The sequence below is a fragment of the Psittacula echo genome, assembly GCF_963264785.1.
Source record: "Psittacula echo genome assembly, chromosome: 5".
Classification (NCBI taxonomy): Eukaryota; Metazoa; Chordata; class Aves; order Psittaciformes; family Psittacidae; genus Psittacula; species Psittacula echo.
Window position 1 is genome coordinate 39,362,887 of NC_137739.1, and position 288,358 is coordinate 39,651,244.

Genomic DNA, 288,358 nt, shown 5'->3' on the forward strand with positions numbered 1-288,358 from the left:
AGCACCCTCCCCCCTCGCAGCCACCCGCCACCGCCCCAGGGACCGCCCCGCGGCCAGGCCGCGGCGGGCGGGCGGTGGCGCCTGATTGACAGCGCCGCGGCCCACCCGGAGGGCGGTGGCGGCGGGGGCCGCCTATCAGGGGCGGCGGGCGACCGTTGAGCGGTGGGTGGGCGGGGCGTGTGTCCTGGGCGTGTGCGGCGGCCGCCGGCGGGGCGCGCTCCCGCTCCGCTGCGCTGCGCTCCCCCCGCACGCACATTGTCCGGGCGCGGCGGCGGCACAGCGCCCCGGCGCCCCGTGCCAATGCGGGGCGGGCGCGGCACACCGGGGGAGCCTCCGCCACCGCGGTGGAAACTTCACCTCGCCGCCGGGCCGACGCGCAGCTGAAGCCCCCGGCAGGGCAGGGCCGGGCCGGGCGAGGAGGAGCGGAGCGGATCGGCGGGAGGAGGGCGGGGGGAGGGAGGTGAGCCTGGTTGGGGAGCTCCTCGTCTTGTTTGATTTCCCTCCGTTGGAAGAAAAAAATAAACAATATTATTGCTCTGCTTTAAACTTCCGCGCCCCGCTCTCCAGGACGCGCATCCCGCCTGGCGGGGTGGACGAGCCGGTGAGTGACCGCCGGGGACGGGGCTGGAGCTGGGGGAAAGGGGTGGGACGCGCCGTCGGAGGGGCAGCACCCACCGGCTTGGCCGGGACGGGCCGGCAGCGCCGCCGCCGCCGCCACCTGTTACCGGGGCGGCTGCACCTTCTGGGAAGCCTGAACCCCCGCCGTGCCCGGGATGGCCCCTGCCGTTCCCCAGGGAGGCGGCGGCGCGGCCCGCGGGTGTTTGGGGGCGGTGGCGCAGACCCACCTGCTCGCCCTGCCGCGCCATGACTCTGCTGCCTGGGCGCTGCCCGCGCCGACCCCAGCCCCGGGCAGGCCGCCGAGGCACAGCCTCTGCGTCCCCTTTGCCCTGCAGCCTCTCTGCCCGCTATCCCCTGCCCTCCTCTTCCTGCACCCCCTTTGCACTCTTGCCCTCTCCCCGATCCCAAAGCTCAGCCCTCTTTCCTTCTCCCCCTTACTCTCCTGCTTCCCCACATCCCTAAGCTGCATCTCTCTCTCTGCCCCATCTCCCTCCTCTTCCTTGCACCTCCAGTTTGCAGCTCCCTGCAGCTGCCTTCCCTCATTCTCTTGCATCCCTCATGCCAACCCTGTGATGCTCCCAGAGGAGAGCATTGTACCCCCAACCTTTGCTAAAGCAAGTGCCTGCCAGGCTCCGGCTCCCCCAGGTCAAAGCAGCACACCCCAGGAGAGATCAGCTTCACGTCAGTGCCAGGCATCAGCAGGCCAGGGGTGAGGTGTGGAGGGGGCATGCAGGTGGCAAGAAGCACAGGTACATGCATCTGTGAGCAAGTGAGCAAGGTCCCCCTGTTCCTGCGTGTGTGCATCTCTGCGGAGCTGGTGACACCTCCCTTCCTCCCAGGGATGCACACTGCCTGGGCTCTGAGGTGTGCGGAGGCTGCTTGCTGTCCAAGGGTGTCACAGAGGCCAGGTTGGGGTGGGTGAATCTGGTGGCTCACTTGGCTCATACGGGTCCTGGTTGGGGATGCATTTTAATTGCCTCAAGCAGTGGAGCATGCCTGGAGACAAAAGAGCTGATGAGAAATTGGAGAGGACTGGTGAACTCTGGAGTGGCTGGAGAAGCGCTTAGGACAGCTGGAAACAGGATGGTACAGCAGGAATGGCTTGACCCAAGCCAATCCATGACACAAGTGAAGCCATTGACTATCTCAGTTACCTTAGTTATGTCTCTTTAGCCTGCGCTGTGCAAAGTTGCTCCTGGGTACGTCTTTGAGATGCAGAAGGGGTACAAGCTCCTGGGGAGGCTTTGTTGCAACGTACCCCAGTCTGGTTGGCATGGGTAGGTTGTGTGGGTTGGAGCAGGATCTGATTTTGAACAGAGAAAAGCGCATGAGGCTTTGTGTGGGTTCGATTAAAGAGTTGGTAGAGAGCTGTGTGGTGGATATTGGTTTCTTCTGGTCAGGACTGTGTTTATGTGTTTATCCTTGCAGAGCTCCAAAGTATTTTGATTTTGCAGCTGGTGATTTGCGTGATCTTCCCAAGTTTGTAACACAGCCATGACTTTGAATCCATGTGTCTAGTCCTTCTCGTCAAACGTTTTCCCTGTGTGATTAATAACATGCCAACTGCTTCATTTCAGCACCGGGAAGGCTGATGCTGATTGATTTCTCTGTTCAGTCTCCTTGGTGGGTCTGGAGGCTGATGGGTGTTATCACTGCAGAAGTCTGCTTTGGGATGGCAGCTGTCAGCATGTCTTTTTCTTTTTTCTTTGTCTCAGTGAACCTCTTATTTCTTTTAATTAAAAAGAGATGAAGTGTGCATGCTGATACCCTCTGTGTTTACATAAAAATGATCTTGTAATTAGCACTAATTATCTCAGTTTGGGTTATCACTGTAATATTTAAACCAGACTTATGACCGGAGGGGCACTTTTCTGGCCCAAAGGTGTTACCCTTGGTGTGGTTCTCTCCAGTGGTGAGTTTGGTTCTTGGCTGCCATCAGTGATGAAGGTGGATCAGCAGTGGCAGTAACCTCAGGTTTCTCTGACATTGGCCTAGAAAGTGATGGCCACAGTTTCCTCATTGGGTCTGGTGCTGCTTCACAGGGCTCCCTGGCAGGCCTGCTACCAGCTGTGTAGAGATGGCCTCCCTTGGTTGCTTTCACCCTATGGTCTGAGGACTCAAGAGGGCTCCTTTTTTGGGCCGGAGAGGGGAAAAAAACCAGGCTGAAGATCTGCCGATTGACCTTTTTCCCTCCATAGTTCTCTTAGGGAGGTTTGGAAAAGGCTGCTGGTACTTGGGAGAGCTTTCCCCTGTGATGGTAGAGGTGCTGAGGTATCCCTGTCCACGTGGCCATCTTTCCCCTAACTTCCCTTTAAGATGAGCAAAGCTCAGCTCAAAAAGCATAAGCATTTGTTTACAGGCTGGAGATGGCACCTACTGCCTCCCCTCCTGCTGCTGGTGCACGCTGGATTTACCTTCCTGCTAGGCTGCCCTTGGAGCTCCCCAGGTTTTCTTTGGGGGAAAAAACCTTTATAGAGTGAAAAAGTTGAATATGGGGGAAATAATAAAATAAAACCCAAGACAAAAAAGTACTGCCCGCAGAGAGGGATTCCTTGTGGGAGGGTGATGAAGGGAAGCAGTAGAAACATCTTGTCTTTTGAGATGTGTTATGATGCTGTACTTGGTCTAGGCAAAGCAAAATGATTGTGCTTCATCACTCTTTATTTAATTGTAATTTATTATCAGCTTACTATTTGAACATTTTTGGAGTGTAAGCTTAAAAGCGGAGCTTATTAAGCAGCAGATAAAAATGTTTAATATATTTGAATTTTACCTGTATTAATCTAATAATATATTATGACATTATATTTGATCAGATCTATAGCTGGTTGAGGACCACAGGAGTATTAAGCAAATAAATTATTTGACAAATATGGATGATATTAAACAGGTGGTCTGTTTGCCAACTGCTGTTAAACTGCTCTGCCATAACACATTCCTCTTTCTCTTACCTTTCCCTTCCAGCGTTCATTTCATTTTTTCATGGTTTATCTTTTCCTGACTGCCCTCAGTATCTGTTTAATTTCATTTTTCCTTTCCTTGTATTATCCTTTCTCTTTTGTGTCATGGTTTTCCTTTGATTCTTTTTCTGTCTCTTTCTTCAACGTATTTTCTGTGCTTTTTGAGTCTAAGTAACAAATTTTCCTCTTTTTCTCCACCTTTCTAGTGGAGATTTTTATTGAACATTCCACAGCCAGCTCAACTAAACCTGGTATGTGTTTAAACCCCTAAAAACTTAAAACTAAACCCAAACTGCATATGAGTATGAAGATGTTTGCTCAGTGGTAATGCTTCTCTGACTCTCCTTGGGTTTTCTGGCTGTTGCAGGGAAGGGTGTTACTGCAGTTCTGGAGTTTTTTCCCAGCTCTCGTTTTTGCTTGTACTCTCCGTATGTCTTTTTTAAAAAGCGAATTTGACTGTATCCTAAGAAAATGACTAGGATCAGATGGCAGACCTTGTGTTGTTCATTGGTTGTGTATCTGTGTGCAGCCTGCTTCCATCTGCTGCCTGACCAAGCCCATCCTCCCTGCTGGGCAGTTCTGCTTTCCTGTTGGCATCATCCTTCCTTCCTTCCCTCTGGGGTTACATCCAGGAGGTATCTATCTTTCAGTAGGGCACAACAAATGAGTGCTTTGAAGGTGTTCTGGCTCACCTGTTACTTTCAGAGTCTGTGTGAATGTCAGGTTGATGAGGGTAGGTAGCAAGAGGTGAGTGGGTTATCATGGATGACTGAGCAGTCACAATACTCAGCTTAGATCTAGTATTCAAAGATTAAAGTCTCAAAAATGAGAGTGCTGTTATGGAGAAGACTTGGTTTTTGGTTTTTATCCCTGGATGAAATTAGGGGAGGGTATTCTCAAAAACAAGGAAAGGAGTAGAAAACTTTGTATTTTAGGGGAGGAAATTGCTATGCATGGGCAATAAAGCTCAGGCAGCCCAGAGGAGTGTGATGGGAGTGCTCAGAGTGCATAATTTGCCTCCATTGATGGTTTGCAGTGATGTTGCTGCAGTGAATGAGCTAAGCTGTGTATGTCATAGCTGTCTGCTTTAAGTACTGGGAATTACGTGATGATGCCCTCTCGTACGCATAAGGAAAGGTCTCTGCTGTACTGAAGTTAACAGTTACAGTGCTTCTCTGTCTTGTGAAATGTTTTGGATAACGCTTGGGTGCACTGACACAGCGAGCAATCCAGGCGGCACGTTGTTGTGAAGCAAAATTGATTGGGGAGGATGGGGCCAAGAGGAATATTCTGTTGCTGTTAATAATTTACTGCAGGGAGAGAGGAAAGCTGTTTGGTTTATAATTACAGATATCCAGAGGAAAATGCTTCAAGGTGATCTGGTTTATTGTGTGTGTTGCCACCTATTTCTTGGCCTGTCTAAAACATGAGACCAGCATTGTTTTATGACCTATTCAATAAAAACAAAACTTGGTTATCAACTTCTCAGTGCTGGAATATGGTTTTACAGCTTGCTGTGTCACATGCAAAATGGCCGGAATGCCTACAGAGGGAATAGTTTTTCTGTGCTGTCTTAACGTGCAGCCTGCCAGTAGTACCCATCTGACAGCAGTGTGAACAGCTCACTGCTGTGCTGAAAGGTGACTTTGTGGTTAAAGTGCAGGAGCATGAATCCAGGAGTCCTGGCTGCATCTTTGGTCTTGGCTGAGCTGGTTGCTTTATCTCACTGGGCTCTCCTCTTCTGCTGACACTGATCCAGCCTATCTGCTAAAAAGGGTAGCACATCCTGGGTGAGGGGGACTCTGATAATGCAAAACCAGCAGCAGCCAAGGTGCTTTCATAATGTAGTGCTGTGGGCCCAATTATACGTGAATTTCTTCTTTTGCATAACTAAACACATTACAGATCAGACTGCTCATATGTAAGTTAAGTTCAAGAGCCAGTGGAGCTGAGTTTAGATGTGCATGTGTGGGAGCAGTAACTTGATGAATACAGAGACTTTGCTGCAATGTCTCTGGGAAGATGCCTGTACATATTCTGCTTGTTTAGCATCCTTTAGAGAACAGCAGATGTGAGGGAGAAGCTGTGGCCTGTGAAATGAAGAGGATGTCATCCTCTTAGTGGGAGAAGGAGAAGAGTGAGATCTAAAAAGCTGGGAAGTGGGAGCAAAATGAGAGATGCTGGTGTCCTGAGTGGGGTCTGCTTTGGGGTGCCCTGTCCTTACTGGGTAAGGTTCTGCAGGAAGAGATGTGAGCAGATCAGTGGAAAAAGGCATTGTGGAGGCTGCTGTTGTGCAAAGTGGAGCGTTGGCTATCCTGCCAGTCCGGGTTGAGCTGGATCATGGCCGACTGACAGTGGGAGTGCACAGGATCTGAGAAAAGCAAACTGGTGAAAAATCTCCAAAAGAGAGTCTGGCTGGCAAGTGCTTGTCCCCTGGGCAAGTTGGGATCCTGTTTAGAGGCTTGCTGAGAAGTGAGCTCTGTTCATCAAGCCATTTGTTGGGGTAACAGGTTGCTGTCATGTAGGCTTGCTCCAGTATTGCTGTTGAGTCTGCTCTGGCACTCCATGCTGTCTTCAGCAGTTCTGTGGCTTGCATCCAGCTATGTTCAGCCTGCTCCAAACCATGTGTTTAAAATAAACTTTAATGTATGAAACTGAGTTTGCAAATGATGCATTTTGTACCTCGTCCTGCCCCAGCTAGCCACTGCAGCAGCCTGAGCGGTTCTGTTAGTGTGGCACTAGCTCCTGCATTTCTGTAGTGGCTGTGCTATCCATGTTCCTTCCATGCAACTGGCTTTGCTGATGACATGTTGGGGAGCTTAGTTGATGAGATGTTGGGGAGCTAGAATTCATCCTCCAGAGACAGGAGACGGCTGGGCTTGAGAAACCAGGCTATGGTTGGTATGATAAATAGATAAAACGTAAAGCTAAGTGTGATAAGTAAATAAAACATCACTTAGAGGTAAACATGGGACAGATGCTGGGTTGTATGTGTGCTGGTCCTTTAACTTTTCCATTGTCTTCCCTTGGATCTGCCTTTTGGTGCAGTGGCTCATTTTGGGTCCAGCTGTATTAAGCTCCTGCTGTGGACAGCACGACTCTCTTCTCCGTAGCATGCAGACCTGGCAAACGTTGGTGAAAGCAGGATGTATGTTCTGCCTGTGTGCGTATGTACGCACGCATGCCCTTTGCCTCCTTGGCTTGTGTGCGGAGGCTGAATATATAACCTTATAGTGTAACCTTGGTCATGCAAGGTTTCTCCCAGTCTTGTTTCCCCTGGCCTTTTCCTGATTTGCATGATATTGTACAAGGCCAGCCAGCTTTTTCTGGAGGGCTTATCCCACTTTCCACTCAAGCAGCCTTGGGCAAGTGGTCTGCTCCGTGAGCTGCTTCGACAAGCATGTGCTGCCTTCTTGCTATGCTGATGTGGGAGGGAGTATGAGGGTAAGTGCTGGGGGGCTAGGCTGGGAGGACATTGCTGTGCTGGTTGGTGGTGTGACCTCCCATGTGGCAGTCAGTGTAGCTGCTGATGGATGAGGATGAGGAAATAAGCTTAAATCCCTGCTCTGCTTTCTGCCTCATTCTGCTGGGGGACGCAGTGGCTGTGACTTGTACTCAAGTCAGATCTGCTCTCTCGACTCCTACGAGTACAGATATGTCCTCCATCCTGCTATACTCATTTGCAGCTGACAACTCAGTGGCTATTCTGGTGGTCTCCGTGAATTTTGAAACATCAAGGTATTCATTGTCAAAACACACACAGAGGAAGGAAGTGACCACCTTGACCACGGTGAAGGTGGGAAACAGAGGCACGAGAGAGTCAGACCTAGATCTGATAAAATGCTTCGGCTCCTGCTTTTCCACAGAAGCAAGGAGGCTGTGTGTTGGTGTGGCTCATAGGCACAGGGGCATGTGTAGGGTCTCGCTGGATCTGTGGCAGAGCAGGGAGGTGGGTGGATGGGGGTGGAAATCTCATGGGTGATCCCTGTGCGAGATGCATCCGGTACAGTTGGTACAATTGTGCCATAGTTCCTTATGCAGAAGGGACGAAAACCACAATATTCACTCCAGAAAGCCAACACAGAAGCAACGTCAAGTCATACTTCTGAGAGTGGCTTGCAAAGTCAATACAGACATGTCATCCAGTGCTAGATCAGTCTTTGTTCTGATCCCTGCAGTGGCTAAAGAAGTCGGGCACCTAATCAGAGACTTTTTCAAGTGTGAAAAGTGTTGTCTTCTGAAAATACCGTCCCTTTTTGTATGTCAGTTGGTCATTCAGAGACTGAAGTCATTCCACAAACTAGCAATGTTGACCAAAACTTGAGGAAAGCAAGAAGACAGAGCTGTAGACTGTGCAGGGAGGTAGGGCTGTGTAGAGCGGAGCCTGGGTTTGGTGTGCCGATGGTGGTCTGCATGGGCCTGTTGAGCACACACATTGATAGTCACAGGCAGTTGATGTTGGACTGGGAGGCACACCAGCTGGCTGCTTTGTAAATGTTGCTGTTTCCCTGTTGACCATTCTGACTTGTGGTAGATGGCTGAGGATGGAGGGTGCTTTGGAGCACACAGATTTTATAAACCACTGTCAGTGGTTATTTAGAGCAAAGTGCTTTTTGTGAGCATGCTTAACTTTGGCTTCCAAAAGATTGGTTTGCTAGCACCCCCACCACAACCCACAGAATCTCAGGGCTGACCCTAGGCACAGCGTAGATCTAAGCCCACTTCAGTCCTCCTGCCATGGGGCTATAGACTGTATCAGCAGTCCTTCAGTGTGAGTCTAACAGGGTAATGTCTTAGTGGGGTGAGAGCAGTTCTCTCCCTGTTCTGTGGCAGGCACAAGGAGAATAGAGATAGAAGAAAAATGGTCTTACTTAGCTGATTGCAGCAGCTACTGTCATGGTTTTCTTCTTGAGATCATTTCCTATCTGCCAGGCCAGTCAAGAATTTGGGCAGTTGTCCTGCAAGGGGGAAAGCTAGGCCTTTCAGACCCTGAATAACATTTGTTTAATAATTAGTCATCTGATCACCACAACTACTGCACCTGATTATCAGCTGCCAGACAAGATGTCCTCTGCTCCACATTTCTTCCACAATGAACACATTAATCTGTACAACTAAGAAGAGAATGCTTCCTCCACATCAGTTTACACCTTTGTTCTACTTCTGCGGGGTATGTCTCAAGTAACCACCCTCTTCCAACTTCGGAAGTGTTCAGACCCATCTGATCCTCATATCTGCTAGGAAGTGAGAAATTGCACTCCAAGTGCCAAGTTCTGTCTGTGGAAGGTGAGTTAATCCATGAGTTTCTCTTTCTTCTTGCTCCTTCCCATAATTTTGCTGCTAGATATTATCATTCTTACCACTCATGGGTAACGTGTCCTTGCCCCGGGTATCTGCCTATAGCCAGGGCAGGGAAAGGAGAAGCGTTATGATGACCTCTTGTTTTACAGCTGGGTTGCTGAGGAATGGAAATCCATGTTAATAGAAGGAGCCTGGAGAAGAGTTGAGAACAGAAATTGCTGTCCTAGTCTGATGCTTTGACAGCAAGATCGGTTTTCCCCTTCCTTTGGTAACCAATAAGGGTCAGAAGATTCAGCACCCAACTATTGATGCGTTGTCAATCTGATTTTCTAATGAGGGAAAAGCTTTCTCATCACAGTGACCCCTGAGAAGGTGGGATTTTGTTTCCTTTTATAATTTCAAGCAGGGTTGTCTTGTCTCCTGTTTTAATATTTTGGTTATCCAGTCTTAAAAGTAATGTGGGTGGAGGGCTGGAATAGCAGTCCTTCCCGTGTAAGTCTTCTAGGTTGTAAGTGGGGCTTGTATCTGTAGAAGTGGATATATGTCCTGTGGTAAAACTGAGTACTTTGGCTTGTTGTGGGTAGGAAAATTTGGGCAGTTGAAAAGAGGTGTTGCACCCCTGGGGATGAGATTTGATTTGAATACCAGAGGGCTTTAGCGTCTTAATTTGTGTTGGTGGCAGGTGGTTGCAAAGCGAGCCATCTCCCTTCTGGTCACCTGAACCTTGGTACGTTTTGGGGAAAGATCAAAAACCCAAGATGCAGTTACTTGAGCAGGTCTTTAATGATTAAAAAAAACTTCTGGGGGAAGGGGGAGGAAGAGGAAAAAAAGGTAGATTTCTTCAAGAAGCAAAAAACCCCAGCCCTTTACTTTTTCTCAAAGCAGTTTCCGAGGCACCTAATCTAATCTTTCCAAAACAATTCTCTGGCAGCCAGAGCTCACATATTTTAACAAAGCAATGTAGAGAGGAATGTATCGTGACAGTTTAATCTGTTGCTGAAATACAGTCACCTCTGGGGTAATTCAGAGCAGTCATGGAGGGGATGATAAACCTGTTCAGGATGGGAGGTTGCTCAGGTGAAACTCTCTATGGAGGATGCCGATGCGGAGGTATAATTCCTGGAATTTAGCTTCATCATCTTCCTTCTTTGTCTCTAATGGGGCTGTAGCCTGTTCACGTCTTCTGATGAGGGCAGTTGTTGTGTCCTTGCTATGGCAGCAAGGGAGGTTTTGGTGATGGTTCTCCCAGGCAGGTTGTAGGGAAGACTCTCTGGTAGTGGCCAGCTTTAGTGATGAAATGGATGCAGGAGAAAAGGTAGAGGATTACAGCACGTAAGGCACAGGGTACAGGTCCGTGTGCATTCTAGTCCCTGGCTGGGAACTTCTAAAGGTCCAGGGCAGGTAGCTGGGTATTGTAGACACCAGTCCATGGGTGACAGCAAACTGAGCTGTGTAAAGCTGGCCTGCAATTTCTGCAATTTTTAAAGAGGAAAACAAGGCAATTCACTGAGAGGGTGGTCAGGAACTGGAACAGGCTGCCCAGGGAAGCGGTGCAATACTGTCCCTGTAAGTGTTCAAAAACCATGTAAATGAGGCACTTAGTGATACGGTTTAGTGGTGGACTTGGTAGTCCACCATAAAGGTTGGACTTGATGATCTTAAAGGTCTTTTCCAACCTAGCTGATTCTGTGATAGTTGCAGGATGCTTTTGAGAAGGCAAAGGAAAGCCTGTGTGAGTTTGAGAGGAAGATGTAGTTTGAGAAGAAAGAGGTGTGTAGTTGCTGCTGTAGCCCTATTTAGGGTTCTCAAGAAGAGCATTGCCTGAAGTGTGCTCCTCATGTAGAGGTGGGAAGCTGAGTGCCTAGCAGAGGGCTAGGCTTTTTCAGAGCATGCTGCTAAGTATGTGGGTTTTGGCAGACCCGGCAGTTGCACTGCAGCAGGGTTATGAGGCCTTGTTCAAATCCTGCTTAAGTTGATTGAACTGAGTTAACTGCAGTGACCGTGGGCTGGGAGACAGTACAGCATCTCTCAGGTCAGTTCAGGTTTTCATCTCCTTTATTTCGAAGTCTGCATCTAGAATGAGTTTATTCAATTCACAGCTTAGAGCAATCTCAGAATAAATCCCAGGGGAGGAGAGAAAGGAAAAACAACAACAACAACAATAACAAACCCACTCCAGACAAACAAGCCACCACCAACAAAACAGATGAAAATAACCAAACAACTTGTGCTATGGAACTGGGATGTGACTGGCAGCTGATGCATGGAGGTGGACAACCATCAGTCACACTTTCTCAACATGGCTTGCTCTGCGGGGGCAGTGGGAGCAAGTGTCTGTTAGGATTAGGATGCAAAGAAGTAACATGTAAAATCTGAGGCAGAAGCCTGCAAACTCAGTGACAACTGTATTGTGGGGTGGAAGAAAAAACCCTGCCACCAGTAAGTTACCCTTTCAGGAGGTAATCTGAACTTCTTGTTTTCTTCTGAACCCTTCAGCTCAGTCCCACTGTGGGCGAATGTCATGCAGTCTCTTCCATGCTTGCTTCTCTTCCGCGCTCCCCCCCATTTGATTTGAGGGCCCTTTGTAACTTATTGCTCATTCATCCTATTGTCAGGGAAGTTACCCTGCTTGCAGTCAGTCCCTGTGTGAGCTTAATTTTCTTGTTTTCTGTAGCACAAGGTCTTCACAAATCTTAGAATAGCTCCTCAATCTCTCACCTGGCCTAGCAGCATGACAGCTCCATTTAATGTGTACTGTCTGCTTTGGCTTCTTGCCCCTAGACTCATTATTTTGCGTTTGTCTGCATCAGGCTTCAGTGTTGCCTGCCCCAAAGGATTGTATATCAGAAGTCATGAAAAAGAGAAGAATCCTCAAGGTTGGTCTGTAAACCTTAAATCCCTTGCTAGAATAAATGTGCACTCAGGGTGCTCTGTCCTTTCTTCTGTCGTGTCCTTGCCTAGACCTGCTGCTTGTGTGCATCCCTGTCTGCCTGTCGTGGGGCATCTCTTGGTGGGCGTGAAGTGAGCTTTGCAGGCTCTCCTGCAAAGGCAATGCTGTTCTCACAGCACACAGTGTTTGGTGCCTGAGACATCTCTCTTTTTATTCCTGCTGACACAGAGGCAAGTCGAGACCTGCAGCTCTGCCTTCTCTTCAGCTAGCCCCCAAAATAACCGGGATACATTTGGAATATTGTTACAGGGAAAATACTGCGAAGTTTTCATGGTGGTAGATACTTAAGGGCATGGGCCTCTCATCTACAACTTGAAGTGAGCCTTATCTTTGGGCCTTGGGAACTGAAGTGCTTTCATGTTAGGTGCAGTGTGAGAGTCCCTTTCTGAAAAGCTGATGAGCTAAGTGCAAGATGGGGATCATCAGGGTGCAATTCACCTGTCCAGGTGCTGACATATAATATCCCAGATGCTTACCCTCAGTCCCCCTGTATAGGCAGCAGAGGAAACAAGCACTTTCATCCTAATGCAGATAGATAGCTGAAACAGGTCAGGCACATTGTGCCTGATGTTCTCATTGTTGGTAAAATTGGGAAAATGTTCTCATTGATGGTAAAGAGGCTGTGGATGGTAGGCTTTCACGGAGACATCTTTCTTGTAGGTGAGATGAATCCCTGTGCCTCTTCCTTTAGTCAATAAGCTACCCTTCATTTTGGTTCCTTTCTGGCCAAGAGCTGCAGCAACTGGAAGACACAGTTAAACACCTCTCAGAAGTGCTTCTAGCAAAGGTGTTAGAATAGAGCTCCAACCTATCCCAGCTCTGGGGCATTTTAACCAAGTGAAAGGAGTGGAGCTCCTGACCTTGTGCATGTGCCTGAACAGCAGTCCTGTTGTATTGCAGTGGGGAAAGACATGAGACCTCTAAACTTGGTGCTGAGACAAGAGCATGGGGGCTTCACATTGTGGATTAATGGATAATAGCAGGAGTCCTGTGGTGCCTCTACAAGGGTGGCACATCTGTGTGTTCCAGGCTTGATGGGTAAAATCCTTTCTACTAGGGGAAAAAGAGCTTTTACCTAACAACTGAAGTGCTGTTAAATTCTGTAATGGGACTTTGGGGGTGATGGAACAAGTTTCTGTAGTTTTGTATCCCACTTGAGCTGAACCTTTGCGGTTGCTCTGAAGAACTTGGCATGGTCTGCAGGGAGCAGGTTGGAGGAGATCCAGAGCTGTTCTTGAAAGAACTGGAAAAACAGAGCTGAGCCGAGTGGAAGGAATAAAGCCTGGTAGCCCGGGGAGGATTTTCTTGCCTGGCTGAGTTTCCCCTTTGATTGGGAGCACTTGTTCCATCATGCCTTTTGCTGGGGAAGAATTAGCCCAATGGCAGAAATGTGATGCCCGGGTGTTTCGGGAGTGGAAAACCTGTCCACAGCAAGAGCTTGCAGAGCTTGAAGTCAGCCTTTGAGTCCCTGTGCTGGCAGCTGGTTGCAAGCCTGCTTGGCAGGAGAGGGTGCTGTGCCAGGCTCTATACCCTCTGTCTCATGCCTGTGCAGTCAGCATTAAATCCTAGAACCCCAGAGAAAACCGAGAGTTAGTTTTGTACCCCACTTTTTTTTGTTAGCAAAACTCATGCTGTAATTCCCATCAGTTCAGGCACCCATAAAATGATGGTTAGCTCTGGAGAGGCTGTGGAAGTCTACTATTTACACTACAGTCACCTCAAATTTTGCAATAGCAGGGAATTTATTAGAGGGAAAATTTCTGGCTGACACTAGGTGGGAAGAACACATAACCATGCTACAGAAAAAGCTAAAATCCCCTCCTTATATTGCATTATATAGTGTATTTTCCTCACTTCACAACACATCTGATCTCTCCCTGCTGTCTTTCCTGGCTACACATATCCACCCCAAGCATTTTTTATTTTCCTATTTGTACTTCTAGGTGACAGAGGGCCAGGGAGAGCATATGAAAACCTTCAGGAGGCTTTTAATTCAGGAAGAAAGGTATAGCAAGGCCTTGTAGTTAAGGGCCACGGCATACATCTTGCTCTGATACTTTCCTGGTTGTCTTTCTGTTCTGAGCTATGGTAGAATAAATAATGTCTGTGTTTGAAGAACATCCCAGCAGAGAGGCATCTGGTACAGCATCAGGTTGGTGCAGCTTCTCGGCACTTCTGCTGCATGTATTCTCTTGCTGGTCAGCAAGTGCATCATCAGTGGCACTGAGAAGTGGCCGCGTGCCTGCCCCTTTTGCCTGCTTACTCAGGGTAATTCCTTGTGCTACTCCTTCACATGGCAGAAACAAGTCAGAAAGGCAGAGATGTTAACACAGGGTTTTCATTCGCAATACTATACCTGCAGTGCCTTGCTGTGCTCTGTTATTCATGGGTAAAACACTGAGCCCCATCCACAGTGGCAGTATTGCTCTAGTACCAGCTTTTCTGCTGCGATTGGCCTGGTGCTGGTCGGGTATGCTCTGGCAAAACAGTGGTTTTTACTTGTTTTTTTGCCACCAATGGTACACTTGCTGCCTTGTCAACAGGAGACAGTTCATAAGTCTGGGAGGTGTGCAGTGTTGTCACTCTGCTGTTTGTTCTGATTGTTTACCAAGCCAATTTATGGGTCTTTGAAAGCTGGTGGGAGGAACTGGGGTCATCGGGCTCTTTCACACAGTTTTTGTAACTATATGGCCTTCCTAACTGATTTCCCTCATTCCCTCATGAAATATACGTATACCGAAACCTAGGCAGACAAGGCAGTATCAAGCCTTAGGCATGGGAGATTGTGTAATACCGTAAAGTTGCATATCATGTCCAGGGCAGAGCTAGCCTTGTTGCACCAAGAATTTCCTTCAGTTTTTCCCTTTAGGGTGGGAAGACAACTCCCATTGCAGGGAGTCCCAGTTCCCTCCTGTACTCCACCAAAGGCTGCTTGGGTATCTGATTCAGCTCTGCAAATACTGTCTAGTAGCTTCAGACTGGATGTGAAGTCAGCTGGTATTATTTCCCCTGTGAAGGCTAAAGCAAGGCAGGGAATATTAAAGCAACTTGTCTTAGCCTGAGTCAGCATCATGGAGTTGTGATCGTGTCTCTGTAGAGCCTAGTGAAAGGTCCTTGCCTTATCTGCCTTGGTATTTTGCTGGTTACACAACTTGCACATCCCATAGATGCAAATATTTTCCCGGGGATGGCCCCGATTGCCCAAGGAGGGTGTTTGTTCAGATTCTCATGCTTTGCAATTAATATAAGCTTGCAATTAATACAAGCCTCTCAACTCTATGTGAGAGAAAGAAGGGGAAGTGGTGCTAGGTGGTGGTTTGGTTTTTTTTTCCCCTCTCCCTGTTGGTGTTCCTCACCAGCTGGCTACTTTGAAACGAGCATGTGGTTTTTTCCTTAAGAAGCAACACGTTGCTGCACATTCACCTTTGGAGAGGTTGTGGGAGCTTTTGTCCGCTGGCATTGTGGCTGTTGTGGGCAAGGCAAGGTTTGTAGTGCTGGTGTACCCACCCTGTGAGCTGGGTCTGGTTGAAGTGGATGCCTGCCCAGCTGAGTCTCATGGTCCTTCTTCCTTGCTGCATTCCCACACTTGCTCAGTGGTGGCTGGGAGATGCTAGACCTGCCTTTCTCCTTTGTATCATTGCCCAGACTGTGCAAGAGCAGCGAAGCTCACACCACAGCCTGATGTCAAAGGAATCTGAACCTGATGCATTGCAAATAACTATCTTTTCTCTGCCTTGTTCAACTAAGGCAGCGTTATCTCGAGGGCTGTATGAAGTGTGCTTGTCCCAGCTGTGCCAGGCACTGACACAGCTCACACAGATACTCAGGCACATTCTCGTCTGAGCTACTGGATGAAAAATTGCTCCTTCAGAGGGTAATTTTCCTCCATTTTAGTACAGGTTCAAAACCAAGTCTAGATGTGGAGAGCATGCTTCATCTTTAGGTACAGCAGCAAAGCTTTGAGTAAACCTCATGAAGTCTGTGATTCATTGTGTTTTCCAGAGTACTCTCTAAACATGCTCTTCAGAGAGCATTGATTCCTTTGGTACTGTAGAACAAAGGAAACACTTACTTGAAGTGGTGTGGAGGAGCTGTCACCCTATAAAACTCAGCCTGGGCCACCAGCTGTGTGTTTCACAGTGATCTTGGCCAGTCACATTGGTGTCTTCTTCAGAGCTTGCAGCCAAATGGAAGTCTTTAAAGGAGGAAATGGGGAAAGCCAACTACATGAATTTTGGTATCTGATCTGACTGTTAGCTTAAGTCAGATTTCCTGTTTGAGTTGACATAGCATATCCTGAGTTGGATCAAAAACTATGTGGAAGTAAAGGCAAATGAAGCCTGTGGAATGGCAGCCACCACTTGAAACAGCTTCTTTATGGTAGATATCTGTTTGGGTATGAAATGTTATCTTCAAATACAGTTTTCTTCAGTGCAGGTCTTACACGCTCTTGGTCTTATCTTAGGTGTGCAGATGAAAGGCAAAAATTATTATATGAGGTGATAAAATATTTGTGTTTAGCAGGGGTTTGAGTCCAGATCCTGGACCCTAATCAGCCTCTGACAGAGGGAATTAATGTAGAATGAGACAACCTTTACCCAAGATTTTAAGGATGGATTGTGAGGGTAAGTTGACAAACTGCAGCTTTCAGAGCTCAGTGCTTTCTTTCTGTGTAGTCCTCCAGTACCAGCTATACCATGCTCTGGCCTTGAAGGTTCATAGTAGGGACACACATGGTCCTCAGGGAGATGTTTTCTGAAAACAAGAGGATTTGAAGGGGGAAATCAAGCAGCAGTTAAGTGTGAATGACGTCCAAGAGTGAGAAACTGCTGTGTGTGCCTTAGGAGCCCTGAGAAACAACACTGGTGACCTCCACTGCTGTCAGATGAAGCAGGGAGGCTTTATCAGCACATCGCCCCTTTCCAGAATCTCACTGGTGGCTTGTCTCTCCACCAGGCTCTTGTGAAGGCACGTGATCATGTTCGAGATCTCACAATACTTGGCAGGACTGTGAACATTCAGAGTTCAAGGTTAATCTCTGAATTTATTGTCCCAGGGAAGGAGAATTTTGTCCTGCTGAGGATTTGAGGATAAATGAACCCATAAAGTAGAGCCCCTGACTGTAGATACTGTGGTGGTTCTCTGCTCCCGTTAAGGAAAAGAACAAAATCAAACAAAACCAACCCACCACCAAAACTCTGAAAGAGCCACTTGCTTTAAAGTGAAGACTTTCTGTAGTAGTTCTAGTGACTGTTTCCTCAGGGGAATCATTTCCATATCTTATGAGTAATTTCTGAGTCCAACTTGAAGTTCACAAGGCAGAGCGTGTCGTGACAAGAGCTAGAAAGTTTGCATCATCAGATGAGACTGTATCATTTTCTAGCAGTGCTGGTTCACATCACCTCTCTCATTTCTTGCTTGCTTTTTCCTAACCACTGGAGAGGGAGAAAAAACCCCAAACCCTAATGGGGGAGGAGGGAAAACCCCTAACAGCCTTTAGTATTACCCAAACACTCTTGCAGTCTTGTGCAGTCAGCCAAGGCACCATGGACAGATTTTCTGAGTATGGGTGAGCAGAATTTGAGAGGAACCCCAGAACACATCGTACCCAGGCTCCTACCACTTGAACAGTGACTTCATAGCTCTTGCAATTCATTCTTGTAGTAACAGACCAAAAAAAACCTGAAGGTGTGAGAAGCAATGCAGCCACCAGTCTGAGCCAGCATGTAGACTGTGGTCTTCTGGTGCACATCCCGTCTCTGTCCCATCAGGTCTGCCTGGAGCCTTTTTGGTGTGGTATTTGCCATAGCTTGAGAGATGGGTTTTGGTGCCCTGAAGTCCACTTTTGAACCGCCTTTCCAGTAATCATGGCTTAAGTATCAGAGCTTTAGTTCTGGTGTCTTTGCTGGTGTTTGTGAGGGCAGATGCTGACCACAGTGGTAACCAATAGAATAAAAGGTCAGGGCTGGTTTGTTGGTGGCGGGGGGTGATGGCAAAGGGTGATAGCATGAAGTGCTCCCAGCAATCGGTTATTTGCAGAGTGATACAGGTCATATAACAGATCTTCCCATCCCTGCAATCTAATAGAATGTAGAAAATATAATTATTTTCATGATATTATTGTTACATGCTGGGGGATTTCAGGCAGATGCTTGGATTTTTCCCAGTGGGCTGAAGGGATGTTCACGTTTTGTTTTATTTATCATACTTTAAGCTACAGTCAAAGAACCATGAGTCAGCTTGATCTTTGCAGCAGTTCCTCCACTGTGATTCCAAAGAATTGTCTAAGATGCCTGCACCTCCACTAGGACGGGTGAACCCAGAGGCTGCTATATAACATATGCAGGATGATTTTTGTCAGCCCCCCCTTGTAGAAACTCCTTAGGGGGGCTCTGTGTTTACTTAGGAGCCAGTGGTAGGGGAAAGGAGGAGGGAATGTTTTGTGCCTCTTAGCAGAGGGTCCCGGGAAGACACTCAGCTGCTGATCCCAGGAACAAGTTCTCTGTGTCAAGAGTCCACCAGCACCATGTGCAAAGCCTCATGGCAGCCAGATCTCCAGGGAGGAGGAAACAATGTGGTCACCTCCTTTCGTCTTCTGCTATGATTGCTGACTTTCATAGCTGCTCTGTGGATGTTCTCTGTGCCTCCTGGCTGAGTGAAGGTGTATTTTAACCCTTCCTTTTCCAGGAAATGTCAGTCTACCTTGCTGCTCTTGTCAAGATGCTGAGAGAGGTAAGTGGGCTAAGACTGAAAATTAAAATAGACCAAGTGAGTTCTCGGTGTTGATAATCTTGGCTTTAGTGGCTTCACTACAGGGATGCTGCTTTTTACCTTTTCCTTAATGTGATCCTTTGAAGTCAGATCTTGGTTTTGGGGTTTGCATGTTTGGTCTGACTCCTCAGCTTGGGCTGTCCTCTCCCTTCCTTTGGGAAACTAAGAAAGTCTTACACCTTGTCCATACTACATGCACACAGTGACTTAGGGCTGTCAGAAGTCAGCTTTGGAATTCTAAGTTTTCCTTTTGTGGTTATGTTTTTTTCAGGCCAGATGCAGAACTGTTTGCATGGGCTGTATAAAGTCCAAGGATAAATCCAGTGAACACTGCTGTGTCTCTGCAGTGTGTCCTTCGCCATCACTGCAGAGTTGTGCTTGGGCAGCAGGATCACAAAGTCTGAAAGGCTAGTGAGAGATGGCTGGACCCCAGGGAAGAAAATGGGAAGCCTGGTAAAAAGAAGTGATGTTTATAGTTTAGGGACCTCATTGCTGCAGGGTGTTAGGGAAGTCAGTGCCTTCAGGACATAAAGATTTGGGTGTTGTATGGACAGCAGGGAATCCAGAGTTAAAAAGAAAGAAATTCTCCAAAGTGGAAACTTGGCTGTAGGAGCCCCCTGGTTTTGTTTTTGCAGATCGTCTGGCAGGATGAGACCCTGCTCTGGGACCAAAGATGGTTTCACTGGAAAGAGTGAAAGAAAGTTTAAGGCTGTGTGAGAATCCCCTACGTCTTTGATGACTAGCTGCCACTTAACACTGCCCAAATGAAGTTATGTTACAGTAATTACAGTGTGTTACAGTTCAGAGTTCAAAAGTCCCTTCTTTCTTTCTGTTGTTTTTTTTTTTCCTCTCCAACATGTGTGACCTTTTCTTGCTGCTGCTGCTGCATAGGGTTTGCCTGGAGTTTGCTGTGCAGAGACTGGTCTGTGGTGGAGGTGCATTGCCATGCCTGCCAAAAGGATGTTTCATCTTGAGGGGCACCTGATGTTGGGCTGATGTGGGCTGATGTTGCCCCATTTTACTTTTCCCTAAACTGTGACTATTCCAGTGCATGCCACAAATGTTTTGGGGTATACTTTGCATGGTCTCTTTCTTCATATACTCTCAGAAACCAGGTTGCTGGAGAATAAGGTGAAATCCTGTCTGTAGGTGTTTTAAGTACCAACTGTGTCTGGTCACCAGGTACTTGTGAGAATGCTACCAGCTGTGGTCAGGTGCTAGTCTCTGGCTGACTAGTCCTACTAAAGACATTCTCTCTCTCTCTCTGTTTAGAGACTTGAAGCTTTTCTTCTTTCTGTTTGCAGTTGGCAGCTCATGTCCAAGCTCTCTCATATCTTCTTGTCCATTCACTTAATGAACACTCTTGGTGTTTTCTCCACAGAGTTGTCATCCCTGAAGCTCAGGGCATGAACAACACCAGCTCTCTCAGCCTGTCGTCACAGGAGAGGTGCTCCAGCCTTCTGATAGTCTTTGTGGCCCTTCTCTGGACTTGCTCCAACAGATTCACATCCTTCTTGTGTTGGGGGCCCCAGAACTGCACACAATACTCCAAGTGAGGTCTCATGAGAGCAGAGTAGAGGGGCAGGATCACCTCCTTCGACCTGCTGGTCACGCTCCTCTTGATGCAGCCCAGGATACGGTTGGCTTTCTGGGCTGTGAGCGCACACTGAAGCCAGCTCATGTTCATTTTCTCATCGACCAACACCCCCAAGTCCTTCTCTGCAGGGCTGTTCTGAATCTCTTCTCTGCCCAACCTGTAGCTGTGCCTGGGATTGCCTAGGCCCATGTGTGGGACCTTGCACTTGGCTTGGTTGAACTTCATGAGGTTGGTGTTGGCCACCTCTCAAGCCTGTCGAGGTCCCTCTGGATGGCATCCCTTCCCTCCGGCGTATCAACCGAACCACACAGCTTGGTGTCATCAGCAAACTTGCTGAGGGCGCACTCAATCCCACTGTCCCTGTCACCGACAAAGATGTTGAACAAGACCGGTCCCAACTCCGATCCCTGAGGGACACCACTCGTTACGCATCTCCAATTGGACACTGAGCTGTTGACCACAACTCTTTTGAGTGTGACCGTCCAGCCAGTTCCTTATTCACCAACTGGTCCATCCATCAAATCCATACCTGCAATTTAGAGGCAAGGATGTCACGCATGCCTTACACAAGTCCAGGTAGATGATGTCAGTTGCCTTCCCGTTATCCACAAATGCTGTAGCCCCACTGTAGAAGGCCAGGCCATCAAATTGTCAGTCATGATTTGCCTTTAGTTAAGCCATGTTGGCTGTCACCAGTTGTCTCCTTATTGTCTATGCTCCTTAGCATAGCTTCCAGGATAATCTGCTCCATGATTTTGCCAGGCACTAAGGTGAGACTCTCACTGGTCTGTAGTTTCCTGGGTCTTGCTTTTTCCATTTTTAAAAATGGGGGTTATGTTTCCCCCTTTCCAGTCAGCAGGAACTTCACTGGACTGCCATGACTTGTCAAATACAATGGATAATGGTGGGGCAGCTTCATCCGTCAGTTCCCTCAGGACCCACAGACGTTAGGTGCAGTTACACCTAACCTTTAGGCATTTATCAGAGGGACCTCATCTGCTCTGCTGCTCTCAGAGGCTTTGCTTATTTGTTAATCCGCTTGCCAAGCTTCAGTGTTGACTTGGAGCCGCATCTCACACAGGCTTGGTGTCTTGCTTTTCTGTGGTTTCTTTTCAGCCCTTGTCTGTGGACACTGGCTGCGAGCCCACCCAAATCCCGCATGTCGTTGTCGTTGTGGGCTCCCAAGGAAGCTCTGGAAGGAAACCGCCCCTGCTTGTGCTGATTGTGCAGGTCTGCCAGCAGATGCTGGGGGCTGTGATGGTGGTGATGAAGTAGGTCTCCTGCTGTCCCCTGCATAATCAACTGCAGCCATTGATGAGACACACAGTCTTGTGGCAAAAGCTCAAACATGAGGGAGCAGAAATCCCCAGCTTCACCAATAAGTTTCCTGTGTGACCATCAGCAAGTCAATTGTGGGTTCCTCATCGCTGGGTGGTTACTCTTTCCTTGATCTGTTGCACTGTGTGTTCCTGGGGAGTGGGGTGTATGAACCTGGGTGGAGGCTACACAGAGTTGAAGGAGCCTTTCTTCTGCATCCATGCTGTGGTGCCTGCAAGACCGGCAAGAGGAGTCCCTGTGCACTGTCTTTTTGTTCCAGAGCCAAAAGAGGGGGAGTGATCCCTTTTCAGTATGGACAGCTGTAATGTATACATCTTCAGTCTTATTTGCAGTGGGTCTGTGCTGTGACAGTGACGCATTTAAATAACCCACCTACAGCAACATTGCTTGGGTTTTGGTTTTTTTTTCTTTAAATCCAGACTGCTGCAGAGGGAGGGGACATAAGCTTCACATTAGCAAGCCTATAGTGGCTGAGATTTAGCACAAGCAGCAGTGTGAGGTTTGTGTAATCCAGGACCCAAACTTAACAAAGTCTGCTGATGCAAACTTAAATCTCATGTCTTAACCTTCAGACCTCTGTTTCTGTCAGTGTTGCGTGACGGTTGCTCTGTATTGCATACACAATGTGTTGGTTGGCTAAGTCTGGCTTCAGAACTGGTTGTGATGAATTCATTTCCCTTGGCTGTTGAAGGGCTGTGTTTGGAGGTCTTCTTGAGACCTCTGTGCCAGCCATCCTCAGTGTCCCCATCCCTCCAGGCTGCAGCTGCTGAGTATGTAAATAAGCAGCGTGCCCCTGAATATCTGCTGCGTAATGACTGATGCATACTCATGTTTGTGACAGCATTGTCACTTTGCTAGTAATGTGTCCTGAGGGGAAGAAGAGCAGGGATGGGGTCCCAGCAGCAGATGCTTGCTCGCTTCCTTTTACCTTGTCATCCTGCTGCCTCCTTGTTGGCTCCCTAAGATGCCCCATCTCTTGCTTTTGTAATGAATATTCCCCAGCTCCTTCTCCCACGTTTGCTAAAGCAAGCCCTGCAGGTTTCCTTTTTGCTATGGTGCCACCTTCCCCATCATCCCTGGTCTGCTGATAAGGGTGTGTGTCTGCAAGGGTGCTGCAAGGGCCAAATGAATGTAGGAGGATGATCGTTACATTTGATCATGTAAATTGAATGGCTTACTAATAAAAGAGATACTCTCGGAAGTATCTGATTTTGGTTGTTTGGGGTCACTCAAGCTGTTCCTTTGAGCTCATCTCTGAATGAACTATATGGGCAGCTTTTTATCAGCATCTCATTGGGAATGCAAAGGCAAGAAGAAAGCTCAGTCTTTTTCCCTCATGCCAAGATGTACTGTCCCCTGTGCATAGCTAGCCTGTGGAGGTGATGCTATTGCACCTGTGCTGCTCTACCTTCTGTCTGGAAAAATGAGGGTAAAAATAATGCTGTATCACCTTTCCTTGGAAAAGGTAACACTTCAGAAGATATGATTAATGGCCTGTGAAATAGCATATGTGAAAGGGATGGGTGGGGGTTAACTCTCCTTTTCCCCTTCAGTACAAATCCTAGGTGCTGTCCAGGGAAGCTGGGGGAGCCAAATTGGGTATTAAAGAAAGGGTCCTCTAAGATATGCCTGTCTGAATCCAACCCACCCAGAGCTGGCTGTCCCTGCAGAGAGGGAGCCTTCTCACTCTTCCTCTGTGTTTCTTTTCCTTCTAGGGGGACTTGAGCCATCCCCAGACAAGAGGACCCTAGTTTCTCTGTGGGGCCGGTTAGCCATCCAGAGGGTGAGTGCTGTATGGGCAGGAGCAGACTGGGCTCCTCCTGTCCCAAACTAATTTGTCTGCTTTTCTGCTGCTGGCCAACAGATTCCATTTCTTTCCACCCAATCCTAATGCTTCTAGCTTGCTGTCTGGACCTTTCTGCTGCAGGAGCGGTAGTACAATAGGGCATATGCTGTGTGAACTGGTTTATTTCTGGAGACGAGAGCTTACCAATACTCATGTAATATTATTTTGCTCCAGAACCTGGCCTTTTGAAAAGTCCCTTATCCATTAAATGCTAAAAGAAAAAAATGAAAACCTAAGAGCATTGTCAAAACAATTCTTTAAACTTTCTAGATGCAAATACCCTGTTTCCTTATCCATTTATTTGCTGTAAAATTATATATGTGTCAAGATTTAAGTCAAGCAGGAAGCCGAACAGCCGAACCTGTTTCCATTGCAAATTCTTTTCAGTGAAAATGGCTTGGATGTATTTCCTGAAACCGGCTTCGTAATGTTTCCGTGTCAGCTGTTGTTTTGGATGGACAGGGAAGGATGGGGAGGGAGAGGAGCATGGAAATCTCATAGGGGCAATGCATTTCTTGATTATGGGGTATGTTTTTTTGGCCCGATACTCACTGGTAGTGCTCACGTTGGGACTGGGCTTTTTCTAAATGATACACAAGGCCACCTTATACCAGTGGCTTTCTCCTTTCTTGTAGCTGGGCTTTGAGCGGGGAAAACAGCATCAGTGCTCACCATGTCCCTCTGCTCCCAGCCCTACCAGCATCTCACATTGCTTATCTGTGCATCGGAGCATCATCCTCCTCTCTGCCAGCTGCCTGTGCCCACAAGCCAGTTGTGGTTTCATTAGCATAGTTGGAGAGCAGGGTGCCTCTTACTCTGTGCTTTCCCACTTGATGTACCTTGACCCAACTATCTCTGTCCAGAGAAGCTGGGCTGGGGTGGAGCTGCCAGCTCTGACAGCCCAACACAAAGACCCAGCAGAGACCAACAGCTTTCTCATCCGAAACCTCTACTGAGAGCTTTTTGTCTCATGTGAAGACCCTGGATGGGAAGTCATGTTGCCTGAGTTTAGTTCCCAGCTTTACAGCCCATTGATGACTTTGGGCCAGTCCCCTGGCTTGTTTGCATCCCCTTGCCTGTCTGTACAAAGAGGAGGATAGTGTTTCTGATCGTGCATATAGCCACCACCCCCAGCTCTAGCACTGGGTGCCCCGTCTCTTGCAGCTCAAGTGTTGAGATCTGAATTTGTCCCTTATGCTGTTGTAGCAGACAGAGAGCCAGGTGGCTGTGACATGCTGTAGCATGATGGCAGGACTGATGGGTCCTGGGAGAGGCTGTACCTTTCCCTGGCAGCTTGCCTGTGGCTGCTCCTTTCACAACCAAGTGGACCAGGCAGAAGACAATCAGGTACCTTAGGAAACCAGCCTGGAGACAGCATCTCTGTTAATCCTACCCCATTACTGGGCAGCACTTGCCCCAAAGCCTGATGTTCTCTGTCCCTGTTAATAGCTGCAATTACAGAGATCGACTTACACTGGTGCTACATCCTTGTCTGGTCCAAGTTTCTACTTCATTGTGCCTTATATTTTGTGGGAAAATCAATGCAATTTGGTACTGAGTCTAGCAAATCAAAAGATTGCTCAGAGCCTGGGTTTGTGGTTACCTACCACACATTTTAGCAGTTATAGTTAATATCATCTATAATGTAGGTCTTGTTTCCAGGGTATCTGTCCATCTCTTCATATGCTCAAGGTACATCATGCTGGCTTTGTGTTTGCAGATGGCACGTTAATGCGAAGGAAGGTTAAAAGCTGCCTCTTGAGCTCCGCCTTGGCCTCTCTGCTGCACAGAGTTTGTTCTTTATTTGTTTCTCTGAAGCGGGCTGGGAGGCCTGGGAGAGGTCTTTTTTCCAGAGTGAGGTGGAGAGCTGCCAGCCCAGCCCATGAACCACCTTCCCGGCCCTGGGAAGATGGAGAGGAGACGAAAGCGGAGGAGCCCTGACAGTTTGCAGTCTTCTGCATGTCGGCAGCGAGAGCATTTCCTCCCCCACGCCGCGTTCCCACATGCGCTGGCAGAGTCAACACTAGATCCTAAGTCCTGACTGCAAGATAAGAGCTCAGTTTTGATTTAGTCGTCCCCTGTTGTCCCAGCCTGCTTTGTGGTGTGTTCATGCCATCATGCATCCACCTTTACCAGGGTTTCGGGCAAAACTGCAGGCTCCTCTTCCCTTACGCAGACCACTCTTGCTCATCTAGAGTGTCAGACAGCACTTAACATCACATGTCATGGGCATGATTTAAAAATAACTTCTCCAAAGGGGAGCTCAGCTAGTTATTCAGGTGCTGGCCCAGGTGCTCTTTCCTATCTGCTTGTGGCTTTTTTAAGGGTCTGTGTTCAGCACTGGGGTGGCACATACCGTTTGCTTGCTTGTTTCCTTCAGACCTTTCCGTGGACTGGCACAGGTAACCTGCAGAGCAGCATGGTTTCTCTTTGTGGAACTTAGCTTGGAAGATTGGTTCTCCTGCAGAGACTATGGTGGGATGGGCTTCTTGCTTTCAGGGAGAAGGGTGGAATGGTGATGGTGGGAGGTGAAGATCCCGCTGTGATTCACAAGCAAATCCCAGTGCCTGTCAGAGTTTTCCTGATGGTGTGCTGTTCCCCATGTTCATGATGCTGGAGACTTAGGCAATGAGCAGTCCTGGTTTATAAGCTCCTGAGGTAAGGGGCCTCCTAATGTTTCTTTGGAGTATAGTAATTTTGGTGGCCTGTATTGGCTGGGGGGGGCAATAACGTCATCCAGAGGGAGAGCTCTTGGGTAGCTGGTTTGTTTGTGTTCCTGACTTGTGTAGTCTGTTTGCTGTTTTGGGTGGTTTAGGCATAGCTGCCTACCGGTTGTTCTTGTTAGAGTACGCTGGCAGCAAAGAACTTTATTAAGAATATTTATTATTGGAGAGGAAAGCAAGGACAGTGTAAATGGACCTGCAGCTGAAGTAGGAACCAGGAAGCAGAAAACAGGCAGCAGCTTTGGTGAGGATGGTACCGTCTCGTTTGTCCTTCCATCTCTTGTGGAGCAGGAAGATGAGCAAGGACTTCACAAATCCTTTGCAGCTGGGTCATCTCTGGCAGAGGGGTTGCGTTGCCAGAGGTGCTTCAGCTGGAAACCGTGCAAGGGCTGGGCTCGGTGCAAGAACCCGTCCGTGCCTGTTCAAGACCTTCTGCATTCTGCAAAGCCATGGCTTGCACCTTGCTGCTGGGACATGTCTATGGCTGCTATGGAGAGGCAGTCCCTCTCTTCCAGACCTGCCTGTGCCTTAAACCTGCCCACAGCTTTCTGCTGTTCTTCCTCCCAGGGCTCTCCTTGAATGTATGCCTGTGTTTTGAGCCTCCTACGTGATGTCGTTCCTTATCTTTTTTTTTTTTTTCCTCTGGAGCAATATTTTTGCACTTGGTTTCTTAGGATAAGCTGCCTCTTCTTTCAGGTCTTGAAGAGCCTGCAGAATGTGGAAGAAGCCATCCTGTTCCTCTTAGGGTTTTTTTCCTTTTTTCTCCTAATAGAAGACATTTATTATATACAAGTCATTTCTCCAAAGCAGGGCCACCATTTTCAACTTCTATCACATCTCTCTTTTCATCTGTGGCCTGCATTGTCTGAGTTTGGGGGTACACAGCCAGCAAGCCAACAACAAGCATATTGGGTTGCATTTGCAGCCCACTTGTTAATTTAAAAAGCAACAAGTAGATTAAAATGAAGCATTGGATAGGCTGTGATTCATAACAGAGCATCAGCTTGCCGAGCTCGTTTCCCTGATTTCTTTCAGGCTGGCAGGCCGTGTAGAACATCAGCATTTTGATCCTTGAGTGAAAATGAAAGGTGGCATTTCATGCTGCTGGAAAGGTTCCTTCAGAGGCTGTATTTTGTGATGTTTGGGATAGTTTTGTGCGTGAGCAAATGCAGAAGCCTGGACTTGCTGGGTTCCCAACTTGCAGGCGTGGTAAAAGGCTGAGGTGAGCGTTGTTCTCTTAGAGGACTACAGACCACTTCTGCCAGCAGGGCATCTCTGCTGGAGGGAAATAAAATGAAACATAGCAGCATTTATGGTCTACGGGCTTCTTGGTTCATCTCCGCAGGGCTTTTGGAGGAAAGGGTGCTCAGTCTGAGATGTGCCCAAAGAGATCTGCAGAGGTGCACAAAAATATCCTGGCTTGTATGGTTGGCTTGATGTCCGTCCTGGGGGAGAAACAAGGTGATGGGAGGAAAGGGAGAACACAGAGAAAGCTCCTTTGGTGATCCTGTTGGAAGGGCGTCAGAGCCTCCCTCGTGTTGAATCTATTGGAAGCCCACTGCAAATCCTTTTTGCTTGACACCTGAGCTTTTCCTGAAACTGTGGTGGTGTGATGGGACATACTGGTGGGGCCAAGCCCCTGGAGTTCCTCTCCTCTGCTTCTGCTGAGTGAGTTTCTGGAGGCTTCACAGCCGGGGCCCCAAAACCACCTCTTCCCCTGCAGAGGAAGCTCTGTGCTGGAGAACAGGGACCATGAAGAGTGTGAGGTTGTTCTTTGCAGGACAGCTAGGTCTCTGGGTACCCTTGTAACCTTGACGCCTACACCTGCTTTAGATCTTAGCCCTGCAAAAGCTTGTGCCAGGCATTTCGGTCCTTGATTCTGCGGACAAAGCCTCCAAGCTGCTCAGCACGTGCAGGCAGGGGAGAAGGTAATACGTGCCTTCTGTCCTCACCTACACCTTCATCCGCTCCCTGCAAGATGAAGGCAGGATGCTGATGCCTACCGGGGCCGGGTGCTTGCTCTCTTGGCTTCTTGTTTGGGGCTGGCAGATGTTTCTTGTTTGCCGGAGCTGCGTGGCTCTGACTGCTGGGCTGGGAGCAGCTGCTGCTGCCAGGCAGAAGCACTCGGCGAGGCTTTCCTAGACAGCTTTGAATGGGAGCCAGGAGCCCTCTCACTACAGGAGAAAATCCATGAGGTCAGGAAATACAGCAGCAACAGCAGCTCTGGCTCCGCGCTGGGGCTGTTGGCTTGGCATGTGGATCTCAGCCCTCGTCTTCCCCAGCAGTGCTCCTGAACGGCTCTCCTCCTCCCTGTCTTGCTCAGCTGTTTGTTGGACAGCCCTGCACAGCTTCTGGGAGTGCAGCAGTTGAGTACTGCAAAGATGACAAATTTGGATAGGCAGGGAAGATGCCAGATGGCAACCTGTGTCAGGCTTTCAGATCGTGAAGAGCTTGCAGAGGATGGAAGAAGTGCTGTTCCTGCAGTGTGTGGGACTGAGAGGCTGTGCTTTTGTGTTTCCCTGCTATTTTGTGGTCAGTTCTGTCTGGGCTTTGCGTTAGCTGCTAAGAAATAGAAGCTCTTGGTTACCCTCCTTGGAAATCCTCATATCAGGAGCAGCTTTCACAGCAGCCAAGAGGCTGTAAACCTCTGTTTGGTGGGTCCCCAGACTGAGCATGAAAACTTGGACTGTCTGTTGCCACCTCTCAGGCAGGAGCTCTGCTCTCTCTCCCCTGCCTCTGTATTTTAGGAGAGCCAGAAACATTGGCTTGGGATGGCTGTTTCTTGAGCCAGCCCAAGTAGTGGTGGTGATGATGTTCATGAGGCATCGAAACCTGTACATGTGTCACTGGGCAGCCTTGCTCTTCCCATGTTCAGAAGCAGACTGTGATGGGGAGCTACAAGGTGGTGTTGGTAAGGTCAGCTTGGAGACAAGACCAGCTGCTTCAGTCTGTAACAAACGTTGGCCATAGGGAGATCTCTGCTTTCCCTGCAGGTTTGGCCAGGCTCCTTCTTCTGTGGTATTTGCATGCACTCTGGTGAGCAGTTGGGTCTGCATGTTCCCTGTGAAGAGCTTGCAGCATGGATCCTTTGGGAAAGGGAGCAAGTTTATCTGGTCATTGATTTTTAGCACACATTAATTCAGGCAGCTCTCGCGCCCAGAGCTGTCCATCATTCCCCACGCTCTCGCTCTATATTAGGACATGTTTGCAGCAATGGTATGAAACAATCAGGTGGGCTGGACTTCGCCATCCTCAGCAAGCTGCAGAATCTCTTCTGCCATTGGCGGGGAGAGGATGGCATGCGGGGTGGTGAAGAGTTGGCCACGGTGCAGCAGCTTCAGCTGCAGCCCTGAGCTGGGGAAGACCCTTAAGCTGCTGTGCGTAACTACCTTGTCCCCCACATCCTGCTGCAGTGTGGACCAAGAGCCTGGTGTGGCTGTGTGGGCTGAGGGTCTTCTGAAGAGATAGGCCAAGCAGTGCCTTCCACTGCAGTGGTCTGGAGGGAGGACCCTGTCCTCAAGGACTCACGCCTTCCCCATATTTAGTCTAGGCTTTTCTCACTGCTTTAGCAAGTCCCATAGGCCTGGGTGGTTGTGCAGGTACCCTTGAGCATCGTCATGGCTGCTGCTCCATTATCAGCATCAGATGCAGAGCAAGGTCCATTGTAGCTGCTGCATGCTTTTACTTGCAGCCTCCATGTGTTTTGCTAGGGGTTGTAGATCTCCATGCTTTGTATGTAAGATGGCAGTTGGTTGTAGAGACCCTTTTGTGTTCATCTGTGAAGCTGTTCCACTGCAAGAGTGATCCTTGCCTGTCCAGCACTGTTTGATGGAGAGGATCAGTCAGTGTTTGCTCCTCAGTCCCCATTTCAGGCTGTCACGGTCCCTCATGGCAGTTGTGTCTTCCTGAGAGACAAGAAGCCTGGGGTGTGGGGATTTCTCTTGTTCCTGAGAAGTAGTGTATGTGGGAAGTTCATATACGTGAGGGTGTGCATTAACGGAGCAATGTGCACACAGCCAGCGTGATCACAGATTGTCTTACGTAGCCTTGCTTTCAAACTGCATCTCTCCCTTGGGCGCCAGAACAGAGGCACATCAGGCTTTTCTGGGAAGCAGTGGCACTTTCGGGTATGGACCTTGGGTATCGCATTATTTTCACCTCATTTCTCCCACAATCACACTTTTCCACAGCGTTTAACAACCTTCAGTTTTTCCAGCAGTGAAGAATGGCCCAGTAACCAAAGGACATTGTGTTTTCTGCTCTGGTTACTCTTTCACACACCCTCCCCTTGCCCTTCTTCAGGACTCTGGATGCTGAGAAGGGCATGAGCTTTGTTTGCCTTCCTGCTACGGAGACAGCAGCTCAGAAAAGGTCTTTGACAAGAGGCAGTTGTGTCTGACTGATCCCAGCTTGAGTGGGTGATTGAACCGTCTGAGTGGTTTAAGGTTGCAGTCTGGTGGGGATTGAAGGCGGAAAGTTCTGGCCTCATTTCCATTAGATCTTTGCAGCGTTAGCAAATGCATGAGATGCAGACTGGCTCTAGAGTGGCCTTCGCTGGCACACGTTGTACCAGCTTCTGTGGTTTCAGGAGCTGGGCTGGTGAGCCCAAGGAGGAGAGTGGAGCCATTTAACATTCGGGGGTGGGAGGAAGACTGTCTGATCTCCGTGCAGTGGTGTTGCAGGCTGCGTTGGGTGGTGATGGGCCAGGGGAACCATGAGCTATCTGGGTGGCTGTCCCCAGAGCTCGCAGGTGACGGCTGTGGACTCGTGTCTGACCCTGGGGTGATTTGCAGTGGGCAGGGGTTGCAGCCGAATGAGGGGGTCTTCCTGCGTTAAAGTTTGTTCCTCTTGGTGGAAATGGAGGAGAAATTTAGGGGATGAGGTGCAGGAGTGGGGTGAAGTTTCTCCTGCTGAGGAGCTGTTCCAAGTACACAGTGCTGCAAAAGCTGGTTTGCTCATCCTGACCCTAATCATCATTCCTAATTAACACCTTTCATGATAGCATCTCTTCCTCCCCTGTGGGACATGCCAGCTTCATCTCCTGAGAGGAGGGGTGCCTCTTCTGCTCCCTCCTCCCTCTTGAGATGGCCAGTGCATCCAGAGGCATTGTTAGCTGGAGGAGAGGGGGTGTGGATGTGCCACCACCTCAAACCTGCCTTGTGGTTTGAGGTTTTAACGCAGCCTTGGGGATGAAGACATGGAGCTAAGAGTGGGGGGGCTGGGACTTTTCCCTGCCCCCATGGACATTGACATCCAGATCATGTTGGCCAAGGCTTTCAAATATATCTAATGATTTTGGATCGCCAACTTGAGATAAGACAAATCAGAGACAGTGCTGAGCACTTCTGGAAAACCAGACCTCTTAAATTGGTTACTGTAGGGTTTGCTTTTGATCTACAGAGCCTGATTTCTTATGAGGAACACTCGCTTACCTTTTGAGGTTTGTTCAGGGAATATGTGAAGTTTGCATCTAGTCAGGCTAGAGGATTGCAGCGTATCACAGCATCAGCACAGTTTTGTATTCGGTTTGGTGGATTATTTTGCCCATTTTAAAGTAACCTTTATTACTAGCAGAGAGTATTAGGTTAAATAGGTCTGGCTGTTGCAGTTCCATGCTGTACTTTTAGACCAAGTTTCACGGGTTTAGGTGAGGCTGTCTCAATGTTTGAGATTCCAGAGCATCGGACCATAAAAGCAAAAGAAAGACAGTGGATGCTGGAGGCGCAGACTGAAATAAGTGTAATTTTCTCTGGCTAGATTCCCAGGATAGTTAAATGTGCTGGGTGGGAAGATGGTTAGAAAGCCCTTGACCCTTGGGGTATGTGTGCCATCCCGCCATCTCCCCATTGCCAGGACACACTTGCCAGGGTGGTGCTGTGTCTGCAAACTTGAGATCAGAGACCAGAGTGGTAATTTCATAAAGCTACATTGAAAACACATTGCATCACTGATGGTCGTTTGCTGGTTTTCACCCCAAGGGGTTTAGGGGTGGCTTTGCCAACAAGAATAGCAGTGAATCGGGTTTACCTTGTCCCATCCTCAATCACTACGGAAGTCAAGCAACTTAAAAGATCATTAAAACCTTAAGGGCAGTATCCCTTTGCCTCTGCCTTGTAGAATTAGGTGTCTCTGTGTTACAGCATGCCAGATCAGAGACCTCGCAGCATTTGGGTGCTTCTGGGATGCACAGGAGATATCAGGAACACTCAATACCTGAGGAATGAGGCTCGTTTTTGCAGATTTCTGCCTTTCCCAGCAGGAATGGAGGCTGATTGCTCAGCCCTGCTGCAGAGCAGACAGTGATGGGAAGGACCCCCTCTCCTAATACTGTTTTTCTCCTTGTAGGTGGGTGCTCCTGGAAGTCCTGAGCTGGGGTCGGCTGGAAGATGACTGAGTATAAGCTGGTGGTGGTGGGAGCTGGTGGTGTTGGGAAGAGTGCTTTGACGATACAACTCATTCAGAACCATTTCGTTGATGAATATGACCCCACGATAGAGGTAAGTGGCTCTGGGCAGGGTGTCTGTCTACATGTCTTCTCCACCTTGCCTCCAATCCAGAGTGTGCTCAGCTTGGTCTCAAGCAGGGATGAACTTAACTGAACTAAAGCAGGGGTGTTGCTCTGCTTTGCAGAGCTATTCTGAGTCTCTATGCACATGTTCGAAGGTTGCAGTGATTGACTTGTGCCTTCTGCAGAAGGTCAGTGGTGTGCTGAAAAGTGACTGCAAGGGAGGCAGCAAAAGAGGGCAGAGCCAGGCAGGGACTGAAAGACAGCACAAGTCCTGCTTTCTGCTGAGATGATGGTGTAGGGAGGGGTTAAAGGTTTGGGATTGAAAAGCCATTTTGTGCCTGTGCTTCCATTTCTGCTGTGAAATCAGAGTAAATATATTGACTTCTCAAGCAGGGTATTTTGAGATTTACTGATGAAATGGGTTTTATCAGAACTTGGTCGTATTATGGATGTCCTGCGGTTTGAGCGAGACGTGCCAAGATGCTGAACTGTTGTGGTTCACAGAGTGCTGCCTCTGCTCCGTCAAGAGGAGTTAAAGATTGATGTATGGGTCTCATAGTCGGCATGGATGGCTTCACTGGCCTGTCTAGCTCATCGCGCTGCCTGGAGAAGCAGACAGGGACCCTCTTCTCCTCTAGGCTGTACAGAGAGGGAGTCTGGTCGTCAATATCCATTATACTGTTGTTTTGTTGGGGTTTTTTACTTTTTGAAAACATACTCCATTCTCTGACTGCTTTCACCATTTCTAGTGAGATGCTAGTTACTCCCTGCATAACTTGCACCTTTGTTTGGGGGAGATGTGGGCAGCAGCTGCTGCTGTGCCTGAGGAGTAAGCCCATCCTGGGAAGGCAGATTACAGCTCTGTCATGCTTCTTGGACAGTAACATTTCTCTCTGCAGTCTTAGAGGATCCTCTACCAGATGTGTAAATATGCAGCTGTGGTTGCTGCAGTTATTATTATCATAATGGCTAAAGAGCCCCAGCTGGGACAAGAAATCTATTGTGGTAGGTGTTGTATGTGTAGTCCCCACCCTGAAGAGCTTACAACTTAAATAAACAAGCAAGACAAGGCTTAGTAGAAAGGCAGAAATAGTCTTGCAATCCTACAGACTGGAAGGAGGGAGAGCACTTAAAAGCATATGCTATTACATCATTTGGCCAAGGTCACCTAGAAAGTCCATGGCAGAGACTGGAATTTAATTTAAGGGCTCCTGAGTCTCATTGCTGCACTTTGCTTAGGGATGCAGTTGCCTTCTTTCCTCGCTCTTCTTAGAAACCCATCTTAGGTTGGTTTTGGCAAAAGAGCTGCTGGCAGAGAGCAACCTCCTTGGGGAGAGACATCTGCATGGATGGGTCCTGTCTTGGACTCCAGGGTGGGCAGAGGGAGCTCTGATCCAGTGTATTGCATTGGCATCCTGTCTTTTCTGTCTCCAGTTGCCTGCCCCAGTATGTACCCTGCAGGGAATTTTTCTCCATGTAAATAGGCAGTGGGGAATGTAAACCTTCCATGGCATTTCCCAGCACACCCTCCTCACCCTGCCTGCTCCTGCTGTGCCCTGGGAGATGCCTGCTCTCCTCCCCTGTTTTCTCCCAGCCCCACTCTGCTCTTCTCTTCCTAAAGCAGCCATGAGCTGCTCTTCACCCGTCTCGCCCATGGTGCTTTCCCACTTGCAGTTCCCACCATCCCTGATGCCTTTGTAGCTCCCTTGGTTGTGCCTCACATCCCCCACCCTGGCAATGTTCTCTCTCATTCTAGGGTGACTCTTCTGAATTATGCTTAATTTTATGGGGATTTAGGATGCACAGAGAGTTACCTGCCAGCCATATGAATGTGACAAACAAACCACCCTCCTGTGACTAAGCAGCTTTGGATCATGCCCAGGAGCTGACTCTGACTGTTAAGCTGGCTAAAACAACACAGCAATGCTGAAATGAGCAGGATAAAAGGCAAAGGAAGAGAGTATACGTGCATGGAGCAAAGGCGTTACCCATTACTTAAATGAAATGAGCGCAGGTTGTCCTGCAGAGGGGAGGTGTGAGTGGGTCAGGACGCACTGAGAAGATGCTCCCCAAGGCAGGAGGGATGCAGAAGCGAGTTTGTCCTGTCTGTGGCAGAGACCCCGACTGAGTGCCTGCTCTCCTCCTGCCCTCCTGATCCACTACTGGCAATGTCTGGCTTTGTAATTCAGTGTTGGCCAACCTACAGCACATGCTCACATGCTTGCTCTTGGGCTCCTGATAAGCTTTAAGACCTTTTTAAGATCAAGACACCAAGGAAATGTATGCTACTGCCAGTGTCTCATGGTGAATCAGCAGGACTGAAGAGTTGGACTGTGTTGAGAAAAACGTTGGTTCATCTTCCAGCTTCTAGCAGTCAGCTAGTAATGGCCTTCTCAAGCCTCTGGTCATGTTCTGACTGTAGCATTTAACAAATGGACCTCTCTGCTGGTCCCTTAGCACACAGGGGGTGCTCCCATCATCTGTCTGGGATCCTGAGTCTGAACCCCAAGTGGACATTGCTTCTGCTGCCTGGCACTTCATAGCTGGGTCCAGCCACTTTCTCTTGCACAAGAAGGTGGGGTAGGACGTGAGGGACTGCAGAGGAGCATTGAGGCTGCAGGATGCTGGTGGCTGGTGGCAGCTACCCCTGCAGCAGCAGGCAGGTCACCTGGCAGTGTGGCAGGGGTGGCTGAGCCACATCCCAAGTATCCTGAGAGGGGTTACATGAAGCTGGACACAAAGCAAGGGTGGGGAGAGCTTGTCCCCTTCCTCTGGGGAGCAGGGTGCAAGGCTGATAATGCCTGTGCTGCGCTAGTGAGCTGTCTGGCCTTACAGGCAGGCTGTTGATGACCGGAGCCGAGGTGTGGGATTGTTTCTCCGTAGGTGTGCTGTCTGCTGGTGAGAGCTCCTCTGACTGGGGACTTGGCAATTAGTTGTAAACACGTGTGCTGAGGCTGGTCCTTTGGATGCAAGCCAGGGCACAGGGGTGGGAGGATGGGCAGAGCAGGCACTGCGGTCCCTTGTGCTGGTCTCTGCCAGGCACTGGGACCCCAGAGGTGGAACCAGTGCTCTTTTACCTTGCACCAAGGAGGCTTCAGATACATTATTGATTAGAAATGGGAGCACATCCCTGCAGGGCAGCCTGCCAATTGCCTTCAGAGTGGTTGGCTGGAAGCCAGCCCATCACTCCACACTTATTCCAGGCTGATCAGCAGTCCCCTATTTGGGAAGGCATGGCTGAGAAGGTTGTGGCAGAGCAGATCTCATCTCCGCTGATTTCACATCCCTCTCCATAAGGTGAAGAAAGACATTAATTAGCCCCAGAAGATGATGCTGTAATAACGACCCAAAGGGTGGAGGCTGCATTGGCCCCATTCCCTTTGTGTGCTGCTGCTGGTCCTGTTGGTGACCTTTGCTGCATTGACTGTTTGTCTGCAGACCTGCAGAGCTCATCTGATAACATTGTTGTGGTCTTCAGAAGAGCAGCAGACATTTGAATGAATTTAAACTGCAGCTGTAGCCTTTGCGAGTGGCTGCAGAGCGCTGCTGTGGTCATGCTGCTGACTCACAGCTTCTTCATACCTTTCGTTTTGGTTTCCTTCTCATGCTGGGAGTTGAGGATGCTGCCGCTGTGCCCCCGGGACAGCTATCGGAGAGGGATGATGTTGTTCCTCCATGCAGGGGCTGCTGCAGCAGCATCCTTGCTGATGAAACTGGGCACAGGAGAGAGGCAGGGTGGGGAGGAGCGGTGCTTTGAGGAGCCTGCTTTGAAAATGAAACCTTTTGAGGGATGCCTGTGGTGATTTTCAGGCCTCCAGCTGCGATAAGTTGCAGGGAAAACCCCCAACTTCAAAGGCACATGCCTGGATAGTCGTTACCTCCTTTGGAGCCCTCTGGGCACAGACTGGCTGTGGGAAGCACCCTTCTCACAGTGTGATTACTTTTTATTTTGTTTTTCTCTCATGTTTGAAGAAGAGGTTTGCCATCGAGCGCAGTTTGCAGCCTAACTGATGGCACATTGCCTCTGGGGCTTGATCTGAGATGCATTGGAGGTGCTGGGTTTCCAGGTGATCTTAAACACCTTCCAGCCACACAGGTCCCAGATGGTGGCTGGAAGCCGTGACTGGCCAGTGTTGCCTTTCCTGTGCATCCTCTCCCAGTACCTGGGCAGGGCTGGCAGCAGAAGGTATTAGCTGGGACTAAATAAAGCTTACGAAAATAGTTGTCAAGTGCTATGCAGTGTGGTAGAGATGAAGCTGCCCCTGGTCTGCCAGAGGCAGGGCTGGGAATGGTAAGAGCAAGCCAGGGGCTGCCTTCTCTGTGGCTCTCCAGAGAAAGGTAAACCTGCTCGGCTGCTCCATTTTCTTTTTGCTTGGTTTTTTTTTTCCTTTCCCTCCCATTTTGGAAACAGATTGAGTCAGCTGTTCAATAGGAGCTACACCCAGGCAGAGCATGACCTAGCATCTTCCCAGAGACGCACTGTCTGCATCCCTTCACTTGGATGAACCCAGGTCCTCCTTTAATACATCCTTCTCCCTTTCTCTCCCTTTCTTGCCCTGCAGGATTCCTACAGAAAGCAAGTTGTCATTGATGGAGAGACCTGCTTGTTAGACATCTTAGATACTGCAGGGCAAGAGGAGTACAGTGCCATGAGAGACCAGTACATGAGAACGGGGGAAGGATTCCTCTGCGTCTTTGCCATCAACAACACCAAGTCCTTTGAAGATATTCACCAGTACAGGTTGGTATCCTGAGAAGGGCCCCTTCCCCCTTGCCCTGTGCAAAGGGAAGGCCTTGCTGCTGCACCCTCCTGCCCTCCCTTTTAGATCAGGCCCCATGGTGGAAACGCTGGCTGCGGGCAAAGACAATTAGCTCAAGTGGCCATTCCCCAGGGAAGAGATGAAGCAGACGGCTAATGTCAGTGACTCCAATAAAACCCATCCAAAGGGATTGCTTGTGGCCTTTGGAGAGTTGATAATGTAATGTTTAAGTGTTTATGGTGTAGAGAGAGCGAGCTGATCCTCTCTGACCCCCTCCCTTCCCTCCCTAATTAATGGAATTGCTTTGTTAGTGCAATCGATCTCAGTGAGTTCTGCTGGGTCTGGGACCTGGGTGAGGAGGCTGGGAAGGGCAGGGGGGGCTGCTTCCCCTGCTGTCAGCCATTGCAGCGAGGCTGCGGTCTACTGGCTGCACACATGCAGGTAGAGGCAGTCCTGGCCCATTACAGCTTGGTTTCAATCAGGGCAAAGATGGAGCAGGAGAAGAGTCAAAGCCCTGTCGAGGCGACTTGCCCAGGAGTGGCAAGTACTGGGAGGGCAGTGGCAGAGCAGGGACCCCATCCTGACATGCTCCTGCTTTGGCTGCACCCGTGCTTCTCTCCCCTGCTGCCATCACCCCTGTGAAGCTGGAGAGCCAAGGAGATGATAAAAATGCAATGGAAATCTTCCCTGGTTACCCTGATGGGAGGGATCTCTGTGCCGTATGCATTTGTTTTGAGGCTTGGCTGTGACGAGAGGCACTTGCAGAGGATACAAGAGGTGGCTCTGCCTGTCCCCACTCTGACCACTGCCCACCAAGCGACCATGTACCCCAGCCCCTCATCATAAACCCAGGTCCCACATAATCCTGCAGCTCTGAGTTGCAGGCACAGTCCTTCCTTGCTCCGTAGTCATAGGTGCTGCTCTGAGCTGTTGAGATGTCTCACTCACCAGTTAGCAGGCTTGTTCAGTGTAATATCTATATGGTTGGACCAATTTGGCTTGTTTCAGCTTAACTGGAGGACAAAGGATGGGATTTTCCTAAAGCACCTGAGGGATTCAGCAACGTTCATCCTTGTGCTGGGGCTGGTGCCTGTGAATCACTCACAGGGTGGCTCGGTTTCAAGGCCTGGTTTTAATCATGATGTAAATCACCGGCTTTCATCTTGTTTTGCCTGTGCTTTTTGTGTTTTCACTTTTAAAAGAATATTCCCCAGAGAACTGCTGGCTCTCCCTGGTTCGTAACCATTAGGAGGTATCTCTTTTCAGCTAAGTGTAGCCCGTGCACTAAATTTAGTACTTGCATTTGCTGATCAGGATGTTACATGGAACATTTAAGTGGCTTTATGGTGTATCGTACATATAGTCAGACTTCATTACCATGTTCTGCTCCATTAAAAAAAGATGATTGATTTTTTTATGTGTGATACGTGTCCAGCTGCTTTTAGATGGAAATTTGAATTCAATTAAAATGCAGGAATCAGCATTTAAAATAATGCTTTTATTAGTTAAATAAAACCATCTTAAATGTTCTGGATCCACGGGCAAGAAAAAAAAGGCTGTTTTGCCATCTGAAGTTAAATGATTTATTAAGCAAAGGAAGTTGTTATCTATCGGGAGGGAATTGATTTGATTGTCTGTAGTGATAATGGCCTTTAAGATTTTTAGGACTGGTAGATCTCATCCTCACCCACCTAGTTTTAAATCCAAGGTTGGAATGAAGAAGTGAGCAGTTGCTTCCCAGTTGGTTTCTCAACTTTGAGTGACCTGAACTAAACTGAAAGGAAGCAAATCCTGCCTCTGCATCTGCAGAAAAGATTATAGCTGCCAAAGCTGTTTTTTCAGCTCAGCAGATTCTGGTTGCAGGTGATGTTTTAAGTATGTTTTTTTTAATCCCCATTCAGGGGAATTACTTGATCTAAAATGTTGGCAATAACATAGGTAACTGCTTGAGTATTCATTTTTATTTAGCTTAAACTATCTTAAGCTCATGTCTTATTATAGATCGTCATTTCAAGTTGTGTTTTTTAAACAGTTGCATTTAAAGAGCAGAAGTGTGTTTCATTTTCATTTGCAAAAGTGCCCTATCTATTTTGCTGCTTACTCATGTGCTGTGGTCATTTACATTCTCCTGGATGCCCAACACAAGGCACTTGGCAGGAGCAAAGTGTACCTGTTAATTCTTGACCAAGAAGCTGGTGGGGAATGTGCTGGATCTAACCCCTGATGCCTTTTCTCCCTGAAGGGAACTTTAGCACCTCTTAACTCTTGCAGGGAGCAGATCAAGAGAGTGAAAGACTCAGATGATGTTCCCATGGTGCTGGTAGGGAATAAATGTGACCTCCCAGCACGGACAGTGGAAACCCGGCAAGCGCAGGACCTGGCCCGGAGTTATGGGATCCCCTACATAGAAACATCTGCCAAAACCAGACAGGTAGGAGGAGGGTTTTAAACAGAATCTTTGTTTCTTCTCCCCAGTGCTGTCCTGGAGAGGCAGGAATGGGCTGACACCACCTAGCAGACGGGTGGGTGTAAGAGCCAGGGTTAGTTGCTTCCTCAGGTCTGAGTGCTCCATCAGGACATTCCCTCTCCAGGCTTGAGCCTCCAGTCTGGAGAACTGCCTCATTCGTGCTTTGACAACAGTGAAGGGAAGATGCCTTCTCAGCATTTTCTTCAGGGTTCTGGAATAGCCCCATAGTCACTGCAGGTCAGCTAAGCTCAGGGGACTTGGCTGGCCTTATCCATGGTCTATTTTGGCAGACCTACAGGCAGTATATACCCATGCCAGAAGAACCATATCGGGCTTCCAGAGCACAAAGGTGGAAATGGCATAGCTGATACCTTCAGTGGTCTAGTGGTGGCTTTTCTCTTGTCTGGTAGACCTCTTTCAGGCTGCTGAAAACCTGAATCTCAAGGGCTTCAAGAGGTGCTTTTTTTCTCAGGGCGTTGAAGATGCCTTCTACACCTTGGTGCGGGAGATCCGTCAGCACAAGCTGCGCAAGCTGAATCCCCCAGATGAGAGCGGCCCTGGCTGCATGAACTGTAAATGTGTGATATCGTGACTACGGTGAGTTTCGGAAGCAGGAGATGGGGTGCAGCAGAGTTACATTGGAAGCAGGAGATGGGGTGCAGCAGGGTTATAGTGGAAGCAGGAGATGGGGTGCAGCAGGGTTATAGTGGAAGCAGGAGATGGGGTGCAGCAGGGTTATAGTGGAAGCAGGAGATGGGGCTTAACACTTGAAGCAGGGCAGAAGGTGACAGCAGATGCACTCATCTGCAAACAAATGCAGCAGAAATAACTCCAGCAATGGTATTGTTTTAATGACACACGTTTTTGACTGAAATAGCATTTTCTGTCAAGATACAGGTAAGTCAAAATTCCCACTTTCCTAAGGAAGTGTGTAGGAGGAAAGGGGTGTTGTATATTTCCCCCTCATTTTGTGGAGCAAAATTATACAGAATTGAATAAAGAAAAAAATACATGTTTTGTTGTGCTTCCCCTGGGAAAGCTCCTTCCCATGCTGCCCCTCTGAGCAGGGACTTAAGCTGGTGTTGAAGGTGTGAAGGTGCATGGCTCACTGTGTGTTCACTAGACTGGCTGTGGAAGGGTTGAGATGAAGAGCTGAGTGAGCTCATTGCCTCCTGATGCCCTCACATAAATTGCCTTGTCCTAAAGCTTCGGAGCAGACCTGTCTCATTGTGAAAGTTCTGTGTTCCTGGGAAGAGTTTTCCCTATTAGAGATATTCCCTGGGATATTTGGAACTGATGCAATGTTGAGAATTAGCCGTAAGGGGGCTGTTTTACTTTTATAAATAGGGCGTGCTGGAGCCAGAAACAGTGTTTTTCAGATTGTCTGTGTTCACTTGCCTGTTTTTCTTCTTTTTCTTTCCCTGTTTTTTGTTCTTGTTTTTTAATGATGAATTTATTTAAATCATTGCAATCCTGCTGGATAGCAGTGAGGGAGAGCGCCTATCGGTGTCCCTGTGTGAGCTGGGTGGCCTTAAGCCAAATGCCTGGGAACATCTGGCTGTGTAACCAGTTCCTCCCATGGCAGAAATGGAGAGAGAAGCAATTGGGAAGAGTACATCAGGGAGATGTACATCTAAGGATGCCTAGGACTGGGGTGTGGGAGAAAAGCGTGCATGAACTTTGCACTTACTGTCTTTTGGGGGTCTCCCACGCAGCCAGACTGGCCCTTCACCCCTTTACACAACTGCTGGAGTCCTAAGGAGAAGTACATAGTGTCCAGAGGTGGTGCTAAGAGGGACTCACGGAATGTGGAAATGGGCAGCTGGTTTTCCTCTGCTGTTCGAGCCAAAGGCTGCGAGCACACAGAGCTTTTCCCCCCAAAAGAAGGAAAGAAACATTTGGCAGTGTTTGCTTCCTCTGAGCAAAAACCCACCCAAGCACCGCACCCCTCTGCTTCCAGCAGAGGCGCGTGTGAGGCCTCCCGGGGACCAATCCGAGTACTGTGCCCAGCACTTATCCCTGCTAAGGGAGGCTTTCCAGATGTTTGGGTTCTCCAGATGTTCAGGAGCGTTTCCTGCGGATGGGGATGTGAGCTCAGGGCTCATTTCCTGCTCTGGCTCACAGCTGACGGCATGGGCTCTGCACTGCTGCTCCCGCTGCTCCCCTACGCTGACTGTCGGGGGCCTGGTCCCCATCACAGCCTGGTGGCCAGCACTGGCATAGGCTGTGCCTTCAAAAAGAGGGGCAAAAAGGGGTGGGAAGGAATCTCTTGGAAATGCTCCCATCTGTTAAGAGAGAATGCCCCGTGAGTTGCCCACATCATTTTCTGCTTAGGCAGAAACTGGAAACCAGACATCCCAGCTTATTCTAGCCGCAGTAGCCAAGAGAAGAGAGGGAGGAACATCAGGGTGCAAAAGGAGAAGCCAGGCAAGGACATACTGTGTTTTGGGAAAGAGAAGGCTGTGTGTGTAGCCAGGGAGTCAGGGAAATCCGGCTGCATTTGCCCTGGACTCACTTTGTGGTTCCCATCATCCCTGGAGGAGGGAGAAAGATCTCATCAAACATCGCTCTTTCCCACAGTGAGGTTTGAACAGAGGCAGAAGGTCTGGTGAGATGCCTGAGGCTCACCCATTACTCCACAGACCATTTGCTTGTTCCCTTCAGTGCATGTGCAGATGCTTTGCTGAGCCGTGTCCAGACCTCCAAAACCTGTGTAGCCCTTTGCTTTCCCTCTGTAGGCATTAGCGGGGTCATCCCAAAATGCTGAGGGGTGGGTAATGGAAACAGCCCCTCTTGGTGCTGATGGTGAATGGGTGCTAATGAGCATCCTCTTTGGTTTCAGCTGATTGGACCGTGTCTTGGAGAGGTTCCCACTGTGCAGTGCACAAGGAAAGTGGTGAAGCGAAGGAAGAAGCATACGGATTCAGAGGAGGAGTTATAGGGGGAGAGGAAGAGGAGGAGGAAGAGGACGGGGGAGCATGAGCCCCTCCAAGGACTATCTCGCACTTCACCCAAGCCTGCGGCAAGCGACTTTTTCTGTTGTTTTTCTTTCCTCATCCCCTCCTCCTTTGGCCTCCTCCCACCCCGGCAACTGTACAAAGCCACAGATCGAATCACAGTAAATTATTATTTGATGGTCTCGACAAACCTTCTTGATGGCTCTGTCCTCCGTCCAGAGGGTGCTGCTGCTGGTGCTCCAGGGAGGATTGCTGGTGGCATGGGCAGGGAGGGAAGGGCGCGGAGGTTTGCTCTCCACAGACTGAGGTCATGCTGCAGACTGTGAAGGTGAGCAGCATGGGGTGTCCTTCAAGGGCAGAGCTGGTTTGTCTCCAGCAAGTTGTCATCATGTCCCAGTTCCTCCTAAAAGCCTTTGCCTATCCCAAGTTTTGGTAGGACCACCCTCAGCTCTCCCCTGGTGCTTTGCATTCAGCCTAGTCCTTGTGGGATTTTTTATGGCCTCAGATGTGATGCCTGGAAGGGAAGAAGCGTTGGGGAGATCTGAGAGCTGGGTTCAGTTCAGCTGGTGCCAGTTTGTTGCTTCCTTGATTTATTATTTTTTTTTCCAGGCAGCTCTTTGCACAGCACCTCCCAAATGTTTGTGCTCCAGAGGCAGAATTAGGCCTTTCTGCTCCCTGCCAGTGAGCACATACACCTTGGGCTGCTCCATTCTGTCAGCAATGTATAATGAGATGCAAATCCTCACCTGCCCTGTGCATGGTTCATTACTGCTGAGCACGTAGCAGAAGGGCTCTCCTGCACTGCAGACAGCTGTCTGGCTGTTTAACAACTAAGACTAAAGGATTCAGACTTCCAGTCATTGGGTTTAGGGTGGGTAAGAGTGTTTTGGATAAGGGCTAATCTCTTGAGAAGCCCATCTTCACTCAGCCCTGCTCCTTTGGGATTTTTGCCTGGGGTTTTACTGGCTTCTCCCATGTGCCTTTCACTTGCAGGGCCAAGAGGAGGCATTGCGCCCAGTGCAGCGGGCAGCCTGGTACTTGCTGCCTTTCCCTCTCTCGAAGTATTGCACAGACTAATTTAGCTGGCATCCCAAATTGAGAGCATCAGAGGAGGAAGGTGATCCAGCTAAGTGCGGCAGGGAGCTCTTCTGCATGGGCTAGCCCAGGCCTGAAGAGGTGCTGGGTTCAGGAGCCAGGGCTGGCAGGGGATGGGAGCAGCAGGGGAAAGTGTGTGAGTCACATCTCACAGCTCAAAACCAATACAGAAACCCTGGTCGCCCTCAGCACAAAGCCACAGCCCACCCAGGGCTCCCGGCGTCTGTGCAGGAAGCTCCCATCCCACTCCTCATCCTCTGTCATGCCAGGTAGCAGAATCTACAATGCTGCTTAGAGTTGCTGCCTTTGCTTTTGGCTGGGCAAGAGAGGACTTGTGCTAATGGCTTGCTTTTTGTACCTGTACTCCAAACTGCTGTGGGGAGCAACCTCACCCTGGCTGCAGCTGCCTGGCACCCACTTCCTGCAGGAAAAGGGCTGATCCCAGCTCTAGTTACCCAAAGGACCAGCTGCCCTGCCTCTAGCTGGGAGCGCAGTTTGCAGTAGCGCCTGTCCCCATGATGGAGGGCTGCTGAGATGCTGAGTCTGGTGTTACATGGTGGGGCTGGACCAGAAAACCTCCCAACCTAGGTTGTTTCAAGCATGAAGTCTGCAAGTATGGGCTTTGTTCCTAAGTCAGCAGCTTGTATGCAGCTGCAGGCAGGGCACAGGGCAGGGCTACTTCACCTTAACTGTTAGTGTCTGGGGTGACGTGGGGGCCCTTGCTTGGTGGTGTTACTGCACTAGGAACCTGGTGCTCATTTTCTGCAATAGAGCTTATCTCCTCTTTCACCAGGCCCTTGGTGATCGATGGGATATCTGTACCCGGAGGGCTTCACATGAGAAGTAACGCTGTGTTTGGAGCTCTCTCGGGGGCTGGCCTCTGGGTAGCTCTAATAACCACTGAGAGTATCCTCTTTCCGGTTGGGAGCCAGAGGCCAAAGTCAAGGACCAGGAGCCACAGTCAAGTGAGCTAAGGAGCTCTGGGGAGCACCAGGGGTGAGGCGTCTTCACAGAGCAAACACCACCTGCAGTCACACAAGAGCCCCTTCAGAGAGTTCTCTGCACCCCTCAGGGTGAGGTTTTCCAGCTTGCTCAGGAAAGCTCTGGGTCTGATCAAGCCCCATGTGTTATCTCAGCTGTTTGAGTATCTTCTTGTTGCAAAATGCTGTTGTTCCCTTGAGCCACTCCTCACGGCTGTATACTTCAAGTGGTTCCACTAACCAGCCCCTCTTTTCTATGGGCTGGTTATCTATCTGGTCCTATCTTCTGTATGGCTAAATCAATGCGCTAGGAGTCACTAGGGTTCTGCAGGTGGACCTAGAAGTTCTTCAGCAGCCAGGGTACACCTTCATCTCAGTGCAGGTGGTAGGACAGTGCTACAATAGGACAGCAGTCCAGAAATCCATTAGCAGGTCGGAGCTGGAACTGGAGGACCTGACTGATGGGTGGTGGTCTAATTCTATCAGGTTGCAGACCAATCTCATTCATGTTGTGGATTGCACCCAGCACAAGTAAGGCAGCCAGCACCCTTTGTCAAACAGTGCTGGTCAGTAACATGGCCATCTCAGGAGCTAGAAAGCACCACTTTTTACAGCTTTTTACTGTAATTAGAAGATAACAAGAAACCCAGACTCTCAGGTCAGTGATCAAGTCCATGCTGAAAGTTGGAGGTAGGCTGAGAGCAAAAGGAGGTGCTAAAAGCTTGACACCACACCTCTTCCCCTGAAATTATGTATTAATCATGTATTAATACAGTACTGCATCTTTGTTCCAGGAGGTTGGCTTCAGGAGAATCACGACAGATCTTCAGTGTGCAGTAAGATACGTCAGCTCTGATCTGATCTTCGGGGTAGACACAAACCATATTGTATCACTTCACTAGAGGTGGAGCTGTTACTTTGGACTTGGTGCTTCACTTGCTGACTTGGTGCTGGTGATGTAGGTACAGGTTAGCAGCTCGCTGGTCATGACAGGCAGGAGGTCAGTACATGAGTTTACAGTGTGGTCTCTCCTTGTTATTTGAACTTGAGTCTGAAAGCAGTATCAGGGTTACGTTTTCATTAGAGTGAATGTAGGTCTGGAGAAGGAATTGCTGGGTTTGGAGTCAATTTAGTTGATTTTCTCCATTGTTACTTAAGGTGCATTTGTTCTAGTAGTACTTGGACTGGAAGATGTGGTTTTCAGATCCTGCAGTTGCCTTATGACAAGGAGTTGGTTGCCAGTCTCACTTCTGCTTCTGTGGCACAAGCTTAAGTAAGCAGAATGTACAGTTATTCTGAAGAGCCAGTCCAGTTGCATAGCTGGAAGCTGCAGAAGTCCACAGAGGTAAGCTTTTTGCTACATTTGGGCACATCAGCTCATATTTGGCGGCTGTGATCTCTTCAGCTGGTCATGACAAGGCTGGCCTAAATGTGGTGCTGTGCTGTGGATCTCGGGCAAGTGTGAACACCACCTCTGAGAAGGCTTCAGGCAGCATCACTGATTATCTGTTGAGGCTGTATCTCTGTGATGGAGGAGTGCCACCTTTGAACCTGTACTTAAATGATGGAATGGTTGAGGAGGTCTGGTCTGGCTGGGTCCAGATGTCTCAGGACTGATGTATAAGCTTTTATTTCCCACATAATTCAAGTGCCCCACACCCTATTACAGAAGGGTTGGGGCTCCAGAGACATCACAGCTGAGTCAACTGACAAAATTGCTTATGAGTCCTTAAAGATGCTGATTAAGTGCTGGAACAGATATTTTGCCTTTTGGCCTGCAAGGGCTTCCACAGGAGCCTATTCCTAAGCCAGCAGCAATGGTGACTCCGAAACACATGAGTGCATGGTGCTTGTGGAGGGCTTTGGTAAGCATCTGGGTCGAGTTTGCAGGAGCTGGCAGCTGTGACTCATTGCTGGAGAGATACCTGATAGGCAAAGAGGGGGTAGCTGAATGAATGTCTTGAGTTTTATGGAGCAGCCCTGCCTAAATGCTGGCCTCATCCTCCTCACTTGCAGTGTGTTTGGGTGAGAAGGAGCAGACCAGGTTTCCCTTCTGGACTACAATCCAGTCTATTATTGCAGACCTTTCCAGCTAGAGTGGTTCTGTATCATTTCTCCTTGGCTCCAACAAAGCCAACCATGCACAGGGCAGATGATGATTTGCACCCCTTCTATCTGCAGGTACCATTAGGGACCTGATACCTGTTTTGGAGCAAGGATGGAAGTTTCTTACAGTTCATCTTTCTGTGTGTCTTAGGAAGAACCTGTTTTATTGTGTGAAAGAACAGGGTGACTCCACTCCCCTTGGACTCGTTTCTTTGTGTGTGCCTTCAAAGCTATCTCCATCCTCATCTTGGCTCTTTTGTAATTGCTGCCAGTGAGCAGGGATGCTCAAGGGGTGGGACCAGCGGCTTCGTCTCCCAGCGAGATGATGGCTGAGTTGTTTCAGCTCTGGTTTGCTTATCTCCTGCGCTGTCATGGTGCCTGTGTCCTGTCAGGTGAGCATGACTGCCTTGCTACCAGGAGGATGCTAGTATATGCCCTTGTGGACTTCCTCAGCTGCTGAGGTTTATAGGATTTGGGAGATGGTTTGGGGCAGACCTTCCTTTCTCAGCTGCTGGGCTATTTTCTCCATGTGCTGGTTTATACCTAATGATGTACTGTAGAAAAGGGGTAGCATTTCTCAGAGGATGGTGTGACACCTAACATCCTGGCTACCAGCAACTGGTGGGAGCTGGGTCGTGCAGATGGGCCTGGCTCCATGTGCAGCATTGTTCCCTTTAGAGCAGATGAGCCTTGTGGGTTGAGTACAGGGTGTGTGGTTTAGAAGAGCCAAGGTACCGGCCCCAGCCAAGGCTGCTGGGGCTTGGGCTATATGCCCTGCACTGTGTGCGCCCTTGCTCTGCTTCCCAGCTCCAAGCCACCATGCCACAGCCCCTTTGCAGCACTCCAGCAATACAGCAGCATGAGAGCACAGCAGCACATGTCCATCATGCAACTACCACAGCAGCAGGTGAGCAGCACAGCAAGCCAAAGACGAGGAAGACTCCCAGGCCCAGCCAAACTCTCCAGTACTGCCCCTGCCAAACAGGCCGGGGTGCAAAGCCGCCAGACACAGCTCACCCATCGCTTTCCCCTGCTGCATCCCAGAACCAGCCCAAAGCCTTGCTCCCTCCCTCGGCTTGGCTCTGCTCCAGGCTCCACTTAGCATCAATTATTCAGTGCTGACTTGCTGCTGTTCTGCAGAGGCACGCAGCAGGGTTGCTGAGCTCTTGGCCATTGTGGGTGGTGGGCAGGGAGGAGGATAAAGAGCACAGCCATGACTCGGAAGAGAGCCAGCGAGCAACAGGATGAGATGTGGCCTGCTTGCCTCAGCTCCTGGCACTGCTGGTTTGGCTGTTGATGAGCCAGGAAGGACAGGAGCTATAGGAGGCTGCCAGGACACCAGAGGTGAGGGCAGCTTGTGATGCTTGTGGGTCTGTGTTGAGTGGTTTCTGTGCAGGGACCAGCACAGGGACCAGGGAGCCAGAGAGCTGGTGTTATGAGTTGTCAGAAAGCTATGAGGAGCAATGGCTCCAACAGGTAAAGGAAGGGTTTAGTGGGAATACTGGTAAATGCTAAGCGCAGAGGGAGAGGCAGCAGGAGGACCTGGCTGACAAGGCCAGTTGCATTTAAGCAGCTTCTACAGAGTTCATTTGCCACTGCTCCCAGTGCTGTACAGCAAGTGGGTACTGGCAAGCTTGGGCTTGGAAATACACAGCTATCCTGTTCTTGGTGCCCCAGAAGCAGTAAATTATTATTTGATGGTCTTGATGGGGTGATGCATAGGGATGCCACATTCCCTGCACTGCCCTTCGGTCCTAGGGTGGCAGCTAACTGTGGCCTATCCATTTTGCTGTCAGTCTTTCTGCCCTCTGGTAGAGACAAATGACCCTATGTTTACTGTAACCATGTTGTTTAAGTACCAAATGGCACCTTTCTCACAGGAGAAACCAGAATACTGCCCAAATTTAACACCCCAAAGACAACAGTACCATGGTTTTCAAAGCAGTGGCTGTTAAACGTGGGGTGTGTCAGAGGTACTGCTCACACAGCCTGTTAAAATCCATTTTCAGCTGTGAGCAGCACCACCTTAGGGTCCCAGTAACTGGTGGAAGCATGACTCAGTCCTGACTCACAACTTGCCACTGGAGTTACTCCCACCTGCCTTGCAAGGAGCTGTGGCTGCCAGTTCCCTGTCCCATCCCACCCTCCAGCGCTGCCTGCAGGCAGGAAAACAAACTCCAACCCCAAAATCTCATCCAAATGGGAGAGCTGCAGTGGGGCTGCTGGCCACCGGCCTTGTGCTGCAAGGGATGTGCAGGGGTTGGGGCCGGGATGCTGCCCTTGGCTCAGTGAGCTGGGAGGGGACAGCAGGGTGTAGGAAGAAACAGTTTTCTTTCTGCTGCTGCTGGGAATGCCTGGATTGAGCCTCGGCAGAAAAGCTGGGGAGGAAGGTGGGGATGGAGTAGGTTGGACCTACCGCAGCTGAAGCATGCCTGATGAACCAAGCCAAAAGCCAGCAGGAGAAGGCAACCAGTCTTCTGTAGCATCTGTCGCCGCAAGAAACCTCATGCAGTCTGATTTTATGCTAAACATCTTTAACTGTTATAATTACAACCATGTAAAACACAGCATCAAATACTCTGGACAGTCTGTGTGGATCGGTGTAAAAAGGAATGATAGGCTTTTTTTCCCCCCAAAAAAAAACTTCCTTACAAAAGAAACCCACCAAAAAAATAACAAAAGAAAAAAATACTTGTTGGTTGTTTTTTCTTTAAGTAATAATTATAATACATTAGAAAGAGTCATGGAGGAAGCGGTCCACGCTGTAAACAAAAATAGCAATTAAAAAGAAAAGCAGATGGTAGCCAGGCTCTTCAAGGCCATGGCCAAGAGACCTGACCTCAACCACCATCCCATGATGGAGCTGGTCCCCATTACCAGTCCCTGTGGCTCCTGCTGCCTACTGGTGCCGCAGCCACTCAAAGTGCTCAATTACAGAAAAACCCCAAACCAACAAGAACAAACCCCAAACCCACAGCACTGGTCTTTAAAACTACACGGAGGGCAGCAAGGTGAGAGTCATCCCAGGGCTGGAGGGCAAGGATGGGGAGAGGGGGGAAGCTGTTTTCCTGAGTTTGCTTACGGTAAGAGAGGCTTTTGCTAAGGGGCTGAGGCTGCTGTAGGAGACTGGGGCAGGGGTGTAAGTGGCTTGGGCCAGGTATTTGTTCTGCTGAGCTGCCATCCTTGTCCTTCTTCCCTTCTTATCCCCAGCGGACACACTGAGGCTGGACCACGTCCTGCCCACCCCTGGTGCCACAGACCCGCCATGGCCGCACCTTCATCTGCAGCAAGAGGCAGAGAAGGAGCCAGGATCTCCTGTCAATTATGCTCTGATGTGCTGAAGTGAGAGCATCATTCCAAAGGGGCTAATGCACCTTGCTGGCTCCCAGGAACTCTTCCCAAACCTGCCAGCTTTCAGGGGCTGCAGGCTGGAGAAGAGCTGCTTATGTGGCAGAGTGAAGAGCTGACAGACCTTCCCAGCAAGAACCACACTAGAGTGGGAAGGAGGAGCCTGTAGCTGCCTGGTCCAGAGGTCATTGCAACCAGCTGGTGGCTTCCCTCAGGCTTGGAGGTGAGCAAGGACCTCCTTGCTCATTCCCATTAGGATTTGGAAGGGAGGAACCCCCTCAAACTCTCGTTGAACACCATGCTATGGGTACTGTGCATTTGACAGCTCTCCAAAACTAGAACCACCTTTTTAAATATGAATACTGCAAAACATCCCAGACATGCACTGGGCTTAGGAGCCCAGGTGCACGCGCAGCACTATGTGCAAAGACCGTGTGCCCAAAATGAGGGGGAATAAGTCAAAATGAGGGGAAAAAGACATCTCAGCTCTTGCAAAGGAGCCAAATGCTCAGATGTCTTAGCAGGAGTCCTGTGTGTGCTTCAGAGAGAGGCCAGACAGTCCCCCAAGCTACAGAAACCAAGCCAAGAGCTGACCACCCACCCTCAGGTGCTTCTTGTTGCTTCCCAACATGCTCCAACAAGCCAGTGGGCTGCTAGCAAAGGGCAATTGATACCTGTCTTGAAATACTACCCAGGTATTTTAACACACAAATGAGTTTAACTACTGCATGGTTACTGAAAAACATACTCTAAATTAAAACCAGTTCAAGCACAGTTGTCCTACAAAGGACCCATGGTGTCCCAAAACACAAATGTTGAACATTCATAACCACTTCTCCTCAAAGAGCAAGTGCTGACTCCTCACAACTCTCCTGTGAGGTAGCTAATAGGGTTATCCTTGCTTTGCAGAGGGCAAAAAGATGGGCAAAGTTGGAGACTCAGCAGAAGATGGGGTCTCTGACAGCACAGGGGTTGCAACAGAAGCTGAGGTTGCTGTGTCTGGCTGGTTACAACCAAAGGTAGGGTGCTCCTTTCAGTGCTACCCCTGCTGCTAACAAAAAAAAGCCCCCTAAACTGATAAACCCCACAAAGTAATTTAGTGGAAGTTTTCTGCTGGGTTTCCAGGTAGACTTCATGTCAGGCTATGTTACTGAAGCAGCCTGTGAGATAAATGTTTTCAAAGTCTTCTCAGAACTTAAAGGAGCCCAGCATCTCCACTGAAGGGACGGGAATCAAACCTGCAGTCCCACCTAAGGAGACATTTGCAGCCACCCCTTTTTGGACAACAGAGTCAAATACTGCATACCTGGACTAGTTTATTTCCTGCTGCTTCCATTTATCTTCCTTAAGAAAATACTGGGAACAGGAGTTTGGAGCAGCTCTTTCAGTGGGGTGAGCTTTCCCTGGCTCCCTGCACACCTCCAGCCAATGGTTTGGGCTATCCAGCAGCAACACCCTGGGATCGGAAGGGGATGCACAGGCCACAGGCCACTTGGTACATGAAGGGCAAGTGGGTATGGGGGGCACCCATCCCGTTATCTCCTCAGCAAGAGGCTGTGGAGATGTTGATGCTCTACATCATCATCTTCCAAACTTCTGTGCCCAGATTTCCTTCCTTGGTAGTTAATTTCTGGTGGGCTAAACCAGAAATGCTGATATCAGGTTGTGGGCAATGTGTTCCCCCTCCCCAGCACCTATTCCATTTCCACCCTGACTCTTGCTTGAAGTAAAAGCAGACTTCAGTTTCAGCACCATGATTAGACACTACCATACCTCCAGCAGCTTGCTAACGAAGGCAGGAGGTTTCCCAAGGCAGTAGCCCCTTTTCCTCAAGCCTGTTCCCCCCTCTGGACCTGAGCAGGAAAGGCCAGCAGAAAGGCCATTCATCCCAAGAGCCCAGGCTCAACCTTCACTGTCCTTGTCACCTTGAAAACTTAGGAAAGAATCATCCAGCTGGCAGTCCTGCACCAGGGTCACACCAAGGAGACCACCCAGGCACTTACCTGCTGTTAAACCCGCCCTCCAGGCCACCATCCACCACTGCAGCAGGAGCCAGTTACAGCTGGGCTGTGGAATTGCATAGAGTAGGCAGTGGGGTGCCTGTGTCCTGCCAGGATACCATGGTCCTGCCTGAAAATGCTGCTGCCTACAACTGCAGGTCTGGGGAAAGAAGCTATTGAAAGATCTATTGCTATAAAGGCCTTTGAAAGCAATGCTGTTGGTTGCACTGATTAAAGAAAGTATTCTGGACTCCTATGCCTTGTACCCACTTCCACACCATGGGTACCTGTGGCAGGCAGGAGCAGAAAGGAACACACAACACATTCACCAGCCCTGCCTCTCTCCCACACACACAGTGAGGCTTGAGGAGCTTCACGGAACACAAAATGAAAGCGCTGTCTAATTTGTCCATCAGAAAAACGCAAACCCAGTTTGCTCGTGCCTCCTGGTGCTGGTGGCCACTGCTTCATCTTCTCACCAGGTGCTCGTACCAAAGCACAGCTCAACAGGCGATGGCTGCTGTGCTGTCACCCTGACACAGCCCTGCTGAAGGGAGGGTTCTGAAAATGGGCCGAGGGTGCTGCTCCAGCACCTGCTTCCTGTCCCTTGCCTCCCCCCATTCCCACTAAAAAGTCACGGATTTGGGCAGCTTCGCCAGGGAAGAAGAGCCAGAAAGGAAATTGTTCTCCGAGTGGGATTTGGCAACCTGTGGCAGTAATTTTGGTTTGGGGCTTAGGGGGGGTCGTGGGGCTTTGAGCATGTTTAATGGTTTCTGGAAGCTTTTTTGGGCATCTACCTCCTCCGGGTCCAGCGCGAGAGGTGGTGGCATGGAAGTGGCAGGCAGGGGACGTCCAGTCTCGGGCAGTGGCAGTGCCACCTGCTTGCTGTTTGCTACATCCTGCTCTGTCGCATGGGCGAGGTGGAGGGGAGTGGTGGTTTTGATAATGGTGTAGGGGCTGTTCCTCTCCACCATGGGGGATGGCGCTCGTTGCAAGGGGTAGCCCTCACCCAGCCCCCCTGCCTCCACCTTGATGCCGGATAAGATGGGCACGCTGCCACCCGCCAGCCCCTGCTCCCAGTGCGTGGTGGTACTCCCTGGCCCGTTCTGCTGCAGGCTGGCAAGCTCCCCCATGGAGGCAGCTTTGGGCGCCAAGTGCTTCAAGTCCATTTTGTCTGGTGGTGCTGCTCTGCAGCGTTTCTCAGCCGTCTCCTCCTGGTGCTCGCTCTCAGGGGAGCTGTCATGCTGAGACTCACTGGAGAGATGCTGTGAGCTGCCCAGCAGAGGATGAGGGGGTGCCTCGAGCACTTTCTCTCTGCAGAAGGAAGATGCTTGTTCTCCCACCGGCAGGGCAGCAGGATTTGGCTGCCATACAGCATGGTCCGTAGCAGAAAACTCAGTGGTGCTCGAGCTGGGAGGACTCGATATATTTTGGAGAGAGGAGTCTGAGGAGCCAAACTCAGCAGCAGTAGGGAGGGAAACCAACCCACGGTCCACCGTGGCACACACAGGAGTGAGGGGAGCCTGCTCCAGAGGCAGGGCCGTGGGCAAGAGGTGATGATGGGCCTGCATCTTGCTTGCCCTCAAAAGAGACAGTGGCTGTCCGTTCCCTGTGGGCTCCACCTGACCCTCCTCTCCCAGTGACCCCTCGCCAGAAGGATGCAAATGGATGTCTGTCACTTCAGCTTCTTCACTGCCTTGGAAGGTGGCAGTCCTCACCTCTGCCACCATCTCTCCTGGAGCCTCGGGAGCTCCGTGGGGATGTGGCTCCCTGTCCACAGGATGCTCACCCACCCGGCCATTCTGGCCATTGGCTGCCACGTTGCCCTTCACGGGTACCGGGTTGAGGGAGAGTTCTAGGCCCAGCGGTTTCCGTGGGAACTCCTCAGGCTTTGCTGCATCGGAAGCAAGAGAAAATAAAATAAAACCCAAATTATGCATCAGTTCATTTTGGCACCTGTCATGCCCTGACTGCGGGGGAGGCAGATGCTGCACACAGCAGACACCAGCCCTTCTGGGCTGCCCCGGCTTCCAGAGCATCACATCAGAGGGGTGCTCTGGTCCCCAAGGGACACAGCTACCGCCAACCATTGCCGCTGGGCCGCCTGCCTTTCCCTGCTACCCACCTGGCGGGGGGAGGTCACATTTCATCTTGCGCAGTTCGGTCATGGACACCTGCAGTTGCTCAATGACGGCATCATCCTCGTACTGCAGGGAAGCGGCGATTTTCTCCTGCAGAAACTCCCGTAAATCTTCCAGCGTCATCTTCAGCAAGCGTTCTGGGGGCAGCAGACAGGAGGAATGGCAGTGGCATGGCCAAAGTGTGGGCTGCAGTGCTTTGGTTTTATCTGGGATTCTGCTGCTGTTCCCACTGTGAGGTGGGACAGCCTGAACATTTCTGCCTCTCTCCTACCTTCCTGCTGTTACTCAGGATTGTCGATACATTCACACACCTGTGCCACCTCTGGGCAGTAGCTCAGCAGTGGCTGGGACCTATGCTGACCAGGATGCACATTTTAGGCTATTTCTGGAAGTTCTCAGCAATACCTCTAGGAGGAGGAAAAGCTCCATGAGATAGACTCGGAGTGTCAGACTGAACAGCCACCAGGCAGGGATGCAGGCAGAGATGCTGAACCACCTCAGGGATGCAGCAAGGGATGGGATGCAGGGAGGAATGCCAATCCACATGACACATTCCTTAGGGAGGAGAGATTATTTCTCTCCTTCTGCCTGCCTGCCAGTTTCACAGTCTTTGCAAACAAATGGGATACTTGAAGATGTATTATTTCTTGATAGCCTGTTCTTCACGCAACTGAAGGAAGAGCAGGATGAGTGTTTGCAGAAGCCAACATATGCAGCACCATAAATCCCACTAGCCCAAAGGTTCCTAGCATGCGCTATCAGCATCTCTCCTGTTCCAGATTAAAGATCTAACAGGGTGAAAAAGCAAGACTGCTAGCTTATGGTAGCAGAGGGGTTCAAAGTCCCAAAGATCTCTATGTAGAAATATCACCATCTTAATGTTATGTAAGAAAACCAGGTTTTGGTCATTTTAGAAGCATATTAAATGGATTTATTTCTCCCTCTACAGCCTTATCAGCTGAAATGCCACAGAGCTTTGCAGACAGATGGGTTGCTGTCTGTATTGCCCCTAAACCCATGGTAATAAAAGATGTGGGGTGCAGCATGCAGAAAGAGGCAGCTGGGAGTGTTTCAGCTGGGGTTTGCTGTGCACCAAGCACAGCATTTCAACCCTTGTGTCATCTCATTTCTTCCCCAGAGCCTCATCATGGGACTGCCCCTTTTTGTGGCCAGCACAAGGCAGCAAGCAGGCTCGTAGTGACCAGCAAGGCTTTCTGTGTCAACAGCACAAGGGTGGCCTAGCATAGAGCCACTTCTGCCATACGAGACACACTCTGCTAGGACCTTACTTTTGTGCAGTTTGAGTATGGTGTAAGCCATGGCCGTCAGCACCCTCTCTCCTTCTAGGATGTAGATATCCCACAGCCGCAAGGTGAGGGTGAACGGGGTCTGTTTCAAACATAAAACCAGCTCATCAGCATCACACATGTTAGCACTAATTGATTGAACGATTGTAGAGAGGTTGTTGGCATCACTACGTCTCCTTGCATCAAAACACACAGCAAGGCAAGGCACTGGATGACCAGGATTCATCTGTAACACAAAAACCTCTTTCATCAGCTATGGTTTTGCCTTAAAGCCAATAATACCCTTGGGTGGCTGGAAAAGTACTTACAATCCATCCACAAATGCAGAAAAAAGGAGAAAGCTTCTACACAGGCATTGTAGCACATGGGTCTGCCTAATATGCTCAGCCTTGCAAGTGCACAAAACCACTCCTGTATCCATCTATATTGCCCAGACAGATGAAGGGCTATTTATGGGATAGGTCTGAAGGTCCAAGTGCTTCACTAAGCATTAAAAAAAAATTAAAAAATCACTCCTTTGGTGCCTAGAGAAGTGGTCTTCCTTACATGCAGGCTTATCTTATGTCTTCTAGAAAAACCTCTGCAAGAGGCTTTCATTTGCACCCAGACCCAATCTTACAAACAGGGGTGAACTAATGATGGAGCAGCCCATCATCTCCCAACAAAGATTCAAGGCATCTCACCAACACAAAAATTAATAATAGTCCCACTGTGTTCAAATTTAGGATGCTGTGCTTACTCTCCAGAGTCTGGCATGACTGGCCATCACAGCTCTTTTACCATATTACTCCAATTAAAGGAACTTTCACATTTTATACAGCATTTAGGGACAGACTGCAAACCAGTGAGTTTCCTCTCGAGGGGAAAAGGTCATCCACTGTTTTATAGGAAATGGGGCAGCAGAAAATTGAGCCTGGGGACACACAGATATCATAAACATGAGCAAGCCTGGATACTGCTTTTAAGTGTGCAAGCACAATAGTGCCCCTAAAAATAAATTAGTCTTAGCTCAGGACTGGCAAATTAGCTCTGGACGAATCAGAGCAATTTTCTCACACTTTCATGTGTCTCCAGTGCCCAGTCCGCTCCTTTGCCTGCAGTGCTATTTGTTGAGGTTTGTGCCTCCAGCTCTTCATCTCCCTATGTTGTTTCCAGAGCCAAAGTGAGGTTAATTGCCTTTGCACCAGTGCCAGTGGGCAAGAGAAAGATCTCTCCCAAGTTTGCAGCTTAGATACTGCTGCTGCTGAGCCTTCTCCCAGTGACCTCTTGTGATAAGGCAGCATGAACTGGCTTGCCATCAGTGACATTCAGTTATTTTTAACTTCTCCCTTATTAAAGGTTTTGCCTTATGAGTGTGCACAATATCCCACCTCACAGAATACCAACACTTTCTTCAAATTATGATACTTTTTATAAAAACAGGCAGATTAACCATGCATGCAAGCAGCAGGGCAGCAAACAACCCAAAACCATCCTCACCCGGTCAATGAAACACTGCAGGAACCACTTGGTTGTGTAAATCCCTGTAGTCATCTGCTCCTTGTCCTAGGAGGAGATAACAAAGAGAGGCAGGCATTTCATCAGGCTGGCTGCTGAAGGTTCAAGCAACTCATAGGGCTTTGGGGGAGGCTGGCTGGTTGGCTTATTAAAGCTGGGGTCTGGGTGCAGGATCTGTCTGCAGTTTGTCTTCCAACAAAGCCCCTGCTTCAAATACCAGTTTTGAAGCCCTGCTCTGGGTCTTTGCCCAAGATTTGCATTGAACCTGATCCTTGACGTGGCCAGATTTCAGTCACAACTTTGGAGAGGGATTCCTAGAAGCTTTCTCTGACTTTTACCTGCTCCAGGGAGTTACAAAACACTTCCATGAACCCAAACCATGCACTCCTTGCAGACTATCTTTTTTGTTTCCATAGCAATTCCTATGTGAGCCTCTTTGAGCACCACAAAAATGATTAACCCCAAGTATTCCACAGGCAAATCCAGACCAGCACAGTCAAGCCAGCTTTGCTAGCACTACCTCATTTGCATGTCATGTCTGATGCAGGAGCAGGACAGCCCGACAGACCAAGGAAAACTTTAAAACCTCACCATCACCACCTTGGCCTATCACTTTTTCACCCATCTGAGACCCAGCACAGCACCCACGCACAGCTTTGTTTTTTCTGGCATAGCTGATGGCAGGGCACAGCTGGTGCTGGGATGCACAGTGCCCTGCAAGTGCATAAACTTGATGCGACCGTTCCTGCAAAGCCAGCAAGGCAGTGAGGACAGGAAGAAAAAGAAGCCTAGGGGATTAACACCCAGCTCTGGTCTTTGCTTTGGCTAGTGTTGGGCACCTGCAAGCCTCGGGAGCCTTTTGGAAGCCAGGAGGCACAAGCACCTTTCAGAGAGTTATTTCCATCCTCCTTGCTCATCCTCCCCAAGGGTACAATTAGGTAAAAAACCTGTCCTGACTCTGTTTCACTCTTATAGACAGGGCCAGCTCATTTGCAGCACAAAGCAAGAGCTGTTGCAGATGATGGCAATATAAACAGCTTTCCCTGAAGCTGGACCTCTGAACCCCTTGGGAACATAAGAAAGCTTCAGGAGTCTGGCCACTGAATACCAACTGTCTACAGCAAATGCAAGAGGGTGGGGAAGGGGAAAAAGAAAAGGAAGCAGGTGCTGCAAAATAGTAGCCTAGACATTAGACTGCAGTTGATGTCTCCTGCAGATGCTCTTCCAGACACCAAATGGGCTCCTACCATCTGCCAGAGCGAAAACAACTGGACATGCCCAAGCAACAAAACACACAGCAAATCTCACACCCCTCTTGTCTTTAAATAACAGCAAACCTATTAAATGCAATCACTTGGGGCTAATAATTACTGAATTAAGTCCAGCATCACCCTTTGGGCTTTGCATCTGGTGTAACAACACAGCCCAGCCTTGCTGCTGTACAAAACAGCTCCTTTTGCTGCAGGCTCTGTGAGCCTTCCTGCCTGGCTTTCTGAAGGAAGCTGTTAGATTTTAGCAGTTACTACACTAATGATGACCAGCAAGCAAATGATAACCAAGATCCAGGCATCCCATTTAATAAACACTTGCCTCTTTGCAGCTGAAGCAGTCCTACACTGTTAGAAATATGTTCAGTAGTGCGTATCCCTGGCAGACCATTACACTAATTGCTCTAGCATTAAAACGTGATTATTAGCATGGGATAGCAAAAAGATACCATGTGCTTCTTCAGTTTGGGAACCATCTTGCTTAAAATCTGCTCATGGTGAGCCTGGAATCTCTGCAGCTTTGGGAACCCAGGAATGAAAAAACCTAATGAGAAAAGATAGGAGAAATAAAAAAATAATCAGAAAAGCTCTGCAGTAGTCATGGGGGGCCGCCTGATTTTCTAGAAACTCATCCCCTGCACTGCCTGTTGAAGTCAGCAGGACTACAGTGCACTCAGCTACCTCCCCTGGCATCCCTCCAGAGCCCACCCTTCAACCTATTCCGCATGGGCAACAGCACTCTCAGCACTAACCCCAGCACAGCAGTCTCGCTCACCACCCCACCTGAGACTTGGCTTGGTCAAGACCTCTCTCAACACATCTTGATGCTTACCAAGGTTCAGGGAAAAGCTGATGTTCCAACAAAAGCTTGTGCAGCACTCCATAATCTAGTAGGACATGCATTTAAGACTGCCTGGAGCTATCAAGCCATAAGGCTTAGCCCTCCGCTCATAAAGTAACCTTCTGTGCATAGATTACTGCTAACCACAAGTAAGACAAAAGGATCTTTAATGTGTTTGAAATAAAATAATTCAGTACATTTGGTGGAATCATATCTTCATAAAAACACAAGGGTACGTGGCTCTGGCATGCTAGAAACGGAGCATTACATGATGCTCTTACATGTACTTCTGTGAGAGTTCTTAAAAAACCTGCAACCTTGAGTTAATTGACTGCCAAGGGCAAGGCACTTGGAAGGGAAGACAGCACCTCTGTGAAAGCATTAATTACTGAGCACTAAAGCTCAGTGCTGATAAACCACATTTTTCTCTGATGAACTTGTCTGTCTCCAAGAGTGAAGTTCAGCTCTGTAATCGGGTTACATCAGCACATAACTAAGTCTTACCCATTTTAAACAAGTATGTAAGGAAAAATGAGGCTCTACTGACCAACCCAAACAGCCTTCCCTCCCACTGCAAGAGCCCCCATCCGCATCCCACCCCAGCCTTACCATGCATGGCGTGACGCTGATTGGTCAGCAGCTGTGCCAGTGCCCAAAATGCATCCTCTTCGTTTAAGTACATCAGGAGAATGGCTGCAATCTGGCTCATCCCTTGGCAGTAGCTCACTTCCTGCAAGAGCCAAGAGGGGCACACATGTTGCCATGCTGTCAGACCCCACCATGATGCTAAACCTGCAGAAGCAGGTCAGGCTGTCTGTGTTTCCCTCTCCTCTGTCTCACTTTAAGGTCTTTATTGTTTATGCTCAGATTCACAGCTCCCATATGTCTGCAGCATCTACCATGTTAATGCCTCATAGAGTGGCTTGGGTTGGAAGGGACCTTTGAAGAACATCTAGTCCAACCCTGTGCCACAGGCAAAGACACCTTCCACCAGACCAGGTTGCTCAAAGCCCCATCCAACCTGGCCTTGAACACTTCCAAGGATGGAGCAGCCGCAGTTTCTCTGGGCAACCTGTGCCAGTGTCTCACCACCTTCATTGTAAAAAACGTCTTCCTTATGTCCAACCTAAACCTATCATCTTTCGGTTTAAAAATGTTGCCCCTTGTCCTGTCACTAGAGGCCCTGGTAAAAAGTCTTTCCACCTTTCTTATAAGACCCCCTTCTATACTGAAAGGCTAAAATAGTCTCCCCCTGGACAGCTTTCTCTTATCCAGGCTGAAGAACCCCAACTCTCAGCCTTTCTCCATGGGAGAGGTATTCTGGCACTCTTGACCATTTTTGTGCCCTTCCTCCAGACTAACTCTAGTAGGCAATGCCCCGCACCATGACGCTCCCTCCTCCAGCCCTGCTCAAGCCTGGAAGGTGAGGGACAGAAATCTCAACATAAGAGGTGCCTTCAGCTACTTCAAGGAATAGGGGATGGGATGACAAAGAGCATGTGGCTTCAATCCTGTTTTGGATTCCTTCAGACACATGAGCACTGAAGTGATTAAAGAATAAACAAATCTGGTAAGCATTTATCTGGTATGAGGGAAGGTGGGATCTTTCTTTCCTTAACTACCCCCACTGACCATCTTCTGTGCCTTCGGGGGTAACTCTGCCCTCCTGGAGATGGAGACAGTAAGTTCAGCTGCTAATTTAGTCTCATTCTGACTGTGCCCTTCAGCTAAAAATGACTGGTTTGCTGCAATAAATTCAGTATACGGCAAGAAGTGAGAACTTGATGGACTTTCAGCCAGGAGGACAGTCTTGCTGCAAAGCCAAAGGGCAATTCCCTTTGCTGAGACTCAACCAAAATGCATCTGCCAGATGTCATTTACCAGATGACAAAACGAACTTAGTGTGCAGTCTTGTGCTGCTTGTGAGTCTTGCAGCTGTCGGTACAAACTAGTATTAGGACTTAAAACTGGAATTACCACTGGCTAAGTGTGGGGGTGCATAGATACATACACACACGAATAAATATACATGAATATACATATAAAAATATATAAACCCTTTTTAATGTTTATATATACATATATATATATATAAAGCACAACACTATTCACTTCAACTGGACTAACTACTTACAGTGTTATAGACTGAGTATGCTGATAGGACGTGGAAGAGTGCCTGTTGCCTGGGGAGAAAAAAGGATATTGAAACACCTGAGCACAAGGTCTCCAAATTTATCTGCACACCAACGCATAAGCACAGAGAGCAAAAGCTCTGAAAACACCTAGCCAGCTGGCACTTATGCCTTTTGCAAGGAGGAGGGCTCACAGAACCAGAAAGCACCTTGATGGGCATGTGGGACGACACCTCTTCCTTCAAGTGGGAGTTACCAGCAGCCCCACGGATCAGGGCTGAGCCAGTCTGCTCCATCACCAGGTCTCCTGCAGAGACACGCATGTACCTAAACACACTGTGTTGAACAAATCTTTAGGTTTGGAGTGGTGGTGGGATTTTAACAGACTTGCAACCACGCAAGCATGAAGTGTTATACATCTTGGGGGAAAGCACTGACACCATTTTATTAGAAGGCTGCTTCCTCCCTTCCCTCCTTGCTGAAAGGGTCATCACCATATAGACACAGAGTACAGGCTTCGTCCTAGACAGGTGACAAAGCCACTTTGTTAAACCTCTTCAACCCCGTATGTTGTGGAAACCAAGTCCACCCCATCCCACCCAGCTCCTGAAGGACCCACCCTGCCATCCCAGCCATGCCAAACCAAGCCCTCTACAACTGCAACCCTAGCACCTTGGGGAACAAGGCATCACAACAGGCTGACACTTGGCTCAAGAACTGGGGTTGAACATGGTCCAGCGTGGACCTTTCTAAAGACAGAATCAGAATCCCACATATGTGGCTTGTACCATGTGCTGATGGTTTATGGAGCAGGCAGAGATGGCTTCGCTCTCCTGTGAGCTGCTCTGAGCCAGGGTACTGGTGGCCACCACAAGCCAGGAGGCTGCTGACCACCCCATCCAGTTCATCCCATGCATACCCACTGGCTCTAAAGCCTCCCATACTCACTTCACTCCATAGCGATCCCGAAACATGATGTGGTTTCGGAAGGTGCGGTTAACGTCCAAATCTATCTGCTTGATTTCCGATGAAAAGCTCTTTGCTTGTTCTTTCATTTGCTGGGAAAGGGGCAGACAGAGACGAGGAGTCAGGCATCATTTCAGTCCATGCTTCTGTCCCTCCACATAGCGAGAAGGCATGCTTCCTAGAGCAGGAGTGTGTGAGCTGCACAGAGCTACCACAGAGCCACTTGGGGACGCTGCCATCTTGCAGCCATCTGCAGCCCGGAGGCGAACCCCCAGCCCCTCGGCTGTGCTGCTGGCTCAAGTGAGAAGGGGACAACCTCACACTCACAATCCAGCCATTGCCCATCTTCCAATGCAAAGTTTTCAGAATCTAAAATAATCTTTACAATAAATTCTGCTCTGATCTATTTGATTTCTTTGTGGTACCCAGTCTGGCTGCTTTAAAGCATTAAGACCTCTGCTGGTGCTTAGGGAATGATACACTTCCTTAAGGAACCAACACAGATGTATGCACCAAGTCCCAAGTCCATTTTCAGAGGCCCAGCTATAATAAAATCTAAACTGTTATGATGGGCTCTATGAAGTGCTCTCCAACTGCTACTTCCCCTGCAGAAGAGAATCATCTTAGGTTTAAGAAGCTTCCCCTCGGAAAGCAGTTTTGGGGTATTCCCTTGGACTGGTGCAAATTGTAAGTCAGATTCCAGAACAGAAGCTAAACTCAAAGCCAAGAATCCCCATGTTCCCTCTGATGCTGACTAAGGAAGCATGACAGAGATAAAGGACTGAAGTCCACTGCAAAAAAAGGAAACTCAAACCAAAGCTAAGCCCATCTCAACCAATTGCACCCTTAGTGTCTCAAGTTGAAGATGGTCCTTGGACGAATCCTGCTGCTGTCCCATTTGTAACCCACTGCTCAGCCCTGTGCATGCAGGCAAGGACCATTTTGCTATTGCAAAGCATCTCATCTCACAGCCTTTAGATAACACTGGTGATTATGCCCCCCTTTAATATCTCTCCAGAGTCAATATCCCTCCAAGTTAGTTGCATTAATAAAATACATTTTGTGACTGTCTTCAGGCAGCCTAAGATCCACCGGCAGGTTGGGGCAGCAGAGATGAGCAGCAAGCCCAGCTTGCCTTGAGCCCAGGATCAGGACCCATCCTTGCTCACACAGGAGACAGAAAATAGCACATCTGCGTAGATACTTAATCATCTGCTCCAGCAGCTACCGTCCTTGCTTGTCAGCCTGATACAAAGCGCTTCCAGGCTGCTGTTGACCTCCCAGGATGACCACATCAGCTCTGGGGAACATCAAAAGGTCATTAGTACCCAGATGTATCCAACACAGCCAATCCTTGGAGCAGTCACAGCATCCTGGGAATATTAACTCCAGCCTTGAAAGCAGCTGTATGGATGAGCAACAGTGCACAGGCTATTTTGAATTATTGCCTGCACAAGACAAGGGAGGATAAAAGTGACAATGGAATGAAGATTTGATGAACAACATCACTTCCCTGATGTAAATCCCAAGCTCTCTGCATCTTACAGCTCCCTGCCCTCTATAAAGCAGGCAGAATACCTGAGACAAGATGATTATTCATATGCACTGCATCACTTCAATTCAAATTTGCCTGCTAAAGGCCCTCTTGTTTTCCCTGCCAAAGCAACACAGAAACCTCTCAAAGACTGTAAAAAATCCTACTCTGGGCCTTTTTTACATCAGTGCACCTAAATAGCAGTGACTCTGAATAGCTGAATAGCAGGTAGGTTGCACTTTGTCACCTCCATGCACCCAGAAGGCTTGTTTACCATTCTGCATATGATAAACAAGAAGCCCAGGATGGGTTGTTCTCCTTTTTTCCCTTAAATAACCTGAGGACCCTACAGATCCTCTGTTGAGGTCATTACTGCTGCAAGCTGGTGGCAGAGCACAGGCTGGGAAGCTGGAGGTGCCATCCCAGAGACTTTTTATAAAGCATCAGGTAGTCAAGATGCCTCTGCTCTGCCCCATGGCCAGCATATTTCTCCTGCCACCTTCTCAGCTATCCTCAAGCCCTCTCAGTTGTGTCTATAAAACCCCACGGAGGCAGAGCATCACACCCATACTAAAACCAAGTGTGGCATGTCCCATAGTAGCCTCTGGGCTCCTGAAGCATCAGGGACAACTGAGCTGCCATGGCCTTGAGGAAGACTTGGAGACTTGCATGGAGAGGACTTGGAGGACAGCTGGGAAAAGATAAAGCACTGTGGAAGCAACTGGACCCAGCTTTTTAGTTGCATCACTCTAGAGGCAGCACAGTCACAGGGGGCAAAGTATCCCACATGGCTGGAAAAGTAGCTCCTCCGCCAGCCCACGCACAGGGGACATCTCTGCAGAGGGAGCAGTGGGCATAAAAAAAGATAAATCACTCGGCATGTGCCAGGTGGCACACTCAAAACTCTAGGAGCATGCAAAAGTCAGGCTTTTGTGCCATGGTTCACAGGCAAAGAGAAAGGGAGTGGCCTTGGGACCAGCCCCTCCAGAACACAGAGCTGGAACTGACACTTAGTCCCTTCCTGAAAGCAAACCCCCTCATCCAGGACCTGCACTAAGCCTCTTCTGGAGGAAATTAGGGGAGAGCTAATTACTGGTGGCAGGTGGCATCAAAGAGGAGGTAGATTAAGATGAGCTTGTAGGGGGTTTGCATCCAGCGAAGCCTATTAGGCCTGAAGCTCCTGTTTATCACAGACCTCCTCTGGAGCACAGATAAACTCCTTACGACTTTCATTTGTTTGGACTGCTTGCTGCCTGCACAGCACAGCTTCAAGGGAGGGAGCACGATAAGAATCTGCATACTGGGAGAGCTTTCTTATCTCTGTTTATTACAGTAAGCCCAGCGCACCTTCCCCAAGCCCCTGCACGTGACTCCCCCCCCCAGTGGCATCTCACTATTAACATCTATGCTTGACTAACTATAATTAACATTAGCATCATCGTGCTTAACAGGCAGGGATTTTTAGGAACACCTGCAGGAAAGTAGCACTCAGCCTCCTGCCTTTAACAGGCAACTGTCTCCACAACAGCCTTATCTTCGCTTGGGTACGTGATGCAAACTAAATGGTAACACAAGTTTGGAAAATAAGTTAATTATCAATCACAGGGTTCCACACACTGCCTATGGAAAAAGGCAGAGTAAAGGAGCTGATATGCTCCCCCCAAAATAGCAAAATACAGGAAGCCCCGTAACTCAAGTTCTTGTTCAATACATGCTACAGAAACTGCTTCTTTTGTACCAAGGAATCCAAGCCTACAGCATGCAAAGCTCTGGCAGGAAGCAATGCAAGGCAGGCTTTTATCCTATCTGCAGAGAAAATAAGTGATTTTTAATAGAAAAATTATTTCTATTTGATTTTAAGAGTGATTTTTAATAGAAACTTTCAAGACACTTATAAAAATATTAAAGATACAAGATAAAAGAAACCATTTCAATCCAAGTTCTTCCAACACTGCCAGCTAATTTCCAGTTGCACACCTAAGTTGTAAGCCAGGACCCTGTGCTCAGAAATCCCCCTCCCAAGCTTGCAAGACCTGCCCTCACCCTACCCTTAATAGGGTTTCTTGACTGATGCCCCATTGTCAGCTGGTTTAAGGCTTTTGGCCTTGCTGCCCATTTCAAAATGCCCCAAGTGAAAGTTTCAAGCACACGGAGAGGTTTGAGTACCCTCATCCAGCACCTACCCACTTCAGGGTACTTGTGGCTACTCCACAGTTCCCCAAGCTCCCTGGAGTGATATGAGCAGCACCTTTCCTAAGCTTCCCCTCCCTCTTCCCTGTGGATGTAGTTAACACTGACAGCATCTTTACTTACAACTACCAGCAGAATAAATGGAAGCAGCATATTAGGGAAAGCAGCAGAATAACATGCTAAAAGGCCCCAGCCTAGTATACACCCATGGTTAAAAGGTTTATACTCTTTCCATTTTCAGTCCTCACTAATTTCAAACCTTTCCTTCTCAAGGTCACAGCAGTTCACAGATGGTTCAGGCCGCACCACCAGCACGCAGTGTACATCACTCGACATGCTGCTACTGTGTGAAGGAGGGTGCAAGGGCTGGGTGTCCCTGAAACCATCCCTGTAGGAACTCCTATTTCCCTCCTGCCCATGCGAGTGGAGATGGAGATGCCTGCATCCACCATGGGCCCCACTTGGCCTTGCTGGTGAAGTCCCACCAAACCAGCCTCCCCATCACCTTGCTCTCATTTTTTTTGCCAGTAACAGCCTGTACCTCGTATTTTCCCTCGTTCTCCTTCTTCATCTTCTCAACATCCAGCAGAAGTGACCAGACCTGGCCTCGCACCTGAAGTGGGATTCCTTTGTACACTCGCCGGCACATCTGTGCGAAGGGAAACATGCAAGATTAGCTGGTCCTGCTGACGGCCAAACACATTTGCTGCTTGGTTTGCTGCTACAGACCACCAGCCATCTGAGTGGACATCCCAACCAATCACTTCCTCTGACTGCACTGGCGCAAAGAGGGCATCTCCAACCTGACAGATGAGCTGAGCACCTGCATCCAAAGACATCTACTCAGTCAAAATCAAGCCACATCTTATGCTTTTAACCCTACTGGAAGAGCTGGAAATAGACCACCCCATTTATACGTGGAGACATCTCAGGTGCTTCACCGTGATCACATTCTGTGCACACCAGCATGCACTCAGACTCCTTCCCAAACACCAGACACAGCACCCTTGGCTTTGAAACTTTTGATTTGAGCTGCCATGGCTGTTGGCACCTGGATCCTCAGAGACTGGGAAAAAAAATACATTTCTCTTTGGAAAGGAGAGCCCTTATGACAGCCACAAGGATGAATCTACAGCAACTCTCACAGCTTGACAAACAGCGAGGAGACCGTGGGCTACACCAAGGGCACTCCCTGGAATGCGCAGAGTACTCTTCAGACCAGGAGGGGGATTAGGGACAAACATGCATGTGCCCCTCCTCCTGCCTCCACATGTTCACTTCATCTCACAGATGCCTCTGTCCTTTTTTCTTGCCATAAAGCCCTCTCTCTCTCTAAAGAGACCATTTAACTTCCAAAGGGAAACAGAAAAAAAGAGCTTTTGTTCCATCCCTGACTTCTCCCATTAAAATAAAAAGCTTCATATAAAAGAAAAAAAGCCTTATTTCTGAATATTTTCCACCCTTTCATTCATCCTACCCACAAAACTCCTCGTAGCTGCACTATAAAGCCAACTGTGGCACTCCAGGCTCCTGAGGACCTGGAAGTATGCTGAAGTCCCTGCTGTGCATGCCCAAGCTCCAGCTGTGGAAGAGATTTACATTGCAACATGGTGATCCACCAGGACTAGACAACTCATTGAGAGGGGACAGAGGATTCATGGGAATGAGCTTGGGCCTGAGCAGGGCAGTGCCCAACCAGGCAATCAGCTGGCCTGGCATTGCCCTGGTACAAATGCAACCAACCTCCTCCCACATCCCTCCTCTTTTCCTTTAGGGTGCTCTACTTCATGCATTTCAGGCTAATGCAAGAGAAGGGCTACAATTTATAGGGAAGCATCAAGATCCTAGCAGAAAATCCTCTAGGCATGGTACTGTGCTCTCAACCCACCTGGGCTCAGAGCCTCTGAGAGCACAGACCCACGCGCACACCCATGCTCCTTGTTCTGCAATGCACCTAACCAATTACAAAACACAGCAATGACAGCTCTTGTCCCACATGTTTAGTACAAGATAAGACAGCGGGTGGGGTTCAAACAGACAGGATGGGGACAGCAAAGAAATAACACCACTATCCCAGTCAAAATAAGTATATAAATTAGCTATGCAATAAGTGCCAAGACTGCCATGTAGTTCTAGAAGAGTTGAATGTGTGCTAGAACACCTTTCCACCCCCATTATGGTAAATATTTCAATATTTCTGCTCACACAGAAAGTGTCTGTGTAAGGTATCCTGATCCTGTAAGTGTAAAGAACATTTAACATTTAAACCATCATTCTCAGCGCTTGCTAAGTGCTTGCTCTGCCCCAGGTGTTGCTTAGCACCTGCTTTGACTAGGCAGGACCGTACCCTACAGAAATCCTTTGCCAAATGCTGCCCTCCCCTCTGCATACATCAAATAAGAGCTGCCCACTAAAAAGCATCTCATTATTACGATGTGCCCATGGATGGCTACCATTTGATTCCACAGCACCTCACGTTTTAAGTGGGACATCACTAATTCACTGTATGAACACCCAGGGGAGTCACTCCTGCTCATTCAAGCTCACACAAGGAGGTGTTTCTGCAGGACAGCAAACCTTCATGCCACGCAGGAGAGTTTCATTCCCATGGCTGAAAGACCAAGGAGACAAACAAAAGATTCCCATTCCCTGCAAGTCATTAAATCACGACGAAATAAGTGCAATGTATCAGGAGACACAAAGCAACGGGCCTATATGAAACACATACTCAAAGCAGTAATGGTGGTAAGGTGTCCACAAAAACCTGGCTCCTGCAAGCGCTTGTGACTTCACGAAGCAAAAGCTGAGATGGGATCAAGAAAGTGGAATATGTACCAATTCAGATATAACCACCAATTCAGAAGGAAATTCTTTATTTCCAGTGCATTATGAGAGGCCAACTGACAGCTGCCAAGGTAGAAGATGATGCTCAGCTCTGTGGGAAGAAAATAATTTTGGTTTGAACCCCCAGAGCTGGTACTGTTGTTCTTTAATGAGTGCAACCCTCACTGGCATATAATAAATGTCTCTAATGATATTCTCCACATGAGTGTGGCAGGAACAAGGGAGATACAGAACATGCTGAGATGGAACTGAACTGAAATGCCTCCCTGTTATTTATCCAGGGGCTTTCCTCCTCCCACCACCTCCAGACGTGAAAGTGATAAAACTTCAGAGCTGTTAGTCATGTGGAGGAAAAAATGAGCAATTTTCCTTCATCATAAAACTTGAAGGGAAACAGGGAAGTTATCATTAAGAGCCACATTTACGCTGGGATGAACTGACAGAGGGAAGGCAGCAGGTGATGGCAACTCCTGCTCCATGTGAGAAAAATAAAACCCCAACCCTCAAGGTCACTATCTTCTGTCTCTTATAAACCTCTCAGCCCTTACAGACGGTAAAAGAGCACCTAGACCATGCCCCATGCAGACTAACAGACCAAGGCATGGCAGAAAGAACAGGCATCATCCTATTTCACAAATGGCTCAAAGAGCAATCCTTCTAGAGAGGAAGGACTCCTTCACTTCCTCCACCAGTCACGTGCCAGAGAAGCTGAGCTGTGAAAATCTTCACCATCACCACCACCCCAGAGGACTTCTTTTTTGTACCACAAAGCCACTGATAATGTGACCGTGCAAGACACGTGGCAGCCTGGACTTCACTGCACATGGTTTTCTTTCTGTATGGATAATGCTTGCTCCCAACTCAGCTGTTGTCCCCTGCAGCTGGAGCCTTGGCTATGCCAGATGGGGTGCCAGCAGACCTGCAGGAGCTTCAGCCGCAAAGCAGGGGAAAATTTAAATCTTAAAGTTGATATACATTTATTACCAGGGCTACCTCTGGGGGAGTGGAAAATGCTACCTGCCTTTCCAAAATGGCAAAACCCAGCAGCAGTCACCCTTCAGCTCCCAGGCGCAAATCCTTTTCTTTCCCATGGCATTTGCGGGCAGGAGATCTGACTTCAGCTGACCCTGCCATGACAAAATGTCTGCTAGCTATCCCCAGCACTGGCAGATTATTTGCTCTTGGGGGCCTGTGTGAGTGCACACAGATCCCCAATTCATCCTAAACCACTTTGCTGGCATGCGTTGGATTAAGTGCCCTGCACTCCTGTGACCTCAGCAGAGACAAGGCCACTCCTGTGCACAAAGACAGCCTTTGCCTAAAAACCAGGCAACTCTGGCCAAAGACATCGCTCTCTAAAGGTCCCATCCCACATGGCCCACAAGCAGCAAGAAGCAGCTTGCAAATGACGCAGAGATCATATCCTCTTCCTAAGACTGATACTTCTGGCTTAAATCCCCTTATTTCAGGGCTACAATGAATAAATTACCCCACTACTGGAGTGCATGCAGCACAGACTTTTTTTCTCTGTAGAACTGTGCTGCCTTAACTGTGCAGATTCTTAAATGGCACCAACCATTTCTTAATCTTCCCAAGCAGAGTCAGGTTGGAATTTAAACTCAGGTTTAAAACAGCAGTGAAGAAGATACAGATCACCGAGCCTCCCTGTGCTGAACCCTGAATTACACAGTGTAGCACTTCTTTGTTGAAGGTTTGATGTACTGTAACTCTGCAAAGCAGTGTGGTGCTTGCATAGCCTCCTTTATTTTTGTACCCCTTCCCTTGTGGAAGTACAGCCAGGAAAAGGCACCACTGCATCAGTCTAACCCCATCCATACAAGTGCTGGTGTCACTTTTTGTTGCTGTTGCTACTGAAATTAAATCAGATCATTACAAAACGTGTCTAAAACAGAGATGAAGACAGATCTGATGTGATGATGAGCATAAGGGACCCCAGAGCATCACTTCAGTTAAGATAATCCTATTTGTTACTCATCCTTAAACAGGTTATGCCAGGAATGATTTTAGGCATAGCCAGGCCATGCTATGCTGTTTTATGAACTGCAAAAGGCCCTCCTCTTTTTTTTCAGCCTTATTTCCTATAGTCTGTGACAACCACAATGCTCAGGCAGCAGTGAGCAGCATGCAGGGATACACACTGGCAGCAGGCAGGGGAACAGAAAGCAAAACCACCTGCTCTCTGGCAATGTGTCATGGTTTAAACCCTGTTGTCAAGTTAGCCAGGCAGTCTTTCTCCCTCCCCCCCCTTCTCTCCCTCCCCCTACTCCTGAAGGGATGGGAAGGAGAATCGAAAAGAATGTAACTCCCACAGGTTAAGATAAGAACAGTCCAGTAACTAAGGTATAACACAAACCACTACTGCTGCCATCAGTAATAATAATGATAAAGGAAATAACAAGGGAAGAGAATACAACACCTTATGATCCGTTGACCGATATCTCGCCCCCACCCCGCAGTGATCCAGCCCTTCTGGGGGCTCTCAGTTACATCCCTGGGCATGACGTGCTGTGGTATGGAATACCTCTTTGGTTAGTTTGGGTCAGGTGTCCTGTCCCTGCTTCCTCCTGGCTTCCCCTCCTCCCTGGCAGAGCATGAGACTCACAAAGCCCTCGGTCAGACCAAACATCCGTGTTATCAGCTCTGTTCCCAGGCCAAAAGTCAAAAACACAGTGCTGCAACAGCTACTAAGAAGGAGAAAAAATGACTGCTACTGCTGAACCCAGGACACAATGGCTTACCCCAGGGGTATGAAAAAGCTGCTTCCTGGCCTGCTGATGGGTTGTTGCTCTGGGACCAGTGTACACAATGGGTACACAACCTCCCTCCCTGCTGACATTTCATAACACAGAAGCTGAAACAACAACCTAAGCCCGATTAGGTATTAAGACAATGCAAAACACGACAGCCTGTTTGATAAGCCAAGAGTCTCTCTTAATCAAGCACTTGATATGGTCAAGCTGTCTGCCAGCTCCAGCACATTAACTGTAACTCAAAAGGTTGCCTCAGAAGTCTACAAAGTCCCTGCCTATAAAATAAGATGGGTTTCTACATCCCTTCAGCAGAGTCAAAGTCAAGGCAGCTTCTCTATGAAACTGTCTGGGGCTCCTGCAACGAGACTCTTTCCCCTTTTAATACAGTGCAGTCTATCAAAATTAACAAAGGGAAGGCTCCTGCCTTCAGTAAGAGGTTTGGTTTTTTTTTTTTCAAGGATGACATCCCAGTCTTTATTAAAATAACACAAGCTGCTGTCTTGTGACACTCAGGCTTCCTTCACTTCAGAAAGTGGCAAAAACAAACCTGAAGGAAACGTGCAATGCAAACATGACAGCATGAGTGCTCAGAGAAGGAACAAAACCAACCCACTGTGCTTTAGAAAAAAACAGATCAAGGGTTTGTCACATTTAGTTTAGCTAGAAAAAAAACCTCATAACCATCTGAAGGGCATGACTGTGCTCTCAGCATAAGGTCCTTGAAATGCCATGTCTGAGCTGCATGGCAGCAGGAATCCCTGAGCAGCTTCCATGCTCCTGACACAAGAGGTCACCTGCACATCCAGGTGAAGGATATGAAAGATACAACCTGATTTTATTATTGTTTAAAGTACTCTTTTTGTGCCTGTCAGGGTTTTTGCACTTAACATGGCTGCTCCAATGCACAGACCTTCCTGCCTGCACTTGCACTGGTGCAAGGCAGCAGAGTGTTAGGCTGGATGGGACTGAAACTCCTTTATACTCCCTGGGGTCACCAGACTGCTTCTTCCCTGCTTGGGGCCAGCTTCTGCTTCTCTGTTTGCTGGGAGGGGGAGACAGCCATTTCCAGTCCCCTAGCATAGGGACAATGCCACATCTGTGCTCAAGAGCCATCAACCATCTACGGGCTGTTATAAATAGCATCATTTATTCCATTACAAGAGGTCTGTGATTTTCTGACTTAAAGACCTTCAAAACCCACTTGCTAGCCCCTTGCCATTCAGCAGACCTGAGCAACATTGGCTGCAGTGTGCTTAACACCCACTAGTTATCAGGGTAAATCCAAAAGACAGATGGGAATCACTGCCACTCCATACACCCCTCGCCAACTGACCCACGGAAGCCCAGGTGTGTTAAAAACACTCATTAACTATCCCAAACATCCTCCAAGGCTTCAAGGAGTTCCCTGCACTCTGCTGCAATTTGGTGTTTTACCCACAAGGCCATTAACCAGCTAGTGCTAACTTCTAATTAGGAAAACCAAAGCCATGGGAGAGCCCTTTTTGCCTGTGGAGGAGCACTGATGAACAAAAATAATTAGAACCACCCTGAAATGAACAGAAGGATTATAAAATCCTAAGCCCATCTCTACCCCATCGCTGCTGTAAAATGAAGATAAGGGGTTGTTTTTGTTTTGTTTTAAAAAAGGACAAGACTGCAGCTGGTCTTTGGCTGGCTGAACCTGACACCACTCTGATGGCCAGCTGAGGGGGATGCTCTGCTCAATGTGCCCCCTGCAGATATCTGCTGCACAACTTTTCAAATGAGCTCAAGCCTTTCCAGAGGACTCTCATCAGGTCCTGGAAGCAATAGTGCCAAACACCCTGCTCCTCCTGCCAAACAAGAAGGCTGCAAAGGCCATGGCAACAAGGTGACTCTGGGCTTCAAGACCTTCTCTCTGCCATAAGCAGAGCAGGTCAGGCATAATGCTCCTCCCCCTACCCAACAAGGGTCCTGTTGTTAGGTTCAAGGCTTTTCTGTTTCAACAGGTTTGTAATTGGAACATATCACAAATATTATTTATTAAAACCAACATAGTTTTGCAATAGTGTTTGGTGCAGTCTCTTTTGAGCACCAAAGCCAAGACACAAGGTTGGTGTCTCTGTCCTTGATTTCCACAGATGGGTGCACACAATCTAACACCTAAGCAGCTTCTTAGGCACAGCTAGAAGCAAAATACAAGATCTAGGTGATGTCCTAGAAAAACAACATATGAGGAACATCAGCTGAACTGCATAGGTCACATCTCCCATGCCACTCCCAGGTGATGGAGACAGAAACAACCTGCAGCATGCAATGCCCCCTGCTCCCACAGGGAAGTGACCCAGCTAGGCCCACAAACATCTCTGCTGTGCACAGGGAAGCAGAAGTGCAAACGTGTTAGCAACATTTAGGACACCATTTTTAAAACTATGCTTGTCAGAACAGGACTTTTTCCTTGTCTTTTCCCCCAGCAACTTCAAGGAAAGAATTAAAATATTACAGACTAACTGGAAAATACTGCCTAATTCTACCTGTCATCTCTGATTTCTGTATCAACTTTTCAAAGCCTGACTCATCAGAAGGATGCACTCCCCACCCACCAAGACACATGCTCTTTCTTTTCCTCCTTACCTTGTCACTGTTTCTGTATTTGCTCCATTTCTTCAGCATCTTTAGCCACTTGTCCACACGTTCGATTTCCTGCTGTTTTTGCTGGTGCAAGGGGGAAGAAGACAGGAGAAATTTAAGAAAAAAAGCCCCAGAAGATACCTCCTAAAATCACATTCTCTTTATCTTTAAACTTCTACACAAAGACTACACATTGGGGATAGAAATAATCCATAGGTGCTTGCAGGAACTGGTAATTTCAACCCATGGTAATTAAAGCAGCACTGGTAAAAATGATGAGACACTCAGGCTTAATGTAGAGAAAGCATTTCTAAGAGGAATATTCCTTGACAACAAATATCTTTGCAGGTTCAGCTAGTCTCGAATTGTATTATTGTATCAGACTGGCAGAAATGAGATGCTACTTGATCCCAGTTAGCAGGATCCTAACAGAGGACACACTCTCAGCTCACGGGAGATGAGGATGGAGATGATGTTACCTACAACCTCCACTGCTTTTCCCTTTTCAAGCTACAGCTGCTGAGCATTATGCCAAAGCAGAGGGAAAACCCCAAAACTGCTTTAAGAGGTGCGATTTCAGTGTAACATGGATAAGGGGAGATGCCTGACTCAGCAAAACAAAAGCTCCAACAGTTGGGCAACATGTACTTCCCACCTCTGTGTGAGCAGCAGTGACCAGTGGACACTGTTTGCCTGCTTTGTTCTCATGTGCACATTTGCTTCCTCAAAATCCATCCCCTCCCCAGCTGGTGTGACAAGGATCTGATCGGTACCCATGATGACAGAGCCGGCAGCTCTCACCTTCTCTTCCAAGGTGGTGCGGGTTGGCAGCTCCTGCTCGCTGGAAAAGAAAGAGGTGACCAGTTACTCTGTGGGCAAGAAAGGGTGTGGACAAGCACTCGAGGTGCTGCAGCTCGGGGACCACCTTGGGCACCTGAAGAGATACAGCTCTGGGGCTTCCTGCCTTTCCTGCAGCTGTCCCCGATGAGAAAAGGCCAAAAGAAGGACCAGACAAAACCCCATCAGCCTACAGAAAGGGTCATGGAGGAAGGATCTTTGGAGAGCAATTGCTTTGAACCCCCCTCCTGCACTAAAAAAGACCTACTATAACAACTTTTGTTCAGATTTGGAATAAAAACAGTTCTTTTAAACATTCTCCCCAGGCAGAGGGCACCTAAATCATGTGTGCCCTGCTTAAGATGGAGATTTTCTAAGGGAACTGAGAATGGCCATGTATATTTTCTCATCTCTTCCTACACCTCCCTGAATCATCAGGTGCAAACGCAAGAGCGTATCCCTCTGCAACAGACCATGGGCCTTCATGGAAGTACAGGAGCACCAGCCTGCACCAGGCTTGTGAACCATTGCAAAACGGTTTGCAAATGCAAAACCATTTCTGGCTCTTGCCTTGCAGCAGATTCAAAGCATCACAGTATTTGAATATGTGTGGTTGAGGGAGGAGGCACATCTAGTCTTTCCTCCTGCATTTGGGACTGATCAAGACAAGCCACAGAGCAGCTTACAGGTCTGCCATGCTTGGCGCAGATGGATGCACAGACATGTGAGGCAGAGAGGATAGGAGGGGGCAGGAGGACTTACTGCAAGAATCCAAACCGATCTGTAACTTTATACAGTGTAAAATCAGCATCTTCCCAGAGGTCAATCTGAGCTCCCTCCTGCCTGCCCTGAAAGCAGAAAGGACACCTGTGAGCCAGTTCCATCATCAGGAATGCCCCAGTGCCTGCATCCCACCCCCTGGCACGCTAAAAGGCATAGAGCTAGGAGACCAAAACCTGCTCTAAAGAGATACATACAGTGCAGGCAAGAGAAAAATGTGCAAGTTCAGCCTATCCAGCATTCCACTGTGCCTCTGCTATAGGCCAGGAAGGGCTGTATATCAGAGAAAATAGTGCTGTCAGGCATAAGCCTTCCTGGTGCTAGGGAGCACTGATGAACTGGAAGTCCAGGACTTCTTGGTACCTGTGCTGAGCATACAGGGGATCTGTGAGAAACTGTGGGGATGTGGTGAGAAGTGATGTGCAAGCAGAATCAGGTAGGGAGAGCTGGCACAAAGTCTGATGGCATGAGGGTTACTGGGGTGATGCCTGCAGGGATGCAAAAGTTCTTATTTAAAGCAATCCTAATCAGTAAAACAGCTTCATCCTTAGCCAGCTTGATGGGGAGAAACATAAGGTTGGTACCTTCTCATACTTAGCAACAATCTCTGCTTTTTCCTGGGCTATTAAAGACTCTATATCTTTCTTCATGTCAGAAGCTGTAAGACACAAAAAAAAGGGGCGTGGGTTAAGTAAATGTGTATACAGCATGGGAAATTTAGGAAACTGCTAATAGAAAAAACCTTTGCTAACAACTTCAGCTTCCAGACGTATCCTAAAGCTGAGGTTGAAAAGCCCCTGCTTGTACAAAGCATGCATGCAGCTTGCCTGCACACAGCAGGACTGCCAGCTCCCTGCTCTCTGCACACAACTGAATTTGAGCAAGGGGGAGTCCTGTCTGCTGAAAGACAAGACACTGTGCCTTTGTTCTTAGGCACACACATGCCTGTACGAAAGACATCCTGCTTTTAAATCAAGACATGCAAACCAGCCACAGAGCCCTTGCACTGCACAGGTCATTCACCAGCTGGGCGCCGCACAGCACAGTGTTTGTGTGGATGACAGCAAACTACCATGCTCTTGCCCTCAGCTATGGATGTGAAGCCCTGAGATGCTCAGGAGGGACATCCAAAGGCAGATTTAACATCAAAAGAGAAACTAAAAGGAGAAGGTTTTGCCTACTGAAGTGTACACAGAACAAGTAGGTTTGCCTCTCTAGATGATCACCTTCTATACACCCCCTAAAAGAAAAACAACACAGCAGCAAGATGACCACAGAGTCCCCATCTACTCTGAGATGGGCCAGTCTTGATCTAAACAAGACTCAATCTAGCTCCCTGAGGTCTGTGCCGATTGCTCTGCTTTTTCCCATACACATAGGTACGAGCAAGATAACTTCCCACATCAAACGTGACTCGAGTGTTGTCTTGTAGAAACCCAAAGAAGCACGCTCCCTGTAAAGCCATAGGTAGTTTCATGCTGTTTTCCAAAGAAAAAGGCTGATTTAACACAGAGGAGAAAACATGGACAGACAAAACCCCCAGGGAACAGGGAAGTCCCCAGGAAGAGGGCAGAGGGAAGCTTTACCATAGTCCTCCTCCTCTGAAATGATGATTTGTAACCATCCCAGCTCAGACCACACAATGACTATGGCATCATCTAAAGCCAGGCTACTACAAGCCACATTACCCAAACGTTTGTGCTTCAGAAGCAATGCAGTAAACTTGTTCTTGAGCAGCTATTGCACAGTGTTTTTTACCTGTGGATAGCAATGATCCTCTTCCCGCCAAAGAGGTGGTCACCAGTGCTTTGGGATAGAACCACAGCACAGCAATGCAGGATTTACTTTCCAGCTTCAGATGCAACATGGAAGTCATCTGTTCTTTTTTATTTTCAAAATTGTGTAGTTTCTTGTACAAGGCTTTCAAGTCTGTTCTGGTAAGGGGATCACAGATGTTCCAGGGAGCTCCTTTCAAGCCCTAGAACAAGCCTGTCATCTGTATTACTTGATTTGTTTAGCTTTCCTATGTTCTGGGTAAATCACTGGATCATTTGTAATGTGACAGTGGGGAAGATATTTTCAGGCTGCTCAAGAACAAGTTTACTTCAAGCTGCCACTGCAGTTGTCTAATGGACACCAAGCACTACCCTGACCTCCCTTCAGGAGGAACCTGAAGGGTTCTTGTAGGATATGCTATCCCAGCTTCTGAGTGAAGCTGCATCTGGATGGCAGCACTCGGCACCAGATGAGCCAGAGCAGCCAAAGGCACTGTACTTGGAATGACCTGAAGAATGCAATTTTTTCCTTGAGGGTAAAAGCCCAAGAGTAGTAAGAAAGAACTGGGAGAGCTGTGATGAGCAAAAGCATTAGTGCTCTCCAAGGCTCAGCCCGCTTCTCTGTGCCTTCAGACATACGTGATTATTTGTCTCATCTTACCAACTTCTTAATGTAACCTGCTCGCTGCCACCATGTCTTTCAGGCACAGATGGAGACTGCCAGGAGATCCATCTTTCCCAAACTCTTCGTTTTGAAAGCGGCCATTGCTCCTGGTGTGACAGAAATATTAAACCATGTGCAATAACCAGGGCAGCTCTTCTGTGACACATTATCAGCCAGCAGCACAGGCAATTCACTGCTCTACACTCACTAACAGACACCAGAAAAAAGCAAACTCTTCAAATTCACAGCAACAATGGGTGTGTCTTTCCCCATTATTAACTCCACAACCATAACAAAGCAAGGATGGAAATATTAAAGTGTATTTTGTTCCCTTATTTTTCCAAGCTATATCTCTTACTTCAAATGTTCCCGTGAATTTTGCTCAATACATGTTAATCACAGCTTCATTTTTCAAAGTAGCAGGGTCTGGGTAACTGTGTCTGAGTAACTGTCTCATGGTGTCACCTAATCTAGCTGCATCTTCTTCTTCTCACATCTCTCTTATGTGAAGTTTAACTCAAAGACAAATTCACTCCCCCACTTCTGACATTTGTTTCTTGGTTGTTAGTTAAGGGCCCAAAGAATTCAAATTAGGTCCTTTACATGCAGCTAAAAATACAAGTATTCTGCAAGCTTGAGGGAAAAAATAAACTGTGTGTCAAATTAAATGGTCATTTTTTCCAAGACGTTTACAAAAAGAAAGTTATTCTGAAAGTCTCTGACCACACTCTGTGATAGAATAACCAAAGGAAGAGCGGTTCGGTAACATGGATGGGTTTACAGAGCAGAAGACAGCAGCAAGACCACATATATTTTGGCATCTGCTTCTGCAAAAGCCCCTCTGCAGCCAGAAATGCCAGAGTGATGCAAAGCAGACAGATTGGCATCTCGTGCCTGGAACGTGCACATTTGTTTTCTGCTTCTGCTATAACAGCACAAAAGCCCAAGTTTAGGAAAACTGGAAAACAGACTAAGTTGATGGCAGTGTTGATGGCAGGATGGAGATGGCAGGTGGCTGCACCCGCCTTGGCTTCTGCCCACCACCCTGCTGCTTTTTGGAGTACAAAGATGACACTGTGTTTGACTAGGTGATTTTCAAAATACTCTGGAGAAGCAACAGAATAGAGCTTAGCTCTGTAACAGTCTGTGTTGAATAAAGACATTGAATACGGGTATTTTTATTATTTAATAAAATAAATAATGTGGATAGTTTGAATATTGTATATATACACAACTGAATGTATGAATTGAATTCATATACTGAATATGGGTATATTTATTATTTAATATAATAAGAGTGCATACTATAACTCCAGAGTAGCTTGACACCATAAAGTTATAGCATTTGCTTGAGGAAAATGACACACTGTTTATATGAAAACTACTGAGACATTTATTTTCTGGAGAGCCTGATGATACACATCATTCTGCCTGGATATAAATAGGCTACCCATAAATAGGCACAGCCTGTAACTGCCATACTTCTCCATATATTTATATAAGACTGAAGACTTTTCTTTTTAATATGCCACTCAAATTATTTTCTCCAGCTTGCCACCCAATTTTTTCTATGAATTGTGTATTTTCTCAGCAAACAGGGTTGGGGTTTTTTGCATGACAAACACACAAGGTGAAGCAGCTACGAAAAGGAACAGTAAGTAAATGTGAACAATGTGAGAATAGTATTAAATAAATTCACTAGGATATAAGCAAAAGATAGCCCCAAGACATGCACACTTAAATTCAACTGGGAAACAAAGTTAACAACTAGTTCCTTTGAAAAAGGACGAGTTAAAAAACCCCACCATCTGTCATCTCACACCAAAACTTGCAGCTTCCAATTTAAGGAAGTAAAAATCAATCCCAACGACAGTAAGCTTGAAGATGGTTAATGAAAATGCATGTTACTGCCTACCAGCATGGAACTCTATCTAGCCATCAGCAAGCCTGAAATAAAATATCCAAGTTTTGAATGAGAACAACGTCCCTGAAATTAATCCACCAGCTGGGATCTCAAGTATTGGCAGTAGAAAGAACGTGTCTGCATCAAAAATCCAAGACTTGGTGCCAAAATTGTTACCTGTAAATCAGATTTACTGTTATTACCCTCCCCCAAAAGTCCCCTGTTTTTCTAGTAATATCTGCTGAGCTCCCACTGCCTCTCATGGGGTGGAACCCATGAGGACCAGCCTGGCCAGGAGCACGGGAACCTCTGGCCACCAGTCACTCAAATTGTGTGTTGCAACCCTGCTCACTGCCCAGAAGAGGAACTGAGCATTTCACACGGCCCAGTGACAGTGCTACTCATGCCACAACCCAGGGACACGGACACACACATCCCCTGTCACCCCCAATCTTGACATGATGCCTCCTGCTTATAAACCCATTAGCAATCACCCGGCTTGGTTTGCTCCCTCTGTGCCAGGACCTGCAGAAGACACAGACACTGCCGCCTTTATCCACAGAGATCACTTGCCAAGGTCCTCCCTTTCCCCACTGCTCAATTTATATGAAACAAGGACAAACTTTCACTAAACTCCACCAGGATGTGAGACCAGCATGCAGAATCTGATCTGTCAGAAAAGCAATTGGATGTGGACTGGAACTGAGATATCAAAGGCTCAGCTGATGGGCCCAGTCCTGCAGAGGGTTGCAGGTGGTTGCACATCAGCATGTCTTGAGATGACCTCTCAGAAATTCACTGCAACCATTATTCCAGATGTGACTCCTCTGAGCCCTCCTCACAAATTGCTTTTACTGTTGGGACCTTGGCCAGAAAGCATTTTCCCAGCCTTTGAAGGGAGTAGCTGTGGTGATGTTACCAAGCAATCCATCTGAGTTGCAGAACTTTTAGTCTCTCCAAGCCCTTTCTGCCCCCTTACAAATAAAGTACAAAACTTTTACATGCTTTTACACTGGTTTTAGGTAAGTTTTATACTGGTTTTAGGTAAGTTTTATACTATTAGGCTGCACTAGCATCATACTTAATTTGCTTGACTTCACTATTTTGCTGCAAGGTGAACTGTAGACCCAGCATCACCTGGCAGAAGGGCTTTTGAAAACTAAAATATCAGCAAAATCTCTTCTTTTCAGGAAGTACAGCGTAGCATCACGCTCTCAACTGTGAGCTAGGTTTGGGGATATTCTAGAACCCAATTTTTAAACATTTTATATTGTAGAAAAGTATCTATTCAAGCCACTTGAGGTTACAGACTATATGTTTTGGTAACTTCCCCCTTCCCGCTGCACTCACCAGTCAAAGCAAATTAAAGGTAAGCATGATGCAGGCACACAGCCAAATACAATTGAGTTACGAAATTTTACCTGTTACCTCCGCCAAGTAGAGTCATTTCAACTGCCTGCACCCCCCCCCCCCAGCATGATAGATCTCCAGGGCAAAACGTGTAAAATTTGCATTTTTGCTTCAGTAACCTCTCACAGCTTGTAATGTTTCCCCTGCCCATCTGCACCCAAACCCACAAAAACATATAATTTTTGTTCTGCAAGCTATTGCAAGCAGAAGGTCATTGAAAAAGGAGAAATGGAGGCAACTTTTGACAGCCATACGTCAACACCATGCTGGCGTGTATCAGACTGAAACTACTGTGGTGGAATAAAGTAGTAAAGGTACGAACTTACTACAGTCACATCTACTGCTGCCGAAAGTCAACAAGTTGCTGTTCCTGTTTCTTGTTCTATTTTAAAAGCACATTTTAACACATTGTTTTATGTTTTCAGTCATCTAAGATATAAACCTGCGATTTCTCTTCTAGTGGGAAAGGCTTAAAGTAAATGCTTAAGCATCTATGCAAGTGAAAAAGCTTATATAACATCTGCTAAGAGGTGAGACCCCTGCATGAGGCGCACCTGCAGTCTGCACCACTTCTCAGCAAAGCACTGCTCTCACTCATGCACTCACACACCCTAGAATAAACCTGACCATGCAAAGCAGTGCAACAGGCTGCTTGTGAAGCGGATAAAGCAAGCTGCAGAAAGTTGAATAAACCCTATGGGGGGCAAGGGGGGGTAAGTGCATCAAACGACACCTTGACATGCTTCAAACCATGCAGGCTATTAGCTATGTGCCACCTCCCTATCCTGGCTGCCTGGTATAATTTGGAGGGCACAGTCAGCAGCTGCAATCTGAGGAGCTGTCATCAGAGGCTCTTCTCTCTCATGCTTAAAGGCCTCTCAAAAGCAAAGCCGTGGGGTTACACCACCGCATATACCTACCAAGCACAGCCAAAATGAGTACGGCTTTGGGTCTGCTTCAATTGCATTGCCATGGCCCAAGGAAACCTCAAAGCCTCCTAAGATACCAAGGAGGAGCGGCAGGCTGCTGCAGGAAGGTGCTGGCACGCATGCCCGCGTGCCCAGGAGGTGACGAGCCACAGAAGGAAGTGACAGCCATGTGCTGCCAGAAGCAAGCAGAGCTTCTGCTTCACAAGACATGGCTCCCCGCACGGAAATCAAGCTGCTACTGGCCAGTGTGCCCACCTCCATTGTCACAGCTGCCACGGTATTGCTTACAAGAAACCCAAATTTCAATCCCAAAATGGACAAGACACTCACGAACCTTACACTGAGAACTTCTTCTGATCCCCATCCACAGCTCCTCTCTCATTAACAAACCCAGACTACAAATAACCTGGCCAGGCACCAGCTTCAGTACTACACACCACTGACTGCACTTCACCAGTCTTAGCCCAAATCTGGCACTCACTCACAACCCTGTAACCAAAAAGGAAGCCAGACTTGCATTCACAGTCAATTATGACTTCAGGAATGAAATTACTATCAAGCAGGATGAACCGAGATACAGGAGATCCTGTTTGCATGTTTATTTCCTTGACTACAACAAAAACTCAGGAGCACACAAGCAGGCTGGTTTGTTTGGGGTTTTTTTTGTTTAAGGGCGTAAGGAGCAGTTACCAGTTGAACTGCAAGGAGGTTTATGATTTAACTGTCTCAGGGTCTTTGAAAATGACTGCCCATAGATCACTTTAAATGAATCACATATGTGCTAAGGAAAATTCAAATGAGCTCCTGTCCCAGTAAACCGTATCTGAAACTGCACTGGATGCTGTGTTGGACAAAAGCATGATCACTTCCCTTAGCAGAGCCACTGGGAACACCCAAGTAAGAACCTCACTTTGAGGACACTAACAAAGTCACAGCACCGTCACAGATAGGACCCTGCAGATTTATCAGCACAATGACCCGCAGCACACAACGGCTCTTTGGGTGATCTCACCTACTCTGCAGCCAGTTTGTGAGTTCAGAGAAGAAAACATGGAAATAAAACGTAGCTTCAAGCAACATGCCCTTACCTGAACCTGGTATCAGGTGCCGAGATGCATCAGCTCAGCTGGACTTGTCCTCTCCCCTGTGGGCATCTACCTGGCAGCAGCTGGTTGTCTCCGCCGTGGGGTGGCAAGGACCCCCAGCCACGGCAGACTACTGATCAAATGCGCTTTGTCCTCACCCGTGCTGTCCAGATTCAGTGACGCTCTCCCCTTCCCTCCTCCGGCACATGAGAGCTTGCTGCGAGTGTCTGGGAGAAAAGGCAAGGAGGGAGACAATCCACAAGCGGGCTCTCTCTTCCCCTGGGCTCACTGCAAAGGAAATAAGGGAGTTAAGTTTTCCCGTTCTGGTACAGCAGAGGCACCGTCGTTTACATTCAGAGGAAAGACAGGTTGCATTGGAGTGTGCAGCAAGGCAGTATCTCAGCCTGCTGGGGAAGGAATAGGCTGTAACTGGAGGGCACCCAATAGCAGAAAAAAACCTACACTCATCTGTGCTGCAGCAAAGCCTTGGTGTAGGTCATGCTCAGATTTTGTTGATTTGGTGGTGTTCTCAGGATGAGTTTTCTCCCCACCCAGCTCACAGCATCAGCCCAGCCAGGACTTGTGCTAACACAGAAGACTCATTATAGGGATTTTGTTTGGGGCTGAGCAGGAGTTTTTTAACTATCTGACCATACATGCTAGGTATTGAAAACCAGCCCGTGTGCTTCCAGCTGCAGGCTGGGAAGGGGCTCTTCATTAGGAACTGTAGTGATAGGACAAGGGGTAATGGGTTAAAACTTAAAGAGGGGAAGTTCAGGTTAGATAAAGGAGGAAGTTCTTTACTGTTAGGGTGGTGAGGCACTGGAATGGGTTGCCCAGGGAAGTTGTGAATGCTCCACCCCTGGCAGTGTTCAAGGCCAGGCTGGACAGAGCCTTGGATGACATGGTTTAGTGCAAGCTGTCCCTGCCCATGGCAAGGAGGTTGGTACTAGATGATCTTAAGGTCCTTTGCAACCCTAACTTTCCAACCCTAACTATAACCAATTCTATGATTCTATGATGCTCAGCTAAGACACAACTCAGCATCTGGTTTGCAGCAGGGGAGCTGTGTTTTAGCCCATTTTCTGGCCTGGTTGAGTGCCAGGTGATGGAGGACTTCCCATACAGATCTCTGACTCTATCACACTTTTGTACCAGCAAACACATGCTACTGACAACTCACCAGGCAGAATATGTCCCCTGCCCAAGCCAAAGGCACAGTATTACACCTGACTTCAGCCAATCTAAGAGTATGTTGCTGCCAAGAAGGGATCCCACGGAGGGTCCAGGCCATTCCTCCAGGACTTTGATCAGGTTAAGACCAGTAACACAAGGTCACTAACTCGCATGGCAGAAGAGCTGGCACCAGCAGTGCCACCTGAGCCACCTTTCTGCACTTGCAGTACCTACCTGATACATCCAAATGGCTAACGCAGTTCAAAGGACACCAGAGCCCAACATACAGCTATTAGTTCTTTTAAAACAAATTTTTAATTCTCACGTTAAGCAATGTGCTGGTTTCACAAGTGTGAAATCAAGACATCACCCCAAAGCGCAACACTTCTGTCTGAAGCCAGCAAGTGCTGGGAGGCAGAAGTGTGTGTTGATGCTTGGGAGAGGAAGCACAGCGCCCTCTCACCATAAGCAGCCACCTTAATAAACACCACCTCTCCTCCAACCCCCCTCACAAGCACCTGCAAATGGACTTTTCTCCATATTTGTGGGCTGTCATGTGCTGAATTTCCCTGCTGTCACTCCTTCAGCACCTAGATACAACAACTCAGAGACCCCCAAAGTGCAGAAGACTTCACACCCTTTCAGAGTGTCATTATAGGCTACTTCCGTCAAGTAGCCTATAATATAGATTACATTATATATACATTATCACTGAGTAACTTATAAGGCTTACACACATCATAATGAAGATTACACATGGTTCCCAATTTGCACCAAGCCACCAGCATTTTAAAGTATGATGGCAAGCTGTGGCCACAATGATTAATTCTTTGCCACTAGACTATGGCAATACAATGAAATCTATATACATTGGCCAAGTCTTCTAGCTACAGAAATCACTAAATGGAAGGCTGCAGTTACTTGCTATGCACACTCCCCACAACGAGCTCACACAGCAGCACTGCCAGTAAACAAAACCTCAACCTTCCTGTGCTTTCAGCACGACATCTTGCTCTCACATTGACCCACATTTTTTGTGCTCTACCTTAGCACTCAGGTTAAGGTCTTCTGCCCAAGGATGGAGATGGGAAGAGAGAAGCACAATGGCTGATAAAGAGATTTGGTCTCCTCCTTGCTTACGCTTGATAAGCCCAGCCTTGGTGCTTCTGCAAACTCTCAGCTGTTCCAATGTCAGAAGACATAAGCTAAACCCTCCAAGCAGAATAGTGAGTCTACAAGCAATTCCTCATCAGCTTCTATTTTTAGACCTCACAGGGAATAAAAGAGCATCCAAACATTTTTTTAAGCTCTTTTTGACAGGAACTCATCTTCTCCAGACAATAACAGCAAAAAAACCCAAACAAACAAAAACCAGCACAAATAAATCCTAAGATGCTTATGATTTTATGAACTTACGTTTTTAAAAGCTTCATTATTTGAATGATGTCTCATTAAAAAAGGGAAACAAACTAAAGAATGCAAAAATCCACATGCTGCTTTGGGAATTGAAGACTAATTTTCTCATTGCATTCCCTCCTTCCTCGCTTCCAGTGTCTATAAAAAGGCCAGAAATGCTGAGGAGGAGGGGGAGGATGCCAATGACCATCCTCTTTTTTTGGGCGATGCACTGACCTAGAAAGGAACTACATAAACACAGAGCTTAGGAACCGGCTTCTTCTGTTTGCTTAAGACTGGAAGAGCAGTTTACATATCTTTAACCGTAAACTAAAGGAAGCTACAACAATGGTCATTCTCCACTTGGACATGCATTCCTCTGAAAGCACTGTATTTTATTCTTTTCAATCCATGTACAACACCACAGGACACGCTACTCTTCTCTTTTACCATACCCTGGTCACTCTTGCCTCCAGCTATACATGACAATTTTGGGTAAGCTAAAAGCTCTTACCACATCTCCTTTTGCTATTTAAAACTTTACTGCTCTTTAGCTCGGCAGCCACTGCCAGCTAGAGGCCACCCACATGGAACACGTGCCTGAAGCAGCAGGGTGAGAACACGTATCCTGGCTGATACCTAAGATGTTACCCTGGGCACTGTGGAGCAAGTGAAGGTCACTAACCACAACCAAAGGAACAAGGATGCAAAAATTAGCTACAGTGCTGCCAGCAGCCTGTGCTCTCCTTTGTAGAGAGGGGCGGCATCTTTTTTAAAACACAAATACGGAAGTAACAAACGTACCATGATATAAAGTCACTGGGACAGCTGATGAAACAGATGGGTAGGAAGTTAAAAAAACCTACTAATAATGAGACGCAGCTTGTCTGTGGAAAGCTCGCCCAAAATAATCACTGAGGTAAACGATTTATAAGTTACAAACATGTTAAAGAGAGACCTATGCTGACCGTGTGGGTCCTGCACTGCTTGCCAGAGCCCCTTGCTCCACCCCATGTCTGGGAGGGGAGGCAGCTTGAGCCATTAGCCTGACCCTGAGCCACACTAATGCCCATCCTCTAGGAAAATATGTTTTAAATGAGGTTCTCTGAGTACACCCTCATTCCTTCAGCCACTTTAATGAGTTTAATCAGCTTACATTGCCTCCAAATACACAGCCCCATGGAGTAAATTATTTGTATTTGGCAGCCTCTGCAGAGAACACTCCCTGACCATTTTGCTGGCAGTACCTTGGACTTGCACTACTTTCAAACAGCATCTCAGGACGCTAATGGGTGAGCTGTTGTTCACTTCTTTTCTTCTACCAAAGCTCCTTGCAAGCATGTCTAGTGATAGAAAATTTCAGGAAAACAATAATATTTGATCTGACATTGGAAAGTACTGAGAAAATGTCTCCCAAAGCTCTTTTACAGCCTTGAACCACATGCAAGCATTAGGATACACAGATTTTTAGGGAGTTTGAAAGCAATCTTTTTTTAATTACAACATAACCTTTCCCTTCCCTTTTGCTTGTTAATAATTCCTAAAATTACCCCAACTGAACAGCTGCAAGAATTTTTGCTTTTTTTTTTCTCTGTGTGCAAAAGCAACATTTTATATAAACAAGAAAATTTGATGCTTATGCTCCCTTTGAGGAAACTGGTCACGCAGGAAGTCCTCCCCTCTTCCCTTCATTGAAAACATTTATAAAACTCAACTGGAGGTGAAGACTTAAGGCACATGTGATGCTTCAGCTTACAAAACAGCAATGCTCGTGTAGGACACCCAGTTAAAAGCAGCCTGTCAGCTTAGAAGCCTATATAAAAATAACTGTTTGTTTGTTTGCTTTTAATAGTGTTGAAATCAGTATCTGTGTCATTTAGTCAGGGCTCCAAAATACATCTTACAATCCACAATGTATTTGGCTGTACCACTTTACTGTGGTCAACGTAAAATTAAACCTGACAGTATAAATGGATCCATTGAGACTGCTGGGGTTGAAAGACAAACAAGCAACTTTCCAGCCAGGGAAATGAAATGGTACTGTAAGTACCATATTACTGCAATGACAGTTTCTGTACTTCAGATGTAAGTGCAATGAAATTATGCTCTGGGGGAGTGGTGGAAACACAGCTGGGTGGGCTGGTGCTAGATGCAGTCAGAGCCAAGTGTGAAAGAGGACGCCAATCTCCTGCTTACTGGCGAAGTGCCACACTGGCCAGTGACGTGCAGCAAGCAGGATAAGCTCCTGGCCATCAACAGCAGCTGAAATCATGGTCCAAGCCCACACCACCAACCAGAAACTCGTGCAAGCATGCGGCATATCTCATCACTGCAGTGGGGAGTCCCCAGTTCGAGAGCAAAGCCATGCTAGTACCTGGTGCAGTGGGTGTAAACAGCTGACACCTTTTCACATCTGCTTGCAAGATAAAACGAGTCTTCGCCCCACCTCCATCAGCCCCATGTTCACCTCGAAGACCCCAACAACACTTTTTTCTTTGCAAGTGCACCCCCAGCACTTGGGGTACTTCCTAAATAGCTGAACAGCAGCCTCTAGATGGCTCAGCCCCAACTGCTCATGTCCCCATGCTGCTGTCTCAGAGGCTGTACCACAATGGCAGTGCTTTTCCCCAACCCATGACAGTGAGGCCAAGCCCACAGCATGCACCCCTCCATCAGGGAGATGGCCAGAGCACTGTCACGCTTCATGGCATGTACCACCGTGTTAAAACATACACCCCCAGCACCCCTAGGCCAACCAGCTGAACCTGAAATTCAGGTTTGCTAACCCAGTATCTTCCCCACCTCTGGCTGGGAAACCTCCTGCAATGATCACAACATCAGGAGCAGGTATGAATTCAGCTTGGTTTCAGGAGAAGAAAGCACATCATCTGGTTCATCCCCTCACTTTATCCCATGAGACTCAAAGGTGGAAGGGTGGCACAAGGAATGGCCTGAGCCAGCCCCACATTTGGAGTCCAGCTCCATGTGGTGCATGGATAGCCCTGAGCTGGTCTGGTGTGGATCTGAACCCACAGGTGCCACCATGCAGCCCAGTACCAATGAGGTACACCCAGTACAGTTGAGTGAGCCAGATCATACAGAAAGACACCAAACCAGACGTCATCTTTCCACTTCTAGCTTTTTGGAGGTGTTCAGGCAGCACCTTCAATTGAGTATGCTTGAGAAAGCAACACAAGGAGCTTAAAAAAAACAATGCTCAAAACCTGAGTGGATCTATTGCCTACAATCATTGTTTTGCATGCCCACAGCATTTCTAACATGCATAATGGATAACAATGGAAGCAGGATAAAAGTAAGTCAAAGGGGACCACAGCAGGCTCAAGTCTAGTAATGAAAACGTTTGAGAAAGGTTTTCCCAGTGAAAAAGAGAAAGGTAACAGTGCCTGCCTCTAGCACATGTAACTAAAATTACAAAACCCCTTCTCAGATGAGCTAAAAATCAGAGAGAGAAGTTTAAGTAGATGAGAGCCTAGGGCAGTGATATAAAGATAAGCACTTTATACAATGGGGACCCATGCAAGGCTGCCCATAAAAGTAGCAGCAGGCACTGTTCTCCCCAGGGAACAAACCAGCACAACTCAACCATCAGCTCTGTTTCAAGATGCAGTCTGACTTAGCTGAAGACATGGTGAGTTAAAATTAATAATAAATAATAATTATTAATAATAATAATAATAATAATAATAACAATAATAATGTAATTTGAAAGATGCATTTATCTTCAAGGCCGGGCTGGATGGGGCTTGGAGCAACCTGGTCTAGTGGAAGGTGTCCCTGCCCATTGAAGGGGGTTGGAACTGGATGATCTTTAAGGTCCCTTCCAACCCAAACCATTCTGTGATTCTATCATCTTAAAAATGCTTTAACATTCACCCAACAAAGCAACAATCAGACAGTTCACTTAAAACACATTCATTTCAAATGGTTCACTTAAAGATGCCAAATATCAGTTAATTGCTAGAAAAGACATTTGCAGCAGCTTGGGGAATGGGAATCTTCCTGTTCCAAGATCAAAACCTGGGAGAGCTGAATGCATCCTACTGAAGTGCAGCTCTTCTTGGCACTGTGCAAGGCTTGGAAAAGGGAAGTTGCCAATAAATAAGCATTTGAGGGCAGTGGAGGGTGTTTTGACAGAAAAGGCATAAAGAAATCACTTGTTTTCCCCCCCTAAAGAATAGGGCCACCACAAAGAGTAAGGTCCATGCTTGAGTTAGAACATGCCTGCAGGCCTTAAGATAAGGCTTCAAAATAGAATAGCAACTGCATGGGAGTTTTTTGCATTTTATTTTTTACAGAACATCAAGTCCTTCAGCAGGAATGATTTTTCCAGAGAGCAGAGATCAGAGCTGTTCGTTCTTTATCATCACCATTAGCTGAGGAGAGAAGAGCCTCTGTGAGCCCACCCTTCAATTTAAAACACAGTTGCTTCAGTCTTGTCCTGGCTGAATACAAGCCAAGGAGTATTCATCTTCCTGTTCCCCATTTCCCATGTAAGCCCAGGACTGGATTCCCATCTCAGCTCACATTTTGCAGACCTTCGTTTAACACCTCCTTCAGACAGATGTATGTCTGCAGCACCTTTCCCACCTGTTCCAAGCAGCCTACCCTCTCCTTACAGATCTTTCCCCACCCTATCCTTTCCTAGGACACACAACAGGAGGGCGTGTACTAAATCTCTTTTGCAGCAGTTAAGACTGTGCTGCACTAAAGCTATTACATGTTTATCCCACTTCCTTCCATTGACAGAAAACAAAAGCTTGTACTGTTGCTTACCGATACCAGAAAGTATTTGCTTTCCCAGACTGTTTCTCCCTCTTTGTTTCAGAAGGGGTTTCAGTAGAATAACAAGCCCACTCCAAACAAGAAGCAGCAGGGCGTGATTTGGAACAGAGGCCCTTCATAGCCCACCTGGCAAATCCAGCCTGGACCCAGGTGCAGCTCAGTCCTGTCCTTCCCATCGCTGCTGGGACTACACACTCCAGCACCTCCTCCACCACCTTACAGGTCCTGTGGATGCAGAAGACAATGCTTCAGCTGCATAGCTTGAAGAGGTGGGGACAACTCTGCACCACTGACTTGGCTTCAAGTGGCTGTCCCTGTTTTATAGCTGCAGATCATCTCCAGAAGATGCTCTGCCCACTCTGAGTATCTGCTGTATCATACTTTGAGTATCTGCTGTTTCTTTCTTCCTACCATGCAGGGCACTTCCTTCCTGCCAGATGCCTTATCACCATGTTTCACGTCAAAACCATCCAGATGCAGCTTCTACTCTTGCTGATATTGCTCTTTTATTCAGTGACAAAGAAAACACTCGCACCAGGCACTAAGCCCGCAGTGCTCCTGCCAATAAATGATGCAGAATAAAACACAGGTGCCACATGAAAACATGGTGCCAAGCTTACAGTTCCCAAAAAAGCAGTGAATGCATGCACACACTCAGTCACTTTTTATTTGTACTTCTTTTTTAAACAACCAGAATAACAAGTACCGGGTCCTAAAACCAAGAAGGGCACCAAAAATCCAAGTATTATTCAGGATATTAAATACTCAACTACCCCAACCCAAAACAGTCTTGGCTCAGAGAACATGTCCTTCATATCATTTACTGACAATTAGCGGAAACTCCTGATCACCTTCCTTAACCCTTCCCTAGGCTCAGCCTAAGCCAGACACTTTTCCAGCCCTATTGGCAGGTTCAACTTCCCGAATGCCCACCATTACACAGTGGCAAGCTGCAGATGCGACACCAACACCTCTTGCCTGTCCTTCCTCCTGCCTGCATTCACATGGTGTGTGCTTTCTATTTAAGCACAGCTTTCCTCACCCAATGCCATGAAAGCACAAGCATGGAGAAGCACTTAACTGTGCAGTTCACTTTGGAAAGCTCAACCACCTTTGCTGGTAGCTACCAAGACACAGATAGCATCTGCAACCCAACCTGAAAACACTTCTCTCCTGCTCTTTATACCGCTGCTCTTGGTGAAGCTTTTTCATGGCCACACTGATGTTCATGAAATACCAGCTCCTCTGACTCCCAGGATCTGTGCTGGCTTTTCAGTCTGTAGACATCAGGTGAGAAGTGCAGCAGCCTGTGGATTGATGAAGATGACCTTCAGGTTTTACATGGGAATTTGTTGGCTCTCTCATCATTTCAGAGATGACATTTGCAAGTTAAGTTCCAAGTGTCACCAGACAGTCAGCCACTGTGTATGTCAGCCACATAGCCCAAACCACTACACAAAGACCTAAAGCTGCCACTCCTTATGCCTGCCCTCCCATGGGATTCCTGTACTATGGCATCTGCATCAGCAGATCATTCCTCTGTCCAAGCTTTCCTCTTCCAACCTTTTCAATCTGTTGCCCAAATTCTTTTTTTTTTTTTTTTTTAACACTCTCAACTGGTTTTAAGAAGCAGGCAGAGGCAATCTTACAGTTGCTGCAGCTGGGGGAAAAGCTGAAGCACAGCCACCTCTCTGACCTGGGAAATGTCTCTCGCATGACGCACCCAACTCTAACATTGCACCTTCTTAGGTATCGAAATCCACAGTAAACAGATTTTGATAGTTCTCCTGCCTGTGGGCTGCTCCTCTCTCTTCTCCTCCCCCCAGCAACGTATCTTTGGCTGAAAAACCTTCTGGAACTACAAAAATTTTAAAGAAAGTGTTAGAAAAATGTATTATTAAGAAAAGGTCATAAAAGAACAACAACTTGAGAATAGCTGCAGCTAAAAATACACAATCCCCACACCCCTTCTCCAGTGAAAACATTATCACATGTCGCTTCCCAATGGTAAAAACATGCTTGTTTTTTAATTAAGGTCGTATTTTGCACACTGGATTTTCTTGCCAGGGAACACAAGAGACCCTGGGAAAAGATCTTGTTTGCTGCCTCAAAGTTCCCACTTTTCTGTGCCATCTGATGGCAAGACACTGTCTGAAACTGGCACCTGCAAATCTGTATTTTCTTATAGCACCACCTAACTTGGCAAAATAACCTTCTAAAGAGTACAAAGTATCTTGGCCACCCCTACTGAATTGCAGAGTGTTTGTGCAATATGGCTTTATTTTTATTTTTTAATACTTCAGAGTATCGAGGTGGAGAATGTGGGAAGGAGATAACGTCAACAAGCAGAGCAGCCGAGCAGAGCAAGCATTGGCGCCTGGCTGGAATCAGCCTCTTATCTGACCCAGATCCTGGGGAGGGCTGGAAAAATCTGCATTATGGACAAAATGAATTGTCTACTCAGTCTGCTGCCTGAAATCCTCCCAGCTCTAAAGGTGTAATCAACGTTTAGGGGATAGCAAAATAGCCATGAGGTACAGCAACCTGATGGCTTCCTTCAGTAGTACAATGAATAAAGGGAGTCAATTAAATCCCCCCAGCAGGGAGTTTTGTACCATTTAATTGCTTAAATAAGCTCTGGTTTATTGATCACACAGAAAAATACTTGGGAATAACTTTAGGAGGGTAAGGGAAAGCCTGTGTGTTTACATTTAAACAAACTGAGCTTGTACAGGGGAATGTTAGAAAAACACAGCATGCTTTATCCTCCAAAGACGTAAATGAAATCCAGAACTAACTTCCCCAGAAGGTCTAGGTCACACTCTTTACTTACTAACCTTTAGCAAATACACCGCTTTCCCCCATTCATAAATGCTCAAACCAATACTTTTTTAAGAAACCACACACAAAAAAATAACCTTGTCAGTCCATTACTTCGGTGGCCAAATCTTGCCCTGCTGTCCCACTCAGCTGCCTCCTTCCCTCCACCATAAAACAAGCAGCACATCTTAGATGGACCCATTCCCCCGGCTCTCCGCCTGTCCATGCAGGCATTCATACTTTTAGTCCACCTGCTCCTTTGCCAAAGTTACCTGAGACTGGCCCTATGCAAAATTTATTAGCATCACAGATAAAGTGTGCAAGCCTCCTGCTTTCCTGAGAAGTCAGGGTGAACACCCACCAAAAAGCATTTTGAATGACTAACCTGAAAGCCGTGAGCAGGAAGACAACCACAGCCATGTTATACTTTTAAAAGTTTGCTAAAGGAGATGCACCAGTCTGCTGGGGGAGTACAGCCACAGAGCAGAACCACAGAGATGCACTGGGAAAGACGGAAGGCTCAGCGTCATGGCCACCACTTTTCTCCATCCGCTCAGCCCAGAGGAACTTGGAAGACGTGCCCACGTGATGTCACTACTGGGTTGGCGTCTAAATAAAGGAAGCTTTTTATAGAATTTCCCACTGTCGTACTTAATAGGGTAAGCCCAGAGAGCCACGACATCAAGCAAAAGGGAAGGAAAAGGGAAAACAATCACTGGGGCCAGGGCAGGTGGGTGGTGCCTCAGCTAAGGAACCAAAACAAACCCAAATTTACTCCCTAGTACCTACATGTTGGATAAAAAGCAGAGGTAAGAGCAGCTCATAACATAAGGGAGATGTGTTTTTATACCATCTGTCACAAGGAAGCACAGACTATTTCTGCACTAGGGTAGGGAAAGGAAGGATGAAGGCAAGGAAGGAGGAGAGGGAGAGAAAAATTTTCCTTGAAGAGAGTAAATAAAACGTACTTCTAAGTCAGAGGGGTTTTCCAGCTTCATATAATTCGTGTGGTAATTACTGTGCTTCCTAAAAGGAAACTGGGGTTTCTGAACAATCAGAAGACTCTTGGCTGCAAACACCTTAAGCTCAAATGATCAGCAAGCAGCATTTGCTGAAAGCTCTCAAAAAAATAACACTAACATAAAAAAACCCAAACTAAACTAAGAAAACCCTAACGAAAGCAAAACCAGCTAGCAGTTTGGTCGAGATCATGCGTGCCTGCATGTCATTCTCTTCTTCGTAACTGTTCATCACTTCCACAGCGCTACAGAGTGGTTCCCCTTCCTCCTGCTGCTCCTCCTCTCTGCATCTTCAGCCGGGCATCCACATGGAGAGCAGTTGCAATAGCCTAGTGACTCATGCAGCAGCAATGTGGGTGGGAACTGCTCCCATGCCCAGCTTCTAAGGACACAGCCTTTTATGGTATTTTTAGAGTGGAAGCTGTTGTGGTTTGGAGCACTTTGCCTTTTGTCTTGCAGGAGCCTCAAAGAAAAGAGCTTATGCTCCCCTGGCACTGCAGGATGCAACAGTAAAGAACTCAGGCAGGTGATGATCAAACCCATGCCAGGCTCCGTAGACTCTCTCGCTCATGGATGTTCGAGGGTGTTACCCACTCTGCGCAGCAGCATCACAGCTCGTCCACAGGCTCTCCCATCCACACTGCAGGTTGTTTGGTGACTCCACTGCTCCACTGAGAATCTCCAAACCAGATGGAAGAGTGGGACGTGGGTACGAGCTATTCTGTGGGCAGCTTAACTACTGCAGCCCAGCTTTCTAAGGAGTCATTCCCTGTGTTCTCCTACGGCAATACACTAACAACCTCTTCATCAACTCCAGTGAAGGGCCTCCAGATATACTGTTTCTGCTCTTGATGGGCTGCCGGCATATGAAAAGTTGGCAGGGCTGCCAGAGTCCCATCTGCCTTCCCTCAGGGTGAGTCGTCAATTTCAGACTGCATCTCTCCAGCAAGTAGAAAATTAACTCTCTAGCCTTTCTACACCATAAAAAAGTGGCTGAAATAGGGCAAGAGGTTATTAGGGAAAAGCAGGCAGATGAAACTGAAACCAGGTTAAAAGCATCAGGGAGAAGGGCAGAGGCAGAAAAGCCACTCTGCAGGCTTGTGGACCACAGCACATGCGACTCAAAAGTGGCATGGTAATGAAACAGACTCAGCTGTGTTGTTTTAAAACTGAAGGCCACACATGAAATTAAAAGAGTATCTTAAACATTACCCTGCAGGGCTTGAAACAGGACTTTGGTTGCAAATGTGCAGTGGATTGCTTTACAGGACAGCTCTCTGTTCTCCTTTGTGCCTGAAGCATTACCTGCTCTAGAACAGATGGGCATGAAGTTTCTGCATCCCCAATCATAACTCCAACCAGTCCTTTTAAAGCTGTTAAATTCAAGAGGACGTAAAATTGTAATACACACACACACACTTAAAAAGCCCAGGGGAAAAAGCTATCAGGATGAAGGAAATAGTAATCAATCCTCCTGATGCAAAGCCACTGGTGTTAAAGGCGGGTTTTTTTATTCCTTCTGAAATCTCAGTGAGCTCTGGAAGGAGTCAGCTTATGAGCCAGGACAGATGAATGACAGACCACCCCTACAAGCAGATTTCACCGAGTGGGAAGACGCAGTGGAAAGCTGCTCTGGAGCAACTTCTCACATATAAGAGACACAGCAGAAGGGAAGTTTGGAGGAGGTCTGTGTCAGCAAGAACTACACAGCCCACAACATACCTTGGAGGTGAGCAAACAGCAGCAGACCACTGCAACAAAACTCCCTCCTAGCTTCTGCTAGACAAGATGCTCCACACCAGGGGGGCAGCTGGAGCTCCCCAGACAGACTAACACAGAGTCCTAAAATACATTTCCAAGTTTAGGGAGTGTTCCTGCTGTTAGCTAATGAATCAAGATTACAGAATTAAACTTTAAAAAAAAAAAAAAAAAAAAAAATCACATGAAAGGCTCCATCCTGTTCAAAGGAATAAAGGAATACAATGAATTTCCTGCAGTCTTGTCCTAAAGACCACAACATCACACCCAATTACTATCCCATCTTACTCCTAAGTCCTGCAGAGCCAGCCTGGTCATAGGAGAGCTGCCTTGCCTCTTTTCTCATTAAACTACTTATTTCTTATTAAACTACTAAATACACACAGCAGTGGCTGTGAAAGAGGTAGGGCAAGTCATTTAATTTTCATTATCCTTTACTTGGAACAGCATTATCAAATTTAATTTAAAAAAAAACAATCAGGAAGAAAAACAAACCAAACAATAAACAGCCTAAAGCTCCTATGACAGAAAAGAGACACATCCAAGCCTGAACTTGGGTTCACATCTCCCACAACAGAGAGACCTCTCCGCATGAAGCTGTTAGTTATCAAAACTGCCATTCATACCCCCTGGAAAGCCAGGGAAAGGAGGAAACTCCAGTTTGCCCCAATATGCTCAACTTTGCAGTTGCTGCAGGCAACTTGGTGCCACTCTGACCTTGGTGTGCTAGCAGACCCCAGGAATCCACAAGACCATGCACCTCCTCTTGCCTCCAGCTGTGCAGTACACTGCATTTAACATCATTTTTTGATACTTTTGATAATGGATGCATCTAAGCTTTGCAGCTGATGGTGCAAGCTCTGACTCCTCATGAATCTTCCCTGCTTACCTTCTTCCTTCCCCTCCCAAATTTGCAGATGGGTTTAAGCCCATAGCAGCTTCTGCTCTGAACACTTCTCAAAGCAGTTTGCATCATCTGGGTTGAGCTTAATGTAGCTGAGAAATTACATCCTCCACAAGTTCTGCAGGTGCAGGACCAAAACCATTTAAAAAAGACAGATAAGAGACTTCCAGAAGGAGATGCAGACAGTGGGAGTAGACCCTAATACCCAACTTTCAAAGCCCTCTAAGACAAAAAGGAAGTTCTTCATTGCCATCCCACCCAGGAGGAAAGAAGGGAACAGGGGACTGTGACACAGGTGGTGCTTCAAACAGATGGTCCCTGACACTTTACAGGAGGGGAAAGGGAAGAAGAGAAAGAGAAGCATCCCACTGTGTACAAACTTAACGACCTGTTACCTTCGCCAGTCCTTTGGAGGGTCACAGCCTTCAGCTAAGTATCCACTTGGCTGGGACCAGTCTACAAATTATATAGTAACTGGAGACTTTAAAAGCCTTACAAGAAAATGCACTAAAATAAATAAAAGTCAGCTGGGCAGGCTCTGCCTGACAACTCATTTTTTTACGCAGCCAATACAACGGCATGCAGAGAGACGCTGCATGAATCAACCCATTTTGGCAGCACATGTCTAGCCAGGAAGAGCAGGATGCATCACCACGCCAGTACATGCGGAACACCCTCCAAAGGGCTCTCTTTACCCAGCAGGAGCCCATGCAATCCCTACACAAAGCCTGTAAGCACATGTAAGGCTCAAAAGTCATCTGAAACACGTCCATTCTCCCCTCCCACTCTCCATAAATACAGTCCAAATTGGGTCATCTCCTAACAATGAATCAGTGACACTCATTTAAGCCCCTGCTGCGATGCCAACATAATCTAGGTCCTTTCGTTGTCCTTGTACTGAAAGTGCTAAAGATGCTTTTGTACATCCTCTGAAGTACTCCTTTTAAAAAAACGTGTAACTGGGGCATAGCATTCAGCTGTGCTTGGAAAAAAAAAAAAAAAAGGCAGCATTCCCCTTCCCTCTCAATAGGCTCTTAGGAGGCTTGGACAGAAAAACATTGCCTACTTCAAATGTGGCTCCATCAGGATGGCTGGAATTGGGCGTTAGGGATGACAGCAAGCACACTACTCGGTACCACTTGGGTCTGCAGTATGAAAACCACTGGCAATATGATACCATGGGGAGAAAAAGAACCCTTACCTGTATCCTGCAGCTACGCAGCACCCAGAAGTCCCATTTTAAGTTACAGCACGACACCACAACTGCAGCATTCAATAGATAAAGTATCATATTTTCTTTAAAAACTATTGAGTGCTCCTAAATCTCTTCAACTCTTTTTAGAGGATGGAAAGACTATTCACTTGCACTATTTTAGCATGACAAGGTTGCTTGGTTCCCCTCAGGTAGCAAGTTTTTCTGTTATCTCTGCATGGCAGTAAAAGTTTAAGGGGTTTTGGTTCTGGTTTGGTTTTTTTCTTGCTCACTCCTAACACCTCAGAACTGTGACACTTTCCTGCATAGCAGCTTTTGAAGTTAGTCTATTGGCACCGGTGTTCTCCTCCTTTCTGAAATGGAAACATTCAGAGGTGTGTGCAAGAGATCAGATGGAAAGAACAGGGCAGCCTCCACTAAAATAACCATTAACTGGGAAAAACACACACTCGTAAAAGGGACATTTTTACAAGATGGAAGGCCCATTATTTGTTTAGTTTTTTAAAAATGAAAAACATTAATAGCTCTGCATTCATTAAAAAAAAAAAACAAACGAACAAACAAAAAAAAACACCAAAAAAACCAACACCCAACCAAAAACCAACAACCAAATCCAAACTTCACATGCACTCGCATCAGAAAGTCTAACAACTTCAACATGACCTAACTGTTCCACTACCCGTTATATACAATTCTAGCAGACTTTTTTCCAAATCCCACTACATACTGTAATGGAGCCACATTTCAGGATTTAAGGTTTTATAAATAGAAGATTTTAACCACAAAGTCTGCAAAAATAATCCCTCTTCCTCCCCAAAAAAGGAAGCTTCAAGTCCAATCCTGTCACAGAGGCCATTCCCCAAATGATGCACAGAAAGACACTTTGTGCCTGTCTGTAGGAAGCAGCATCAGCTTTATGATAGCACTGCTGCAGAGGACTTTATAACAAAATTCATTCCATTTTGACAGAGATGCAAGCTTGGGAGAAGACAGGGAGTTTTAAAGATTTAAAGATCACATTTTTTAATGGGGGAACTGAGGCACATAAACATTAACCAGTTCCTTGTGGAGCAGAATACACTTCTCCCTGTTATCAGTGTCATCTTTGCTAACAGAGGCTTCCGTGGCAAGAGGCATGAGAGGGCTGAACTGAGGACAAGCTTAGCAATTAACTTTGAATTCCCTGACTCCGCTCCTGGCACCATCCACAATGTTATTTTTCAGGAGGAAAACAGGAGAAAGCTTGTACAGGAAACAAGGCAACAGCAATCTGGAGAAATGCACACAACCAGAAGGGTCAGCCTAGCTTGTGTTGGACATGGGGCCATAAAAGCAGACACCAGCACACCTCCTAGCTGTCTTGTGAGACACCAAAGACTAAAGGTGTTCAGAGGCTGAACTATTGTGCCCTTATTTCTAAATATAGGGGAATAATATTAAAATAGTCTTAAACTTGTGTAAGCACTGAATAAAAAAAAGCTAAGATAACAAGGGGCTTGCATTAGATGCCCCACTGCCACTGCAACATGCATGCAGCAGGTAATTAGGGGTTTCATAGCCAGTATTTAGCATTGTTTTACTGCTGTTTTTCTTCAGACTATAGCAGCACTCTCTTTCATATGAAGCTTACAGAAGGAGAAAAAAAAATTAATAGAAAAAGCCACCACTCCTGGCACTGCTCTGGCAGAGCTCTGCTCATTCAGGCTTCTGAAGTCAGAAATTTATTATGGCAATTAATCAAGAGAGCTGACACAGAGGAGCATGTGAGAGAGCAGCAGGCTCCCGAGACTGCTCCCTGCTGCCTCCCCTGGGATGAGTACCGCAGCTCTTGGCCGCACTCCTCCATCTCCACTGTGGACAAGGAAACTGGGAAGTCTGCTCACAGTCAAGTTTATGAATGTTTCAGCAATTGCCTCCCCTTCAAGCAGCTGCACGAAAGCGTAGCCAAAACTGGGCCCCCTGCCACATCATCGAGCTGCCCTAACTAATGAGCTCTTCTGTCTGCAAACCCAAGCCTTGACAGACACTCTCTGGCACGTGCGTATGTAACACGCTCAGCACAACCACAGATGCTGACTGCTCCCAACCTGTCACAAGGCTTCTCCATTCCCTGAGCTATGCACCTTATGAGACACCAGCCCCTTGACTTCAGATCAGCAAAGGCTGGCACTTTGCAGGCTCTGCTCCAGCTGGAAGGCAGGAGGTCAGAAGAAAGCTCTCCAACAACACTTGACTGCTTTGCAAAACCAGACTGTGCTGAATTCCATCCCATGATGGAAAGGACACATGGGCACACCAAACCCCACAGAAGTTTAGCTCTCGGGACAGCTAATGCTAACTACACTGTAGCGGGTCACCTGATGTGATGCATAACATCTGTCCATGCTCTCCTCCTCCTTCAGCGGAAGGACATGTCCATGGCATACCTCAACCTGAGCAGCAGAATTTTGGTGCTGTGTTACCACAAGGTTTTTCTGGAACACAAAAGACCAAAGAAAGCTACTTGCATTTGGAGCAAAAGATGGAGAAGTCTGCAGTGCTCTGCTGTGGCATGGGAAAAACAGAACGAAGTGCTTTCAGAGAGCAGATGACAACAGCCTGGTTTTGCTGCTGCTATTCCTAAAGTAGTATCAGTCATGTTCTGGTCCCAGGTGAAGAACAAATCCTGCATGCACATCAAGCACAAGCTTCACAGGAAACCATGCCAGGTACCATGGGATGACCCAAAAAGCAAAAGGAGAGGAGAAATCCCACCAAGCAATCAGCACTCAGTCAGGCAGGCAGCTGTTTCCTCTGTTCACATCTTAGTGCTTGGGAGCTCTTGCCATGGACAAAGGCCCTTCTCAATCTGATCTAGCACCAGTCACCAGAAGATGGCGAAGCGGGAGAGTTTTAAGGAAACCCCATTGGGAACAGAAACCAAGACATGCAGGATAAGTTTCACCAAACCCATCACTAGCCAGTTTCTACTGTTTTGCTGCTGATGGATCTCCAATCCTCTCAACATGGACCAGCAAAGAAAAAACACCAAGGCTTGGCACAGAATGAGAGATCTGTAGGCTTAACTTCTAGTCTGCTCCCTTCACAAGTAACCTGAAGCAAAAGTCCTCAACATATGGGCTAACTGGCACAGCTTCCCCTTTTCCTCCAAAGTCCATACCAATTAATACTTCTATACACACAAAGCAGAAATTGAGAGATGCAAAGAAAAAAAATCTTTTCTGAGGCAAGACCAGAAAAAACCACCACCAACACAGAGCTGTTCTCCCCATGCACCACAGTAAATTAAGCTGCTGGAAAGTGTACTATCTACTCTGGAGCATGACAATCAATTCACTGGATGCTTTATTATTTCCATCAAGCCATCTCAAGTAGTATTGCTCTTGCATAGGAACCTGTGAGTTGGGCTTTGGATGTATTAGATTGTCATGAGGATGAACATCAATCCTCGCAATTTTGAGGAAACAGGGCTGGTTGTTTTCTTATCACAGCATTTGGAAAACTAAAACGAGTTCATTTGCAGCTTTCAGTACTTTTAAGTGAGTGACTAAACGAAGAGAGCAGCCAACTTCTGTCTTCCTCTAAATGAACCGCTGAGAGCATTGCTCTCACTTCATTTTTAGCTGGAAAGACAGACAGCACAAAGAGGTATCCAGATACAGAACAGAAACACTGATAAATTGCCTCATGTTCCAGCAACAGAATAAATGCAAGATGTGCAACAAAATGCCTGATGAGTAATAGATGTGGGGTGATGTGGGCATGTTTCTAAATTCCTTTTTCACTATGTTCAACAACTCCTCCAGCAAGAAAGTCAATGCAATGAAGCACAGAACACTTTTTCAACTAAGTCTGCAATTACCCTATTTTGTCTCCAATTAGAATGTCACTTCTAATCCTCTTCAAAACATCCACAGTGTTTGTCTAAATGCAGACTGCAGAGCAGCACAGTCGAGGCAGACAGTACATTGTCATGAAATACAAGCCATGGACATCACAAAAAAGGCATCTATGCACCAAGGTGAGAAACAAAGCCTGCAAAAGCCACTGGTGTCATGCAAACCATGTTAGGAGCAAAGAACAGCTGATCACAGTGAAAGACCGTAAGACAGCAGATTAAAGAAGCAAAGAGGAAGAAATAATTAGTGATCCACAACTGGGCTGTGGCATGTAACTTAGAGCAAATCATAGGAAGTGTCTGCAAAGTAACATGCAAACTGCAGGACAAGAAGATGCTCTGCAGCTGTTAAACCCAGTGACTCATTCTTCTTCCCACAGGATGCGCTCTTGTCATCCCTAGCAGGGGGATACAGGCCGAGTTGGACCTTGGCTGGGGCCAGCATGCAGGTCTTCCACTCCTGAGCTAACATATGTTGTCATTGCAGCAAAGCTGGGACAGGTCTGGGCTCCAGCATTTAAGCCCTTTCTCCTAGCATCTTAAAGAGACCATCTCTGCCAGGAGTCTGCAATGTGAGCAAATCAAGGAGAGATCAGAGATGCTTCTAACTGTCCTTGCAGAGAGCAACCACCACCTGCTCTATCTTGGGCAGAGAATTTGGAGGGGAAACATAATTTTCCCTGATGTAGAGCCCAAAGCAGTGAGACACATCATGTCCTGTCTTCTCCATAGCATGTCACTCTGAAACAGAAACTGCAAGTGTTCAAATGGACATGAACAAGTGATGCAATCCCTCATTAACCCAAAGGCAGCTCAGACTCCAGGACTGAGATTCCCCCAAATGAGTTGTACAAAATTTACTCAACATCCACAACCATCAGGTCATTACAAAAGGCACCCACTCTCATTAACTGGTTACAAGCTTTACAGAGGAAATCTGAGGGCAACAGGCATCTCCATCTACCTGGACATCCCTGCCACATCAACCACTGCAAACCTAGATGCTGCAACAAGCAGACCATGCTTACAAAACTCCTGCAACACCAGGCAGGACAAGCTTCCATGAATATTCCAGGATCACCACCCTACACCACAAGCTTTTCCACAGCAAACACTTACCAAAACCATTAATTGGTGGATGAGGTTGGATGGCTGTGAAAAATGGTACACACACAAGGAATAGGAAGGCAGTACTGCGACATACTGCTGAATAGAGGGGGTTTGAAGCTACTTCATTCCTGTACCTGTCCTCTGGCAACTGAAGGACCAGGGCACTGCTTCCAAGCAGTTCCTCTGTTTCACCAAGTGTCCTAGGCAAAACCTGGCACAAGCAAACTTGACAGGGCTACTCCAGGTGTGTTTTTGCTCCAAAACAAAAATACCTGTCATTAACACGAGAAACATTCATGGCAAGGAGGATGCTGATCAGCTCCACTTTAGGGTTGCTCTGACAAAAGATGCATGAACAGAGAAAGGTCCAGGAAACAGGTTAATGGCTTAGGCAGAGGACATCTCCTTCTCCCTTGAACCAGGGACAGATGCAACACAAGTAAAGCAGAGCTCAACAATACTTCTCCATGCAGCAATCAACCATCCAGAACAAATTAGCAGCAACAAAGATGAGGTGGAGGTCTCTTATTCTGAAGGTTTTTAGCCACTTCTGCCCCAAGAGAGGGCTTTACGCAGATCATTCAACTTGTCCTCCAAGGCAAGGCATCTTGTCAGCCTTCTGCCTTGATGTCAGAAATCACACGTATATGCTCGCTAGCTACTTTCCAAGCAGGTTAACCAAATCTTCCTGTTTCTCTGCACTCCTCTTGTACTTCCCACTCTCGGCAGCTGCTTCAAGCATTCATGCACGCTACGGGCAACCAGGCACTGTTACACCAGGTTACTCACTTCTGAATATAAGGAGCCAAAACTTATAAAAAAAATGATAGGTTACAAAAATTCTATGAAGATTCTCTCACCAGTTGCTGGTTAAATAAAAGACTTTGAGCACTATGGATATCACAGACAGTAAAAATGAGTGATGAACACAATTAAAAACTCTGGATCAGGCATCTCTCAGTCCACAAAGAGGTGAAGATATGTGACATGGCTCTAGCCACCTCCAGGGCTGGCAGAGACCATTTAGCAATGGCATGCAAACCCCTTTGTTATTGGGAAGGTACATGGAGAAGCATGTTATGCTTCAGGGCACACAAATCTCTTCACCAAGAAGATTAAAACCAGGACATCCTGTCAATGGGGTCTGTGCATTCATGGTCCCCCAGCTGTGAGAAAATGAGAGCTGACAGCAGTGTCAATACAAGCAGCCTGCCATCTCTCCTGTTCGCTAGATTTACGTGCCAACAATGCAGTCTGTGGTCATATCGTACCTACTATTTACACTGAGCTACAACAATCCTTCCTCTCGTTTCTTCTCCCACCTCATACCAGCCAGGCTTTTGGCAACTAGAAGAGTAACCAGAACAAAATAGCCCTCCTGCTCCCCTGTTTGCAGGGGTGCATCCTTGACCCAGCATTGCAAATTCCATACTAATGAAAACACTAACTCAAGCATCTCTACCTTGTGCCAAACTTTCAAATAAAGCAACCCACTTGAGCACAAACCTAAGTATCCTACAGACCAGGGCTCCCACCATACTGACATGGGGAGATGCTCATGCAGGTCAGCCAAGCAAGATCCTTGGTGCTGCTACGCACTGGCGCTGCGCTCTGCTTTACCACACAAGCTGAAAATGGAGGTGGATGCTGGGACCAGGTTCCCTTGCTCCCCACTGTACTTCTCACTGCAACCACAGTGCAGAATAGAATTAGAGTTGCCCTAGAAAGGTGCAGCTCAACTCATCTAAACAAAGCTAGACCTGATACACAATTTTCCTGCATCCTAGTTCAGCATCTTATGCCAGTCTTCCATCACCCAGATTGCTTTTGCTTGGGACTGCATGACAGGCACATCTGTATCACCATCATCGGGCTATGAGATGCCTGCAATCTCCGAACTGTAGGTTTCTGGCCAAAGTAGCAACCCTTTGGAGGTGTCTGACAACTTGTTTTTTCCTCTCTTACCTATATCAGTTCATCTGAACAGCAGATGCTTCCTTTGTTAGTTTTGGTTTCTGTTCTGTTCAGAGGTCTGCTTGCTTTTCTTATTTGAGTTGCTCTTAACAAAAAGCCCAGCTCCAGGCTGTGGCATAACTCATGCATGAGGCAGCCATCAGACTGTTCTTTTTGATCTCCTAATAACAGCTGGTTTTTTCTTTTCAATTCCAGGGTAAGCGAGCAGCTTATCTCAGCCTTCAGGGAAAAGATACAGCAACTTCGTATCTCAAACCAACCAGAGTGCTTCAGTGCAAAGCTTGCAAAACACACACCGAGTTGGTGCCCTTCAACACCTGCTCAGTAGATGAAACACACCAGGGGACAAGCACACCAAACTGAGAAGGCTGACAGCTCCTCCCTCACCTCTTCGCTTCAGAGGTGTCCCAAAAATCCTCTCAAGAACTCAAGGGAATCCAATCAGCATCCATCTCCCTGCTACTTCCATTAATTTTAATTCTAGACTTGGAAAGAAAATCACATGCAACTGAAATTAATCCAAAGACTTGTCTTTGGTAGGGTCACGTTTCCCACCAAAAAGGAGGTGATTGTCTAATTTGCAGATCAGTACAGCTTATAAAGTATTTCACTAAGCATGACTGCTGTGACTTTTCAAGTTCAGTCCAATATCCACATAGTTAAGTATAACATGAATAGTTACTTCCAAAAGTAGTTTTATGTACTTAAAAAAAATCTCACTGTAAGCATTTCGCAGGGTCTTTGTATCATATCAATATATACATCTTATTTTCATGTGTGCAACTGCAACTACTAAGAAAGTATTGAGCATCTAGCTTCTAAATCATTAGCACCAGGACTGTTTTCTCACAACTCATTCTTGCAACTTTTGCAATCTTGTGAGGGATAGCAGAGGATTATTTTATGGATACCAATACAAAGATGACAAAGAAGCAAGTACAGCAGAACAGAACTGCTTTGTACCTCTGCAACATGCCGACTTGGAAGCATAGAACCAAAGCCATCGTAGCTATACTAGGATACCACTATCATTACCTCGACAGCATAATTAATGCATTATGGCAAGGTTATAATAACAGGCTCTTTAAAAAGTAGGCAAGCTGCAAACCCTATCCACATTATTTTATGTGACAAAGTGTGCCAAGCCTGATACTGTGCTCGAGCAATGGAAAAACCCCAGACTTTCAGGCATATCCCCAAGACAACCACTCACAAGCAGACACAGCAGCTGGCTTTTCCACAGATGCTGTGAGCTGGGTATGCTTGCAGGCTTTTCCATACCAGATGTACAAAGTCTCTCGACTCAAAGAAAGTTTAATCCAAAGGGTTTCCATCAGGGAAGCAAGAGTCTCATCACATGCCTGCCAAACTTCTAAGGCTAGAAAGCTCAAGTAAGCTGCATAGTCCCTGGATCTTTCAATTTTTTTCCCCCAGTTAACAGACCGTTAGCTGTGGCATCAGGCTGCTTGCAGATATGCTCTCTCTCAACACTAACACTAAACATTTAGCCAAGAAAGCTTCTTAACTGAGGTAGAGGACCAGCTAATTTAAACACAATGCAGCCTACCAGGAGGAGTTTTAATACAGCAGCCAAAAAGAGTCAGAGAGAAACTGCTGCAGCATGGAGATGACTACTGCTCATCTCAACTTGGAGGCCTTATGGGCATCTCTGAAATTCTGGTGGCAGCAAGAGAAGGAAATGACATTTTCTCTCAGAAATAATAATTCAGACAACAAAGAGAATTCTGAATTTAGACAACTGTCAATTACAAGGCCTTCTGAAAATTTATTATTTTCAGTGACCACTAATTCTAACCAGGTTTTCTAAGGAGGAGCACAATCAACTTCTTACTTTATACCTTTTGCAGTTTCATGTAATTGTGACTATACCTACCTAAGGGATGCTGCAGTGACATGGCTAAGTCTTTCACTAAATTCTTCCTTCATTTAACCTACATATAAAGCCTTCTAAAGGCTGAAAGTCAGTATTTTGGCTGGTATCTGAAAACAGCCAAAGAAACAGCTGCTTAGGGCAACCTTAAGTGAAACAAGGCTAAAGAAAGAAAGAAAGTAGTCCATCTTTCCCTATGAAAATAGAAGTCATTACCATGCTTGAGGTATTACTCCAGGTCAATATAAGCAAGCACTTTCATAATTTTGAAGAAAAAAAATTAATATCCCTCCACACCTATCACCAAGCTTCTCAGAGGGGCTGACACAGGAAGGCATGACTTGAAAAGAGGTCAAGGACTGAAACATGAGGATACAACCTCCTCTACTCCAAGACCAACCCATCACCAGCAGCAAGCACACATAATACAGCTGCCCTGCCACAAAACTTAACCAATGAAAAGCATCTCGCAAAAAAACCTAGAAAGGTTTTAAATGTGAATAAAAGTATTCAAGTTTGCAGCTTAAAACACAAGAACTCAGCCGAGATCCTCTGAGAAATGTTCCTTTCATGTGGCTTCTCTAAAGGCATTGTCATTACAGTATGAAGCAGAGAAACTAATTCATTCAACATGCACTTGGCCTCTAGTTGCTTAATCCAAACATTTCTCTATGACCATTTAAGCAGTCAGATGACATGTAGGATGTTTTGACTAGAAGTCGCGCCACTGGTTTTTCACATGTGGATTTTATTGCAAAATTCTGGTGCTACACTGGAAAAAAAGCTAATTCAAAGGATAAGAACAATGAGTTAATAGAAGGTTACTGATCTCTATTTTTGTCCCATTCTCCCCCTCCAACATTTTTAATTTATTTTATGTTTTCCTGTATTAAGGGGCACAACAGCTGAAGGAGCATGTTGTTCCTTTTGGTGCACCCAACTCAGTCACTCAGTCGTGTCAAGTAGTAGGATTGCACCATTCAAACAGTTAACACTCAGGAAACTTATCTCCTGAGCATCAGGATCACAAGCTGCAAACACTGCAATGTCATGTAATTGGTTGAGAAGATCTCAATGACTTGTTGTGGATGGCTCGCATCCTGTCCTGAGCAGTTTGCTCAGCACAGTTCTCCCACTGCTGGATCTCGGGTAGTCAACAGGAGAGGAGATTTTGCCACCTCAACAAGATTAATATTTGATATCAGAGAGGGGAGAAGTTGGACACTTCCTAGAAGACACCACTGCTATGCCACAGATATCACCTACCTGGGCTGATATAACCCAGAGCCTTTCACCAGTATTCAGAGCTCAAAGGGCAGGGAGGAAAATCCTAAAACGCAAATAAAGCCCACTTCTCACTTAAAAGGTATTTAGTTCAAAAAACAAAACCCAATCTAAGTGGAGAAATTAATTATTGCAACTCATTTTAAATTAGGGAAGCAAACCTAAGTCTTTGCACAGCCAAAAGATCACACTTTGAACAAACCAAGGGAGGTTTGCAGAGGTACACCATGCTGACCATAGGGTCCAGCTTTTGGGTTCAGCGTAGGTGAAGAGATAAATGTCTTTGGTGTAAAGCTATGTCAAGCCTGGTAAACACATACTGCATACAGATCCTAATACTAACCTGTTATTTCTGGAGGGAATGGGTGGGTGGGAGGGAGCGCCGGAAACAGGCACTGGGCTGGAAGAGTAGAACAGATATAACACGTGGGATGCTATGTAGAAACCAGAAGTAGTGGGGTTTGTTATGTTGTCAGAAATGTGTTAGAAGTCAACTCCATCAAGCCTATGAAGTCTGGCTTAAAGCTGAACTTAGTGTGATCTTAACTGAAACCTGGCCAAAACCCAAGCAAAAAGCCTGCAAGAATCACGCTTTCAGAAACTCAAACATGAGCACTACAAAAGCAGTTTTCCTGCCTGGAGCTTTGAATACAAGACCTTCTGTAACAGGAAAGAAATATTTTCTGCAAAGTGACCCCAAGGACTCCAGAAGCATTTAGGAGACTGCTTTAGTCAAAGTCAAAAGAGAAAAAAATAAAAATGGCCACAAAATTGGAAGACAATGTGAATAATGTTGAGCTATTCATTCAAAAATGAAAGCTGCTGCTGGGAGAGAAGAGGAAATGCCCACCACAATAGCTTTGGAAAACGCTGCCCAAAGCCCTCAGGGAAGAAAGAAAAAAAAAACACATACTTTGAGAAATCGAGGATGATAGAAGTAACACAGAGGAATTACAGCAGTTGCACGCTAGGAAATAAAGACCAAGAAGAAAATCGCCATGGTTGAGCTGTTTATCCCAGCTCCCACAAGCCTGGTTCTTACCCAGTTTAACCCAGGAGTGGATTTAGCCAAAGCCCAGCACAGCGCTTCCATCGGCTTCCAGCACTTACACTATGCAGGGATGCAGTCCCTGCTCCTTGCACAGCTCCCACCCAGGCATGGGACCAAACTGCGCCTTGAGGCTGTCTCTGCTTAGCACTGTACCAGGGGCAGAAAACAAGGAATGAAGGATTGATCGTGGAGGGAAGGAGGCACCTCATCAGCCATATGAGCCCCTCTCCATCCCCCATGTCTCAGAAACAAGCTACACCTCCTAACATAAAGAGTGAGGGCCCTCCCGATATGGGATGATGTGCACATGGAATAAATATGCGGCTGTGGACAGGAACATGAAAAAAATAAAAAAGGAATTTCAGGAATAAGTGAAGTACCAGTCACCTCCTTGCACCGGCATCTTTCCAGCCTACAAAAGTGTATCACAGGCCCCGGCGTAGCAGTTTTTCAGGGCTAGAGAACATAAAGCAGAGAGAAAGCTGCAATTCTAGAAACTCACCAGAAACCTTTACCTTCAGGTTGCCATTTCCACCTTTTTCCTCACCATCGTCTTCCTGCACCCTGAGAGCCTGGTGTGAGACCCTCTAGCATCCTCTCAAGGGCACTTAAAGTCCAACCATAGCAGCATACCAGCCAGATATGACTTAACTCTGATTCTCCTCTACTGGCTAAAAATCCAGGAGCAATGCAAGATCAAAGATCTTGTATGGCCAGAAAAATGGATTTGATGTGGACTGCCCCATCCATAGCATCCTACATCCCAACAAGGGATCCAAGCAAGATGCCATAACTTCAGTTTCATAAATCACCAGCACACTGAACCCAATGCTGGTGGCTTTGGTGTGCTGGTGTTCAGTAATGCTACTGCTCTCTTTCCTTGCCTTCAGTTACAATATCTCAAAGACCTAAAAATACCACTTATTATTTAGCAATCCAGTAGTTCTTCTGAGAGCTACTTAGGTTGAAAAAAAGAACCCTTATCAGATGTGACCAACAGCACTTCAAAGCAGAGCACTGGCCTTTGTCTAGAAGTGGCACTATTCAGACAGTCTCAAGAAAGGATTAAAATGTAGCCCAAACAAGTCTTAATGACAGCTGTATTTTTCATCTGAGGAAAAAAAAAAAGCCAAGGGAACTACATGGAAACACAGCCAAAAAGAAAAAGCGACATAATCCCTTATGAACAGATAAAACATTAAATAGCCCACTGCATTTGTAGCTGAAAGGGGAAAAAAATAACCAAACAAACAATATCCTTCGTGTTTAGTTTCTTTCTAGTTCTGGGATATGTTTTTAACAGCAAGCCTAGGCTTCACCTAGGTAATGCAAAAAGGAAAACAGAAACCCCAGTGTGAATGACAACTGAAGAGCAGCCATCCATGTGGGTGCTCCTCTTTCCAGAGCAAACTGAGTGAGAAGGTTTTCCAGTGAGTTAACCAAGGAAAGCGAAACTTCATAAAGAGCCACAGCGGGATCTGCCTGGAGAGTATGCTTCATGCAAGTATTGGGGTCAAAACCATTCCCCCTGCCCACTACCAGCAGCCCTCCCAGATGTCCATCTGTTTGCTGTACCTTCCCTTTTAAAAACTGCAGCACAAGCTGCTGGGAATCGTGCAGTGTGTGGCAAGTAATTACAGAGCAAAACAGAGCAGAACAACCTCAGGGGATAAGTAGCAATTTAGACAGGCACTGATCGCTGACCCTCCATTAGGGCTACATGAGATCTCTGCATGTGAAAGCAAATGGAGACACTTTAATTGGCACCATCATGCTTAGAGGGCTGGGTAAGCATGAACTGTGAAATTCTGAAGGAACAAATCTATATGCCACAACTGCTCATCTGCACTAAACAAAGGCTCTAAAAAAACAGTCACCTGAACCTTGCAAAAGGCAGCTTCATCCTTTGCTGCAGGGAACCCAGAGCCAGCCTTGCCATGTCTGCAACCACACATGCAGACCATGGTTTCAACATTCAGGGGCAGATGTGGCTGTTCCTTGCCTGCCAGACTACCTGGGGGTGGAGGCCATCAGCCAAGGGAAGCTCTTAGCCTGTCAAAACCCAGCATATTTGCAAGACATAAAGTCAGGCTAGAGCAGATGAAGTCTTGAATGAGGCGGTTCAGCTTCCATTCAGCTCCTTCCAGAGCCTTTCCTCTATCACCACTGGAGAAAGGTTATTGCTTTGGACATAAGCACTTCAGACACAACTTTGGTCCAACCCAGGACCTATTTTCATGGTGTCTTTGCCAGCAGATTACAATATATGCCCACATACTTTAAGCATAGTTCAACAATATCAGCAAAAGTTCATTGATAGGAGAAATATTTTCCTACCAGAGTACTCTAAACTTGAGGTGGACACCTCCTCCTCCAAGCGTGCACCAGCTGGAGCAAAACGCTCCTTGCTTACACCCAAGGGTCAGCAGAAAAGCTGACCAAGGGATGCCCTGAGATTCCTGCTCATTTCGTAACAAGCCACTGTAAAAGGAAATTGAATTGAGTATTCACATGCTTAAGGGCATTTAAAGTAGAGACTGGCTTTCTAATATATCAGGATTCTTCTGGCCTCTGAGGGCAAGAGACAGAAAGGAAGAGAAATACATTTCTTTTCAGGAGTGTGAAAGCACTCTTGAAGTTCCCCTAAAATAATAAGTAGTATAAGGGGGGGAGGGGGAAGCCCCCCCTAAAAAATATAAAAACAGCCACCCACAAACTTCCCTAAGGAAAAGCTTCAAACTTACAAAACATCTATATCCACATGTCATCAAGGGTACAAGAAACATGGGACCAACCACTGCCACAACACTGGGACACATGCTAGATGTACTGCATCCCACATGGGCAGGGGATTTGCAAATAGGATTGCAAGGAGCAAGTCCCCAGGGAACCAGGGAAAACTGAGTAGCCAAAACAATCCTAATTTGCCAGCTGATATAGATGTTTTCTCAGCAGGAAGACAATAACAGGTCTTAGGAAAACATAAGCCGCCCCTGGAGAGAAGAGTGTCATTTTGGCACTTAATTTTTCCTAGTCTTCTCAGGAAGAGTAGGAAATGGCAGAGACTTCCCCCACTGCATAAATTCTTTTATCAGGTTAAATTAGATTAATTCCCCCTGGGAAGATTACTGCTCTACACAGCTGATGGGTGTTCTTGCCTTGACTCTCATGATGCTCCTATCCCAGTGACTGAGAAAGCATTTAAAAGTTTCACCCCCAATTCTCTCACAAAGATATCACTCCACTACCTGCAGGCAGCATATACCCACTTGGACTGAATGCAAAATACACCTAAAAATCTATTGCTACTTCCCCTCTTTCTTCTGGTTTCCAAACAATCAAAAGAAAATTGAAACTCAACAATTTCTCCTTGCTTTCTTAATGGAACCATGACAAAGCTGCTGTGCAATTGTCTGCTATCGGGGGACAGAGGGGGAAAGAAGGATAAAGCAAACTACAAGAGTTAACCTGCAGCAGCAAACAAATCAGTTATGTGCCCAGACATGGTGTAAAGCTTCATTTGTCAGAGGAGTAAGTATCAAAGGCTTTGAACATAGTCATCCACTCCCTGGTGTTACCCTCAGAGGTCTGGTGTCTGCAGCATTAACACCTAATGGTAACAAATATGCTTTTGTAAAAGAAGTGGTGTAAATGTCAGGGGAGATGCAAGAACAAGAAGGGAAGATCTCTAAAGCTCTGAAGGGTAACTGTTCACATGAGAAGTCAATTCAAGACCTAGAATGGTTAGGAGCAGTTGGTGAGAGCAATGAGGCATATGAAGAGAATTTGCCCCTGGAGCAGCAGCTGGGGAGAAGAGGAAGAGACAGCTGCAGCACTGCCGCAGGTCATCCTGCAGGGTATCTAACAAGGGTACTCAAACATGGGGACGACAGTGCCAGAATTATCACAAAGCTCAACCCTTGGCGGGCCTCCAGTGGCCCCAGGACAGGGGAGCCCAACAGGACAGTGCAGAGCACTGTGTGGATGTACTCTTCCCATAGATGCTGTGGTTAAGGTGAGTTTGCTAACTCACTGCTGAACATCAGGACAAGAGGTTGGCTATGTCAACCACCAGACCCTGGACAGCAGTTTCCATTCATTCACTGCTGGTCAACCTCCATGGCAGTTGTCACAAGGAAAAATCAAGAGCAACACAGATTGAATTATGCACCACAGCAAATGCAATGCAGTTCTCAACTTGTGTTACCCATCCTTATGCTCTCACAACAGCGGCTTAAGCTATTTTTCCAAGTCAGCATTTAGCTTTCTTGCTAGCTAATACAACATTTCCTCTCCCTTCCCCCCAGTCCAAGTATTTGGTGAAATAGCTTCTTCTGCAAATTGTGCTGCAAATGCTGAACTTTTGCCAGTTAGACAGGGAAAGCCTTGACTAAAAATAAACCACATTTCAGAAAACAGATCCTTCCCAGTACGATAAAGTAGTGGATAATGCATGCAAGCAGACCTGCCAGGAGAACACAATCTCCAGATTTGCGTGAGAATCTCATTAAGCTCAAAAGACAAACAGCCATAATTATCATGACTTGTCCCATCTTAAAAAGCACAGAGTTAGGGGAAATAAGAGAGGTAGGGGTGAGGGTGCTGGAGTAAATCAAGTTTCCACCTGTTCTGGCAAGAAGAAAAGTGCCACCACTGCCACTTGCCTGCATCCCTTGTGAGCCAAGCTGCTCATAACCTACAGGGGAGGAAGCGGTCAACACACCTCTCCCTGCACGGCCACCACAGGAGGCAAAACCCTATTACAAGAAATTTGCTACAACTCAGGCACGTAAGAGAACAACTTGGGCTTTTGCCACCTGAGTCACTAGGAGTCTGGAGCACTGACTCACTGCTGGCTCCCTCCAACTCAGACATACCTGTGACAGCTTGCTAGCAAATGGAGGCACTCCTACCTTTGCTGTTCCCCTCCTCGTTACGGTTCTCCCTTTATCAAGAGGCCTTTTACGCTAGAAAATTAATGCAAGAAAAGGAAAGCACAATGAGAACGCTCCCATGGGAAGCCCAGGCAGTGCTCAACTAAGCAGCTATGCTTTAAGCTCCAAAGCAGAGAGCACATCTGCTCACATGGTGCAATAAACCCCAGGAAAAACAGGGGAATTGGGTGGAAACAGCTCCACCCCAACTCCTACTCCTCCATTGTGTTCACTGCACCACCCAGACAGTCCTGATGAACCAGGTTTTCAAGTAAGATTGCTTTCCATAACAAATCCATTTCACTTTTTTAGAGATCAAGGAAGCTTCACACAGCCAGTCATGGCTATGTCCTCCTGCAATCAAAATGGGCTGTTTGGGAAGACCAAATGCAAGGCAATGCCATTTTGGGATGAGATCCATCAGGGACTGAAATTTGCAGAAGCAGCTTCTTTTGCTCTTACGGCAAGCTGAAGGCTCAAGCTCAGCATGCCAGGCCAATCCCTCCTTGCCCATCGATGGTTCCATGGCAGCATCCATCTACTCGCTTCTCAGGCTTCCCCTAAGCAATCACAAATGGCAAAATACTCCACTTCAATTCCGGTGGTTGCACACACACCTCTGATCAGCTGCAAACATAATTCCAGTTAAAAAAAAAGTAGGCTGCAACCCGGCCCTATATTTTCTCCTCCTCAAAGTAATGCAGGAATTGAAATTGAGGTGCAGGCAGATCTGCTGGTAGAACAGTGCGGGGCATGACTAAATGCGTGTCTGGCATCTCTGCAACTACAACCGACTCAAACACTTTTTTGGCACTTAGAGTGCCAAACAGTTTCAAACAGCGCAGACAAGGTTTTTTAGTTGAGCACGGATGCCTTAAAGCAGTAACAAATCAAATAACTCGAGCAAAAGGATGCACTGGGCAGCACAGAGAAGGCACTACTCCACTGCTTCTGACAGCAATCAGTGGCAGAGCAGAGCATTAATTATCCAGGGAAGAATAAGCTGCTACAGGCTGTTCTTGCTGTACATTAAGGAAACAACAGCAGATTTGTTCGTGGTTGGATAGCAACATACAAACATCTTCCTCCCACCCCCTCTCTGGGCTGCAGGCAGGCACATGCAGTGGGGGAGCTACCACAGGCCAGCAGAGCAGAAGGGCACAGTAATGGTGCACGCAGCCACAAGCTCGCAGCCGCAAGCTCGACTGGGATCCTCCAGCTGGTGCTACAGGAAGGAAAAGGCCATGCCTGTGTTTGCAAGGAGCCTGGCCTCCAGGAGCTGCTCTGCAGCGATGCTGTGTTTTCCAATGTTCTCCTCAGAGCACTGCCAGCAAGGCTAAATGCAGACCTTACCTTCTACTTCGTGTTTCCACAACACAACTGGGTGGAAAAAAACCTATTCACTGCACAATGTCTTCTCCCACAGTATCCGTCAATTCATACCTATAGGGCAAACCTTGCACATGTTTCACTTTTGGACACATACAGGCCCTCTCCTCCTCATCAGGAGCACAGCAAACTTACCTGTTCAGAGCATAGGCTTCTTTTAAGGCACTGACAAGGAGCCAGAACACAATCCCCATCAGTATCCAGGAACTGGCAAATCCTGTAAGCATTACAGAGAACATTAATTAGTAAGAACTGGCTGATGAAAGGGAAGGATGGCAAGGCAACCTCACAAGAGGTGGGAGAGTGTTAGATCTCAGCCCTGAACAACGTCCTGCCTAGCCTTGGCACCACAGTGGAGGTACCCAGCACAGAAGTCAGGGGACTTCTCCAAAATCAGAGAAGGAAGCCAAGGTAAGAGGCAAGACAGTAAGTCCCAAACAAACGCTGGTTGTCCAGCAAGCCTCCTCAAAAGTCAATGCACTGACGTTAATATCTAGGTATAGGAGCAAAAAAGAGGCTGATAAATGGGAGGGAAGTAGTCACCTCCACAACTGCCCTACTCTTCTCCCTGAGATGCTGCTGAAGATCTCCTGCTCCACAGCACTTGTGCAATTTTTTCTCGTTTGCAGAGCAGGTGAATCCCATCTGATATCAGAGCCAGGCTGCTTCTGTTTTTCCATCATTACTATTATTATTATTGATTCACCATCATGATTTCATAGTAAGTGGTTTTATTTTTCCTACTGATTGCTCTATAAAGCTTTTGTACATTAGTCATGCAAAAGACATCTTGCAGCACTTAGCAAAAGCTGGGACAGAAGTCACCTCTGCAGGCTTCAGCAACACCTCGCTGCTAGCATGCCAAAGAAAAGGTGTCAGGAAAAAAAGGATGCTTTACTGGTAACAGTTCTAAGCAGCCATAAGGAGACATTTTTCTGGTGATCCAACTGAAGCAAAGATGACTGCATCTAAAACAGCTTTAATTTTCCCATTCTGTTCATACAACAGTTCAGGGACAGCAACGAACATGGTGGATGAACAACCATCCTTGAGCACACTGTAACAGAGCGAGGATTTGAAAGTGGGAGGAGTTAAGAAAACAGGGTGGGACAACTTCTCCAGTCAAAGCACCAAACCTGCAAGGGGAAGGTACAGGATCAGCCCTACAACATCTTATGTACTTCCTGCTGACTGGTCCTCATTATGTACTGCGAGAAAGCTTACTCATGCAGCACATTGGTTTACCTTGGACTGAGAAAGAGAGACTTTATTTATTTCCCTAATGTCTGCAGGTGACTCACAGACGACAGCCATTGCCAGCTGGTATTTAAAGAACTGAGAAAAAACGTAATCCATTCACCCTTCTCTCCCCTTCTTCCTTTCCTATTACAGAAGAGCTGTAAGCATTTCTTAGGACATAAACAATGCTGAAGACCACAAGACCACAGCACAGACCTTGGACTCCAGCCTCAAGCACAAATTTTCCATCACCATTTATAATTGCTCTCCCAGTTGCTTTACATTACCACTCTAGCCAAAACACAAGAGTTATTTACTCATGTTATGTACCTCCAAGAGGGTCTTCTGTTTTATTTCTGAAGTCAGTAACTGAACACCATTCTGCAGTGGAACATGAAGTCTCTACACAAAGACAGAAATAACATAACAAATCCAACCTGGCCAATAATCTTCAGTGGCAGCTTATTTATAGAAGTATGGAAAGACAACTTTCCTCCTCTGGCAAGGAAATTCATACCTTAGCTTCACATGGCTTAAGCCTAAAGAGGCTGCATTAGCTTTGTAGGATTTCATCTGCATTGGTATTGGCCCACTCCTGCACTGGAGCTCAGTAGGTGGGGAAGAGCAGCACATCTGCCGTCATACCTTTCCTCCATTCCTCCTCCAGCTCCTTTTTCCCCTAACAACTTTCTCAATGCAATTGCTACTATTAGACAACATTACAGAAACATCACAGGAAAAGGTCAAACTTGCCTCCCAGTACTGCTGAGCAAGGCAGAGATGTTTGTAGCTTCTCTAAGTGCTGCTGGATTTAATCAAACCCATGTGAAGGTGGCCTGGCCTGCCTTCCCAAAGCAACCACAGCTCTCAGACAAAGCATTTTGTCCTATAGCAGCCAGATACACTGAAAACACAGCTAAGTGCCAGGGAATCAGACCCCTGTCCCCAAACTCCCTTCTCAAAGTGTTCAGCACCACTAGCCTTAGGACATATTTGGTGAACATCCAATTTGTCCACTAAAACATGCATTTCTCGGTGTTACCAACACAGCAACCTCTCTCTGCCCTTCACCTTGACATCAGGATGTGGTGCTTGTTGGCAGACTGAACAAATGCTGCAGAGACACAATAATATTCTATTTCATCCAGTGTGGAAAATAAAGAATAGCCAGAGTTTACCAAAAAAAAAAAAAAAAAGGGGAAAAGAAAAACCAACAACAAACCAACCAATTATGTTAATAAGTCAGACAGGAAGATAAATCTACCCTTAGCTTTACGGCTAGAAGAGAACAGGACAGCAGGATTTGTTGTGCTCCTTCACACAGAGGCACTAACACATCAGGCCCTGGTCTGCAGTGTATTTAAGCAGAGATATCATATAAACACAGAGTGGTTTGGGTTGGAAGGGACCTTTTAAAGACCATCTAGCCCAATTCCCTGCCATGGGCAGGGACATCTTCCACTAGACCAGGTTGCTCCAAGGCCCGTCCAGCCTGGCCTTGAACACATCCAGGGATGGGGCAACCACAGCTTCTCTGGACAACCTGTGCCAATGCCTCACCACCCTCACCAAAGAAAATTTCTCTCTTATATTCAATCTAATATTCTCCTTGATATGTTGAGCAGACGGTCTTATTTAAAAGCTGTGCTTAAAGTCCTCCCAGAGGGATACCTCCCCTGGGTTACCTGGGGAGCCGAACACTTTCAGCACATACATGAAGCCATTAGTCAGCAGTGCACCTCAAAGGACTCTACCAACATCATAGGCTCCCAGAAATCTTAACACACTTTGCAATCCTTACCTCTCCTTTACAGGCAGGAAAACTGTTAGAAGCAAGACATGCTCTACCAGGGGCTACATGGCTGCCCTTCAGCAAGCCTTGCCCATTCCCACATGCTCATCAGCTTAACTGATCCAAACCTACCCCTTGCTGCCAAAACACAGTCCTGCCTTTTCCCTTCTACCCCCTTCCACACATCCCAGACATCTCTAAGCTTGTGGTAGCAATCATTGTTTGCTTGATCCAACTGGAAGCCATCCCAGAAAGAAGAAAAAAAAGTGGAAGGATTTCTGGCAGGAGAACAGACTGAGATCAGTTAAAGCTGGTGGGAAGCATGACCTCAGAAAGATGGCACAGTGGTACATCTGGAAACCTAGATGAAGCTTTCAAGCTGCCACGCTTTGACCCATCATAGCTTTGTCTTTGCACAGGGGTAAATCACTTAAAAATTACTTTAATGGCTCCATTCACTGTTGAACGCACCCAGCCACTTACTTTTCTGAAGATCCATCCAAAAACAGCCTGGTGAAGTGCTAACTGAGTTCTTCAAACTAGGTTGATGCCCCAAAACAGCCATACACCACAGCTATACAAGACTCCCAGCTTACCAAGGAATAGCAGTAGAACAGAATTTCTCCTAGATGTCTGGGGATTGTTTTTTTTCCTTTGGTGTGTTTTGCCATAACTGAAGAGTGTTCTTACATGGTTTTCAGGAGAAAAGGAGCAAGGACAAACATACGTAAAGGATCTAGCAAAAGCTCTTAAGCAAAGCAGACAGCAGGGTGCTGAAAATAAGTACATAAAGCCTTGTGCAGCACCAAAATTCAAATCCATCTGGACACTTTCGAGTCTGTCACGGCAGCCCATAGAAGGGACTTCCCAATTTCTTGCAGAGAAACCCTGGAAAATAAGTATGGAAAAACAGAAGCACGGGCTCAAACTCTAAGCCAGCCCTTCATCCTGAGATATGACCTCCCCCAACATCACCAGGGGTATAGAGGGAGAAGCACAGCACAGCCTTATGTGGTCCCTGCAGGCTGGCTTGTCCCCAGCACGAGATGGCCCAAAGCTCCTCCACCTTCATCCTCCATCCTCCTCCTCTGGCAGAGGGATGGATGGAGGGGTCCCAACAGACCCAAGTGCACCTCAGCGTGCCAGAGGGGCTGCCAGCTCAAGCCTTCCCTTCACACCAGCCACTTCACCTCCAAACAGCAAGAGCATGATCCCCACCTAAAAAAGTACACACCACAAAGCTGTGCTGAGTGGATGGAGCTGATGCACCATCATTCCCAGAGGTACCATCCAAACATCTCAGCAGCAGTCCAACGGAGCTCCCCCACCCCTAGCTCCTTACAGAGGGGAAGGAGGCAGAGCTAATCCTCTTCTTTTTCTAAGTTTATGCAGCACTAGTCACACAGGCTCCTGCTGAAGCTGCCCCAGGGCCCCCAACCTGTGATCAGTACTGTGGTCACACTGAAACCACCAATTCCACCAGCTTTCAACACAAACAGATGAGCACAGTTTAAACCTTCACATTCAAGACTCCTTTACACAGCCTCCACAGGACAACCCAGAGCTTCTACTCTACTTAATGCAACCAAAAAGAAATCACAAAGCTACTCAAACTGAGTTTCCATGGCCTTAAAATCAATTAACCAGCTATGTGTCTCCAACTGCTTGTTCTCGGTTTTCCCCAATAACTATTACCATGCACACTTCAGAAATATCCCAAAGCATCCTTAGAAACATTATGGACTTTATCATGAAGCTCAAGCTTTCACCTCTGCAGAAAAAAACAACAACAAACAAACAAAAATACCCACCCAAAAAAACAGCAAAAACCCCAATCAAACTACAATGGATTAATTCAGGACAATCAATGCTCTATCAGCTCAAGCATGATACTGGATAACCCAATCTTTTAATTTCAAAGCCTCCCGCTTCCAGCAGTTGGAGAACATAGACTAGCAGCATTGTTCGACCCACAAACCAAAGAGCAGGAATGTGTTTCCCAGCCAAGGGCTGGAGTGGCAATCATTCCTCCTTGCCCAGCATCTCTGGGGATGGACCTCTCTGTCCATCCAGCTGCCCCCATGCTGGATCTAGCACTCTGCAGGAGGTAAATTGCTTAATCCCTGAAAGACTGAGCTGCATGTCACAGGAAGAGAGCTGACTCACAGAACAGAGAGGTGAGGGAAGAGAGAAACGGTAAGAACAAGACACCACAGATACAACATTTTTCAAGAAACTGAGTTCCTAAACATGCAGGTAATTTACTTACCTGCTCCCTCCTCATCTACTCTGTATTGAAATGTTTGATAAGATACACAATTCATTATCAGTGCAACTTTGCTCTGCTTAAGCCCACATCAGATGTCAAGAGCTACAAAAGCAGGAAAGAGGACACTCAGAAGTTCATCTTGTGAAGAGAAAACCACACTACTGAGCTAAAACTTGAGTAGTGAGCTACGATGCAAACTGGAGAAGCTTTAAAAGATGTACAAAAAGCAACTGCGCTAGCTCAGACCAACATCTGCATCCCCCAACATCCTGCCACCACGGTGACAAGCAGCAGACATGGTGCACGCTTGGTCAAGGCAACTGCTGGAGGGGTTTCCGCAGCACACCCTCCACACACAGGGCAGGCTGCAGCTTTAGCTGCATGCAAAGCGTGACCCTCACTGATTGGGGAATATAAATTAAGGGAAGGGGAAGCACGAGATTTAAGAACCCGAGCCACGTGCTGAGCCTTAATGAGAGCCCGCTTATTTCTGGAGAGCAAGCTGGCCCAAAAGTGTGTGCATGAAGAAGCCAGGCATATCTGCACAGCTACTGCAAAGAAAAGTAAGAGTTGCATGAGCAGGTTGTGGACTTTGGGTGGTTGTCACAGCTGCTGCTATGTCACCGGTAAAGCCTGCACCCCACTTTGCTGAATAGCCCACACCCCTCTAACAGCAGAATGTCAAGCTGCTGAGTACACCAACAAATAAGGATTTCTGAGCAAGCTGGATTTAACCCTGCTGTCAGGATGTCAGCAGGGCTCCAAGTCCTAAGGAGATCAGATTTGTATTGACGGACACTCAGGCAAAGCTGGCATGATGGGGGTGTGCAGGGGGTTGAGGATCCCCAGCACCTGCTTCCTCTTCATGAACCCTTTTTTGCCCCCTTGCACTAATGACAAATAGTTTTCCACAAGGAGAATCCTGTGCTGAGCTCCAAAAGGTGGGGGCAAACACTTTGTCTGCTAGACTTTTGGGGCACCACAGCACTGGGGCTCACTGGTACTGTGAGCTCTCACCCTGTCAGACAACTGCTCAGCAGCTGCGTGCAGCACAGAAGTTCCTCTGCATAAAGCTGAAGAGTACCGGCTCCTGTGTTTGACGTCCAGGATCCAAGCCACAAGGAGAGCTAAAAATATTCCAATTAACCAGTCCTTTTCAATGCAGGAGTCGCTGATGATGCCACGAGGGTATTATACAACTGCAAACAGGAAGATGTGGTCTGCAGGAAAAATAATAATAAATTGAATGGGCTGAAACAGCTGGCCAGGACAGTAACCTCTGAATACAAGCGTGGACCACACCATCCAAGGAGGTGGAGGAGCTTGTGCTACTTGCAATTGTGTTGCAATTGCAACACTTAATATGTTTGCAAGCTTTCTGATGTGATATACACAGGGAATCATTTTTGCTTTGCATTGACTATACACAGAGAGCTTGTTCTGGCTGTATCCCACGCAAGCTGTCTCCTGAATCGGCTGGCTGCTTAGCTGTGTATCATCCTGCATGTCAGGAGTTAAGCAGGAAACTTTTATTGCTGGTAAACTCCTTTGCAGGGAGACGGGTAGGCTCCTGAGCTAAAGATTTCTTCATGTGCAGATTTAGCACCATTTTTTTTTTTAAGCACTGCCTGGTCTTTATGCTGACATCCAGACTTTAAACATCATCTGTGGGTAATACAGGAGTACATTACTCACAGCAGCGCACCTGGGAGAACTAGCAAATCCTCTTCATTTGAGCCAGAGCGTTGGCTTTACTCTGGAATTACATTTATCTCTCCGGCACTAGGCTCCCATTAATGGAATTACCAGGCAGGCTGCTTCAGAATTAACACTTGAGAGAGGCAGGCTGGGATGGCACCACTCCAGCCTCAACCCGCAAAGCCGGCACTGTTTCTCCATCCTCCAAAGAGCTGCCACCCTAACAAGCCCAACCCCACGACGAGAGCCAGGGAAACAAAAGAAACAAACCCGAACTGTCCAGGGCAATCAATATCTTTCTAGGAACACCCAGGCCTCTTGCCAGCTCTCTTCCTACCCCAATTTAGCTCTTCTGCATCACAGAAGGGGATGGCACGCGCAGGACCAACCCAGCGGGATGCCAAGCCAAGAAGCATGGCTGGTGCTCAAGCAGACACTTAGGGAGGTGAATCTGCACTGGTCCCTCTGCAAATACCTGACACTGAGAGTGTCAAAGCAAACCCACAGCTAAGGACAGCACTCATCCACCTCAAAAGTCACAGAGCAAGTACCCAAGTCTGAATAGTTGTTTCAGAAATACCCAATGCTACGTAAAATGCGGAGGCATATCGTAGCAAATGAATCAAGACTGGGTATGGGAGATTACCTTGCACACACTAGAAAACTGCCTTCCATCACATGGCAGCTACTGCACTGCCATGCTGAGCAATCTGCACCATGGCATGAAACAGTCCATTAAACCACCCCTGCACTACCCAACAAAATGGGCAACTGGGAGCAGTGCTGCAGGCTGCCAAAAGCTAAAGGGGATACAGCAAGCAACCCTGCTGCAAAGCTACACTGACAGCACTGCAACTTCAGCATCTCTGAGGGCTGTGTTTTGCACAGAGCAGCTGTGGGTTTGTTTAGGTAGGGGTTTTTTTCAGTCACCTGCAACAGGACTTCTCTGTCCTTGACAAGGAGCGAATGCAAGGAGAAAACAAGAGATTCACCAGCACTTGAACAACGTTTGCCTCAAGTATGGAGACCCAGGTGTGCAGTACTGCCAAAGCAAGTAAAAGACAGCAAGGGGAAAGCTTATTTGCAGAGTATAGACATAACCTTACGACAGCTTGAGCTGTGGGAGCTGAACTACTCTCTCCTGTAATTAAAGTGTAGGAGAGGAAAGTGCATGAATTACTCCAGCATGACTGTGAACGACTAACAGGCTTTGAGTTTCAAAGTCAATCTTAACACATGCTCTTCACTAGGATTTTAATTCTAAAATAAAGGAAAAAATAGGGAAAAAAAAAAAAAGAGGTTTTGCTGTGAGAAAAGACCCTGTACAACCCTGTTATTAAACCACACAAGGAGCAAATGAGGGAAACTGGCTGGGGCTGATGAAGCAAGGCTGAAGGCAGCCCTCTCTTTTCCCCCTGGCCCTTCATTTGCTCTGCTAGTTGCTCTCGGCAACATAACGATTCAGGGAGGCAGACTGCCCCGTGACAGGAAAAACATATGTAACACCCAGACAGTGAAACCTCACATCTGAGAAGAGCATCTATGCAAAATGCAGCCTGAAACATTTTTTCCAGCTCCACAGAGTTGACTTGATGTGCTGCAAAACCAAGCTGGTGAAACGTTATTGCCTGCATTGAAGATGAGATTCACAGGCAGGATATACTCTCAAACATCTCCCTGCTTTCTGCAGGTTAGAAACAAACAAATAAATAAATAGATAAAAGCCTACGGGCAAGGTTACAGGGTCCTGCAGCTCAGAGTGATGCAAGAGAGACGGGAGAACATCAGAAAAAGAAATCACACACGTGCAACGCTCTTCGGCCTGGCACCTGGGGAACAGCTTAGCCAAGAAAACTACTTTCTTTCAAAAAAAAACCCGAAAAAACAATAAAGGTAAGGAGCCATCGGAATTATGAGTCAAGCTCCAAGATAAGAAATCATACTGGTGGATGGGTGTAGCTGCCTGTTTGGGGTTTTTCTACAAGATAAACATGTCTTTTGGAACACATTTGTTGGCCAGTCTTCCCTCTGCTGGGAAAAACACCCAAAAACCAAGAAGGAAGCTCACAACCCTGAAAACGACAAATGAAAGGCAGGTCAGTTTCCAAAAAGCCGAGATCATGCTTCACAGGCCCTTGAAAGTAAGATGCAACATACCAATACGTCGAAAAGGACAAAAGAGGAGTAAATCTAAAATTCCAAATAGTTCTATAAAATATCATTCAGAGAAGCTGTTAAGGAAACTCTGCAAGAGGCAGAACTCATTCACAGACCAGAACCTGTCAAGTACAAGAAATAAATAATTTTTTAAATCTATTTTTCAACTGTAAACCTGTGGGTATATAGGAATATTTAACCAGAAATTCACAGTCTGGAGGATGCTGGCTCCACAGATGTATCCAGGGGAAAAAAAGTAGCTTGTGTATCAGAGTAAGAACTAATGCAAATCCCTTAGGAAGTGTGTGAAATTGAGCAGAGAATGGTTTTGAATCCAATAGAACAATGTGTTGAAGAAAGCTGAGGCGGGAGTATACCAGCACTGCAGGAAAGCAAAGAGTGTAAAGCACCCAGGAGCTCAATGGAGCAAAAGCCACAGCAGGTCATGTCACTCCCTCCAACCTCCCCGCTGCCCAGTGAATTGTAGTAACTTGAAGACAGTCATGGAGGGCCCTGCCAGCTCAGCCCAGGACCTTGCTGCTCTGCAAACAGCAAGGTGTTAAAAGCAGCCACCACCGAGGTTATACAACAGAAGCTATTTTGCAATCCCTTCTGTATAGAAAGCATTTTGCATTGGCCTTCACAACAGTTCAGTTTTGCCTTTTCTTATTCAAGAACATAGCGGGGAAGAAAACTGACCAAGCACAAGGCGAGCAATTTACTAGAATGACAGGTTGTTAACTAAACCCTGCCAAACACAGCTTTAAATTAAAGCATCAAGCCCATGAATAGCTTCCTTTTCCTCAGCACAGAACTGGCAGAGAAAGGTCCCAACACTCGTTATGCTACGAAGGCCCTTATCGAGCACATTCCCTTTTCCCAACAAAACCAGGGCACCAAATCCTGGCTGCACCAATGCAGCTCCTCAGAAGGCTCCAGCACACATGCCTTCACCCACAATTTTGACAGGCGCCAAAGATCCCTGCCCCAGACACAGCATCTCCTTCCTCATCCAACCGAGTTGACCTTTACTTCAGTTGGAGTACAAGAGCAAATGGTACCATTTCTTGAGGGAGAAGACCTCACGATTCACCACAATGCCAGATTTCACTTTTTTGGGTGTTGTTTTTAAAGGAAGTATTGCAAGGCAAGGGTGGGGGAACCAACTGCAAGAACCGGGTTTGACAGTTCAAGCACTTGAGCTGCCATATCTCCACTGCCCCTGTCACCAGCTGGGACCAAACGTGACCGTCCCACCAGTGCTACCAGCTACGTCCCAGGCAGCAGGGTATTTTGGAGGCTCCCCCAGCCGCCCTTGGGACACCCAGTCCATACCTGTGCCACCCCACGCGACGGCAGAGCGCAGCAGGGCTGGGGAGGACAGCTCACCACCCCGTGCATGGCTGCTGAGAAGGCAAAGCCTCCCGTAACAGCAACTGAGGTGAGCAGGGGCAGCTCCTGCGCTGCTCCATCCAACGGGAAGGGGGGGAACAAACAGCATTTTGCTTTGCTTTGACCTCCATGCGGCCCCACCACGACTCAAAGGACTGCCCCGGCTCCTGGCAGAGTCTCTGCGGGGTGCATAGCCCCATGCTCTGACCCTCCACGCAGCCCCACCGTGGCAAACAGCCCTTTGCAGCCCCCATTCCAAGCACACAGCCCTTTGCGGTCCTTCACCCCACAAAATGCCTTCCTCTGAACACCAAGCCGAGCCCTTCACAACCTTCCCGAGACCCACATTTGTGCAGCCCATGGACACCCCCCACCACCTCACGCTTTCCCGTTCGCGGTGCCCCAGACACACAGCTCTCCACAGACCCCGCGATGCTCCCGGGCACACACACCTTCGCAAACCCCCATGCCGTTGGGCACGCAGCTCCCTGCACACCACAACCCCCGATGGCCCCACACACATGCCCCTGGCAACACCACCGGCCCCCTCCCCGGTGCTTCCCCCCGAGCGAACCCCGCTGGGTACTCGTGCCCCTCAAACCTTCTCCCGTCCCGTCGTATCCCCTCCGATCCTTACCGCGAGCAGCGTCACGGGCGGGCGCGAGCTCCTACCCCGCCGCGTATCCTCCCGTGCGCGCCCAGCGCCCAACCCGCTCCCGCGCAGGCGCACTAATGAACACCGAGCGGAACGTAGAACGGCGAGCGCCGCACGGTTTCTCGCGAGAACAGAATAGAAGTGCCCTGGCAGGGGGTGTAAAAACGAAGGGGAATTAGCTCAAATGGTAGAGCGCTCGCTTAGCATGCGAGAGGTAGCGGGATCGATGCCCGCATTCTCCAGAAGTTTTCTTTTTTCCGATCAGGCCTGTTAAAACTTCTGCCTTTTGGGTTGACGCGTTTTGCTTTTGTCTTAGAAATTTCTTAAGTTCTTATTTACTTCCTTAAAATTCCGAAAGATGCATTTGCTTAACCCATGCTTAAGGCAAGGAGAGTGCTGTCTGCTGTACGTGCAGCATTACAGGAGGCCCTTTTGCTTTCTCATTTAGTATTGGACAAGGGCAGCAACAGGATGCAGCACCCACGCCCTCCAGGGCTTCCTATGGCAGCTTCGGTGCCAGCCCTCACCTGCTTAACTCGTACAGAAGCAGGAGAGCCCCAGGGATCCCCTCTCTTGGAAGCTTCTGAAAGACCCAAAACTTGTAAATTTGAGAAGGAATCAAAATACCTCAAGAAGGCATTGATATACATGCCGTTTAGTAAAAAAACTGGCAAGATTTTCCCAGTGAATTTATCCAGGTGTAAAGCTCAGCTAAATATTCAAATTCTTACATGTTGTTATTATTCTACTGCAATGAACCAGAAACAAAAAACCAAGTATTTTACAGAAAAAAAGTGGTTTAAAAACTGAAGACGTATCATGGGGAAAAAAAAAAAACCAACCACATAGGAATACACTCAGTTGGCATTTCCATCCCAGTCACAAGCTGAACTGGAAGCCAAAGGTGGAAAACAATTCTGTGCACTTTCTCTGGTTACATGCATGAGGAAACAATCTTTCTGAGATATTTAGCAGCAAAGAGTGGAATTCAGCTTTCAAGATGCTCACAGACACCATCCTACACCTGAGTAAATTGCAAATCATCTCCATCACCAGATGAAAAACAACAAAGTGGTTGGTGACAGCCAGCATGGCTTCACTAAGGGGAAATCCTGCCTGACCAATTTAGTGGCCTTCTATGATGGGGCTACGAAACTGATGGACAGGGGCAGAGCAGTTGACGTCATCTACCTGGACTTGTGCAAAGTGTTCGACACTGTCCCACACGACATCCTTGTCTCTAAATTGGAGAGACTTCAATTTGATGGGTGGACCACTGGGTGGATAAAGAACTGGCTGGATGGCCGCACGCAAAGAGTTGTGGTCAATGGCTCGATGTCCGGCTGGAGACCGGTAACGAGTGGTGTCCCTCAGGGATTGGTGTTGGGACCGGTCTTGTTCAACATCTTTGTCGGTGACATGGACAGTGGGATTGAGTGCGCCCTCAGCAAGTTTGCCGATGACACCAAGCTGTGTGGTTCGGTTGATACGCCGGAGGGAAGGGATGCCATCCAGAGGGACCTTGACACGCTTGTGAGGTGGGCTGATGCCAACATTATGAAGTTTAACCATGCCAAGTGCAAGGTCCTACACCTGGGTCAGAGCAATCCCAGGCACAGCTACAGGTTGGGCAGAGAAGAGATTCAGAGCAGCCCTGCAGAGAAGGACTTGGGGGTGTTGGTCAATGAGAAAATGAACATGAGCTGGCTTCAGTGTGTGCTTGCAGCCCAGAAAGCCAACTGTATCCTGGGCTGCATCAAGAGGAGTGTGACCAGCAGGTCGAAGGAGGTGATCCTGCCCCTCTACTCTGCTCTCGTGAGACCTCACTTGGAGTATTGTGTGCAGTTCTGGTGTCCTCAACATAAAAAGGGCATGGAACTGTTGGAACAAGTCTAGAGGAGGGCCACGAGGATGATCAGGGGACTGGAGCACCTCCCGTATGGAGACAGGCTGAGAAAGTTGGGGCTGTTCAGCCTGGAGAAGAGAAGGCTGCGTGGAGACCTCATAGCAGCCTTCCAGTATCTGAAGGGGGCCTACAAGGATGCTGGGGAGGGACTATTCATCAGGGACTGTAGTGACAGGACAAGGGGTAACGGGTTCAAACTCAAACAGGGGAAGTTTAGATTGGATATAAGGAAGAAATTCTTTACTGTGAGGGTGGTGAGGCACTGGAATGGGTTGCCCAGGGAGGTTGTGAATGCTCCATCCTTGGCGGTGTTCAAGGCCAGGTTGGATGAGGCCTTGGGTGACATGGTTTAGTGTGAGGTGTCCTTGCACATGGCAGGGGGGTTGGAACTAGATGATCTTCAGGTCCTTTCCAACCCTGACTATTCCATGTTTGCAGTGGGCCTGGGGCAGGCTCACCTCTCAGCAGAGCATACATATGAGCCCTAGGGTGACTTACGAGAGGAGAGATCAGGCTCAGAGCCCATGCTTTTAAATCCCAGAGGACTTCCCAGTGTGGACCTGGGGCAGTGGAAAACATCCAGTACGTGCCTTCCAGACCAACCAAATTCTTCTGCAACAATCTTCCACTAAAGCACACCTTCAGAAACAGTAAGAAGCCTCAATATTACTGCATCACCCTTTGAAAAGAATAAACGCAGGGAATCATTTTTTTTGTCTGAATAAATCTCGTGAAAAGAGTTTTGCAGAGCAGCACTATTTGGCCATGGTCTTTTTGCACATCTATAGCCATATCTACCTGAGGCTGAAGTCCTGCCTATTTTACCCTTTATCCTGCAGGTCTTTTAAAGTCCTTCTAACCCCACTGCCCTTTTTTATAGGCAGCATAAATGTTTAGATAAGTTAATCAGCAATAGCCCAAAGAAGAACTGGATTGCAGGGAGAATGCAACAGCTTTTCAAGGAGATTATTTGGCACAAATACCCATGAATTCTCATGGGTAGCCTCAGGGAGACTGGAGAGCCATGTCTCCACCACCAGTGGACATCTTCCAGTCCTTTCCAGAAAATGTCAATGGTAACATGCAAACTGAAGTCTGAAAAACAGATGAGTGTATGGTTGTTGGGGGATTTTTAGCCTGAAGATTCTATTCTTGACTTGTAAAGCTGGTTTGCTCTCAGGCTTCTGAGTCCCAGACAAACTCATAAAATAACAAGCTGTCACTACAATGGTCTTCAAAGCTTCAACAAACAATTCGAGCCTTCCTGTGCAGCAGGATTCAACAGGAAAGTGAAATCCATCACGGATCACAGTCTCCTATTTCAACAGCTGCTACGCAGGCGGCATGAAAAGACTGTATTGCGAAATAAATTTGTGTCTATGGTCTGGTCCTTTCATTTTTCGCTCTAGCTTTGGCCTCATCTCGACCCTCAACTCCTGCAATATGTTGGTGACCATGGGCAACCTCGCGATGACGGAAAGCTAAAGGAGGATCCTAAGTCCGGTCAGACTGATGCTGCACCGCCCTCTGCAGACTGTCAGGCAGCAACTGCCACGGGTTGAGGCGGAGGGCGCAAAAGGAAAGCAGAGTTAGGCAAAAAATCATGCCCAACCACCCCCCCCCCCCCCTTTTTTTGCAGGTCTATGCAGTACAGTGGTTAATGAACACGTCTGGAAAGCCCCATTTTCTCTTGGGGCCCCTTTTTCACTAGACCCATGGTGAAAGCCTGTATACCCAGGGATAAAATACTACGCATATACTCACAGCATTATTTCATTATAATGATTCCCACTTCCTTTAAAATTAAAACCAGCATGAAACAAAGAGACCAGCTTTTCTTTTACAAGAACAAGATGACCACATCAAAACTGCTAAAAATTCCTCCCTTTCTTGTGGGAATCTATAATGAACTAGCACAATATGGAGCATCCATATGTGTGCATGCACACATGCAGGTCAGGATGAGCATTTGCCTGTATTTGCCAAGGCGCTCAAAGCATGCTCGGCCACCTTGCAGCTCCGAGACATATGCTACTAGCATATGTTTACTGACCTGAGCCATAGTGTTGGGTTTTCCACTTTGCCTTGCAGATGCTTTTGTTCCCCAGTGCTTTTATCAGTTCACTGGCTCTTCAGGAATGACCGGAGTTTTGCATTTCCTCCCCCTACAAAGCCTTACTTCAAGTCACACACAAGCTCAAGGAACAAATTACTTCCAGCAATGGATCAAGTAGGAGTTAAAGCAAGGCTGTCAGCGCACCAAATGGAGCTGGGCGTATGCCGAAGTCTCACTGCTTTGATCCCCATGGCTGAACTTTTGTAATGAACTTGCTGGTAGGCACTGCATGGTCAAGTTAGCAAAAGATCTGTCACTACCCTCAGAGTCTTATTGTCTTTAATTGCAACAAAGTACATGCACAGAGGCATCATGAGAGCAGAGAGGACAGAACGGGAACTGCTAAAGGGGGGAAAAGGCAAAGCTTTCTGCTTACGCTGATGAGATTAATTTAAGTATCCTCCTGTAAGTTTGCTCTAGGGCTATGTGCATAAATTTAGGTTTAAAATGAAGCAATCTTAAATGCAGAAACACACATCAGCTTCCCCAGATCCCAGGACACAAGATCTGCCCATGCTGGGTCCATGCCAGCCATGCCCACAAGTTGCAGGCAAGAGGCAGGCCGCACTATGCACTCCCTCCCTGCTACAAAGGCCAAAGGAGGGGGAGGCCTTAAAAAAATGGGGATATAAATGTGAGTGACCTCAAAAAGGACATGGAGAAATGGTGATAAAAAAGCAGTGAACACAGGGCAGATGTCGCTGTCAGACTCCTCGGGGAGTCAGACCTGAGTCTGTGCAAATGCACAAATGGACATATCTTCCATGCCAGGAGTCTGTCACTGTTTCTGTGGAAAGACATGCACATGCATTTCTCACCCGTGTTTGCTGTTGCCTTTCTCAGCCTCACTCTGCATAGTTTCCCCTGGACCTGCGTGAGTCTCTGTGGGTAGGACAGCCTGGTCCTGCTTGCAGGGGAAGGGCAATAGATTTTTCCTGAGATGCTTTTTGTTGTCCCTACAGTGAGGGCAGCCAAAGGGACAACAGGGAGATAGAAGCTGATGACATCTTGGCATGGCTACCTGGCTTGTAAACCTAGTTTTTCACCAGCACAGTCCACTGTTCAGTGGATGTTTTGTCCAGGGCAGGAGGTCTACAGAAGTTTCATGTGATATAAAGCACTCTGAAACCTCTAACAAATACTAGACTTTGTCCTTTAGAAACTCCTGATGTTGGCAGCAGAGCAGGAACTGAGAGCAGTGAGGTGCCAGCAGTGGATGCATATGAAACAACACTTTTGCTGTTGGGCTGAATGACAGGCACCTGTTTTCAAATTACCTGGTGGACCAAGGGATGGCCTTTTGCCACTCTTCACTAGTGGCCTCCCTGAGAGCATCATGCTGAGCAAGAAGGGCAGAGACATCCTTCACCAGCTGCAGCACCCTACCTAACTGCCTGACGGGGAGTGTCCTGGCAAGCACCAGGCTTGTGCTATCCCCAAGCTCGTTTAGTTGGGGTTCAGGTCAGACTGAGGGGCACAAGCACTGTTGTTGCCACCCCTTTGCGTTCACAACCCTGTGTTTCCTGGGAGGTAATACAGAAAAGGTGCACCCTCTGGCATTTGATTCCCTTCTGGGCACTAAGGAAGGTGAGTTTCAGCTCTTTGAGCTCTTCTGGTAGTCTGTTCCCAGCTCCTTCAAAGGAAGGGAATAAAGACAACTGGAGGGACAACCTCCAGTACTTCCTGTGGAGTGAGGGGGAGCTGCCGGTCAGCAGTTGTGAGAGGGAAAAACTTAGCTGGTCTTTTGCCTCCAGCTCATTTGCAGTATATGGAAACATTAATTAATCTTTCCGTTGTTGAGGATAGGTGGAGAAAGTGGGTTACTGTGACCTGCAATTAGCATGTGATGCATCTTGACGCATGCATGGTAATCCTTGGAGAGAAGAAGAGCCATAGGGAGTTTGGGAGGAGAAGGTGTAGGACTTGAGTCCCTGCTTGCTGCCAAGAGGCAGTTTCAGGGAGGCATGACCTAGACTGTGCCTGGGGAGCGCTTCCAGGCCACGTGAACATCCAGCTTGTGCAGCAGCAGGGTCTGCCCATACCCTAGCCTCTGCGGGGGGGTTAACCCCCGGGTGAGGTGGCAGGAGGCAGTAACTGCTCAGCATCACTCCCTGTCCAGGCAGGACACGGCTTGTGTGATGAATGGAGAAACTATGCAAACTGCAGCATCCACACTTTAACACTGTGATGGCCTCATTTTTTGATAGATCCTTCAGTGGCAACTACTCCCTTGCTCTGGGCTAAACCCTGGCAAGTGGCTACGTGATCAGAGGTACAAAGTCATAGTTACCTTTCACCATCACCAGGTTTTCTGCACTATTTGCATTGTTACTAAGCCGGGTACGGAGCGCAGCTCCGTGAGTCCCAGAATTGCTGCCCTGGGAGGAAAAAAGCCATCAAAGCCCAAAACTGTTCTCCCTCTAGCAGGCACCATGTGTACAACAGCAGAGGTTGCGTAGTAACGGCAGCAGGAAGGCGTCAGCTCTGCCCTCCTCGCTCCCCGCAGAGCGCCGAGAAGAGCGAGGTACGTATCGGCAGCAAAACCGGGCTCTTAAACTCCCTAAACTTTCCTTTCTGCTTACCGAGGAGCACATAACGATTTCAAAGCCGTGCAACGCAGAGGCTGCTTTGTGGGGCACTGCTGGTTGTGCTTAATGGAACTGTTGTGTGAGCCACGGGGTGGGGTGTTCATAGGGAGTAGAAACTGGGGGAGACACTAAGATTTTGTGAGGACGGAAGGGAGGCAGCTCAGTACGAGCTCTCGGCACTTCAAAACCTTTTTCTCTCTTCAAAATCTGCTCTGTCTTGTGAAAGTCTGAACGAGCCGTTACTGGGGATAAAAGTACTGGGAAACAAAAGGGAGACAGGGAGTAGCCGGCAGCCGGAGGAGGAAGCCAGCAGGGCGATGACGAACGCCTTCCAGCCCCAGCCAGGCGCTGGGATGTGGGACGGGTGTGCGGGCAAGCTGGTGGCAACTGCGATGTCCGGGGTGCCGCGGCACAGCGGGGGGACCGAGGCGGGCAAGTCAGTGCAGCGGCAAAACTCCGATGCGCCCGTCCTCCATGGCGCTCCTGGTTTTGTTTCAGACAGCTTAGAGAGACAGGCCTTTGCCTGTGAGGTGCACCTCATCTGCTCGTCAGCGTGTTGCGCTAATGAGGGAGACAGAATATGAAAGATGAGTCACGGATAGGACTGGTGAGGGATGGACGGGGGAAACATCCCAGGCCCTCCAAGCTGGAGCCATCTGGCAAGCTGGAAGCCAGGGAGACAACTTTGTTGTTATTCCCGGTTCTGAACTCCCCGGACAAGGACAAGGGAGGTCCTGTCTCCCCTGGCCAAGGCTTCCCCCCATGTTGCCTCTCCCCTGGGTGACCTGCATGCATTCCCATTACACTCTGGATCCCATCATGTGGCAAAGGCTGCCCTCCCAGCCCTGGTGGGACACCTTCCCATTTAACATTTGATCCTCCTGTCCCTTTCGCACCCCTTCACTTACAGGGATTTCCCCCTCTCCTGTTTTTTTCCTGAATATCCCAGTGCTCCTGCTGTGGGGGGAGATAGGGGTGGATGGGAAAAAGGGAAGGGGGGAAAGGGAAAGGGAGGAAATAGAGGAGAAAGAGAGGGAAGTGGGGAAGAAGTTTAAAAAGAGGAGAGAAATAGGGAAAGAGGAGAGTAAGGGGAAAAAAGGAGGGCAGAAGGGGTGGAAAAGAAACAAAAGAGGGAAGTGGAAAAGAACGAAGGAGGAAAGGGAGACAAAACATGGAAAAGAGGAAAGCACAGGAAGGAGGGAAGGAAGTAATAAAGGGGAGGAAAAGAAGAAAGAGTGGAAAGAAAAAGGGAGGGGAGAAGGGAGAAAATGGAAAAGGGAGACAGAAGAGAAGAAAGAAGTGAGAAAAGCACAGAAAAGATAATGGGGAAGGTGAAAACAGAAAAAGAGGGAGAAGGAAGTGAGGAAAATGGGAAAAAGAGGTAAGAGGATATAGAGGAAAAAGATGAAGAGGGGAGGGGGGAAGGTGGTAAAGGAAAAGAAAAAGAGGGGAAAGGCGAAAAGATAGGTGGAAAGAGGAGAGAGGGAAGCAAGAAGAAGACAAGGAATAGGGAAGAAAGGTAAAGGTAAGAAGGGGGAAAGAGAAGGGAAAGGGGCAGAAATGGCAAAGAAGTCAGGAAAAAAAGGAAAGGAGGAAGGAAAAGGGGAGAGAAAGGAAAAGGACAGAAAGTGGAAAACGGAAGAGGAGAAGGAGGGCAGAACGGGAAGACTGCAGCATTCCGCTCCTCCCCGCTCGCCTCCGCGCTGCCGTGCGCGCCCCGTGGGGCGGGACCGGGGCGGGCGTCGGCGGCTGCGCGGTGCGGGGCAGGAAGAGCTGCGGTAGGAGCTGCGGGGGGGGGGGGGGTAGGAGTAGAGGCTTGCGGGAAGGGAAGTTGAAGCTCAACCGCGGGGCAGCTCTGGTGGTAGCTGCGGTGCGAGAAACACGGGGGAGTGGGGGTGAAAGAACGCAGTGAGCAGGGAGGGCAGTGCTCTGCCTGCAGCAAGAGGCCAGGAACAGCCGCGATGGCCGATGTGCCCGCCGGGTAGGACTGAGCCTGTGCGCTTAGATGCGAGTCACCCGTTCCTCGGCTTACGGGAAGGTGCAGGGCTTCGCGAGGGGGAAAAACCCCAAACTCTTGTTTGGTCTGAGGGTGGTAAACGAGGGGAAATACAGAGAGCAAACTCCTGTATCCCCTGGGAGGCGTTTGCTAAATAGTGTAACTGTGCACTGTTCTCTCACTTCTCCACACTGGTTTGGGTCAGCGCTGATTTTAAACACCATGTGATTCAACCTGCTTTACACGTGGGGTTGTGTTGTGAACCCACCGAGGATGTGTCTGTGATTTCCAGCAGCGTTTTGCTGGGGGTTTGAAAGAGGAGAGGCCAAGAATGCACATGAGCTCTGCCAGCACTGGGCTCGGTGTCCTGGTTTCTTTCTTGTGTTTTAGGAATATGGCCTCGGTGCCTCCCTGCTGTCATGGCACTTCACCTCCCCACATGGATGTGGGATTTGTTGTGGATGAAATATGATGTGTGCTCGGATACCAAGCTTGCCTCTGTGAAAAGCCTAGTTTGGGATGGCCTTGATTTTATGGTAGCAGAAGATGACTGAGGTGGGGAAGAGAGCGATGAAATGCAGTCAGTAACGCCTTGGTGGGGTTTTTTTTTGCTGTTCACATTCCAATGTGATAGCTCAGGAGACTTTTTTTTTTCCTTTTAATATATAAATATCCTGTAGCCTGAGTCATGTTAGCAAAGCCAAGACACCAAGACTGCATTTTGTCACCCACTGGAGCACTGCCTTTAATGCTATTCCTTGTCAACTCAGCCTAGAGCTCAGCTGTCTGGAGCTGCTCTGCAAGGTGCTGTGTTTACATCAATTCAGAAATGCAGTTTGACTTCAGAGTAAACAAAAAAGTGCCGCTTATCAGTTTCTCTGTACTTGCCCAACCAGAGTGACTTTTCAAAGCTTGGCTATCAGATCGTGGAGGAGCACTTCTCCCATCTGCCTGGGTTCCACCTCTCACATAAAGATGTGTGGCCAGGAGGGTTTTTAATCCAAGCCCAGGCAGTTCTCCAGCTCATTTTCCTTGTTCTCTCAGAAATACCCTAATTTTAAGTATAGCTCAAGGCCCCACAACCAATCAGATGTGCCACACTGGTAATACCCTGTGGCTGTGTGGCTGAGTAGTGTAATAGTGAATGAGTAGCACCAGTGCCTCTAAAACACGCATTCTGGTTAAGCTCCCTTGGAGAGGGAAGCTGTTGCCATATTTCTCTCGGATCTGCGTACTTTTTGCCTCTCAGGAGAGGGCCTTGCTGAGCCCCATACAAAACCACTCCAGTGCTGCTGGTTCCTACTAGTGCTTGCAGCAGGCTGGTGTTGGAAAACCACAATCTGTCCTCTTTATGCAGTGGCTGAGAGCTGGGGGGTTGAAGAGGATTGATGCTTCTCAGACAATGAAAAATAAGTTTTGATTTTATTTTTTTTTAATTTATTTCCAGGTCTTATCTCAGCTGTTAAAATGGAGCTTGACATCCAGTGTGAGGAGATGAGCCCATCTAGATGGGCTGAACTTCTGTCCACAATGAAATCCTGCAAAACCATCAGGTAGTAACTAGTTGCATATTATCTCTTCTAAGTAAGAAATATTGTGTTTCTCTCCTGTTTTCTTCAGCTGCAGAGCTGCTGATATGTGACTTAGAAATTGCCCAGTAACAGGAATTATTCTTCCTATTTTTATCCAGAAAGTTAATTTAAATGGGAAGGGGGGAGCCACTCTCTTGCAAAGTTTTTCAACTACAGATAAACATCCTTTGGTATTAAGTAATGCTGCCCTTGTTCTAAGTCAGGCAAAGAACTCAGCCAGGTAATGTGGTTATCTAAACATTTGACGTCCGCTTGTAATTCTGTCTTTCACTTTCTCCCTTTTCCTCAAGAGAGGGAAGACGTCTCTCTGCTCGTTAGGTTGCACACTCTTAGGGCTGCAGGTCAGATGCTGTCAAGTAACTGTTAACTTAATAGTCATGCACAAGCTACAGCTTTTAATTCTTCACTTGGACTTCTAAAGTATTGGCAGGAATTGTTAACTGGTGTTGAACATGATGCCGTAGGGAGCCCAGTCTTCTTCCCAGAGAGAGGGAAGGAGAATCCTACTAGAGCCTCAGTTTTCATAGTGTTGTCTAAGGAGAAGTGACCAGGCAACTGTTGGTAGTCCTGGCTGTGGCTGTACCTGGGGCTTGACACCTTCCTTTTGCCTGAAGTCTTTTCTGCCTCCCTGTACACCTCCCTGGCTTTCCTGGGCTCCCAGTCCTTTCCTTTGCTCTACTTCCAACTCAACTCCCCCCCCATCAGTTTAGCAACAACTAGGAAAATGCTGATGTCCAGTGGGAGACGCCAATGCAGTTTGTGTACTGAGAGTCATGCTGGAGAGAGACAGTGCAGACTGGTGTGGCTCACCTGCCTGAGACAAAACTGCTGATGGGTGTCTCTGGGCTGGCTGAAGAGCCAACTTGGCTGGTGTCAGAGCAGAACTAGTCTGACAACGTGTAAGCTTGCCTCTGGTTAGAGGCTTCAGACACCAGGTAATTTGTCACTATCAGTGCTTATATGAAGGCGCATCCTCCAGCTGAAGTCCTGCCAAGGAAAATGACTTGCATCATGTGCCCTCTTCTGCACAGCACGGACGTCTGTGGCCTGGGGATCTGCTGTCCAGTCTCTGCTGTACTGCAGCCCTTCAGAGACAGCACATCTAGATTTGGGCCATGCACATACTTATGGAGGCATCCAGGGACTGCAGGGGAGTAAACTGGTCACTTTGCTTTCATGAACTGTGCTCCAGCCAGGGAAAACAGAGCAACCTTGAGGACTAAAGTGCTCCTTCTCTCTTTCTCTTTCAGGTTGGATGACTGCAATCTCTCCAGCAATAATTGTGAAGATCTCTCCTCCATCATCAGTACAAATCCGTCCCTCACAGAGCTGAAGCTGAACAACAATGAGCTGGGAGATGAAGGCATTGAATACCTGTGTAAAGGGTTGTTGATGCCAAGCTGTAGCCTTCAGAAGTTATGGTAAAGCCCCACTGATTGTTTTGCTCCAACATGCTTGCAGTCTGCTGCAGGTGAAGTCATGAGGCAAACTAGTATGTGATGGTAGTAAGAGCCATGCCAGTGCACCTCATCAGTTGCCTAGGTCAGATGGTTGGAAATACCCAGATGTTTTTATGTAAGTGATACATTTCCTGTAAGACTCCAGACCATCAGTATGTCTTCCTTTGTCTTCCAGCACCAAGAGAAGGACAAGTGGGGTTTTCCCAGCCAAGTGAAGGCTTTCTGGAGGCTTTGTTTCAGAAGAGGCAGCTGGGTTATCTGTTTAGGGCAGTTCAAACAACAGGATGACCACAGAGGGGCCCGCTCTGCCGTTAGCACGTACCTGACATTTTCAAAAATGCATTTTCAGAGGCTTTTCTACCAGTTATAAACAGTATTTAGCATCTGGTCCAGTTTGCTCGCTCCTTTCTCTAGGAGCCAAGCAAAAAGATGTTCTCGTGAGCCTTGGCATTTCAAGAGCTGTCAGTCTCTCTGCTCTCTACCAGACTGGCTGTGCCTCAAACCTCCTCAGTTGGGCAGGGACAGCTTGGTTCAAGACAGCGTGTTTTGCAGAGGGACCAGCACCACATTATAGTGATAGTGGGCTTCCCTCAGCAGCCACAGTCCAGGAGCTTTAGTCAGAGCTAGTGGCTGCTGCCCCAGCTCCTCAGTGACCCACAAAGAGATGATGCCTTCTGTGTGCATATCCCATTTGCAGTGTACTGGAGTCCTCTAGGTCCTGAGGTGGGTCTAGGATCTTCATGGCACCACTCTGTAAAAATAATTTGCCTTTTAGGTCTGATATGCCTGCTTCAGAGTCCCTGTGCCCCGGCAATGAGGACTCACTGACAAATAGAGGGGAAGTTGACTGTGAAGCTAATCAAACTGCAACTTTCTGATGGGCCTTCAAGAAATAACCATGATGCTCTCTACTGGAAGACTAACACAAGTCATTTTTTTAGAGAGTTTATCCTAGCTTCAGACTTCTCCAGATGCTCACGTACAGCCTGGATCAGGCTGTTTCAGTTTCATAGAAACACAATGTTCCATTTTTGGGGTTCTGGTAAGGTGCTTTAAGGAATGAAAGAGCAACCAACCTCAAATAAAATTTAATACTACATGCAGAGAACCTCTGCATTGCCATAAAGTCTTGTTCAATAACTCTAAACAGCCCATAGCAATACTAGTGTGGTTCCTATGTTCCTTCTCCCAGCCTGAGTGCTGAAGGATCAGCTTCATAGATCCTTCTTATAGTATACCATTAAAATTCTAATGATACCCAGATTTAAGCCAAGTTGGACAAGATTTTCACTTTTAGCTACTCTGGATCATATTTCCAGAGGTGGCAAGAAATCATAAGATATACCATCGCGCTGTCTCCAGGATAAGCCTCGTGATGACTAAAACACTTCTATAAAGCAGTTGCAGTGCTACTTAATGTAGGGTGGAGCCTTCTTCTGCTAGAGGTGCTGTAAGAGTAATTACACTGAAGGAAGCATGGAAGCTACAGGCATAATAATAGCTGATGAGATATTCGGCACACGTGTAAAACAGCAGTACGAACCTGGACGTGCCACCTTCTAGCGCATTAGGCACTGTCAGTGCCATAGAGTCCTTCCCAAGATCAAACCTCAGCACGTGCACCTCTTTGAGAAGAGCCTCTGTAATTCCAGGAGTGCATTTCCCTCACCGTGGTTGCCTCTCTCCTTCAGGCTGCAAAACTGCAATCTGACCAGTGCCAGCTGTGAGACACTCCGCTCTGTCCTCAGCGCACAGCCATCCCTGACAGAGCTGCATGTAGGTGATAACAAACTGGGGACTGCTGGAGTGAAGGTGCTGTGTCAAGGGATGATGAACCCCAGCTGTAAGCTGCAGAAGCTGCAGTAAGTAGTCATTGGGTGTTTTTGATCATCAGACAGATCATGCTTGTCTTTCCCTGGAGACAAGCAGGAGTTTTGTTGCCAGATACGGATTTCTTCCTGTTTTGTCTGAAACTGTGTAATGTTTATTCATGCTGGTAGGTCTTGTGGGTTTGTAAGAGCTGGGTGTCTATTCCCATAGGCTTTGTTTAGCACTCCTGGCAGTGGTGGCTGTTAATACAAGACCTCTCAGACACCCAGGGAAGGTCTGGTTCTGCTGCACATGGTCCTTGTTTTATGTCTGAGCAGGATCCAGGCCTATTTGCAGTCCCCAGTTATTCCTGGGAAAGCTTGGTGGTGGTGATGCCGTGTGATGTGTTGCAATGCAAAACTCAGTCGTGTGTTCCAGGCAGCCTGTGCATTGGTGTAACAGACGACTAGTGTAAAAATGGGGTAGGTAATTAGTCTTGCTAGGGTCCCTGGGGTCTAGTTTAGGAATTAATGCTTCCTGAAATGAACAGGGATGTGCTGTTGAAAACTCTTGTAGTTACCTCTGTTTCCATGTGTTGCCTGGTCTCAGCTCATGCTGGCATCTTTTCTGCCCTGGCTAACACACACTTTGCCCAGCTGATGCCTTGTGGATAGAGGGATGTGGTGAAGACAAGTTGTTTTACCTCTGGACTTCTTTTCTTCTCGCAGGCTGGAGTATTGTGAACTCACAGCTGATATTGTGGAAGCTCTCAATGCTGCTCTGCAAAGCAAGCCCACCCTGAAGGAGCTCAGCCTGAGTAACAACACGCTGGGAGATACAGCAGTAAAGCAGCTGTGCCGAGGACTGGTGGAGGCAAGCTGCAACCTAGAGTTACTACAGTAAGGAAAAGCTGGCTGCCTCTAGCTGGAGCTAGTCCTGCTGCTAGTCATCCCACTCCCAAGACAGGAAAAATTATTGTCAGGAATGCTTGAAATTCAGGGCAGTTTTTCTGCTGGCTCAGATTTCTGTAGTTGAAAACTGCAAGCAAATGTCTGGGGCTTTCATTTTGGGGATTTTTTGTCATTTTTTCATAGCATAGGATTCTGAGCTTACTCTTAGGTCTGTTGGCACAGTGTGAGCGTGTACCCCAGGTTAAACCTGCAACAAGGGGTAACTGTTAGCCAGTATCTCAGAGCAGAGGAGCAATCATCCTCAGTGGCTCCAGTTCTTACCCCTGAATTACCAGCCAGCCAAGTATATATATATATTTAGATCCCCTTTTTGCTTCAAGACATTGGCCTCGTGTCTGGGTTAAAGCCCCTGAGGGGGTTTAGGGGAGAAGCATGATTCATTTTATCTTGTCCCTGTGCTTCAAAAGGGGTTGGAAGCCAGGTACTCACAGTGTGGTACAGCCAAAAGTTCATCTTAAAAAGGACAATGAATACAAAGGGACAGCCTGGTAAAACTGATGCTTGCATTAATGGACGTGAATGGGTGAGTCAAAGTCCCCTGCAGCCTTGTGGAGTGCAGGAGCGGTGTGTTGCCTCATTCAGACCCCACCTAGGATACCTGTATCTGAGTCTTGAAGGGTCTAGCAGTGTCCAGCAAGGAACCAGCCCATAGACTCTCCTTGTTCTGAACTGGGGGTGTTGGGCTGTATCTAACACTGCGTGTCAGGAGCAGCAACTCCAACTGTGCTCTTTTCCTGCAGCCTGGAGAACTGTGGCATAACCAGCAGTAGCTGTCGGGAGATCAGCGCTGTTCTCAGTAGCAAGTCGTCCCTGATAGATCTCTCTGTGGGGGATAACAAGATCGGGGACTCTGGTCTGGCTCTGCTGTGCCAAGGACTGATGCATCCTAACTGCAGAATCCAGAAGCTATGGTAAGGGTAGGCAGAGGTTACTGAAATCTCTCTTGCGGCCTCTGAAAGATCTGCGTGGTGCAGCTGGTTTGTTCCTAAGCAGAACGTTTCTCAATTACACCCTCTAGTGAAACAAGAATGTCTCTACTGCAGATTAGTTCTCAAAACTGGGTGGATGACAACATGTGAGAGAAGAACTGCACTGGAATCACTTGGAACAAACTGGGGAGAGGGTGAATTGAAATTGGTGATGGCATTGTCTTGGCTTCCTGTCGAGCTATCTTTCTACTAGAATCGCATGACCCTGTCTCTTTTTTTGTAAGCTGTTGGTGCAATGGATAGAACGTAAGGAGAAAGCTGTGTGGTATGAAGCAGGAATGAGCTTTGTAAAGGATAAAAGAAAATGACATGATGTAACAAGAAATTCAGAATGCTAAAATAGGACTCTGTTTTCTATTCTTAAGTCAATCTTTTGGGGAGAAATAATACTTTGTTCTTCCCTGTAGGTTATGGGACTGTGATCTCACAAGTGCTAGCTGTAACGATCTTGCCAGACTCATCAGTACAAAAGAGAGCCTCACAGAGATCAGTCTGATAGACAACAACCTGAGAGACTCTGGGATGGAAATGCTGTGTCAGGCGCTCAAGGATCCCAGATCTAAACTCCAGGAGCTATGGTGAGCTGCTGTCAAGTTTCACATACCCACTGCCTTTGGAGACAAGAAAGATGCAGGTGAAGTAATGGCCACCAAATAGATCCTCAGTTGCAATGGGCTCCACACACAACTTATGCCAGTTGTTACCTAAAGGATTTAGACCTAAAGAGCTGAAAGGATTTGTATTTCTAAACTCGTCTGTGGGAAGGGTCTGCCCCATACTCATCCTGTTGTAAACAACAGAAGACCAAGTATCACTTGTGGAGCTTCTGGCTAATATGTTTTACACTGCAACAAATGGCAACTAAGAGACTTCTGAAGTTTGAAAGGCCTCACGTAATAGCAAATTGAGTGCTTTGATCAGATATCTCAGGTCCTCCACTGGATCCTAGCTGTTTCGTTGATGAGCCAAGAGAAGGTTTTAAAGACGTAAACCATTCTCAGCATCCTCTCTGCTGACAGCATTGCCTTTTATGCTGGGATGGCATGGTTTCACGTGGCCGGGAGAGGAAAATTGTTCTTTCACCTAGAACTTGAACAAGCAGCACTTGAACATTCCTAAACTGCAGTTTCAGCTCCTGCCCCAGCTGGGTTCTTCTCCTGCCCTGGTGGCCTGGGAGTTGATACAGTGTGTCAGGAGTGCACAGTGGAGCTGAGAGCAACTATGAGAGCAGCACACATCATTCCTGTGCTTTATGGGCAGGTGCCTTCCCTAAACGCGTGCTGCAAAACAGACATCCCAAATATAGAGTGGGAGAGGTGCTGTCTAGAAAGGATCGAGCTGATGGTGGGTTGAGAGTGGTGATTGTAGGAAGACTCTGGTTCCTCTGTTCCCACTGTCTGGGCTTCTATGAAGCAAATGTGAAGTGAATGGTGCCTGATACTCTCTAGATCCCCTATGTAGATCTCATGTCACTTTTGCCTTGCAGGGTTAGGGAGTGCGGGCTCACGACTGCTTGTTGCAAGGCCGTCAGCTCTGCTCTCAGCGTGAACAAGCACTTGAAAGTACTACACATGGGTGAGAACAAGTTGAGAGATGCAGGTGTTGAACTCATTTGTGAAGGGCTGCTGCACCCCAACTGCAACATCCAGTCGCTATGGTAAGGTGCACCCTCAGAAGTCGTCTTCTCTCTTGCTGTGTTACCCTTCCAAGAGCAGCATGTAGAGAGAGGAAGATAGCAATAAGTGGTAGCATAGTATTTTTTTTTCTGTACCTTCAGAATCTAAAGCAAAGGGTGGGGAGGCTGCAGGAATCTTGCTTTGTTCTGTGAGCTGCTCACCGTAGAGCTTCCTGTGCCCTTCTCTGAACTCACCCACAGGACCTCTCTCAGATGTGACACTGAGATGGAAGAGCTGCTGGTCCGTGTCTGGCACGTTAAGTCTAATGCCTGCCAGTCACAGTGCAAAGCCCGCCTGAATTCACCAGTTGTCTCTTGCTTTCCATAGTCTCTATGGGTGCCAGCATAAGTGCTGGTCCAGCCTCACCAGTAGGAGCAGGAGGATCCTGTCCGGCCCTGTGGTGGGACTTGCCTTCTCCATCTGCCTGTTCCCTTCCCAGGTGGGCACCAGGCTCTGGACTGGTGTGGCTGTGGCCTGCATGGTGCTCAGGGCACCATGCTCATGCCCTCCACATCATTTGACAGAAGCTGGAGCTGTGCTGCAATGCCTGAAGCTCACAGTGAGTGAGTTGAGCAAGAGACATCAGTAACATTTGAAGACTCTGCTCAAAAAGATGTGTTTGATGACCAGTTAAAGCTACTCGTTTCTCAGCTGAGAGGCCTCAGTTGCCCTTTTTAGAGAAATGGTTGCAAGTTTCAAGTAATAAACTTCAAAGGCAATTTATGATCAGTTGAAACCAAAGAGAAGATTATGCATGATGTTGGAGTTCACAGAATCATATAATTACAGAATTGTTTGTGTTGGAAAGGACCTTAAAGCTCATCCAATTCCAGCCCACTGCCAAGGGCAGGGACAACTTCCACTAGACCAGGTTGCTCAAAGCCCCGTCCAACCTGGCCTTGAACACTGCCAGGGATGGGGCAGCCACAGCTCCTCTGGGCAACCTGTGCCAGTGCCTCACCACCCTCATAGTGAAAAACTTCTAACATCTCATCTAAATCTACCCTCTGTTAGTTTAAAGCCACTCCCTCTTGTCCTGTCCCTACATGCCCTTGTAGGAAGTCCCTCTCCAGGTTTCTTGTAGGTCCCCTTTAGGTATTGGAGGACTGTTATAAGATCTCCCCACAGCCTTCTCATCTCCAGGCTAAACAGAAGCTGGGAATATCTTCTTAAGGTTCCTTCTCCAGTTGAAGCCACACGCCTTTGAGCTTTAGGGAGGACTTTTAGGTGTTCAGCAGTCACAATGAGGACATCTGTCTCTGTGGGAAGATCATGGACCGGCCCCTGCTAATACATCAAGGACGCCTAACAGGGGTCTGCGGTCCATGCTAGGGGCGTCTGTGCTTGCTGTCTGGATGTGGGCTGGTCTCTGGAGCCATTGCTCACTGCAGCTCTCCCTCCTCTCTCTGCAGGCTGGGTAACTGCGATGTCACATCAGGCTGCTGCACAACCCTCGCCACTGTGATGGCTACCAAGCAGTGCCTTACGGAGCTGGACCTGAGCTACAACCCACTGGAAGATGAAGGCATCAGGAAGATCTGTGAAGCCTTGAGGAACCCCAGCTGCAACGTGCAGCAGTTAATGTGAGAGGTGTTTGTGGTCCTGCGTGTGTTCCCCCGGCAGGTGGTGAGCTCAAGGAGGGGATGCAAGCACCAGATCTCTGGGAATTGCTCTTGAGGGCAACTGGTGGCCTAGGGAGAGGGTGGAGGGTCAGGTGCCATCTGCATGTTGCAAAACCTATCCCGTCTCTTCCAAGTGACATGACCACAGTGCTTTGATCTGCTTTGGTCCGTAGGGCCCAAGAACAAGGAGAAGGTGATGCTGGGGAGGGAGTAATACGGTTCTATCCTGTAAGGCATGTTTCTGGCTGTTGGGCCAGTCTGTTAAACCTAGATGAGGCCCTTTCTGTTATATGATCTTCCCATACTGGCCATTTGTGCATGTTTCTCTTTCCTTAAGGGAGGATGCTCACTAAACCAGCTTACCTTTCTGTTTGGGTTAGTTTGTACGACATTTTGTGGAGTGCTGAAGTGGATGATGAACTGAGAGCGCTGGAGGAGTCCAAGCCTGAGGTGAAGATCGTTTCATGAGGGGTGATTGCCTAAGGAGAAACGTCAAAGCAACGTCCTGGTCTTAACCTGAACTTTTTTTATTCATAAAGCTAATTAATTTAATAGAGAATTTGCTTGTACCAAAATACTTGTGGATTGCCTGAGTGGATGTCCAGGGAGCTGACAAACCTTCTGTGCATCTCTGGATGTACTAACTCCAAGGCTCATGAAAACGTTGTTCATTTTCACTGCAGCATTACTATCCTTGAAATAAACAATTACTGGGCATCTTCTAGAAGTGGGTCTCTGCCCTTTAGGAGCTCATTAATCTTATAATCCCTTCTAATGCATTAGTCAGGCTTTAAAAAGAGCTCCTTTCCAAAGGCAGGAGGAGATCTACCTGTTGTATTATTAACTGGTTGGTGCTTTTACCAGGTTGCTAGGGAAGGCTCTCCAAAACCCAAATGTTTCCTAATCTAAAATGAAGCTCTCCCCTGCCTTTCCCTATAAGGGTTCTTGGAACTCTGATATATATTCCAGTATTGGCCAAGACAACAGAGAAGGAGGAAGTGAGCAGCTGTTCAGCTGCATGATTTTTTTAAATTGGTATCCCTTGGAAAGCAGTTCTCCCACAAACAAAGGATGAGTTTCTGCTAGTACGGAAAATGATTAAATGGTTTGGTTTGTGTGCCAGGGCAGGGGTGGTTCTACAGGAACTATAATAAAGTCTGTTTGCAAATAATTAAATGTGTCGTTTTTCAGCTTGTATTAAGAAAATGAAGATATTTCTCCTTTAAGACCAATCCATCCCTCCTGGACTACAATACCACTAAATAACTTGTTTTACACGTTAGCTTTTGGTAAGCTCCTAGCAGAAGCATGTCAGGAGAAGGTCTTAGTCAAGGCCTCAGGTGGACAGCAAGCCTAGAAGGCTGGTGCCAGGGGACACTGACTGGGTTTTCTTACCCAGGCAGAGTTTTAATAAACCTTGTTCCAAGGGAAAATGCAGCTGTTGCACGCCTGAAATACAAAAGAATTAACTTGGCTTTAAGAACGTAAGAGACAAACTTGGCATTGGTCTGTGGTGGCTTTGCAGGAATGCCAAAGAAATCCTGTTCCACATCATCTCTCTTCCTAGAGCAGTCACTTGGTGTTCCGTTCGCTTGCAAATCCTGCCTGGTCACACACGTTAAAGGTGTTCCCAGGCTTTAGCTTCAGATGCTCACACATTCATACTGTAGAGGTCGTAAGTGGCTTTTCTTTGACTTAAGGAAAACTTTGACCTAAGCATAGTTTCTACTGTAGCCTCCACAAATATCAAATGGTGCACAAGAAGTAGCTTATTTGTGTCTTCAGGCAGGTGTGATGGATGGCATTTACTTTTTTCTCAACTCATGTCTTTTTTAGCATTTTGGGCAACCTCAAAACCACTCCTTTTTGCTTTAAGAGCTATTTGGTCTTCTCCTTCAAGGGCAACAGTAGTTCGTGTGTTTAGAAACCTACCCATCCCGAGTGGCTCTTAAAAAGAGGCTTTTCACATTCATGGTCTCTCCTGGACTTGGTGTGTGTGGGCTCATTTCAAGCTAGGGGAGAAGATAGGGCTGAAGAGGGGCAAGAAACACGTAGGGGCATGAGCACAAAAAAATCAGGCATCTTGATGGGTGTAAAGACAGCACTCCAAAAGAATTAAGCAAATACTAGAGGTGGATTTCTGAGAGTACATGATGTGCTGGATAGAAGACAATGTCTGCGAGGGAAGTGAAAGTCTATCTGTGCTGCTCCCAAAGCAGCCATGGTCAGGCAGGTTGAAGGTGAGGTAGTTTCCAGACAGAGCCTCCCTTGGCCCCATCTAGCAGGCAGGATGGGCTGAGGACTGTGTCAATCAAAGTCCAACCCGAGCCAAACTATCCCAGAGCCAGCACCTGCCCGTTGGCAGTACACATTCCCTGCAGCATCACCCGTGCTCGCTACCCAGGGGGTGGCACTCTCCTCTTGCACTCAGCTCAGGACACTGCTGCTGCAACACTGCAGCCTGGGAAATGCCTCTTCTTCCTCTGCTGCAGGCTGAGGAGCACTGAGATGCACCGGCAGCAAGCCCCTGTAGCAAGAGACACTTGCGGTCATAAATATGACTAAAGCAATGATTTATATTCCTTAAAACTTACCTGGTTTTATTTATCTGTTAGTTGACCCAACTCACTTCTCTGACAAACCTTGTCGCAACCATGTGTATTTATGAGAGTTGAAATGCAGAGCAATTTGCTTCCACATTTTAGATGTGTGGGTCTTCACCATTTTAAGCTAAAGTGAGTAGGCAGTAATTGAGTCACAAACCTTTTATGTGGGCTCAGGTATTAGGCTGGCAATCAAAGTCTTGCTCATACCAGGTTCACAGCTGGAGCACTCAGCAGCTCCTGGGATACCACAGCCACGTTCTGGTTTTTCAGGGCAAATGGTTGGGCCCACTGTACCAGTGGTTTACAAATACTGACTTTCTACTAGCAAGGATTAGGTTTCACCTGGTATAATGAAGCTTAAAGATAAAATTATGAAGCCAAAATAAGAAAACCAGGCATGACTTTCAGTTTTCAGCAAATACGAGAAGCTTAAAAACATGCTCTTTGAGATCAAACAGCAGAGAACTTGAATCCAGAGAGAGCAGGTTTGTATTTTAAATCTCAGTAACAGCAACACTGCTTTAGAGGGTGTTAAAACTTCAGGTTTCTGCCAGTAGTTTAGCCTTCTGCAATAAACTTATTTTTCCATTCATGGCAGCATATGACCTCGGGCAGGGTGGTCACGGTGTTCCAGTTAATGTTGCCAGGAGCAGTTAAGCAAAAACTGCTGGCCTCGTGAACAGGTCATGCCCCACCTGAACCTGGTACTGGCTTTGGAAGAGCATTATGTCACAGCTGCCCTGACTGCTCTTTTGCTGCCTGGGCTTTTGGGGAAGGAGCTCCAGCACAGCAACGCCCCAGGCACCAGCTCCAAATAATACAGATGCTAACAAACAGCAATTTCAGTGCTCCGGCTGAATCTGGAAGGGGAAATCAAGCCAGCAGTGTTTGAAGGGTTAACCACAGCTCTGCACTTTCTCCAAAACTAGTGCTTGCCATCTGAGTCACTCTCAATCCTCTACTAAAATAGTCTGAAAGGGAGTTATTTCTTGCCTGAATTCCTCTTTTGCATAGAAAATTATGACTTTTCATTATCATTTCAAACATACGTATCTTTCAGTCACCTTAGCTCCTCAGTTACCCCTTCCTCCCCAGCATCTCCTTTCCATGTCATCTATTTTACCAATGGGGAAAACACACACCAACAAAAAACCCCCCATAAACCAAGGGGGAAAGTCCCTCTCCCCATAAAGTAAAGAAGAGCTTTAAACTACTTTGCCCATTCCCCTGCTCATGGCTGCAAACAAACCACAGACATCTTCCCTTTCTCTTCCTGGGCCACAGCATTGCAGCCCCTCTTTTTTCACTTCTCCCGCTTGTCTGGCACCCGCACCACAGATACTGGCAGAACAAGGGTCCCCATGTTGGCAATGACTTACAAGTTGACTGCTTTATGATTGTGTCTTAATTCTCTCAGCTAAAGCTAACTGCATCCACCAAGGGAGGAAACTCAGCCCCTAGCAGGAGGAAGAAACATGCTAGGTCAGCAGCCTGAGTGAATGATAAGCCTTTCCAAGCTAGAGGGCACATCAGTGGCACATGGGATTCAGGTGTACTGAGGGAGTGGAAACTTTAACTGGTCAACATTGTATCTTGACCTGTCTGGCTTGCAGTTAAAGGCAGGTATGCAGTGGGAGAGGTGAATTGTTGGCAGTTCCTCAAGCCCTTGAACGTGTTCCAGAGCAGAAAAGCAAAAAAAGTCCTAAGAAAGGCTGCCTGGCCCTAATATCTGCAGAGGGAAATAAAGCAGCAGCACCAATGTTGTCTGCACATGCACCCTACAAACAACTCATGCAAATCCTCTGGTGTTGCTTGCTGTTTCCTGCCTCATTGGTAATTATGGCATCCTGAGAACCACAACATGGCATCAGGACAGTATACAGATCCAAAGTATCCTGCAAAGCCAGCTCTTCCCACCCTAACTTCCTTACACCATACACATTGGTTTTGCCTTGTTTTGCACTTCACTTAGATGTTTAGTTCAGACCCTAAATATGCTTTACAGGTGATTAAATCACCTCTGCTTCTGGGTACAGGAATACTCCGCAGGCCATGCTGTAATTGCCTAGGAAACATTGCTTGCCATGACTTCTAGGTTTAGTTTAGCTAATTGACTCCTTGTAGCTGAGCTCAATGCATCGGCTCATCTCTAATGTGCAGTAACCGCAAATCAAGTAGTGAGGTTGCACTTGGCGATAATTGGAATATAAAGCACCAAAGAGTGTTCTCTGTGGCACCTCCCACAAAGAGGGAAAATAAAGACTGTTTTGTTCATCTCTGGCTGCAGTGGGGAGCTGCTGCTTTCTTCAGAGCAGGCTCCCAGGAGATCACTCCCCCATCCGTGCCACAGGATGCAAAGCAAATCTAAATTAGATATGCTACGTGGCATGTCTCCTAACTGCCGCAGGATCAAAGGTAGCTATAATCCCAACAAGGTGGGTTAGAGTCAGCTAATGAATGCTCTGGGGAAGAAATCTGGCCGGATTTGTCTGGCATGATGGAGAGCAAGCAGAGCTCCCAAGGCTGGAGGAACAGGATGGAACTGATCCAAGGTTTCCCTGGGAAAATCATCAAAGCACAGGTGGGGTAAGGAGTGAAAAGAGATGAGGTGGGAAGGAAAGCACTACAGGATGGTGGTTTGCCTCCTTTCTCACCTCCCTCCACAGTTCTTGGCTTTGTAATCTCCATGCAATTTTGCACCATCTTCTGAAAGAGAGAATCATTCCTGCTTTTCAGATGGCTCATTCCCCCTAAGTGTTTAAAGCATCCTTAGGCTCCTGGATTTTATGCCTGGTATAAAATGGCATTGGCACAGCTGAGACTATGGATCTAGCTCTAGTAGCGTGTGCAAAGACTTCCCATTCCCTGCTGGCATCCAGCTGCAACAGCCCCAGCTCCAACATCCACGGGACATACTTGTTAAAAATAAAACACAATGAGATCCTATTGGTTTGGATAGAGAAAGAAGAGTTAAAACAACTGCATAGCAAAACCAGATGAAAAGCATGTTACGCTTAGCCCTCTTATTCATCATGTGCTTTTTATGGGCTTGCAGAGCTGAGATGACTTCACATATCAATATGGATTGGTTTCACCAAGAGAAGCAAGCAGTTACGGATGCTCTCCTACAAGCATTTAGCAGCTCAGCCTTTCTCCTTTGTGTCCTACAGTGCCTGCTGGGCCTTTTCCAGGAGCTGCAAGGAAGCTATATGTGGTGCAGCTCTCACTGTCACCTTGAAGCCAGATTTTCCAAGGGGGCATCCAAAACACCATCCCTCCACGGTTTTGCTGGAGTTAATTAGGCCGCATCTTCTCCACCACATTGTTCCCCACATACGCCCTGCTCTGAGCCAGCTTCATCAATATTGGCTCCTGTCTTGCTGAGCAGGGTGGTAACTTGTTCTTCTGGTACAGCAAACCAACTTCTTAGCACATCAGTGGTGGCATGGCACGTGTATGGTGACTTTAACCAAGGCCCATGAGTGCTGGATTAGGCATGATGGTTAGGGAGACATTCGACTCCACTGCGTGCTCTTATGTATCTGCTGTGCAATTCATTGCAGGTTCTTGAAAGTAACTTCTGTCGGGTGAACAACAGCCAGTTAGCGAGTTTGTTTGAAAATGAGAGTGTCCACTGCCTCACAGAGAACTCACTGGTGGCTGACAGCCTTAGGAGGCTTTTCTAGGACAAGCCAGTCAGTGAATGGTCCCCTGTCCCTCCCTTGCTCACTCGTGCCTTTGCAAGGGAGCAGGCAAGACTCCTCTGCCTTCAGGTTGTTATTACAGGAGGTTGCCAGGGTCTAGTTGGTAATGCCAAGGTGTCCTTGGCTCACAGATTCTCCAGAACTTCCCTGCCCTGAAAGCCCACTCTGCACCATCAGAAATGTGCTGTTCCACTCACTGATGTGATGATGCTTGATTACTATTCCCCTTCCCCAAGACAGACACCAAATACTTTAAACTTCCTGCTATTGTGTGCACTGAGAGAGTGCCCAAGGATCACAGATGTCAAGGCAGACTTGGTACTTGGTGACTTGGTACTTGCTGGGTGAGCACAGAGACATTATGGGCACTTGTACCTATGGGCAAACTCTGGCTATGTTCTTTGCCTGGAGGTTCTAGGGGTCTGCTAAGCCTGCAAGTGGAAGGAGGCTCAGAATCAAAAGGACTGGTTGGCACAGTAGTAGGAGGTGGTTTTATAAGGCCCCCTTCTAGGAAGAAGATTTGCTAGTCTAAAGACCATATCTTGTTGCAGGTTGGTAGTGAGTTAAATTAGTCTGTCAGTTTTAAAGGCACCTCCTCTCAGTCCCATTTTTTTCAGGAATCAAATTATTGGGAAGTGTTTATTTAGACTGAGATTTAGCTCTCACCCACAGGAGAATATTTCTGTCAGTCACCTCCTGTTCTTTGCTATTTCTAACTCCAGCAGTGATTGCTGGTGGTATGTTTTGCAGTGTCCCGCCCAGTCAATGATGAGAAATCACAGAAGGAAATACATCAGCTAGTTCTGAGGTAAAGAAATCATGAATATTCAGGGCTTCTGTGCAGGAAGTTTGACCAAACTGATTTCTGCTTTAAAGCTTGTTTTGGGATGCATAAACAAACAGCAATTTCTTATCCAAAGCTGAGCACAGTTTCTTGGCTGCTCTTGCTTGCTAGAGGTGGGTAAAATGTTTGTTCTTCCGGCATGATTAGTGTTTTAATCTCGTCTCAAGCAATCAAAAAAAGAAAGACAGCAAGTGCTGTTCCCTACCAGGTCTTTATTGTGAACAGGTGTAAAGGCATGGACAGGAAGGGCTGCTCATACAAGAGCTCCCCATCCCTCCTCCTTTCCAGATGGATTCAGTTCCCTCCTGAAAAGGGTGACAAAACTCTTAAGGGTTTCTTATCCTAAGGGCACCGGATCCCTTCGTTTAGTCCTCATTTTGGTTACCCGGGCTAAGCAAGGATGAAAGGCTATGCCAAGCAATAGTGCAACAGACCATTTATCTTGGAGCAAAGCAACACAGAGAAGAGCCCAACCTAAGCTGCTGGTTCTTCCTAGGACTGTCAGGTTCTTCCTAACCAGGGCAGGTTACAAACTCTCCAGGTCTCTTTTTCCAAATTTCCAGAGACTTATCTCCTGTTACAGGGGCACATCAGGCTGCTACACCTGCCCAACAGACCAACAACTCTGGCTTCTCCCTGTCTCTCCTCCTTTTCCCAATGTCTCCTTTGCCTGCCTTAGACCTCCCAGAGTTGGCTCCACAAACTACAGGTCATTGAGTGGCTTTCTGCCTGAACAGGCCTGCAAATGAGTGGCTATTTACTGCAGGCACAGCTGAAAAGAAGGCTCCAAAATCTCCTTATCTGATGAAGCTGCCCGCTGAGCCAACCCTTTCATGACTACCGGCCAGCACACTTCTCATCAGCACAATAAGCAAGTCAAGCTAGTGGCCTTCCAGACACCAGTGTCATCATAGCAACCGAGCCAGCCAGGTGCAGATCCCATAACTTCACAAGGTTTTTTTTCTGGATCAAACCCGACAAGCCAGACCAAGTGAACCAGACAGGCATGGCCCTAGGTAGTAGAGTCTCATGATTGCAGGAAAGAGCAGGATAAGGCCCAGGGAAAGGGGTCAAAGTTGGGAAGAGATCTGGAGCAATCTCTGTAGGAGGAATGACTTACTCAGCCTGGGAAAGGGTGCCTGAGGGACAGGACAGAGTCTGGACAAGGTGAACAGAGAATGACTCTGCTGTTCCCTTCCCAGTTCAGCATCTAGGCAAGGACAAATTAAACCATCATCTGAAAAGTCAGCTAACTAAAGGAGATAGTTCTTGTGCTGGGTGGGAGAACTACTTGGTAGGGGATACTGTGGAAGCTAGCATCTGACACAGCTTAAATAGTCAATTGAATGAATAAAGGGAATTAAAAACATCACTGAGGCTTATCAGAAGCAAGTAAGGCCCTGAACTGCATATGGCAGGAGGTTGGAAGAACATTGTGGGGGAAATATCATTGGGTGCTTAACCCAGTCTGATACTGTCCCCAAGCATCTGCTGTGAGGCATCATCAGAAAGCAACAAGCAACAAGCAGAAGAGCAAGTGACCAGGAGGCAGCCAGCAGTTGTGAAGCAGTGATATATGGAGGGCAGGAAGTGGGATGGAAAAAGCAAGTTTGTGGGAAAATCTCAGGTGGATCACATTTCTAGCGTCCTTTCATCTGGGAAGGCCATGAGCTGCTTTGTGAATTGCTCTGGACAAAAGCAGGGCAATTGAGCAGATGCCTGTCTGTGTGGCAATAATAACAGACCTCTAACAGTGTGGTACTGATCCTGTGAGCACAAGCACAGGTCAATTACATACTGACAAGACCCTATGAGGGAAACAAGATTAGTTCTGTATGTTCCCACAACAGGGAAGGAGGGGCAAAGCACTGATGCTTCGGGTCAGCAGCCAGCCCCACCACAGCCCTTACGCACTCGGTTTCCACCCTCCATTGCCCCTCAGCCCCCCAGGGGGTAGTACAAGTAGCCTGCGTAAGCTCCGGATGGCAAATTCAGATGTTGACCTCTCATAAATAGGGCTGCTGGGGTACTTCAGTTCTTCAGGCCACAAGCAAAACACAGCAGATGACAGGAATCACAGCATGCAACAGGGACCTTTGCTCCGGTTTCCAGGTGCGTTAAGGAGAGCGGCGGTGCTGGCGAGATCCGTTGCTGAGGGAAGTGAAAACATTGGCAGGCCAATTCCCAGGGAAACTGTTGCAAAACCTCTCCTCTCACTTGATCAAATGCTGGACATCTACTTGCTTCTCTTTTACCCATCTCGTAAAGCTTTACTGAAAAAGAAGCAATTGCAAGCCCTTCCCATCCCCTCTCCTGCCCCCATGACTGGAAAAGACCCGGTTTCTCCTCCACCTCCAGCCTGTGCCTCTGTTAGTGGCCGTGGTTTCCAGTAAGATGAATTCCTCACATTCCTGGTGACCTTCCCACAGCTGGCCAGGGCTCACTGCAGGAGAAGGAAGCCCAGGCACGCTGCTGCGCTGCACCACGGCAGGGGAGGGCTGGCTCAGCAACAGGAAAGAGGAGCCAGCACCAAAATACCAGCGGCAGCTGCTCAGCACAGAATGGCTATTAGAGGCTCACAGCTGCTCCTCTCTAATTAAGAGAAGAGCCAGTGCATGGGGGGGAAGGCTGAAAGAAAGCCCCTGTTGCATGACCTGGGGCAAGGGGAGCAGCTGGTTTGGTGTGCTTGCTCTCCCGTTGCAGGAGAGCTGTTGGGCTCTGCTGCACATTTCACTCACTGCCCAACCTGAGCTTAAACATAGCTCCCAGGCAAGGCCAGGCTCTTTCCAGCTCTTTCTTCCCCATGGAAGAAACAGGACTAGATGCTTGCTCTATGCCAGAGAGCAGAGTTGGGATGAGGCATCACAGAAAGGCCGGGATTCAACTACCCGAGGTGCAAAGCCCACGCAGGATGATAGGAGTGGGTGACGCCCCAGGGGTGCTTGCAGGAGATGGACAGGATGGTGGTTTCTGGGTGGTGGAAGCTGTTCAGGTAAACAGCATCACATTGCTGCAGGGAGGTTAACAGCAGTCACTGGTTTTCTCATCCTCTGTCCTCCTCTCCCTGCAGAGGCCAGGTGTGGTTTGCTTGGCTTTGGGCTCTCTTCTTCCTTTCATCCATGACCATCTTCAGCCCTTCCAGGATTTGATCTCCAAAGCTGTCCAGACACAGAAGCAGCAGCAGCATCCCTTTCCTGACACAGGACGCCTGTCACCCTGGCTGCTACCACACTTGGGGCAGAGGCTTTTCTCCTGCCTCTTTGAGGACACACCGTGTCTTCTGCAGTGGACAGCTTTCCTCTGAATTTCAGTTTAAGATGATCAGGCTCTTTGCTGTGCTGCCTTTGCATGAGAACCATGGGCAACAGGTCTGAATCCAGAGGGAACCAAGCAGTGCTGAGCTGAGGAAGAAGATGGTTTACAAATAAATCCATAGTGTTTACATACAAATATATATCTTGTTTTCTAGATTAATAAATGAATAAGTACAAAATACTTAAATACATACAAGAGGGCAGACAGGTGGAAGATACAGCTTCGCAAATCCCACCAGGAAAATATCACTAGAGCTATCGAAGCACAGAGCCATAACCTTCATTTCTCTCTCATGCAGATTTCCCCATCTCAAGGCAAACACATGGAGAAGAAGCTGGCCTCTGGCTTACCAGTGAACACGTGGCTCAGGAGACAGCTATTCCACCCTCAGCATAACATGTCAGTGTGTTTATACATTTAAACTATTGTGATAATTGGACCCCTCAAACTCTCAAAGCTTCTGTGAGTGGCCTCTGGCACCTTTAGGTCTGGAGCTATTAGCATGAGTTGGAGATTCATTTCTGCGCTATCGCTGGTCCTGGTTGTCGGTCTGTCCGACCGGTTTGGGTGTGCCTGGGGGACCTCTGAAAGGTAACTGCAGGCTCAAGGCCATGCACAGTGTCTCCTGCCTACCCATAGTAACTGCAGGCAACGGTGTTCTTGGGATTGTGAAGCAGAATGCCCTACTGAAGTAGCAGAAAAGCGCCTGGCGAGCCGCTGGAGAGTCCCAGGGAACCAGCAGTGACCAGGAACAGCCCAAAGGCAGCACCAATACAGAACAGGAAGACAAAGGCTCTTGCATTTGGTCTGGGTGGCTTCAGCAAGAGGTCTTAATGACATGGGATTATTCCTTGTTTTTTCCAGGGTTTGTGCTTCCTCTTCCAAGCTCCTCTCCCAGCTTTGTAGTGCCAGGCACTCATGCAGGTACCAGCATCAAATCAATGAGCAACTGCTTTGCTGGTGCCAGGCGGGTTCAGTACAGCACAGGATCCATCCCAGAGGCCTGGTGCAAGTTTAGCTTGGGACCAGCCGCAGCCTGGGACCAGCAGCAGCAGGATTTCTCTCCACAGGCATCATGCGCTGCAATGAAGACAGTCTCTCCCCTACACACGGCTGAGATGGAGGGGCTGAAGAAGGGGGATTTCTCTCCTTAAGGTCAGAGGAGTTTGCCCTTGAGGACAGCTACATCAGGCATGTGGCTGTTGCTTGCTTGCGTCACCTGGGGGAGTTGGAGGGGGCAGATGAGAGAAATCAGGATGTGGTCCTCCCCACATGCTTTTCACACCCCACATGGGCCCTTTGGGTGAGCAAAAGCCACTCAAAAGCTCACGCAAACACGAGCCTTTCCTCCCCTGCCTGCAGCAGCTGGCCCTCCTTGGGTCCCCTTGTCCTGGTCTGTGCAGTTCAAACCTTCCAAGGGCCAAATCAGATCTGGATGGTGCCCCTCCCCCTGCTGTTGACTGGAAAAATCAAATCTAGGATGATGCTAATCCTGGCGATTTAGCATGATGATGCTCTGGTGCAGCCGTGTTTGCTGGTAAAGCAAAACAGCCTACCTGCATGTCCCCATCCTTCCCCCCCTCCCTGCATGCAGGTGGCTGCTGCTAGTAAAACCAGTAGCTATGGCTTATCTGGAAAAACAGCATGGGAAAAAAGCATGTGATTGTTCCTAATTGGCATGGCCAAAGCAGTCCTGATAAGAACAATCCCTCGTGGGGAATGTTTGTGGTGATGCTGGATGGAAGGTGCTGCCCCTGTTGACCCTCCTTGGCTGCACTCAGCCCTTCAGAAATCCCAAGGATCTTGCCCAAAACTTGCTTCCACCATGCAGGACCTGAGGCTGAGCAACCCTTCCCACCCAAACTGGAGTCCCAGGGCTAGATTAAACCATCACATCCATCAGGAGGTCAAAAGCAGGGGGTCAGAAAGTGTGCCTCCCACACCTAGCCATGTACCTCCATACGTCACTTACACGCTCCGCACTGGGATATGATCGCTCTGGGAACTCGGCCTATATTTTAGGGCTTTTTTTGTGCTTGCAAGGACAGAAGTACTACGCTCTTGGGCCAGGTCTATGACTGCTTCCTCATGTCGCACCACTGCCATATGGTGGTCCTCATCCAGCTCCATCAGGCAGTGGTGGGCCACGGCCCCCATCCAGGCAAGCAAAGCAGGGGAGGTACCAACAGCCAGGAGTGAGAAATTGCACTTCCTTCCCCCTGTATTTACCCCATATAAACAGAATGTGTTTAAGTAAATAAACTGCAGGGGACAGGGCGGCATCTCTGTGTCCCTGTGTCAGCTCTCACAGGGTCTGCAGCAGCATCGGCAAGATGACAACGGTCTGAAGGAGGAGCAGTCAGTCCCTGGCCAGAGTAGAACAGCAGCATCAGCCTGACCTGTGAGCTTTCAAGGTCTACTTGACTCTAGATAAGTATCCACTTCCCACACACCACTTACCTCCTTTTCCAAGGCTTTCATCCCTGAATCTAAGTGGCTTCATGGCTGATTGAACTTTTCCAACAAACTAGCTGGGAGGTGAATGTTATTTCATGTGAAAGATAAGGGGACACTGACCGCAATCACACAGAAAGCCTGTTATAAAAGAAGTAAGAGAATTTAAGCCTGCAGAGCCTTGGTTTTGCTCATTAGTCACAGACAGAGGCTTTGCTCCATGTGGGAGTGTGGCTGAACTCTGAACAAACCATTTCTCACCTAGGAGCCTGTTAGGAGACCAACTTGTCTAATCACCACATGGCTGTGGCAGAAATGAGAAGATGAAGGTTGTTAGCTGGTAGCAGCATAATGTTTGCAATCCTGGGTTAAAATGATTATGAACAAAACAAAACCCAGGAAGCTGGTAGAGTGGAGGGGGATAAAAGGCAATTGCATCCTTCGGAGAAACAGAAATCTGAGTTTCTTATGTCCCTGAGAGTTGGCGCAGGGGCCAAAGGCAATGTGTTAGATCCACCTTGCTTCATCCATAGCCCTGTCTCCCTGCACACCCACCAGTGTGACAGCTGATGACAGCTGAGACTCAGCTTTTCCCTGCTGGGAATCTGCTGGTGCCTCACAAGCATCCTCTTGCAGCTGAGCCTGGCTTATGATCCCAGCAGGCACAGGGAGCTCATCCTTGCTCCTAGCAGCTTCCTTTTCCGTCTGACGCAGAGGAAGCCCAGTGCCCTGGGACCACTGGCTTCCGTCCAGCCATCTCTGCTTGGCACTTTCTGCCTGCAGGGAGCACGCTGGAGGCCTAACAACAAATACAACATATCCTCCAGCCAGAGGGGAGGAATTCCTGACCTGAATGCATGCACCATCCAGCTTCTGCCACAATCAATATCTCGCTGTGGTTGCAGTGGGGGTAATGATATGTCAGGAAAATCTATGCTGGAAATGAGGTGCATGCATGGCGGATGAGGTGGGGAGAGGAAGAAGTGGGGTAAGCAAAAGGAGGAAATGTTATGGTGAGCCAAATAGACTCCAACAAGAGGCCTCCCCAAGAGGTACCAGTGATCCAGCCAAGCACAGACTTCAATTCGTTCTTTGAAGAGAAATAAAGCCACTTGTTCGCTCAGCCTTGGGCAATGAACCCCTCTGTTGCCCTCTCCTGGAGCCAGCCCTGGTGCTACAGGGATGCTTTTGCCATCCAAACACAGCTGGGCAAGAGGGACAGAAAAAAATTAAGCCCATTGCATGTTTTTTGGTGCCCCAGCAGTTGGAGACCCAATCTGACAGCTTAGAGGCACCTAATTTCTCCCAAGGCCTGACTACCCCCCAGAAAATGCAAGCCTCACCAGAGCGGCAAGTTTGGGCATCCAAACATCACAAATCTTGTTTTTAAGTATCCACACAGACACAGAAGACATCTGTGATCCAGGCAGCCTATTTCTGTAATGTCTTTTTAACAGTACCGAGATTTTCTAGCCCATAAAGGGAGGCCTAGAGAAACACCATGAAGCTGGCTGGGGCTCCCGCCCCGATGCACTGGGAACCTAACCCAGAATCTGGGTTCAAAGCAGAGCATTGGCTTGGGGACAGCCCCTTGTGGTCTCCAGACAGTTACAGCACTGTGAGCCAAAACCAGCAGCTCTGCCCTCACCACAGTAATCCCACTGGCGGAGTGGGTACCGGGGGGAGGACAGGTTTGGGTTACGTGGGCAGAGCTCTGTCAAGTAGCTTGCACTTTTTCTCCATACAACATATGAGGACAGGCATGGGGCTCCCTCTGGATTCCCGCAGCCCCATGCCAGCAGCTCAGCACCACTAATGCATGCTGAGTTTCTCTTACTCTCACTCAAAAGAAATCTGCAAATGTTCCTTGGAGCCTCATCGCCAAGGGCAGCATATAACATTTTTAGTTAGTTAATTAGTCAAGCAATACTGACAGCTGGAAAAATACATTCAAGTGAGCATTAACAAGTACTGATAAGAAGAGCTCTGGAATTAATTCAGCTGGTGCAGACTGCAGCATGCCCTGCATGTACACAGGGTTCGTGCTGTATGAACAGCTGTGGATGGCAAGCAAACCCCTCCAGCCCTGAAGTGTGAAATACTTTGAGAGAGCAGCTAGTCCAAAAACCCAATCCCTGCAGCTCAAACACCAACTAACAGGTGGGACGTATTCCAGAGCATTCGCTTAATAGTGCCATGAGCTTTTAAACTAGAATAAATCTTTGCTTGTAAATTAAAACCAAACCAAACCAACACTGGTTCTGTGTTTGTACCGCTGTTTAGCAGTACAGCAACTGTCCAGAACCTGGACAGCAGAATGCCTTTCAGGAGACAATGTAATGTTTTTTCTTCTGGACTTCCCCTTCCAACAAATCCTGCCCGGGAAACTCCCTCCAAGAAAGGTTGATCTCAGTAACCTTGCCAGGGCCCTGTGAGTGCACAATGTGTTTTTATTTACCTCAGTCTCTAATTCTGTTCTGACCTCCCCAGCAGCCATTTTGACAATGTTGCTCCAAGATTAGTCCTAAATTCAGCCTCTAATTTCACATGGGCTGCCAAGGAAACCCATTAGGTGATGGCTTTGGCTCTTTTCTGTTAAGGGCCAGACTTGTTTTTGGAAGTGCTAAATCTCAGAGAGGTTTACAATATTTTACACAGTCCAAAGGTTCCGCTGGGGAAGGAGCAGAGCCAGGGTAGGCAAAGCTATGTTGCAATCTCTGGGACAAATTATCTGTAAATAAGATAATTATTTGTAGTTGTCCTCCAACTACAACAAAGAGATAGACCAAGTAGGAACACTGAACTCCACTAGGTCCTGAGCTCTGCTCCCCCCGGGTCAGGGTCTGCTAAGCACCAGTTACAGCTATTAAGATAGATTTTTTAAGCCGTAGCATCCACTGCTGATTCAGCTGGAAGCACAGAAAAGCTCCACAGGATCATCTCTAGGCTCTGTTGACTCACTGGGGATAGGCTTTTAAAGCCCACACTTCCTACATCTCCTGCCCTGTGCCTTTGCAACTTTACCCATATATCTTGAGCCCAACATATCAGCACGTTATACTTCTCAGAGGTCAGCAAGCTTGTACTTGCAGAGCACTCAGTTTTGCCAGAGACTGTACAGTGATGCAATAACTTGCAGCTTGCCAAAATAAAGCTAATTCAATGCGTGCACATTTTCAAGTTTATGCTGTTCTACCACTGAAGGAATCCATGAAGCACAAGTACACTGGACCTAAGGTTACTCCTAGAGCAAAATATTCAGTGAGAACAGAAAGTAATTACCTTACAGATAGGGTCAAATCCACGCCAAGATTTCTGGCACATTACACAGTTCAGAGATGACTTAATCTTGACATGAGAAATCTAAGATTTGATATGAAAAGAGCATAAGGTCCTCAATATAAGGGCGAACCTGCTTGTTATGCTGAAGTAAGGGGTGCTAAAATTTATGTGCTGCCTAATACAAACCCATACATGAAGTGGAGATAAGTCTAACTGAAAAAGCTACATACAGAGACTTCAACTCACAGTTAAACTCTGAAAGCTCAAGTCTTTCCCACATGTGAATCTAAAAAAGGGAACATTGCCAGGAAGGCTGAGATCTGAGCTATAACTCTTTGCAACTGTTCAACATTTCAGTGGGAGACTATTTTTAAGGTTCTCTGGATCCTGTATTGCCACATGTAGTGCGAGTGCCAAGAAGCCTAGTTTGGGTGTCTGAAGGCAGTGAGGATGCTGGTGGCCTCTTCCTCAGGGCATTCCTGCCTAGAGAATCTTTGCACGAGATCCCCACTCCAGCGCTGCAGGTTCATTTGAGAGCACTCTCCTTTGTTGCTAGCTCTGACACAGCGCTAAGCTCAAAGGCTGGGAGGCTGCAAGCCATGAAGCACCGAGGTAAAGGCAGAAACAGTGTGAGCTGGAGACGGGGGAGCCCCTTCTCTGGAAGGTCCACACTGCCATGTTGCTGCTTTGCTCTGGTATGGAGCATCACCCCATGGTGACCTAGAGGGGCTGTGGCAGAGCAAGGCACTGAGGATGCCAACTGAGAGCCAGTGACTTGTGCAACAGGGGCATTTGTACAGCTGCTATTCAGAGTGTTTCAAATTTCATCTTTCTTTTTCAGTCCCTTCCTCTTTCTGGGTTGTCTTTATTTTCTTGGGAAGTGAAAACACAAATTGTGATACAAACAGTGGCTTCACGTATAATGCAGCTGGAGCATGCAGCCATGGAAACTGCTGCTTAGGTATGACTTAATACTTCGTATTTTGTCTTTTGATTAAATGGAACAGTAGAAAGGACCAATACCACGACATGCACCTGCTCCTCAGGAAACATTGTTACCTTTCAGTTACTCAGTACTTTTATAGGTATACAAATATCTACTTATATATTTATTTTAGAAAACTCTGCACATTTATAAACCAACCTATCAAAAATAGATAAACCCCAAAACTCGCTGTGAGACATCAGAAAGAAAACAGACAAAGATGCTATGGAAAACTTTCATTTTACTTTAGCTTCTTTACTTCTGAAAGTAGAATAAGACAACTTCAAAAGAATTTAAAAATCTTAAATTTTGAGTCTTGAGTCTTCATACAAAACATAGTTCAATGTCAATGAGGGGTCTATTCTATTCCTAAAGAGAAACCAGTATTTTTCCAAACAACTCTACTGACTGATTTACAAAATAACCATTTTTCTTTATAGCTGTAGCCTTCTAAGGCTTCATTCTAAGGTGAATTTTAAGCCCTTCAGGCCTGAGACATTACACACAATCCTCTATAATCTTTTCCTGAGGAAATTATACTATTTAATTGTCGTTGTGTTGGGTAATTACAGCAGGCTTCCTTCCTCCTTTCTATTCCTTGTTCTCTTTATTTACATCTGCAATAGGCTCATAGGGCCAGTCCCTGCTGACTTCCAGTGTATGATGAGTCAGTGGGATGCAGCAAGAAAAGAGAAGAACATGGTCTTGGTGGGGTTATTCAGCATGAAAGATTTGTGGTTTTAACACAGATGCTGTAACACCCCTTCCTTCAGTCTATGTAATCAAGACAAACAGAGCACGGTATCTTCCACGCAGGCTGTATGAGGAGGTGCAATGGCACGGATTAAAACTCAAGTGCAGAGGAAACTCTTGAGTTTCCAGATGGCAAACACCAGAGCAGAGGTCAGCAGATGTTTGAGATGACTGCAGGCAGCACTTTGGTCTACCCAACCAGAGATCAAAGTGTCCTCCTAGCTGGGAAGATCTCTGTCTCCAAGGCCAGATACACACAACTGGCAATATTTTGACCCCATTCAAGGGCTGTACCTTCTGTACTGTGGGAACTAGGTGATTCTCATGTATGCCTGAGCTGCTGAGCTCTGGGTGCATGCCATTTCAATTCTGCCAATAGGCTACTTTAGACAGCATGTGCCAACCCTGACTTTATGGCACCCGGGACATTGTGGGCTTTGAAAACTAGGAAGGATAGCTGATTCCAGAGTCATATTTTACTTCAAGTAAGAAGGGAACAATGAATAAAAGTAGAATGCTCTAGGACTGGGAGCAGAAGCAACATTTGTAAGGCTTTCTGAGAAGATATTTGGGCCAGCACAAAACATACTGGGCTGGAACTCAACTGCTGTGTGCTGTTCCTGCCTCTACCAGAGACCGCAAGTGACCTGTAACAGTTGCCATCACCTCTGCTTTACCCTCCTGCCTCTTCTAGCCCCATTCCTCAGACAAGCACTCCAGTGGTACACCACTCCAGGACAAAAACTGACTCCTTCGTGGTCAGGATATTTTCTCCTAAGGCAAGGTTTGATGTATTCATGAACAGCTCACTGGCCTGCATTCAGACTTTGACTGATCCCTGTTTAATGACACTGGTAAACACAAACCATACATATATGTATACACACAGAGCTTTGTTTGTACATTGTAATATAACTGCACTTAATGCTGAGTCAGTAGGAGCTCTGCATACTTTGAAAATGAAAGCCATAAGAAGTAAATTTCAGATTAGGAAAAACCCAAGTAGCCTGTTTGCTAGTAATCAGCTTTGTTGCCTGGGTACCAAGTACAGTAGCTCCTTGTTGCTCCCTGCAAGGGCCCTGTGACTGCATGCTGTATTTTATTTCAGTCCAAAAACATTGCAGCTATTTATTCATCTCTACTGAAATGCTCCATTTGCTACTTCACAGAGATGCAGGCTGGCATCAGAGACAATCATGCCTGCATGTTGAGGGAGCTTGCCTAAGGCTACCTCAAAGATCTTTTCAAGGCAGGATTTGAATTCTTAAGCACCTTATTGTCTCTGTAAGGCACAGCAAACTGCTTCTTCCACCTACCTGCTTTTCTAAAAGCTACTGAAACAATGTAGAGCTGTGCTGTGCTGCCTGGCAGCTCCCTGCACCAGCTGTATCTCACTGGGACAGCTGAATTGTGGTAGAGAAATGGCAGCAGGATCCATTGACTTCTGGCTGATGAACTTGTGATTTTACTAACACTGGAAAGCTGTGATGACTTGCTGATGTGGTCTGCAAAAAAGACAAACTGGCATCTTGAGGAATCAACAGATTCAATCATTGGGATTTAACACAGCATCATCAGCTGAAGCCTCAGCAAGCTAAAGCACTGCAATTGTAAGGCAGAAGACAAGGTCAGAGGTGCTGACACTTGGGCTAAGGGCAGTCAATTTTCTTAATTCTGGGAATTATTTGCTTCTCCTATACATTCTTTAGTTCCCAGTTCTACTGACTCATGCAGAATTAAAACTAGGTTCTCTCCTTCCCATCATATATCTAGTAAGTGAACTGCAGGACAATTTAGGTCCCTGGACAACATGGCTGCAAGCCCCAGTTCCCTTGAGGAGTTTCCACAGCCATCATCAGCTAGGATAACTACATCCATCTGAAGGAGTGAAACAGCTCATTCCATTTAAGCTGCAGGGTGACCTCAGCCAAGTGAAAGGAGAAGCAGAAATTCTTATTGATGAAAGCAAGTTCTGAGACACACAAAGGGAGAGAGTTGATCTGCAAAGTTACATTTTCAGGTAATTGCTTTTCAGAACACTATTCACACCTCAAAGTTGCTTCAAAGAAGAATACCAAACAGCCAGGGTGAATTTTTCCTGTTACTATATTAGTGCTGGGAAACAGGGATTATCCAAGGTAGCATCTGGCTCTGAATTGAGGAGCCTAGCAGCAGAAAACCAACACAATTCTCGAGAATTGACTGGTCAAAATATTGGTAATCTCAACTTCTTCCCGCAATGGCAAATAACTGTGCACTTGGTGGAAAGACCAAGAGTCACATTACACAGAGCATAAGCTGCTGCTGCTGCTTTTCACCATTGTTTCTCCTTGCAGTGTATTCCCTGAGGCTAGGGCTGGAAATAAACTTTCTCCCTAATCAATTACCAAGATAACAGCAGCTCCAAAAATTGTCTCATTCTATGCCAACTACTCAGTGGATCACCTCAAAGTGGCAGCCAAGACTAGCTGTCTGGCTAGACAACGGATAGTTTACTTAAAAAGTAAAAGGTTGGTTTGTTATTTTTAGCTTACACTAAAAGTCACATTTTCACCACTTAATAGCAGGTCCTTTAGCCAGTGACTTGTGAGGAGGCAATGTGGACACTAAGACTAGAATTCATGAAGTGGAAGTAAAACCCAAAAGTTTCAAGAGCTCAAGCACAAGTTGTATTCACAAATCAACTTAAAGGAGGATTAATCATTAGTTTTAAAACTGCCTTTATGAAAAACAAAACAGATCAATCATTAACTATTCCAAAGTTAAAGCACTAAGAAGCAATTAACTACATTTATACTAAATCTTTGGAATATGGCTTTACAAGACAATATTCCATTACAGAAGTGCCAATACATTTGAACAGCTATTTGGTCAGCTTATAAATTAGCTTTAACATTCAATGACGATGAGTAAGAAAAGACTCCTACTCCAAGTTCCCAAAGAAAATTTAAAAGAACTTACCCTAAGCAAATCTACCAAAAAGAAATCATACCAGAAAGAGTCTAAGCATCACGCTCTGCTTGTTAGTTTTTACTTAGTGTTCACACTAAGCCTACCACACAGCACCTTTTTGAGGGCAGGGGGAAGGGAATCCCACCCTCTTTAAAATTAACTTACACTACAAAAGGCACAAGATGCAGCATGCTCTGCTTTCCTTCTGGGCCTTTCCCTCCCCTCACCCTCAGAAATCACAGCAGTAATGCTGGAGTACAAACACAGTTTTGGCACTTGCCATAAGCAGCGTTGCCAAGGAGCTTGATAGCTTAATTTCCTCTCAGAATTGGTATAACAAGCCACCTCAATTAAAGAAAGGGCTTTGCCTCTGATGCAACCTTTTATTACTTAATGCTACTGTTACTGACTCTCCTTCCCATTTTGCTTCTGAGAAGCATGAATGCAATAGGTGAGGCAGAGGACAGTCAGTCCCCATGGCCTTCTTGAGAATTTGAACTTACTCTTGGAATACAAGGCAGGGCTTCCTACAGAATCAAGACACCATTCTGAACTGTTTGTTTCCACCCCTTTCATTACCACTGTCATTCTCACTGGGTTTACTATGTGCAACAGTATCTGTTAAATGAAGCCTTCAGTAGCCTATATAAGTTATCTGGTTATTCATACTACAAATACTTCATCTGGTGTGCCAGTAAAACTCAGTACATGCTCACAACTTTTTTGGTTTTAGGGTAGTTAACAGGACCATTACAGTAAAGTGCTTAAACCTAGACCTTTTCCCACCTCAAATGACAGACTTCATAAACTGATCTTCAGTCTAATTTTCACCACTTGTTCTAACTATCTTTCTTCCCCACACTATTAGCATTACATTATACAATAAATGCTACAGACAATTATGATACATATCCTGCATCATTGAGCCCAAAGCTTAGTCTGCCTTTGAAGATAAGCAGGAAAGCACTTCCAGCATAGATTAAGACCAAAACCAGCATCTATTTTATCTTGCAGATGTAACGAAGACTTAAAAACATTGTAGTTGATATTCTGAAGTGCTTTATATTTATTATAAAGTATTAATAATTGAGTGTATGGAAAATTATTCTCTATACTAGAGAATAAAATAACAGCTTTTACAAGTTATGCTATACAGTACATGAAATGCTGCACATTTTTTCAGCTGCTTGAAACAATATCTACTATACAAGCAAGAAAAGGTAGACTTAGAAGTTTATTATTTATAATACAGTGTGTTAAAAAGCACAAACAAATAACATTCAAAATAAACAAGCTCCCAAAAATCTAAAGAAATCTTTAGATGACATGTACACAGATTATACTCAAGTTTCAATATAAACATTATTGTTCCCCCAAGATGCTCCACTTTACTGGATTGCTGGAACATGATGACAATTGAAGGTGCAAGAAAAGCACCTTCCAAGCCACAAAAGCACTGGATAGGCAGATAAGCAATTTCCTTAAGTGTTCTCCACAGTCTTTGGCTCTACTATTTCTTACAGCCATATACTGTGGCAACACAAGAGAGATGGGCTCCAATTACAAGCATTGTCAATTGCAATCCAGTTATCTGGGGAGCTGCTAGAGCGATTCAAGGCACTCTTCTCCCAGTGCTGCCAGCCCACAGAACCCCCTGTGCAGGACATAGCATTTTAAGAGACAATCAGGCTGGGCTAAAGCATGTTCTTGAAGGACATGGAATGAGCAATTCAAGACAAACTCCTCCAGAATGTTGAGTTCAAAGTTCATTCATACTTCACAGGCACACCAGCTTAAGAGAAACATTCATGTATTTGTAGGTAACACTTTAAAGCATTCTGCTTCAATGTGTTTAGTTGCTTTATGGTTAAAGTGGTGTAACATTATCAGCAGCTTTGAAGATAGTGTTCATGGGGCATGTTGAACCTAATCTCACAGTTCAGATTTTAAGCCTACTTCACAGTTTAACAGTTGCCTCCTTCTCTTTTCCTTCTCATTGAGAGGCAGTGTTTACAATGAATGATCTTTTATGACTGTTCCAACTTACAACATAAACCAGAATGCCAACACCCCCCCTAGAAAATGTACTCACAGTAACACTGTTTGCTCTGATGCATATGGTATTGACACTAAATTGTAAGCTTCTCCCAGAATATAAAATACCTTCTAGATCAAAAAGATTTAAAGATATTGCACTGTTGTATTTTACTTTTGCCTCCCAACCTCATCCCAAGTATTACGAAACTGTAAACAAGTCATTTTATACAGTACTGTACACCTGCATTCCAAGAAACTGGAATTCAGTGACACCTTCGTTAGAGATACAGTAGCCTAAGCACAGTGTAAGTTCTGTCCAGCTGCCCTCTTCAAACAGTAACCAACAGGCCACTCCTCCCACATTCACACCTTCAGCTTCCTCTTCTGCTCAAAGTACGCATCAAATCTGGATAACGCATATTCCTGGAGAAATAAGAAACATTCAGTACTCAATACAATAAACAGATGACTGCTCGTATTTGGGAGGAGAAAGCATAATGAAGGTATTAACTGTGCTACCTTCCCAATCCATCATCTCAATGCATTAATTAGCTCTCTTTGGGAAGCATAATCTCTCTCAGAGGTGTTCTGGCTTTTTAAAATTTCCCCCAATCTTATTTCAACTCTACCACTATAAGCCGCTGCCAGCATGTCATAAGAAAAATCCAAAACTAAAAATGACAGCTTCTGCAGTATCTCCTGCAGAATATTCAGAATACCTGAAAGCTGTATCACTTTTACCATACACTAAGCATGTATCAAGAGTTAGACTGATCTGTTTCTCAAGTACAACAAGCTACCTGGCATTGATATTGTTACATACTGAACTTCAACATATCTTTACACATGCACTTTGACTACTCAGTTTCCAAATTCACTTACTGCATGCTAGCATACACTGGAGGGAAGGGATGCCATCCAGAGGGACCTTGACATGCTTGTGAGGTGGACTGATGCCAAACTTATGAAATTTAACCATGCCAAGTGCAAGGTCCTACACCTGGGTCGGAGCAATCCCAGGCACAGCTACAGGTTGAACAGAGAAGAGATTCAGAGCAGACCTGTGGAGAAGGACTTGCTGGTTGATGACAAACTTAACATGAGCCGGCAGCGTGTGCTCACAGCCCAGAAAGCCAACCATATCCTGGGCTGCATCAAAAGGCACGTGACCAGCAGGTCAAAGGAGGTGATCCTATCCCTCTAACTCTGCTCTCATGAGATCTCACTTGCAGTATTGTGTACAGTTCTGGTGTCCTCAACATAAAAAGGACATGGAACTGTTGGAACAAGTCCAGAGGAGGGCCATGAGGATGATCAGGGGACTGGAGCACCTCCCATATGAAGACAGGCTGAGAAAGTTGGGGCTGTTCAGCCTGGAGAAGAGAAGGCTGCATGGAGACCTCATAGCAGCCTTCCAGTATCTGAAGGGGGCCTATAAGGATGCTGGAGAGGGACTCTTCATTAGGGCCTGTAGTGATAGGACAATGGGTAACAGGTTAAAACTGTTAACCATTAAACAGCAGAAGTTTAGATTGAATACAAGGAGGAAGTTCTTTACTGTTATGGTGGTGAGGCACTGGAGTGGGTTGCCCAGCAAGGTTGTGAGTGCTCCATCCCTGGCAGTGTTCACAGCCAGGTTGGATGAGGCCTTGGGTGACATGGTTTAGTGTGAGGTGTTGTTCCAACCCCCCCATGGCAGGCGGGTTGGAACTAGATGATCTTCAGGTCCTTTTCAACCCTAACTATTCTATGATTCTATGATGTTTTATTGCAGAAGAATACTTCACTGCAAGGCATCATACCACTGCGAGACCTGACACAAAACTATAATCTCTCTACATAACAACAGGAAGAATTTCTGAAGCTTTTATGATTTGAAATATTCTTTACACTAATAAAACTACACAAACTAGCAAGAAATTTGTTGCTAAATTTTTTACTCCACTTAGAAGGTACTAGTTGCAGTGAGATGTCATTTCTTCTACTTTCTGACAATGTACCACAGGTTACTTAATAGAGGATACATTTTTACTTATATGAAACTGTGATTAAATAACTTACCAGATAACCAAACTCAATGGATGAGATCTTCGCTTGTATAATAGACCAGAGACCCCAGAAGAAGTGTGATGCAAGGGCAAACCTGAAATTGCAAGGCTATATTTATTGAAATACTCAACAAAGTCACACCACCTTATTTCAATATTCTGCTAGAACAGTATTCCCTAGTTTGGAGATGTCCACAACTTTTCTTCAGGTATGACATTATAAAAATAATTCCATTAGCTTCCCCATGGTATTTTGTTTACTCCACTCAGTGTATATCACATATCCAAAGGTTACAAAGGACATTTTTCTTTACTACATATAAATCACTTATAACCTCTCTTGGCTGAAGTTTCTTGACCCAGAGATATAAAAGAACAAGTATCACCATGGAAGTTTCAAGATACAGTTGTGAAAGACAAGTTACCTGTTAACTTCTATCAGCACTTCTTCTTCTAGTTTGGACTTCTCTTCATTGCTCAGATTTTCAAAGCCATCATGGAATGCAGACAGGTAACTGGAGATAAAATGAAGCTGGAATGCAAGTAAACAACTCAGTAACAACTAACAACTCAGTCTCAAGACATATTTGCTTCTTTCAGAAAGAGGCAGGCTTATTAAAAAGTTGTCTTTTTTTTTCCCAAACAACAGTTCTGGAGCTATCTTTAAGATTAATGGTGGCTCTACTAATTACTTGAAAGTCTGGTTTAACTCATAATATTAAGACAACACATGACATTTTGCTACTGCCAATTAATTTCACAGCTGCAGTCTGGACTTTTTGTGGTAGATAGCTACATGGCACATAGTAAACATTCTATCCTGAATAGCTATTATGAAGTTTCTACAACTTTCAAAGCAAAGATAGTCAGGATTAGGATGTTGTATTTAAGGAAGTCATGGATGAAAGGCCTTGGGACAGAGTAAGTCCAAAGCAAAATTAGAAAAGAGTTCAAGACTGTAGACACTGGCATTTTATTATGTCTTATGTGCCTACCTGTTGCTTCTTTGAAGGATATTTAAGAAAACTAGCTTTGAAGAATGGGTACTTCTCATATGTGTAATCATACATCCATTCACAGAAGTGATTTCCTATGTCAAATCCTCTGAAAAAGAGATAAAGACCGAATACCTCAGTATTTGCATACTAGCAATCTGTTTTAATCAAGCCTAAAAGCACAAGGCTACTCAGAACTTACTGCAGTTTTGCTAAACAAGGTAGAGAATTGATGACAAGAATACAACTTTTTTTGCAGAGTATTAAAATCAGTTAATAAAGATGGGCAACTAAGAATGAAAGCTACAAGCTACATGAAAATAATAGACTAAATTACCAAATTTTACAACAATGGAAACAGTTTTGCAGGCAAAAAGGTCATACGTAAAGTATCTAACATATCCCACTTTCACATTACTGGAATTCAGGGTTACATTGTTTCAGCTACACTAATGTTTAGTGATCCAAATGACTCCACATTTAGATCACTTTTAAACACAGGTTCTAGATGACTGAGGAAATAACAGAAAGCACTATGTGTAACCATGTAGTGAAAAACCTAGGACTATTCTTGTGCACAGATGAGAAAGCCATCTGAAAGGGATGAAGAAAAAAAAAAAAAGGCAAAAGCAAACCTGCCCTACATACATATGTACACACACAATCTACCATTTTTCTTATACCCCCCCACTAGAAAGGAATTGACATGCAAGCAAGAAGCCATTTATGCATGAACAAACAAGCCCTCTAGCCTGGACAAATAAGGAGCTCCAACAGCTTTGACTCTGCTGTATGCCTATACTCAACACCATCAGGACCAGAGCTGTTTTACCTAGTTACAGTTTGCTGTTCACCACTAATAGAGCAGAGCCCAGTTCACTAGAATAGACAGATGATAAACGGAATAAGCAGCACTTCCTCTCATTGTAGCATGCAAAAAGTAATACACCTTCCTGCTGAATAGAAAATAAAGTGATTTACCGGTAATTATAGCTGCTGTATTCAAAGTCAATGAGCATCAACTTTTGGTTTTCTGAATTCTCTTTGCCTTCCAGAAGTAAGATATTACCTGAAAATTTTAAGGTAATACAGCATATTCAATGAGGTCCCAGGTAAATAAGAGAAAAATCAATACTGTGTCTTAAGAAATATTGTTCAGATAATCACAGCTATCACTTATATCTGCACAGAAGAATGACAGAAAAAGCCAAGTCGTACTAACTGTATACCAGCTCATTGAAAGTTCAGATATATACTATAAACCTTGTAAAGCTGACAACAAGAAAACTTTCTTCTGTGCAGGCAGAGGTAGATTTGCTCTCCAAAGAGTCCTGCTTCTTCAGCATTTAGTTGGCAGGTAACTTGGATGACACTGTCAGCCTTAGTAGACCTTGCTGAACTGTTTCTTTCCACAGCTTGAGATATAAACTATGCAGATCTCTCATACCTGCATAGCACTATCACTGGTCACACTACACTTGGAACAGGAATTGCTTCTCAGCAGCCTGAAAGCCACAGACTGCTTTCTAGAATAGCAGCCACTTTGCTATTCTAGTATGTGGCACAACCAGTACTTACAGAAAAGCTCATCTTTTCTTTGTAACAGGGAGACTGCTTTCCCTGTCTTTCAATTCACTTTGTCACTTGTTCACATTCATATGAAAGACACCAAGTTAGTCTCTGTCAAATAGTAAATAAATCATAGGAATTTCGATTTCTGCAATAGTTTGTCCCCTCTCCACAGGTACATTCGTTCTTTATGCCATACCTTCAAAGCAACAGAATGAGTACAGTATTTTCCCCACACACACCCTTGCCTTGGAAACTTAGGTTACAAAGCTTGCACCACCACTACCATGCTCTGACTCCTCTGGTACCACACCTTGCCACATCAGCACTGAGACCTCAAACTCCACTACCAAGCTGGCTCTTCAGACCTCAGATCAGTGGCTTTTTCCCCTTGTGCTGCCTATCCTCCAGGGCAATCCTTTTTCAGGCCAATTCTTCAGCCTTAGCTAACAAGGCTGGGACTCCTGAGAAGAAAACAGCCCTCCATATGGTCCTCACATAGCATTCTTCCAGCTCAGCCCAGCTTACCCACTGTACAGGTGGCAGGGAGCACAAACACAGCATATTCAATACCTTTGGCCCTGCCTCCTTTTCATCTCTTTAGAGAAAAGCCTGAAAAATTGTTATTCCCTCCATGACTTGCAGAGGGACAGCACACCAAAGAGGTGGATAAAGTTTTCCTAACACTTCCTAAAAAGTTTTCCTAACACAGTACAAGCTGCAAACTACTGAGTCAAACTACTCTAGTGTCCCATTTTCACCATTCATTGTATTTTTTCAGTATCTTTTTTAAGGCCTAAAGTATATCCTACCTTGATCAGGTAATACTGCAGACAGCTATGAAAAGTACAGTTTTAGCAAACACACAAAGCTCCCATCATCAACTCACAAGTACAAACACAGCATGTATACATGCTTGGCTAATCCATTTATGATACTAGACATTCTCTTAATTAGCCTGAAGGGTTGCTGAAAACCAGAGGACTTTGCAACTGTTGCACACTAGGACTGCACACACAGGCTGCTGTTTCAGGTCATACTGGATAGTACCTCAACAACATAACTACCTCTCAGAAAGCAAACAAGTGACCAGAAAGGCTTAACAATACATCACTTAAGGTCATGAAATACTAGCAGCTTACCTTCTTGACAGTCATTATGGCAAAATACAACTGGTGATGAAGTAGCTTCAAGCATAGCCCTAGAAAACAGCAATATAGGATGTCATAAATTACTAAGCTCAGGTTCACTTTTAAATGAAGAACTGAATTTGCTGTAAGAATCTGAAGTGCTGCGCATTTCTAGCAAGACCCTATTATCTCAAATAGGAGCCCAAGATCAGGACAATGAAGTTGGACTTCACTGATTAGCAAGTTAGATCAGCAATTTGATCGTATCAGTTTGTGGTCCTATGAGACTCAGCCTGGTTACAGAACCAACACCAACCCCCAACTTGTAAAGTAAAATTAATACAGGGCATTATATTGTATAATGTGCTTGAAGAACTATACAAATTCATGGTAAAACTCGGTTACCACCACCTTTCAATTTGCACAAATGGGCTTACCTTAGGTTTTTCATTTCCTGGGGGAGATTGTAACTGAGGAGCTTGTTCAGTTTTCTAGTTCTGGATTCTCTGGTAAATTTAATCCTCAGCACTTGATTTAGGTATCTGTTAAAAACAGACACAACAGTACAGCATTTGTGACAATAAGTATATTGCTTATCTTCTCATACTAAGATAAAGTTCAAAAAGTTCAAAAAAGATACTACAGAAAATGTTACTCTTCTTCCAGGTAGTTTAAGTTTCTCAAGTAACTATGATGCAACTTCTGGGTACAGTGAGAGCTTGTGGTCTCAGGCATTCAGGAAAAATGATCTGCTTATCAAAATTAAAACAGTTTTCTTTTTTCTATACTTTAAAATATTGCTTAACTTACTTTTCCATTGTTCCAAAAAGCCACTTCGGTTCTTTATTAAATGGCATTTTCATGCCATGAAATCTAGCCATCTTCTCAGCTATTTCAGCAGATATGTCAGGTAAGCTTAGTTCTTCAGTACTTAGTTTCCTGCTCTGTAATAAAACACAGTATTCTTTAAATATAGTTAATTACAAAAGCGTCATTAATTACAAGCATTAACATTAGTCTCTCTAAAGTATAGTATGAAATACTAGGAGAGTACTCTAGCAAGACACTTTTTTCATCCCAAATGAACTTATAAAATTGCTGTCTTTGGGAAAGCTGAGCCAGCCACCCTAGCTTACTTATGACTTGGTCAATTCTTTTCTAGATTAAGGCCTGAGCAATATCAAATCTCACACTAAAGATATCTTCAAAGCAGATTGGGTATAAATATATAAGAATATCAAAAGCATCTGCTCTTGTTGCTGTTACTGGAAAGTGCTATTCCATAGCTTCCAATGCTATGTTTGGAATCTAACAGGTTTTTTTACTTTCATTTACTAGCCCCTGTTACAGCTGAAGAATTTTTAGATATCTCTCCCTGGCAAGAGCTATAATTGGGCTCTCCAACACCCACTAGAACTGTATCAAATTACCACTAGCAATTACTACAGGCTGCCAAGTATTCCATTCCCACATCCCTGCTTTTCTGGGCAGTCCAGAGGCCTTCTTGTCATGATCAATTAAAACAGCTAACAGCAATCCACTAACTAATCATGAACAGGACTTACAGGAATGAATTCCTCCAGTCGCCCTTGCGGAAAGATTCCATACAGCTTTGGACCAAGGGCTCTCTCTGCAAGAATGGCAAACATAACACTTTCCAGAACCATGGCTTCTGCCCCCTGCAAATAAAACAATAAAATTTTTTAAAAGTTAAAGCGTTAATTGATGCTTACACAGAAATGATCTTAGGTGTGCACAATAGCTAAACTGCTACAAAGTGAGAAATTTTAGTGTCAGCTTTAAAAAGCAGACTCAATATTCTGCTAACTAAAGTTTCTTGACTAATAACAGCTCTTAGTTAGCATGGAAGCAATACAAATATTTTGCTTTCAATTTTAAAGCCAGGGAGCAAAATCTATTACTTAACAGGTACTGTTGGTGGGCCAGGTCAAAGGAAAGCTATGCAAAACACAGAACACCCTCTCCCTAACCTGTGGGAACTCTGCAAATTCATTTCCTGAAGGAGTTTATCCTACTGAAGCACAGCAGAGGAACTATAAATATTATCCTTGGCATTTTAACACACTTGGGAACACTGCTTCACAAAAGGACATTTTAAGGATGCAAGTGAATGAAGTGAACAACTACCCAATTTTTCATTTAGAAGAATGACTTAGGATTTGTTTCTGGTTCAGCACATTTATTTTTTTTTTTTAAGAGAACATAATTTAAACTCCTGCTAAGGAGCAACTGTGTGTGAATAAACAGTCTTCCTTTGCAATCTCCAAACATACCTGAGGTATGAGTACCAATAACTTTTCTTCAAGGCTTTCCTTATATTCATAAACTCAGTCCATAACAGACACAAGCAGGCATCTTTTTAATATGAAAGTTTAAAAATTAATAGAAATATTAAATATGTCTCAAAAATACAGTTAAAATAATTGAAGTATAGCTTCTTTGATTGGTAAAGATCTGCTATAAATGAACACAGAAGCCACAGTATAAATCACTACTTCTAGCAATGATGTTAACTGGAATCCAGCTGTACTCAAATCCTAGATGTTTGCTAAGCCTCTGCCTACTTTAGAGCAACTCATCTCAAAGTCTGACCAATGACAATTAAGCTTAAGAATTAAGAGCACCAAGTTAAGAAAGTTCTCAGGTATTTCAGACAACAAAGCCTTCTGCATTACAGTAGTCATTACAGTCTCAGACAGCAAATAATTCATTCCATACAAGTTCCACTCTTGAGTGCACTCCATGCACCTGTTGATAAATTATTTTTATTACTGGCCCACACATCATTGAGGCATCTTCAAGAACTTGTAGCATTTCATATTAAAGTGTAGAAAAGACTCATGTAATTATATTCTGAAGCATTAACTCCAATAAAGAGTCATCAAGAATATCAACTGGGAATTTAAGGCAATCTGCATATGAATGTATTGCATCCATGTCCTCCAATGTTTTCCCATCTCAACTCCAAAGCAGAACTAATGAGCCAAAGATACATACTTTCAATCATTTCATATGCCCTCACCACCACAGACCTGAACTTTTCACTTCAGTTCTGAAGCCCACTGCCAAGAACCAAAAAGCAAATTAGATACAGGTTATTGAGAGTCTCTTCCTTTATTAGTCAATATTGAATTTGTCTGTGCCTGGTACAACACCAGATGTTATAAAAGTCTGATTACAGAAGTCCTGTAGGCTGATCCCATCCTTGTTTTTGCATCTTACTGAAAAATCAACTCATGATACTTGGATAACAGCAATTGCTAAAGAAATGCTCTTCATTAAGTCCCTTAATGCATCAGAAATGACAACCAATTAATTTCCAATTACTCTGCAGTGCACTTATGGGTTATTTCTAACATGATTAAAAATTTAGAACCTTCAGATAATCCACAACCACATGATTGCAAGTCTGTAAGCTTCTTTGTCAGTGTTAACAAGGGTGGTTGCTTCTGTCCATGAAAGATCTGCTTCAAGGTTTAAAAGCACAGGCAAGTATTACCTAAAAGCAGCAGTGTAAGAATATTCAACTTTGAATTCTCTGACGCTGGGCAATTAAAAGACAAAAGTTCAGGGCATCAAAAGAACTTTCTCTAGCAGAATGGTCACTTCAGAACAGGTCCAGTGAGAGCTCTGGAATAATACCATCTATGTATCTCAGGCACAGAGACTTCTCCTTCATAACACTTGCTAGACCTTTTACCAAGTCTCCACTTCATATACTACTGTTAAGTAGAGCTGTGGAAATAAACTCCTAAAGGACATTAGAAATTTCTACAGACTACTTCATATGGACATTAAACAAATCTAGGTATCTAACTCTTCAGTTAAATGTTCACTTGATTACTTTTTTAAAGGATCAAGCATTGTGACTACGAAAATCATGTATCTCAATCCTTCAAATGCCTAGCATATGCTTATACTGCCAAGACAACAATCTATTGTGTTAAGCTCTGAAGCTTTCAATTTTCATCAGTTTCAAACAGATGTAACCATGAGCACTGGTATTTAAAACAAGCTTCTGGAGAAGATTTGACCACTCACTTTTAAATGAATTCTTGGAGTCAAATGTTTCATTTCAAACCTAAGAACTATAAACACTCTTTACAAGACTATTCCAATATGCAACTCCCATTCAGGCAAGGAGAAATAAAAAGTCTTTCTACCCTTCAGCTGGAATTGAACCTTCTTTATTCTTGCTTCGACAAAAGGCTCACTATAAAATACACTATTTTAAGGAAAATTACCCCTACCTATAGCAAAATCAAGGTAAAACAAAGATAGCATCTGTTAAAAGACCTTATGGGGTGACAGAAGACTACCCTATCTCTAGTCAGCTGTCAAACACCAGGCAGCTCAGAACAGCTACAATGCTTCTGCTAGTGAACCAGAACATTTTGGGGATTACTCAGAGGTTTTTCTTGTCTCCAAAGAATGACACTGACTCTTCTGATCAAACCTACCTACAATTTTTACCTAGACTCAAGAAACTTAACAAATCTACCCTGACAGGAATTTTTGAGTACCCTGATCCAACAGTGAAGTCCCAGTACTACGAGATTAATAGTAGAAAACGATAACCTGCCAGCAAAGAATCAGTATTCTCAGGCAACACATACACACAGTTCTGAAGTTCAATGCTTTGCTTCCTGCACTGCAAAGTATCTAGGAGCTGCTGGCACCAGGGAGGGACTTGTTTGGATTTTTGTTCTCTTTTATAACTTTAGGGACTTTTTTTTTTACTGGATTTGGGCAAGAGAGAAAAATCAAGCCACCTCCATTTTTAAATCTCTGAAGAAAATTAAGGAATCAGAGCAGTAATTTTTTCAGTTCAGTCTTTGTTCAACTGATTGAAGCTGTTCCAGTAAACTAGACTGAAAGTTCAACAAAGCCAGAAGCTTTAGAAAAGTTGGCATTCAACAACAAGAATTTTAAAACCAGTTTCAAATCCCTAGGGAAAAAAAAAAAAAAAAAAAATGCTTGAACTGTTTCAGATGGCATTCCCAGAAGGCACAAAAATACAAGGGAAGAAAATCAGCACTTAACTAAAATGTACTACTCCCTAATCACTGCCAAAACCATTACAGAGCTGAAAAATGACAGCACATAAGCAAAAAATTTGGCTAACACACTGCAATGTTATCCCTTACTGGAAAAAATACTTCAATGGTAAAAATCTAAATTATCAAATTCTGTTCAGATGGTTTTATGAAAAATTACACTCAGCTAAACTTTATGCTGCATGAGCAGAAATAGTTCCACATACAAGTACTTTAAAGTTTGCAGAACACAGATGACCCATGTACAATTCTAATCAGAAACACTTCCATGTTCTAGGGAAGTTTTCCCTCTTCCAGCTATACATACTTTCCCCAGTAGAGTTCATCAATGTATTCTAAAATAGGGATTAGGTAAAGCAGAGTACTGATCCTCCTCTGCTAAAGAAAGAGCCCAGCATGATATATAACAGTATTAACACCAGTGCTCACAATATTGAGAAACTATTTAGGGTAGAATTGAGGGGGAATTTTGAAAAAAATGGAAAAGGAAAAATGAAAGGAATTTTGGAAAAAAGAGGGAATTGTTTCTTGTAATGTGGCATGCTTAAATCTTTCCAAGCTATGTACAGACACTTACATTATAATGCTACTTCTATGAGCAAATCAATTTTGTCATTACTGTTTACAGTTTCTAGGTACAGCCCAGATACCAGGTGGAATAACTACTGGTTTAGAACAAGAAGGATCACCACATTCCTGTCATCTACGAAACTCCATGAAATAAGTAAATTTAATTACTCACTTGAAAGTCATTTTCCTTCTGAGACTCTACAGACTCTCCTTTATTACAGGACCTCTATGAATGAGAAAAAGCAAACACAATGAGAAGATGAAATTTAACATGATTAACCTGCAACCACCAGAACAAAGGGAGGTGAAGTGCCAGCTACAATTAACTAGATGTTTCAACACTGTCTTGACCTGTGTCAGCTACAGCACTAGTATTCATCTGACCTCTGACCACCACACTATTCCAACAATGCCAAAATCTTTCAAAAGGATGTGCCACTGAGATCAAGCCACTCCTGTAAATAGCCTGAGAGCTGATTTTCAGGTATGTTTTTACTGTTTCCCAGTATTTCAAAACAAGATTTCAATGTATCATAAGCTTAGAGGAACTTTTAATTAAGAGAATTAAGTCCCCCTGCACAACACCTGGGATGATAGTCTTCTTGCATCTAAAGCAGTTAAGAGATACATTACAGAGACTACATAGAAGCCTTAGTACTATTAGACAGGGCATGTTATGAAGCTTGCAAAGCACTTTATTACCTGATTTTCCAGATTTCTTTTGACCAGGATTTCCTTATTTACAGTATGCTGTCTAGACTATCTGTACAATGTACTACTGGCCATACAAATTCAAGATTTTTCTTCAAATGAATGCCCATGTAAGCTAAAGATGTCTCAGTAAAAACTGCAATGTATGAAGTTCAATGAATTCCATGCATAATGTATTGTGCTAGGATTGTTAACAATTATTACAAAGCAGTTTCAGAGTATCAAACCATACCCTCAGCAAATGAGCCCTCAATGGCACATGCTTTTAATAGAGCTGCACATTTAAAATTCAAGATGTAATAAGCCCCTTGTCCTTTAAAAGGATTGAAGGCAAGGAGAAGAGAAAGCAAATATTTGCTTAGAATTAGTGACAGTTTGTGGCTGCTATTTATGTTGCAATTCCACTGTTGACTGTTTAAACCAGACTAGCTTTAAAGCCCCATAAAGGTAGCCTGCATCTCCACCTTCCAAACAAACATTTATAGAACCATGTGCATACCTTTCTGTTCCAAAGCTCTAAGAGGTCCAAAAAAGGGTGGAAATATGAACTTAATGGAATACAGTTAAGCAACACCAGCTGCCTTAAGTACAATACAACAAGCTAATGATTTACACAAGCTATATAGTTACAGTATTTCAGAAGCATAGAAGAAGTACAGTTATGAATCGAGGGTCTTTCAGCAAGTACTTCCCATTCCACTAGGATAATAAGTTTAAAACAAGACAATATGAAAACTACCATTAGTTTGTATTCCTTTCAAGGAAATTAATAAAGTCAAAACATACTCACTAAAGCTAAATGCATAACTACTCAATAGTATTAAAGTGATTTACAGAAGGCTTCTCTGAACAAGCATGTCCTACATCAATACCACTCTTGCATCTTACAGATTTTTCTTGAACAGTCAGAAAGTTACTCACCATCCAGGAGTCTTTCCTGATTAATGGTGCTCTCAGAACGGTTCAGTTCATCAGAAGGTAAGCAGACAAGGCTTTCCCCTAGAACCTGAACTGGCATCCACTTTGCAGAAGTCATACTGTATAAAGAGCTCACCAGTTCTACAAGTCCACCTCAAATTACTGTTGGAGATCACCTAATGGCATCTACCATGCCATTAGAAAGACAGTTAAGGATGTGTACTGCAGAGTCTTCTGAAAAGGAGACTTCTGCGGCATCCCTTCCTCTTTTCTGTTCCCTCAGCATGGAGCATTAGTGTCCAGAGGAGAATGAAAACAAAGTAGTTTGTAAATAACTTGCAAATATGAATGGGAGCTTGGAGAGGATCAGTATTCAGAAGTGGCCATGTACTCAGCCTAGAATTAGGAAACCCTTCAGTACATGTGGTTAAGGAGAATCAAGTCAGCAGGATGCAATTTTATGTAACTGAAGTTTAAGAGTTTAACTGATACTGAAGTGGTAGGAAGGATTGTTTTCTGGCTGCATGGTTACCTTCTAAAACATTAGTTCAAAGTGAAACATACCATGAGGTATTTGATCTACATATTTAGCTCATGTTCTTGGTTACACCAACAAAAATTTGAGTTTTTACACAAGAACTAATAGCTCACTCCAACTTACTCAAATTCTGGGAGCTATTTACTTCAACAGCAATGAGGAGATTTAAATTACTCAAATATGAGAATGATTTAATAACTGCTGAAGGTATAAAATCACTCTACAGAAATATTAACTTAAAATGGACATGTTCTACATCTTTAAGATTTCTTTAATGTTTTTTCAGTACTTTTATTGTGGGAAGGTTTATTCTCAAAGCAGACCAAGAAAGCTCACTACAATTTTAGTAAGGAAGGACAGCTATTTGTGCAGACAACAGAAGTTGTTATATAGTCTATTTTGTGATTATGCAAATTGATTTTAAGGGAAGAAGCTTCAGGTAAAAGATGAAAGTCCTAGAATTTGAGACACTGCAAATTTCCTGATGTGTGATCAGAAGATGACCAGACTTTTTATACATCTGGAAGTTTGACACAAAATCAAGTTCCTAATTTTCTCCCTAATGCCCAAAATGTATTGCTTATAGCTGAAAGATGAACTCCTAATCAAAAATCTCAAGTGATGCTTGGCAGGAGAATTCCATATAAAGGAGGAACTTCCATTTTTATTTTTATATTTTTTTTTTCAAATAACCCTTAGCTCTGCCCACAAATTTGAATCCTCCATTATAGCTCCATTTTTCTGAGTTTACTCAGCTTTGGTAGTTTTGAATACTTCATAATACTGAAATACTTTCATATAGACAAACCCCTAGAAATTCATATCACAAGGAATCATAACACATTACAAAGAACTGCCTGAGAGGTTAGAGACAACCTATGCAGGAGAAACTTTTCTTAATTCTAGAAGCTGTTGGAAGACATCAATTTGAACTTCCGAGAATAGGAACACAGTTTTAGATTCAGCAATAACTATTTCTGCTTCTAAGAATCTGATGTTGATCACTGATCCCTGCCAGACCTGAAGGAACCGATACCAATTTGCTGAAGTCCTAGAATCCAGTATGAGAATAATCCACAGTTCAAGTCCTAAAAAAAGCCACAAAGACACCTCTAATCCTCTTCATTGCAAGTTACCATTCTCTTATGAGGGAGCAGAGGAAAGGAAGGGGCAGTACTTTGATATTTTGTTATTGCTGTAAACATTCAGATGGACAGACAGTAGCTGGTGCTACTTAAGCCTTCTTTTTAAACAATGAAATCCAGTACTAAAGAAAATGAAAGCCGTAGAGAATGCTCCAACTTCAGAGATCTCATACTATACCGTGAATCGTGTCTGTCACCTGGAAACCAGAGTGCTCTAGGCACGATCGCATGGGCAAGCCTGCAGCAGAGAACACATGCATATACAACTAAAGTGGTACATTACCCCCAGAATACCCTTAACGCCACCCAACACAAATATATCCCCGTAAGAGGTGCTTGGTTTCTGTCAAGCCGTCTGCCAGTGCCAGGGATTTGTAGTTACTCCATGCTACAAACGGACATGGACACCAACAACCACAGAAGACGTTGATAATTACAGAATTACAGTTACACAGCAGTCTGCATTTTATTTAGTTACAAAAAAATAAAAGGCAGCAAGGCAGGTATGGAAGGAGATTAACCACAGAACTGTGGCAACCATTTATGCTTATTTTGCATCTGCTCACATAGAAATCGAGGGACCAGAGAGGAACATTAGGTATACTGGTTTGGTTTTCCTCATTTATACACAACATAGTTTTGTCTGTTGCAAAGTAACAGAGCCCCAGTGAATCCAAGTTAAAGGTTCTTTTGACATGTGTAAAAGAACAGGAATCAATCCCCAAGTTACCTTTCAATAGGTGAACCTCAAAGAAATTCACCTTAATTTGAGGGGGGCTTGGTTTGTTTGTTTTTTCTTTCTTTTGCTGATGCTATCTTATGTTGAAATCCTACCAGCATTTCTAAGATGTTGGAAGTTTTTGTTGTTCTGAATTTAAGTAGAAACACTACAACGATCTGCATATGAAATCCAATCTTAAAAGTCTGGACATTAGAGGGCATATTGTTGGAGAACCTTTTGTTTTCAGTTTAACACTGATAATGCCAACAGTTAAAGACACTTTGTCTTGACAAAGTTTACTTAGATTTACTTTCAATGTTCCCCTTTAAATTTGACAACTAAGCTGGAGCAAGAATAAGTGAAGCAGAGTAAGACATTTCCCTTTTTACTATGTAGAACATATCTGCATTGTGCCTCAAACATTTGAGTTTTAATGTGGTTAGTACTTTAACCTGTCACAAGCACAAATACTTGTCTTAAAAAAAAAAAAAAAAAAGTATGTTCTGCTCAAGGATATACTCAAGAGAAGTCCTTGATTTTAAAACACCCATGCCAGTGTGACCATTCATAATAATGGCCAAGCCAACTCAGTTCACCTCCCTCCAACACCCCCCAAAACAGTCATGCACACAAAAAATTGGCTTAAACATATTAGATATGACAGAGGAAGGCAAAGCCTTCCCTGCGTGGCAGCTTTAGCTAACTGGCATGGTTTATATTGGATGAGTTTCATGTACTGACATTTGTGTCTTCCAAGATTCATAATAAGCAAACTGGGGCTATTTTCAAACTGCAGAAAAGGTTCCTTTAAAAGGTGGCTCAAAGAATTATGGTGCCAGTATCATTCATTCTTAGGTTAGTATCAGGTCACTATTTTTCACTTGTATTCAAAATTTTAACTTCAACTTGCCTTCTGTATGTACAATTTGGCACAGATTGCTACAGATTTGTTGCATTTACAGTAAAGAAATAAGAACTGGTATTATCATTGTTTTTGTGCCCCAATTTCAACAGAAGTAAAACGGACAAGAGTTAAAACATGCTACAAAGGCTCAAACTAACAAGTTGTAACTATTAATACCCAGTGGCAGTTACAATTAAGTAACTGAAAATTACATTGTGATTTTAATATAAGGTCTGAAAACTTAACTTATTAGGCAGTGGCCCTTAATTTCTATAGGGTTTTAAACTTCAGCAACATTACTAAAAAAAATAGAAAGCTACTCCCTCTGAACAGGCTTGACCTAAAATTCTGCTTATGCCACCCAGAAATTCATAAGAATCTTAAATGAGGTTTTCAAAATACCCCAATAAAACAGTTTGCTTATATTTTAACTTGCTTTTAAGGTAGAGGGACTGGAAGAGACAAATGTTTGTTGACAAAAATTGTGAACCTCAATGCAATCTGAAAGTTTTACCTTAGGACTTTCTCTGCTTACTTAACCTTTAGAGAACTGCACCAACAAGAGCAGTCATTTCACTGCCACTATGGAAATAAAGGAAGTTAGACATCTCGAAAGATCCTTCAACACCAAGAGTAGAAAGGTTAGAAAGTTATGAACACACTTTCAATTTTCAAACCAAATTAGTTCTGATTTTAGAGCCCCAAATTTTATTTTGATTTCCTTCGTGGACAGGGGCACAGAAAAGGCAAGTTAAAAAAAAAAAAAAACAAAAACAAACAAAAGAACAAGCTCTCAGAAAAAGAGGTCAACAAATTCTTGAGTCTTTTCCTTTGAAATACAAGGGAAAGGCCACATTTCTTCACAGCTCTTGGGCAGCAGCAGTTCTATCACTGGGGGAGTTTTATAGCCCATGCTCCTACTCAAGCCTTCTACATGTAAGTTCACATTACATTTAAGCCACTAACATTTCTGGAAAAAAAAAAAAAAATCTTCACAACAGTGTTAATTGTTATTTAGAATATTGTTATTTAGAGTCATTTAGAAAACAGTTTCTCACCAGTATTTTTTTCACTTTGCTTTTGGTTTCTCTAAACTAATGAGAAAACTACTTAAGCTCGAATTAAAGAACTTCTACACACTTTTCTTGTTTAACAGTTTAACTTTCCCAACACACATATGGTGGTGTAGCCAAGCATTTCATGCTATTTCAAACCACTTTTTTTTTTTTTTTTTAAACATATTTCTGGTAAAGTCTGCTACCATGGGAAAGTTAATACCTCATACTGTATAATAAACACTATAAAGCCAGTTAAGTGACAGTATCCAATGAGATATTTTAATAGTAAGTTTGGCCAATGAAGCAGAAGTGGGAAGGATGGGCTGAAATTTCAGGAACAGTCAATCTCCTGCAGATATCAGATCAGTTTTTCAAAGCAAGTGATCAAATACTGAAAAATAATAAATTAATGGGAATAAATTCAGACTGTCCCAAGTCAAATAGAAACAACTGTCAACATCCAAATGTAATTTTATGAAACTGCAATTTTTCTTAAGGTTAAGCACTTTGGATTATTTACAATATAATCAAGTGTCTAGTAGAGATGGATAACAATATCCACTGTACAGTTCTACGGTAACAGCCTGTAAGCTTTAGAAGAGATAACCTTACAAAATGTTCTTGATTTAAAACCTTAGAATTTGAAAGATTTGCCAACCACTTCTCCAGGTTTGAGAAATTTCTATGCTATCTATATTTTACTAACCAAATGAAAGAAAGGTAACATTAGAAGAGTTCAACAAACATCTGGTTAAGCTTCTGTGCCAGCTATGAGGCATGCCATACATTTAGGAAAGCATGTTTTGGAATGAGATGGCTGTACGTTATTGATGTCTGTGCTTCATTTTTATTCTAGCACTATAGATCAGATTTTCCAGCAACATAATTACCCATGAGATCTAATAAAATGCTCGAGCACTGTACAAGTTTGACAAAGACTTCAACTTTAATCTCCAAAATTCAGTAAGTGCTACCAAGATTAAAATTAAGCAGTTTAGTCTCTTGCAATCTTGCTAGTTATGCCAAAGTCCTACATAATGTACAGAAGCAACCTTTAACACTTTTCTGAAACATCACAGTCCAAGCTTAACACCATAAACAAAACATTACTGATCAAACCGACAGCAAATGAGCCTTCAGCTGATACACACCAGTCAGGATCTGTATGGAAAGGAGTGTAAGTTCTAGACAATAACGAACTATAAAGAAAACTGCTTTAAGCTAGCAATCTACCCCACTACAACACATTCCCGAAAGGATAAAGCCACACACACCTGGTGTGTCACAAACGAAGATATTCAAAAATATTGCAATTAAGCTACAGAAACCCTCCCACTCCCAAAGCACTCCACATACTCACCATCTGCAGGATTGCACCATATAAGCGCAGGAGAACTTTCCGTGGTTCATCTGCAACCGTCTCAATAGTATCAGGTAGTGAGCACTGAAACAGCATGTTGCTGAGGCCACCTCTATAAAGAGAAAGGCAAGTTTATCAGCTAACTTGGATGAGCATACATATTTGATTTCATAAAAACTGGAGGCACACTAATCATCCTTTCAATATAATTATCTGATCTACTCTAATATGAGAAACAATTATCCAACAGTACCAATAACTCATGACAATACAAGGCCTCAACAAAAAAAAAAAAAAATCAGTAGCTTCTTGTTTCTTAATGTATAGTTCACCATCAAGACCTACTGATCCAAATTACAGCCCAAGCTATAAAAAAAAAAAACAAACCAAACATAGGCAACTAAGATAATATGTAGGCTTCTACTAATTATTTTCAGGACTTCTAGGAAGTGATGCTGGAGTCTTATCAGGTATAGCTGGTTTCACAACCAACCAAGGCAACAGCAGAATAAACTTTAAAACCATGCAGTGAGTATAAACCACTAAATTTAAATTAAGAGCTAGGTATCACCTGGATGGCAGCTACAAAGATTAGCTATGAAAATTTAACCCGAACACCTGTGCTACAGTATCACTGATAAAAGTCTTATTTATGCTATTATCCTTAATGACTCATTTTCAATTTTGAAATCCACAGTTAAAGCAGTTCTTTAAAGAAATTGCTCATGTATTTGACAAACCTGAAGTCAACCTCAGAATCTGACCAGGTAAGATGCAAGCTTCAGTCATTCAGGGGTTATACAACCATGCTGGCTTTTCATACAATCACTGTTTTACAACAGTGTTCTTAGAGCAAAAAGTAACAGCACTTTTTTCTACAGGTTTATAAAGCTACATAGATGTTAGGTTAGATAAGCTATGTTTCTTGATTTCTAGTAGCCTGCTAAGAGCCAGTCTACTCAGCCCACATTTTCTTTACTACATTGTCTTTCTGCACCTTCTTATCAAGGTGTTCATTAACAAGTCTTCAGATTTCCCTTCTGCAATATATTTTCCCCTATTACTTCTTCCTCTCTTAAGAGGACAAAGTACTGACAGGTCTCATTTACTTGCAGAACAGAAATGCAAATCAGCTCTACTGAAGAAAAACCACCAAAACCCAAAATACTTGTCTGTCACATCACTAAAGGAAGAACTTTCAAAACCAGATACAATCCAAATACAGTAGCTAGCAGTAAAAGGGATGAGTAGCACAGACTTTAAAAGCAAGTAATTTTACTTGTAGCATGCTAAATAACTCAATGTAGTAACTCTAGAATTATATTAAAAGTACCTGTCATGTTGCGATTTCCTTCACAAAGTAATGAAGTTTTTCACAATACCCAAAACATAAGCATTTAATATTGCCTTGCAGTAAGCTTTGATTCATTAATCCATGGCAAACCTAAAATGCAGCACCTAAATTGTTCTTGGTCCTAACCTGATACTCCTCTCAATGCTTTTTCAAATAGTTTTTCTGGGTTCTCTTACAAGGCAGTGGGGAAGCAGTAAAGATTCTCTGGAGGAAAAGGCTACCAAGAAGTAGACAACCTGTATTTACGGGGAGACAACACAGAAAAGGAGTACTGGCCTACATAGCCAAAGTCAACAACTGAGAAGGAATTAAAAAAAAAAAAACCTCAGGAAAATAGGGTAAACCAGCCACAGCACACATGCTTAATAAAGACTGAAGAGAACCAGGTGGCTTGGCAGGCATCCAAAAAAGGATGTTTAGAGACAAGAGATACGAAGTAACTTTGAACCATGAAAGTGAACAGGTAGAAAAAACATACAGATGGAAAGGACATCAAGCAAAAAGCAAAGCCAGACTATTCAGATGCAATCAGAACAATGGTTAGTTATACCAGCTATATTTCTGGCTTCATTTAAACTGTGCTAGACAGGTTTTTTGAAAACCATTCCCTATCTTTTCTAAGCCTCTGATGTATGCTTTAGTTCTTCTATTTAAGTATTGATATGTTCAAACACACTGAAATCCACTTTACAAAAAACACTGGAAGAGAGCAAAATCCTGTACAATTATGTTACTTAAAAACATGCTCAGCCTACATACAGTGCATGAAAGCCCAGAAACTCTTTTTTCACACCTCTCCAGCCAAACAGGAGTATCTTACTGAGGCTGAACTCCATTAAACAGAAGTTTCACTACAGTTTTATGCACTGAAGACTTAAAAAGGTACTAATTAAGTAAAGCCATATGGAAGTCTAATAAAAGGTATTGTTCTCCTGAAAGATCAGTAGATACAGCAGCCTGCTTAAGGGTCAAAACGGCAAATGTCACTCATACAGATAAAGCTAGTAGTTAGTCTACTGCTACAAATTAAAGAGAAGCCCTTACAAAAGGGTCACCTACTCTCAAAGCCTCTGTAGCTTTCCCCAAAGAACAGACACAGTAGTTAGGCGTGCCTTATTATACTTGCATTCTCAATAGATGCAAATCTATTTTTCTGCTCTCAAAGATTAAGGACTAGACCCCTTAATCCTATGATGGCAAGTACCTAACAGCTGCTCATGAACATGATTTGCACTAATGCAGAAAAAATGGCAATATTGACAGACACTGGAGAATGCAGAGTGCTTGCCTTCTGTGAAACTAGATCAGCAAACCAATATGATGCATTCTACATATATAAAAGTGGCAAGAAGACTTTTGCCCAAGTAAACACAACTGCCAGCTAGCATGGTTTTACACATTCTCAAGTTTCAGCCCATCCTCTATTTCTCCCAATCCAGAAATCATCAAGCCATTCTGAAGTGGTGTCTCTGAGGGAAAGTTCTTAAAAAATGCAAGAATATCTGTGCTAAACCTTAAGGCTTTAGAAAATCAGTATCAAAGTTAGAAGTACACACTAATAAGGATGAAAACAATTTAGATAAGATTATAGACATACTCTCAGACTAGCCTACTACCTAGGAACATATCGGTCTCCTAAAAATTCTCCCCCTTCATAAACTTATTATGATCATGTCAAGTGAGAAGAAATGATCTAGAAATACAACCTGTACTGACTTTTAACCAGTTGCTCATTTTTTAAGGCTTTAAAATTACATTTAGAAATGAGCATGACGGATTTTCATTTTACTTTTACATATCAGCACTCTGCCAACACTTTATGCTCTCTTAGCTAAATGGGGGTAGACTTCCTTGTATTTCATGTATCAACAAAAGTAGAAACACTAGGAAAGCAAACTAGAAACTCAAGGGAAGACACTTTCTTTGTCAGCCATATTCTTTGAAACTGTGTGTAAATTCTACACTTAACCAAGTAGAATGATCAAGCATTCAGATGCTGGACAAGCAGTTTGTAAAAACACAAGTCTGACCTAATACCGGCTTAACTAGCATACAGGACTATTTAATTCCACAAAGAAGGCAAGGCTGTCAAACACACTACACAGGGCTTCCAGAACATCCCCAATTTACATATTTCTGCTGCCAACGTGCTGAGTCACAAGTACTTGTTACTATATATATAAAAAGATGACTCACATCACCGATACACCGCATGTACCTGCTAACTTCTGAATTTCAGCACCGTCAGAACCATGCCAAAAGCCACCCCAAAAGGCACTGTTATTCTCAGAAGGCAGCTCCGCGCTCGATGCAGCGGTTTTCACCGGCTCCATCACTGTTACCGTCAAGGTCCCTCCCCCGGCACAGGGCGGAGGCGCTGCCGTCGCGCTGCAGCACCAGACACCTTGCACCAACAACCCCCGCGGAGCGGGTGGATGGGGTGTGTTGGGGAGGGTGTGTTTTGACGTAACGAACCCAGAGCCTTTTACCTCCCCCTGGGTGAAACTCTCCGCACCGAGGCGGCGGGTCCAGGTGGCCTCGCCCTGCCGCACCAAGAACGAACGCGAGAGGCGGATGCGCAGCCGCCCCCCACGCGGGAACCAGCCTGCTCCGCTCTGCCCAGAGAAGTGAATTTAGAAGGATTTCAATAAAAAAAAAGAGAAAGGAGACCCGCATCTCCCGCCTCAGGAAGCGGCCCGGACTCCGGCCCCGCCCCCTCCCCACAGAGACCTGCCCCGCCCCCCTCCGTCCACTGCGCTGACCTGATGGGGTTGATGCGCAGCTGCTCCTCCCGCAGCCCCCGCCAGGCCCCCGGCAGGAACTCCTTACACCACAGATACGCCTTGCGCCGCGTCCGGGTGTCGAGCGGCGGGTCCTCTCCAGGCGGCGGCGGCAGCAGCGCTGAAGGCGGGGGCGTGGCATCCCCACCCCTGCCCGCCGCTACGGGGTCTTTCCGCTCGGGGTCGGCGTGAGCCAGCGGCGAGGGGGGCTGCCCGGCGGCGGGCAGGACGACGGCCCCCCCGTCAGAGCTGCAGCCCAGGAGGAGCCCAAGCGGGGAAGGGTCGGTCTCGCCGTTACAGAACTTAGTTTTCATAGCGTGAGGCGGGCTGGCGAGGAGGCGACGGGGAGCGGGCGCAGCGGCCGTTGGGGCGAAGAGCGGATGGGCGACAGAGCGCGACAGCTCACTCGCTCTATCGCTCCCACACCTCGCGTGCTTCCTTCTGCCGGGAGCGCCAGCAGTGAGTGAGCAGCGCGCTCGCGCCCGGCCCCCCATTTTATAGGCTGCCCGGCACGCGGGCCCGCTCGCCTCACGCCCTGATTGGATACTGGCGTTCGGCTGCCGCCTGGAGCGGAGGTGGATTGGTTGGCTGGGGGGGGGGCGGGGGAAGAGGGAGAAGCTGAGAGCGAGCGCGAGGAGTGTGCGCGCGCGCCTTCCTCCGGTTCCCCGAGCGCCTGGTGATTGGCGCGCGAGGGAGCACGAGGAGCTCGCTCGCTCGCGTCGTCGCGGCCGCCCCTGTGGCGGGAGGGGCGGGCAACTGAGCACGGCGATTGGCCGATCCCCGGTTGCCCCGGCGACCGGCGCGCGCAGCTCGGGGTCGGAGCGGGCGGGGGGAGGGAGTGCAGCGCAAGGTGACCCCTCCCCTCTGCTTCCCACAGCGGTGGAGGCGCGGCCCGTTAGATCCCGTTAGATCCCGTGGGGTCCCTCTTCCCCTTCCCGCCAGGCTAAGCATCGCGCCCGCTGCTGAGGGCTCGGCCCCCCGCCTGCCGCTCTGCCCGGCGGCTCAAACCTGCTGAGGATGTAACCGGGGAGGTTCGAGCCAGAGCGGGGCCTCGACCGGTGTGTGGGTCTGAGGCGGAGGTGAGCGCTGAGGGCAGAGGGAGGGAGCTGGCAGCGGCAGGAGGCGCCTTCTTTGCGTCTTTGGTGATGCGGTGTTAAACTGAGGCGGTACACCCTCAGGGCTGGCTGTACTTTGTTAAAGTGCTGGTGTCTTTCGCCCTCGTGGCTTGCCACAAAAACGTGGGAAATGTCTGTGCTGCACAGAGTGGATTACAGCAACCAGCAGTATGTTTATTTAAAACTGCTTCTTACGGAAAGTTACTGAGTTTCTTAGTTCTCATGTGTGAGGGCTGATTCATGCCTACGTAGTAAACTGGTCTTTCTTGGCTCAGGAGGAAATCACTTCTGAACAGAAAGGTAAGCTACACAAAGCTCAGAAGAAAATAGTATCTGTACAGAAAGGTAAGCTACAAGGAGAAAAATAACTTCCACATGCAGTGTGAGTTTCTTTGTTGGTTTTGGCAGTGGAAAGATCTTCTCCTGTTACGGGAAACAGCGCCTGTCTTAAGGTCCTTGGAAGCACATGAGGAGTGTCAGAGTGGTGATGTCACAGCCAGCTGGAAGGAGCCACAGCTTTCCTGGCCCTCCTGCAGCCAGCGGGGATGAGAATGGTGCCTGATATGTTATATTGCTCTGTCATAAATGAGCAATAAAGAAAAATCACCTTTAAGCTTTGAACTACCTTCACTTTGTGATTTTTTTCTTCCTTTGGCTGTTCTCTCTTTATAGTCTTCTACCGTATTTATGAGAAGCTTGTGGGCTTTTTTAATAATAGCTGCCATTATTGTGGTGATCGTTGAAGCTGGGAACTGTGGGCCTGCGAGGGACTTCCTAATATGCCCCTTCCTTCATCCCAAACTATTTCACTGCAAGGGCAGCTCCCACATTTTGTCTGCACACTGCACTTTGGCACTTCAGTGCACTTTCAGTGCTGGAAAAAACCCAAATTGCCCAAGGATTTACAGAGAAGTGACAAGAAAGCTCCGGAACTGGCTTCAGAACTGCTTTGTGCTGGCAAAGCAGTTTCAGCACAACCAAAACTGTCATGGCTGAGTTATACCAGACCCTGCTTTAGAGGAAGTTGCATGAGTTAGGGACACCAAACTGGAACAGAAGAGACACTGTTTCTGTGCCTCCCGTTTGTGCCCCAGCTCTTCATTTATGAAATAAAATCCCTTAATCTGAGAACAGATTAGGATACTGGAGAGGGAAAATGCAGTGGCTGCTGGAGATGGCAACACAGAGCGATGAAGAAGGGTTTTCTTTTGCAGGTCCCTGCTGAAGTACCTGACAGTATCACTAATCTTGAATAACAAAAAAACCAGTCCTGCAGATGGAAAGCCCATTCTGCAGGAAGTGCTGATGAAGTCTCTTCATGTGGGAAGAAGTGGTGAAAATACCAGAAAAATTTGGCTTTCTAACTGGCCCTTCTGTTTTTGAGTGCTCAAGCTTCACACTACTTTGTCATAGCATGAGTAACAGGGCTTTTTTCTTTTTTTCCTAATTAGAGTTATTTGACTGATTTTCTTCTAAATTGCTACTAGTGTGGGAAGACAGAAAATTCAGAGAAATAAAAGATTTGTTTTTCCTGGGTAGAGAGAATTCTATCTACTTTTATAGATAGAAAACTCCCAACTTGTTGGTACTGATATATTTTGCTGACATAGGTTCAGACCAAGTCATAAGCTCTGCTTCAAAACCTCAAATAATCTCTTTCAAAGCCTCAGAGAATAGAAGGAGATGGGAAAATTATGGCTCTATCTGTTTTATATCCTTTTGATTACAACACACCCTTTCTTAGTGTCAGTCTAGCTTGGGCTTCAGTCCCGTAATGACTTCCATTTTGATAAGTATCCTGTGTCTGTATGAAGCCCATACACATATTTCCTTTGACATTTGTTCTGCTCATTATGTCATTTATTTTTTTATACTTTATTAGTAATTAGTAACTCATTAGAATTTATTGTCGAATTTGCAGAAAGGGTGTAACTCACTTGAAAATTGTTCAGAGTGTTTTACGACAAACACAGCCTATCTTCTAGGGAGCCACAAGCACGTACAGTGCAGTGAAGGTGAGAACAAAGCACTCATGATAGAACTCACACAGAAATAAAGTTAAGTAATCATAAGGGCTTGCAAGTTTAGTTGATATGAAGGCATATCAGTATGTTACTTGCCAAAATTACTTTTCTTTCATTATTCCCAGAAAGTAAATGTTGGTTAGGGAATTTGTTATTGGTTAAGATGATTTTTGTCTTTAAATTGTGCATTTCAAGTGTAGTTGATTTGAACGGACAGGAAGCCATGTGACAGCAATGGCATGAACTTAGTTTTATTGAAAGCCTAGGCAGTAGTACCAAAGATGAATGGTCTGAAGGCGTGATGCAAAACCCAATAGAGTATGTGGAAAGACAGGTACTGGTTTCACTAAACATGAAAATATATAATTTTCTTCTCTTACCTAAGAACCTCCCTGGTTGGGCTCAAAGCATGCAGGAGGAGCAATGTAGCAGAAATTTATACTACTTAATGCAGTATGTTTTAAATGGACAAAGAGCGATTCTCATCCTAGAGCTACTAAGATGGTGCTTTACGTAAGTTTTAACTCCGCATTCAAATAAAACAATTGGGAAAAAAAAACCAAACCCAAACCTCTTCTGCTTGAGATTTTATTTTTTTTCTTCTGCTGCTAAGGAGAAATCTATTACACTTAGATAATACATTTAGTCAAATTCAACAAAACTTCAGCTTCTGCTAACATCAGAATATACTGAAACCTAAAAGGCATCAGAAAAAGCTCAAAGAATGAAATTAAGTACTGAATATTGGCTCAAACACTCCAAGACTGAACAGTTTAAATAGTGGACTTGGACTTCAGATACCTGATTATGTTCTCAGCAGCAACTGGCTCCTGTTTCCATTTCTTGTGCACTACAAGCACCTTGTTAGGTAACAATGCAATATCCTACCCAATGGATTAGTCAATCAACCAGCCGTCTGCTTAAGTAATGGAAAAAAGGCAAACATGTCTTCATGTTCTGATGCCAGATTTTACGCTAAAGCTACCAAGATGCAGTAGCACACCTTTTTTTTGTAGATAGCACACAAGTTCTGTATCTATGTTCAATTGCAGATTCCATTCAATAGGTTACTCTACTGTAGCATCTATTAAATGAGACTCATTAAAAGAATAAGTCTTCAGCTGCCTGAATCCCCTGGATAACCTGTCTTTAAAGCCTGTGAAGGAAGTAACCGAGATAAGTAGTGTTAGGGCACAGTCAAAACACATAGTGACTAATTATGCTGTAAGCAAGGGACAATCTGGACTAAGATCCCTTCTTCTGGGGTCAGCAGAGGCTTGAGAGTTTGTATGACCTCTTCTGTCAGTGTGGAGTAAGAAAAAACTACTCATTGCAGAAAATCTCCTTCCTCTCAGACAACAAAAACCAATGTTTTTTTTTCTCTGCAATTTACTTCCCTCTCAGCCCCATACCATGACCATGTAATCTCTCACTTCAAGGGCTGACTATAGTGGTCAGCAATTCCACCGCTTCCTTTGCAGTAACAAGAAACACTTCTTCACGAAGTCTTGATGGAAATTTCTACTTTTCACTGGTTCTGAATGCAGTCAGAACCAGTAAGACAGAATATTCAATCAGGAGACGGACTATGTGTCTTTTCTATGACAATATAAATGAACCATTTGTTACTTTACTGGATTGTGTGATTTACTAAAGCTTATTAAAATATATTTCCTGGTTTTCTGTAATACTTGTATATCTCCAGCAAATGGAATTGCAGTTGGATTGATGAGTGATTTTATTCATTCCAATTGCATTGGTGCAGTAGAAATTGCTCACAAAAGAGCTAAGTCTAGAATTCTGACTTGTAAAGCACGTAATTTTCTTTCACAAGTCTTTCTCGCCATTATATCAAGCAGAACCAGATTTTAGTGGCAAGATCAAATGCAAGCTAAGGTTGGATCTGCCACATAGAACAGAGAGAATGATACTTTTGTAGAAGGATGCAGATACTTATTTCCACTGAAAAAGCTTACAGACTTCTGAATAGCGGTTGTTGATAAATATTCTTTATGGACCACTAGCAGGTTGCTGTGGAGTTTGTGAAATTTCTGAAAGCAGGCTGAGGCCAGAGACTTTGACATGGGAACTGCGTAGTCATTGCAAGTTTGGTGAGAGTTCAGCGCTGTTCTTGAGTCCCTCAGCCTCTTGGCTCACCTCTTCAGCGTACTGCTCACAAGTGAGCATTTTATCATAGCAAAATACTCTCAGCGAGTTCTGTGTTCAAGATGCACTTGGAGCAGTGAGCATGCTTTCATTTTTTTGATTCCTTGGTTCTGCATCTGGTAAGACCCTTAATGAATTTTAGACAGATATTAAGGCTGATGTTTCTTATTCCCCGCATCAACAGGCAAAAAAATTCTACTCTGAAAGCCAAGGATTATGAAGGTTTGAAGTTGTGTTAGCCATCTAGGCAAGATGCAACTGCAAGAGAGGCTGTACAGCTGTTCCCCCTTCTTCTTCCTCAGTGATAGGATGGGTAGTGCAATTGTGGCAGACAATGTTACCCTTGATCTGTGTCTCCAGCACCAATACTGTGTGGAAAAATCAACAATAAGCAGCCTAGGGAGAATAGGGGGACTTAGTATTTCATCCAAAGCCCCTTTTGCTCAACCCGCTTATCAAGAGAATTTGCAACACCTTCTGTGCTTTGACACAAAGAGAAAGAATTTCAGGACTAAATTTGAGATGATCATAGGTTGTTTTATTTTCTTTCTGTATTTGTTTAATTTCCAGCCCCAAATACCAACAAAAAAACAAGGTGCAATTTTGTCCCCTGAAATATACCTGCCAGAGCACACAGGGTTAACAAGGGCTAAAGGTGAGGGATTTACCATAGGCACTGACTTGGTATTTATATGTCTTCTGTGAATGCAAGGGAAGTGTTACATCAGAAAGCAGCCCTACTGAAATGATAATATGCTCATTCATTTACTATGTTGGTCTAAGGTAACCACAAAGACCTAGAGTTTGTACAGTGCCAGGTACTCCAAGCAGCATGGTAAGATAACGTTACCTGGCTCAAGTCCCAGAGAATGACTTCTCTTGGAGTCAGACTGACCAAGCCTTTATTATATTACAAGTTACTTAATTTCTTACTCTGTACCAATTTAATCTCATTGAAGAAATCCAGCTGGGAACTGTATTTAAATCTCAGATTTAAAAATCCAGTAGGAATTAGCTAAACATTCTTTTATTTCTTTTTAAACCTCCATCTTTGAAACTCCTGGTTGTGTGGAGTACTGTGGTACAGTACCAGCTTCAGACCTACATGCAACCCGTGGAACAATACACTATGAGATGAGTATCACTTTTAATCCAGTCCCAGGTTAGTACTCTCTCCCATGAGTGCAGGCACTTAAACATCTGGTTTACTTTTGGATGAGCATCAAACTCTTCTACAAATCTATCCCAACTCCCCCACATCCCCAGCAGAGTTCAAGAGTGCAGCCATGCAGCCTTTGTCAAATATGATCCTTGAAGCAACCTCTCCTCCCAGCCTGGGGACTGCGCAGGAATCCCCTTGCAAGGGAGTCCTCCCAGTCTATGCTCAAAGAAGAAAACGGTTGCCATAGTAACTAGTTCTCTACCTGCACTGAATTGGCTCTCTCTTCCCTCAGTCTTCTCTGGTTTTATTAGCTGTGGGCAAGCAGCAGCTCGTCAGGTCAGGGCTGCGCTTGGTTCTGTGGGCTGGAGGAGTGTGTGGAAGGCGTGGGGGGGGAATTCCTCACCCATCAGGTGGCCCTTGCTTGCTCACTTTACCTACTGGAGGATGTCCTGAGTGAGGGTTACAACTGTTGCCATTTTGTGACAGAGCCACCCAAGCCACAGAGTAACAGGCTCTTTGCTTCCCCGTCTTGGTCCTGGCTTGTGGCAGAGCCCTACTGCTATCTTGTCTGACAGCAGGCTTGCCACTGGTCTGTAGGCTCACTTGCATGTCCTTGCAGCCTCACTGGGATAGATTTCAGCCTGCTAGTGGAAAAAGAAACTTGACGCAGTCTCTTTTCTGTGATAGCACGTTTTTGCAACTCTACCTAGGGTTGAAAGTGACCACAATAATCACTGAATTGTTGCTTCATTTCCAATGTCTATTGTGGACTTGGACTAAGAGCTTTCTGCACTATGAATTCCCCTGTGGAAGTATATAGCTGGAAGCCAAAGAAACCGCTCTAAGAAGAACATGCCACAGACACCTCTAGCTGTTTTAAGTATGCGACGCAGGCAAATTGTCTGCACAAGCTGAGACATGTTCTCCTGACATCAAGTGGACTAGCAGGAGGTGCATATGATGTGGTGACCAGGGAGGGGGGAAAAAAAAGCCATAGAATTAATTACCATGGATGCAATAATGCTCACTAATGAAAGGCTGCAGAGAATCATGTAGGACAAAGCTGGTAATGCACCATAGCAAAGCATCAGGCACTGTCACTGCTTGTGTTAAATCATCAGAGCATGTATGCTGTGAAGACCCCAGGAGCATTCACTGGACACTTGTAAGGACAAAGCACGAGCAAGAAGAATTAGAAGACTTCCTTCTTATGTTCACGTAGCTGTCATTATTTACATGATAGTAAATGCTCTGTATTTAAATAGAACACAGTAAAAAGATCCAGGAGCACACCCAAATCAATATGTTGCTTTAACAACAGCCAGTAGTAAAATAAAAAACATTTCTAAATCAATTCTAAAACATTTCAAAATCAATTATTGACCCAAATAATGAGGTAGATCACAGACTAAGCTTAAAAATTACTTGGACTTCTAAAATACATCTTTTTTTCCTCCTCTTTGGCTCATTATGCAATAATCTGCTATGCTAAGCATGCATAGCAATGGACTAATACCAAGCTGAAATAACTGATTTGTGATGGAACTTGCAACTCCAGTATTGCTGGTTATTCAAGCATGCTGCAGTTTTTTCATGTTAGGATGTAAAGGGGTGGGTTACAGATATGGGTTCCAGACACTGTAGTTTTGACTTGGGCCCTGACTGTGCTTAAGTAATTGGCATAGTTTTTATGGCATCCTGACAGAGTTTATCATTTAAGCCAAAGAATGGTTTCTAGCTGGTTATTTCCTGATGGGCTGTTAAACCTCTATCATGGGCACAGTCGGAGTAAGGAGGTGGCAGACAGAAACTTCCGTATCTCTGGGGAGCCAAGCTTGCAGCGATGGCAGTGATGTGACTCTGCTGGCACAGCCTGAGGCAAGATATGTGTTCTAAGCAATAGCTTCAGCTATTCACCTCCCTCAGACATATTTGTTCCTTCCCAGTGATAACAGCTAGCAGCCTGAGGTTAAAGAAAGGTCATTAAGTTTGAAAATGTTTCCAAATATGCAGCACTATGATTATTCACCAGGAACTGCCTGCCGAAGAAGTGCTCACTGGACTTAGGGCATACATATGCTGAATGAAGGGCAGACAGGGTAAATAACAGGAGGATCAGCAGAGTAAAGAAGTTAAAGCATCTCAGAAGCTGTGTGCCTCTTACACACACACATACACATTGATTTTCAAGTGTTCTAGTCTGAGACCTAAAAGAAACTGTAGGTCTTGTCTGTTTTATGTAGACACTGAGGATTTCTTAGCCCATCTAAGCCCAAGAGTTTTAAGTCATCATTTCCATTTATATGAGAAAACACACTGTGCTGATTTATTTTATATAGAAAGAAAACAAAAAAATCTTCCAAAAGATCAAATAGCATTTGCAAAGTCAATCCTTTGCCGTAGTATCTTTGACTAAACAATATCTGGTTGTTGTACAGGTAGACTTTCAACATTTTTTATTTAGACTTTCAATAATCTTTTTATTGCCATGTTGGCATGAAATAAGTGGAGTGGAACTCCACTTATAAGGTTTTCTGTGAAACACTCCACATCATCCAGACAAACAGTCTTCACTCAGAAACAATCACTGATAATGCCCAAAAGGTGAGGGTAACTTTATATACAGCCAAAGTGCCTTTGTAATATACCTAAACTTCAAAGCTGTGGACTGGTTTTTGACCCCAAAATTAAACTCACTGTTAATTGTTATGGCAATAGTGTTGCACACTACAGAGTTTTTTTACTGTGTCATTTTGTGATTAACTAATCTAATCCTACTTTGTTCTCATTTTGACACAAGAATAACAAAATTACTCAGGACAACTAGAAAATGGTCACCAAGCAATTAATCCAGATTAGAAATCCTCTGAAAACAGAATGAAGCTCATTGCCTCTTTAACCAAAGCACATTGTTCTCCATTACAGGTATTTAATAGGTTTATGAATTAAACACGATATGCTATCATTAACTTCTTTCCATTCACATGATAACTTGTGCCAGCTGAATTTACAAATCTGGTTTGTTATGTATTAACCAGTCATCTGGGAATCCAGTTGAGTAACACAGTGGTTGTTGCAATATCAAGACTCCCATATAAATCATGACTGAGTCCCAAGTAAATATTGGTTCAAATATTGATTTGCATGAGAGATACGACTGCAGTTTAAGAGGTTGCAGGTGCTGGCTGAACTATTCTAGAGAGTACCACTCCCTCTGTGTTCCTTTGAGATTCACATCAAGGTGAAACTTTGAAATCCCAGGAGAAGAGTATTTCCCTTCACTTTTGACACTGACACTATTTTTGATGCTCTAAAATCAAAGGTACCACATTGTGTATAAGTATTAAGTTATTTTGTTATTTACACTCCAGACAGTTGTAACATCTGGGAAGAGGGGAGTAAGACGCAAGAACTTATTTTTATGATGCACTGGAATTAGGAGGAGAAGGGGACATGCAGACTTTTTCCTCACATATAGATGCTGCAATAACTGCTACCCAAAAATCCAGAGGAAGGAATTTGAGGTGAAGGAAACATCTGATGACAAAATGGAAAGCTGTCTATATTCCACACTTCAAAAAATAGGAGTTTCTGAGTAGCTGAAGGAAGCTCAAGGGAAAAGGACAGCTCGTTTGTCTTTACACTAACAAAAGGTATTGTGAGCCACATTTACACTAGCAGTCTGTTCTTCTGTTGCAATAGATATCTCCTTAGCTTAGCCTTGAATCCCACTTGTTCTTGAGTAGACAAATACAGATCCTTCTGGATACATTTCACAGTTACAGATCTAAAGAAGAATGAGTTTCCCCAAAATCTCCTGGGCACTTCAGTCCTAGCAAGTCCTAAACCAGCAACTGTAGAGAAGAGCATGTATGCTTCATTCCAACAAGTCTGAATAAGTGGACTGTGAATAAAACAAGCCAGCTGCTCTTGTAGATGCTCACTTTTAAAAGTGGCTCTGTAATTTCTATATTCACTAAGCAATTTGTTAACAAAAAAGTTTACATCATAGAAATGAAGTTCCTGTTTTGAGCAATTTAAGATAAGTATATTTACATCAAAAAGGCTCAAACTTTTAAACGCAGGAAGCCTGGCATAATTTTATCTCTTAGATTAGCTCATTGCTTTTCTTTTTTTAAAGGCAAGGAAAACCTACGCATCATCTTAGCTTTCAGAATAACACTGTTTTCTTAATTCTTAATTTCCTTAATTTCTTCTTGTAAGAGGAGTGCTTGGAATCAAAGCTTAGAGCATCACAGCACATGAGACATGACATAAATTGTAACAGTTTGGAAGAAAATAGCCAATACCTAATTAGTCACTGAATTCAGAGTAGTTAAAAACATAGAATATCCTGAGCTGGAAGGGACCCATGACTTCTGACTGCACACAGGTCAACCTGAAAGTTAAATCATATATCTAAGAGCATTGTCCAAATGATTTTTGAACACTGACAGGCATTGTGTCATGACCACTTCCCCGAGAAGCTTATTCCCGTGCTTGATCACCCCCTCAGTGAAGAACTTTCTCCTAAAATCCGATTAGCCCAACAAAATATTCTCCAAGAGACATCTTTACTATGATATATGTTTGCCACAACACCATAGCACATGCAGAAAATCACTGTTCTTTGAGCTGCTCTCTGCACAGACTGTCCTTGCCGTGGACACATCCCACGCATGCACAACTGAATACTTCTGGCCTACAGTATCCTCTGTGGTTGAGCCTCCCTATGCTCTGTGGAATGAAGGACAGAGTGAATTCAGTTATCTCTCTGTTCCTTCTAATTGCAAATAGCTGTGAGACAAAATCCCCACTTTTATCATTCCTCAGCACATTGTGCAATTTTAAACCCTTTCCTTACATATGTAGTTAGCTAGCATATTGCTCGGAATTGTGCAAGAAATTCTTTTGTCGACTGGTTGACAAACTAGTTAGCATTAAGGACCTTTATGCTATTGCAATCTAGCTGCTGTGGCTGAAACAAACTTCTGTTGGTTCCCAACTCGTCTCTAGCCATACTTTTTTCCCTATCTGCCACAGGAATTCAGTTTGCCAGTCTTCTTCAAAACAAGCCTCCTTTTTGGAATGGGATTTGGGCAGATGGAGATCTGCCTCAACTTCTCTGCAGTCTCTGACATGGGCCTGGCAAATCTACCCACCCTGAAAGAGTACAGGACCTTCAGCAACACATTTGACCTCTCTGATGTAACTTCCAGTGGGATGTCAGCGATCCCAGCTATGCACCTGTGGAAGCATGGCATGCCTTACAGTCAGTCATCAGATAATGCACACAGTGATGCATCACTGCATCTGGGCAGGAGGATGAGAGCAGCCATAGTACTCATTCTTCTACATATTACTGTGGGATCTGCACCACAGCTGCCTGGGAAAGCTTGTGCCAACAGCAAATTAAGCAGCAGCAGCAAATACCAGCTTAGGGAACCAGGGCTGCGTGGTACCCAGCAGAACAACAGCTACTTCAGATATATACTGAACTGACTAATTTAGGAACTAACTTCGAGAAGTGGTGCTCTGGACCCAATGAGCACATTTCCTGCTCAGAAAAAAGATCTCAGCCCCTTTGCAGTTCTCCGTGCAGCACTGGAGCAGAGAAAGTATTGTAAGCAAGGTGGGATCAATTATGGCGTAATTCCCTCTCAGCTTCTCTGCTGCTGGGTTCAGGGAAAGGGGGGCAATTTTGTAAGAGTGTCACAGCCATTGCTATATTTAAAAGGTTTTCTTTCCAGCTTCTAAATGATAACATAAAAGAGTGAAGACGTGTGCTTTCTGGGATGCTTGAGATGGAAAAGTATCAAAATATTTCTCTATCTCAGCAACTGGCTCTGCTATGAGAAATAATTCTAGCTCATCAGTCTTGTAAAAAAATCATTATTGTGATTACAGGTCTGCACATTAACAGAAAAATAACTTAATTCTGACTCCAAGCACAATCTCTGTAAGATTAGTCATGCTCAGGTCTTGAAGAGATTGTCTTACAGAGCATTCAAACAAGAATAAGCTGTTCCAAGCACAAGTAGTTAATTTGTTTTCTTACTTCTGTATCATAGATTTTGCCAGAAATTGTTTTGCCAGGCTTTTTGAAACCAAGCAAGAAACTAGTGAACAAGAAATCTTTTCCTTGGGGAATGGATGAAAAGGCCTTTGCAAGAGGTTTCCTTCTTCCACTTGTGCCTGCTAAGGCTATGGCTGTCAAGGCTATGGCTGCCAAAGCTATTGCTAGAAAAGGTTTTGATTCAAGGACAGATAACTTGCTTAGCACACTGACAAAGTGTGCAGAATCTTGGTAAAATTCTCTCCATACAGATGTTTTGAAGTGTGCAGCTATCCTCTTGTCTTGTGACTGACCATTCTCCTCCTGGAGGTCCTCTACTGAGGGCCTGACTGACAAAAACACAGCCATATAGCGTGTTAACAGAAGAGCAGAGCCAGGCCATCTCTTCCCTGTTACTAGCCTGTTTGGCTTGGGACTCTGTATTTGCCCATAGAGGACACCAGTGTCTCTGTACCTGCTTCGCAGCTGGTGCTCCCTGGCACAGCTCCAGTGGTCTTGTTATCCCAAGGAGGTGGGATGCAGAGGCTCAGCAATGATGACCCCTGCCTGGGTCAGGCCGTTCTGGCACTTGTGTATGACCAGTCCGTCAGCATGGCAGTGCAGCCCAAGGGATGCTGCCAATGGTGCCTCTTTCTGCCCTTCAGAATCCTTCCTCATGGCTGCATTGCCAACTGTCACAGAAAGCTGCCGCTCAGTTAAAGTTCAAACCAAATTTGTAGCCAAAAAACCAGCTCCTGCTCCCTTCCAGCCCTTTCGAATGACTTCAAAACAAACAGAGTGACCTCAAAAACCCAAAAATAGAAGTGCTATTCAATCACCGCCTGCATTCCTAGAAAAATCTCATTTCCATCGTTTGCACCTACTGGCAAGCCCTAGAGGCTTTCTATCAGTGTCCAGAAAGATGTGAAGTGCCCACATAAAAATCAGTCCATGCATTTTCCCAGATCTGGCCCTTATGGGTGCTTTTTGGTCTTTTTGTTTCTGTTCCTTGGTTTCAAACTTCACAACTTGTTTGTGGTAGGGCTGCCTTGAAAAGACAGGAGACCCATGCACATGCAGAGGAAGAAAAAGTAAGAACTGCTAGAGGCAGGTACAAGCAGCTGTAAAAAACCTGCCATGTCTTAACAGCAAAAGCGAGATAGAAGAGAAGGGACATGTTGCTGGTTTGTACTGGGAGGGCATGAGAGCATGAAGAGGGAAGGAGGCATGTTCTTAGACAGTGGCCAAGATTAGGTTGACCAGGTTGTTTGGGGTAGGATGAAGGTCTCTGTGTCCCCTTGTCTCCCCAGGAAAGATCTAGGAAAGTATCAGAGCATCAGCACAAAGATTCAGCACACATGCTGCAAAGGCAGATGGGATGGTATTTTCTGGCTTAGCCTAACTGTTGGTTTTGGCTGATAACCAGTGAAGATAAAGTTTTACTGTTATTACCAAACTGTTACAAGATTCCCAAACTGTTCTAAGTTTGAAATACCTGTGTCCATTGGATTAGTTCTTGTTACTTCTGGGCAGATAAAAGGACTGGCAAGAAATTACCACATTTGAGAGACCAGTGTGAAGGACAACCCTGCCACTAGGCAGAGAGTAACATGGTAGAGAATCTAATAGATCGCTCCTCTCCTTTTCTTTTAGTCTGTGCAAAAATGATAACGCCTGCCTTATCTGCAAACTAACAATACCTCTGCAGCAGCATAGGAAAGTTAAACAAACTTTAAGTTAAGGGGATGTAGCCATTACCCCTACGCATTAAGGCTATAGACCACATATTTTTCTAGGAAAAAAAAAAACAAACCCTGCAAAGGAACAGGTTTTGAGGTATTACTGACCTAAAACTACAGTGCTTTAGTCCATCCCCCTGTTCCCCCAAGGTCCTGATCACAGGCTGGCAAAGTCATAAATTTGGCATTTTTTGTCTTTAAATGAGAATGTAGCCTCCATCAAGAGCAGATAATGCTCCAACAGTGGATTTCATCCATATCACAACAAAAATAATAAAGAAAACCTTGGCATCAAGCTAGTCATCAACAGACAGGCACCACCTGGTGACTGAACCAATGTGCCCCCAGGAACTGTACTGCTGCAGAAGGTTTGTTCCATAGGGGAGAGAAGGAAAGAGGCAAACTGGGAAATTTCTGCTCTTTTTTCTGCTTTCACAGTCAAGCAGTTTGCAAATGATTGGTAAATTCTCTTAAGGCACTTGTAAAGAAAAGATAAAAATGTACTGCGGAGCATGTATTTTCCTTGCTGGGTCTGCATTAACTCTGAATAACTGCGTCATGCTAAGCAGAATAGGATCCCTCTGCTTATAGAAAGTTTTTGTGCTACTAGCTACTGAAATCCCAGACAAAATACTTTGCATGGAGTGTGTGGTACTTGTATGATTCTCCTTCCATGCTACATCAATTTAATTAGAATATTACAGACTTCTGGGCAGGGCTTTGTTTGTTCAGAGATGTATTTTGTTAATGTTCTTTCTTAGCTTTTCTTTCAGTTAAGGTGTGTTCTTCCACACCCACCCTTTGGCCTTGAGAAGGCCAGTCCCTTAACAAACCCCTCCATGCTCTGTTTGTTTTAGTAATTCTTACCCAAGGTCTTTATCTTAGAATCCTGTTTGTGCAGCTTTGGACAAGATTCAGTACTTGGTGGAGAGGGTGAGTGAGGTGGGAAGGATTTCTTAGTGCCTTTATACTTAATGTTATCTTACCTGTGACTATTACGTAGATGATTTACAAGCTTGTTGACACTGAGATGGTGTGAATCTCTGCCTCTTACAGTAGGTGTAAACACAACTTGACATAGCAGCTATAGGAGGCGTAAGGGCTACGGAGAGCTACTGTTTCTGTACGATGCACAAGGCACCTCGGTAACCTCAGGAAAGAACACGGTGGTGGACAGCCCAGTGCAAGTCCTTCCACCTGCTTCTGGCAGGTCTGTTCACAACAGCAACACACTAAAATCACGTCTGCTTTCTCTTGCAGTTGCAGCTGCGAGTTCACAGCTTGCAGTGCTACTCCACACAGCAAACTTGCTCATTAGAGCAGCGTACCTGAGAGCCCATGACTGAGCGAGAGCCACTCGCTAAGGCCAGGCTGCTGCAGCCTGCGCAGTGTTGTTAGCTGCTGCTGTGTGAGCCTAGCAGCACAGTGCAGGAATGCCTGGAATGTTTCAGCCAGCAGGTACTTCAGAGATCCCGTTCTAGGAGATGTCTGCACCTCTCATACAAACAGTCCCCCTGCCCACTGCCTCTCTGAGGCAGTAACAGCGGCCTCCCACTTCTCCCCTCCAAGCCCCACATGAATCAGTATCTCTCAGCTCCAGTCTTAACCCCAGCTCCCCTTTCTGAGGCAGAATCACCATAGGAAATTGAAATTCCACAAATCAAAAACATCCGGGTGCCTTTCCAAATGTGCTGTGGGTCTGCGTATGGCTTTGAAAGGCAGGCTGCTTTTAGAGGAAGGTCTCCTCCACAGCAGTGAGCCCAAATGTCTGCAGCCCATCCATTCAACATCTTCCAAGAGCCGGAAAAAGAAGTTGCTGATTTGCCTGTTTGGGATGGGTGGAGCTACCATAGTTTTAAAGATGACCATCTGGGCTTTTGTAATAATCTTCCCTATGCTGTTTCACCTTCCTCCACACCCCAACACTGAAAACCACGTTGGAGACATTATGAGTAAAATTTTCTGACAAGCACTTTTCTGATTTTCCATGTATTTTAAGCTTCCCAAAGCAATGCTTGGTAAAAGAAGGTTGTCCCTACCACACTAACAAGCAGCCCTGCACTCACCACCAGTACCACCAAGAATAGCAAGGACTTGCACTCCAGTGTCTAGGGTTATTCTGGAAAAGAAGGAGGTACAGTATAGAGCTCTTTTTAATATCATATCCAAAAGATATACATTTTCTTCAGAAAACTTCCTTGCAAGATTCCCAAGCTGTTGTAAGTGTGAAATACCTCTGTCCATTGGATTAATTCTTGTCACTTCTGGGCAGATAAACAGACTGGCAAGAAACATCTTTTGCTTATTTATAATCAATTGAGAGACTTAATTTTTTTGAAGGGAATATTGTAAATCACTGCAGCTGACACTAAAATGGATGTAAGGTGCATCAATCTGGGGGGAAATACAAGTAGAGCCAGTGGCCAACTCAGCCTCTGGAAACACACCAGTCAGTAACATCTCCTTTCTTGTCTCCGAATTCAGTTAAGGACATGGAACTGTTGGAACAAGTCCAGAGGAGGGCCACAAGGATGATCATGGGACTGGAGCACCTCCCGTATGAAGATAGGCTGAGAAAGTTGGGGCTGTTCAGCCTGGAGAAGAGAAGGCTGCTGTGGAGACCTCATAGCAGCCTTCCAGGATCTGAAAAAGGGCTACAGGGATGCTGAGGATGGACTATTCATCAGGGACTGTAGTGACAGGACAAGGGGTAACGGGTTAAAACTTAAACAGGGAAAGATTAGATTGGATCTAAGGAGGAAGTTCTTTACTGTTAGGGTGGTGAGGCACTGGAATGGGTTGCCCAGGGAAGTTGTGAATGCTCCATCTTTGGCGGTGTTCAAGGCCAGGCTGGATGAGGCCTTGGGTGATATGGTTTAGTGTGGGGTGTCCCTGCCCATGGCAGGGGGGTTGGAACTGGATGATCTTAAGGTCCTTTCCAACCCTAACTATTCTATGATTCTATGATTCTAAGATGCCATCAACCAAACCAAACACTTGCAAGTTCTGAAAGAGTTTTTGTACGCACTATCTTGCCCCATTCATGAGGTTTGTGTTAGTGACACACTGCCAGGGACAAATGAACCAGCTATTTCAAAATATTTTATAGCCATTGCATGCAAATAGAGGTCTCATAAGTAAGCTGTAGGTAGATATCTTGCATATAGGCAGGAAAAGCAGAACTTTCTGAAGAAGAATTAAACTCCAATGTTTCTTGCACATAAATATGAGAGGAAAGAAGAAATAACAGAAGCCTTCTCTGTTTTGGGAATCTACTAAAAGCTACTCATCTCAGTGTGCAAAGGAGAGATTCCTCCAATGTTCAACCCATTCATTTTACTGTACAGCACTGGCAGAGGGCAGCTCAATCCATCGTAAGTGTGTACAGCACAGAAAGGTTATTTGTAGAGGATGCCTTCATTTCAGTATGATAAAATCCATCCTAAGACAAGCTGTTATTGCTTGAGGCTCAGAAGGAAAGGGGCTCTGAAAAAGTAATTGTATCAAGGATCTTCAAGAGTGCAGATCTTGGATTGAGCCTATGGCTTTTGTCATATGGACCAGAGCAAGCTGAGTGCTGCTGCCATTACCCACGTGAGACATATCCTGCAGGAAAGCACTGCCTGTCAATAGCAGTTAGAATGAACCCCAGCTTTCTTCTGGCTGCATCAACTTAGCCCCAGACCCTTTCAGTGTAGGAACTGACTGGAAATACCAAAGAAGACGATGTTGGATATGGAGGGTAGGCAGCATCCAGTCCAGGACCTTCACGTTCCTCTTATGCTCCCGAAGCAAAGCTGAGTAATGAGAACCTTCATAGATTGCCAAAGAGAAAGTAGGGCCAGTCCTCCATGTGCACAGCAGTGAACTCAAGGAAAAAGGCAAGAAACAGCCACCTGAGGCTCTTGCATGCCACTTCTAAGGCCCAAGACATAGTGACATGAGCAAAATCAGGGCAGTTTCAAGCCTTTACTAAGTCAACAGTGCAGTGACATCCACCTTCCAGTCTTTTGTGCATCTGCTGAGTGAGTGGTAGGGCTGGCAGGACAGATTTCACTCAGTCCCTCAGTGGATCTGATCCACCACTGCCTAGAACTTCAGAGCAGGTAAGAAATGTCACCTGCTCAGACTAAGTTGCCTTGCTTGCATGGATGGTGACACAGGCTTCAGGGAGGGATGACTTTGGCATGCCTTGACTTGTACAGAGAGAGGAATTTCCTTTAAATCATTACTGCTCTACCAGCTGTAAAAACTCAGATATTTACTTTGCACAACACTTTCCAAATGAAAGCATTATACTGACACGTGTAATTAAAATCCACACTCTGGGGACCTGAGGAACTGACCATGCCTCCTGAAGAAATAGGCTTCTAGAAGAAAAGTCAGCAACTCTAGAGAAAGAGGAAGCTGTTTCACACAACTGAGGGAGGAAACAGAAGAATCTCTTACTCTTGGATTTCTGCTTTCTAACATGTGGTGCACGTATTTATCTCCCTCAGTGCCTGAGAAAATAGTTGCACAGCTATCTGGAAATCTCAGTTCAAGGTCCGTCCTCCTCAGTACAGTTTGGTCTCATTAATCTTTCCAAGGTCTTCACTTTCCACTGCCTACTACACTTCCATCTTCTGGACCATCACTGCCTGTTATTCTCTCTTATCAAGGTCACCCTTGCCTCTGTTATTTCGCATTCTTTCTACCTCCCCCCTTCTCCTGTTGCCATCTTTTATGCAAGTGACATTCAGCCTCTCTGTTGTCTCTTGGCATTGTCTTGATCCATTTCCAGAGCATCTGGAAAAGAGGAAATTAGTAGAAACTGATTAAAACTGCAGCCTTCAAACCTGGCTATGGGACCAATGTTTTTGCTGTCCCTTATAAGTGGAAGTCACTGCAAAGAGACATGGGCCCTCCTGCTCTGGGTTCTTACACAGTGTTTGAGTTCATAACAAAAAGGCTTGTGCATGCTGAGTACAATAGCAGATGAGAAAGAGCAGAAAGGGTTGGGAGGCTGTGTTCAGCTTGCACTGCAGCACATTGTATTTCCGACCAAGAATAAGGGTAGTGGCATTGTGTCAGCTGCTGTATTTCTGTCTCTGATTAGCAGGTCAAGAAACCCTCATTGTCCACAGCCCTGTGCTCTGCAGCCAGAGCGGGAGCATGCACTTCTGCAGACACCAGAACAGACAAGTGGCGCTCGCTGGCAGTGGTCTGGACATTGATGTTTCTCAATTAGCTATTCAGCTCCATCCCTGCACACCAAGTTTAGCAGCTTAAAGCACTATCACCACCCTTCCTGCATGGTTTGCTCTCAGAGCACGAGTGGCACAGGGTGTCCTCTCACTGCCTTTGAAGCAGGACAGCAGCCCAGGATTTACAGAGCCTGAGGGAATTATTTTCTGGAGCATACAACACTGGCCTAGTGCTGCTGCTGTGGAGGTCAGGGACAAATCTGCCACTGGCTCACGTGGCAGCTGGTACTATGGAAAAATGCCACCCTTGGGCCCTGTGGCCTTGGGCTGCGTTCTCTATCCCACAGTAGAATTGAAAACTTCTTTCACCTGCAGTCCTGTGGAGAGCACAGGCAGTAGCGAAGAGCAATGCTGTTTTCTTCCTAACAGCACTTTGAGAACTGCCCTTTAGCCAGACCCCTCCACAAAGGGACAGAATCACAACCTTTCAAACAGAAACTTTTTATCTACATAGATACGCATCTCAGACCTACTCTGCATGAGTATCACGGTTTAAGCGTTGTTGTTGTGCTTTCAGGTATAGTCATATCCAGGCAGTGCAGTGCCAGCGGGTAGAAAGACTGTCTGAAAAGAATTTTAAAACTTAAAACACACAAGTGAAGTAATGAAACATCCAAGCAAAGAGCTAGGAAGGCACTGAAATGAAGCCTGAAGAGACTTGCCAATGTCAACAGACAAACCTGCTGCACGCCCAGCCTTAACAGGAAGCAGGAATTCCTTGACTTAAAAATGTCTTCTGAACAGGAAGATCTGGACATGATGAGCTCAGGAAGAACATTAGCCCTTGATGGTACCATCCAACAGATCTATGGTGAGATAGCAAAACAGATTCCTCTGAAGTAACACATGCTGTTATCTCAGAGCACATTACAAAGCCAAGGGAGACATGGCATTTATATTGAAGTTCAAGTCATGTTTGTTTCTGTGGACATGTAATTCTACAGCTCGTTAGTGATTCTTCAATGTGGAGGTCCAGAGTCTAAGGTCGGGCCCTCATAAATGGGGATTTACTCATGCTCACCTGATTCTGATGTTGCCCTTTGAATGGACACATCAACAGTGTCAGTTAAACTGCCTCACCCACTTCCACTAACCCCCTCCCTTTGATACTATTCTGTCAATGCAAACTGGAAGCAGAGATGACGACTCAGACCTGCCAGAGTGAACTTTGGCTGCAGTGTGAACTGTTTACTCCGACCACTGGGTAGCATCACCCACTAGGCTCCAAAACCAACATGACCTACATGATCTGATGGGCTTAGATAACATTCACTAAAAACAAACAGAGCAGCTCTGGAGAAGTAAGCTGTCATACTCCAACTACTGCCTCGTGAACTGCAACACCATTCAGGTGTAATACACTACTCTACCCAAAGAAAGGACACAGCTTTATAGCTTAAATCCCACTTCACTCATGTACAGAAAAGGGGACTTAAGCATGGGCCTACATACTGCTGAGCTGGGGTACTGGAGGCTGCTTCTAACACTGTTTGCAAGCACTTGATCATGCCTGCTTGAACTAACTTAAAAGAAACCGCACACTTGAAAGTTTACCCTTTTCAGACTATGTCTCTAGCACAGTAGATTGCTGTTAGCACTGGTACCTTGCACTGTTCTCAATCTGTCCTTCAGAACTCTGGCTGATGCTCCCTGGAAAATTTCCCAGAGTGGTTCAGCTGACAGTAGCATTAAAAATCACAGCATGTGTCTGTAGACTTCTTTGTATTGAACAGAGACAGCACGCAGCAGAGATGTAACTTTCACAGCTATACTCTTAAAAGACTGTTTCTGTCTTGGGGTATGTCTTCACCAGGAATGACCATCTCCAACCAGGCAGCTGCAGATCTCACTCCAGTGAAAAACAGTTTATTCCCGTAACAGCTATATAACTTCCAGTCTTTGCTGAAAAATCCACTGCTCAAGTTTCGCTCTGAATTTTAGGGTAACCCGTGCATAAAACCTCTTAAATCTTCCCGCTGGCACACCAAGATAAAGAGTAACACTATTATTAATGCCAGTCACTGCTATGACAGCCTCCCTGCCATTCTGGTTTCCCAGCACTGCTGTTGCACAGATACCTTGCACCGGCTCTCCTCGTCTTGTCCTTGAGAATTTTGCTCATTATTCCTTGGAAATTTTCCCAGAGCAGTTCAGCTTACAGCAGCACTGAGAATCACAGCACACGTCAGTAGATGTTTTTGTATCAGATGTACTGAAACACAATGCAGCAGAGGCTTGATTATCACAAGGTTACCTCTGTTCTATCCCCTCTTGGTTATTAAAAAGACGGAAAGACAAAGACAGACAGAAAGACTTAAAGACAGAAAGACAGACAGAAGAAGAAGGCAGGAATAAAGAAGTCATCAGGAAGAAACCACAAGCCCTTCTTAAAGCGGTAACCAAGCTACTGCTTTTTGGAACCTTTCCTGCTACAACAAAAGACACCACGAAGACAGGAACTTTGGCAGCAGTGGTTCTGAACTCCACAACCCCTCATTTTTCTCTGATTTTGTATGCATGTGTCGCTGGAAATATAATCGACTGCTAGGGAAACAGTCACCCTCTAGACAGCTATCTAAGCAGCAGCACAGCTCTGCAAGTTACCAGTGCTAGAATCAAAACGAGATTTTCACCAAAGCATCTCCAGATTCCCGAGTTAACCAACGTCCTGTTTGCCTGACCACTGTCACCACAGTGACTGCAGGGGCTGAGCCAGCGCTCTGCAGCTCCGGTCGGAGAACAGGACACAGCACGGAAGGAAACCACTTGAACTCAGGGACCAGTGATGAAGATGTGGGCTCTGGGCGTTGGGAGCAGCCTCAGGGCACACTGTGGTGGGAAAGGCAGTTTATAAAGGGAAGAGGTGCAAGCGTCTTCACTGAACACCTCAAAGGGTTAGCACAAAAGAAAAGCTCTGCAGTGCTATGAGTGGAGTCAGAAGGTGGAGGAAGAGGAGTTGAAGATGAGGAGGATGAAGGAAGAGGGCGTTCAGAGCAATGCAGCAAATGCAGTGTATCTGGAGCTGGAACAAGCTGATTCATTCCCCTCGACATCATTCGCGTGGACTGCTCCCTCTCCTGGGGAGAACTTGCAAAAGTAGAAATTAAGAGAACCCAAACGAGTGACAAGCTAATCCATTTCTGCAAGCAAACAAAGCGCCCACAGAGCTCACAGGCAGACAGCCCCCATGGCTGCAGGTGCAGGTTTGAGAGGGCAGGGTGCAAGACCCCCACGCTGCCCTGCTCACTGTCCTGCTAGAGGAGCTCAGGGTGATCAAGCAAGCTGGAACCTCCAGACTCAAGAGCAGAGCTAAGCACTGCACAGACAACAGCAACACTGTCTTCTCCCTGCTATGGTACTGCTGCCAAGCACCGGCCAGACCATCCTCCACTCTTAAACTAGGGGAGTTACCCAGTGACGCAGCAGGCCAGGATCCAGGAAACCGTGCGTACAAGCACTTCCCAGAGCGAATACTTGAGTGGGAATGCCTTTTTTCTGGGATCTGGACAGACATCGTCAGTTCCAGTCATGAGTGCTGGTAAGGGCTGACAATTTCAGCCATAGAAATGGATTTCACAGTGTGTGAGTGAGGAAAAGGAAGGACAATCTTGAAACATGCTCTCGTGGTGAGAACCATTCACCACCTACCTACCCTTTTTTAACTTAGGAATCCAAAGTCCAGTGAAAATCTTTGCAATGAAACTAGCTCAGATCTTGCAATAAGATTAGAAACAGCTGGTTAGAAATGGCACGTTACAGCAGCCAGGAAATATCCACATGAAACGGCCCTGGAGAGATGAAAGGCTCTGCTGAGCTTAACAGCCAGCTCATGAGCACACAGCATAGTGGCTGATATCAGTGTATGAATAATACCCTTTTAGCCTCTGCCTTCTAAATCCTTGCCCAGTTGATGATCTCTGCCGCAGAGAAGTTATTTAAATAAGCACAATTAAAACTGGGAAAAGAATTATTTCCATTTTACAGAGGGAAAAAGGGGGCAGGTTTGCCTGTAAGCAGGAAGCAGTGGCAGGGCTGTGGAGAAAACCTAACACTTCCCAAATCCCTGGAGTCTGACCAAAGTCATCCACCTTGTCTAGCTGCACGTGCTATGCCAGCTTTGTGGAAGCTCCCATCCTCGTGATGCAAGGACAAAAAAAAGCCTTGCTTGATTCTTAATAGTCCTTGAGAGTCATCATACGATACTGCATTGGGCAATCAGCAAAGGTCACAAGACACACACCCATTCCTCTTGGCTTTACAGCTGCTCTCCAGAGCCAAGATTTCTCCTTCTTACACCATTTTGGAGTCAAGTGCAGCAGCGCTCATGCCTGCCAAGCACTGGGTAGTTCCACCATAACAGTCAGGCCCTGTGAGAGGAACACTGGCTTTTTGTCTATGGGCACCAATAAAAGAACCATAATGGATCTGCAAAATCTAATTAGCCTGAACAGGTTCTTACTGACTGCAACTGCTTGGGAACATAAAAGGGGTGCAAGCCTCACTTTTATAGATATGATAGGTCAGGAGGGAATGCTTTTCCAAAAGATAGAAAGGAATGGAGGATAGTTACTGTTGCCCTGTATCTTCCACAAATTAAAAGAAGAAAGAGATCTAATTATTTTACTGTTCTAACTATGGGAGTTATGGCTACCTAATTCAAGACTTACAATACATACACAGAAGTTTGCGTAACTAGGAAAAGTCCTTGTCCTGAGAAGCTTATTGCTTTATTAGACTTACAGGCTTTACGAGGTGACAGGTAGTACCTTCCCTGTTTTACAGACGGAATACAGATCAGGAGTCAGACTGCAAATCCTTTGGTGATGTGTAAGGCAAGTCTCGTAAAGTAAGTGTGGAGGACACACAGAAACAGAAATAACAATGTAGAGAACGTCAAGACTATAAAAACAATATCCACTGCAGCCTTCCCTGACCCAAACAATCCAGCAGTCCGATTCCCAAGCACTCGAGCAAGCTGCTCCTTTCCTCCAGAGGCTGCCCTCTCTGGTGCTGGGGCTGTGGTGTGGGATGGCAGCCAGTGCCTTAGACTCAGCAGCGCACGGCCCTGTGCTTCGCCACCAACCCACCTCTACCAGAGATCATGTATGCAAACTGGGTGGCTGAGGTAAGGCTCAAGTTCCTTTCTGCCTCCCTTGGCCCGCTGCTTGTGGCAGAGGCATTTCTGTCAGTAAGCTCTGGAAAAGCTCAGCTCTCAGGGCCCTTACTCCACCGGTATCTGTCACTATTTCTTCACTGATTAAAAGCATCTACACAGGCTTTAGCTTTGGTAGAGCCTCCTATGTCCTCACCTTCCCTTCTGTGAGCCAATCTGACGGTCTGAAACACTCAACCTAAGCAAGACTTTCAGAGCAGAGCAGCATCTGGGCACTGTTCGGCTCTTTTTTTTCTCCTAAGGTAAAACTCTGATTCTGGGGCCCAGTTCAAGGGCTCACAAACAGCTTTTAGGAGCCAGCTGAGACTTCCTGCATCTCAGACCATTGCCATCTTGCTGGGCTAGCCAGTCAGTGTCAGGGAGTGATTAAAGCTGCACATAAGGTGACACATCAAGTCTGTTCTCTGCACTTTAAGCAGTGTTTAGGGGATCAGTGCTATTTCAGAGTCTGCCACTTCTCTGCCACATTCCCTCATGGAAGCCAGTTCACATTTCTGTGCCCCCGTGCCTGAATCCCTGCCACTGTAACTGATCTCTTTGGCAGATCATTGCAATACGTGGTAGATTATTGGTGCATTGTTCTTGGTAATTCTTGATCCAAAAAAAGCATGGGCAAAGCTAATAAACCTCAGACTTAACCCTGTGGTTTCTGTGAGAGCAGCAAGCAGGGGCTGCCGAACAAAGAAGAGCCACATAGTCTGGGTTGAAGGAGTGCCAAGTACTGTTCAGCTATGTCTTTCGGTATGATTTTCATTAAAACTTCATAGAAATTAACCTACTAGGTCAGTTTAGACAATAAATACCTTGCAGTGTGGGGGAGAACATCAGGTAAGCCAAACATGAGAGTTCAGTATTCCAAAAGTGAAGATGTTGACTAGATAGCCAGGATCTTCCTACTGCTGATAGCACGTAGCACAGAGGTGCAACACCTGAGCAAACACTGGTTTAAAAGGACTGCATAGCAACAGAACAGGCAGCAGCCGACTTGTTCTCACTCGATTTTGGAAGCTGTAAGACCAGCCAACAACCCCTCCTCCCCAAGAGCACATACAGCATTCCTGAAGCAAGTGTTAATGCTGGATCTCGACCAAGAGAGGATTCCTCTAGGCTCAGCGGATAAGAGGAGGATGTTACACTGCTTGCCCCTTTCCACTTTTTTCCCCACCAGCCTCATTCATCTTGTACTTGTACTTCCCCTTGTCTAATGATCAGGCAACCAGGATGCGAGGCGCAGCAGCACACACTGCCTGCCTGTCCGTCCGTCCTTGGCAGGAGTTACTCTGACTAATGGAAACAGCAGAAACTCAAGAGACAGGCATGGATAAGGCTGGAAAGTGCTGACGGGAACCTCCTCCTGGCGGAACGTGAAAGAATTAAAACTAGCAATAGCACAGCTGCTTTCAGCATCAAGTTATTCCTTGATTCCCCTTGTTGAGCATTGCTTTGCAACTTGCATCATTCCCCCCCTCCAGATCCCTGCTGACTGTTGGTTTTCTTCCCCCAAGTATCATTCAGATGCATATCACTCAGTAAGAAGCAATAAATGGCCGAACAGCTTGTAACTAATACATACTGGTTTCTAAAAGCAAGCAGGGCTGCAGGGAAGAGAAATCCCTCTCTCGGAATGTGAGTGCCACCTTGTGCTGGGAACAGTAACAGTCAATGGGTAAAAACCAACTTGTGCAGAAAAGCAAACAGGAAGGAGGACAAGAAGCTGCATTACGCCTTTTGGCATTCGGAGATCCCTCCTGCTACCAACCAGCACAACTCTCAATACCTTGCTGTAGGGTAGATCCTGCTTTTTGAAGGGACAGGCAGGCTACAATGAGCAGCAACTTGCAGATATGCTCTGACCCCAAAGAGCAGCACAAAGTCTTACCCAATGCACATCTGTGCACTGATTTTCAGGGGAGCTTAACATAGTCTCATGGAAATGTTCTGTTTGTTTGTTCAAAGCTGGGAGGTAGTTACTGTGTGAAAACACATTTCAAAGTCAGCCTAAAGGACTTTGCACTGCTGTTGTTCAATTTAGGTTTAACCTCCTTATAGCCTGGAATACTTTCACACGCTGACTGTAGGCTTGGGGGCAGCTCTGCTTCGAGTTTTATTTGCTTCAGGGGTTCTTCACCAACTTAAGAAGAAAAAAAAAAGCAGCTTCTGGAAAATATTTCTGTGCCAAGGTTTCCTTTGCAAACACCTCGGAAAGGAATGAGGTGCAAGTATCGCGTTCATGAAAACGGCTCACAATCAGAACCCAGTAACCTGAATTCTGAGGTTAAGACTACAGCTAGGTACTGTAAGGATTAAAATGCCACAAGGACAATACTGTTTTCTCTCAGAGCAAGTGATAAACCTAGGAAATTCAAAATTCAAGTTGTGTTCAAAAGAAACCTGACCATGCCATAGAAATGCAATTATAGCACAGATTTCTTATCCCAAAGGGTCTTACACAAAGTGTAATTCCAAAGCCACACGTCTAAACAGTCCCTCTGTCTCCAGCAAGACCAGACATGCATATAAAGGTCATCCTCTCTGCACAAGGCTGAATCAACCTAGAGAGCTGGGTGGATCGTTTTTCCCATTAGTGATTAACCACCACAACTGTGTGTGGGCAGGGAAAGTACATCTTGCCTCTGACAGAACACAGCACCACCACATCCTGAAGAGGAGGAGGGAGCACCATCAACTGAAACTTGGGAGTGCTGAGGGTAGAGACAACTCCACCAGAGCTGAGTTCCGTCTTTCACTTCCCTCTCCCAGACTCCTGCTGCCTCTGATGTAATGGGACAGAACGTCATCAGTGATACCACCCAGTTCAATAGCTAAGGTGGCAAGGAGGTGCCAATGTTGGTTCCCAGCAGCAGGGTCACTGCTGACCGCTTTGGTGCTGCCAGTACCACCTCACCAGAGAGGTGATGCTGCACTGCAACTGCACAGGGGCAAAGGTCTTCCTTCGACCAAGCAGCGGTCCTTAAGGTCATGCTTAGCAGCAACCATCTACAGCAGTGTGAGGACAAACATCAGCACCTACTGGGAGGATGGTTCAGTGTTCTTGCTGACTGCTAGCTCTGCAGCCATAGCACAAGCTGTTGGGTATCCCTCCCTTGTCTTCTGACACCTCTCTCATAGATACGCCACTTTTAGGGCAGCAGCTGCACAGGATGGAAGTGTCATAATAAGAGAGCTGGATATGGAGTAAAACATTAAACTCCCAGATGGAAGAAGTAATCGGGGAGCAGGACTGTACAACCCAAATATTTCCCACCAGGGAAGTATTCCATTTAATTGGATGCTTGATGCCATTGACATGGTGTCCATGTGCTCTGCCCAACAGAGCTGCGAGAAGGGGTATGCAGATATGAACTAATTAGTGATTAGTCTAATAACACCATCCGCATTATTTGATTACAACACTTCCACTGACAGCGTAATTACTGCCCAGCCTAACAGAGAAGCATCACACAAAAGCAGGCGTGAGACAGCAACCAGCTCACCCCTTACCTAACCTCTGTGATTTCACTAGCTGACAGCACTCACTTTCCCTTCCTCCCTGCCAAGCACTCCTCATAGATCTTCCCTCTTGGGTTTCCCCCCCTTCAAGCCTCTGAAAGTTTTGAATGCCCTGTCTCTCCTGACACACCCTGTAAGAGCAAAGTTGCAACGGCTCAGACCAAAAAAGGTCCATCTATCCCGTCATGGAGTCTCTAACAGAGACGGATGGCCTAAGATTGGCACATCCTTTCCAAGAGTAATACTGCCACTGCTCCCCACAACTAACTGAAGTTCAACAGTGTAAACTTACTCCCTGTTAAGTACTACGCTTACACAAATTCTACCATCAGTGTTTCATTGGTATAATTACAGTTCTACAATTTGTGTATTACAAGCCTAGGAGGTACTAATGTTTTGTTTTTTCTACGAAGAATAAGACTTTAGGTTTTGGCTTCTGTTCTTTTTTTTTAACAGAAAGAGGACATGGTACATTTTGGTCTTTCTTGAAGCTTTAGAAAAATATTCAGCACATTTTTAATGTCTCAATTCCTTAACCTTTTTCCCATTTATTGCCTGCTCTTTTTCTTCTGTCTTGAGTTCACACTTGACGCTATTTTTATCTACCAAAATAACTGAAACACACGTATGGTGAGTTCATCAGGAATTACATTTGTCATCCTGCGCTGTAAATTAAAAGTAGATATGCCAACCGCTTTGGGCTTTTCACTCAAAATCTAATAAACCTGAAAATATGTTTATTTTATTACACAGTATATTCCAAGCTGAAATCCTTCCCCATTAGTCACTTACTTCAGACAGCTGAATCATCTCTGCTACTCAATGCCAGCCTCAGAATTCAGTTACCCTCTGCAGAAGAGGACTTACTCCATGCTTAAACGTTATGCAACACAGCATGGATTTTTGGTGGGGGTGAAACTATTTTTCCACTTGATTTCACAATGCTCAATTTCAACATACAATTTAACAAGGCAACTGAGAGAGGACAGGAAAAGATAAATATTTTGCTTTCAACACACATCCCCCCCAACCTCCGAGAGAAGCATAGAAAACTATTTATTTTAATTCAAAATGGTTTTAAATGAAAGCCAGCAAACAGAAAATGCATGAAATATCTACAGATCTTTTAACAACCCAAGATTATAAAAACCCCTGATGTGTTATTCAGCTATCAACAGATACAAAACTATGTAAAATAAAGAGAATACATTGAATTTTCAGGAGTGATTGACATGGCCTCAGAACCTATTCAGTCTCATATTTAAATGGGTAAGTTGTCTGGCTTCTGGATTTCACTGTAGGTGTAAAACAGCTGGACTCTACATGACTTTTCTGTGCCATGCCAAGAAAGCTTTCAGAAGTATTTAAGTCACTTAAGAGACTGAACCAGGTTCTTTAGAGTTAACTGTAAATCCTGTCTTACTGGTAATACTGAAGGCATCAGCATAGGGCTTTTCCTTTCTCAGAACATGTACTTTCTGTGGTCACACCTAAGCTTGGATCTCAAATCTTACTGTTACTTTTGAAGCTGGAGAGCGTTATTTGCTGAAGCATCAGCAGTTTGGCATTTACAGGGAAGTAATTCCCCCTGAACTGCTGCCTGCTGTGACTGGATGGGCCATGGCTAATCTTCAGCTTTAAAGCATTTGAGGCGGGCCTTGCACTTGACCTACATGAGGCGACAATCTCTGGATCTGAAAGACCATCCTTCTGTCTCAGCATTCCGGCTTATCCAAGAAACTTCAGCAACCCTGACCACGAATTACCCATCAGTCCTGTCCTGGTGCTGCACACGCATCATTCAAGCAAATATGAATAAAATCATGTCCTATCCAACACACGTCTGTGATTGTCATTCTTTAACTTAGACCTACCAGTTTGCAACCAATTCTACTGTAAAATGTTGCAGCCAAACTTAGTAATTGGAGCAGAAAAGACTATAAATCTAATTACAAAGTAGAATTGACTTCTGATGAACATCATAAAGCAACAGTGGAAAAATCTATAGTTTGCTGAATCCATTGACAGTTCCAGACTTGACTGAAACTCACTACCAAAATAATGAATCTTTGCTTGTTAAGCTAAAACAATTCCTGAGCCACACTATTTAACTGGTCCCATACCTGTACCTACAAGGGGTCCTCTAACACCACCACCTAAACTACTGTTTCTGTGGCAGCCACTGTTCTAATCAAATTTAATACAAGGATAAAACTGAGTAAAATTACACTTGAATCAAATGCCTAGGAAGAAGTCATAGATTTCCCTTGCTTGTGGGGAAGAGAAGTAACACTGAAGCCAACCATGTGTACCTTGCAATAATAAAAGCATTTCATGGGGTTAGTGTAGGTCAGGTATGTGAACTAATGCATGACTACCACGTAAGTGTTAGTGGGAAAGGTTACACTGCCCTATGCTAGGCAGACAAATACATTGAGCAATCATTTTTTCTGTCTCCCTGGGATCGACATAAATAGTATCCAACAGGATTGAACTGCCTGTAATTAATTTTGCAGTGATTTTACTATACAGTAAATCTATGCAAGCTTTTACTTGAGCAGAGTGCTTAGGAGTGCTCACTGTCCTGTATGCTGTGTTTTCATTTTTTAAAAGAATGCTCACAATTCCATAAGTTTTGGGAAGAAACAGTATTTGGTTTTCTTTTATGAAGAATCAACACTTTTGCCCCTCCCACATTAACTCACCACAATAAAAGGTGCAAGTCAACCAAGTTACATCTGCTACCCAAATATTCAAAAGCCCATGCTAAAGCCATCCTTAGCTATATGGCAGCTTGATATGCACTGCCAGAGCCAGGATGCTCACAAACCCACAGCCAACCTGACATTTCCATGGTGGTTGTAATGTTTCTTTTTAGCCTCACAACCTGTTACACCAATATAAAACTAGCCGACAAGGCCCATCTGTTGTATGCTTCCTCAAATTCTTCAACCACTAGAAGATGTGCTGTGCTCACCCTAAGCCTACCCAGTTGTAGCCTCTTTTCTCACCAGTGTCTTGGGAAATGAGAGGCACAAAGGCTAGATGGGGTCCCAGACAGTCACATCACTGTTAACTTCAATTGACAGTGCTTTGTGATCTGGACAGCAAGAAACATTCCTAGATTGTCAGGTTCTCGTACACGTGATGAGAACATGTATCTTCCACCACTACTAAGGTTACGGAAACATCATGATCTGCCAATTCACATATAAATGATGAAAAAAAATCCATTTTCTGTGGCAAGGAAGGACAGAAGAGACTGGGGTTGTGCAACCCCTACCTACCTGACCAGCATGGGGGGATCACATTATTCTCAAGGCATATGTAACACCAAAAATCTGTGCAGCAGGACATAGATACGGACATGTCTATTCTGGAAACTACTAAAAGCTTTTGTTACAAATTCTCCAAGGCAAGAAGGCTGTTCAGCAAACAAAGAGTAATCCAGAGTTCCCGATGCCCAAAGAGCTACCTGTACTATTTCCACAAGAGAAAAACAAAAGCAGCTCTTAAGAGGCTGGCTGAACTATGACTTAGTAGGAACATCTACTCCAGGAAAACAGCTTCTATCTCTAAGGGGCAGGATTCTCTCGCAAATCCTTCACTATGATCTTCCTTCACTGCGATCTTCCTTCACTGCTTGATGCTAGTTTAGCAAACCCTAAACTTGCTCTTCAGCATAATGGTCAGTAAATACCAACACTGGCTGTCAATGTTTACTTACTCCATCAACCCCCTTTTCCTCTGATGCCCAGCTTGAATTAGATTTCTGCAAACCCCACTAAAACCACCAAGACGCCAGAAGACCATGCAGCATCAGTGTGCACACAAGAGCAGCAGGAAGACAGAAGAGCTGCAAAAAAAACTGAGTATGGAGCAAAGCAGGGGAACTGGTATCCCAGAGCATGCCACAGTAATAACCCACTAGGTGGTGAACAGAAAGCACACAGATGTTCTGTTCAGCTCTGCACATCTTTTGCTGACATAGCCACACACTTGCCGGGTACATCACCCCATGAAAATGTGACTGAAGAGCCCTATTACTGTTATTTGCCATCAAGTGTTTGCTGGTAAACTTCCCACTACAAAGCAAGTCCTTAGTAACAGCTGTCTTCCCTGTGACCCAACTTTCAATCACCATTTTTATGATACAATTAAAAATCCCACAAGACAATCCACCATAGCTGACTCAGTACTCAAAAATGTCAGCATACTTACCAAAGCTTTTGTGTTGTGTCTCCTCAGAAACAAGTACAAAGCCCAGGTCTGAATGGGCGCTATTACATACAAGCCTACCCTACCCACTCTGTATGTGAGACGCAGCCTTTAACAGTTTGGACATTGTAAAAACAAAGTTCCAAAAATTATGTTTACTTCTAGACTTAATTCTCTGCTAAGAAAACAGAAGCAAAGTGAGATGAAGTAAGATTCCACCATCTGATCTGCAGTCTAACAAATCACTGAAATGCATTTGGAAGGAACTTCTTTGTTTCTGCAAGGGTCAGATGGGCCAAACCATCATGATCAGCTCACATGCAAATTCACCCACCCATTTCCAATAATGCCTTTGCAACTGGGTAATACGGAGTTCATGTAACTTCAGCTCTTGCTCTTCTGGGCAGAGAGGGTTGGACTTGACATGAAAATACTATGCAGCTAACAGTGGATTCAACTAATTCAACAGCACATGATTTATGATGCAATTTCTGTTTCTATGCCTCTAGATACAAAACCTCCAAACCTTAATCCATGGTTGAGTAACAAACACAAATACCACAGACCGAAGTTCTATACAGTTACGTGAACTATGACATTATAGACCTGTTTCAAAGAAATGTCTTATAAATGCACTGATACATACAAACAAGTCCATTGTGCCCAGAAGTTTCCTAACATTCTTTTATTAAAAACAAAAGAGCCAAAGATTGCCCTGATGCTCTTCATTATTATAAAGCAGACTCTGAAGTATTAAGTGAACTACATATGAGCAAAGAACTCCAACTCATGCAGAGTTTAAAACTAGGTTTACAGTTTCCTATTTTATTGGCATGGATGTATTTCTAAACTTAAAAACCCTTCTGGCAAGTTATCTCAATTTCTTATGACAAAATTTCTCACAACACACAAATATTTACAACATATACATATTTTTTTTCAGTCTTTTACAACTGGTTCTTAAAAGACAAACAATTTATAGGTTACCACAGAACAAAAGCTGTGACTTAGTTGTTTTTAATTTCATAAAACTATCATAAGTTAAAGTGAATAGATTTTCTTTAAATTCCTTGTAGCATTTTACAAGTGCAACAGAAAAATATGAAGAACCAATTTAGGATAGCTGCAGTTCATTGGATAAATGTTGCCCATTGTAATCACATTATTTCACAGCAAATTCTTGAAAAAATAAGCACCAATCATTCTTGCAAAGAACAATTTTATCTAAAAGTATTGAAAAGTGTTAAATACAAGGTGTTTAATTTACATAACAAGCAATAAATACGCCATATCCAAACTTTTATTCTGCATACTGCTACCCTTGTACATATAATGTACTAAAAAGTCAGCAAATTGTCAACATCTTTTTTTTTTTGTTGCTTTTTTCTTTTTTTCCTTTTTTTTTTTTTTTTTTTTTTTTTTTTTTAAAGAAATCGAGTTGACTTCCAACCAACGGTTTGCTACTATAACAAAGGCCACAAACAGTACGTCTGGAACAGCATACAGTGTTAAAACTGACAGACTCCAAGGGGGTAAAAGAAACATCTAGCAAATAAAACGAAAAGCTGTAGGTAACTGCTGGTGATATAAACATATACTAGAAAACCTTAATATGCTGCTACTATGATTTTTTAAATTGTTTAGTCAAATATTGTAAGAGCAAACTAATGCTCTTACTGATCAAAAATAATTACGTAGCCACACTGTATTCTCATTGTCCTGCATGGAAAGATTTGATGCAACTTCTTCACTTTGCTTGAGCCTTTACTTTACAACAGAGCATTACCTCTAACTCAGAATTGCACATAAGAAGGCTATTAAAAAGTACAATAAAAATCTGCACAAATTAGACTTAAGAAGAGTCAGTATGCTGTACACTTTCTACAATATTACGTTGATAGGTGAATAAACAATAGAGAAGTGCTGCCACTAAGTTTTTCAGAAAGTTCTTCAGTTGAGGAATAATCAAATGGAATTTCTGTTGTGGGTTTTTTTGTTTGGGTTTTTTTTTTTTTTCATTGTTGTTTTTTCTTTTGGGATTTTTGTTTGACTTTTTTTAATTTTTATTCTTTTTTTATAAAAAGGACATCCAGGTCAGTTTAAGACCTATAAGCTTATGCATTGAGCCTTAAAGATTGATCCTCTCTCCTCCTGGAAGAAATATCAATATCTATTGAATCCTTGCCAACAATAAGCCTTAATCTCTTCGCTGGAGGAAGAGGAATAAAGTCATCAAATTCATCATCATAGTCATCTTCCTCTTCATCATCCTCTTCTGATGAAGATTCATCTGCTGTTTCCTCTTCATACTGACCATAATCATCTACTTCCATTCTTGACTCCAAAAGGGAGAGAGTTTCACTACAACACACACCATTTTCATGAAGGTCCTCAGGGTACGTCCCTATGTTTTCTTCCTCTCGCTTTAGCTGTATTTTTAATTTTGTTGAACTATTGCCTGATCCTGAGTTAAACCCATTATTTAGCTTTGCTACATATAAATTATTATCTTTTTCATGGTCTTTACTTAATTTGATGCTTATTTTCGAAGAATTCATTCCATCACTTTCTTGATCATTTGCCTTGCTACTGCTATCGTGGCGTCTACGAAGAGTCAGTTTAGGGATCCCAGAGCTATTTTCAAGAATAAGTTGTGCATCATACCTCGTGATACGTCTTTTCTTTTTACTTTTTGCAGTTCTAAAGCTGTCTTTTGCTTTAAAATTGTCAGATGTTACAACAGAGCAGCCACCAGACCCAGGGACACAGTCTTTATAGCCTACAGGTGTGTCCACCATATTATTTCTCTCTCCGAGTTCTGAATGAGAAGTAATCAAATCTGGTACTTCATCTTTCACAGGTGTATTGTGCATAGTATCAGTTTCTTCTATTTTTGCAGACGGTTTCACAAGTTTTCCTTGTCGAGATTTCTTTTTTGTCATGCCTGCATCATTTTTCTGGCACCTAATCTCCCCTTTATGTGACAGTCCATGAGCCGCATCATTTTCATTTAGCACACAAGACTGCTGCTCTAAAACGTCCGACTGCGTTCCAGTCAAGTTATTCTTATAGCTATCCAACATATTTGGTTCAAGCTTTATGTCAGAGGTCTCCTTCAAATTCATCCTCGTTCTCACCGACCTCCTTGTTATGTACGTGCAGGGTGGTGTATCACCATGCTCATGAGCACCTTTCACAGAATTCAGTTTATGTTCTCTTGCTGCATGCCTTGTTAAGCAGCCACTAGAGACTGCAACTTTGACTGGTCCCTCCAATTCTTTATCCTTCTTAATGGGCAAGTTCTTGTACAAAACTACTTTAGGCTCTTTGAGAACTAAATTTCCCATTTCGAGCTTTCTAGAAGCATTCTTTTGCTCTGGCCTTTTGCACTGATTTCTCAACTTTATCTTTGAAAGTAAAGGCTTTGCAGGCTTTTTCAGTCTCTTTGGTACCCTGGAATTATTTATATGAGTTAGTTTAGATGAGGTAGAATTTGATGATGCTGGAATTCTTGATATAGACTGTCTCGTTAATGTTCTATTTTTGCTGTTCTTTTTTACACCAATTGAAGATTTTCTGTTAGCTGCAAAAGAAAAAAAGTTTTGTTATGACACTGCTTTATCCTGAGCTTCCCACTCCCAAATACTGTAATTGTTTTAGACACTTCACCAAAACCTATGAAACAGGCTAGACAGTATGCAGTTATGAGTGAGACTGCTGAATTTGCAACCTGGACATTAAAGGAACTGGCAAACAAGTCAGAAGTTCCAAGACAAGATCTATGTTCTAGGTACACTTCCCTCACTGCCCCCAATATATCAAATTTACCAAATCATCCAAATATACCAAATAACTTCTACCATTTTTTTTTAAAAAACAATCCATCCCACATTATCTGCACTTTTATCAAGTATTATTCCAGCAAAATCTGAGGATCAGCATGCTCCAGTGCTAACCCCAGATTTTTTTTCCTACAGGGGGAGTGGAAAAAAACCCCAAAACCTGAACTACTGTAATAGCTTCAGTTTCAAGTATTCAGTTATCTGTCACCTACTGTGGTAAGCAAGGCAGTTTTGTCCACCCAAGCAAAGCTGCAACTCTAAAGCTTTGTAATTAGAGATCATAAGAGGGTTTTGGGTGTGTGTGTGTGTGTGTGTGTTAATTGTTGGGTTTTGTTTTGGAAGCAAACAGGGGCCACATGGAATCATATTTCATGTGGCTCCACACTTGTTTGCTAGTTAAGTCATTTATATTTTATGTATACCAAGGGTGGTGGGAATGGGGGAGGAAGGAAAGTAAATAAACAATACTCACTACTCCATGAAGAGAAGTCTGTCAGCAATATCACAAACAAAAAATCTTTCCAATTTCCTCTGAGTACTTTCACTTCAGAATAGGTACCTGAACTATCAGTCCTGGATTTGTAGAGGAAATAGCTACCCAATTTAAAGGATCTCTAAAGGAAACTATAGTTTAATAAGCTCTACTAAGATGATTTATTTAAAAACTTTTTTGTAGTTATCTACAGAATGTAGATAACTCAAACTATGTAAGTTTTCTTTCCTAAACCATGCTACTACATGTGATAGTTTACCACATTTCAAAATACAAACATTACTGGTAGAACTTTAACTGACAGAAATATGACAATATTTGCTTTTGATATAAATAAAACCCCAATAACATACCACCTATTGTTCTTGCAACACTTAAGGAGAACCACGCATTTGCTATTTAAATTGCTTTCAGATTCCTGAACAAATCACAGTTTTAAAGACCAGTATCTGAAATGTATCTCAAAACTGAGAGAGGAATTCCATCACAGTGAAAGTTTTGAATGTTTTTATGAAACCTTTAATCTTGCATTCCAAGTTTTCCCCTTACTTACTTGCATTAGCTTTTTCCTGAGTGGTGTCTGCGTCAGTGTTAGAGCTGACAGACTGGCTGTCTGAATTTTTGCTGCTGTCACCCAACTTTTTAAGTCTGTTCAATCGTTTATCTGTTTCTCTCAGTCCATATTTACTATTAATCACAGGAGTAGGTGCTGGCAATCCTACTCTTGATTTAAAAGCACCAGTTCCACGTCTACAAACAAAAAGAGGACACAATGTATTAATAACCTTAATACAAGCTTAGAACTTCTACATACCATACTTTGAATCCCAAGTATATTTGCATAAACAATACCAATAACCACTGCATTTATTAGCATTTTGTAGACTGTTTTAGTAAGATACTGGTATACTTATTTTAGTATTAAGTGTAGAAACACCTTTAATTTAATTTTTATTCTTGCAAGAAGAAAAACTGCAAAAGTAGGTCTCCCTAGCTTTATGTCTACGTACTGTTTCATAGCCAAATTACACAGGTGAAAATGAAATATGGTAGTTCAAAATGCTACTTAAATTAGCTAACAACTTACATTTTTCCTAATTATGTAAGGCTAGTAAAAAAATGTCAGCATCAGTTACAATGCTTGTCACTGCATCAGCAAGAGTTGAAAAGTACAGAAAACAGAGTAACATTATCACATACTTCCATGCTCCTTCCTAACTGAAAGACTCCAGCATGTATTTACAATGAAAGTGAAATGGCTGAGCAAACCTAGGACTTTTTTTCCTTTTAAGTAATCACATAATAGGATTAAGAATTCCTGTACTTGCACTTCAACCATTGCTACTAGGAATCCTTTGGTACTCTTTAATAAACCAGTATGCTTGTACTTTGCAGAATTACTGAAGACAACTTCAGTTTGGATTCCAGTGTGCTGTACTGGAAGAAAATCTATCAAACTTAACCAAAAGTGCATCAAAAACTTCAGACAGGATCTCAAACTCCACAAGGTTAATTATTATGCTGACAACACTTGTTCTCACATTAACTAGTATTTGTTTGATATGGAACATTCAGTGTTATTTTGGATTCTGCAAATTACAGGCAGTTTAAGATACTAAACTGAACTTAGGATAAGCAACAGCCACTTCAGAAAATAATGGTGCTATGAACAACCACAACTCTCTTCTGACATGCTGCCTTTGGTGCCCAGTTGTCTCAGCCAGCATCAACAACAGGCTCACCTACAAAGAGCACACGCACACATGTAAAGATATGAAAATTTTCTTGGTGATGACTTATGTAGGCTTGAAAATAGAGGGAAAAATAAAAAATAAAAACAAAAAAATACAGTGCCAACCTTCCTGTAGCTCCCAAATGTACCCTACAGATTCTTAGAAGTCTAGCATTTTAACATTACAAATTAACACCCTTTACAGCATATTCAAAATTGAGTCACTTAAAGATATTTTTCTTGGTGGTGTACAAAGTGACAGTTGCCTCATCAGCGTTGGTAAGGACTCATTTTTCCTTGCTCCACTCCCCTAAATTCAAATTTTTCATTTCTGATTTCTGTACCAAAGCCTTGTGACTGAAAAGCAGATTCCTAAAGTTAGAATTACCCAAATACTAGCTTTAAAATAGAACATTTTCATGTACTTAAAATACAAAGATGAGAAGTTAGTGAAACTGTTTGGACATAAAATGTTTTTTTTTTCCTGGAAGTATGTCCATATCACACTAAAATCAACAGAATTTGTACAAAACCAAACATATCACTCCAAGTAACCAAGAAAAGAACAACCATGGTGACCAACAACTCCCAGGACTTAAGTATGTTTTTACTAGCAGCTTTCTAGATAAAGTCTGAGACTGCACCCTTCACTTGGAATGATATACTAACATCATATGAGCTTGGAGGTCCACACCAGAAAGTTTTCCCTTTTCTTGAAGTGCAATAATGCAGTAAAAATTAAAGTAGAATTGTTAGACTATTTATACATATGTGCACTAAGCTAGTTCTCAAGATGATTATTATTTTTCCTTTATATATGTAGAATCATAGAATCATAGTGAGGGTTGGAAAGGACCTTAAGATCATCTAGTTCCAAACCCCCTGCCATGGGCAGGGACACCCCACACTAAACCATGCCACCCAAGGCCTCATCCAACCTGGCCTTGAACACCGCCAAGGATGGAGCACTCACAACCTCCCTGGGCAACCCATTCCAGTGCCTCACCACCCTCACAGTAAAGAATTTCTTCCTTATATCCAATCTAAACTTCCCCTGTTTAAGTTTTAACCCGTTACCTCTAGTCCTGTCACTACAGTCCCTGATGAATAGTCCCTCCCCAGCATCCTTGTAGGCCCCCTTCAGATACTGGAAGGCTGCTAGGAGGTCTCCACGCAGCCTTCTCTTCTCCAGGCTGAATAGACCCAACTTTCTCAGCTTATCTTCATATGGGAGGTGCTCCACTCCCCTGACCATCCTTGTGGCCCTCCTCTGGACTTGTTCCAACAGTTCCATGCCCTTTTTATGTTGAGGACACCAGAACTGCACACAATACTCCAAGTGAGGTCTCACGAGAGCAGAGTAGAGGGGCAGGATCACCTCCTTCGACCTGCTGGTCACACTCCTCTTGATGCAGCCCAGGATACGGTTGGCTCATGTTCATTTTCTCATTGACCAACACCTCCAAGTCCTTCTCTGCAGGGCTGCTCTGAATCTCTTCTCTGCCCAGTCTGTAGCCGTGCCTGGGATTGCTCTGACCCAGGTGTAGGGCCTTGCACTTGGCATGGTTAAACTTCATAAGGTTGGCATCAGCCCACCTCACAAGCGTGTCAAGGTCCCTCTGGATGGCATCCCTTCCCTCCAGCATATCAACCGAACCACACAGCTTGGTGTCATCAGCAAACTTGCTGAGGGCGCACTCAATCCCACTGTCCATGTCACCGACAAAGATGTTGAACAAGACCGGTCCCAACACCGATCCCTGAGGGACACCACTCGTTACCGGTCTCCAGCCGGACATCGAACCATTGACCACAACTCTGCATGCGGCCATCCAGCCAGTTCTTTATCCACCCAGTGGTCCACTCATCAAATTGATGTCTCTCCAATTTAGAGACAAGGATGTCGTGTGGGACAGTGTCGAAGGCTTTGCACAAGTCCAGGTAGATGACGTCAGCTGCTCTGCCTCGTCCATCAGTTCCGTAGCCCCATCACAGAAGGCCACCAAATTGGTCAGGCAGGATTTCCCCTTAGTGAAGCCATGCTGGCTGTCACCAACCACCTCCTTGTTTTTCATGTGCCTTAGCATGCCTTCCAGGAGAATCTGCTCCAAGATTTTGCCAGGCACAGAGGTGAGACTGACTGGTCTGTAATTCCCTGGGTCATCCATTTTCCCCTTCTTGAAAATGGGGGTTATACTTCCCTTCTTCCAGTCGTTGGGAACTTCACCTGACTGCCATGATTTTTCAAATATGATGGCCAGTGGCTTAGCAACTCCATTTGCCAGCTCCGGATGGATTTCATCAGGTCCCATGGACTTGTGTATGTTTAGGTTTTTAAGATGGTCTCGAACCAGATCCTCTCCTAACAGTGGGCCTAGGGTCTTCATTCTCACAGTCCCTGCGTCCGCCTTCCAAGATTTGGGTGGTGTGATCAGAGCCTTTGCCAGTGAAGACCGAGGCAAAGAAGTCATTCAGAACCTCAGCCTTCTCCAAATCCCGGGTAGCCAGTTCTCCCGATATCTTCCAGAAGGGCCTATGTTGTCCTTAGTCTGTCTTTTATTCGCTACGTACCTATAGAATCCTTTCCTGTTATCCTTAACATCCCTAGCCAAGCTCAATTCTAACTGGGCCTTAGCTTTCCTCACCTGGTCCCTAGCTTCTCGGACTACATCCCTGTATTCTTCCCAGGCCGCCTGTCCCTGCTTCCACCTTCTATAAGCCTCTTTTTTCCTTTGAATTTTCCTGAGCAGCTCTTTATCCATCCAATATATATTTTTTTTTTTTCTCTACGGTTAGATTGAACAGTAACAGAACTATTACAGGTTCTGTGTAGTTCTTCTTGGAACTAAGTGAAGCTCTCACAAACAATGCTGAGCCCTCCATGCTCTCAGTAAGCAGAAGTTTCAACATGGCAAAAACCAACCAAAAATTCTTTGAACCAATTTTGTTAAAAAACTAGACTGGGACAGCACAGGTTAAAAACAAATATAACAACAACTTCGCTGCTATTGTGCAATGGGCAGATAAAGGCAAGTACTGACCAAACCGCAGATCTTTATGAACAGACAACCCCCAAAGTTCTAATAGCACAAGGTGAAAACTACTTTGCACATTCCCAGCAGAAAAGAACTTTAGGTCAACACAGAAAATGTTAATGAAATTTGCTTTTTCTAGTAGAAAGAAAAAAAAAGGAGCAAAAGTTAAGGGTCAGTTGCTAACGGCCTCATAGAGGCTACAACTGTTTTCAATTCTATTTTATTCACTACACATATTTTTAAGAATCTACACTTTTTTTTAAATCCCATTTTGGGCTATCTTCAGAACAAAGGATCAAAAGAAAAACAGAATGAAGAAGTTCTAAGATATGTAACCATTCAGTAACAACATTAAGGAAAAAAGTCATTAATAGAAGTAGCAAAGAACAATTATAATGTGTCAAAAGATCTCAGCACTCATAATCAAGGAATTTCATAAAACATGTAATGAATAAGCTCAATTCCACTTAAAACTTATTTACATCAATGCATACCTTTCACAGGTGTAGCATTCGCAGTATTCATTATTTTCTCCAAAAAACCCATCTCCGTAGTAACAAGAGATTTCTTCTCCAGGTTCAATATCTCTTAGAGCTTTCACACACGCTGTATCCCTGCCCGTCGAGACAAACTGGGGAAGGAGATAAGGGGGGGGGGGAAGGGGGGGGGAGTTTATCATTATGGTTGAACCGTATCTGAATAAGAAACAAAAAACACTGAAACAGTTGGGGGGGGGAAGGGGGAAGGTGCAGTGACAGAGGAAAAAACGTGGGGTGATTTATTTTAAGTTCTTGCTTACCTTACAGTTAGGTCTGCAATCTGAAAAAGGTCCAAAAGATAAAGTCAATTAACTGTTGATAAGACCTGAAACATGAATAGTTGTAGATATCTAAAGTAAGGATTCACTCTGACTTCAATAACTATAGAATCTCAACTACATAGTGGGAGCTACATTACTATTGCACAGCGCTATGCATACAAAGATCTGGTTTATGAGCTCTTTCCTGTGCAATCACAAAAGTTCAGTTTCCTTCCTCTTTAAGGTAACAGGATTTATCTTAAATCCTACCCGCTTTTCCTTCAGCATATAAATGCAACAGAATCAATTAAGCTTCTGTGCAAAAGGTTAAAGGCATAAGTTCACCTAAGAAATATGCTACTGCTGACTGAGTTCACAAAGAATTCAAGCTAACCCAAAATACGCTGTATCAATTCAGCTGTCAGTTCCAAAGTCTCTGTGAAGGAAGAAGGCATCACTTCCTAAAGCCTTCTGTGAGTTTCCCACAGCTTTGGTTTGGGAAAATCCCAACAGAATTTTGTCCTACAGTAACCCAGTATGCCAGATTCAGACCTTTTCTCTAAGGTCTTGTGTTGCTCAGCTCACCTGTAACAACACTTACAAGTAAAAATGCTTATGTCCTTTAACGTGCTTCCTATACTTATTACTCACCATGATTGATAAATGCAGCAGGACCAAGCCACAGCTGTGCACAGTTTTTCCGCGTTGAATACATGACACTGAAGTCATTTTCCCCATGTCTCAACAGCATGTTTTCTTCCATTTCTGATAGTTCAGCAATACAGCCCACAAGTAATTCTATTTTATCATTTCGTTTCCTTTAGTGTACAAAGAATAGCAGAAATAAGAATGCATATGCCAAAATTGCAAAGTAATTTCACAAGAAGAAAAGTTGTCAATAACAGGAAGTGTTTTGTAAACCATTTCTCAACCCCTATAAACCTCATGCTTTAATTCAGTTAGAGGCAGGATATTAGACTAAACAGACTTATAAGAAATTAAATGCAAGTTTTTATGCTGCTATATAGAATCAATTACATAAATTCTGACAGACATTACCACCGTTTCCACAATTTCCTGAGACTGTAAGCAAGAAACTGCAAGAGTTGATTACTTCAGCTTCTACAGTTGTTTAAATGAAAAGCAAGATTTTTCGTTTGTGCACACTCCCTCCCCATCAGCACTTAAGATACTTCCTCCAGCTGCTCTTGTTTGCATTTCCTACACTTCTTCCACTAGCCACGAAAACACTACATAGTGAAGATGCTTAGAACTCCACGTCTTCTTAAAAGAGGCCCAGTACTGACTCAAAAAAAAGGCCAGAATTCATGCAAGGTATCTCCCTCTTTCATGAGTGGTTCTTCAGCATCAAGCTGATCCTCGAAATAAACCACTGGAGGATGAAGGGTCAGACACACCAACAGAAGCATGATGCCTTCAAGCACAGACAGCCAATCTGCCATCATAAATACAGCATACCAGAGGCACTGAATACTCTGCCTAGGAAGAAGCACTCTCCATTACCTTGCAAGGGCATTGCTTCCACTACTTTTTAGAGCGGCCATTCCAAATTTTGGCCAGATTACTCTGACAGAGATGAATATGGAAATACTAAATACACATGAAAAACTAGAAGCCAAGGCTTTTAAGTGCAAAATTGTCCCATACGAGAGAGCTGAGAACTCTTATCAGTTTTGAGCCTCAGAAGTTTTCCAGATACTGGCAGGGTTAAGCAGCAGCTCTCCTGTCTTGTGCACTTCTCAGGTCACTCAAGATTCACAGCATGTAAAGTTAATTAATTTTTAGCAGACCTAAATACAGAGCTTCCACCCCAAAGAATCGGCCACGGGGAGAATTCACGCTGAAACAAAAACACCCAACCCCCAACATACTCATGATGTTGCGATTGTGGAACTTCCAGCTACAGTCATGAAGAGCTAGAAACTGGCCTCAACCTTCTTAAAGCTTACTCTCCCACATGTACAGGTTGTGGCCCCACAGTAACAGCATACTTACTTGGTATGCTGCCAGCATAATGTCTAGCCAGTCCTAGCCTGCATATAATAGCATATTATCATTTCAAGTGTGCTGTTATGAGTATGTACTGCCAGAAAGCAAAACAAATATAAATTATGGAAGGGAGGAGAGGTGGAAGGAAGTGGCAAGTTTATTTTAAAATAATCTGCATTAACCCAGGATCTGCTGGTGCTGCCACAGGCATGCTTACAATGAAACTCAGATGTGTCAAAATGAGATGGGGACATACACTCGGGTTCTGACTTTGTGTTTCCAGGAGAGATTTATCTTGCACAATCAAAACATGCAAATAACACCCCTCAGTTTCACAGAGGTGAAAAACTAATTTCCCCTACAATTATTTGTTGTATAACAAATACGATATAATGCGAGTCTTGACATGGTTGTGTTTCTCACAGGAGGCAAACAACTCAATTATCTGGCTGAAAACAAGATTAAAACCCCTTGTATACTGAAAACTGTATGCCTATGTCCAAATATACAGAAGCATGTATTGTGTGTTAAATACTTAGCAAAAATAGACACCAAACTTAATTTCTAAGTAAAAATACAAAAATTTATATTTCACTGGTTGCTGTTTTAATTCTACATCATACTTTTAGATTTCTTTTCTAGAATCTTTCAAAAATAAATTGACAGAAATAGAATGCAACAGTAAACTATATTTCTTACCATTCTTTTGTTGCAACAATTTTGGCTCCATTTTGTTCAGAAGAATATCGATTACAAGGCAGTATCTCAAACCCACTATCTGTAGCAAACATTCGTAAATAAATAAATACCTGCAATGGAAGAAAACACGTACTTTTCTGTTAGAAGCAAAACAAAGAAACATAGAAAAATGAAAGTCAGTGAACTGCATAAAAAAATAGATATTGCAATGGGATGTTGTTTGCTGAAATGCATTTCAGACTATAAATTTTAGCTATATTAACATTTTATGTTACTCTGAGTTCTTCAGATTGACTTGCAGGAATTCTCACATGGATAACATGACTATCCAAAGAGTTAAAAAAAAAATAAAGTAAAAAATTAAAGATGCCTCAAATGACACAAAAATCATCCCAACCAATGAAAATGGGTAATCTTTTCCTGAAGTTACTGAGTAGTTGCATTCAAGAATTCTTCTCTTTAGAAGATCTTTAAGAACCACTGAGACTTAAAAATCTACAGGATCCAAATTTCTTCTTTCAGTTCTGAAAAACATTATTTCCCATGACAAATCTAAATACTGAATACAGGGATTGCTGCATAAATTATTTTTAGTTAAAGTGCAGTTATATTACTCAAAAATAAATATGGGAAAGCAGAATTTGCTGCCTAATTTTTTCTACATTACTAAAATCTTCCAAGTAAGCCAAATTCTTTTTGGCTGTATCTGGACACAATGCACTTATTCCCGAAGAAGTTGGTTTTTTAAAGTAAAAAAAACCAAAAAATCCCACCCCTCCAAAAAAAAACCAAAAAAACCCAAAAAACAAAAAAACAAACCCACCAAAAAAAAAACCACACAAAACAAAAACACACCAAAAAAACCCCACCATGAATTCCTCACAACTTTGAGAATCAACAACCAATATATACTATATACAAAATGGATTTGGGGCATGGGAAGTAAAGGAAGATCAACACTCCCCCATAAGGCCTACAGCCAAAACAACTGAGGCATTTTGAAGTAAAAATGCTTCTCCCTTTTTCTTTACCTTTGTCATAAAAATTGATTTATGACAGATATAAGTAAGACAAAACAAGCCACAAAACAAACAAAAAAGGGGTAAAAATACAACTTCCAAAGAACGAAAGGTCCTAGAAACATTTGTCTCCCAGAAGCAGATCTTCTCTCTTCCACATATGACTTATGTCAACAGCAAAAGAGGCAAATGTGTTTTAAATATGTTTTCCTTTCTACATGATTATCATAAACACATGGCAAGGTAACTAAAAAAAAAAAAAAAAAAAGAGGGGGGCAGGGAGCTTGCTGGGTTTTAAAAAACAAAGAAAGATTCTATTAAAAAGCAATCAAAGAAATAACGTACAGCAGTGCATTACTTCACTACTGCTACATTCCTAGAAATTTTTACATTTTGTTAGCCTTTCAACCATCTAAAAAGCACATTAATTACAAATACACCTACATGTTCCTTGAACAACCTTTCCTGCATTTTGTTCTTGTTAAGAAAATAGTGCCGGGCCCAGTCACCTGACGTCAAGGACTTGAAGGCTTTTTCTAAGTGCTCATCTTTCTTAAAACGTTCAATCACCTCTTTTAGTTCTTCTTGCCTTCCTTTAATAGGTCGAAATCTGAAATAAAGAATAAAGCTATTCCAGTCCACTGACATTCATTTTCAATTCCTCCTCACAGTTACTTGCAACATAGACCTCTTTTGCCAGCCATAAAAATATTTAACTCCTAAGCATGAAGAAATTGACCATTACATACTGAAATCACAGGCCCTCGTTTCCTGAAGCAATGGGAGAGGTAAGGCAAAGCTTGGGATGTTAAAACCCTCCGTTCTGCTGAGAAGCACAATTTATTTATGAAACAAATATCTGGTAAGATTAACCTGCACAGAATAATATTTCACTGCTTTCAAGACTATTATATGCAACAAAGCAGCTAAAGAACTAGTACAATGCAAGTGTTGCTGTCCTTCCAGATAAATTGACTACCATTAAAAATGCATATGCAAAAATAATCAGCAAATAAACCATTCATGTGTTTTAAGTTTCCTAGTTAACAGTCGTATCAAAGGATCTATGCACAGTTCCGGCTTTTGCAGCTGGGTTAGGTGCACGTGATTTTAAATTTAAGCCCTTTACAATCTCACATGCTACAATATATTTTTTCTTTAAATAAGCAACAATTAGATAGTTCAACTGAAAGCTTAAAAAAAAAAAAATTATCTTGAAGAGTGATTTCATGCCAACTTTTTTTTTTTTTTGCCCAGCCCAAAGCCTTATTATATTGACAAATCCACTCTATGGATTTATCTGGAATGCAAATGTAACACTTGCATTCATACAGAACACCTCTTAATGACTACACAAGTACTGATAAATAATAACACAGAGTATAAGTACTACATCTGTAGAAGACTGAAATTCCACAAGTCTGTGCCATCATAAGATTTTCCCCCCTAAATATTTGCTACAGGAAGCAGGTAGCTGAAAAGCATGGCTAAATATGAAAATAAACTCCTGCACATTAGCAAAGATTTCTGCCTTCTTGCTAAAGCTTGAGATGTGAAGGATATTTTTACTTACATCTTCAACAGGAAAAAAATTGGTCAGAGAAAAAACCTATATGGCTGCAAGATGCAGGATCTCTATTTCTGAGCTGAAAAACCATCAAGAGAAAAGTAGAACTTAATTGGAAATTATGTCAAAGCTCTATAAATTGCCTTTGCTGAGCACATACCCATATATACTCCGCTCTGGGGTGGAGGTGGGTTGTGTGTACTTTTCAGTGTATGACACACCCCAGGGGACTCTTCAAAAATATAAAAATTTTCTAGGGTCATGAGAAAAAGTTTTCTGCCGCTCCTTTTACAACTCACATCTTTTGCGTACACAGCATATGACAAAAGCGTTACATAAGCTACCAGCTTTTGATTAAATCTGTAAGACTGAGTCCCCCTATTTTTTGCGTTAACTATGTCACAATGCTGATTTTATTTCCTCTTACTTACTAAATGAAGTCTGTATTTGATGACCAAAGTACACAAGAGGAAATAAATTCTTTTAAGTTAGTGGAAGGAAGCCTCATCAACTCCCTCACTGACACCCTGTATTTCAAATTACCATTCACTTGGCTTATCCTCATCTCAGAATGCTGACTGCTGCAAGTAACTTATTTTCAGATGACCAAGTAAGAATTTGCTGCTTCTATGCCACTTGTATGAAGGAAACAACACAGCTTAAGTGCTGCACATCCTAATTCTATTTCACCTTGTAAAACAGTAGAGTTTAATCAGAAATAACTAATAATGATGATGATTCAATTTCCTTCATTAGAAGTAAAATGTGGTACTTATGCTCCTGATACAGTAAAGACCTGCTAATAGCAGTATCACTTCCAGCAGCAGTGTACTTTATCAGTGTTCCATGCTAATGCTTTTATACATCTCTGCATTCTCCACCTGAAAAACTTCCTTGTAATATAATGACTAAGCAGTCTTTTTGAATATAGCAAAAATTATCAGCATAAACCTGTGAACTTTCAAAGAAGATACAGTAGTAATCCGGGGTGGGTAACATCTAACAATAGAGCAAGAGCCAGTCAAGAAATATGTCCACATAGCATTGTAGCTACCTACTGTGCAACTAAGTTTCAAATCAAGTTCTTTAGTAAAGAGTATACTTATTCCAACTCCCAACAGCCAGCTGTCTCAACAAGTTGCTGAGACCTCATCATGGAAGAGAACTCCCCTTCAGACTACAGATGACATGATCATTACTAGTTTTGTTCTGTAGCACAGCAAAGTCTCCCTTGACTTCCTAGTCAAATACAAAATTGTGACCTCCTAATTCTCCCCAAACCAGAAAGACTTCTCCCAGATCTGACAGTCATACTCAAAAGAGCTTCCTCAGACATTAAAAGATTTAAAATGATATAGCCTGAATTGAACCTGACTAGTTTCAGAGTAAGATTTTATCTCATTTTCAGTTTCAATCAGAAAGAGTTTTCCCAACAAGGACCCAACTGTACTTACATCAGGAGAAGTACAAAGTACACGAATATGCACAAGCAAGACAGGTCAACATTTTGTTTGCACCTTTATGTGCAAACATTAAAGGACAAAACCCCACAAGATTTACAGCTAAAATTTGTCTTCAGCTATGTCTGTTCCCGCTTGGTTAAATGAATGGTTGCCCTTTCCCTTACATTTTATATTATATGTTGAAATGCACTACTCACTTTAGCTAAGTGACCTCCAGGAAAAAAGATAGGTAAAAAACCTCTCACATCCAAAATGGCATTAACACCTGAGACAAGCAATGTATGTGTTAGGCATAATCATTCTTGGTTATCATCAAGAAGCTTGGTCAAGGCTAGCTAAAGAAAGCATATCCCAACTCAACCACCAGCAGAAAAAGAAAGCAAAAAATAAAAAGCAGAGCAGATGCTAAGTTTAAACAGTCGCTCTCAAGACCTACAGGAAAAGAATCAACATCCTATATTTTCTAGCAATTAGAAGCCCATCTTATAGCCCCAAAGTGATGCTCATGTTTCAGGTCTTTCACAATGTACCATTCTCAGAGGCTGACTAGGTAACTACCTGACTAGCTACCTTTGGTAGCTCAGAACCTGGCCCCAACCCTTTAAAAGTCACATACGTCCATGGATCACATTCAGCTGGTGTTTCTATGGCCTCTTGTCTCAGGCATTCCACACTGGTGGTGGAATTCCTTTAAATGCCTAGCAGAAACTCATATAACATCATTCCTGAGAAGAAGAACAGTTAGTCTATGCTCAGGTCTTGAAAAGGCCAAAAAGAAGGGTGGAAACAGGAAGGAGGTGAAGATGGTAAAAACTCCAAAACATCAAGAAGTCAGATGAATGCCACATTTAAAACTTGAAACAAGAACTGGTTTGGGGGGGGGGGTGTGTCGTTCTAGGGTGTGATTTTTTCTTTTCTTTCTGCTTTCCTCCAAAGAACATGACACCTGGCACCCAAGGGTTCAAGAATTAGTACCAAGGACCTCCTGCAGCACCTCTACCAAAACACTCTGTTGACATTTTTTACATGGTGACAAGACAGAACTAATGAGAAAAGATAAACAGGAATCTAGACAAGCAAGAAGTGTTCACAAGTAAATTGAAAGATGCCAGGAACCAACTTCATGAAGCACTACATTTCAAGGATTCCCAAATCTGGGAGACAGAATGACACTTTGCCCAGTGAGCCTGAGTTCACAGCTATTGCTTACAGTTGTTGTTCACAGTGAGCTGTTCACAGTTCAACAGCACATATAAACTGCACTGAGAGCATACAAACCTTATGAGCTAACCTAGAATACTATAACCCAGACTCGTCATGAAAGCTTCAGTACTTTCACAGGTGTATCACCACATATACCTTGAGGTACCTCCTGATTTGAGATATTGAAGAAGCCAATATGCTGAGAAAGCCTAGAATTCCTTGAGAATTCTAGTGTCTACAGATAGAAACTTCACTTCTCCCAGGAGTATCATGAAATATCAGTTTATTCATTAGTCTTTCCCAGCACTATCTACCAAAAAGCCAACTGGTTTTGAGAAATACTATTATTTTGGTGTTACAGGGCTTCCTCATTTACATATAACATTAAAAAATAAATGAAAAAAAAAAAATCTATGTATCTGCTGGAAGAGTCTACAGAACTGTTTTTGAGCACCACCTCGAAGAGAGCCTGAAAACATCCCACAGCTAAATTTATACATATAAACTAGACAAAGAAGCTGGCTTTTAAGTATCATTAAAATACAAGACTAGTTCTAAAAGAGAAATGGAGAGATAGAAAGAACACAAGAAAACCAACAAAACAAACCAGCCAATCCAGTCTCTAAACAGAGAGTCAATTAAAATCAGAACTGTTCATCCAGATTTCTGGTTTGCTCCTATGAACAAATTCTTTATTAGAATCACTCATGGAAGCCGAATCAGACACTCTGGTGTTTGAATCTGCTCACAGGCACAGACTCATTAAGCCATCCCACAAACAGCGTCAGGGATCAGGTCTCACAGAACATGGAATCTGCCGCACAACAGTCTGTTTTTAAAAGTAAGCTAAGACTGAAAAACTTCGCTATCATAGTATCTTTAAAGAAATAATAATACACCTTCTCCCTGACAAGCTGCATAACAGAAACTTTTCACACTTCCCTAGGTAATATTTATTTTTCCCTAGTTAACAAGATCCAGAAAAGCAACTGCTATTTCAATTTCAAAATCAGCTAGATGATGATCTTATCCCAGTTACGGGCAAACTGAGGTGTTCTGAATAAGAAATAAGTAGGAAAATAGCTTGGGGAAGCAAAGCTGTCTCTCTCTTTCTCTCAAGTTTCTCTTACCTCAGGAATACTTAAAGACTCTTGAAACTCCAAGGTATAAAGCCAAAGGTCAGTGAGATGCTTGCCTATAAAGGAAGTTAAAGGAGAGTTTCTGGTAAGTTCAGAAGTACAGTACCTTGCTCAGTCTCAGTCACTGAGAGCAGTGAGTTTGAACAAAAAGGACAAACTGATCCTGCGAGAGTTCTACTATGGAACACCACATGCTGTATTGGTGGGTGATAAAAGAGTTATACTTCTAAACCTAGTTTTCAACTCCTGACTAGGGAACATCAAGAAGAATGAATTTATCAAAACACAGCACCCCACTAGTCTCTTAGCAGGCACTTTGTCTGGATGATACTTTTATGTAAGGGGCTATGGAAAGACAGCAAGTTACTGTTCATCTAATACCAGAGATTCAGCACAAAAGCTGAAACTGCAAGGCTGTTCAGCATCCAAGACAGCAAAACAACAGTTAAAACCCATCCACTTATAGTAAGTGGGAGCCATTTATTTAGTTAACATACATTTTGGCTTCCCCCCTCCCCCCCACCCAACCCTGCAGTAGTAGTATGAGTATCTTAAATAAAAGCTAGTTATACAAAAATCAACTTGTTCTGTGATCAACATCCAGTGCTGGGATCTGTAAAAACTCCATGTTCTTTACAGGCCAGAGTTCAAACCAGCATTTTTAATGACAAGAGTAATCCACGTTACTGAAATTTCTTGAACTGAAACTATACACGCACAGTCAAAACTCCAATACTGCCAAGAAGAGAATTCCAATAACTACATAATTTCACTCTCCTTATTATGGTTACCAAATAAATGCTGTCTTTAAATAAATATGGGGGACACAAAAAAACCCCACACACTCCACTCCTGTTTTGACACTCCACATGGTAAATTTAATTCAGCAGTTACCGGGACTACTGGATGCAAGCAACTCCATCTTTTCGAGATACAACACTTTTCATGTAAGTTAAAGGTGTAACTAGAAAAAAAAGTGTAAGAGTAAGGTGGTGGGTATCGGTTTGAAGGGGGTGGTGCTGGCTGTGATATTTTTATTTTTAAATCCAAAACATTCAGCAGCAGTGAAACAGTTAGTTACATATAATCACTGTGTGTGATTATACACAGTGAAGGCAGACAACCAGAAGCAAGCAGAACGATGTTACTGAATTATCAGCAAAAATAAAAAACAGGAAAAAAAGAAAAACAAGTTTTAGACAGAAGTCAAAGTGATTTCGTAAAGTACACAGATACATTCTTCAGACCTCAGTAAGATCTTCATTTTGAAAATAGGGTGTCGCTACATAAGAGCTGTGTCGATACGTAAGTATCTGGATTAGATACTTTTGGCTGGAGACCAGTAACGAGTGGTGTCCCTCAGGGATCGGTGGTGGGACCGGTCTTGTTCAACATCTTTGTCGGTGACATGGACAGTGGGATTGAGTGGACCCTCAGCAAGTTTGCTGATGACACCAAGCTGTGTGGTTCAGTTGATATGCTGGAGGGAAGGGATGCCATCCAGAGGGACCTTGACACGCTTGAGAGGTGGGCTGATGCCAACCTTATGAAATTTAACCATGCCAAGTGCAAGGCCCTACACCTGGGTCAGAGCAATCCCAGGCACGGCTACAGACTGGGCAGAGAAGAGATTCAGAGCAGCCCTGCAGAGGAGGACTTGGGGGTGTTGGTCAATGAGAAAATGAACATGAGCCGGATCCAGTGTGCGCTCACAGCCCAGAAAGCCAACCGTATCCTGGGCTGCATCAAGAGGAGCGTGACCAGCAGGTCGAAGGAGGTGATCCTGCCCCTCTACTCTGCTCTCGTGAGACCTCACTTGGAGTATTGTGTGCAGTTCTGGTGTCCTCAACATAAAAAGGACATGGAACTGTTGGAACAAGTCCAGAGGAGGGCCACAAGGATGATCAGGGGACTGGAGCACCTCCCGTATGAAGACAGGCTGAGAAACCTGGGGCTGTTCAGCTTGGAGAAGAGAAGGCTGCATGGAGACTTTATAGCAGCCTTCCAGTATCTGAAGGGGGCCTCCAAGGATGCTGGGGATGGACTCTTCACTAGGGACTGTAGTGATAGGACAAGGGGTAATGGGTTAAAACTTAAAACGGGAAGTTTAGATTGGATATAAGGAAGAAATTCTTTACTGTAAGGGTGGTGAGGCACTGGAATGGGTTGCCCAGGGAAGTTATGAATGCTCCATCTCTGGCGTTGTTCAAGGCCAGGCTGGACAAAGCCTTGGGTGACATGGTTTAGTGTGAGGTATCCCTGCCCATGGCAGGGGGGTTGGAACTAGATGATCTCAAGGTCCTTTCCAACCCTAACTATTCTATGATTCTATTCTATCTCCACAGCACAATGTCGCTTAAGTTGAACCATACAGTCATGTCACCTTATTTAGCAGAAGCCACATAACTCGTTCTACCTCCAAACCCTGTTCACGATAAATACTGAGCCCTTTTATTACTGTACTGAAATGAGCTAAGAGGTGCAGAAAAGTTTCAGCACAGACCCACAAATGCAAGTAATATGGAACTGCTTTGCCTTTTTTATCCTTATTGCTCAATGATGCCTCTAAGGGGCAAAGAGTGCTGTACATTGAAGTTCAGAACAACTGATTGTTTACATCAAAGCCAGCAATTGCTCTTGGTGCAGTGTTTTAGAGTAAGCAGCTTCCCATACATCATCCCCAAACACCTCATACTTGGTCCTTTAGTCTCATGTTATCAGACAAAAACACCTGCACCAACACACCAAACTTAAATCCTAAAGCAGACTACAAAGCATTTGACATCCCACATCACCTTGAAAGACACTGGAACTGCTCTCAGTATTTCCTAGCATGATGCTGGTGCTTTAGGGAACCAGGAAGGAAAGGATAGTGACTCATAATTGCACCTCTACGATTATGACTATAGATTAAGTTTTAAATACTAACACATTTGTATGCAAGATAGTAAAGAATGGATTAGCCATTAAGGCATGCAAAATCAAGATTCAGCACTCAGCCTAGGGAAAAGCATCTGAGAATAAAAGACAGTAGGAGAAGCAAGAATGCACTTTGCTTTTACAAGTGTCAGTTTTAATCTTTCACGTCAGACAATCTCCAATCCAGAAAGTAACAGCTTGCAAAATCAGTTTTGTTTTACAAAAAAGAAAGGTGTGCAAGACTAAGTAAATCTTAAAGCCAGTATAGTCAGTCACACACACAAAAATACCACAAAGCCCTACTAACAAGCAAAACCCAAACAAGCAAACAAATAAGAAACCCGAAGAAGCGTGATATAACAGGATTTGTACAAGAAGGTACAAAACCTTTTAGAACAGCTGTACTTGACAAGATCATACTTACTAATATATGAAATTTTGTATTAACTGCTAACCTGCTATTTTGTCAAGATAAGAGCTACCAATTTGATGACAGAATGACCCCAGCGACTCTATAAAGAGGGCCAGAAGTTTGGAAAACAATCCACTTTCTCTTGGAAATCCAAGAGGATGATAAGTTACTTTCAGGTAAACCCACTGAAGACATTTCCAGAGCTACATGTTATGCTGTCTATCAAATCCCTGGGTGACAAAGAAGTATTTCAGAGGAACAATGAACAAACTTATTGTGGAATCTCATTGTAACCTTTTGAGAACTAGTTTTAAGGTGGTTCAAGGGCATTCAAGAATTATGGCCCATGGAAAAAAATAATCATATTCTTGTCACCACTCTACTGTAAGATCACTTATTCAGTATAAAGACAATGGAAAAGAAAGACACTTCGACAATAATCTATATATTTTAATCAAAATTTAGATTTCCTTCCCCCCTCCCCCCCCATCAATATACTCTGGCGAAAACAAGAAGTCTTTACAAACTCTTTGACTAAAGGAATGAATGAAGCACAGAAAGCCCTTATATAGGAACTCATATTTTTGTATTACTAAGTAACTTGGCATCCAGCAGTAAGGTGAACTGCAATGTCAGTAAGTGATCATCAACTTACCCTGAGCTGCTAGTTGCAAAAATACAAACAGCAAAGCAGAATAGTGGCAGTCAGATAGTTCATAGTACATATTCAAACAAATCACAACAAGGGAACAGAAAATATTTGCTTGCCATCATAAATGGCTGTTTTATTTTAAGCGCACCTCAATACACAAACTATGTAACTAACATGACTTTATCACACTGTAGGAGAAGATACCTAAACATAAATTTCTACTACAATCATGTATTTGATACTAGCTCTGACATTTTGAAAACAGTCTAGTCTTTTCATATTTGCTTTTCCCCTCACCTTCCCTCAAAGCCATGCAAGAACAATACATCTCAAGAGCTCTAGAAAGAGTACAGCTTACTAGATGGAAGGAAGATGATTTAAGCATCATAGCTACAGTAACAAGCAGATGTCATCACTGTACCAAAAAGATGAACAAGAACCATGCTAATGCTTTTACTTTAATTCATAGCAACAACAGAAACTCTTTCAACAGGACATTATGAAAGAGGCAAGAAGATGTGTTTCTGGTAGAAGTAGTAAGCCTCACCTAAGCATTTCCCATAGCGCTCCAAGATTATTAACTATTGCCCTTGAAGACTGCCTGTAACTGTTCTCCAAGTCTGAGAAAGGAAGAAATACATGATGACAGCCTTTGTCTGACTTTTTGATTCAAATTATAATTAAAAAAGTATTCTAGGTGTTGAAAACATATCAGCAGAAAACATTTCTGAAAAAAACTTCTCCAACTACTGAACAATGAATACATAATTTTCTTTGCAAAAAGAGTTGAGAATTCACTACCTGTGCATAACCTGTAGACTACCACTCATGCAACAAAACAAAAGTCTTTTGAGTGTATATATTTAGTTCAATTAACTGCTGTAAATACAAAGACACACTGAACCAAACTGTAAGACTATCTACCTAGACCCTGTTGGGCACAATGTGCTATTGTAACCAACAGCACAGAGTGAACAGAAAGAACTTGAGCATTCCTCTCACAGATGGATGCAGTGCTCTCAGCAAAAAAGACAAATTTCTTTGTAGTAAGTCTTCACAGTTATTAGCACCTCACTGCTGGAGTTTCATGTGCAACTCATGCTACCACATAATTCCAGCAACCATTTATGTTATCTGACAATGTATTAATCTAGTAGTCATTTCTGAATCGATCAGCTCATTACATACATACAAAAATCTACTTAACTGATACTCTGGTTATCTGATCACATTGCACAGGTAAGCTGCTCTTCTTTAAAACCAGCCATCGCAACAGTTTCAAGGACTGAGCAGCCTGTTTTCTATTATGTGCTGCCTGGAAACTCTTAGCTCTTTTTATTGTAAAATAATAAGCACACGATTCCTGTCCTTAGAAACTAATCATTTCTATATAACTTCCCCATTAAGCTAGCAATGCAGATCCTGTATGTAAACAAAAACTTAATAAAGAGATCTCTAGAATATACTTATAATCTGTGGTATGTCTGTAGAACAGAAATGCAGCATCTAACCCCCAAGACTGCACAGACTTTAGACCAGAAGTACTAAGACAGGTGTATAACAGTGCAAAAGCTGTGTGCAATTCTGGTAAGCAAGCTCCCAGTGTGCAAATTAATTCACCTTATACAGACATTTTCAAGTAGCAGGAATGTCAGCAAAAACTGAGCACTTGATGTTCAGGAACTGTATCTTTCTTGTGATATCATAAAAGTAAGTGGAAAGGGGGAAATGCACCCAGGCAGATGAAATAAACAGAAAACTCCCCAAACACTAAATTCTGTCTATGAAATAATTAAAATAACTAATAGTTTAAAACTTATGATTAGTTAACTGTTTAAGCTAGGAAACAGTGTCTATTAACAACCTATTCTACAGCATAGATACACAAGGGCTAACAAAGACCTATGATAGTGTTACAAAGGAACACTGCCACATAGCTCCAAGATCCAGTCTCACACACAACACAATTTTAAAGGCAGAAGCTACTCACAAATTGCCATTTTTTCAGATCGTCAGAAACATGCAAGAAATTCCACAGTTTTGCTCTGATTATAAAGATGATAAATTCTTTTCTAGAAAAATAAAGACAAGTTACCTAGTATTCATTTTGTGTGTCTGAAAACCTAAATAGGGATCAAGAACCAAACTAGTTGCTAGGTCATCGTTTTCACACAGTTCCTTGGCAGACATTCCAGAGGAAGGCACATAACGACTCTGACCCTCAAATCCTGAAGCACCGCTACCTGAAAATATAAGAACATAAATTAGGTATCATTTAAAGAATGTTATAAAGCCAAACTACGCTCAGGGACAGACAGCCACAGGTTTGAGACAAAAAATATAGAACAATTAAGGAAGACAATAAAGTATCTGCAGACAGAAGCACAGTTAGTTTTTCACTCTTGCTTTTGTTCATTTAGGTAGCAGCCGATGGAGAAAGTACTTAAGAACATATTTTATAGGCGTCTTTAATTGCCTTTGTTCTCTCTTCCCCTCCCCAACTACAAGCATCTTTCCAGAGTATATACTTCAGTCATGCTTGCCTCTAAAATTTCTGACATATAGATGTGATCAAGTCATGAAAATTTCAAAAACTATTTCCCCAAGGTCTGAACAAAGGACTTACTCTGAATTTGTAATCAGTCCTTCATCACCGACAAATAGCAAAAAATAAAAATCTATGTTCATTAAAACCATTTCATAATGACTGATATGACTTCATTCAAAACAGGGTTTACTTCTACATGTGCGTTCATTAAAAGACAGGTTAGTAATTCAGTTTATGTTATCACAGAACCCCAGAATGCTTTGGCTTGGAAGAGACCTTGAAGATCATCATTCCAACCCCCTTGCCATGGGCAGGGCCACCTTCCACTAGACCACACTGCTCCAAGACCCATCCAACCTGGCCTTGAACACTGCCAGGGATGCGGCAGCCACAGCTTCTCTGCACAACCTCCAATCACACTTGTTCTCATTTAGTGCCAATCGTATGTTTTATACTTACACCAGTTCAAAACTGACATATGTCTACTTATTCTCAACTTTTAAACTGAAGAGATCTGCATTTCTGAAGCAAGTTAACACATCCAACAGACACAAACATAATTAATACTTCTGATGATGCTACATGCTGAATGCAGACCTTCCTGAATTAAGACAAGACAGAAGCTTGACTTGCAAATTGATAGATGAATCACATACAGCACAAAGTTGCAAAAATATGCACATACATCTGCCTGATCTTCTCTCAACTCCATTTTTGCCCGTCTTCGGGTTCTCTTTTCCTGTGTGCTGCAATTTGGTCTGATTCTGTGCATGGTCATTAGACGACCTGTTTCCACTTCTCCTGCCATTCACCACCATGTTCTTGGATTCTCCCAGCCACTTCATTCCCACAGACAATCTGACTCAGTTGCATTTAGTCACTTTTCAAAAAGCTCGGAGAAGTGGATGAATAATTTCAGTTCCAATTCCTACTGGAAGCAAAACAAACATGATTAGAACTTACTGGGAAATTGTTTCCAAGACACAGATTAAATATATACATATATATATGTATCTAAAAAGAAATGCAGGATTAGGAAGGGGGAAGGGAGATGGTGATCTGCATTAGCATCAGGAAGAAAGAAAAGCAGTTCAACAGCACTAGTACAGTCAACTGTTGCAAATGCAGATATCCACAGGTGAAGTACTGTCCTACAACTTACAACCACATCTGGAAGCAAAGATGAAATTCTAAAGCTGATAAATGGCTAATGACAACTCAATTGTACGAGCTGGACTATACACACATATATTATATAGGCACACATACACATGGATAAATACATGCTCAGCTATGTGACACACAAAAAAATTAGTATTTTCAAATACACACCCAACTGTATTTCCTAATAAATGTGCAACCTGTTTCGAACTCTGCAGCAAAGAATGACACTATACAAACATCTTTCAAGAACTAAAGACAACCACAGTTAAAAAGATTCCCAAAAACACACAAGGTTTAAATGTCTACTTTACTGGACCAACAAGCTTTAATGTAGATCTTTAACACAGGTGGAACCAAACAGATTGACTACCACAATGCAGCTGCTCTGCATACTGACAAAATTCTTTAGGAAGTTACCAGATAGAGCCTTCAAAAAACAAACCAGAGACTTAAAATTTGCTAGGGAAAGCCTATTCATTGCACTTAGCTGTACACAGAAGCAGATTATTTTCACATAGCACCTCAAAAAAAAACCCATGAAAGTCTCACACCTAAACATGTACTATACAACACTAGGCTCTTTTTAATTCATAGAGCTTAACATCCATCCAAAAAGTAAAAACAAAATCAAAATCAAACACCCCCCCAAAAAGACCCACCGAAACAACAACTAAGCAAAGCACCAAAATTTTCTTAAGCATTCCACCTGAAGTTCTTTCAGAAGACAGCTACGCTGTGAAGATCTGCCACGTCACATAAACACTTAATAACAAACTCACTCTTAAGCTTCCCTCTTTTTCCTTCTCAATCAATAGATTTCACAGCTCTATACACACACTTTAATTAAACCGTTTCCCATTTTATAACAGCTGTAAAAGCAGAAATTATATTAAAGACCTCCACTAAATTCAGTCCTGGTCTCTTTGCAAACCAGAACTGAGCTATATTCCATGGTGTGCTACTGCTCAAGAGCAGTACAGGCAAATGAAGTTCACCGTGAAGACCAACTGCACATGTATGCAATAATTTGGAAGAAAAAAAAGAAAAAAAATCAATACAGTGGTGTTTCTGACAACTAACAGGCACACTTTCAGCTAGAAAAAGATGTACTCTGCACAAAGGAAGTGATCTTTCATAAGTCCAGTTTGGGGAGGGTGAGCACTACCTTTACAAACAAACTTCTGCCTAATGAATACACTAATGACAAGGAAAGTACAATGGCACCGTGGCCACAGAAGAATACTCATACTAAACACAGGGACATTTCCTGTAAACATCCTTGCTTTTGCTGCAAAATGTAACGATAGAGACAACACCAGAAGTCCTCCCTAAACAAAATCAAAAGGCATTTAGTGAACACTAGCAAACATTTTTGGGGAAAATCATTATTTATTTGACCCTGGCAGCCTAATGAGCAAGAAAATCTTTGTCTCCATCTACTGCTGCCTTTTATTTTCTAGTACAAGCCAAATGACAAACTTGAAAACTGCAAGTGTGCTTCTCCAGCCTCTATTTCTTCTCCCAATATAAAACACTGCTTTCAAGAGATGGCATCAAAAGTCAGAACCACACAACAGGATTCCTTTCCCAGTGAGTATCACAGCTCCCAGTGCCAACAGATAACCTAGGAGAGCAAGAGATACACCACTCATCACCACCATGTGACTTTAATACATCTTTAAATGTACATCTTTAGATGTATTAAATACTTTCTACTAATACTAATTTCTAAATACTCAATACTTTCTACATCAGACTTGCACACTCAACTCCTTTAGGAATGAAGGGAGAAAAGGAAGAGATAGACACCATCTTCCTATTCATAAGATGGGTAGGAGAGAAGAAGAGGAATATTCTTATACCTCCACATACTCAGAAATTCCTGCTAGGGGCACTGCTGTCAAATAATGTAACACCATATATGCATCATTTATGACTTCAGGTTTATACTATTAAGTTTACTTGCACAATTACAGCTGGACAAATCAACAGTATCAAGAGAAAAGGTATGTATTTCATTACTATATCTATACAAAAAAGCAGATGATCTTTGAATTTGGGAAGCAGAGAAAAACTATATGACTGGTTTGTCTATAGGGTCACCAGGCTATAGACGATCTCACTACAACACCTGATCTGGGTAACAAAAAACCCCATACCCACTCCTAAAAAGCGTTCAAGTTTCTAAAACCAAAAACTGCAAAATCAAAGCTAAAAACTTGCACAGCTTTAAGAAGTTATTCGAAACAGCCTCAAATCTTATTTTGGTTACTGTTTTTGACAGCTCAGACATGTTATCATTAAGCCACAACGGAAAGGGAGGCGCAGAATGCTTCTGGCTCACAAAGGGTGTGAAGCCAATGGTCAGCATCACTTTAAGCAGGAACCTTATATTATATGTAACACTACAGATTATTATTGATGATACTAAAACACAGCAAAACCAGGCATGGAACAGACAGAGATCTTTGCAGCCACAGAAGGTGACAAAAAAGGAAGGTATTGGGGAGTTTACTTCCCCATAATCTCTGTAGTCAAAATTGTATCTTAAAGAGAGGTCAGGTGGTCCCACAGGACTTTAGAGATACTGGAGTTGAGGCTGCAATTCCTCAAAAGGACAAAGCTTAGCCAGCAAGGGCCACTTCAGTCTCATCCCTACAGATACTTATTTTAGCCACCTAATTTCACAGCCACTTTTGACTTTCTTTGCCCCTGAGGGGATGAACTGTTTCAGTAAATTATACCACCAGGAGAAGAAAAAAAAGAATTTTTTTGTGGGTGGTTTTGTTTTTTTTTTTTTTTTTTCTCCAGTCAGTTCTCAGACTAAGTTCAGTGCAGAACTGGACATGGATTAACACAGTTCCTGGGAGGCTGTAAGACTGCTGAAACTGACTTGAGTCAGTCCACACTGTCACAAAACTGCATCCCTAACATGCAGATTTGTGAGAACACACATGGATGCAAAACTGACTCAAACCCAGGCTTCAATCCCCCAACAACAGCTCAGTCTGTACACTCCCACTTTTTCTTGTGCCAGTTCTTTTGCAGACACATGAGTTTTGTGCGTCCATTTGGATACCAATCGCAGTACAATGCAGGCACAGAAGCAATGGCATACCAGTACAAATGAGTGGCAGAGAGGAAATGCACACACAAGTCCTTCAGTAGTTCCTTACTCTCCTCTCTCCTTACCCTTCCTTCCTCCACCACGTGCCCTCTCAGGATGAAGCTGAAGAACTGGCTGAGCAAAGCACGCTAGAAGCTGCATGACCCCCTCAACTCACTGCAGCAACAAGTGTTCAGCAGACTTTCACAAAGACAATCCAAAACCTCACTGTTTCCAGGACAGGGAGCACCTCCTTCCTCACCCCTGCCAATTCACACAAACATTTCCACCAATTCTGAAGCTCAGTGGATCTCTCCATAACTCAGTTTAACCTCATGGACAAGGGGGGATGGCAGGTAACCTTCTACTGGTGACATGTGCTGAGCAGGTTTAGCAAAGCCTCCACTGAGCACTAGAGCAAGAAGAGATGCAGCACTTGACAAGCAGCAGCAGGACCACTGAAACGGGAACAAAAAGTCTTAGCTGTTTTAACAACCATTTCATGGCAGCCCCACCACAGCTGGCACAAACAGCACTACACTTCATTTAAGACTTTAAACAAGACCACCACCAAGCAACCCTGCTGCTCCCTTGCCTGCTCATGTTCACTTCAAAGTCATCCTCCCTCTGTTCCAGCAAAGTAACTGCAGAGCCAAACAGTGACCAAATCGGGATCTACCAGAAAAGTCTGAGTCTTGCCAGCTTGAACTGTGGTACAAGAGAGTGTTATGAAGTGGGGGACACAGAGACAAGGTCAGGGAAGTGGTCATGAGCACTTAAGCTGGGACTGTCCCAAGTGCTGTGCATTCTCAAACCACAGCTCTGGATCCACTGTTCAGCACAGAAGAATCATACCTTACACCTACTATGTTAATTTGGGCAACCGTCTGTTCCACTGAAAGACAATGCTGTTTGAAGTGAAAAGAATTCTGGGAATTGTAGTCCTGCAATAGGATGACACTAACAGAGCAAATCAAGTATTCAGGAGCCTTGTTCAGTCATGTTACTGAGTATTCAAAAATACATCACCCCACCTACTAATTTAATATGCAACGCACTAATAATTATCTTATTTTCCAGTTTGTGAACACAAATGGGTATAAAGCAGAGATGTTTGTATGCATCCATTTGGCTCTAATAACAAGATATCATGATAAGCAAACAAGTAAAATCCCCTTTTTCAATCAAGTCAGTTTTTATTTCTTCACACAGCGTTACTTGCAGTGAAGAAAGCTTAAAAAATTCAAGACAAAAGTAAGTTTTCAATGAAAACAGAAGAGGGTGCATCCATAGCTACAATGACCAGATGATGGAAAAAGGACATGACATTTACTTTATATCTTATCTTACTTTATCTTAACCTCAGTGATTAAAACCTCCTACTATGTATTTACAGTTACACTACTAAGCACTCTGATCAGACTGCCATCTCATATGCGTCACCCTGTGCAGAATCCAACCCACCAAAAAACTACATCAAGTTATATACTTGACTGTCATACTGCTTGTGGCATAACTCAACCAAACACATGGACTTTCTCTCTTACCCCCATCTTTGCTTTTTTAAACAGTAACGTGTTTAATGTAACTGGACTCTAAAGTTTCAGATACAGATGGCTGGATGAAATGTGCTTTACCCCTTCCTTAAAAGCATATATTCTCCAACAGGAAATCACAAAAAAAGAAAAAAAAACAAACCCCAAACAAACCACAAAACCAAGATGTAAGGCGTTTCGATTTAATTGCCGCAAGTGACCATGCCGTGAGCCCGGCATGGTCACTCAAAACAGACGTCAACAAAAACCAAGCAGTACAAACACGGGTTAAACCCCTATTGCGGCTCATAGCAAAGCTATTAACCCTTTAACACCACAAGTGCCACGAACTGCTAAGTAACTAACAACTCCCTCCACAGGTCGCCACACGCCTCCCCGGGCTTAAACTACTTGCACACCACACAGCGACGACCGGAGCGGAAACGGAAGAGGAGAGGGGCCGGGCGCCACCGCCTCCAGCGCCGTGCTGCCCCCTAGGGCTCGCCTCCCGCCGCACCGCCATCACACCCCAGCCCCACCTCGGCCCCCTGTCTGCCCCGGTCCCTGGGCGCGGCGGCAGCAGCCGCAGGCCCTTCTCTCCCCGAACCCCCTCTTCCACCACCACCCCGGAGCGAGGCATCCGTTTGTCAGTGCGGCCCACACCCTGCCCGAGGCGGCAGGGCACGACAGCGGGCACAGCTCCTCACATACACCCCTTCCCGAGGCCACCTGAGGGGGCACAGCCCCCGGCACCCCCGCCTCACCGCCCGCAGACGGGCTGCCCCCAGCCTCCCACCCGCGAGAGTTGAGACACCCCATGTCCCCCCTCCCCCTCAAAGACACATACTCACTTCCCGGCTGCCCTCCGCACTGGGTCCCTCGCCGCCGGCACTGCCACAGCCAACACCGGGGGAAAATGAATCATCAAAGGGAAGGGAACGAGAAGGAAAAAAGAGGGAGGAATGTAGGGGGGAAAGCGACGACTTGAGCGAGGGAGGGGCGGAGGTGGGGGAGAAAAAGAAAGACGGAGAAAAAAAGCAGCGGTAGTGATAAAAAATAATTCCGAGTGGGGGGAGGAAAAAAAATGGCGGATTAAAATCCAAGATGGCGGCGCCAAGGGGCGAGCGGTGCAGGGGGGAGGCGACGAGGAGAGCCGCGTCGAGATCCCTCCGCCAAGCCCCGCAAGAAAGAGTCCCCCGGGCTCCCTCGCAGAGACCCCGCCGGGTGGCGGCGAAGACCAGACACCGTAGTCGCCCCTTCCTTTTCCTTTTCCTTCTTCTCTGCGGGGAGCCCTCTTTCCGCCGGCCTGCAGAGCCAGGCGGACCGCTGCGCCAGTCACCGCACTCCGAAGTTTCTTCTTCTCCCTGCGAAGCCCGCGACCTCCTCGCCCCGTCCGAAGAGACGCAGCCTGCCCCTGCGCTGCCGGTGGCGGAGGAACACCGCCAAGAGGCGCAGCTTTACGCCCGCAGCGGAAGGATACACTTCTAGCAAGGAAACACTGACGGCTAAGGCCGCAGCCGCCTCCCTTTTCCCCCCGAACCTGCGCCGCTCCCTGCCTCCTCCCCCAGCGGCCGCTTCACACCGGTCGCACAGCAGCGGCAGGCCACCAGCCCGCGAGCCCCTGCGCCTCGCCCGCCGAGGAGGGGTGGCACCGTGCCGCATCCCTCATGACCGCTCAGCGCGGCGCTGCGCCGCGGCGGAAGGATTTGGCTCTAAGAAAACAAGGCCCGGGCCACCCCGCGGCTCGAGCCGACCATCCGGGTGTATCTGTGCGTGTGCGCGGCGAAGTAGTTCCGGTCACCTCACGCGCTGGAAGGATCCGTCCGCCCAGAGCTGCCCTTTAAATCCGAGGGTCTCCCCAGTATGGGGGTGGTTTTTATTTCTTTAGTGGCCGTGGCTGCAGGTGCCCCTTGCGCCCGAGATCTGTGAGGCGCCAGTTTGTTGCGCCCAGCCTGAGACAGTGGAGCCGCACTTTCAGCGCCTCAGGAAGGGCCCGGCACCTGCTTCCCCCGCCGTCGCCTGGCAGAGGCATTTAAAAATGGCCCTCTCGGCCGGTGAGGGGTCGGACTGCTGGCCCGGCGGTTCTCCAGTCCCCCGGCCACGTCCCCTCACAACACGTGTTGGCGGCCGGGCGACGGGCGAGCACGCAGCAGGAGGAGGAGAAGGGACGCTACTTGGCCACCCGCCTCAGCAGAGCCCCCGTCAAACAAAAGATGGCTCTAGCGGGGGCAGAGCTGACGGTGAGGGTGAGAAGCCAGGCGGGGCGTGGCCAATGTGGTACCGCCCATGGGCAGGAACGAGCTGGGTTAAATGGGTCTGTGGAAGAAAAGTAGATAATACAACCTTCGAACGTGCATTCCAACCCAAACTGTTCTGTGATTTTAATAACTGCTGAACGTTTTTATGTTCGCAGGTGTTGGGAAGCTCAAATGTTTTTCAGCCCAAATTTAGGTTTTAATTATATACTTAGTAAGGTTTTAATTATATACTTAGTATTTCTTGTCAGCAAGATACGCTGGTCACAGTGTGGGTTGGAAATATATTCTCAAATAGAAGTTTTAATTTCTTTAAGCTTACTAGAAGCTTTTAGGATTTAAACTGGCAGGGGAGATTTAGGTTAGATATTAAGAAGCTCTTTACTATGAGGGTGGTGAGGCACTGGCATAGGTTGCTCAGAGAAGCTGTGGCTGCCACATCCCTCGCAGTGTTCAAGGCCAGGTTGGACAGGGCTTGGAGCAACCTGGTTTAGAGTGAGGTGTCCCTGCCCATGGCAGGGGGGTCAGAAATGGATGAGCTTTAAGGTCCCTTCCAAACCCAACCATTCTAGGGTTCTGTGAATTTGCCACATAACATCTTTCCTCAACAGCTACTCACTAGGAATACCAAATCCTTGGTTTTATTCATAGTAGGATGCTAAAGGTTTTTTAATAAATGATGATTTTGCATGGAACTGGCTTTAATTTTGCTTTAATTACGCAGGTGAACCAATATCTGGAAGTGGCATCTGCCCAAGAAACCAAATTGCTAGCTAAATTGATTTCCCTATAATCTGATAACAAGAAATTGCCTCTGAAGCTGGGATTTTGCATGCCCCGTTGCTAAACCAGATTAACACAGACTTTAGCAGTTAAATTATAAGCCTCTGAAAGATTTGCATCAAACCAGAATTAATAGCATTGCAAGAGTGACACTGTGATAATATTAGTAACAGCATTTGTATATTGTTTTATAGATGCATCAGGTTGCTCTGTGTATTTATGGGAATGGCTACAGTTGTCTCAGAAGTTTAGATGTTGCTAGACTGGAACATGCTGTCTTCAGTCCTGATGGCAAGAGTTTTCCATAGCTCCAGCAACGGGTGGTTAGTCCCTAATGTGGTTGAAGCAGTGGGCACAAAAAAGCCTAGCTACATCCCCACCGTTGACTCCAGCAGGTGATCTGGTGACAAAGCCCTGGCTATATCTGAAAGGATGATAATTTTTTCTCCAGAATACATTAATCTAAAACTTATTTCCTCTGTTATCCTGGCAACAGTTATAAAAGTTAAAGAATAAGCACTATTTCCAGTTTGATTACAGTTGGGTGTGTTATTTCTTCCACATCATAGCATTATATATACATATAATATATATGATATATATAGTGGTATAATATATATAATAAAGCTCTTTCTTTGAAAATATAAAAGTTGGGTGGTCAAACCACGGACATAACATGATGGGATGCTCCAGGAATAAATTACTATGTTAGACAAATTTGAATGCTTGCCTGGAAACCAGCAGATATGTGGTGATTATCTCCAACTAAATATAATTTCAGAAATTTATTATATTTTCTCTTGTGAAAGACCCAGTTACAGTTTCAACATTGGTTTCGCTTCCTAAATTAATACTAACATATTGGGCTTAACCTTCACCAGAACAAGCAAGGTCTCATTATTTTTTTTTCTAATTAGCTACCAAGAATGAAAATAATTGAATTATTTTTTTAAAGGCATAAAAATTTAATTCAGGTACATGTTACTCTACGGTGATTTTGTGACTTCTACTGGAGAGGGTTTTTCTGATACTATAAGACCAAAAGATCGTGAGCGTATGCCAGGCAATGGATGAGTTTCTTTCAGTGAGCACTGTCAAGAAACAGTAGTCTCTAATTCCCAAAGTAGTATCTCTAAATTGTTACAGTTATAAAAATTTGCTTTTTGCTGATTTTGTAGACGTTCCCACTTTGAGAATATTAACTTCTACATTTTCAACATCCTGTATATGCTATAATAGTACAGTTCTAATACTGCAAACATTTTTGGTCATCCAATTTTCACTGAAAAAATGTAGTTATTAAAATACCTATGTGGTGAGTGGTTTTGTAAAAGCCGTATCTTCGAAGAAGCAAAACTTGAACTTTAGTCTTGAGTGACATGTAGAAGCTGCTGCTGCATTGCAATCTCTGGAGCTTTGTCCAGGCTTCAGGCCAGACTTCTGCCCACAGCTGAAGGGTCAGAATCCAGCCCTCAGCCCTGAGCCTTCCTGTTCAAATCCATCTCTGCAACAAAGCCTTGCCATTGATAGGGAGCCAAATCCAGCTTAAGCTGAAAAAGATACAGGTCTCGCTGAGCAAATGGTGTTTTTTCCCTGTATGCCCATTCTTACTTTATTTGCAAATCTGACTTAAATACTGTGGCAATGGGTAATTTGGAGGACTACAAACATATAACCACAAGTGAAAAGTCCATCACCAGCTTGACAATTTTACTCTGCCATGCAGGCATTTTGGGGTGGGTTATTTTGCTTACTTTTGTTCTGCAGTATCTTTATATAGACCCAGCATAAACATTTCTGAAATGCACATCTGGGAGTGTTTATATGTCGATAACAAAGACAAGTTGTGATACTTGTTTTGGCTCTTTAGCAGTCAGAAGGCACCTTCGTGCTGTGAAAAATTTAAAGCATGCCATGTCTTGTGCTACAACTTATGTTGGAATTTTAAACTGGAAATACTGTGCCCAAATCCCTAAGATCAGTTCTGCTGATTTTAAGAGCCTAGCAATATCACCCAGTGAAGTAGAAGCATTAGAAAATGGAAAGAAACACAAGGAGGGAGCTGAAGTAAATCATCAGATGTAAAGAGCTGGATCTTTCATTTATGGTAATGTTTTATCTTCTGTTTGCAGCAAGCAGATGCTCTATAGCTGTTATTTTTAGCATTGGGAAGAAATGATGTTGTGCAAAGGGGTAACAGGTTCCACATTCCAAACAACACTTTTCTCTTGGCATGGGCACACAGAGAATTTGTTTTGTTTGTCCACTGAGCAAGTAAATATCTTCCTGTGACATCTTTGAGAGAATCAATTCCTTCCATCTGTGCAGGAGCGTGGCCTTGAGCCACTAGCCACGGTGCTTCACTAAACTTGCTGTGAGATGTACCATTGTAGTCACCTCTGGCTGAGGTCACAAGTCAGTTTGCACTAACAATTACAAACCCAAAGTTGAACATTAGAAATGAATGTACGTAGGAATAAAGTTAAAGATGTTCTATATCAAAATCTTATTAATTTATCCAAAACATACATATTCTTATTCACAGATGGTCAATAAGAGATGATAGATGGCCTGCTCTGCATAAATTAATGGCTGTAATTCACTTGAGGGGATCTGCTGATGTCGTAAGCTGCCAGAGTGCAGCCTGAGTGATTTATTAACAACTGCAGAAATCCTAGAGTGAATTACATCCTTGTACTCACTTAGGGTCTGCAGATTGTTATTTATACAATATGGACGTTTGTATTTCTTTGTTATTACGGGGCTCTTTCCTGTGACTCTAATACAGGGGCATGGTACCGGAATAAGTACAAAAGCTCAGCTCCCTGCCTGCAGTAAGGGCAGATTTTCTCCACTAATGCGTATCAACAGCAACACTTTATTTTAAAAATAAGCTAATCAATGTCTGCAAAGGTTTACGTAAGTCCTGTTGTGATGGTGTTTGTTTGTTTGGGTTTTTTTCCACCGTCAAATACAAATAATGTCAGTATCTTCTGATGCAGGAACCTCTGTCACTTCGTGTTGTAGTCACTGCCTCTGTGCATGTGAGGCTATGTCCAAACCAAAAAACATAGAAGAGGGTTGGATGCTAAACAGGACTAAGTACTATCTCTAGTGATAACTGGATTTTTCTGTTTAAAAAGAAGGCAGCAGGTCCAGAAGGCTAGAAAAGGCACCTGGAAACCTGGAATTCTTTTTGTACAGGGAAGAAACTGTCAGATCTCATAACACTATCCCTGCTCAGGGAGAAAACCCTTCCTTCATAAAATTCTTGCATGGTGAAAGGGAAAATTTTCTCAGTATGGATCCCAGGTTTATCATGCCCTTCTGACATGAGCATATACAAGCAGATGAAATAACATTAATTTCCATTCCTTTTCCCCTCTCCCCACAAAAGAACAGGCAATTAGGAGGATATTAAATCCTGTTTCTCAACAAGGGATACATTTCCAAAAAGTAATACAAGTTATAGAAGGAGAGGAAAAGGGAGATGGGAATAAATGATGAAGAGTTGTGTGGCAGGAAGGAACAGTCAGAAATCATTTGCAAATAACTCCGCATATTGTTTTTGCTAAAGATTCAGAATTTCTTGACAGAATTTGAGTGTTTGGACACCAGCTAGATGCCAGTGGAACCCTTCCAGCCTTCTCTGTTCTCCAAGATGAGTTTCGCTTGTTGATAGATTGTACCAGTCCTTGGGAAAGTGCTGCAGTTATTTTCCTTAGCAAGGAATACACTGCTTTGGTACCAAACAAATACTGCTTTACTCCTGCTTTCCTTCACCAATGTCTGTCTGTCTGAATGATCTGTCTCTACATAAGAGGTATGAAAGTGATATTTGTACAGAAATAAAAGGTTAGAATTTGAAGAAAAACAGGCTTCAGAAATTGTTTACTGCCTTGAGGCAAAGCCCTTTGAAGTCATTATGAGTTTACTAATTTCAGTAAGCCTGTTATTGCACTTACAGTGTCATGCCCAGTCACATCAGGATCCCACTATGTTAAGTATTTCACAAATGCACATAAAGGTGTATCAAGAAACAGGAAAAAAATAGCCATTTTTTCCTCTTTTTTTTTCTTTCTGCTTTCTCAAATGAAATGCTGTGCTTTGGATGCTTTTAAAATTTCGTATGGATTAATATATCCAAAAGCTTGACTTTCCTTGCTTACCTTTAAGTGCATAGGAGCTATAGATAGAGCAGATGACCAGCTGGACCACGAGCTGTCCATGATTTGCAATTTCCAGGTCAGTTCTGAAACAGGCTCCTTAATTTCCTCTCAAATTTTACTGGAGTCTATCTCTTTCCTTTTCAAACAGAAGTTAGGTTGATTGGGGTTTTTCCCTGTTTCTATGTGTCTACTTGCTTACTTTGGACTCAGTTTATATGAAGGATGCTGTGCAAAAAAAATGAGAGCTTAGCAAGTGTCATCCTTAAGTTGTATTGATCTCTGCTGTTATCATGTATTGGAGGGACGAGCTGTTACTGTCTTCCCAAACCTCCATTGTTGTCCAGACATTCAGTACCTTGGCAGGGATTTTTCATTTTCTCTTATCATGCCAACAAGGAAGACTACTAGTTCTATATCAGTGCCATGCTCCAGCACCTCTCACTTATCTCCCTTTTATAGCCAGGCTTTGCCTTCCTGTACAGACTAGCAAATCAATGCAACACTGTGGGGTCCCAAAGAGTTATGATGTACAGTATTTCTGCCTGTTCCTGCATTATTTCTGGAAGTCTGAGATACTTTGCTCCATAAACAACAGTGAGCTGCGTAATGCTCTTAGTCCCCCAGTTCCTCTAAGTGGCAAAATAGAGGTAGTTGTTGCAGCTGATCTAATCCTGAGCAGCTACAAAAACCACAGTGTACTATTTGTTCTCTATATATGCATGGTAAATAGCAGTTGACCAGGTTCTGCTATGCAGTCTCTTTCAGTTGCCTACACTGCACCTGTTATAAGAGAGGAAGGAATTTCGTTCATCTATACTACAGAATTCTAAATCCAAAATGATGCTATTGGCAGTTCTGTTACTGAACGGAGTCTTCAGCCATGAGAACAACAATAAGATTCTTTGATTCTTTGTTTCAAGTGGTAAAACAAACACATTTTTTTACCTTGCAAGCTTTGTTACTGTGAAAGTTTTTTTGTTTTGTTTTTAAAAGTGTACAATTATGGGGAACTTCTGTGGGTACTGATCTGATTCTATAGAGCATGCTGATTGAGGGATTATTTGTTCATATATATTACCTGTATTATCTCACACCTGGAAAAAATGGTGTCTGTTTCTAAAATGATCCAAAGAGCAGAAAAAGGGCAAATAATGACCTCAAAATGTGCTTGTTTTGCATTTTTATTTACAGATTTTCACACACTGATGCTGTTCTGCCCATTACCCAATTATGAAACCTAATAATAATTTCTTCTCATCACCGCTTTAGGTTATATTGGAGAGATAAGTGGATATTCATCATACTCTGTCCACTACCAGAGTCTGGCTGGCCTTCAGTTTCCTCCTGATGGAGGGTGGTTCTCAGGTGCATTTATTATTTTTTTGTAATTCATGGGATGCTCACTCCTTTTATGCCCCATCAGTACTGAAGTTACCTCACAGTGAGCATTGGATCCACGTATGAATCATATATCCCTTCTGACATAAACCACATAGGCACCTTGCCAAGAGTAAATCCCATGAGAAGGGCATTAAATCAAGCATGACATTCTCTTTTCCCTGTGGATACCTCAAGCTCCAGCTATTGTTTCCAGAGAAGCTGCTTTACCAAGCAATAGTGCTGTGAGAATAATAATTTGTGTGCTTGTAATTTTAACTTTGTGTTCCAGGGCTGGCATAAGAATTTTTCCTCCTAAAAAAAAAAGCAAACAACCAACCAACCAAAAGCCCAACAACAACAAAAAATTAGAAAGATCAAGCATTTCTGTCAAGTGACAAAAAATAAGTTGAGTGCATGGTTTAGTGGTGGACTTGGCAGTTCTGGTTTAACAGTTGAACTTGGTGATCTTAAAGGTCTTTTCCAACCTAGCTGATTCTGTGGTTGTATTTTATGACCTCTGCAGCATTCCCATCAAGCAAAATGAAGCTTATTGCGTTCATGACTTGCTCAGAAAGGGAAAAGGGAAGATCACCATGTGATTACATATTGCAGAAACATGCAAGAGGTTAATTTAGGGGAGAGAAGGATGAGGAATTAAACTAATTCTGTCTCTGCTTTATTCATCAGTTTTGGGGAAGAATCAAAAGTATGAGCTGAAGTAAGTTTGGACTACAGGTTTGGACTACAGGTTTGGACAACCTACTACTAGGTGCAGGGTCCTACACGTGGGTCGGAGCAATCTCAGGCACAGCTACAGGTTGGGCAGAGAAGAGATTCAGAGCAGCCCTGCAGAGAAGGACTTGGGGGTGTTGGTCAATGAGAAAATGAACATGAGCCGGCTTCAGTGTGCGCTCGCAGCCCAGAAAGCCAACCGTATCCTGGGCTGCATCAAGAGGAGTGTGACCAGCAGGTTGAAGGAGGTGATCCTGCCCCTCTACTCTGCTCTTGTGAGACCTCACTTGGAGTATTGTGTGCAGTTCTGGTGTCCTCAACATAAAAAGGACATGGAACTGTTGGAACAAGTCCAGAGGAGGGCCACAAGGATGATCAGGGGAGTGGAGCACCTCCCGTATGAAGATAAGCTGAGAAAGTTGGGGCTGTTCAGCCTGGAGAAGAGAAGGCTGCATGGAGACTTTATAGCAGCCTTCCAGTATCTGAAGGGGGCCTCCAAGGATGCTGGGGATGGACTCTTCACTAGGGACTGTAGTGACAGGACAAGGGGTAATGGGTTCAAACTTAAACAGGGGAAGTTTAGATTGGATATAAGGAAGAAATTCTTTACTGTGAGGGTGGTGAGGTGCTGGAATGGGTTGCCCAGGGAAGTTGTGAATGCTCCATCCCTGGCGGTGTTCAAGGCCAGGTTGGATGAGGCCTTGGGTGACATGGTTTAGTGTGAGGTGTCCCTGCCCATGGCAGGGGGGTTGGAACTAGATGATCTTAAGGTCCTTTCCAACCCTGACTATTCTATGATTCTATGACTAGATGATACATCAACACCTGCAACAAAGAAAAATGGCTCAAGATGTAATATGTGCAACTATCAAGCATCTTCTTATCTTGCTTCTCTGTTATGATAGAAGCTAGCATCTTATGGAGGAGCTTTGAGACCAAGTTGGAAGGAAGCCAGAAAAAAATATTTTTTAAATCCAGATAATTTTTGTTAGGCATTTAGATACAGTACCATCTATCAGTTATGTGGGGAAAACCACTTTGCTTTTGAAAGCTGAAAGACATACACCAATCTTGCTGTTTCTCTGACGATTAAACTCTATGGATGCAAAGTCTCTGCTTTGTTCCCTTACAGTTGTGGAGATGGGAGTGTCACACTTTTACAGGACATTGGCACTATAAGTATTTTCTCAGCCTCAAGAGAAGATCATGAAGGTGCAAGGCAAATTTACTCTGTAGAGATGGAATTTTCTGTAACTTTACCTTTGGTTTTCCCAATCACTAGCCATTTAAGGTGCCAAGCTTAGGCTGATTGAGAGAGGTCATTGCTCTGCTCTTTCTGTAGTTAGAGATTGCTGTAAAATGTCACTAAGTGGGCACTCTGTGTCTAGCTGCTTTTGAAAATTTTGGTGATAATGCCCAACTTGGCAATTTTGTCTGTGCAATGGTGGTTTCTGCTACAGTGTCTGGGACAGAGAACGTGTTACTTGACTTACTCAGAGTGGAAAGAAAAATAGATCATTTAGCTATGCTTAATTTTGAGGCTTTTAGTCAGTGTGCCTGTGATAAGAATGTATATCTCAGTGCAATTACAGCTTTGATTAACATCCCTTCCTTAAGTATGATAGAAAGTCTCGCTGGACTCCAAAGAGCAATGCAATAAATCTGCCTCAGTTATTATTACTTCAGGAGCTATCATAATTGACCTGCTTCCTTGTGACTGTAAAATACATTGAAAGATGTCACTGGAAATGGCCTTTTCACTCTCCTTTCAGCTTGTCTAGAACTGAAGTCTGGAAAAAAACCCCATCTGGCTACTGTCATGAATGTGTATGGAGGTGGCTTGATGTCTCTGTTCTAAGCTTTGGAAGGACTGTGTTATCCATTGAAGCTGAACAGAAGCAAGAGATGGAAATTTTGGCTGCAGTAATTTTTTCATACAGTCAAGTGAGAGGTTACCAACACATCTGTACCGGACTTCGCCTTGGCAACAAGGTTTTTTTTTGGATTGAAAGGGGTCTTTTGTTCGTTTATGGGCTCCATCTTGATTACTTTGGTCTTTGTGTGAAACTGCAAAATGGCAGATGTAAGAGACAGGATTGCAAGCTCTGAACTTGGTGAGTGTGGCTAATACTTTCAATGACAGAGGGATAGGATCAAACAAGCTAAAATAATTGGCATATAGTGTATTCTAGGTGTGCCTGCCTATTCTTCTGACTCGGTTTTTCTGCAGAAGACATCTTTCTTTTGGTCAATCTCAGAAGCTGTCACTGCTTTTCCACTTAGTTGTAGCACTTTGCTAGCAGTTTACAGGGGAAGCATCATGAAAACAAAATCCTTTTGCTGCAAATGGTTCCATTAGAGGCTAGAGAAGGACTGGAATGACAGATTCCTCAATTCAGTTCTAGTTTTGCATGTGAAACATTTCACTAATCTGCTAACTTTTTCTAGTTAATTTCCTTTCTAATCCTCTTTTTTATATCTATCAGTAAATTAATGAAAGCTACCCCAAAGGTTTGCTATGTGACTTAAGACTGTTTAAAAATGTATTGAAATGAAGTAAAAGGTCCTCTTGAAATTCAGCCTTTCACATTCTCCTCCTCTCCCTTTATTTAGAGGAAGAATGAATTTGTATCCAGCTTTCTAGCTGAGCTGGGTAAAAAGTTCTTTAGCATTGTTAGAAGGAAAAGTATCTATAGCCTCAAGACTAGTCAGCCTTAATTGCAAATACAGATTGTACCCACATATGTTTGATTTCCTGTGACTTTCTGACATTCCTTCTCAGTCTTCTGAGGGGAGTAACCATGGTGGTAGCACTGCTGATGACAGGTCTTACAGGATGAAGGCCAATTCAGAAATTTCATCTTCATTGAAATCTCTGTGGGTTTTGATGATCTGGATCAGGTTTATGGGAGGGTATAGTTTTACCAGCAGGAGAAAGGAAGCCCCGGTGTGCAGGTACTACGTTAATGAAGTGTTGACAAAGAAGCAACCTGTGCTTCAAGACTGGGGCCAGATCTGGCTCACATGATTCATTAGGCCAGTCACTTCAGTGCCAAACCCATTTACTTCTTTGAAGAATTCCAAGATGCTTCTGAGGGGAGATGGAGAGGAATGGACAAACTTCTTCAGTGATGCACCAAGATAAACAAGGAATTTCCATATCCAGAGTTAGTGAGAACGTAGATGAAGTGATCAGAGTAGAAGCTTGTGCACATGTCTACATAAAGAAAGCAAATGAATTTTGCTTCTCTTTTTATGCTTTGCTGTCCTTCCTCATTCCTATTTCCTGAATGCAAGAGAACATCTCATAAGGGAAACTTTCCTTGAAATTTCTGAATATTGATAGGAAGCCCTTTTTTCTTTTAAGGGGATCCTGGCTTTTCTAGATAGTGTTTTTTCACATGAATAGGAACTCTGTATTTCTTCTGCTTTCAGAAGTGCATTGTACCATTCTGTCAGAAAGCTGCTTCTCTAACAGATGTCTGCCAACATAAAAGGAAGGTCATACCGGCCTGACCTGCCACAAGCAGAGTGACATCTCTTTCAGGGAGTCAGAACCCAGTTTATCAATGCAGTCTTCTTTACATCCCAATTACCCTGGAAAAAAATAACTATTTGCTGGCTGCCAGGCAGCTAATAAATGCTTAGTCCCAAGAAAAGGTTCAAATCTGTAGGCGAGATGGCAGGAGATCTGGCAGGGAAGAGCCATCTATGTGGTTGCAAGGTACATACAGCTTGTGATTTTTTAGGGGAAGTTGAAGGCAGTGGGAAAGCTCTAGTTTCCCTGAAGACCTTGGGGGTAAGAACAATGCCTTATTAAATGTCTAATTAGGCTGATAGACTCTGCCTTATGTACCCACAACAGAATTCCAGGCTCGAGATTGGCCATTAAGGACTGCCTTGTGTTCCTGTGCATAAAGGGCACTGTGTGTAAGCCCCAGCTGCCAAAGATGTTGCTGCATGTGCAGTGTTGTGCTGAATGCAGAGGGATTACTGTACCTTGACAGCAAACATGAAGGTTTTCCTCAGCTGCCTCAAGAAATAGATTTAGTTTATTCTTCACTTTGAAACAGTTTTTGTGCTGCAACTGGGAAACATAGAATAATCATCCCTTTTCCAGTCCAGCTTTGCTTTTGGTAGCGTGTTCATCTCCACAAGAAAGCAGAAGAGCTGGCATGTAAGTGTAACCCCTTTAAAGTACTGCACAACTTGTTTCTTTATTATAGTTCTTTGATAGGTCTGGGCCTTCTTTCAATTATGGTCAAATAATATAAATTTGCTTTATTTTTTTTCATAGTAACATCTAATATCTGATATAGGTACACTGTTGGCTTTTGTCATCCATTTTTATCCTGTATAGATACACAGAACAGATTAATGATTTCAGTTAAAATATTGATGCTGGGGGGGGGGGGGGGGACGGAAGGGAAGAGAGGTGGAAGGGGGAAGAAAAAAAGGTTTAAAAACTGCTTAAAGTGATATTTGAGTTGCAAATTAAGACTACTGCTAAGCTCCAAAATTCTAGCTCACCAGATCATGCTCTACATCAGCTCTTTTTTAGGGCTACAGTCTTGTATATGGTCCCCAGTCTGCCAGACCTAATGTACCCCATAATAACCACTAACTTGCCCTCTAGGCTTTTTTTCCTTTTCATTTATCATCCATTAAGTGTAGCAGGCAGGGCTAGTCCAACAGGGCTGGCCAGTCTCATGCATCCTTGCCCCAAACAGGCCATTTCATAGTGATGCACTCTCCCTCCAGGCATTATCTTGTCAGAGCTGCTCTGTCCCGGTGGTGCTCCTCAGGTTGGGCAGTGCTCATGAGCCTGTTGAGTCTTTGAACCTAAGCTCTGAGTGTGGATTTTAGGTAATATCTTCTGCATTCCCACAGAAATACAGATACTTTTTGCATTCTTCTTCCAGTTGCTTTGCATTGGGGATGAAACTTCAGATGACAACTGTATTTGACAAGCAAGCAGCAGTGGTCTAGTTACAGGCCCCATAAGCCCTTAAAAGCCAAATGGCCCCTGCTGACTGAGAAGTCATCAATCTAGAAGCAATCTGTTACTTAAACTAGACATAAAAAGGGGAAAAAGAGAACAAAGTTCTTAGCTGTTCATTTTTTCCTCATACCTTTGTTTACTTCAGGCAGAAAAATGTGGTTCAAGTACAAGTAAGTGGTATTTTCAGGACTGTCAGGGATGGGTTCTACTTTGGGTGTATTTTTCAGCAGCATTTCACGGCTAGCATCTAAGTGTTGTACTACTGAGTTGTTCTGTTAAAGCATGTTCTAGTCCATATTCCTCTCTGCTGTTTAAGGGAATGGAAACTCCATGGGTCATAAGCCAGTAATTTAGTGATCCATGATATCAGACAAATACTATATAGCGTGAATTTTGCAAAATCCTGCTGCCTTTGTCTAGCTGTTCATCTACCTATTTCTTCACATGGAAAGTTTTGGCATATCTTACAGGTAAGATGATTTGATTTTTATTTTCATTTTCTTTTAAAGTGAAAGCTTTTCTGGAGTGAAGTTTTGCAGAGGAAATCTATTAATGGACTGCATGTATCTCTGTAATGTCTTGTGGTAAGATGGTAGGTACACAGGACAGACTGACAGTGCCCTTGTGTTCTGGGGCAGCACGGAGTCAAGTTTGTTTTCAAACAAGGGATTACTGGATCCTTGTTTGCTCTCTTGCTGTTTGCAATCTTATTTATGATTCTACTCTTAATCCTGTTTTAGGAGAGAATTATGAGGAAAGGTGATTCATCCCTCATGATGCCTGGCACCCTCCGACTCTCTGGAGCGTGGATAGGTTGCGTACCCTGTACAAAGCTAAGTGACTGCATTAGGTTTGTGGCTGCCTGTTGTCAACATTGATCATTTTGAGTCATCCTTCTCTGATTCTCTTGACCATAGAAGTACTGACATGCTTAGACATCATGGCGGGGACATACATGTTCTATAATGGCCTTATTCTTTACTTTTTGGCAAAAGACTCTGGTAAGCTTTTTTTACCTCTTTTGACTCCATCATCTTCTTCTACTAACTCAAAGTGAATTGAGAATTGTAAGTTTTTCTGTCAGGCCCTCCTCAGTACTGGAGCCTTAGTACTATTATATTGAAATAGTGAGGCCATACAGGTCATGCTGTCTCAACACGCTGAAGGCAGCCATATTTCTTGTTTTGGTTTGTTTGGTCAGTTATGCAGTACCCTGCTGGCAGCAGGTCCTGGACACAGATAAGATGGCCACAGCACAGCTGTCAGCAGAGAAGTTAGGTTAGGAAGTTGGAGAAAATGATGAAGCAGCAGTCTGTGTTTGTGCCACCTCAGGGATGTCACACGAACTCTGTGTGTTGGGACCGATCTTATTCAACATCTTTGTCGGTGACATGGACAGTGGGATCGAGTGCGCCCTCAGCAAGTTTGCTGATGACACCAAGCTGTGTGGTTCAGTTGATATGCTGGAGGGAAGGGATGCCATCCAGAGGGACCTGGACATGCTTTTGAGGTGGGCTGATGCCAACCTTATGAATTTTAACCATGCCAAGTGCAAGGTCCTACACCTGGGTTAGGGCAATCCCAGGCACAGCTACAGGTTGGGCAGAGAAGGGATTCAGAGCAGCCCTGCAGAGAAGGACTTGGGGGTGTTGGTCAATGAGAAAATGAACATGAGCTGGCTTCAGTGTGCGCTCGCAGCCCAGAAAGCCAACCGTATCCTGGGCTGCATCAAGAGGAGTGTGACCAGCACGTCGAAGGAGGTGATCCTGCCCCTCTACTCTGCTCTCGTGAGACCTCACTTGGAGTATTGTGTGCAGTTCTGGTGTCCTCAACATAAAAAGGACATGGAACTGTTGGAACAAGTCCAGAGGAGGGCCACGAGGATGATCAGGGGAGTGGAGCACCTCCCGTATGAAGATAAGCTGAGAAAGTTGGGGCTGCTCAGCCTGGAGAAGAGAAGGCTGCATGGAGACTTTATAGCAGCCTTCCAGTATCTGAAGGGGGCCTCCAAGGATGCTGGGGATGGACTCTTCACTAGGGACTGTAGTGACAGGACAAGGGGTAACGGGTTCAGACTTAAACAGGGGAAGTTTAGATTGGATATAAGGAAGAAATTCTTTACTGTGAGGGTGGTGAGGCACTGGAATGGGTTGCCCAGGGAGGTTGTGAATGCTCCATCCTTGGCGGTGTTCAAGGCCAGGTTGGATGAGGCCTTGGGTGACATGGTTTAGTGTGAGGTGTCCCTGCCCGTGGCAGGGGGGTTGGAGCTAGACGATCTTAAGGTCCTTTCTAACCCTAACTATTCTATGATTCTATGATTCATATGCCTGTGCCGTAGGGCTAGCCATGAACTTCAACTGATATGATTGCCCATTGACTGCAGAGCACTTTCCTCAGAAAACAATTCTTTGTGCTGGGCAATCTCTGCTGGCTTGTGGATTGTCAGATGGAATATGATGCATGGTGTCCTAAACAGGTTGATTCCTGGTTACCTGAAGAAGACTGATATTGCTGCTTACAAGATAGTTTGAGGTACCTGGGCTAATAGACCTTTTCATTCACGAGGCCAGATAATGATCTAGGACTTTTCTTAAAATATATTTCTGATGCAATGTGTTTCTCCCATCAGGTTGGTACAACCTTAATTTATTAACTTTCAGCTAATGTTTTGAGTCTATACTTGCTTTCCTGAACCCTTAAAAACAGGGATGGCTCTGTGCATATATTTGTCCAAAGTTTCCTAATGCTCTGAACAGCAGGGACTTGGACACGCTGCCTTCTGTGGTCCTTGTAATATGTTTGAAAATGTATTCTGTCACTGCTTAATATTCACCAATATTTAATTGGAACATCCTGTTATCCACGAGAAGCTATAAACTTAGATAACTGAGAACTAAATAGAGACCAGGGACTGTCCCAGTATTGACCTTCTGAATTCCCATTCCTTCTATTTTCTATAGCAGAGCAACATGACCATTTTACTTGCCCTCTGCATTTTTATAAATGCAAAAAAAAATTACCAGGATATTTTTATTTTCCTTTGGAAAGTTAAGCCTCCATAAAACCCCTTAGCAGTGATTTGGAAATATAATGATGTTTTTGCTTCAGAAGTTATGAAAAAAAATTCTGTGTGAGGGAGAAGGGGAAGGGAAGCTGAACTTTTGAAATCAGTCTCCTGCACTGAGGAAGGCCAGATAAAGCTAGGTTCATGGGTATAACCTGTTTTTAAGAAGCAGAATTTCTAAGTAAAGGAAAAGACCAACTGTAATTGAGAGCTACCATTCAAGGAAGCTCTTGAGGCCAGCATGAACAAAAGTTTGTTCACTACTACAGCCCAGGCACAGTTGCACTGTTGTAAAATAACTGAGGCAGAATCACATCACCATTTACCTCCTTTACGAGTGCTGAGTATGAACATACACAATTGCCCATTCTGGGTGACTGTGACAGTTTTTTGAGGTGGATGATGGACAGACAGGACATTACCTTCGTCTTTGTGTAAACTCATGAAAATCCCTCACCACAGACAATTTACATGGGGGAGCTGCTGCTATCGTTTTCAGAAAGAAGGATAACTGTTAGTTAGGACTGACAGCATTAAGACCAGACAGAATCTTTGTCCTTTTCATCCTTTCTATGCCGTTCAGTTAGTGTCTTTTAAAAGCTTTATGCTAGCCTTATGTATTTACCTACAGCCAAACATCAAAATCAATACCTTCTCATCAAAATTTTTTTTATGCATTACAATACTGGGGAGAATTTTCGGTGGGAACACTGGGAAATTGGGGATTAGTTCAAAAACAAATATCTGAGCTCTGGTGCCAGGAAGCTATTCTAGTTTCATAAGGACAGCTTCATAATTTTTGGTTTCATGTATGTCAAATAATTCTACCTTGTGGTTATAAAGAAATCTGACTGGGGACCTTTACTTTCTCTCCATGACAGCTTCTGGACTGTTCACACAGTTGGAAAAAAACCTAGTCTAATCAGACTGCATAAGACCAAATGAATCCTCCATTTTAGTCCCTTGGGTCATACAGAGCTTTTCTCTGCATTGTAATTCCTGATGAAAGACACTGCTCTAATTGTGTTTGCACGCTACACAGATTTGTGTGGCAAACAAGGATTTTGCCATACTTTACCTTAGAAATCTTAATAAAACACTTTCTCAACTAATGGCTTTTTATCCCCTAACAATTAGGTTCAGCTGTTCATTTAACAAATAACGGTGTTGCTCTTTTCCTTTAGTACCCTTTAATAAACCAGGAGTAAATTACTGGCTGACCTACTTACTGAGATTGCTCAAATAATCCTCAATATGGCAGTATATTTTGATGCATTAAAATACATGACATACAGATTGGAAGTTAGAAGAAATATTGAATGTTAATGAAAACATAAGCAGGTAACATAATAGCCTGAGGGATACTCTGTTTCAGATCTAACATTCCCCTCCCTTTTTTTTTCCCTTCATCTGCAGCATTTTATTCTTCCCTCTTGTAGATGAACTAATTCCTGAATCTGTGAATGAACTGGATGAAATACTGGTGATCTGGAGTTAAATAAAAAGTTTACAGGATAGATAGATGTTTTTTCTTTCTTTAATAAGTAGTATGTTTTAAAGAGAAGGCAAAATGCATGTTTGCACTACACCATTTCTTGCTCTGTGCATTCCTTGCACATCTCTACATTTCCCAGCAATGGCCCCATTTAAAGAAGAAAAGTATTTCAGAAATAGGTGGAAACAATAAGATACTAAGTTTTCAGGTTGGTGGTTTTTTTTTGTTTTGTTTTGTTTCTTTTTTTTTTTTTAAGGCAATGGAAATGATTCAGAGTCAACAATCTGGGCAATTGTCTTCCATATTTAGCAAAGCAGTTTAGTAAATTCTACCTAATAAGCATTTTGTGTTACAGATTCATGTGATAGCACTGAATATAAATTTCTTTAGACAAGGAATGACACAAGCCCATATTTATCTGTTTGGGACAATTTCTTTCAGTAATAAGACACTAGAGAGATGCTATTCTGTCAAAATTCTCTGCTCATTTTTCTTTCTAGTTGCTACCTTCTTCCTATTATATTGATTGGAGCCCCCATATTGTAAAGCATTAACACGTATTGCACACTACTGCTTAACCACATAAATAAGTCTCAACTAGCTCTAAGCTTCATATATGACAGAGTTGCAGTTCAAATATTGACAAAGATGAATTTGCTTTTTATCGTTTCTGTGTAGGCATGCCAAATTCCCAGTGGTATCTAACTGAGAGGCCTTCAAGAAATTGTATTCTTCATGACTTGCCCTGTTTTATAGTAGAGTTTGGATTCTTAGAACTTGGGCCTTTCTGTATATGCCACTGAAGGCTTCCCAAATATGTGTGGTTACTGGTAAACTAAACAACATTGCAACTTCAGCTCTGCAGAAGCCTTTGCTCATACCTACAATCTTGTCTTAAACAAGGACCATTTATTATACAGCTAGGATTTCTCTCTACCTGGGGTTGTCGGATTTCTGATCTAACAAGAACAACTGCCAGTCACCTTAAAAAAAAGTAATGTCTGATACAGCATGCTTTACACTGCCAGAGGAAAGGCTCTATTGAATGAGAAAGATTTAGACAGGAAACTAAAAGAAAAGATGAGAGTAACTTGGAGTGGTTAGAAAAATGTCTCAAATCTGCCTTAGCAACTTTCTACAAAGAACAGGGAGCATCTGGAATAAATTGAAATACTTTGGAATAAATTGAAATGCTTGCTCACTTCAGTGGCTGTGGAACAACACTTAAAAGTACCTAGTGACAGCACTCTGAACTCTCAGCTTCTGATTTTAACTAGGAGTCACATTTACATTCAAATAAGACAGTGAGAAAAAAAGACTAGATAAAGAAGAACTTGGCTATACAACAGAAGTTTGATAATTATCTGGTGGTGGTAGTTGAAAATGCAAGGAGAAAATTTGTGGAGCCAGGTTTGTTCACAGGATGTCTTCAGAGGAATTCAGAGGAATTATACAGCTTCTCTAGCTCAGTTTTAGGACCCATGTATTGCTGTCATCTTGTTTAGGAGACTGTTGAATTATCTCACAAAGAAAGGGATGAAAGCTTTGTTATAAGTCATGTAAGACTGAGTTGATAAAGCACTGGAAAATGTTAGAGAAACAATTGGGTATTGGCCCTAAATAGGAAAGGACTCAAGAGGATTTAGCTATCTTTATTTCAGTAGTGGAGACTAAGAGAGAAGAAGAAAGGACAAATGGGTAAAATGCATATGATGTCACTCAGCTGCACTTCTCCATCTGCTCAGGATCACAAGTACTTAGCATTACTGACATAGGCTTACTGTATGTAACACCTACCTCCTTGTTCAGCAAGAAGCACTAGGACAAAGTTGTTAATAAGTGCCAAAGCTATGCAAAAATCAGAGGAAAGATTAAAATCCAAACCTCCTTTGCCTTAACAAACACTTATTGCCTACTCCTTCAACCAGTTCTGGAATAATGATCACAAAAAGATCTTGGTTGGATGTCCTTATAGTAAACATTACGAAGTCTGTTGAGTTTTTGGCATTCTTCCTCTTAGTGTTTGTCTTAAGTGAAAATCCATGGCAATACTTGAACTTACTAACAGCACAGTAGAAGGTCTAAGTAAGTGTATATGAATCATTATATTCCTTATGCTTTATGGCTTTCAGGATCTGAGCTAGCTGTTTTAATACTCCGTGCTACTATGATATTGGAAGCCCATGACTCTTCAGTCTCCATTTTGCTGTTAGCGAGGTTTTTCCCTATTGCATGGCCAGTTTGAGCTGTTCTGTGTTCCATAGCAAATGTGTGTCACTGGTTTTAGCACCATGAAGTTCTGGAAAGAAACAGCAGAAATCTTTCACTGCATCACCCTTTCTTGTGGAACAGGGTGTCTGTAAATGTAATAGACATGCCAAATGAGAAGTGTTTATTCAATTTGAAAAAAAGGGTTGAAGGAAAAGAGAAGGAGAGGATTTTTTTCAGCAGTAGCAGGAACAGGATTTCTCACAAAACTTGCATGGTCTACTGAGACAGATTCCTTCTTAATTTCCATGCCAGAGGTCAAAATGTGGAAGATCACATCTCTCAGTGGGAAAACCTGCTCTGAGACACTCCTTTCACGTGGTTTGAAAGGGTGTGGTTGCATGTGCAAGTCTCAGCAAGTACAAGTTGCACTTCTTTACTTGACTGGGCATGCTTTTGAAGTCTTCAGGAGTAAGGCAACACCCTACCTGAGAGGGAGCAGGCAGAGAAGACAGTATTTAGAGCTTCTTCAGGTCTGGGGATGAGATAAATTAATGCACTGGGAACCAAAGAAGGAATGCAAGGGAAAAAGAAACACAAATTAGGTAGATAAGAGACTATGGTTCCTTGTTTGGCCTGGAAACTTGCTAGGATGTTCTGCGGGCTTACTGTGGCTGTGAACTCCAGTGGTGTTTCCCATCATATCACACTAGACTCTATCAAAATGGATAGCGTACATAATCCCCAGGACACTTTGGGGGACCTAAATCTGTACTGTGACCGTTTTTCATTTTTCTTAAAGCAGCTGTGTCCTAGGCTTTGTGAGTAAATTGTGAGAAGAGACATCTCCTTGTTTTGTATTTGTGAGAGAAGGTAACCTACTTTTGGTATTCCGTACTCCACAAAGGACTGTTCTGCAGTAAACTGTTGCATCTTGACAAAGAAGTAAAGCATGCTCTGGCAAGGAATTTTCCCCACAAGATGGGTTAGTGGCCCATAAAAAGTACATGTATTGTGAAGAAATTCCTGTCACCGAATGGACCTAAGGCATAATTGCAGCAGAAGTCAATGGCTACATAAGGCAGGGCATTTGAATGAGCAACATCTTCCAGGTGAACATAGGAATCTGGCTCAAGAAAGTTTAAGCTGTGCAAAATAGATCTCATTTTATCCAACAGATAAAGCCCTAAAATGTTACTGGAGCATCTGGAAAAGGATGACAGTGTCTAAAATCAGGAGAGATAGAGGATTTTTTCCTAACCCACACTGAAGCAAAAGGGTTTTTCTGACCCACACTCATCTTCCTAAAGTAGCTGGTGTAAAACATTGTGCACAGAGCTTCTGAAAGCCCTGGAAAATTGGTATCTACTGAGTTGAGGAGATGAAATGGAACATTGATTTGTAGTCCTTAGGAGTCTGGCATGGTGTAAAAGATGATTCCTGGTGTGTTATGAGGGAAGATTTGTACCTGCTGTGATCCAATCTCTCATGCTCAACAGTCCAGTGATTTCTTTTAACAGTTGAGAGGAAATGAAGAGTGTTTGGTCATAGATACTGACCTTAAGAATTGGGAGAGCAAGCCACAGGGGGTCAGAGATGTTGTGTATAGGTTTTGTCTATTCCAGTTTCCAAAATTACATAATTGTTCATCTTGACAGTCTGAGATCTTTTAATCCCCTCCAAAAACCCTTGCTATAGTATTGTATCTATTTGTACCTTTTGAATGTTCCCTGTTGCCATTTCAAATGAGCAGAAAAATGGTCTGCTAGAAAGTTGAAGCATCTGTCCATGGAAGGCTATTAAATGTACAGCGTAGCAGAACTTCGGCATTCTCCGCTTACTTTCTGTGCTGCTGCTGTTCATTTGAGAGCATGTCTTTAGCTAAGCCTGGAAATCTGTTTGCTGTGGGCTGCACAAGCACGAGGCTCCTGTTCTGCATGGCTAGCAGTCTCTCTGTCTGAACGTAAAGTTGGAGTGAAACAGGGAGTGAAGGGATTGATTCCAGAGAGCTGCAGAGCTGGGCAAGTCTGATCCTTCATCCAGTGCTTTGCTGACTTGGCCATGCTGCTTCCTCAAACTATCCACAGAGCAGGGCAGTACCAGGCACTGCCACAGTACGATGCAGTTGCACACAGAAGTGCAAAAAGTCAGACAGCAGGCAGGATGCAGTGTGAAAAGAGTATTGCTTAATTTGAACTGACAGCATTTCCTGCAACACATCAGAAACTGTAAGAGCCAAGAGGCATTTCTTTTTAGTTGGACTGCTGATGTCAACTTGGGTAGCAGATGTTCAAGCTATGTTACAGAGGCAGGATAGAAAAGGTCTTGCTTTCTCATGGTATCTACTTGCTAATTTTACTGTTTCTGCCTAGCCTTCTCAGCTTTCTGTTATACTGAGACCTCTGTGATTTTCATATGGAAAAAGTGAAAACCTGTGTAATCCTAGTTGTGCATCACTTTCCTTACAGAGAGGCAAGATTGGCAGGAAAATCGACGTTAAACATTTGCACTTTCTTGCTTTCCATTTATTTTGGGAATCAGAATATACCTGGACACATGCACATATTGAAATATAAAGCTAGATGTCCAGTACTCAAGATTCATACCATACTTTAATTGTGCCTCGTGAAGTCAGATTATATTCAATGATGCATGAAATAGCAGACAGAAGTATTCTGTGGGGACTGTCACTTAGCAGTGGCAAGCCTATCAAAACATTGGCAGGAATACATAGCTTGCAGCCCTGCGTAAACCCTGGTCTCACTGGAATATGAATCTGACCTGCATGGAGTAAGGCATTGCTACACTTTATATAAACTGAGGTAACTGGAGAAAGCTCAGCTGCTGACCTTCCTCTCTTTTGGATCCTCACTGCCCCAACTCAAGGAACTCTGTTCTGAGCTTCCCAATTAATACATATACTGCTTACTGAATGAGACAACACCTTGGCTGATAAATTTCCTACTCACTGATGGGTTTGATGTTGTTGCTGTGGCTGTTAAGGAAAATGCATAACTTTTACTTTCCTTTTACTTCGGTCTCCTAGAAGTTGTTTTAGCATGTTTAAGTTGCTTTTGGTATCAAGGTTCGGCTAATATCTGTATTTTACTATTATTACAGTACAGCCTGGAGAAAAACTCGGGGTTAGGATGGCATAGTAGAAGGCACTGTATATACACATTAACTGTCCTCTGCAGTGCTTTGTTTTTGTAGATTTGCTCTAGCAAGACACACCACCAAGAATAACAGAGGAAAGTGAGCTGAAGAAGTCACTTGCCCTAGTGGCCTGACAACATTCAGCAAGAACCAGACCCAGAGGCCAGGTCTTGGAGCCAGACCTTAGCTTGTTGGACTGGGAGGCCAGTGGATGTCAACAAATTCCATGTGGTCATCCCGCAGGTGTGTCCGGGCTTGTGGATTTGAATTAGCTGCCATTTATGGTGTAGGACATGCATAAGGGGAGTATTTGGTGATGATGTGATTCAGCAGCAGAGGGAAATTCCTTGTATCCCCTCACAAATGCCTCAGGAACTCCAACAGAAAGAGGAAACAGAATTTTATTTTGCCCCATCCTAGAAAAAAGCAACCCAACCCTTGCTGACTTATTTTTGGCCTGTGGCTGGTTGGTGAATAAACAGAGATGCGAAAATTGGTTAATCAATTGGAGTTTTGTTCCTGTTCTTGGTGTCTTGGATGGCTGCTGCTTTGATTTATTTTTTTTTAATCCGGGATGATCGCAGTGAACTAATAGAAGGCAGTTCCTTTGTTTAAGCGATTTTTGCATCCGTATGTGGCTATTGGTATGAAAAGCGGCCATTCCCTGAGCATCCGACTAAAAAAAAACCTTTAGAGAAAAGCACTTAACACAAACAAGAAGTGCAGACTTTGGGGGGGGCAAAGGGGAAGAGTGTGTGAACACTGGATGGTTTTTTTTATTTAACTGATATTTCTTCGACCCCCTAAAAAAGAGTCAAACACCAGAATCGCCTGATCCTTTTTTCACCTCCCAAGGTTGTGCCTTACAATAGGAAAGGCTTTTCTGTCCCCTTTTGAAGCAAACATGTTTAAAACCGTGGCGATTGGGGATGGCCCCCAAGTCCGTGGCTGAGATGGCATCGTGCTCAGCACAGCCGGGATTCAGCCAGGCTGAGATGCAGCCAGCATCATCAGCAAGACAAAGGGAGAGAGAATGAAAACGGGAACTAACCCAAAGAATTAAGGGAACAGAGCAGTATCTGATGTGAGCTGAAAGGAAAACCCCGCTGGTAATTCTAAGCACTGACTGCATGGTTGCCTCCACCGCAAGTGATCTGCGCCATCACAGGAACTGAGGACAGGACAAGCAGGTTCCACTTCAGTAGGTCCCATCTCAGTCATAGCATAACATGCTCCTGGCCAGCTACAGGAGAGGAAGAGATATTAATGGAGTTTTCTCTTCCCACTCTGCAGAAATTTGCAGAGAGATTGGAAAAGGAGCAAAGGAGTTAATCTCCCTGCATGCCTCCTCCCAGCTATTTTCTCTCCGACTCCTATGTTGTTGCTCTACTCTAGTGCTCGGTCTCAGCTGCCAATGAAGCAACTCCCTCGTTGCCCGCCACCCAGGCACAAACACCACGTTCTCCAAAACTCAGACAATTTACCTTTAGAAAAATAAAACCACAAGAGGGCTTATTTAATGTGTGCTCAGGAGTCTGTGACAGTGTGTCTGCTTAGGGATCACAGGGGGGTTTGTTTAACCTTATTGAGAATAGGGAACTCCAAAGCCAGCTCCTTCTGGAAACTTAAGTCAGACCCCATCTTCTAGCTTTCACACCTTTTCTCATCTGTCACCCTAAGACTGAGAAAAATTTTAATAGTGCTTGTCAGGGAGGCACCATGTGGGGAAGCCCAGCTAATGGCACCTAGGCCAAGGAGGAGCAAGGGAGTCAGTAGATGTCCCTGCCCAGTTTCCCACAAAAATGAGGTCAAATAAATGCCGCTTGAGTGTTGCAGTGAGCCTTCTTCTTCATGAAAACTTCAGTACAAATGATTTTTAAAATTACAGCCTTTCATATACCTGCCCCAGCACCTTTTGAGATTTCATTTTGGGCAAGAGTGGGGTCCAGGAGTTATATTTAAGATGATGAACACATTCCCACGGCAGCCCCCACCCCCCACAACCCCTTCAATCACAAAAGAATGTCTTAATCTTTAAATTCCTTTAACCAAAACTTGTTTAGGTTCAGGCTAACTTCTACACATTCAGGCTAATAGGGAGAGCTATTTCAGCTGGGAAAATGTAGGTAGTTATGCCAGTGTTAACATTGGGGGGGGGGGGGGGGGGGAAGGAGTAGTCAGTACCTTAGGGGTTTGGCACAGAATTTTGAGGTTTAGCAAGGAAATATTCCCAGAGTCAAAGAGGTGGGTTTAGCCATCCCTGCAAAAATCCTGCCAAATTTGGTTGTGTTACAAGATTCTGAAAGTTACAATTCCTGCATGTGCAGTAGAACTTGCTAGCAGCCCGTTCTGCTGCTGTGTGAGTACTCTGCCCTCCCTGGATTATATTCCCACACCCCACTGAACCCTGAATGTCCTTCTGTAGAGTGGAGACTAAATATATGGTCATTGAGTCTTGAAGAGCATTGATTAGGTTTTGCAGCTCCGGCATCAGCATTCCCAAAAGAGGACAAATGTGTCCTGCCTGTTGATTTGGAGAAAACTCCAGGAACAAACTTGCCAACAAAGTTTCAAGTTGACAAGCAGGTATTCTTTACTAGGGCACCAGGAGACACAGGGGATAGCTCCTCCGAACATGCATCACCGTATTGCTACACAGGCCATCCTTAGATAGTCACTGGGCACACATACATATTCATGAGGCTACACATGAATTACATCATTTTCCAGAAAGTTTCCTGCATGCATACAAAAATGTGGGGAGGGTCTTTGAGAGTCATTTACTTCTTCCAACAATCTTCATAACTTCTGGCAGCCTTCGAAGCAGCAGCTTAATTAACATTACAGACATAGCAATAATCCTGTCCTTCTACTTATCAGTTAGTTTAACTACTCCCATCCTGGACATCTGCTAGTCCCAGACACTCCCCATCCCCAGGTCCTGTTTTTCTATTCTGTTTTTCTTACTCCTTTTGTACTAAGGTGTAAGGACCTAAAACTATGTCAACTGCCTTCAAGCACCTCAGTTGTTTTCCATTACAAAGCCATCAAACTTAACATTACTTAGAACTGATTACATTTTATGCTTTTGTGCCTCCTTGTCTCACTGTGCATTGGTTAGCTCACCTTCTTTCTTCTTCAGTGCAGGAGATCCCAGGCTGACGGTCATGTGTCAGAGAGATCTGGCATGTCACTTGACAGTAATATCAGTGCTGGGTGATGGGAAGGGCAGTGTGAGGCTGTATTAGCCTGCAGGAAGATCTGGAGAATTTCTCTGGCAGCACTCAGACTCTGTCAGAGAGCATTTCAGCCCAGGGACCCCATGTCTGTACATGCTCTTTCTTTTACGTAGGTGAAGCACTCCCTTCCATCACTTTACCTGCCTGTGTGTGTGTCCAGGGGATTTTTATGGACTCTCCAGTGGAGCTATTCTGGAGGCACTAGAGCAGGCTTCAGTGTCACTGAACTCTGCAGGTGGGGTAGGACTAATGTTTTGTAAACCAAATTGGATCTTAATGAAGATTCAAAATTTGCATCCTCTTCGGTGTGTTTCTTCCATGGAAACAAACATAATTTGACTGTTGTAATCAGCAGCTGTGTGTGATTGTAGGTATGTGATTTCTCAGCTTCTTTACTTTTATTGGGGAATATCCATAAAGGGAGGGGCTCTCCAAGTTCAGAGAGAGAACTTTCCTAGCAGCCAGCATGGAAGTCAGCAAGGACTAAACACCATTGCAAGACTCTCCACAAAAAGGAAAGCTTGCTTCTTTACCCTGACACAAAAAGCAGCATGTACAGGAAGAAAACAAACACTTCTTCCCTTCAATTAAACTTGTTAGAACCCCCTACAACAGATGTCAAAGCACCTGCATGATAGAAGATACTATACTGCACATACTTCTTGCAAAGCAGATGAGGGAATGTTTCTCTTATGTGCCTTCCCATTTCTATCCTTGTCCATTGATTTTCTCTTTAGCTACCAGTGGCCTGGAATGGAGTGGTTCTGAAATGCACCAGAGCTTTAGGAGCTTGTACCTGACCTGCTTCTAAATTATCAGCTTGCAAGGAGACAGTCACTTCTTTGACTTCATTCATCACGGTGGATTGTCTGTCCATCCTGTGGCATTTGTTTATGTCAGAGTCCTTTAGTTCTGTAAGCTTTGCTTGATAATGCAGTCAACTTATGCATTGCTAGCAGTTTCCACTTCCTTTGGGATTCATCTTTTGTCTTTGTGGCAAAAAACCCAGCCACTGCTTTCTTGAAAGCACTCCCAGACACCGTGTGATTCTGCTTCTATGTGCATTCCTAAGCAACAGCCATCACCATCAGCTCTGCCATGAAGATCATCGTGCCTTCCCACTACTTCTTTTATAAGCTCTGCTGCTTTCACTGATCAGTGTGATTGTTCCCATGGGGCTAACGCAGAAAAGCAGAATTGCCTAGCTCCATCCTTTCCACCTAACAGAGGGCACAAAGCTTCTTTCTGTAAGTCTTGAATTAGACCTTGTAACTTGTGGCTGAAGTAGAGAATTGCCTAGATGACTCCATCAACAAAGAGAAGACAGCAGACCAATTTCTGTATCATATCAGCAGTTTGTTTACCCTGGAATCATATTTGACTAGGTGCTAAAATACTTAACACTTTAAATACAGACTGTAAATGATAGAACATTTGAATTGCAAAATCATAGGTAGGGAATTGACACTCATACTTTTGCATTCTGACATTAGCTATCTCCTGACAAGAAACAGGAATGGTACTGCACAAAGTAAGACGTCAGTATAGAAATATGGATATCGCAAGTGTCCACCATGCCAGCATACACATTATTGTCTATCCTTACTTTGTGCAGACTCAACCATAACATTTGGCCTGGGTAGTAATCCCTTATTCTCTCAAAAGGTGCAAGTAGGATGTTTATATCCATGACCAAAGATGTGCATGGCAGCCCGCACTACACTTGCCACGTAAAAAAGGTTCCTCCTCACCACTTCGCCCTGTGCTGGTGATAAGGTCTGAGTTTTTATTTTAAGATTTGAACTGGAAAGGCATTATATTCTTTAAAAAATCTCAAAGCATGCTTTGAACATTAGCAGTTCTAAACCCTACTTGTGGTTTCTTATGGCATATAACTTGATTGCAAAGTGGGGTTTTTTTCAGTTTAAGTCAGAGGTGGATACAAGATCAAATTCTTCCCAAGTGCAAGCATCTGCAGCCTCATTTCCCAAGTACAAGCATCTGCAGTCTCACTTGGTGTGAGGGATGTTTGCCATGCCTGCAGGGCAAATTACTGAACCACCTTTGGTGCAGAGACACTTCTGCTTCCTATGCACAGTATCAGAATTATAATCACATAGCCATGTTCCTAGAAGACTCCTGGGCAACACAAGCTCTGCTGATAGGTTCCCAGTTTTAACTGAACTGTGGAGCCTAAGAGCTGTTGACTGACACAGAAGGTGCTGGTAGAAGTAGACCTTTGTTTGAAGCTTATTGACTTTTTTCTGCATAATTTTATTTTTGGTTGCCAAATCAATCTAATCTGGAAAAGCTTTGTGAGAAAATAGTCTCTTCACTGACAAAAATCAAAGCTTTGAATAACATAATTTATTTTTTTATGGCTAGCAATAAACTTAACATGGGATTTGGTTTTGCCTTGTGAAAACCAGGCATGCTGGCCCCTTGCTTTTCACAAGAAGCTCAACTCAGCATGACCCAAAACTTGAGCCTCCTTTAATGGAAGAAAGATAAAGCAAACATATTTCTTTAAGAAGTTAAAACCCAGTATTTTTTTTGTGACTGCTCAGTCACATCTCATCGTCTTGCAAAGCATGATGGAAAGAGATGCGTGACTCACTCCATTTTTTAGGGTCCTCAGACACAAAATATTCAGCTTGCCTTGTAGTGACCTCTGCAAAGAGGTAATCTTTATTAAGAAGACAGGGTAAAATTGGATAATATAAACTCCTGTTACATGTCATAACTTTTGGGAATGCTAGGGCTTGTACCAAAGCTCAGTGACTTCTACGAGCTTTGGATTTAGCTGCTAAATACGTGTTTTCTTCAGCATTCATTGAAATGCAGCCCATCTCTGTATCAGCAAGAAGTCATAGAGGGCTGTGTGGTTCTGGAAAGTTAGCTACCCATTGCCAGGCAGTATACACATCATAATGGATGCTTATAGTTGCTCTCATTTATGGAGGATGGAGGGGACCATGAATCCTCACAACTTGAATAACAGCTCCTGCCAGGGCTGGGAGGGATGCTGACAAACTGGTCTTGAGAGGTTTATATTGCACAGTACCAACATTCAGGATGTGACTGCGGCTTCTGTTCAGGTTCAGGCAAGATAGCATGAGATCTCCCTCCACACAGTAGCAGTAATCCTTCCTGAGCTGACAAGTTGTTGGGTTTGCAGAGCAGTCTAAGGCACACTTAGATTTCCACTCAAGCCTGAAAATATTAGCCTCAGAAAGTGTGAATTTGAAGCCATGGATTGTCTCTGTCCTTTCACATCATTAACAGAGGGAGAAGCATCACAGATTCACCTTCCCTAGCCTAGAACGCTGCAAAAAAATGTCTCTCAGGGAACAGGGGACAACCTGAATCGTAGCACTTGTTGGCCACAGAGTCTGAATTTCTATCAATCAAATGGAAAGCCAAGGTGAAAAAATAGGTTGGCATAATTTGAACCTTTTTTGCATTCAAGTGAGGGGAGTGCACTAAGAAGAGCAATTAGTATGTGTTTTGGGCTCCATTTTACATCAATGATCTCTATCAGTAACACAAACCTTATAATTAGGTATGTGTATCTTATTGTCCCTCCTACCTGTTAGGCTGTTGCTGGTGGTTGAGTCTGTTGGTATTGAAGCCTTTACATTTTTGAAGTTTTATCTCCAAAACTTAATTCTGTCCAGAAGGACTACAGCAGATTTGGTTCTATGGTAGCCTCATTGCACTTTTAAGACTGTCTTGCTGGCTGGGGCAAGGAGGTAGCAGACTAGGTAATTTGAACTTGTTTCTGCAGAGCTGCTGTATTTCTTAATAACATTCTTAAACTAAGACTTAATTTAGTTTGCACATGGTATCTAAGGGAAAGGCATTTGGCGCACCTCCAAATATTAAGATTGTAAAGTTTACCATTGAGCACAGTAACATGGGAAAAGGGAGAGAATGAAGACTCTCTGTAGCTGCTCTGTTGCTTTTATTGGTGTGTCCATTTGGATGCAACCACCACAATGTAGTTAATTCTTTGCTTTGAGATATGAATGAGGAACGGCATCTATTTGTATGCCTCAAGCATATGCCCAGTTTGGAGGTAAGGAAACCATGGCAGAGCAGTGCAGAGCAGTTTGTCTTAAGGCACACAGGTGGTCAGTGCAGAAGTCCAGCTGTCTAGTTTCCCAGTGTGATGTCAGTAATCCTGCCTGTGAAAATGACCCCTGACCTGAAAGATGTCTGTTGGGGGTGCTAATGCATCACAGTACAATTTGGTGTCCAGGAACATCCTGCTATCAGAGTAGCTCGTGAGTCTAACCTGGGCCCACTGTGAATGTACAACTGCTCGATGGGACTGCCCATGGCTGAAAATGCGCACAAAGGAGTGTATGCCTGCCCCTCATTTATAGTCCAACATTTCAGCTTCAGTTGCTAGTAAAGGGAAGTTTGAGCTAAGATATTAATCTGTGAACTGGAGCACCCAGCAGCTTCTCCCTTTCTGGCGACTGTGCTGCAAGGTGTGCTACTGCTGTAGCAGGACTAGCTGAAACCTAAGAATGGTGGTATCTTAAGCTGCCCCAGGAAGAATTTGTGAAGTTTGCCCATCTGAGCCCATAAACTTTCCTCTGTAAGATTGCTACAGTGGTGTTAGTCGTTCAGTTTCAATTAATTCCTTCAGACTAGGCTGGGAAGGTTCATTCTGGTAGATACAGTTCATGCCTCTATGTTCTGCTGCATATTAGAAAGGGAAGATGCTCCTTTATCTTATCTCACAAGGATGTTCATATTACTGTGAGATAGTCTGAAGATGACAGTAGCTATATAAATAAGAGTATATGGTCCTTTGCATTTGTATATGTGCACATACATATGTGTACGTACATATGCAGGATTACATTTACATCTTATTTGCCACAGACTGATCTAGAAGCTCTTTGAAAATTGGAAGTTCTCCATTCCCCTTTCCTCCTACATGCATATTTACA

At 44.7% G+C, this 288,358-nt stretch overlaps 5 protein-coding genes across 28 annotated transcripts; 2 read left to right on the forward strand and 3 right to left on the reverse strand.

Annotated features, from left to right (window-relative positions):
• Positions 1–209: 209 nt before the first annotated feature.
• On the forward strand, positions 210–52,392 carry HRAS (HRas proto-oncogene, GTPase). 4 transcript variants are annotated; one of them, XR_013956915.1, is made up of 8 exons: positions 210–601; positions 23,251–23,318; positions 32,450–32,601; positions 37,175–37,353; positions 39,644–39,803; positions 40,312–40,436; positions 50,188–51,344; positions 52,264–52,392. XR_013956915.1 is itself a non-coding variant. In XM_080618579.1 (7 exons), the coding sequence occupies exons 3-6, from the start codon at positions 32,491–32,493 to the stop codon at positions 40,429–40,431; spliced, it is 570 nt and encodes a 189-aa protein (XP_080474705.1). In that variant the 5' UTR covers positions 210–601; positions 23,251–23,318; positions 32,450–32,490; the 3' UTR covers positions 40,432–40,436; positions 50,188–52,337. The 4 variants fall into 4 exon arrangements, 3 of the variants coding, with proteins under 3 accessions (XP_080474705.1, XP_080474704.1, XP_080474706.1); XM_080618579.1 differs by having other exon boundaries at positions 50,188–52,337; XM_080618578.1 differs by lacking the exons at positions 50,188–51,344; positions 52,264–52,392 and adding an exon at positions 42,682–42,980.
• On the reverse strand, positions 49,667–127,701 carry LOC308221530 (uncharacterized protein). Of its 13 annotated transcripts, none has more exons than XM_080618570.1 (17): positions 127,613–127,701; positions 116,564–116,645; positions 83,813–84,097; positions 78,480–78,589; positions 76,628–76,701; positions 76,026–76,111; positions 75,228–75,267; positions 74,430–74,510; positions 66,743–66,850; positions 62,460–62,569; positions 61,514–61,562; positions 59,989–60,109; positions 58,988–59,082; positions 57,253–57,318; positions 55,756–55,855; positions 54,451–54,603; positions 49,667–54,219 (listed from the first exon to the last, which is right to left on the reverse strand). In XM_080618570.1, the coding sequence occupies exons 5-17, from the start codon at positions 76,691–76,693 to the stop codon at positions 52,952–52,954; spliced, it is 2,343 nt and encodes a 780-aa protein (XP_080474696.1). In that variant the 5' UTR covers positions 76,694–76,701; positions 78,480–78,589; positions 83,813–84,097; positions 116,564–116,645; positions 127,613–127,701; the 3' UTR covers positions 49,667–52,951. The 13 variants fall into 13 exon arrangements, with proteins under 13 accessions (XP_080474696.1, XP_080474699.1, XP_080474698.1 ...); XM_080618573.1 differs by lacking the exon at positions 78,480–78,589 and adding an exon at positions 91,310–91,408; XM_080618572.1 differs by lacking the exon at positions 78,480–78,589 and adding an exon at positions 101,255–101,371.
• A 9,921-nt stretch (positions 127,702–137,622) lies between these two features.
• RNH1 (ribonuclease/angiogenin inhibitor 1) lies at positions 137,623–147,192 on the forward strand. Its single transcript, XM_080618509.1, has 9 exons — positions 137,623–137,789; positions 139,079–139,249; positions 140,980–141,150; positions 141,826–141,996; positions 142,809–142,979; positions 143,465–143,635; positions 144,544–144,714; positions 146,146–146,316; positions 146,736–147,192. The coding sequence occupies exons 1-9, from the start codon at positions 137,704–137,706 to the stop codon at positions 146,821–146,823; spliced, it is 1,371 nt and encodes a 456-aa protein (XP_080474635.1). The 5' UTR covers positions 137,623–137,703; the 3' UTR covers positions 146,824–147,192.
• A 22,390-nt stretch (positions 147,193–169,582) lies between these two features.
• On the reverse strand, positions 169,583–192,480 carry LOC308221675 (choline kinase alpha-like; the record flags this gene model as incomplete). Of its 4 annotated transcripts, XM_080618844.1 has the most annotated exons (13): positions 169,583–169,710; positions 171,349–171,430; positions 171,761–171,867; positions 172,331–172,439; positions 173,312–173,399; positions 175,042–175,100; positions 175,467–175,571; positions 175,840–175,973; positions 176,595–176,708; positions 180,850–180,903; positions 181,888–181,904; positions 188,020–188,144; positions 192,149–192,480. In XM_080618844.1, 13 exons carry the CDS (start codon positions 192,478–192,480, stop codon positions 169,651–169,653), a joined length of 1,386 nt encoding a protein of 461 aa, XP_080474970.1. In that variant the 3' UTR covers positions 169,583–169,650. The 4 variants fall into 4 exon arrangements, with proteins under 4 accessions (XP_080474970.1, XP_080474971.1, XP_080474972.1 ...); XM_080618845.1 differs by lacking the exon at positions 181,888–181,904 and having other exon boundaries at positions 188,033–188,144; XM_080618846.1 differs by lacking the exons at positions 180,850–180,903; positions 181,888–181,904 and having other exon boundaries at positions 188,033–188,144.
• A 32,764-nt stretch (positions 192,481–225,244) lies between these two features.
• On the reverse strand, positions 225,245–257,804 carry KMT5B (lysine methyltransferase 5B). Of its 6 annotated transcripts, none has more exons than XM_080618955.1 (10): positions 256,763–257,804; positions 250,792–251,034; positions 249,654–249,801; positions 238,648–238,813; positions 237,185–237,294; positions 235,127–235,293; positions 234,476–234,495; positions 234,171–234,307; positions 229,463–229,659; positions 225,245–228,157 (listed from the first exon to the last, which is right to left on the reverse strand). In XM_080618955.1, the coding sequence occupies exons 2-10, from the start codon at positions 250,949–250,951 to the stop codon at positions 226,689–226,691; spliced, it is 2,574 nt and encodes an 857-aa protein (XP_080475081.1). In that variant the 5' UTR covers positions 250,952–251,034; positions 256,763–257,804; the 3' UTR covers positions 225,245–226,688. The 6 variants fall into 6 exon arrangements, with proteins under 6 accessions (XP_080475081.1, XP_080475083.1, XP_080475082.1 ...); XM_080618957.1 differs by having other exon boundaries at positions 250,792–251,037; XM_080618956.1 differs by having other exon boundaries at positions 256,759–257,804.
• Between the last annotated feature and the right edge of the window lie 30,554 nt (positions 257,805–288,358).

Coding starts and splice junctions, on each gene's coding strand:
- KMT5B (XM_080618955.1), bottom strand. CDS start 250,951: ATGAAGTGGCTGGGAGAATCCAAGAACATGGTGGTGAATGGCAGGAGA. Junction 237,295..238,647: donor AAAGGTTGTTCAAGGAACAT/GTAGGTGTATTT, acceptor CTTCCATTGCAG/GTATTTATTTATTTACGAAT. Junction 228,158..229,462: donor TCAGGAAAAAGCTAATGCAA/GTAAGTAAGGGG, acceptor TTTCTTTTGCAG/CTAACAGAAAATCTTCAATT.
- LOC308221530 (XM_080618565.1), bottom strand. CDS start 76,693: ATGAAGAAAGATATAGAGTCTTTAATAGCCCAGGAAAAAGCAGAGATT. Junction 59,083..59,988: donor TCAGCGTCACGCCATGCATG/GTAAGGCTGGGG, acceptor TTTTCTCATTAG/GTTTTTTCATTCCTGGGTTC. Junction 54,220..54,450: donor ATGTGACCTCCCCCCGCCAG/GTGGGTAGCAGG, acceptor CTTCCGATGCAG/CAAAGCCTGAGGAGTTCCCA.
- HRAS (XM_080618579.1), top strand. CDS start 32,491: ATGACTGAGTATAAGCTGGTGGTGGTGGGAGCTGGTGGTGTTGGGAAG. Junction 32,602..37,174: donor AATATGACCCCACGATAGAG/GTAAGTGGCTCT, acceptor CTTGCCCTGCAG/GATTCCTACAGAAAGCAAGT. Junction 39,804..40,311: donor CATCTGCCAAAACCAGACAG/GTAGGAGGAGGG, acceptor TTTTTTTCTCAG/GGCGTTGAAGATGCCTTCTA.
- RNH1 (XM_080618509.1), top strand. CDS start 137,704: ATGGAGCTTGACATCCAGTGTGAGGAGATGAGCCCATCTAGATGGGCT. Junction 142,980..143,464: donor TGCAGAATCCAGAAGCTATG/GTAAGGGTAGGC, acceptor TCTTCCCTGTAG/GTTATGGGACTGTGATCTCA. Junction 146,317..146,735: donor TGCAACGTGCAGCAGTTAAT/GTGAGAGGTGTT, acceptor TGTTTGGGTTAG/TTTGTACGACATTTTGTGGA.